At 42.9% G+C, this 288,358-nt stretch overlaps 3 protein-coding genes across 3 annotated transcripts; all 3 read right to left on the bottom strand.

Moving 5' to 3' along the window:
• Window positions 1-158,979: 158,979 nt before the first annotated feature.
• LOC138647284 (pancreatic alpha-amylase-like) lies at window positions 158,980-178,553 on the bottom strand. The gene is made up of 10 exons (XM_069736192.1): window positions 178,302-178,553; window positions 166,363-166,509; window positions 165,914-166,111; window positions 165,373-165,603; window positions 163,908-164,041; window positions 162,368-162,490; window positions 160,468-160,567; window positions 160,276-160,397; window positions 159,854-159,979; window positions 158,980-159,523 (listed from the first exon to the last, which is right to left on the bottom strand). Exons 1-10 carry the CDS (start codon window positions 178,503-178,505, stop codon window positions 159,334-159,336), a joined length of 1,575 nt encoding a protein of 524 aa, XP_069592293.1. The 5' UTR covers window positions 178,506-178,553; the 3' UTR covers window positions 158,980-159,333.
• Window positions 178,554-191,773: 13,220 nt separating this feature from the next.
• On the bottom strand, window positions 191,774-230,518 carry LOC138647283 (pancreatic alpha-amylase-like). The gene is made up of 10 exons (XM_069736190.1): window positions 230,288-230,518; window positions 213,413-213,559; window positions 198,454-198,651; window positions 197,831-198,061; window positions 196,128-196,261; window positions 195,926-196,048; window positions 195,744-195,843; window positions 193,822-193,943; window positions 192,568-192,693; window positions 191,774-192,008 (listed from the first exon to the last, which is right to left on the bottom strand). The coding sequence occupies exons 1-10, from the start codon at window positions 230,453-230,455 to the stop codon at window positions 191,819-191,821; spliced, it is 1,539 nt and encodes a 512-aa protein (XP_069592291.1). The 5' UTR covers window positions 230,456-230,518; the 3' UTR covers window positions 191,774-191,818.
• A 9,155-nt stretch (window positions 230,519-239,673) lies between these two features.
• Window positions 239,674-272,910, bottom strand: LOC138647282 (pancreatic alpha-amylase-like). Its single transcript, XM_069736189.1, has 10 exons — window positions 272,736-272,910; window positions 261,644-261,790; window positions 244,235-244,432; window positions 243,080-243,310; window positions 241,850-241,983; window positions 241,642-241,764; window positions 241,457-241,556; window positions 241,089-241,210; window positions 240,853-240,978; window positions 239,674-239,958 (listed from the first exon to the last, which is right to left on the bottom strand). The coding sequence occupies exons 1-10, from the start codon at window positions 272,901-272,903 to the stop codon at window positions 239,769-239,771; spliced, it is 1,539 nt and encodes a 512-aa protein (XP_069592290.1). The 5' UTR covers window positions 272,904-272,910; the 3' UTR covers window positions 239,674-239,768.
• Window positions 272,911-288,358: the final 15,448 nt, after the last annotated feature.

Genomic DNA, 288,358 nt, shown 5'->3' with positions numbered 1-288,358 from the left:
CTCATTGAAATATTGAATATTACAAACACTTTACGGTATGTGCTGCTGTCATCTGGTGGTATGGAAAAGTGTAGGCTATTCCAGTCTTTGTTCACTTTTATGAGAGTGAGCCTGTTGCATTTTCTGTTGACAGGCAAAAGCACTTGTCTATTATGTCAACCCCAGCGGCACTAAAGACCTGCCCAAACAAGATGCTAGCAGCACTGCAGCACAACACCTCCAAAGCAAAGTGGGACAACTCATGTTAGTGTCCAGAGTATGAGAAATAATAGTTGAAAGTCGCAGCAGAATTAAGGAGTATGCTCATTTGCTAGGCCAGGTATTTCGTGATTTTGCACTCCTCCCATTGACCTGCATGTGATCGTAATCAGTTCTACCTGCCCATAAATTGTAGGCTAAACCCGGGAGAGACATGAGTGTACATAATTGTAGGTTGATAGCCCAATAGAGGCATATATGGAGCGTCCTGCTAGGGCCTAGGGATAATCAGTACCGGGTCCTGTCATCATTAAAGGGGTGTTCACGGTGGCAGCGACCCGGTCCGTGGCCCTGGGCATCCAAATTAAAGGAAAGGTCTTTAAGGGTTTATTAGAAATAAGAATGTTTGTGATGCCACCTATGGTATTCGGTCAGGGATGACGGACGCTGCTTAATGGGGTCCACTGGGGTGATGTTATGGCACCAGGGATGGTATGGCTTCCCACAGGTGAAGCTGGGTCACCAGGGCTCCCATGTATTTGGCAAAGATAGTGTGGTACCAGAAATAATCAGATTACACAAGGTTGCAGTCTCTTTACCTGTTTACTGGTGATTCACAGCCACAGTCGAGGGTGCCAGTAACAGGTGTTGGTAAAGTCCGGTTGGCCTGGAAGCGACTATGGATCCCCCTTTCCAGGTGAGGTTGTAAGCCTTCCTTCTTGCGCAGTAAGTTGAGTCCCTTGCTGCCTAAGGCTCCACATAAGGCTCTCTCTTTCCCTGTCCTAAGACAGTACCCGCATGGTAGGCAACGCAAGCCTTTTTACAGGTGTCTCTCAGATGATTCCGGGCTCTGCATGTTGCTGTACCCTCAGGTGTGTGCTGACAGATGATCTAGAATCTTCTGCCCTCCGGTTTCTGCTTTGGGACATAAAGTTACACACAGCCTCGGGATTCCAATGCCCAGTTCCTGTGCTTCAGCATGGAAGGAGCTCAGTCCCAGCTCTCCTCCAGCACCTTGATTCTCCTGTGCTTCTCCCCTCTGGCACATTCTACAGATACAACCAGTCTGCTTCTCCTCTCTGGCCTGGAGCTGCAGCTCCACAAGGCTGCACAGCCCCAGCTCCTCTGCTCACCTCTCTCTCCTCCAACTGACTGTCTGATACCAACTAACTAACTCCTCCTCCAAGCCAGAATGTATATATATCTGGGGAAGCTCCGCTAAAACCGGGTTCAGAGCTCCCCCTTCTGACCTGGAGTCAGAACATGTTGCATGAATTATGCTACCTGGTAAAGGAATACTCCTTGCTTCCAGGCATGGCATCACCCTCCCCGAAAGGAAGGCAACACCACTTTAACAGCTGGCTTCCTGGGGTGGTACACTTACAGTAGAACAGGGATCCATCAAAGGGAGGTCACATTGCCGTGGTTGATGGGCATATATGAATTGGCCAATTTATGCGCTAAAAACCTTCATTTTCATTCATTTCCATAAGTTAAAAAAATATATATTTAAGAAAAAAAAAATTTTGAGTAGTAAAATCTAGATTGAATGTTTTTAATATTTTTCTGTGTTTTCACATGGCCTAAAGTTATGCATAGTGCTGCTGTGCTTTCTTTTTTCTATTTCTTGACCATCTTTAAAAAGTTTTCCCTCCTTGTCAAAAATACCTGATCATCAGGCCCTCGGCACTAGGCTGGTGTCATGAAATTGGGACACGTCTTTAACAGTGTACCCCTGCCTCTGCTGTGTGGTTGGGCAAGAAAACTTGCCCCATGACGCTAGCGTTGTCTGATGGCAATTTTTTAGACATTTTTTCCACAATGGCTTTCTGGTACAGCACCATTTTGGAAGACCTCTCCACCTCAGGAAGAATAGAAGCAAACTTCTCCTTGTAGAGTGCATCTAACCGGGTGATCAACCAGTGCTCTTTTTTTGCCAAGATGAATGTAACTTGACGGTCAAGGGAAAGGCAGCGGTAAATAAAGTCAGCCATATGTGCTAACCTCCATAAAGTCTACATTTTACTGTCTCTACCATGATGATGAATCTCCCTCTCCTTCTCCTCCCTCTCTTCCACCTCATTGTCATCCTCAACCCAACCATGTGGGAGAGATGGGACGAAGGTAGTGTGGCTACAAGCGTCTTTTGCGCTAGCCATCAGCTCCTGTGCCTCCTCTTCCTCCTCCTCAGCGTTTGCCTCCTCATTATTATCCAATCTGCGCTGAGAAGATGAGGCTGGGCTGGCTACAATCTCTCTATGTTATGTCTTTCTCCATCCCCATCTGTTCCACATGCAAAGCTTCATGTTTAATTGTGAGTGAGAAGCGACCGTAGGCACAAAAGAAGGATAGTTGCACTAACTTTGGTGATATTGTCGCTCTCCATCTTTGTGGAGTCTTGAAAGTCTTGCAGAATCAAACAAATATCAGACATCCATGCCATTCTTCATTTGTAAGATACAGAGACTGATCAGATTACCGACAAACGTGTTGGAGCTTGTGCTTAACCACTGGCTTCTGCTCACAAAGCCTTGCCAGCATGTCCAGTGTGGAGTTCCTGTCCTTGGTGATGTTGCACACCAACCAGTGAGCTGGCACTTGAATGCGCTGCTGCAGCACTTCCAGAGTGAAAGCAGCTGTAGCTGACTTGTGGAAATGGTCACTGAGATGGCGTACCTTAACCAGAAGCACTGGCAAATCTGAGTAAACCACTGAACTATCAAGTTGAGTACATGTGCCAAGCATGGTACATATGTGAGCGTGCCAAGTTTCACAGTTCCACCACCAGGTTACGCCCATTATCACACTCGACCATGCTTGATTGGAAGTTCAGCAGCAAAATACACAGATCTTTTTGTGCTGTTGCTCCTTTATGTAACTCTGCTGCGATGCGCAGTTTGTCTCCTAGACAAATTAACTTCAGCCTGTTGCCGCTTCGCTGAGGCAGTGCTGCAGAGCTTCCATCTTTCGGCTGATGTGGACGACGTGCTTTGAGATACCACATTGGAGATGGAGGATGAGGAAGAACAGGAGTAGATGCAGGAACTTTTGTAGGAGATGGAGGAAACCCTGATAGAAGTAGGGCAAGCAATCCTCAGCATCGGGAGCACATGCATCGTGCCACGATATGACTCAGCCCCAGCCTCCACAATGTTCACCCAGAGTGCGTCATGAAAATGCAGCATCCCTGGCCACAATTGCTTATCCACATGTCAGTTGTTAAGGGGATAATCCCAGTAGGTGCATTGGTATGGGCACAGGTGATATTCCTGGAGACATGCTGGAGCAAGGCGGAGACACCAAAAAAAGGGAAAAAGTGGCACCTTGGGGCCATGTATTGAGAGACAGCTGCCGCCATAAGTCGGCGGAAATCTTCCGTGTCTATGAATCTAAATGGCAACATTTCCATGGCAACCAGAGTGGAAATGTGGCCATTTAGCTTTTAGGCCTGTGGGTGGGTGACTGGGAAGTTTCCTTTTCATTCCAAGGACTAGGGTAGGAACAGCTGACCGGCTGGGCTGGGTAAAGGATTTGGAAGTGCCTGGTGATGGTAAGTTAGAATGGCAAGGATAGGCGCATAACAGGAGGTATCTGTGTCAGTGTTTTAGGCAGGCGATTGGGAATTACCTAGCACAGGGGAAGAAGCAATGGTGTAACCTGATACCACCAATTGTGGAGTCAGGCGCTTAGATGACATATGCCTGAGCATGCTGATGGTGGTTAGGTTCTTACTGGTCAGGTCAGACCTGCTGATCTTGGCATGGCAGAGGTTGCAAATGGAGATTTTGTTTGTCTCAGGACGCCCTTTAAAAATGTCCCTGACTGGAGAACACCTAACTCTTTGACAGAGAAATTCAGGAGTGTAAGTGCTCAGCAAAACAGTTGCCCACCTTCTCAATCTGGTCATCCCAATGCCTCTTCCAGTCTATTTCAGTGCTGCCGATCTCTCCCCCTCAGCGCTGCTGACCTCGCACTTCATGCCAGCTTCCCAGGTTGGGTTGGTGACTTTGTCATCCACCACCTAATCTTCTACCCCTGAATCCTGTTCCTCCTGACTTTATGACTTAACAACAAGACTTAGTGGCAACAGTGTCTCACCATCATCTTCCTCCTTATCCCAAATTTGCCCTTCCCCATTGTCATGTTCTTCTGGCCATGGCTGTTCTAAGTTTTGTACATCACTAAACAGCATATTCTCCTGTCCCTCTTGGAGGATGCAGGTTGAGGGGCCACAATCAATAAATGTTGTCGCAAAGAGCTTCTCTGAGTGTCCTAATGTGGGATCACTAGTCTCCATGGACTCAACATGGTGGGAGGAAGGAGGACAAAGTGAGGATAAAGTGATCCAGACTTTAGGCTGGTGACACTGGACCGTGTGAAAGACTGTGTGATGCTGCCAAACCTGCTGGAATCATCTGCTATCCAACCAACTACCTGTGCACACTGCTCTGGCTTTAGTGGTGTACTGTGCATCACTGCAAAGTGGGAAAGGAAACTATGTGTTATGGTTGAGCGTGTTTCTTGTGCTCTGGCAACAGGCATAGTCACACCCGCCCCAAGTCCTCAGCATCTGTGTGCACTATCATCAGCACTTCCATTTCCCTTAATGCATGCCTATTGCATTTTATAATTGCTAGGTCTCTGGAAACCAAGTTAATTTTTAATTTTGTGAGTTTACTCCACCATCACGTAACGGAAAGAACAGAAAAGCGTATGGATGAGAATCAAGTTAATTCCAGAAAATTGTTCCAATGTTTTTTTTTCAGTTTCAGAGATGACAAAAATGTTCACAGACCACATAGCACTGTATGGCTGAGAAGTGGAAGCCTACAAAACAATGTAAAAGCTTTTTAGCAGTTTTACAGATCACAGAAATGCTCACATTCCAATTAACTCTGTATGTCAGAGAAATGAAAACCTATACAATTTTTAAAAGCTTTTTAGAAAATTTACAAATCGCAGAAATGTTCATAGATCACATAACACTGCAGGTCTGAGAAATGGAAGCCTGATAATTTTTTAAAAGCTTTTCAGCAGTTTTGAAAATCACAGAAATATACTCCACATTACGGAATAGTGTATGGCTGAGAAATGTAGCCCAGGAAAATGTTTTAAAGATTTTTGGGTGTGTTATATAACACAAAAAGGACCTCAAAGCACATAATACTTGATGGATCAAAATGTATTTAATTTTTTGAACCCACACAAAAAAATGCAGCTATATAGTTGGCTATGGACTGCACAAGCCTAATCCCTGTCTGCCTACTGGATTTTGTCACTCTCCCTCCCTCCTTAGGCTAAATGCAGATTGTATGTGCTGCAAACGATTAGCCCTTAGAAGGGCTGTTAGTATTATGGCTTAGCTTCAGCACCAGTATGAAGACTACAGGCTTCTGATTTGTTATACTGTGCACACAGGCCTAGACAAGCTGTGTAATGATGTCAATGTGACAAACTCAGCAGTCCCTGCCCTTTTATAATCCCTGATGATGTCAGATGGCCAGCCAATCACAGTAATGCCACAACCAAGATGGCTAGGGCATTACACTAACTCACGGGCAATCCCGCATGCTTATTGGATGTATAACAGGTGCCAAAGATGCAGAGTGGGAATTTGAGTTTTACATCAAGCACCACCCATTACTCGCTGAGTAACGAGCACATCCGAGCACTGTGATACTCGAGTGATAACCAAATTGTTTTTGAAACTTTTCATGTTTTAACACTAGTTTCACGCAGCTTCCCAAAAATGGGCAGATGGGATGGGGCATGAAAGGAGTGTGAAAATTCAGCGTGTTTAACTCACGCCATTTGTCAGATATGCCAGATTTAGTAAGGGGCCTTTGCCTTTTCTTTATTTTTCACATTTCTTGAACCACCAAATCCCTAAATTAATGTACTTCATGTGACGTTTCAGTTGAAAAGAGTTTCAAATGTCATGTCACAGGAGGCTGGGGCTGCACTCACTCCCCATGGTGTCCATCTCCCCTCCTGGAACCGGACATCACATCTGGCAGCGCTGCAGTTACTCACTAGTTTCTTGAACCACTGCCCTCCCTGAAGACATCTTGGATCCTGGGCGATGGACGTTGTGGAGCTCCAACACTCTGGTTCTGTCTCTGCCTCCACTGTAGCTTCTGTGTGAAAAGACATTGTCAGGGTGTGGATATAGAAGCAGTGAGTGACACCAGCAGCGCCCCTCAGCTTCTAGCTCTGCCCTCAAATAAATTGTCATCAGGGGGCACTGATAGAAACAGTGAGTGACAATTCGTTTGAAAGCGGTGCTAGAAACTCAATGATGGCGCTGGTGTCTCACACTGCTTCTATCTCTACTCCCTGATGACGTTTTCTTTCACAGAACTTACGGCGGCAGCAAGGGTAGAAGCAGAGTGCCGATGCTGCACTCACATCTCCCATAGCATTCATCACCTACCTCACTTTCCAAGAAAAGCAGCACAAACCTCACTACAACGGCACTGCTTCATGAGATGAGTGTTGGCTAATTTTATGTTAATTGGTGTCCTGAATTAATTAAAGAGAGGTTGTCCAGTAGGGGACAACCCCATCAAGGGTGCCTTTAGGTAAAACCAGCTTTAAAAGTACTCAAGTTATAATGGAATAACATTTTTTACAGTGCAGTATCTATTTCCACCATCCATTATATTTCTTGCAATGACAAGGAAAGACATTATATAGATAGTATATTTTCTTTCATGAATTGACGTTCTTAACACTTCATCCCATTCAGACTGAATTCTTTTAGCACCTAGCTGTGATTTATATCTGAGGCAGTGCAAAAGGAAATTCTTGTCAAAGGCCATAAATATATACCATCTCCATATTCCCTCTGCTATGTTTATATCTCACTCTTTGCCTCGTGTTGATCTGCTTCCTTTATTAAATCACTCCAAGATAACACTTCATAAACAGCCAAAGAAACCCATAACGAAGGCGTCTAATTAGCTGATCATCTCACTATAATCACTTCCAGAATACATTATCCTTAGGGTAGCAGGGGAGGAATGAGAGAAGCATATGCCATTTCTATCCTTCTATATATCTATGTGTGTAAGCAATAATAATCTTTATTTTTATATAGCGCTAACATATTCCGCAGCGCTTTACATTTTGCACACATTATCATCACTGTCCCAGATGGGGCTCACAATCTAGATTCCCTATCAGTATGTCTTTGGAATGTGGGAGGAAACCGGAGTGCCCGGAGGAAACCCACGCAAACACGGAGAGAACATACAAACTCTTTGCAGATGTTGTCCTGGGTGGGATTAGAACCCAGGACCCCAGCGCTGCAAGGCTGCTGTGCTAACCACTGCGCCACCGTGCTGCCCACAATGCATTTCAATCATTGTTCCCTGCTGAGGTGGAGAAAATTCGCGATCTGAAATGATTGTGCCGCCATTTGATGATAATTAGCTTATCTGTACTCTTCTATCCTTTTCTAATCATCAAAGCCGCTTCGAATTGTGACACTCGGTAAATCCACTAGCCGCTATTTCTATAGCATAATTATTCTATGTTTTATATTAATTGCTAATCAGCGTTGGGAACATGAGACTGGGGTGCCGTATAGTGAGAATGCTGAATATACATCAGTTTTAATAAGATAGATTTGATGTATGCAGAATCCGACTATCTCTTTCATTCTCTCCCATTTTGCTTTACTTATGTCATAATCTAATAGTTTATATACATGCAAATTAAAGATAATCAGACTAATAGCCAGCATCCAAGGACGGAATAGAGTCACGAGATCAGAAATAACTTTTACCAAAATCTGGCACAATAGGGCTGATTAATGAATGTATTTGCATCTGGCCATATCTAGAAAACAGCGTAGGCCTCTTTTTCAGCATATACATACAGTTTGTCATATAAGTATTAAAGGGTTGGGTCCTATAAGAGGGGATGACCTTCATAGTCTAAATATTTTATATGGAGTCCATAAAATGGCACATCATGCTAAAAAGAACTCCTACTGAAAAATGATATTTGAGAATCTTGTGGAAACAATATTATATTTACCAAGTATCCTCTTTAACGCTAGAACTACCGCAGGTTTCATAGTAACATAGTAACATAGTTAGTAAGGCCGAAAAAAGACATTTGTCCATCCAGTTCAGCCTATATTCCATCATAATAAATCCCCAGATCTACGTCCTTCTACAGAACCTAATAATTGTATGATACAATATTGTTCTGCTCCAGGAAGACATCCAGGCCTCTCTTGAACCCCTCGACTGAGTTCGCCATCACCACCTCCTCAGGCAAGCAATTCCAGATTCTCACTGCCCTAACAGTAAAGAATCCTCTTCTATGTTGGTGGAAAAACCTTCTCTCCTCCAGACGCAAAGAATGCCCCCTTGTGCCCGTCACCTTCCTTGGTATAAATAGATCCTCAGCGAGATATTTGTATTGTCCCCTTATATACTTATACATGGTTATTAGATCGCCCCTCAGTCGTCTTTTTTCTAGACTAAATAATCCTAATTTCGCTAATCTATCTGGGTATTGTAGTTCTCCCATCCCCTTTATTAATTTTGTTGCCCTCCTTTGTACTCTCTCTAGTTCCATTATATCCTTCATGAGCACCGGTGCCCAAAACTGGACACAGTACTCCATGTGCGGTCTAACTAGGGATTTGTACAGAGGCAGTATAATGCTCTCATCATGTGTATCCAGACCTCTTTTAATGCACCCCATGATCCTGTTTGCCTTGGCAGCTGCTGCCTGGCACTGGCTGCTCCAGGTAAGTTTATCATTAACTAGGATCCCCAAGTCCTTCTCCCTGTCAGATTTACCCAGTGGTTTCCCATTCAGTGTGTAATGGTGATATTGATTCCTTCTTCCCATGTGTATAACCTTACATTTATCATTGTTAAACCTCATCTGCCACCTTTCAGCCCAAGTTTCCAACTTATCCAGATCCATCTGTAGCAGAATACTATCTTCTCTTGTATTAACTGCTTTACATAGTTTTGTATCATCTGCAAATATCGATATTTTACTGTGTAAACCTTCTACCAGATCATTAATGAATATGTTGAAGAGAACAGGTCCCAATACTGACCCCTGCGGTACCCCACTGGTCACAGCGACCCAGTTAGAGACTATACCATTTATAACCACCCTCTGCTTTCTATCACTAAGCCAGTTACTAACCCATTTACACACATTTTTCCCCAGACCAAGCATTCTCATTTTGTGTACCAACCTCTTGTGCGGCACGGTATCAAACGCTTTGGAAAAATCGAGATATACCACGTCCAATGACTCACCGTGGTCCAGCCTATAGCTTGCCTCTTCATAAAAACTGATTAGATTGGTTTGACCGGAGCGATTTCTCATAAACCCATGCTGATATGGAGTTAAACAGTTATTCTCATTGAGATAATCCAGAATAACATCCCTCAGAAACCCTTCAAATATTTTACCAACAATAGAGGTTAGACTTACTGGCCTATAATTTCCAGGTTCACTTTTAGAGCCCTTTTTGAATATTGGCACCACATTTGCTATGCGCCAGTCCTGCGGAACAGATCCTGTCGCTATAGAGTCCCTAAAAATAAGAAATAATGGTTTATCTATTACATTACTTAGTTCCCTTAGTACTCGTGGGTGTATGCCATCCGGACCCGGAGATTTATCTATTTTAATCTTATTTAGCCGGTTTCGCACCTCTTCTTGGGTTAGATTGGTGACCCTTAATATAGGGTTTTCATTGTTTCTTGGGATTTCACCTAGCATTTCATTTTCCACCGTGAATACCGTGGAGAAGAAGGTGTTTAATATGTTAGCTTTTTCCTCGTCATCTACAACCATTCTTTCCTCACTATTTTTTAAGGGGCCTACATTTTCAGTTTTTATTCTTTTACTATTGATATAGTTGAAGAACAGTTTGGGATTAGTTTTACTCTCCTTAGCAATGTGCTTCTCTGTTTCCTTTTTGGCAGCTTTAATTAGTTTTTTAGATAAAGTATTTTTCTCCCTATAGTTTTTTAGAGCTTCAATGGTGCCATCCTGCTTTAGTAGTGCAAATGCTTTCTTTTTACTGTTAATTGCCTGTCTTACTTCTTTGTTTAGCCACATTGGGTTTTTCCTATTTCTAGTCCTTTTATTCCCACAAGGTATAAACCGCTTACACTGCCTATTTAGGATGTTCTTAAACATTTCCCATTTATTATCTGTATTCTTATTTCTGAGGATATTGTCCCAGTCTACCAGATTAAGGGCATCTCTAAGCTGGTCAAACTTTGCCTTCCTAAAGTTCAGTGTTTATAATACCTATAACTACCATTAGGGGTCATTTTGACCCCCATTCAAAAGTACTGACTCTGGAATAAAAATAACTTTTTTCTTGCCAACAAATAAAAGAACATTTATTTTAACTTAGTAGGAACAGTGTTAAGATCAAGTACAGAACACATTTTCCTTTTACATGGTCATAGCATGAAGCTGAAGAATGATCTCCCGTCTGCTAATTTTACTCCCAGTTGCTGTTTTATAGAGAATAGTTGCGTTTATAGCTGCTTAATCAAGTACATTACAAAACACCTGAACAGGCCATCGGCGGCTTCCAGATATTGTGGTGTACTTTCGAGCCATCTGGTCTACTGTGTCCACTCCAACCTTTGTTTTATTGTAAAATTGTACCATTTCCGTTTTTTTTTCTTGTAGTTTCCAACTGCTACATCTGGGTGAAGACTACTGAGCAAAATGACATTCTTATTTGGCTTACCTTGGTAAACTGTAAGAGTGATGTCACCATTCTTCATCAGAGTAGTCTCTGTTGTGAATTCTGTGGCTGAATTCACTCCTGTGGTCACAAGTGGTACTGCAGCTTCTGAGCTTCCTCCCTCAGGTGTTCTGGTGAGCTCGTTAACTGCTTCATTACTTAACTCCGCCTGATGCTGCTATCCTTGCTCCTTGTCAATGTTTCAGTGTTGGATCTGAGCTTCTCCTGATTGTTCCTGTGACCTGCTGCTCTGTATAGCTAAGTGCTTTTTGCTTTTTTGTTGCTTTTTTTCTGTCCAGCTTGTCTTTTGTTTTGCTGGAAGCTCTGAGACGCAAAGGGTGTACCGCCGTGCCGTTAGTTCGGCACGGTGGGTTTTTTTTGCCCCCTTTGCGTGGTTTTGCTTTAGGGTTTTTTGTAGACTGCAAAGTTCGCTTTACTGTCCTCGCTCTGTCCTAGAATATCGGGCCCCACTTTGCTGAATCTATTTCATCCCTACGTTTTGTCTTTTCATCTTACTCACAGTCATTATATGTGGGGGGCTGCCTTTTCCTTTGGGGAATTTCTCTGGGGCAAGTCAGGCCTATTTTTCTATCTTCAGGCTAGCTAGTTTCTTAGGCTGTGCCGAGTTGCCTAGGTAGTTGTTAGGCGCAATCCACAGCCGCTTTTAGTTGTGTTTAGGATAGGATCAGGTGTGCAGTCTACAGAGTTTCCACGTCTCAGAGCTCGTTCTTGTATTTTTGGGTATTTGTCAGATCACTGTGTGCGCTCTGATCGCTAAGCACACTGTGTTTCTGGATTGCCTTCATAACACCTGTCATTAGCAAATGTAACAAGTCTCATATGTATTTGTTATTAGGAGACTTGCCTTCTACTACTTTTATGTATGGGGTCAAATTGACCCCTTCAGTACTTATAGGTATGAATTGTAAAATCCGGGCCCCTGAAAAAGTTTCAATTCATTTTTGTGTCCTAAAATATACACTACCATGAATAAATATAAGTCACAAAAACTCAGAACTCATTTGTTAAAATTTTAGAAATTATAGGAAAAGAAATAGCAAAAGGGTCAAAATGACCCCTCTGGTAGTTCTAGTGGGGCTGGGGCAACACAGGGATTTTGGTCCCCAAATCTGTCATGCAACCAAGGTTGGCTTAGTGCTGTTACCAGATCATGTGGAATGCCATGTACAATGGCTTGCGGAAGTACTCACCCCCTTGGGGTTTTGCCTATTTTGTTATATTACAACCTGTGTTTAAATAATTTTCTAATCCAATTTGTGTGTGATGCATCAGCACTAAATAGTCTAAGTTGGTGAAGTGAGACCATATAGGCATAAATTAAATTTATGGGATCAAATAACTAAAAATTGGCATGTGCATATGTATTCACCCATTTTGCTATGAAGCCCTTAAAAATTGCTGGTGTAAGTAATTACCTTCATAAGTCACATGCTTAGTGAAAGGAAGTCACACATGTGTGTCACATGGTGTGTCAGTATAAAAGAGAAAAATAAGTGGTGTAGGAAAAAGCAGTAATGAACACTTATAAAATGTAAAAATATTTCTTTATTCAGTATCCATTAAGAAGTTTCATCAAGTGCATCAGTTCATGTCTGACCCGCTTCTGGCATTAGAACACACCCTTAGTCATAAAGCTATCACCAGAGTCTCATCAGAATCTGTTTTAAACTATTGTAAACCAATCAAAACTTAGATAATACAATTTATACTTTAAACATCAAAATAACACTATATACAATTATATTCTATCAATTTTATATTATGAATACAAATTCATTGTGTCATTACGAAAATTCAAGCCAATCGCCTTTTTGGTGAAAAAGATAAAATGGATAATACTACCTAATAATAAAGAACATCTTCTAGATAAATTAATAAATTGTGACACCCATCATTTGTTATACTGTGTAGAATGCATTATATGCAAATTAAAGTACATTGGGCGCACTACAAGAAAAATGAAAAAAAAAATGTATAACATTAAAAAAGGTAATAACAGTCTTTCTGGAGTGACTAAACATTTTATAGAGGTGCATGAACGTAATATGGAAGGGTTCATATGCTATGGTGTTGAACACGTAATATGTCCTGAAAGAGGCGTAGATCGGAAGAAAAATATGTTTTTAAGGTAAATGTTCTGGATCCTTAAAATGAAAACCAAACCGCCCAATGGTTTACCTTTTCGTAATAACACAATGTATTTGTATTGATAATATAAAATTGATAGAATATATTTGTATATAATGGTTTTTGATGTATATAGTATAAATTGTGTTATGTAGGTAAAGAAAAAGGAGTACCAAACTACCCATAAAAATATATCAAATATTTAATGGTTATCAGTAAAATAGTAAACACCATAGACACAAATATATTAAAAGGGTTATATGGACAAACGAATTATATAGTGAAGGACACAATCAGAAAAGTCTGACACAATTGCTTGTATGTAAATAGGATCGGGAATTCAATGACCGTAATGTATATATTGCAGCACTGTCACAGTACAATGGGTATATTTAGGGTTAATTAGAAACACATTATCACCATCGCTATGACCCTATATAAATACCCAGATCTTTAGACAATATGCATCAGAGCAGAAAATAATATCTCACCCAGGTATGCCCATGCCATTGGTCAGACTATGCGTAACCCTAAATATGACAAAGTCCAGCTCACCATGATCGGCAGCCTTAGTAACTCGGAGCACGGAACCGCTGTGTCAGGGCGTGGAGAAAACCCTAAATATATCCATTTCTGCTAGAAAATCCTGACGTGTGCACAAACCCTTACTTACAAAAATTGTAAGGCTTGTTTTGAGTTTGCCAAAAGACATATGAGAGACTCCCCAAATGTATGAAGGAATGTGCTGTGCTCATGAGTCACCTGACAGGGCCGTGGCGTACCCGGTAACAGGTCCGGTGTTCACAAGGGAATGTCACGGTGGTGATCCGGTCTGTGGCCCTGGGCACCCATGTAAAAGGGATACTTGGAATAAAGTTTATGTTCGTGACACCACCTGTAGTATTCAGTCAGTGGAGACCAACACTGCTTTAAGGGGACCTCTGGGGTGATGTTATGGCAGCTAGATGGAATAACTTTCCAAAGGTGAAGTACATCCCCAGGGCTCCCGATGTGTAGATGGAAGATGGTGGATGGTGCAGTAAAGAATGAGGACACAGGTTTGCAGTCTCTTTACCTGGTTTACTAAAGACTTCAGGCAGCCACAGTCCAGGGCACCAGATCACAGGGCAGGCAGGGTCCGGCCTGCTTGGAAGCGAATCCAGAGTCCCCTTTACCATGTGGAGTTAAAAGCCTTTCTCTAGCACAATGATGTTGTAGTCCCTTACTGCCTATGGCTTCAGATAAGGTCTTCACAGTTCTCCTCTGTCCCCCATATAGGATAGGACAATACCTGTATGACAGGTAACTCAAGCCTTTTTACAGGAACTCTATCAGCCCCGGGCTCTATGTGTTACTGTGTCTTCAGGTGTGTGGCGGACAGGTAACTTGCAATTCAGCTTTCCTGCCGGTTTCTGATGTAAGTCCTAGAGTCCCTTACAACCTCGGTGTACCGGCTACCGGTTATCTGTGCTTTGCCAGGGAGACAGTCTGTTTGCTGCTGTCCTCCCCTGATGTCCTTGCCTGTGCCTTGCTCTCCTTCACTTTCACTGAACAAGGTTGTTTCCTTCTGTATGTCGCTTTCTCCAGGAGCTGTAGTACTTCAGACTACACGGCAACTTCAGACCTTCTAACACTCTATGTCGGTATGCTCTCTTCTGTCTCTCTGACAATCTGACCTCTCTTTCCCTCCAAAGCACAATATATATAGTGAGTCACCTAGGAATAGGATCAAATGCTCCCCCTTGTGGCCTGGAGTGTGAACATGTTCTGTGTATGGTGATTACCTTATAAAAGGTATCCTTCATCGCTTCCAAACGTAACATCACTCTCCCCGTGAGGAAAGCAATGCTACTGTGACGACCCGGACCCTGGGGCGCCACAGTCAGATGAGACCAAAATGTAACTTTTGACCACCAAGGTAAACACTATGTCTAATGCTAAACCAACACAGTTCATCACCTCAAGAACATCATCCCCTCAGTGAAACATGGTGGTGGAAGTATAATGCTGTGGGGATATTTTTGGGGAGCAGAGGCAGGGAAAATGATCTGGATCGAGGGGAAGATGGATGGCGCGAAACACAGGGATATTCTTGAGCAAAGCCCATTTCATTCTCTCTGTGATTTGAGACTGGGAAAGAGGTTCACCTCCCAATAAGACAATGACCCCTAACACACTACTAAAGCAACACTTAAATGGTTTAAAGGGGAATGTGTAAATGTTTTGGAGTGACCTAGTCAAAGCCCAGACCTTAATCAAATTGAGAATCTGTGGTCAGACTTGAAAATTGCTGTTCACCAGGGGAAATCTTCTAACTTAAAGGGACTCTGTCACCTGAATTTGGAGAAAACAATCTTCAGCCATAGGGGCGGGGTTTTCGGGTGTTTGATTCACCCTTTCCTTACCTGCTGGCTGCATGCTGGCTGCAATATTGGATTGAAGTTCATTCTCTGTCCTCCGTAGTACAAGCCTGCACAAGGCAATATGTGTACTTTTATTGTTTGTTTTTTTTATTTAGATAAAGAAATGAATTTATGGGAATAATATTTTTTTTTTCATTATTTAGGATTTTTTTTTTTTTTTTACACGTGTGGAAATTTTTTTTTTAACATTTTTACTTTGTCCCGGGGGGGGGGGGGGGGGGGGGAACATCACAGATCGGTGATCTGACAGTTTGCACAGCACTCTGTCAGATCACCGATCTGTCTCAGAGCACTGCAGGCTTCACAGTGCCTGCTCTGAGCAGGCTCTGTGAAGCCACCTCCCTCCCTGCAGGACCCGGATGCCGTGGCCATCTTGGATCCGGGCCTGGAGCAGGGAGGGAGGTAAGCAGACCCTCGCAGCAACGCGATCACATCGCGTTGCTGCGGGGGGCTCAGGTAAGCCCGCAGGGAGCCCCCTCCCTGTGCAATGCTTCCCTGTACCGCCGGCCGGTGTGCCGGGGGTTAATGTGCCGGGGGCGGTCCGTGACCACTCCTGGCACATAGTGCCGGATGTCAGCTGCGATAGGCAGCTGACACCCGGCCACGATCGGCCGCGCTCCCCCCGTGAGCGCGGCCGATCACGCTGGACGTACTATTCCGTCCTTGGGAAGTAGGGCCCACCCCACATGGACGGAATAGTACGTCCAATGACAGAAAGGGGTTAAAGGAGTTGGAGCAGTTTTGCCTTGAGTAATGAGAAAACTCATAGAGAATTATCCAAGGTGATTTACAGCTGTAATTGCCTCAAAAGGAGGCTCTACAAAGTACTGACTTTAGGAGGGTGAATAGTTGTGCACGCTTCTTACATTTACACACAGCTCTTCTTCATACAGTGTATACAAATACTACATTTAGAAGTTTCTTGAACTTTGCGACCGCAATTGTTATGCCCCTGCTTAACTCCTTCATGGCATGGCTATTTTCCGCTTTCATTTTCCTTTTTTCCTTGAGAAATGTCTTTTTTATTTTTCCGTTTAAATAGCCATATGAAGGCTTCTTTTTTTGTGGATAAGGTGCACTTTTGAATGACACCATATATTTTATCATGTTATACACAGAAAAGCAGGAAAAAAATTCAAAGTGCAATTTCACAATTGTTTTTTATTATTTTATTTACCATATTCACTATATGGTAATAGCAGGGGTGGATTAAGGGTAGCCAGGGCCCCGGGCTGTTCAGACACTGTGGGCCCCCCGGGTCATGTGACGGGGGTCATGTGACATACCCGAGCCAGATTATTCCAGAAAAATGGCCGGGCCCTACTCTACTGTAACCTATTAAATATTTGTTAAAATCTGCAATACAATTTAGGTATATTTTGACCAATAATATCACATACAAGGAACAAATACCACCACACCATGACCAGACCACAAATTACAACCACAGTGATCGAATAATATCACATACAAGGAACAAATACCACCGCACCATGTCAAAACCACATATTACCACTTGGTGACCAAATAGCACATACAAGGGACAAATACCACAACACCATTTCCAGACCACATATTACCACCACATAATGACTGAATACTACAATACTGATCAGTAGGGTTGAGCGAAACGGGTCGAACATTTTCAAAAGTCGCCGACTTTTGGCTAAGTCGGGGTTTCATGAAACCCGATCCGACCCCTGTGCGGGGTCGGCCATGCGGTACGCGACTTTCGCGCCAAAGTCGCGTTTCAATGACGCGAAAAGCGCCATTTCTCAGCCAATGAAGGTAAACGCAGAGTGTGGGCAGCGTGATGACATAGGTCCTGGTCCCCACCATCTTAGAGAAGGGCATTGCAGTGATTGGCTTGCTGTCTGCGACGTCACAGGGGCTATAAAGAGGCGTTCCCGCCAACCGCCATCTTACTGCTGCTGATCTGAGCTTAGGGAGAGGTTGCTGCCGCTTTGTCAGAAGCAGGGATAGCGTTAGGCAGGGTCCATTAACCACAAAACCGCTTGTGCTGCAGCGATTTGCACTGTCCAACACCACCCTCGGTGTGCAGGGACAGTGGAAGTTTTTTTTTTTTTTTTTTTCCCCTCAGCGCTGTAGCTCATTGGGCTGCCCTAGAAGGCTCCCTGATAGCTGCATTGCTGTGTGTACGCCGCTGTGCAAACCAACTGCTTTTTTCAAAGCACAAATCCTCTTGTTCCTTCCTTTCTGCACAGCTATCTTTTTTGTTTGTCCACACTTTTTATTTCATTTGTGCATCAGTCCACTCCTTATTGCTGCCTGCCATACCTGGCTGAGATTACTGCAGGCAGGGAGATAGTAGCTGCCTGCCATACCTGGCTGAGATCACTGCAGGCAGGGAGATAGTAATTGTAGGACATTCCCTGTTTTTTTTTTTTTTTTTTTTTTTTGGTGGGAGATTAAGATTGGCAATTTGGCATTTCTGCTAGAGTGCCATCCCTGTGTGTGCCATCTCTCTCACATAGTGGGCCATAGAAAGCCTTTTCATTTTTCTGTATTTTTTTTTGTGGGGTGTATAAATTCTCCCTGATAAAAATACAGTGGGAGATTAATATTGGCCTTTGGGCTTGTGTGCCAGTCCTGAGTGTGCCATCTCTCTCACAAATAGTGGGCCATAGAAAGCCTATTTTATTTTTTTTTGGGTTTTATAAATTCTCCCTGAAAAAAAGGGAGATTAATATTGGCCTCTGGGCTTGTGTGCCAGTCCTGAGCGTGCCATCTGTGCCAGCCCTGAGCGTGCCATCTCTCTCACAAATAGTGGGCCATAGAAAGCCTATTTATTTTTTTTTTTGGTTTTATAAATTCTCCCTGAAAAAAAGGGAGATTAATATTGGCCTCTGGGCTTGTGTGCCAGTCCTGAGCGTGCCATCTGTGCCAGCCCTGAGCGTGCCATCTCTCTCACAAATAGTGGGCCATAGAAAGCCTATTTAATTTTTTTTTTTGTTTTATAAATTTTCCCTGAAAAAAGGGAGATTAATATTGGCCTCTGGGCTTGTGTGCCAGTTGTGAGCGTGCCATCTGTGCCAGTCCTGAGCGTGCCATCTCTCTCACAAATAGTGGGCCATAGAAAGCCTATTTAATTTTTTTTTTGGTTTTATAAATTTTCCCTGAAAAAAGGGAGATTAATATTGGCCTCTGGGCTTGTGTGCCAGTTGTGAGCGTGCCATCTGTGCCAGTCCTGAGCGTGCCATCTCTCTCACAAATAGTGGGCCATAGAAAGCCTATTTAAATATTTTTTTGGTTTTATAAATTCTCCCAGAAAAAAAGGGAGATTAATATTGGCCTCTGGGCTTCTGTGCCAGTCCTGAGCGTGCCATCTGTGCCAGTCCTGAGCGTCCCATCTCTCTCACAAATAGTGGGCCATAGAAAGCCTATTTTTTTTTTTTTTTTGGGTTTTAGAAATTCTCCCTGGAAAAAAAAAGGGAGATTAATATTGCCCTTTGGGCTTGTGTGCCAGTACTAAGCGTTCCATCTCTCTCTCTCTCTCAGTCAGTGGGCCATAGAACGCCTATTTTTGGTTTTATTTGTTTTCTAAATTCTCCCTGAAAAAATCATTTTATTTTATTTGGTTTCTAAATTCTTCCTGATAAAATCATATTTTTTTTATTATTTTTTTTTCTAAAGTCTCCCTGAAAAAAAAAAAAAAAAAACAACCAAAAAAAACAGTGGGAGATTAATATTGGCCTTTCTGCTTGTGTGCCAGTCTTGACTCCTGGGTGTGCCATCTCTCTCTCTCTCTCTCTCTCTCTCTCTCCAATTGTGGTCCATAGAAAGCCTATATTTTTTTTCCTTGATTTGGGTTCTAAAATCTACCAGAGAAAATAACTACATCAATCATTGGTAGAAAAATATTGGCCTCTGGGTTTGTGTGCCACTCCTGACTCCTGTGTGCGTCATCTCTCAGTCAGTGGGCCATAGAACGCCTATTTTTGTTTTTATTTGTTTTATAAATTCTCCCTGAAAAAATCATTTTATTTTATTTGGTTTCTAAATTCTTCCTGATAAAATCATATTTTTTTTATTATTTTTTTTTCTAAAGTCTCCCTGAAAAAAAAAAAAAAAAAACAAACAAAAAAAAACAGTGGGAGATTAATATTGGCCTTTCTGCTTGTGTGCCAGTCTTGACTCCTGGGTGTGCCATCTCTCTCTCTCTCTCTCTCTCTCTCTCTCTCTCCAATTGTGGTCCATAGAAAGCCTATATTTTTTTTCCTTGATTTGGGTTCCAAAATCTACCAGAGAAAATAACTACATCAATCATTGGTAGAAAAATATTGGCCTCTGGGCTTGTGTGCCACTCCTGACTCCTGTGTGCGTCATCTCTCAGTCAGTGGGCCATAGAACGCCTATTTTTGTTTTTATTTGTTTTATAAATTCTCCCTGAAAAAATCATTTTATTTTATTTGGTTTCTAAATTCTTCCTGATAAAATCATATTTTTTTTATTATTTTTTTTTCTAAAGTCTCCCTGAAAAAAAAAAAAAAAAAACAAACAAAAAAAACAGTGGGAGATTAATATTGGCCTTTCTGCTTGTGTGCCAGTCTTGACTCCTGGGTGTGCCATCTCTCTCTCTCTCTCTCTCTCTCTCTCTCCAATTGTGGTCCATAGAAAGCCTATATTTTTTTTCCTTGATTTGGGTTCCAAAATCTACCAGAGAAAATAACTACATCAATCATTGGTAGAAAAATATTGGCCTCTGGGCTTGTGTGCCACTCCTGACTCCTGTGTGCGTCATCTCTCAGTCAGTGGGCCATAGAACGCCTATTTTTGTTTTTATTTGTTTTATAAATTCTCCCTGAAAAAATCATTTTATTTTATTTGGTTTCTAAATTCTTCCTGATAAAATCATATTTTTTTTATTATTTTTTTTTCTAAAGTCTCCCTGAAAAAAAAAAAAAAAACAACCAAAAAAAACAGTGGGAGATTAATATTGGCCTTTCTGCTTGTGTGCCAGTCTTGACTCCTGGGTGTGCCATCTCTCTCTCTCTCTCTCTCTCTCTCTCTCTCTCCAATTGTGGTCCATAGAAAGCCTACATTTTTTTTCCTTGATTTGGGTTCCAAAATCTACCAGAGAAAATAACTCCATCAATCATTGGTAGAAAAATATTGGCCTCTGGGCTTGTGTGCCACTCCTGATTCCTGTGTGCGTCATCTCTCACTCAGTGGCCCATAGAAAGCATATAGTTTGTTACATTTGTTTTCTAAATTCTCCCTGCAAAAATCTATTTTTTTTTTTTGGGGGGTTTCTAAAGTGTTCCTGAAAAAAATAAAAATAAAAAAAAAATAATAGTGTGACATTAATATTAACATTTGTGCTTCAGTGACAGTCCTGCGTGTGGGGCATCTCTCTAATTTGCAGCCACCAAAAAAAGAGTGTGTAACATTGGGCCTGATTTTCGCTGTGGTCTCACCAACCTGTAAAGGGGTAGCTAAATCATACTGAAGTTATAGCTCACCGTGTAAGTTGTGTGACTGCAACAAATAACGTTAGTTTGGTTACGTTTTTAAAACAATGAGGAAGTCTAGTGGAAGAGGTCGTGGCCGGGGGCGTTCATTGTCAGCTGGTAATGAGGGTAGTGGTAGTGGTGGAGCATCAGGTGGTCGTGGGGAAAAAAATATTGCACCTAAGTCTGGAGCTGTGGAGCCAGGTTCGTCGTCCGGCTACACAAGGCCTCGAACGCTCCCTTTTCTGGGATTAGGAAAACCGCTTTTAAAGCCGGAGCAGCAAGAGCAAGTTTTGGCTTATCTTGCTGACTCAGCCTCTAGCTCTTTTGCCTCATCTCGTGAAACTGGTAAAAGTAAAAGCAGCGCGTCGTTAGTGGATGTTCACGGTCAGGGACAAGTCACTTCCTTGTCCTCTTCAGCAAAAACAACAACAGAGAAGAATGCAGCAGGCGACACAACGGGTTACTCCATGGAGCTCTTTACACATACCGTCCCTGGCTTAGAAAGTGAAGCAGTTAACAGTCCATGCCCATTACAAATTGAATCTGACATGGAGTGCACTGACGCACAGCCACAGCCAGACTACTATGCTGGTCCTTTGACTCAGACCACAACATTGCCCTCGCAGGGTGCTGATCAAGAATCAGACCCTGATGAGACTATGTTGCCCCATCACGAACGCTATACCACCGAACGACACGGTGACACAGACGAAGTTGCGCAGGAGGTACAAGAAGAGTTATTAGATGACCCAGTTCTTGACCCCGATTGGCAGCCATTGGGGGAACAGGGTGCAGGCGGCAGCAGTTCTGAAGCAGAGGAGGAGGAGGGGCCGCAGCAGGCATCAACATCGCCACAGGTTCCATCTGCCGGGCCCGTATCTTGCCCAAAACGCGTGGCAAAGCCAAAACCTGGTGGAGGACAGCGTGGCCATCCGGTTAAAGCTCAGTCTGCAATGCCTGAAAAGGTATCCGATGCTAGAAAGAGTGCAGTCTGGCATTTTTTTAAACAACATCCAATTGATCAGCGCAAAGTCATCTGTCAAAAATGTTCTACTTCCTTAAGCAGAGGTCAGAATCTGAAAAGTCTCAATACTAGTTGCATGCATAGACATTTAACCACCATGCATTTGAAAGCTTGGACTAACTACCAAACGTCCCTTAAGGTTGTTGCACCCTCGGCCAATGAAGCTAGTCATCAACGCAACATCCCTTCCGGCAGTGTAGGACCACCATTTAGCGCACCACCTGCTGTATCTGTGCAGGTATCTTTGCCAGGCCAAAGCAGTCAGGGTCAGGGAATCACCAGTTTCGTAGTAGGAAACACTGCATCTAGGGCACCGGCGGCAACAATACCATCTCCCACCGTCTCTCAGTCTGCCATGTCCACCGGCACCCCCGCTAGTTCCACGATCTCCAGCTCTCCAGTCCAGCTCACCCTACATGAGACTATGGTTAGAAAAAGGAAATACTTAGCCTCGCATCCGCGTACACAGGGTTTGAACGCCCACATAGCTAGACTAATCTCGTTAGAGATGATGCCCTACCGGTTAGTTGAAAGCGAAGCTTTCAAAGACCTGATGGACTACGCTGTACCACGCTACGAGCTACCCAGTCGACACTTTTTTTCCAGAAAAGCCATCCCAGCCCTCCACCAGCATGTTAAAGAGCGCATCGTCCATGCACTCAGGCAATCTGTGAGCACAAAGGTGCACCTGACAACAGATGCATGGACCAGTAGGCATGGCCAGGGACGTTACGTGTCCATCACGGCACACTGGGTAAATGTGGTGGATTCAGGGTCCACAGGGGACAGCAAGTTTGGGACAGTTCTGCCTAGCCCACGGTCTAGTAAACAGTTGTCTGTAGCCGTTCGCACCCCCTCCTCCTCCTCCTCCTCCTCCTCGTCCTCCTGCAGAAGCAAGAGCTCGTCCACAGACCGCAGTCGCACAAACACTCCATCCGCACCTGCCACTGTTGCACACCAGGTCTCCCATTATGGGGCAGCTACTGGCATACGTCAGCAGGCTGTATTGGCTATGAAGTGTTTGGGCGACAATAGACACACCGCGGAAGTTCTGTCCGAGTTCTTGCAGCAAGAAACGCAGTCGTGGCTGGGCACTGTAGATCTTGAGGCAGGCAAGGTAGTGAGTGATAACGGAAGGAATTTCATGGCTGCCATCTCCCTTTCCCAACTGAAACACATTCCTTGCCTGGCTCACACCTTAAACCTGGTGGTGCAGTGCTTCCTGAAAAGTTATCCGGGGTTATCCGACCTGCTCCTCAAAGTGCGTGGACTTTGCGCACATATCCGCCGTTCGCCTGTACACTCCAGCCGTATGCAGACCTATCAGCGTTCTTTGAACCTTCCCCAGCATCGCCTAATCATAGACGTTGCAACAAGGTGGAACTCAACACTGCACATGCTTCAGAGACTGTGCGAACAGAGGCGGGCTGTTATGTTTTTGTGGGAGGATACACATACACGGGCAGGCAGTAGGATGGCAGACATGGAGTTGTCAGGTGTGCAGTGGTCGAAGATTCAAGACATGTGTCAAGTCCTTCAGTGTTTTGAGGAATGCACACGGCTGGTTAGTGCAGACAACGCCATAATAAGCATGAGCATCCCCCTAATGCGTCTGCTGATGCAAAGTTTGACGCACATAAAGGATCAGGCGTCTGCACCAGAGGAAGAGGAAAGCCTTGATGACAGTCAGCGATTGTCTGGTCAGGGCAGTGTACATGACGAGGTACCGGGCGAAGAGGAGGTGGAGGATGAGGAGGATGATGGGGATGAGTATATTTTTAATGAGGAAGCTTTCCCGGGGGCACGGGAAATTGGTGGCGTGGCAAGGCCGGGTTCTGGTTTTTTGAGGGACACAAGTGACGTAGATTTGCCTGCAACTGCCCCTCAACCAAGCACAACCGCAGATTTGACAACGGGAACTTTGGCCCACATGGCGGATTATGCCTTGCCTATCCTCAAAAGGGACACACGCATTACAAAAATGATGAACGATGACGATTACTGGTTGGCCTGCCTCCTTGATCCTCGCTATAAAGGCAAATTGCAAAATATTATGCCACATGAGAACTTGGAACTAATATTAGCAACAAAACAATCAACTCTTGTTGACCGTTTGCTTCTGGCATTCCCTGCACACAGCGCCCGTGATCGTTCTCACACGAGCTCCAGGGGCCAGCAGACCAGAGGTGTTAGAGGGGCAGAAATCAGAAGTGGCGTTGGCCAGAGGGGTTTTCTGACCAGGTTGTGGAGTGATTTTTCTATGACCGCAGACAGGACAGGTACTGCAGCATCAATTCAAAGTGACAGGAGACAACATTTGTCCAGTATGGTTACAAACTATTTTTCATCCCTTATCGACGTTCTCCCTCAACCGTCATTCCCATTTGATTACTGGGCATCCAAATTAGACACCTGGCCAGAATTGGCAGAATATGCATTGCAGGAGCTTGCTTGCCCGGCAGCTAGTGTCCTATCAGAAAGAGTATTCAGTGCTGCAGGTTCAATACTAACAGAAAAAAGGACTCGTCTGGCTACCCAAAATGTAGATGATCTAACCTTCATTAAAATGAACCACAACTGGATTTCAAAATCTTTTGCCCCACCCTGCCCGGCTGACACCTAGCTTTCCTATGAAAAGGTCTTGCCTGTGGACTATTCTGAATGACTTTTCCAATCTCGTAATTTTCTTCACCTGATTGTCCAGCATACGACATGTTTCCACCTCACGAAATGGCCAAACTCCCCACACGGGGCCGTGCTATCGCCACTTTGCGCTTGGACCCTTGAGAGTGCTGTTTGTCTGAAGAGGTGGGTGTGGCCGCTTTTGGTCGACGGCACTGCCACTGGGTCCCTCATAGTACAATAAAGTGTCTCTGGCGGTGGTGGTGCGCACCCAACGTCAGACACACCGTTGTAATATGAGGGGCCCTGTGCCTGTACCGCCGGGCACAAGACAGTTCCCCCCCCAGCTCAAACAGTGCTCTACCACTAGCAAAATTATCTCTCACAGCTTCACCAATGTGTAGTCTAGGCGCTGACATCCTTCAATGCCTGGCACTGACAATACCATTGTTTTGACATTTTTGTTATGTTAGGCCTTCGAAGCCTGTCTGCGGTCCCTTCTTTCTACAACTACTACACTGACCAGGCCACTGCTGGCCGTGTTACCCTGGAACCAATTTAAAAGTGCCTACAGTCAGCCCAATTTTGTTATGTTAGGCCTTCGAAGACTGTCTGCCGTCACTCCTTCCACTAGACTTCCACTGACCATACACTGCTGCCCATGTACCCCTGGAACCAATTTAAAGTGCCTACAGCCAGCCCAATTTTGTTATGTTAGGCCTTCGAAGCCTGTCTGCGGTCACTCCTTCCACTAGACTTCCACTGACCAGACCACTGCTGCCCGTGTACCCCTGCAACCAATTTAAAAGTGCCTACAGCCAGCCCAAGTTTGTTATGTTAGGCCTTGGAAGCCTGTCTGCGGTCACTCCTTCCACTAGACTTCCACTGACCAGACCACTGCTGCCCGTGTACCCCTGGAACCAATTTAAAAGTGCCTACAGCCAGCCCAAGTTTGTTATGTTAGGCCTTGGAAGCCTGTCTGCGGTCACTCCTTCCACTAGACTTCCACTGACCAGACCACTGCTGCCCGTGTACCCCTGGAACCAATTTAAAAGTGCCTACAGCCAGCCCAAGTTTGTTATGTTAGGCCTTCGAAGCCTGTCTGCGGTCACTCCTTCCACTAGACTTCCACAGACCAGACCACTGCTGCCCGTGTACCCCTGGAACCAATTTAAAAGTGCCTACAGCCAGCCCAAGTTTGTTATGTTAGGCCTTGGAAGCCTGTCTGCGGTCACTCCTTCCACTAGACTTCCACTGACCAGACCACTGCTGCCCGTGTACCCCTGGAACCAATTTAAAAGTGCCTACAGCCAGCCCAAGTTTGTTATGTTAGGCCTTCGAAGCCTGTCTGCGGTCACTCCTTCCACTAGACTTCCACAGACCAGACCACTGCTGCCCGTGTACCCCTGGAACCAATTTAAAAGTGCCTACAGCCAGCCCAAGTTTGTTATGTTAGGCCTTGGAAGCCTGTCTGCGGTCACTCCTTCCACTAGACTTCCACTGACCAGACCACTGCTGCCCGTGTACCCCTGGAACCAATTTAAAAGTGCCTACAGCCAGCCCAAGTTTGTTATGTTAGGCCTTGGAAGCCTGTCTGCGGTCACTCCTTCCACTAGACTTCCACTGACCATACACTGCTGCCCATGTACCCCTGGAACAAATTTAAAAGTGCCTACAGCCAGCCCAAGTTTGTTATGTTAGGCCTTCGAAGCCTGTCTGCGGTCACTCCTTCCACTAGACTTCCACAGACCAGACCACTGCTGCCCGTGTACCCCTGGAACCAATTTAAAAGTGCCTACAGCCAGCCCAAGTTTGTTATGTTAGGCCTTGGAAGCCTGTCTGCGGTCACTCCTTCCACTAGACTTCCACTGACCAGACCACTGCTGCCCGTGTACCCCTGGAACCAATTTAAAAGTGCCTACAGCCAGCCCAAGTTTGTTATGTTAGGCCTTCGAAGCCTGTCTGCGGTCACTCCTTCCACTAGACTTCCACAGACCAGACCACTGCTGCCCGTGTACCCCTGGAACCAATTTAAAAGTGCCTACAGCCAGCCCAAGTTTGTTATGTTAGGCCTTGGAAGCCTGTCTGCGGTCACTCCTTCCACTAGACTTCCACTGACCAGACCACTGCTGCCCGTGTACCCCTGGAACCAATTTAAAAGTGCCTACAGCCAGCCCAAGTTTGTTATGTTAGGCCTTGGAAGCCTGTCTGCGGTCACTCCTTCCACTAGACTTCCACTGACCATACACTGCTGCCCATGTACCCCTGGAACAAATTTAAAAGTGCCTACAGCCAGCCCAAGTTTGTTATGTTAGGCCTTCGAAGCCTGTCTGCGTCCCGTTCTTTCAACTACAACTACACTGACCAGGCCACTGATGGCCGTGTTCCCCTGGAACCAATTTTAACTTGCCTACAGCCAGCCCAATGTTAGGCCTTTGATGCCTGTCTGCCGTCACTCCTTCCACTAGGCCTAAACTGACCTGTCTATTGCTGCCCGTGTACCCCTTGAACCAACATCATTAAATATAAAAAAAATTAATTTGATTATAAAAAATAAGATCGTGTTGAGATCTCAAATGCAGACATTTTAACAATCAAAACAAACACACAACAAATATCTGGAACTGTACTACAAAGGTCCAACAGCTACAATTTCTTTCTCCTGCAAGAAGTTAACTGAAAGTTTTTTGGAGTTGTTAACACAGATATGGCATCCACCGAGTGTTGTCCTGTCGCGTCTCCTTTAAATTATTTCCAATAAGATGTTAAACTATTAATTTAATAAAATCAATAATTAAAAAAATAATTGAGTAAGTCAAAAGCACATTGCAAATAAACATTAATTACAAATCAAGAAGCATGGCGCGTCCGAGGGTGAGTAGATACCGAATAAGAATATAATCACCCTCGGACGCGCAATGCTTATTTACAACAGCCTTCCTTCCTAAGAATCAGCCCTTCCGTGGTGTAGAGAGAGGTTGTGTTACACTCCAAGGTGTTCCCCAGGTTGCCTTTCCTGAGCTTCGATCTTCCGGCTCTCGTTTAGTAGCTGTTGGAAACTACGCTGCATTAGGCCTACTAATTGTGTATGGGTGAAACAGTGGCGCATCTGCGGTCCCTCCTTCCACTAGGCCTCCACTGACCTGTCTACTGCGGCCCGTGTACCCCTTGAACCAACCTAATAAAATATTTAAAAAATTAATTTGATTATAAAAAATAAGATCGTGTTGAGATCTCAAATGCAGACATTTTAACAATCAAAACAAACACACAACAAATATCTGGAACTGTACTACAAAGGTCCAACAGCTACAATTTCTTTCTCCTGCAAGAAGTTAACTGAAAGTTTTTTGGAGTTGTTAACACAGATATGGCATCCACCGAGTGTTGTCCTGTCGCGTCTCCTTTAAATTATTTCCAATAAGATGTTAAACTATTAATTTAATAAAATCAATAATTAAAAAAATAATTGAGTAAGTCAAAAGCACATTGCAAATAAACATTAATTACAAATCAAGAAGCATGGCGCGTCCGAGGGTGAGTAGATACCGAATAAGAATATAATCACCCTCGGACGCGCAATGCTTATTTACAACAGCCTTCCTTCCTAAGAATCAGCCCTTTCGTGGTGTAGAGAGAGGTTGTGTTACACTCCAAGGTGTTCCCCGGGTTGCCTTTCATGAGCTTCGATCTTCCGGCTCTCGTTTAGTAGTTGGTGGAAAAGTACACAGCATTAGGCCTACAAAATGGGTATGGGGTGGAGAGAGATGGTGTGTTACACTCCAAGGTGTTCCCCAGGTTGCCTTTCCTGAGCTTCGATCTTCATGCTCTCGTTTAGTAGGTGTCGGAAAGTAGGCTGCATTAGGCCTACAAATTGGGTATGGGGTGGAGAGAGATGGTGTGTTACACTCCAAGGTGTTCCCCAGGTTTCCTTGCCATTGCTTCGGTCTTCCGACTCTCGTTTAGTAGTTGTAGAAAAGTACACAGCATTAGGCCTACAAAATGGGTATGGGGTGGAGAGAGATGGTGTGTTACACTCCAAGGTGTTCCCCAGGTTGCCTTTCCTGAGCTTCGATCTTCATGCTCTCGTTTAGTAGGTGTCGGAAAGTAGGCTGCATTAGGCCTAAAAAATGGGGAATGGGGTGGAGAGAGATGGTGTGTTACACTCCAAGGTGTTCCCCAGGTTTCCTTGCCATTGCTTCGGTCTTCCGACTCTCGTTTAGTAGTTGTAGAAAAGTACACTGCATTAGGCCTAAAAAATGGGTATGGGGTGGAGAGAGATGGTGTGTTACACTCCAAGGTGTTCCCCAGGTTGCCTTTCCTGAGCTTCGATCTTCATGCTCTCGTTTAGTAGGTGTCGGAAAGTAGGCTGCATTAGGCCTACAAATTGGGTATGGGGTGGAGAGAGATGGTGTGTTACACTCCAAGGTGTTCCCCAGGTTTCCTTGCCATTGCTTCGGTCTTCCGACTCTCGTTTAGTAGTTGTAGAAAAGTACACAGCATTAGGCCTACAAAATGGGTATGGGGTGGAGAGAGATGGTGTGTTACACTCCAAGGTGTTCCCCAGGTTGCCTTTCCTGAGCTTCTATCTTCAGGCTCTCATTAAATTGTGGTTAAATGGAACAACTGCATTTGGCGTACTAGTTGGTTTGGGGCCTACTATCGGTGTCTGCCACTCCTTGCTGTTCTCCTGGTTTCCTGTCCTGAAATACCATTTTCAGCCTCTCGTTAAGTAGTTGTTAATGTTAGACTGCATTTGGCCTACTAGTTGGGTTGGGGCCTACTATCGGTGTCTGCCACTCCTTGCTGTTCTCCTCCACTGAACAAAGCTGTGCCGCCTGTTTACTACGGTTGCCAATTTTGAACTGCATTTCGACTACTTACTGATTTGGCCCTACTCTCTGTGTCAGCCTCTCATTCCAGTTGTCCTCCACTGCAATGCCCCCTGGTTATTCCTGTGTTACCAATTTTGAACTGCATTTAGCCCACTTTCTTCTTTGGGCCTATATCTGTGTTTCCACTTCATCGTGCCCATTGCCCAGCCAGTGATAGATGAGTCTGCTGGTACATTGACCCATAACGCAACATTCCCCGTGCACGCTACACAACAACATTGTGACCCTGCTGAAAGTCAGGTTGCTCTTCCCGCATACCATACCACCTTACACGGGGACAAAGAGGAAGGTGCAGATGAAAGTGCAGGTTCCTTCATCAGGTGGGGGGAGGAATACTAGTTGGCGACGTCACTGGCACAGGGCCTCTCATAGTACGCAAAAGTGTTGCTGCCGGTGGGAGGCGCCCCCGCCGTGCAAACACACCGCTGTACTTTGAGGGGCCCTGTGCCAGTGCCAATGCCAACGAGTGGGCCCCCCCTGCTTGCTCAGGTTCACAGCACTTGCAAAGTTGAAATACTTACCTCTCCCTGCTCCACTGCCGTGACGTGGTCCAGATTTCCTGGGCCCACTAATTACTTGAACCAGCCCTACCCCCCACAACTTTAGCCAAATGACCCCCAATTTCAAATGCCTTCCAATTATTATAAGGTAAATTACGCTTGACAAGCTTCATTAAGAAGAATGGATGGTTTTGACATTAAAATGGGCACTCTAGGTGTTTTCCTGGCCCCCACTCACTGCCGACTATGCTGCCCCATTGACTTGCATTGGGTTTCGTGTTTCGGTCGATCCCGACTTTACGTCATAATCGGCCGATTTCACTCGACCCGACTTTGGACATAGTCGGGTTTCGCAAAACCCGGCTCGACTCTAAAAAGGTCAAGGTCGCTCAACTCTACTGATCAGTAATAAAAAAACAAAAAAAACAAACAAACACAATACTATCACTATAAGTGCCAGTATTCACAGGAGATCTGTACTTAGTATGCAGTGTCTGTGTAGAGGTAATACAGAGATCACTGGTGGTATTATACACAGGAGCTCTGTATATAATGTATATGGAATACAGTGATCACTGGTGACATAGTACACAGGAGCTCTGTATATAGTATACAGTGTATAGTGTCAGTGTATAGGTAACACTGACTCACCAGTGACGTCTCTAGGTGAAGTCCTTCATCTTTCATCCAGCAAAGACCGCCATCATTTTTTCCAGCCAGGACTCGTTTCTGCAGGAAATAACACAGTTATCTCGAGCTCCGCTTGCAGAACACATTACTTAATTTTTCACAACTTCTACATTACAACACGAAGAAAAAAAGGCGATATAGTGTCACTCTGCACAGTAACAGGACCGCCCCCCCATTTAAAACAGTATACTCAAAAAAATAAAATAAATACATCACTGCAGCAATAATATCCCTTAATTAGCCCCTATGGTAATAATATTCCCCACCCTGGCCCCGTGTGTCTCATTCCTGGCTCCAGCCATATGTTCTCGCATCCTGCCCTCATGAGTATCCATTCTACCCCATATGATCTCCCCATCCTGCCCCATCTGTCTCCATCGTATCCATCCTGCCCCATGATCCAATCCTGCCCCATGTCTTTCATTCTGCCCCGTGTCTCCAATCATGCCACGTGTCTACATTCTGCCCATGCCTCCAGTCCTGCCCCCAGTGTGTCCAGCAATCTGCCCCAGTGTGTTCAGCATATTACCCCCAGTGTGTCCAGCAATCTGCCCCAGTATGTCCAGCATATTGCTCCAGTGTGTCCAGCATTGTCCCCAGACAGTGTGTCCAGCAATCTGTCCCAGTGTCTGACTCCAGCATATTGCCCCCAGTGTGTCCAGCAATCTGCCCCAGTGTCCAGCATTGCCCCCAGACAGTGTGTCCAGCAATCTGCCCCAGTATGTCCAGCAATCTGCCCCAGTGTGTCCAGCAATCTGCCCCAGTGTGTCCAGCATATTACCCCAGTGTGTCCAGCAATCTGCCACAGTATGTCCAGCATTGCCCCCAGACAGCGTCCAGCAATCTGCCCCAGTGTGTTCAGCAATCTGCCCCAGTGTGTCCAGCATATTACCCCCAGTGTGTCCAGCATATTACCCCCAGTGTGTCCAGCATATTACCCCAGTGTGTCTAGCATACTACCCCCAGTGTGTCCAGCATATTACCCCCAGTGTGTCCAGCAATCTGCCCCAGAATGTCCAGCATATTGCCCCAGTGTGTCCAGCATATTGCCCCCAGACAGTGTGTCCAGCAATCTGCCCCAGTGTCCAGCATTGCCCCCAGACAGTGTGTCCAGCAATTTGCCCCAGTGTGTCCAGCAATCTGCCCCATTGTGTCCAGCATATTACCCCCAGTGTGTCCTGCAATCTGCCACAGTATGTCCAGCATTGCCCCCAGACAGCGTCCAGCAATCTGCCCCAGTGTGTTCAGCAATCTGCCCCAGTGTGTCCAGCAGATTACCCCCAGTGTGTCCAGCATATTACCCCCAGTGTGTCCAGCATATTACCCCCAGTGTGTCCAGCATATTACCCCCAGTGTGTCCAGCAATCTGCCCCAGAATGTCCAGCATATTGCCCCAGTGTGTCCAGCATATTGCCCCCAGACAGTGTGTCCAGCAATCTGCCCCAGTGTCCAGCATTGCCCCCAGACAGTGTGTCCAGCAATCTGCCCCAGTGTGTCCAGCAATCTGCCCCAGTGTGTCCAGCAATCTGCCCCAGTGTGTCCAGCATTGCCCCAGTGTGACCAGCAATCTGTCCCAGTGTCTGACTCCAGCATATTGCCCCCAGTGTGTCCAGCAATGTGCCCCAGTGTCCAGCATTGCCCCCAGACAGTGTGTCCAGCAATCTGCCCCAGTGTGTCCAGCAATCTGCCCCAGTGTGTACAGCAATCTGCCCCAGTGTGTCCAGCAATCTGCCCCAGTGTGTCCAGCATATTACCCCCAGTGTGTCCAGCATATTACCCCAGTGTGTCCAGCATATTACCCCCAGTGTGTCCAGCAATCTGCCCCAGTGTGTCCAGCAATCTGCCACAGTATGTCCAGCATTGCCCCCAGACAGTGTCCAGCAATCTGCCCCAGTGTGTTCAGCATATTACCCCCAGTGTGTCCAGCATATTACCCCAGTGTGTCCAGCATATTACTCCCAGTGTGTCCAGCATATTACCCCCAGTGTGTCCAGCATATTGCCCCCAGTGTGTCCAGCATATTGCCCCCAGTGTGTCTAGCATATTGCCCCAGTGTGTCCAGCATTGCCCCCAGAAAGTGTCTCCAGCATTGCCCCAGTGTCTCCAGCAATCTGCCCCAGTGTCTCCAGCAATCTGCCCCAGTGTCTCCAGTATTGCCCCCAGTGTGTCCTCCAGCAATCTGCCCCAGTGTCTCCAGAATTGCCCCCAGTGTGTCCTCCAGCAATCTGCCCCAGTGTCTCCAGTATTGCCCCCAGTGTGTCCTCCAGCAATCTGCCCCAGTGTCTCCAGTATTGCCCCCAGTGTGTCCTCCAGCAATCTGCCCCAGTGTCTCCAGTATTGCTCCCAGTGTGTCCTCCAGCAATCTGCCCCAGTGTCTCCAGTATTGCCCCCAGTGTGTCCTCCAGCAATCTGCCCCAGTGTCTCCAGTATTGCCCCCAGTGTGTCCTCCAGCAATCTGCCCCAGTGTCTCCAGTATTGCCCCCAGTGTGTCCTCCAGCAATCTGCCCCAGTGTCTCCAGTATTGCCCCCAGTGTGTCCTCCAGCAATCTGCCCCAGTGTCTCCAGTATTGCCCCCAGTGCGTCCTCCAGCAATCTGCCCCAGTGTCTCCAGTATTGCTCCCAGTGTGTCCTCCAGCAATCTGCCCCAGTGTCTCCAGTATTGCCCCCAGTGTGTCCTCCAGCATAGCCCCAGTGTGTTCTCCAGCATTGCCCCAGTGTGTCCTCCAGCATTGCCCCCCAGTGTGTCCGTTAGCTTATCAAAAAAACAACAAAAAAAAAAACAGTCTCCTCACCTGTCCGCGCTCCAGGCGGCGAGCTCCTTCCAGCAGCGCACACTCGCCGGCGACTGACAATGACGTCAGACGCCGGCGACGTGTGCGCTGCGGCCGACTTCAGTTGCCAGCCTCCAATTGGCTGGTGGCTGTTGTTGTTAACTATTGATGTGCGGGCGCGCATCAGAGGGCGCCTCTTATGAACTCGAGCCTGGGAGCTTTCTGGACTTTACAGATCTGCGGAAGGTAAGGATATTGTTGGTTTATTATATTTTTTTGTTACAGAACGAGGGTCTTCAGTGATTGGATTGGGCATTCAATAAAATATTAAAACAACCTTTGTTTTTATTTCATTAAAATAATTTTTAATAATGTGTTTGTGTTTTTTAACCCTTTGCTAGTATTGGATTAATAATGGAGAGGTGTCATAATTGACGCCTCTCCATCATTAATTTGGCTTAATGTCACCTTACAATAGCAAGGTGGCATTAACCCTTCATTACCCCATATCCCACCGCTACATGGGAATGGGAAGAGAGTGGCCAAGTGCCAGAATAGGCGCATCTTCCAGATGTGCCTTTTCTGGGGTGGCTGGGGGCAGGTGTTTTTAGCCGAGGGGGGCCAATAACCGTGGACCCTCTCCAGGCTATTAATATCTGCCCTCAGTCACTGGCTTTACTACTCTGGCGGAGAAATTTGCGCGGGAGCCCACGCCAATTTTTTCCGCCATTTAACCCTTTAATTTAGTAGATAGAACGGCCAAACTTTGCGTATACACACTACTAACATTAGTAGTGTGGAATATGCAAAAAAATGGAGAAAAGACATGGTTTACTGTATGTAAACCATGTCTCATATCATGTCGGGTTTAGGAAGGAGAGAGCAAAAGCCGGTAATTGAGTTACCGGCTTTAACTCTCCGTCACATACAATATTCGGACTAACGAGTTCACATACAATGTGCCTGTCAGGCACCTGCTGGAAAAATACCTATAATATCTAATGTTTGCAATTTCAGTGCTCTAAAAGTGATCAGTGACCTTCATAGGGATGTAATAAAAGAGACTACACATAATCAGTTGCAAAAAAAAACATTTACTTAACATAAAACTAATAACTATGATTTACAAACTTTTCAAAACTCCCGCCAAATAGTCCCCAGTTCGACTCTCTCAAAAAAATGTACAAAGAAAATTTTTGAACACAAACTTAATTTTAAGGTACCTTAAGTACTATTAAAAACATATTCAATCAGAAGTAGATGCTGAGGTTTCCCCAGAAAAGTCACACTTGCAGAGCAAATAGCAAGAATTACACACCATTTTTGCATGTGTCAGGCAAATTGCTTTATGACATTTGAGACATTCATAATTTGAAAGCCTTCTGGTTCCGCTTTCCATTTGGCAGGTGGTGCATCTCCTTCTTTTGTGAGGTGGTGCAGATGGTGACTTTTCACCATCATCTTCTGGGCGGAACCTTTTGAGCTGAACTTGAAGGCGAGAGGGGATACCGATTGTTTTCACGCTTCTCCTGCGTAGCTCTCCAAGTACTAGTTCATGGGCCAATTTTTTCAGATACAATCGTCTACGGAGTGGTTCAAGCTTGTTTTCAAGATAAATTACTTGTGAATTTATACCACCCAAATTCAACATAGCAAAAAATATGACCATTGGCCAGTGTTTGATGTTTCTGCTGACGTTGAAAGTGGAGCACATCTGATCTGCTGTATCCACACCATCTTTGGTGGCATTGAAAAATGTAATTATCTCCGGTTTTTTTTCTGCCCCAGTCCCAGGATCGATGGCAGCATCATCATGAAGTGTTGATAGAAGAAGTACGATTTTTTTGGCATGTGGTACATAGGAGACTAAAGCCTTTCCATTATGGAATGCAAACATACTGCTGTACTGTTGTCTCTCTTTCACACTTACAAACTGTGGCGGCAATTCCCTTTTGTTTTTTCTTACAGTTCCCACATACAGGTCCTTCTCAAAAAATTAGCATATAGTGTTAAATTTCATTATTTACCATAATGTAATGATTACAATTAAACTTTCATATATTATAGATTCATTATCCACCAACTGAAATTTGTCAGGTCTTTTATTGTTTTAATACTGATGATTTTGGCATACAACTCCTGATAACCCAAAAAACCTGTCTCAATAAATTAGCATATTTCACCCATCCAATCAAATAAAAGTGTTTTTTAATAACAAACAAAAAATCCATCAAATAATAATGTTCAGTTATGCACTCAATACTTGGTCGGGAATCCTTTGGCAGAAATGACTGCTTCAATGCGGCGTGGCATGGAGGCAATCAGCCTGTGACACTGCTGAGATGTTATGGAGGCCCAGGATGCTTCAATAGCGGCCTTAAGCTCATCCAGAGTGTTGGGTCTTGCGTCTCTCAACTTTCTCTTCACAATATCCCACAGATTCTCTATGGGGTTCAGGTCAGGAGAGTTGGCAGGCCAATTGAGCACAGTAATACCATGGTCAGTAAACCATTTACCAGTGGTTTTGGCACTGTGAGCAGGTGCCAGGTCGTGCTGAAAAATGAAATCTTCATCTCCATAAAGCATTTCAGCCGATGGAAGCATGAAGTGCTCCAAAATCTCCTGATAGCTAGCTGCATTGACCCTGCCCTTGATAAAACACAGTGGACCAACACCAGCAGCTGACATGGCACCCCACACCATCACTGACTGTGGGTACTTGACACTGGACTTCAGGCATTTTGGCATTTCCTTCTCCCCAGTCTTCCTCCAGACTCTGGCACCTTGATTTCCGAATGACATGCAAAATTTGCTTTCATCAGAAAAAAGTACTTGGGACCACTTAGCAACAGTCCAGTGCTGCTTCTCTGTAGCCCATTTCGGCACCTGTAGCCCATTTCCTGCACACGCCTGTGCACGGTGGCTCTGGATGTTTCCACACCAGACTCAGTCCACTGCTTCCTCAGGTTCCCCAAGGTCTGGAATCGGTCCTTCTCCACAATCTTCCTCAGGGTCCGGTCTCCTCTTCTCGTTGTACAGCGTTTTCTGCCACATTGTTTCCTTCCAACAGACTTACCATTGAGGTGCCTTGATACAGCACTCTGGGAACAGCCTATTTGTTGAGAAATTTCTTTCTGGGTCTTACCCTCTTGCTTGAGGGTGTCAATGATGGCCTTCTTGACATCTGTCAGGTCCCTAGTCTTACCCATGATGGGGGTTTTGAGTAATGAACCAGGCAGGGAGTTTATAAAAGCCTCAGGTATCTTTTGCATGTGTTTAGAGTTAATTAGTTGATTCAGAAGATTAGGGTAATAGGTCGTTTAGAGAACCTTTTCTTGATATGCTAATTTATTGAGACAGGTTTTTTGGGTTATCAGGAGTTGTATGCCAAAATCATCAGTATTAAAACAATAAAAGACGTGACAAATTTCAGTTGGTGGATAATGAATCTATAATATATGAAAGTTTAATTGTAATCATTACATTATGGTAAATAATGAAATTTAACACTATATGCTAATTTTTTGAGAAGGACCTGTATGACAGCTTCTGAATTTTCAGATAATCAATCAGATCACAACTTGTAAACCAATTGTCAGCTGTAATATTGCGACCCGATCCAAATAAGGGTTCAGCCAGTCTTTTTACAACATCAATGGGTTTGTTGCTCACACAGTAAGGACCTTCTGGTTGTTTTCCTGCATAAACTTCCAGGTTGTAAGTGTAGGTCTTACTGGCATCAACAAGGGCATAAATTTTTATTCCATATTTGTTTGGCTTTGATGGAATATATTGACGAAAGGCACATCTACCACGAAAACCAGGGAGCATTTCGTCAATAGTGAGATTCTCTCCAGGGTAATAACTTTGTTTACAGTTTACAACAAATCTGTGAAATATATCACGAATTGGAGCAAGTCGGTCATGTGTTTTGCGTTCGGTTCGGGTAGTTCTGTCGTCAAACCGAAGGCAACGAATTAGAATCTTGAATCTGTTTATGGACATAACAAGGCTAAATTTTTCAACTCCATCCCCATCTTTACCCCAAAGTTCCTCCAAACTTTGTCTATTTGCCCTATAAGCTCCTGCAAGGTACAGTAATCCAAAAAAAGCACGCAGTTCTATTTCATCTGTGGGCTTGATGGTTCTATTGCAGATGTACTTGTCCTTTATAATGTCTATATATTGGTTGGTATATGTGACAATAGAGTCCAGAATGTCATCTGTAAATATACTGTTCCAGCATTCAACTGCAGTTTTTGCATTACGTGCAGTTCCTATTACTGCAGGAAGGTGAGTAATAATGTTTAAAGGTTCCCTACGTTTTTTCTGGAATGGCTTCTTGTTCCATTTAGTATTTTTATCTTTTCCAATATAATATGATCCAACTTCTTCATCCTCACCACTGTCACCATCTTGCTCTGTTTCAGAATCCAGGACACATTCTTCCACCTCATCATGAGAATCAATCTCACTTTCCTCTCCTAAATCCTCATTCAGTGTGAGGTCTCTATCATCTAACAGCATGTTTGTTACTTCCTCAACATCAAGTTGTTTGGATAAATTGTACATTTTCCTCTCCATTTCAGCAGATAATCTGAAGCAAGAGAAGGAATATGTTAGGGAACTACTGTATATGCCTGAGCAGCACACTTTCTTTTATAAAATCTCCCTTATTTCTATGAAATATCCTCACATTTTGTGCCATACATTCATAAAACAAGCTAAATAAACTATTGTGATGAATAAAAACATAAAATACCAACCTTACTGAATGTGACGTATTCACATACAATGAGCCTGAGAGATCTGTGCAGCTATATCCTCTCCCCTGAAGCTCTGAAATCCAACTGTGATATCAGGTTTCACAGACCTTCAAGAGACAGGAGACTACCTGGAGGAAGGGGGTTTCCTCACAATCTGGTGAGGAAGGAGAAATGAAAGTAAAAGAAAAGCGCCTGTCAGATCAGTTGTATGTGACGGAGGGTTAAACCTATCTAGCGCTGTTTGAAGTTAAAATATATATACATATATGTGTCTAATGACATATATATATATGTATATATATATATATAGACAGTATATAGATATATATATATTTTTTTAACACATGGATCCCTTGTATTGCCGTATGTCGAATTTGCAAGCCTGCGAGAAAACCACGCAGTACGGATGCCATACGGATTACATACGGAGGATGCCATGCGCAAAATACGCTGACACACCCTGCCTACGGAGGAGCTATGGACCACTATTTTGGGGACTTTTCAGCGTATTACGGCCGTAATATACGGACTGTATTGTTTTACGCTGTGTGTGACGCCGGCCTAACAAGTATCACTTTGAAAAACGCCAACCTTGATTGTTAATAATTTTTTGGGATTTTTTCCTCTGAATGATTGCCATTTTAGTCACATAATTTTAACTGGACACAAATAAAAGTTTTATATTTTATGGAAGTGCTGGAGCTACTACTAACTTTAAAATCCCTTTGCAGCGGACTTGAAATCTTTCGCACCCAACTGGATAGGTGAGCTGAACATTTCTCGTCTGAAGATCCCAACCAAGGAGTAAATTAAAGAGAAGACTAATCTGAAGCAAACGCAGCATTCGGCAGAGAGCTGTGGCCTCCAAACAGGTGAGGGGCATGCCTAAGATGGGTTAGTAATAGTATATATTTTTAACCCCTTCCTGGTCCTTCATTTATTGTGCTTTGATGTCTAGTTAGACCTCACATGATGTCAATGCCCCAGTGTTTCATGCCCCACATGAGGCCAGTTGAATCAAATCTTCTGGCCAATTCGAGTGTATCTGCCAGAAACAAATTTTTGAAGATTTGCTCATATCTAATGACGAACTATTATGATATTGGAATACTGTTGTAAAGTAAATTTATTCAGGCTTTTTTTGGTCTAACATTTAGCATCATACATCAAGCTCTATCTTTGCTACTATCTTTGCAAATAGCAATGTATAAATATTTTAATTTTACAGTAAAATAACATAAATTCCATACATGTAATATTTGCTGAAAATAGTCTCTGCATTCGACGTCTATTTCATATATAGGGAAAATGTATTTCTGGAAGAGATGAATAAGTATATTTGGTACTTTGTGGACATCAGACCCCTTTTATCACCACATCTGATACATGTCTGTATTGCTACTGTTGTACACACTGTTATTTATGGTTCGAAACAATAGAAAGAGTTCATTCCATAAACCTGACCACAAGATGCACAATTCTCATACCTCACTCTCATTTCCATGCCATACAAATTATAAATATTTAGCATAGCGTGTGATTTATTGAACAGCTACCATACAATTAACGCTTGTCACTTACACACACTTGATTGAATTGATTAGTGTGCATCCAATTATGGTGATGAATGAATAGTGAAATTAACATCTACTGAAGCAGTAATTGTCAGATGATTGGAGTTGGTTACAATGTGCAAACAAATGAAAATCTCCAATTATTTTGTTCTGATTTCACCGCATTAAATATGGGACTAAATAGACAAACCTAAAAGGGTTCTCTGATAATAGAAAAAAAATTATTGACCAAAGTAAATGTAGTTTTAAATAAATTTTTAAATTATTTATTTAGCAAATCAAACTGTTTTGTCTAGATTAGTAATCATTATGGAATTTAATTGGTCCTATCTTTTTATACTGACAAAATGGACCTATTTAGTAAGACAAGTGCCTGTGAGCATACATGGTGAGAACAGGGCCGTATTACCCACTAGGCACCAGAGGGAGGGCGCCTAGGGTGGCAGATTGCAGGGGGCAGCACCATAGTGGAGGAAATTTATTTTGTTTTTACACCCCCTTCCCCTTTGTCGGATCAAATAGCAAATCCAATGTTTTGGGGAGAATTGGATGTGTGAGCGCGAAGTAGGGGCACAGAAGCTCCAATCAGCTCCTTGCCTAAACGGAAGAAAATACAATCGAATAGTACATGACCTGCGATAACGTCACGATCATGTGACTCGAGGGGGATAAGGCACAGAATTTTGCCAGCTAAAGCTGCAGGAGAAGCTGGAGGAGAAACTTGTGAGAGGTAATGAGTGAACAGGGGTACTCCCATGGGGAGTGCAGGGTATATGTGATAGAGTGTGTCAGACTCTGTGGGCTATGGGGGTGCAGACTGACAGAGGGATGTGTGGGGGTAAAGACTGTGACAGATGAAAGCTTGGTGTGTGAGATAGAGGGGTCCAGACTGTGACAGAAAAGTGCAGGGTGTATGAGATAGAGAGGTGATAGTGGGTGCAGGGTGTGTGAAATATAGGGGTGCAAAGGGGTGCAGGGTGTGTGAGATAGGGGGGTCCAGACTGTGACAGAGGAGTGCCGGATGTGTGAGATAGAGGTGATAGTGAGTGCAGGATGTGTGAGATAGAGGTGTGCAAGGGGATGCAGGGTATGTGAGATAGGGGTGCCATTTGCATGAGATAAAGAGGTGCAGTGTGCGTGAGATAGAGTGGTGCAGGGTGCATGAGAGAGAGGTGCAAGGGGGTGCAGGGTGTGGGAGATAAGGAGTGCAAAGGGATGCAGGATTTATAAGGCTATGTTCACACGTTCCTGATTTCCCTCCTTTTTTTTCAGGACTAAAAACCGCAGCTCTTGGCAGAAAACGCAGGTCCTTTTTTTGGTGCTTTCTTGGTGCTTTTTTGGTGCGTTTTTTGATGCGTTTTTTGATGCGTTTTTTTATGCAGTTTTCTATGCAGAGTCTGTGTGTTTTCTAGGAAGTTATTTAGGGTTAAAATGGCTGAAAATACCCTAACCCTAACCCTACCCCTAACCCTAACCCTACCCCTAACTCTAACCCTACCCCTAACCCTAACCCTACCCCTAACCCTACCCCTAACCCAAACCCTAACCCTAACCCTATTCTAACCTTAGTGGGAAAAAAAAATTCTTAATTTTTTTATTGTCCCTACCTATGGGGGTGACAAAGGGGGGGGGGTCATTTACTATTTTTTTTATTTTGATCACTGAGATAGGTTATATCTCAGTGATCAAAATGCACTTTGGAACGAATCTGCCGGCCGGCAGATTCGGCGGGCGCACTGCGCATGCGCCCGCCATTTTGCAAGATGGCGGCGCCCAGGGAGAAGACGGCCGGACGGACATCGGGAGGCCGGGTAAGTATAAGGGGGGAGATGAGGGCATGGGGGGAGTCGGAGCACGGGGATGGCATCGGAGCATGGGGGGGTGGGATTGGGGCACGGGGGGCAGCCACACTGCAGCGGTTCTGCACCACAAACCGCAGTAAAACCCGCAGATATATTTTTCATCTGCGGGTTTTACTGCGGGTTTGACCTCACAATGGAGGTCAATGGGTGCAGAACCGCTGCAGTTCCGCAAAAAGAAGTGACATGGTACTTCTTTTTTACCGCGGCAATTCAGCGCGGCTTTTTTCGCGATTTTCCGCGATGTGGGCACAGCAGTTCCTGTTTTCCAAAGGGTACATTGTAATGTACCCTGCATGGAAAACAGCTGTGGACCCGCAGCGGGAAAATCGCGGCGATTCCGCATGAAAAAAAGGATGGTGTGAACATGGCCTTAGATAGATGGGTTCAGGGTGTGTGAGATAGACAGGTGCAAGGGGTTGCTGGGTGTGTTAGATAGAGGGTACAAAGGAGTGCAGGGTGTGTGAAATAAAGGGGTGCAAGGTGTTTGAGATAGAGGGGTGCAGGATGTTTGAGATAGAGGGGTACAAGGTGCATGAGATAGAGGGCTGTAGGGTGTGTGAGATAAAGGAGTTCAGGGCGTGTGAGATAGAGAGGTGCAAGGGGATGCAGGGTGCATGAGATAGAGGAGTGCAGGGTGCATGAAATAAATGGGTGCAATAGAGTGCAGGGTGTGTGAGATAGATGGGTGCAATGGGGAGCAGGGTGCATAAGATAGAGGGGTGCAAGGTATATGAGACAGAGATGAAGGGTGCATGAGATAGAGGCATGCAGTGTGCGTGAGATAGAGGAGTGTAGGTGGGTGCAAGGTATGTGAGATAGATGGGTGCAAAGGGGTGCAAGGTACATGAGATAGAGGGGTGCAAGGTGCATGAAATAGAGGAGTGCAAGGAGGTGCAGGGTGCATGAGATAGAAGAATGCAAGGGGGTGTATGATGTTTGAGATAGTGGGTGCAGGGTGTGTGAGATATAGGGTTGCAAGGGGGTGCAGAGTGTGTGAAATAGAGAGGTGAAAGGGGCTGTAGGGTGTCTGAGATAGAGGGGTGCAAGGGAGTACAGTGTGTGTGAGAGAGGAGTGCAAGGTATGTGAAAATAGAGGGTGTGCATGAGATAGATGAGTGCAGAGTGCGTGAAATAGGTGGTGCAGGGTGTGGGAGATAAAGGGGTGCAGGATGTGTGAGATATAGAGATACAAGGGGGTGCATGGTGCGTGAGATAGAAAGGTGCAAGGGAGTACAGGGTGTGTAAGAGAGGGGTACAGGGTGCGTGCGATAGAAGGGTACGAGGGGATTCTAGGTATGTGAGATAGAGGCATGCGAGGGGCTGTATGGTACATGAGACAGAGAGGTGCGAGGGGGTGAGTGAGATAGAGGGGTGTAGGGTTTGTGGGATATGGAGGTGCAGAGTGCTGTGAGACAGAGGGGTGCAGGGTGTGTGAGATATGGAGGTGCAAAGTGCTGTGAGATAGAGGGGTGCAGGGTGTGTGGAATTTGGTTGTAAAGGATGTGTGAGTTAGCTAGAGGGGAGCAGACTGGCAGAGGGATGCGTGGGGGTACAGGCTGTAAGATAGAGGGGGTGCAGGCTATGTGGAATATGGGGATGTAGGCTGTATGTGATAGAGCACCACAAAGGAGGTGAGTGCTTCATAATGGAAGTAAAGATGCGAGGAACTGTTACTGTGGACTGTGGTAGGGGGAATATCGGTTTTCGCTCAGTATACAAAGAGAGGGCAAAGTATGTGAGCCAATATGTTCACCTAGTGTGCTATCAGGAAAATGTAGGGTTCGTGGCCACATGTTGTCATTAAGTGGATAATGCCAGTAAGTGCCTTGGCAAGGGCATGGGAGATATTCCTCAACATGTGCTGGTACATAGCGGGGGCGCCACAGTGGGAGAAAAAGTTGGGGCTAGGAAACAAGTACTAAAGGATGGCTGCAGCTGTGAGTCAGTGGAAATCATCTGTGTCTACGAAGCTAAATGGCAACATTTCCATGGCAAGAAGCCTGGAAATGTGCCAGTTTAGAATTTGGGCCTGTGTGTAGGTGGCTGGGAACTTCCTTTTTCGTTCCAAGGCCTGGGGTAGGGACAACTGAATGCTGGGCTGGGACAAGAACTTGGACTTCCTTGTGTAATCAAAATGGTTTTTGTGATTTACTCCACCATATGTAATAGAAAGAATGCAAAAGTGTATGGATGACAATCAAATTCAATCCAGAAAAATATTTTAATGATTTTTAATGTTTTTAATGGTTTTGTTCTTTTTTAGAGATCACTGAAATGTTCACAGACCACGTAACACTGTATGTCTGAGAAATGAAAGGCTGCAACATTTTTAAATTTTTGTTCACTTTTAAAGATCAGAAAAATGTTCACAGACCACGTTGTATCTCTGGTGTCTCTGCCCTCTGCCTCCATTTTCTGGCAGAGATGCTGACTCACTGCCGTGGTCCTGCACTTCCTCCCTCCTCTCCTGCTTCCAGAGTATGTGCGCAGATCACCAGGCACTGTGCTTAGGGCACCCATGCTCTCTCTTTCTTAAAGGTCCTTAAAGTGTCCCTAGCCAATGGCTGGGAGACAAGTACTATTTAAGGCACCTCCACCTTCATGGAGGTGTCTGTGCAATGTTGTAGTTTGTTTCTAACATGCTTGCTAGTTCTCAGGTCCAAGTGCTCGTATCCCAGTATACCTGCCCTGTACGTCAACCCGCCTGTCTGCCAGTGTATCAATCGTGCCTGCTTGCCTTCCTATCAGCCATGCCTGGCTGTCTATCAGCCCTGCTTGCCTGTCTATCAGACATTCCAGCCTTCCTATATGTATATCGGCTGTGCCTGCCTACATCCACCTGCAAGCACTCCAGTCGTTTCTATCAGTACTTGCCCGTCTGTCTATCTGTCACGCCAGTCACTATATACCAGCTGTGCCAGCCTGTACTTGCAAAGTCTACTATTCCTGGTTGATCCTGCCTCCTGTCCCATGGGTGTCAACTGCCATCTACCCGAGGTCAGCCCTGGTGTAGCACCTGGTTCCTTCTCCCTAGTCCCTTTCTCTATAAGTGTTTCACCAACCGCCATACATCCGTGGTCGGACTTTCACTGAGGACTAAGAGCACTATATGTGTTCGAAACGCGTCCAGTTATTCAAGACATTCCTTCCTCCAGTATGCACTGGTTTGTCAAGCAGCTTACTTTTTAAATTTGTCCAAATAAAGACTTTTGATTTTATTTCCTGAGCTGGATACCTTAATTTTCATGCACAAGTACCCGGCATCAAGCAGAGACGTTTCCGTGCTCGGATCAAATTTCTCATGGGCTGTGAGAATACCATCACAAGGGTGAGCTGAATCACTTTCTTTTTTCACCTCTCTATTCATCCCTAGGCTAAATGCAGATTATATGTGCTGCAAACAATTAGCTCTTAAAAGGGCTGTTAGTACGATGGCTCAGCTTTGGCACTAATATCAATTCTAGAGGCCTCTAATTCATTACACTGTGCATACAGTTGTGCATACAGGCACTTTCTACCTCCAATACGAAGTGTCACAGAGCTGTGCAATTGTCTCAGTGTGCCGAGCCGGGCATCTGATGACCTTGTATAACCTCTGATGATGTCACACGGCCAGCCAACCACAGTAATGCCACAACCAAGATGGCTACAGCATTACAGTGACTCACAGCCAAATTGCGCATGCTTATTGGCTGCGCAACAGGTGCCAAAGATGCGAGACAGGGATTTGAGTTTTGCATTGATCATTCCCCATTATTCTCTGAGTAAAGAGCACATCTGAGCACCATGATACTGGAGTGATAACCCAGTATCACCGAGCATGTTTCCTCCCTAGTATTTAGAAAATTATTTGTAATTTACATTTCCATTGGTCATTATTTGTTTCTATTTCCAGAGAACTCCTTTAGGAACCTTAAAAGAATCAATAAAATGCATTATTCCTGGTTTTATACTGTAGGTTGAAAGAAGTTGTCTTCTTTCTAGTTAATAAATTTCCACAAAAAAGTGATCAAAACATATAATGCATGGTTGCTGTCTTGAGTCCCGCAAGCAATCTGATCATTTCTAACCCTTCCATTGTATCATGCTCATTTTCCTGCCCAGTGAAATGAAAAATCCTGGGAAGCGATGAGAAGCTTTCTGCTGCTTGACATTACCCACCTCTGGTTTATAAAATATCTAAACTTTCTGCCCCGTGCTTCTAAGAATCTCTCTTCCATTCCTAATTGGAGTCTCCAGCTCCATAGGGGCTAAGACAGAAATAAAGTTAACTCCGACACAGCGTACCACAATAAGACAGCATATTTCTGCTTATGGCTAGAGCATGTGGATTTTCTCTTACATATGTAATTCTGAAATGAAGAGATTGTCAAATACATTCAGTGAAACATTAATATCCACAAGCTTTTCATCTCTCCTGCCTAGACTTTCCTTATATATTTCCGCATATAACACCAGCAGGTGTCTTATATATTCGCAAACAAGAAATGAACTACCGTACGTATCTTCCTGTAATTTCTTATATTGTAAAGTAAAATTCATTTATTACATCAGACAACTTTGCCAAAGGCTAAGCTACAAATTCATTTTTCTGTTGGGTTCACAATGCTTTGATTTACAGTATAAATACCTAATTATACACAATGTTCTGAGAGTTGATGAATTCCAAGCATTGTGTGGCTCTAAGAATTATTTCTTAGGTAGTTATAAGGTAGAATGTTAATAGTATACTTCCCAAAGAGTATTTCAATTTTATGTAAATTGATGAAATATCACAAATACAGTCTGCAAAAGGACATCGACAAATTATATTTTTTAATATTAGTAACAATAGGGTGAGCCTTTTTGTAAAATTGTACTTTTGCAGTGCTTATATTCAGTGAAAGAGTATTAGGCTTTACATAAAGAGGATTTCAAAATAGATTTCAAATTCACAGTTTTAGAAAATTGAATACACTCGATAATATTTCTAATACTTTAAACTTTTAATTCAAAAAGTCATTGCAAAAATTTTTTTAGAATTTTTGACAAACCAGGGAGGAGCAAACGTGGTCTTCCCTTACCTGCCAAAGGACCACCTATGCGCAACATTTACCTGGTCGGTGTGGCTTCTATTAACATTGCTTATCGTGTTCCTTTATATTTAGTTGAGTTTAGAAGGCAGGACATTTTGAAACCTTATTCTATTTTTGAATTCAGAATATATCTTCTTGGTAGCACGGTGGCTCAGTGGTTAGCACAGCAGCCTTGCAGAGTTAGAGTCCTGGGTTCAAATCCCACCTTGGACAACATCTGCAAGGAGTTTGTATGTTCTCCCCGTGTTTGCGTGGGTTTCCTCCAGGCTCTCCGGTTTCCTCCCACATTCCAAAGACATACTGATAGGGAATTTAGATTGTGAGCCCCATTGAGGATAATGTGTGCAAACTGTAAAGCGCTGCGGAATATGTTAGCGCTATATAAAAATAAAGAGTATTTATTTATATCTTGGTACTATTAAACAAATAGTATATAACAAATTAAGAAAATATATTGTAAATGTTGTATTGTTTAGAAAAATTCAGTATAGCAAACATATTTACAGCTAACATTTTTTTAAACAGTTCCTGGGTGACCGTGTTAAATTGTGTACCACGATAGTAACATAGTTAGTAAGGCCGAAAAAAGACATTTGTCCATCCAGTTCAGCCTATATTCCATCATAATAAATCCCCAGATCTACGTCCTTCTACAGAACCTAATAATTGTATGATACAATATTGTTCTGCTCCAGGAAGACATCCAGGCCTCTCTATAGTAACATAGTTAGTAAGGCCGAGAAAAGATAGACCCCCTATCAGATTCATGCTATTGTATATATTGACTTTATTAACTTGTATACATTTATGTCTGTTGCTATTACAGGTGTGACAATCATGAAGCACCAATTCGTGATGTTTTCCTTTTTTAATTTTGCTGTTCTCTTTTGTTGTGGGGAGCTGTTAAGCCCTCAAGCACTAGGGTCCATGTGTGACTATACCCTCTACACTCCTCATAGTTACACCCCCAACTGTAAATGAACAGACAATTTGGAATTAAAAATGGACAGTGTGTTGTGTTGTAGCTGCATTATTGAGGAATGGTAAAACTATACAAAGTAAGCAAACCATCATTTCAACAACCACACATTTTAGCAGAGTTGACCTTCTCATCAGCAAAGTGTTTATTGTCTGCAATGAACAAGAAAATTTGTTTCATTTTGAGCTTGATATTATCATTCAACCCCTTTCTTGTTCGTGACTCCATCCCTTCTCATTAGAGCACAGCTGCTTGATGTACAAATGAGAAATGAAGAAGCTTTTAGCAGAAGCGAAGGTTCAAAAGAGACTTAAAAGTTTAGTGCAACCTTGAAACAAGTTTAGATGAGGGAAGTTAAAACAATGTGGTCATCCATTTCGTAAAAACGGTTAACACTCTGGGTTTGTAATACAAGGTTACAAAATATTAAATAAATAAATAAAATATGGATAAAATAAGCAAAATATATATATTTTTTAATTCTTTATTATGTTTTTAACATAAGACATAATTGTGTTATTAAGCATTTGTACGGCATTTGTTGTAGGTTAAGCAGTAAACAGAATAGCAAGTGACAGAGCAACAGTGCCTGTTCCATACCATGTCGCTCTTTTTATATGAATAGGAGGATTGGGCAGAGTGGATGGTGCCCTTAAAAATAAGAGCAGTGTGATTATAATGCTCTTGACTAAAAATATCTGTCCCTGAATATTTGTCTCTCACTATGCTCCCTACAAAAAATATGACTCCCACACTGTCCCTCTTTTGTTATATGCCCTCCATGATGTCCTCTCCTTTCCATACTGCTCCCATCTTTACACTCTTCCCTCAAGCTGTGTCCCCCCTATACTGCCCAGACTGTATATTGTGCCCCCTCCTCCCTCTGTATACTGTGCAGTTGATGCCCTCACTATTCCCCCGTGCTTCTCTATGCTACCCCCTCTGACTGCCTATTCACACTTTGTCCCTTCTTGTTACTCCCTCAAACATTTCGCCCCCATTCATATCTCCCCTACTTTCTTCTCATACTCACAAATACAGTCCACTTACAAATTTCTCCCCCTACTTTCCCTCATACATTTCCCCATCAACCCCATACTATCTCCTCACACATTTCCTTCCTCCCCTCATAATGTCTCCCCACACATTCACTCCCCAATTCCTGAAACTGCCACATTTCCCTTTCCTCATACTGTCTCCTAACACCCCTCCTCCCACACTCCCATACAGTCTCCTTATAAGATACCCCATGACAATAAAGTTTTTGTTCCTTCAGTTCCATTGGAGCACTTACCATGCCGACATTCACTATCTATGCGGCGCAGGAGAGTGGTATCAGCAGTGTGATGCGATTACCTGATTTTGACATTTCCCTGACAAAGAGGTGCTGGTGGTCAGGGCTTCAATTTTACAAAATTTGAAAGAACCCAGTACAATTTATTGTAAGGAGCCGGTTAAGGTACTGTCACACTCAGCGACGCTGCAGCAATATAGACAACGAGCCGACCTAAACTAGATCGCTGGAGCGTCGCTGTTTAGGTCGCTGTAGAGACATCAAACACAGCAACTCCAGAACGATGCAGGAGCGATCCAGTGACGTAACGGCGACTTACTTTTCGTTCTCGCTGGTTGTTAGCTCCATGTCAAACAGCCGGAGTGTACTGATCCGACACACATCTAGGGGCCCTATGCTCATTGCTGGCGTTGTTGCTTTTGATGTCAGACATGACGATACACGCCGACCTGGTGATGAAATAAAGTTCTGGACTTCTAGCTCCGACCAGCGATGGCACAGCGGGATCCCGATCGCTGCTGCGTGTCAAACACAACGAGATCGCTATCCAGGACGCTGCAACGTCACGGATTGTTGTCGTTCTCTTTGCAAAGTTGCTGAGTGTGACGGTACCTTTAAACCTTCTCTATACTGGTTGTCTGCTTGATAGCTGTCTCAGCGAACACCCAAATTCCACTGCGTGGAAAATAGCAAAATGCAGCCACCCTGGAGACACCTTGGACCACCGCATCAAGTGGGCTGATGGCACCTTCTGCCGGCTGTGCAAGGGGCAAATGCCATGTCTGACTCTGTCACCCCTAGATACCCCACTGGTTATACTGCTAGAGTTTTTGTCTTATCAAAAATAGAAGAAAGATTTAACCAAGTGAATTCTGGTCACTACTGTATATGGAATGAAGCTAACAAATAGGTATAATCATTTTTATGTATATTACATTTGGCCTATTGTTAGTGCTTAAACAGATAGCATGGTGTTGTAGTACTTGTAAAAAGCATTCCTATCATGTCCTCTATTTGGCATTCTGGCAGAAAAATAAGTTTAATATCAGCATATGTTTTGTGTGAAAATTGCATACCTGAAGTCATGTGGGTAGTGATATAGAATCATAGAGTCTTGGAATCATAGCATGTATCATGATTAATGATGAGCGAATGTGTTCGGATAACATCTCATCTGAGCATGTTTGGGTGTTATCCGAGCATCTAGGCATGCTCGTATATCATGTTCGAGTCCCCGTGGTTGCATGATTTGCGGCTGTTAGACAGCCTCAACACATGTGTGGATTGCCTAACAAACAGGCAATCCCCCTATGTGTTGAGGCTGTCAACATTTCTACCCATCAAAAGTCCCTGGATCCATTGGCTCCAACCCAACCGCTAAGCAGGATTGATAAACCTCCATACTTAATGGTTGGCAAGATGTTCTTTTCCTAAAATTCTGTGCCCTTTTTTCTCCACACATATCTTTGATCATTATGGTTCACACCGGGAACCTTCCTTCCTTTGAATCAGTGCTTTCAGGACCTTGCGGTGACGTCGCGGTGACGTCGCGGCTTGTGATTGGTCGCGCGACCGCCCATGTGACCACCGCGTGATCAATCAGAAGCCGCGACGTCACCGAAGGTCCTGGAAGCGCTGATTCTTAGGAAGGAAGGCTGCCGGAAAGAAGCAGGGCGCGTCCGAGGGTGAGTATATACCTAATAGGAGTATACTCACCCTCGGACGCGCCCTGCTTCTTTCCGGCAGCCTTCCTTCCTAAGAATCAGCGCTTCCAGGACCTTCGGTGACGTCGCGGTGACGTCACGGCTTCTGATTGGTCGCACGACTGCCCATGTGACCGCCGCGCGACCAATCACAAGCCGCGACGTCACCGCGACGTCACCGCAAGGTCCTGAAAGCGCTGATTGGAAGGAAGGAATGTTCCCGGTTAGTACCAGGGCGCGTCAGAGGGTAAGTATAGCGATATTTTTTATTTTTATTCTTTATTTTACACTTAAATATGGATCGCAGGGCCTGAAGGAGAGTTTCCGCTCCTTCAGACCCTGGGAACCATTGGAAACCCAATGCACTGCATTGGGTTTCGAGTTTCGGCCGACCCCGACCCCGACTTTTTTATAGGATCGGCAGATTTCACTCGACCCGACTTTTGAAAAAGTCGGGTTTCGTGAAACCCGACCCGATCCTATAAAAGTAAAGGTTGCTCAACCCTACCGGTGACTCCATAATTTTTGCCAGGAGTTGTGTGTGTATATATATATCATTGATAAAGGTTTTTTGTTCTTATGTATTATTGCTGTGGGCTTACTAGCATTATCTTTTTTCTCTTTCATTTGTGTATCTCTACACACTAGATCCAGAGATCAGTAAGGAGAGGAGGACGTGTTCTTTTCTCCCCTACATGATACTGCCTGCTCATAACTGGTCAACCTAATACAGAGGAAGAACTACATAATCCACAGCTACAAATCTTTGGTTACACCCAATTTAACTATAACGTAAATCATAATCTATACTTTATAAGCTGATATTGTAATGTGCTGCTGCAGTGCAGTATAGAGCAACCTCCACCAGGGGGAGCTGGTTAAGGAAAGGAGGTTGTACACACAGTGCAGCAACACTGAACAACAACACAGGTGTCACAGGTAAAGAAAGAGACGTGAGACAAGCCAAGGTCATACACGGAGATAGCAGCGCGGTACAGAAGGGGCGAGCAGAGAATAGTCGGGGACAAGCAAGACGTCAGAGGCTACCGGGAATGTGGTAACCAAAACTTGAGATGTAAGATGGAGTCGGGGCACAGGCCAAAGGTCAGAACAAGTCATAAATGCGTGCAGGCAGTCAGAGGCAAAGAGGAACACTAGAACAGGGATCCAGGTCAGGTGCTCAAACCGTGCAGCATAAACTATAGCTGACACTGGCCCACAGGCTGCAGAGGACTTAAATAGCTCAGCCAGCTTCAAAGTGAGGCAGAGGGGATTAACTCCCACATGACCAGTCCAGAGATAAAACAGCTGAACATAAACTCACAACTGGATCATGACAGATATCCTCAACAGAGAGGAGAAATAAAAAATTAAAAACTATGCTTGCCTCAGCGCTGCAGCCACTAGGGTTGAGCGACCTTGACTTTTTTAGGGTCGAGTCGGGTTTCGCGAAACCCGACTATCTCAAAAGTCGAGTCGAGTGAAATCGGCCGATTATGGCGAAAAGTCGAGGATCGACCGAAACACGAAACCCAATGCAAAGTCAATGGGAATATTTTTTTTTTCTCTCTCTCTCCCCTCCGTCCGTCCCTGAACTGAAAAGCTGGTGTTACACATTGCAAATCGCTACAGCGCACAAGCGACAACATGGCGATAAGCGTCCACTCCCCTAAGACCTATGTCATCACTCTGCCCACGCTCCTTCATTGGCTGAAAAAAATGGTGCCAAGCGCGTCATACGAAACGCGACTTTGGCGCGAAAGTCGCGTACCGCATGGCCGACCCCACACAGGGATCGGGTCGGGTTTCATGAAACCCGACTTTGCCAAAAGTCGGCGACTTTTGAAAATGAACGATCCATTTCGCTCAACCCTAGCAGCCACTATTCCATGATGTGGCCAGTTTAACATACTCAAGCTGGTGTATGATCCTATTTAAATTAAAATAAAGAAAAAAACGTTAACGTCATTAACGTCAAAAGAAAATAAGCGTGAATATAGCTAACTTGCATAAGTGCACATCATTTTATTTACTGTAGCTAAAAGATGTTTTTGCTCGTCAAATTGATCTAAATTGCCGACTAATTTTTATAAAAGCACAAACTTCTTCAAATGACAGTAAACATTTAGGCATTTTATATAGTCATAATTTAATTGTTGTTCCAGGCACACACCGGTAAGTAGTAAGCCAAACACCTTGTTTCTTCATCACTCACAAATAGAACGAAATTATTTCCTGCGTGCTAAACCTGTAGATGTGGATGTGAAGTTACGTGTGACAACGGGAAGACGCCAGATGTCTCTGTATTCGGTCCTTTCTCTGTCTGTCTGAATTACATTAAACCCCATCTTGGCAAGTTCATTATTTATAATCCACGGAGACACTATCATTTCGATAACCCTCTTTCCAGTGCTGGATAACAAAGAGATGGACCCTATAACAGGCAGTTAAATACGGCTACTGATAAGAGCAGTCAGCAAGGCCTCTTTACAGGCTTTGTGAGAGACTAGTAATCCTCTAATCTACAGTGTGCGTCTCCCAGCTCTCCTTTCATGCTCTATTACTTCCATGCCTGCCTGTCTTTCTTCCTTGAGCCTCTCTACAAAACCCGTGTCTGTTTTTATTACCTGATGAAATACGTTTCAGTAACCTGGCTGAACTTTGACACTTGTGTTTAAATATATAGGCCATGTGATGAATGGGGAAAAAAACTCTTCTTAGATGTTTTTTTTTTCTGTCAAGCAAATTGAAAGCGTTAAGGAAAAAAGGAATCAGCAGAGACATGCCATAACTACATTTTCTATCAAATATTTTTTCATCCTAAACCACTTAAGAACAGAATCACAGACAGTATTCGAAATCGGCTATCTAACACTGTATAATAAGGTGTGGAGAGTGAATGAAGTTCTAAGAAGATGCATAGAGGGATATTAAAGAATGGGGAATATAACAATGGCAAAGCTTTTCTGAGATGATCCTTACATTTTAAGATTGTAGTTTGACTGAGCCCTGATCCCCAATAATTCTTTAATGGGACAATAGTCTAGGTCGGCCATTTACAAAGTACAAAAAACGTGTTAGACTGAATATTTTTCTGCAGGAAATAAACCTTTTACACAGAAAGGATTTTCTAGGATTGGACAAAATTTGGCTAAATTGGATACAATAATTAAAGACCAAATATTCAACTGTAAATTTCCCTCAGGACCTGAGGTGCAGTCTAGTACACATGATTGTCACAGGCAATTATGGGCCTCAGGGGTGATTTTCAGGTGGACCACAGAAAAAGATAAAATCCAGCCGCTATCTTGGTGGGGTCAACCAAGGACCTGCTGTGAATGAAATTTCCTCAGTTGTGCATCTTGAGGATTTTCCCAAAACTACAGCTCTGGTAAAAATTAAGAGACCACCACATCAAAACCCTGTCATGGGCAGCCCAATCTCCAGACGTGAAACCCATTGAAAACCTCTGGAATGTAATCAAGAGGATGATGGATAGTGACAAGCCATCAAACAAAGAACTGCCTAATTTTTTGCGCCAGAAGCAGAGTGAAAGACTGGTGGAAAGCATGTCAAGACGCATGAAAGCTGTGATTAACAATCATGGTTATTCCACAAAATATTGATTTCTGATCTGTTCCCGAGTTAAAACATTAGTATTGTTGTTTCTAAATGATTATGAACTTGTTTTCTTTGCATTATTTGAGGTCTGAAAGTACTGTTTTTGTTTTTTTGCTTTTAATTTTGACCATTTCTCCTTTTTGGAAAAAATATACAAAATTTATTGCTTGGAAATTCGAAGACATGTTGTAAAAAGTTTATGGACTAAAAGAACAATTTACATTTTACTCAAAAATATACCTATAAAGAGAAAAATCGGAGAAACTGAAAATTTTGCAGTGGTCTCTTAATTTTTGCCAGAGCTGTATGTTTAACTGATATTCAGATTTTTTGTTGCTCTCTCCTCTTTTAAGATCAGAACATCGCTTTAGAGTTGTGTTGTAAGATTATGTAGATTCTCTTTATCTTTCTATCTTTAAATATAAGAAAGTTCTCATATGAGATGTAGCAGATTAGTATTTAATTTATAGATTTGGCCATTTTTGACATCTACCTCTCTTCCTCTAGTAACAGACCAAAAACAAGAATAACTTTGCAGTAAATGGGGTCCAGGACACGTGTCACTCCCTGCCAATGCTTGTTATAGTGTCACTGCATTAGCCTAATGTTCTTATTCATCAATTATCCTCTCTGTCGGACCCTACTTTGTTCAACGTTTATTGTACTATACTGTATAATCCTTCAGGATTGGATGTCTCTGCCTGACCTTCTTGTCTTGAAATCTGCTCCTTCCTGACTGTGTTATATGCTCCAATTTTGTCTGTATACCTTTTTATAGGGCACCAATTTGTTTGGTTCACATTCTTATCTCACATGATTGGCTACCAGCTACCTTATGGACACAATCTAATCGTCCTTGCAGCAGAGATCACAAAAAAGGATGTGTAACATCTATATGTGAACTCTACTACCTCTTCATTTATAAAACCAAAAATACCTCTTCATTTAAGGTACCTTAACGATATCGTTGCTTTTTGTGACGTAGCAACGATATCGTTAAGGAAATTGTTATGTGTGACAGCGACCAACGATCAGGCCCCTGCTGGGAGATCGTTGGTCGCTGAGGAAAGTCCAGAACTTTATTTTGTCGCTGGACTCCCTGCAGACATCGCTGGATCGGCGTGTGTGACACCGATCCAGCAATGTCTTCACTGGTAGCCAGGGTAAACATCGGGTTTCTAAGCGCAGGGCCGCGCTTAGTAACCCGATGTTTACCCTGGTTACCAGCGTAAAAGTATAAAAAAAACAAACACTACATACTTACCTACTGCTGTCTGTCCCTGGCGCTCTGCTTCTCTGCACTCCTCTTGCACTGGCTGTGAGCGTCGGTCAGCCGGAAAGCACAGCGGTGACGTCACCGCTCTGCTTTCCGGCCGCTGTGCTCACAGCCAGTGCAGGAAGAGTGCAGAGAAGCAGAGCGCCGGGGACAGACAGCGGTAGGTAAGTATGTAATGTTTGTTTTTTTTACTTTTACGCTGGTAACCAGGGTAAACATCGGGTTACTAAGCGCGGCCCTGCGCTTAGTAACCCGATGTTTACCCTGGTTACCCGGGGACTTCGGGATCGTTGGTCGCTGGAGAGCTGTCTGTGTGACAGCTTTCCAGCGACCAAACAGCGATGCTGCAGCGATCGACATCGTTGTCGGTATCGCTGCAGCGTCGCTGAGTGTGAAGGTACCTTTAGGCTAAGTTCACATTGCATTAACAGCAGCCCGTTCAACACATGCGCTAACGGGCTGCTGTAACGCAAGTGCCGGCGTTTGCATCACGCTAGTGCAGATAGAGCATCTGCTAGCTCTATCTGCGCTAGCAGTGACGGACCCAGAAACGTTGCAGCCCACGTCTCCTGGTCCGTCACTCAATGACGGCACATCCCTAGCGCACGCCCATTGTGGGCATGCGCTAGCGATGCGTCCCACATTGCTGTCAATGGCGGCCGTAACGGACTACGTTACACCGTGTTTATGCCGTGGTGTAACGTAGTCCATCTAACGGACTGCCTAGACGCAGTGTGAACCCGGCCTTATTGTTAGGCGATGCTGCACTTTCATTGTGGATTATGAGGAATGACACAAGAGCAGTTGATTTCTAGACTTGACATGCCATCCAGGCAGGGAACTTGTTTTTTTAATACCTAACATTGTTGTAATTAGTTCCTTGCTGTGAAATTATGACAAGTGTTTCTAAAAAAACAATAAGGAGATTTATCAAGCTATAAAGCAAACTTTGTGTCAATAAAGACATGTCTTTAAAAGGATTGCATGAGAATATTTTAGGCATTTGGTGACTTATCTGCATGATAGGTCATCCAAAGCAGATCAGTAGAGGTCCAACTTCGCTTAGTGGCTCAATTTAAATTGTTTGCAAAAAAACAACTTAGAGGGTGGGTATTGGACTTCCACTGATCTGCTTTTGATGACCGGTACTTTGGATAAGTCTTCTGAGACCTATGTTTGGACAATCACTGAAATGGTCACACCATATTTACCATGTGTTTTGGACACTTTCTGTGCCTTTTGCCATAAAAATATCACATCAAAAGGAGTGTTCCATAGTGTAAAACTGTGCGGTAAATAGTGATAAAATAGTATGGACTTACCCTGGGAAGTTCTGCAGACGTCAGGCAAAAAACAAGCGCCACTGAAAAACATATAAACAGCATGGATAAAAAATGTATACGAAGAAACCTGATCGAAACGCGTTCTGCATTTCTATAATAAAATACACATTTTTATTATTTATATCATATGCCTTCTTTGGCAGTACTTCTGTACTTCTGTACCCCTGTTTTTTGTAGTACCTTCCCTTTTCTGACAAAAAGGAGTGCACTTGCTGAATGAGAAGTGGCTCAGCAGACATTGGTGCGATATTGTGCAACCAAAAAATGCACCAAAAATGTGGCCCATATTTCTGACTAAAAGCAAGCCATCTAATAGGTGACTAGACAGTCTTACAATATGCCAGATTTATTTAAAAATATTACTGACATCCAACATTTTTTATGGAAGGCTAAATTGAAAACCAAGATGAATGCTAAATCTACAAGTAACATATGCCTATGGTTCTTTGAACTGATATATTCACATTGATGTAATTACAGTGAAATCATGATAATTACAATCACAATGACCTGCTCAAGCTTCATCAGTCAAAAAAAGAAAAATCACATATTTCTCTCTAACGTGAAACAAAATGTCCTGGCAATTTTTCTAATTTTGCACGGTTAAGATTTATAGGCCGCATATAGCGCTCCCTGAGAATCTGTCTACAGAATTAATTTTAAATTAATTAGGGCATTACCAGTGTGAGACATGTAATGACTGACAGTCTGCTCTTCTCCTCTTTATGTCTGAGACTGGTAATACTTCCTTTCATTTAAGACAAAATCTTCAGGAAGATCTACAGTATGTCTGGCCCATAGATCGTAAGCGCTCATTTCCATATTAAAAAAATGTGGATGGCAGATATCTAGGTATCACTTTATACAACATTCTATGACCTCCATGCCCATATGGATGGTTTAGGAGGGTTGATCCTACCAACAGATTCCCTCTAATGTCTATGAAATAGTCCAGTGGAGCAGGTCCAACTTTCAGGCAGAAAACTAGCACAACAAATACTCCACCATAAAAACAATCTGAAGAAGCCACTTTGTAAGATGTATCTACAAAACTTACATGCATTCATAAGAAAAAACACTGATCAATACTGGATTGGTAGACATCTACCTCAAGCTGATACTCTCTCATATCAAGTGCATATGGTTAGGTTCATAAGTGGATCCCATCATATCTGCATTATATTATTTTGGTATGCGGCAAACATGACTGTTTCAGTATTGTAAATTGTGGTTACTCTATATTTTGATTTTATGAAATCAGCCTTATTGAAATACTGCTTATATACAGTAGTGCTAGTCAGAAACATAGATAATGATGACCTTTCTAAAGTATAGATAATCAATGAGATTGGTGGTGGCTTGGCACTTGCATTGGACATTGCTTACATACGGATGCAGAAAATATCAGATGTTTATTGGGAATGCTGGAGATTGGACTCCCACAGTTCCCATATGACTGTTATATTAAAATATGTATTTTTAAATTATCAAAAATATACCTTATTAACAACAGCACCTTATGAAATCTGTATCTCTGATATCAAGAGAATTATGATGCTCCATAGTGCCAGTGCCATGATAGATTAAAACTAAATCAATTTGTTCATACATGTGATTCCAATCCTTAGAGAATCTATTCATTTCAGATTGATTGGTGGCTGAATGGTTAGATAATAAGTAGTAGAGCTCAGGACAAAGATTCACAGGGCCCTGGTTAAGTCATCACGTCTGTAGTCCATGACCACCAGTCCAACAACTCAATAGCCTTCTTCTAACTGTAGCCTTCCAAGTATCTTGTTTAAGTAGACAGCAGCCATGATATCCTGCATGCGTTGTTCCACCACATATTGATATTATGGTATCCTACTAATTCTACTAATAGCAAGAGGAGCAAGGGATGTTGCATGTAGTAGGAATTTCGAGGGGCTCTGGCCACAAATTACTTACATGGCTACTGGACCAGCGACCTGCACACTTTTATGTTCAACTCTGATAGATAGATAGATAGATAGATAGATAGATAGATAGATAGATAGATAGATAGATAGATAAATAGATAGATAGATAGATAGGAAAAACTGAAGGCAGAAGAGTGTATAAAAGTTGATTTATTTATAAGCCCATTCTGGTGACGTTTCGATTCCAATTTGTGAACCTTTTTCAAGCCGCCAGCATACTGAAAAAAAAATATATTAAAGGTGCAGTGATTACAAAAATAATTATGCATCATTAATGAAAGACGTGTACATCACATATGGCATCATAATGCAAAATATATCATAATATGCCTTTGTGTATACATTTTGTTTTTTATCCGGATGGTTGGTATGTACCAGGGAGGCTTTGCACCCTTATTTTTTTAAGTTGTTGCTCTATTTTTCTAGATAGATAGATAGAAAATGAAAAACGAAGCGGCACTCCAATATAAGCAAAAGGAAAAAAGGACCTTTAAGGCTAGGTCTACATTGTGTTAGGGCAATCGTTTGAACGGATCCGTTTCTAAACGGCACTAACACTATGTAATGGATCCGTTAACGCACCCATAGACTTACACTAGCGTAACGCTTCCTAACGCATATCAAAATCGGCATGCGTTAGCGATGGTCCGTTATTTTGTAACGCACCTTCGACTGCGGACTAACGTGTTTTCGGGTCCGTTACGGCAAACGCACAGCGAACGGAAGCGTTCGCTCTGCATAGAACTCTATTGTTAACGCATGCTAATGCATGCCGATGGAATGCAACCATGTGTTAACGCATGCATTAACGCGATTGCAAAAATACAGACAATTTGGGGCTCACCGTTAGCGCATCTGTTTAACGGCTTCGTTAAACGGATTGCCCTAACGCAATGTGAACCTAGCCTAAGCACATGTGGAGTGGCAATGTTTCGGATACATAGAACCTTTATCAAGCAGTGAACACAGGCAAGTGACAGGTATATATAGCAGTGTTACAACATTGCATAAACACAGTCTCATTAATATAAGCATAAAAAATCCATATTACATACCATGTGCACTACATAAAAAAATACAAATCATTTAAACTGCTAGTGACAAAACAGAACATTGACAAACATATAAATATTTCATATATCCATCATAAAGTGCTGAAGTGCAGTAATAGGACAATATTGAGTACTTGTGTGTGCATGATTAGAAGAAAGTCTCAGCCATTATTAGAATCATTATAATGGGAGGGATAAAACGGCAGATATCGGCGTCCATGAGCTGCTACTGCACATGTCTGCTCTTGTCATAGCTTGTTAGCCAATAGAAAATCCTGTAACTCAAGAAAACTTTTGCACATGCGCACTGAACACCCGAGGATTGAGGACACCATCTTAGAAAAGGGCAAATCAGCCTAAAGTTGTTTACATCAATAATGTAAGTAATTAAACTGAAAAAAAAATACATACAGTATAAGCTGTTTCAGGAGGGAAACGAATCCCTATGCAGCAGTTATTATGATGGTATAAGCATTTTAGCAATAGATCATATATTTAAAGGGGCCATTCTGAAGGAAGAAATAACTTCCCATTATGTCCATTTAATTTGAGCCATCCACCATATCCAGTGCATTACATAAGCATCAAGGAGATAAATGGAAGGTCACTCAAGAATAACTCATCAGAAGAATACACACTAAGGTGCTGGAACTATCCCCAATCGTACAGATAGTGCATGTACCAAAGGTAACAGACTCTCTCTACGAATTTCAATTTTTCTGTTTAGATAGGTAGATAGATGGAAACAAATAGGTGGAGAGAGTTAGAAAGAAAGATATTTAGAGCGACAGAGTAAATAGAAAGGCAGACAGATTAATCGATCATACTTACCAACTTTTGGCGGTTTTGTCTTTAAGGGCATTAAATACTATTTCCCACATAATTATGACCATTTTTCAGGTGGTGCCCCTTTATGAGTGTTTTGACGACTGGCATTATATAGAAGAGACTTTCCAGAAGTGCGACTTTTTGGGAGATTTTCCAACCTTCTCCTAGTTTGTGATGTCTCCCTTTTTTCAGGAGCCTCCCAGACACCCAGACAATATGGGAGAATGGGGAATTATGAAATAGATAGATATAGACAGATAGATAGATAGCCGTTAAGTTGTATATACGGTAATTCTAGGTAGCAAACAACTTTGATCCGTGCATCTACATGAACTTGTGTCAGACATTTATAACACTGCTATATTTATATCGGGTCACTCAAATAAAACAAAATATATCACAAAAAGCAACTTGATCACAATGTTATGGAAGCCACACCCGTTTTGATGATAATATTAGTACAGCTTCTGAATAAAATGTCCCTGCAGTAATTTTTATCTGCATAGTTTCTACCCATTCTTTCAGCAAATCCCATTACCAAGCAGCACCCTTGGGTGCAAACCTTGTCAAAATGTATCAAGCAGAGAGGCGGCTGCTATGCTTCTGACCCTGTGCTCTGACACTGCAGATCCTAATCTGTGACTACAGCTTTCACTTAGATTCCAGACTTCAAGCAGCAAGTGTAATGCATAATTCAGCAGGTACAATATGTCCTAACTCTGCATCCAGGGAACGAAAAAAAAAAAATCTCTGTGTCGACGTCCCCTTGTTTCAAAGAGTCAAAAAGTGCTCCAGATGTCAGGATCCTCCTCAGAGCGCATCCTCTCGGTTTTCCCTTGGGCCGCATGAACTGATTTCCCTCCCAAAGATGTTTCTTTTTCAGTTTTTCTCATAGGTTCTTTCTTTGTTTTGCCATTCCGTCAAGGGCGGGGGTTGCCATGGAGATGGAATGAGATGTCCTGCCGGTTTCACCTTTGCTGTCTTGTTTGGTACAGATCGCTGTCCTCAGACCAAACGTGGTGGATGAGATGCACATACAGATGTCTGATTTCCTGGCAGCTGGTCTCCAGGGCCTCCTAAAACACAGCACTTCACAATCTGGCATTCATCCTCTCTCTCACTCTCTAATGGCCCCATCACATGTCTCTCTGCCTTTCTGATCTTTCTTTTAAGTGGGACAAAGCATCGCATGAAAGTATATTTCTAAAAGCTTTCATGTCCGACCCCTTTACCTAAACTGTTAAAATAACAGAGCTTCTACCTGCTAATATAAAAACCCTTCGCAAAGAGGTCAAGTTCTATAGGATCGGATTAATCACTTGTAATAGCTTACATCTCTATTGCCAACACATTATTATTCAAGCACATCATTATTTGTCTAAGACTATGTAAAGATATCAATGCAACAGGATACACCGTAGTATGGCACTAAATCCTAGTTCTTAAATTATGCCACTTCTAACTTTTGTGAATAGATAAATAGATAGACTAAAAACATTCATAGCACACTTGTCCTCTGAACTTCCTTTGCCTACACTCTATCGGCAAAATCATTCTAGTCCTTGCCTAGCCACCACGATTTCATGACATCTCATGAAATCTAGATCTAGGCTTCATGCGTCACAATGAAATGTATCACACTGCAACATCATGATGTCCCCGGGGTCCTGTCAATGCCAGACACATGCTGCAGGTTGTCAGTGCCAGAGGAAGCAAAGCAGCCACTGAGCATCAACCACACTGCCATGCTTCAAAGTAGATAGGATAGGGGCGGACACTGACAGCTTGGGGCCCCTGTGCAAGAAATGCGTCTGGGCCCCCCTCCTTTTATGGCGACAAAGCTCTATTGTTATGTACAGCATCGTCCCTTACATACCTGATTATATAGAGCCATGTCTTTATTACATACCGTCCTGTCTTGTTAGATATATCATGAAATGATGGATGAAGGAGCATGGGAAAGCTTCTTTTCTAATGGAGGAACTGATGGACTGGTCTTCTGGTCAGATGCTGCCCCATCAGCAGTCATTTTATATTCTTACAAGAGAGGACTATGTAATAAAAGAGGGCACTGTGAATAACAAGAATACACTATGTAAGGGACAGCACTGTACATAACTGCAGAGGAATCTATGTAATAAGGGACAGCACCATATATAATTAGAGAGGAAGGTACATAATAATGGATGGTGTTATACATAATAAAAGAAGAAACTAAGTAACTAAGGATAGCGCTATACATAATAAGTGAGTACACTATATACTAAAGGACTGTGCTACACATAATAAGTGAGTACATTATATGCTAAGGAACTGTGCTGTCTATAATAATTAAGTACACTACATACTATGGGGCTGTGCTGTACATAATAAGTGAATACACTATATATTAAGGGACTGTGCTATACTAAATAAGTGAGTAAACTACACTGTGTGCAGAATTATTAGGCAAGTTGTATTTTAGAGGATTATTTTTATTATTGATCAAGAACTATGTTCTCAATCAACCCAGTGGGTTTTTTAGATTTGGCTATCTTAGGAGGTTATCTGTTTGTGCAGGTAACTATTACTGTGCAGAATTTTTAAGCAACTTAATAAAAACCGACAATTGTTAAATATACTGACCGCGCTTCAGGGGAGAATATCACAGAGCAAATTAAGTGGGTCCAATAAACAAAGAGTATATAGAGACTGGTAACTGTCCAATAATACAAATACTAGCCCCAGATGGCACTCAAAGAGAGAATAGAAAAAAAAAGCTAAGTAGATTCGATGAACAAAAAATGTATATAGTAATTTCAACTTAATAAAAACCAAATATATTCCCATCTCACTTGTTTATTTTCATCAGGTAAACCAATATAACTGCAAAAAATTTAGAAATAAACATTTCTGACATGCAAAAACAAAACCCTAAAAAATTAGTGATCAATATAGCCACCTTTCTTTATGATGACACTCAACAGCCTTCCATCCATAGATTCTGTCAGTTGCTTGATCTGTTTACGCTCAACATTGCGTGCAGCAGCCACCACAGCTTCCCAGATACTGTTCTGAGAGGTGGACTGTTTTCCCTCCCTGTAGATCTCACATTTTATGAGGGACTACAGGTTCTCTATGGGGTTCAGATCAGGGGAACAAGGGGGCCATGTCATTATTTTTTCTTCTTTGAGACCTTTACTGGCCAGCCACGTTGTGGAGTAGTTGGAGGCATGTGATGGAGCATTGTCCTGCATGAAAATGATGTTTTTCTTGAACGATACCGACTTCTTCCTGTACCACTGCTTGAAGAAGTTGTCTTCCAGAAACTGGCAGTAGGTCTGGGAGTTGAGCTTCACTCCATCCTCAACCCGAAAAGGTCCAACAAGTTCATCTTTGATGATACCAGCCCATACCAGTACCCCACCTCCACCTTGCTGGCGACTGAGTCGGAGTGGAGCTCTCTGCCCTTTACTGATCCAGCCTCTGGACCATCAAGCATACCTTGTGCTTTTTGTTACTCCAGTAACCTTGCAGCTCTGAAATATGGCAAAACTGGTGGCAAAAGGCATCTTGGCAGCTTCTCACTTGATTTTCCTCAATTCATGGGCAGTTATTCTGTGCCTTTTTTGCTGTTCGGTGATCACGCTTCAAAAGTTTGGCAATTTCAAGACTGCTGCATCCCTTTGCAAGATATCTCACAATTTTGGATTTTTTAAAGCCCGTCAAATCTCTCTTCTGACCCATTTTGCCAAAGGAAAGGAAGTTGCCTAATAAATAAGCACACCTTATAGGGTTTTGATGTCATTAGACAACACCCCTCCTCATTACAGAGATGCACATCACCTGATTCACTTAATTGGTAGTTGTCTCTCAAGCCTGAACAGCTTGGAGTAGGACAACATGTATAAAAAGTATCGTGATCAAAATACAACTTGCCAAATAATTCTGCACACAGTGTATATACTAAGGGACTGTGCTATACATAATAAGTGAGTACATTATATACCAAGGGACTATGCTAAACATATATAGTGTGAATATAAAAATGGATATTTTGAGACCATATTGAATTATACAGAATACATTCAGACCATGACAGAGCAGCATTGTTGGTCATACATTTACAGACAAACAATGCTCATAGTGACACAATCTTGAGAACTGTTTACTTATTGTCTGAAAGCCTGTACCTCACAAACAGCTCTATGTTTCTCTATGTTTGTTGTTTTTTTGTAAAACATGAAGGTTTATTTAACCTCTGTCTGTGGTGGACTTATCTAATCCTTGTGGGCTTTTATATTCAGGGATTATTGCCCATTGTTTGATGTTTGCCTGGTATCTCTGTTTCATATTATAGAAGACGAGTGGAGACACTCTCCACTCTACTCTCAAGATCACATCTCACCACCTGTGCACTTGATCCGATCCCATCCCACTTCATCCCAAACCTCACCACAGTCTTCATCCCAACCCTAACCCATCTCTTCAACCTATCACTAACAACTGGTGTTTTCCCCTCAAGCTTTAAACATGCCTCCATCACACTTATCCTCAAAAAACCCTCTCTTGACCCATCCTCTGTATCTAGCTATCGCCCTATATCACTTCTCCCCTATGCCTCCAAGCTACTGGAACAACACGTCTACCTTGAACTGTCCTCCCATCTCTCTTCTTGCTCCCTCTTCGACCGCTTACAATCTGGCTTCCGGTCACACCACTTCACTGAAACTGCCCTAACTAAGGTCACCAATGACCTCTTAACCGCCAAGAGCAAGCGACACTACTCTGTCCTCCTCCTCCTCGACCTGTCGGCTGCCTTTGACACAGTGGAGCATTCCCTATTATTACAGACCCTCTCATCCCTTGGCATCACAGACTTGGCCCTATCCTGGATCTCATCATACCTAACAGACCGGACATTCAGCGTCTCCCACTCACACACCACCTCCTCACCTCGCCCCCTATGTGTTGGAGTCCCACAAGCTTCAGTCCTTGGGCCCCTGCTCTTCTCCATTTACACCTTTGGCCTGGGACAGCTCATAGAATCTCATGGCTTTCAGTATCATCTCTATCCTGATGACACACAGATCTACATCTCTGGACCAGATATCACCTCCCTACTAACCAGAATCCCTCAATGTCTGTCCACTATTTCATCCTTCTTCTCCGCTAGATTTCTGAAACTTAACATGGACAAAACAGAATTCATCATCTTTCCCTCATCTCACGTGACCCCCCCAACGAATCTATCCATTACAGTAAATGGCTGTCCACTCTCCCCAGTCCCACAAGCTCGCTACCTCGGGGTAATCCTTGACGCTGATCTCTCCTTCAAACCACATATCCAAGCCCTTTCCACTTCCTGCCGACTTCAACTCAAAAATATTTCACAAATCCGTTCATTCCTCAACCAAGAATCTGCAAAAACCCTAGTCCATGCCCTCATCATCTCTCGCCTTGACTACTGCAACCTCCTGCTCTGTGGCCTCCCCTCGAACACTCTCGCACCCCTCCAATCTATTCTAAACTCTGCTGCCCGACTAATCCACCTGTCCCCCCGCTATTCCCCAGCTTCTCCCCTCTGTCAATCCCTTTACTGGCTCCCCATTGCCCAGAGACTCCAGCACAAAACCCTAACCATAACGTACAAAGCCATCCACAACCTGTCTCCTCCATACATCTGTGACCTCCTCTCTTACCTACACGCAACCTCCGATCCTCACAAGATCTCCTTCTGTACTCCCCTCTTATCTCCTCTTCCCACAATCGTATACAAGATTTGTCTCGCGTATCACCCCTACTCTGGAACCCTCTACCACAACACATCAGACTCTCGCATACCAACAAACTTTCAAAAAGAGCCTGAAGACCTACCTCTTCCGACAAGCCTATAACCTGCAGTAACCACCGATCGACCAAACCGCTGCATGACCAGCTCTACCCTCGCCTACTGTATTCTCATCCATCCCTTGTAGATTGTGAGCCTTCGCGGGCAGGGTCCTCACTCCTCCTGTACCAGTTATGACTTGTATTGTTTAAGAATATTGTACTTGTTTTTATTATGTATACCCCTCCTTACATGTAAAGTGCCATGGAATAAATGGCGTTATAACAATAAATAATAATATTATCTTGAAAGCTGGCCACTGGAGGGGCAAGGTGAAACCAGAGCTACTACATAGTGTAAATAACTATATAAGGCCATGGAAACATAACTAAGATAGAAGCAGAAGGTTGGGTACCTGTACTTATTTGTGTACAGTGTTGTGATACCTGCATAAGTGGGGACGCCCATGCAGTGTCTTGGTGTTGCTACTCTGACATTCCAGACGGATGATGTTTAAAAACTCCTTGGTGATGATGTGAGTATATGTATTTAATATTTATATGTACTTAACCATTGTATGTTAAAATATACAAAAGTGTACGGATTCATACTATTCCTTTAATTTTGTACTTTGAAATAAAATTGCATTAAATCATAAGTAGTAGCCTTCTTTAAAGCCATATCTGAACCTTAGTGTTAAAAACTTGGCAATACAACATAATAAGTGAGTACACTATATACTAAGGGTCTGTGCTATAAATAATAAGTGAGTACTCTTTATACTAAGGGACTGTGCTATACATAATAAATGAGTACACTATATACCAAGGGACTGTGCTATACACAATAATTGAGTACACTATATACTAAGGGAGTGTACTATACATAATAATTAAGTACACTATATACTAACAGATTGTGCTATCAATAATAAAGCTACATTAATGTATCCATATGCAGTGTCAGTGTGCTGCATGCTTTCACAGTTGCATTGAGCATGTCCTATTCTGATCCTCAAAATCCAATCAGAACAGGACATTTTCTGACCTTCAAGGATCTCATTCTCAGATCCATGATTTTCACGGATGTGTGAATAGATCTATAAATCTCTACTATTCTGTGTGTTGTCTGATAAAAAAAATCTGGAAGAGCACGGACATTTCACACAAAAGTGAGAATGTAGAATAAGGAATTTCACAGAAAACATTATTACTCCAAGTCATGCAGAACAGATACAGAATAATATTTACATCCAGGTACTGACCACTGATGTCTTGTCTGATTAGAGACATTTTCTGCTGTTTCTTCTCCAACTGGTCAGACCTTCATGTCAACATCTCCCAGCCACGACTTGTCTTGTCACGAAGATCATCGTAGCCCTGAAACTAACGAGATCACGTACATTGTATACATGCATGTGTCTCCCTCTTGAATACATATATGTACAACATCATTAAAAATATAACATGATGAGCAGCACTGTTTCCCCCATTAACTATAGTCTCCGCCAACCAATAATATAAATTATTTAGTCTGTGCCTTTCTCCATGGACATGGAAAATATGCAAAGTTTTACAGTACAAGCAAAGTGAATGAGATCCCTGAAGACTCATGCTCACGTTGCATATTTTTTCCTTTCAGATTTGCAGCAGATTAAAAAATGCATAACGTCAATTCTTGCAGCGTATTTCACCCATACTAATAAGTGGGGGAAAATACGCAACAAAAACATTGCAAAAAGATACATATATTTTACGCAGCGCTCTTCCTGACAACACATTAGGACATGCAGCAGAATTTTCTCCTGCAAATCCTAAATATGTGCACATGGCCTTAGTCCCTGTCCTGTGTCCCCCCCATTCATTATAAGTACTTGATAAAATCTTAATGAATTTTGCAAGTCCCTGGCAGCCTTCTCCCACTTCATTGTCCTCTTACCCCCGCATCCCATTATTGTCCACTCTCCCACCTCTTACTGTCCTCCCCCATCATTGCCCTCTCTACCACCCCATCATTGCCCTCTCCACCTCTAACATTGCCCTCTCCCGCACCCCATCATTGCCCTCTCTGCCACCCTTATCATTGCTGTCTCCACCACCTCCATCAAAGTCCTCTCCCTCACCATTGTTCTCTCCACCACCCCATCATTGCCCTCTCCACCACCTCTATCTTTGCCCTCTCCACCACCTCCATCAATGTCCTCTCCCCCACCCCATCATTGTCCTCTCCCCACCTCTTTCATTGCCCTCTCCACCACCTCCATCATTGTCCTCTCCACCACCACCATAATCCTCTCCACCTCCTCCATCATTATCCTCTCCACCACCTCCATCATTACCCTCTCCTCCACTTCTGTCATTGCCCTCTTCACCACCCCATCATTGCCCTCTCCACCAGCTCCATCATTACCCTCTCCACCACCGCATCATTGCCCTCTCCACCACCTCCATCATTGGCCTCTCCACCACCCCATTCATTACCCTCTCCCCCACCTAATGTATTGTTAAAAAAAAAAAAACACCACCACTCACCTCTCCGTCCGATCCTGGATGCCGGCAGCTTTCACTCTGACACAGGCGTGCGTTGAATGCTGATGTCATCCAGCCACGCATGCTTGTGTCAACAAGAAAGCACTGGGCAGGAAGTAGAGGATGAATTGCTGCCAAAAGGAGAAAATGACAGCAGAGCGGAGCTGTAGAGATTGATTCCTGCCCACTGCAACCTGAGGGCAACCTGGCCATGGTAACCCCGAAGCCTCATTGCCAGAGAAACAGCCCAGATTGCCCTTATTATTAGCCCCCCTGCAGGGGCCCCCCTCCACCTCTGGGCACTGCTGCAGCTGCACTGGCAGTATGTCCATCCCTCAAATAGGGTTTTCTTTTCAATGTATGATTCAATCTTCCTTTTCCAGAAATATTGCTAATTCATTGGCCTGAAAAGTTCCAGCCTTGTTTAATCACTCCACAGAACAATATTCAAAAACGTATGTGGCATATTTAGTTGGATTTGATAATATTCGAGCTGACTTTTCTTGGCATCTGGGTTTGCAGAAATGTTCGCCTTGGTACTTAGGAATTTTGGATAGCAGAATTCTTCAGCATTTAGTGTGTGTGTTACTATGAAAACTGAAACCTCAGTGCCTTCTACCACCAAACCATGTTTCAGGTCTTGCAGTCATTCGAGGTCTTCTAACCTCCTCAGGTACATATTAGCAATTGTTTATTTTTATCAGAAGTGTGCTGAAAGCAAAAAATAATCATCTCACCCTTGCTGGACAGCAGGTAAGTTTCTGGTGTGGAGAAGCCTGGAGTCTTGTCTCTGCAAGACATTGGTATTGTTTGTGACGGAAGTGAGTCCAACTTCAATTGCTAAAATCAAACCCTTCATTTCAAGATTAAAATAGATACGGCAACACTAAAATATGCATAGGCATAGGCACATTTGGGGAAATGAGGTGCAAGGAAGTGAAACCGGATGTGTTTGTGCTGGAAGCAACACCTGATTTGCAAATGTGTCCTCTTGGGTGTGCCCTTTGTAGCTTAAGCAGCTTCCGCTTTTTTGGAAAAGCTTCATACAAAATTTTGGAGTGTGTCTGTGGGAATTTTGCCCATTCATCCAGAAGAGCAATTATGTGGTCAGATACCGATGTTCAATTATAGAGACTGGCTAACAATCTGTTTCAGTTCCCAAAGGTTAAGGTGCTCTGTTTAGGCTAGCCAATGTTTTCGACATCAACCTTGACATGTAACTTGTTTTATGCAACATGGCGCAGTCACAATGGAATAGAAAAAGTCCTTCCCCAAACTGTTCCCACAATTTTCGACGCATACAATTATTCAAACTGTCTTAATATGCTGAAACATTAAAGCACCAATTCATCAAGACTAGCAATTTTCTTGCCAGTCTTGATGAGGAGGTCTGTTAAAGATAGACGCTGGGGATTCATTAAGCGGGACATGCCTCTTAATGAATCAGGAGTGTCTGACAAATGACACACATGCACCAATCCAGACATCTTAAACCAGTAAAATTCATCTGTAAGAGTGGGGAGGAGGAAGGAAGATGGGCTCATCAAAAAATGTTACCTCTAAAAATGAAGCTGTGCAAGAATAAAATATAAAAGGGGACAGGAAGGGGAACAACAAAGGGGGACACAGGTCTACGCGTTTTAAGCTCACAGGCCCTTAGTCCTGTGTCCCCCTTGTTGTCTCCCTTTCCTCCTCCCCTTTTCATTTTATTTTTTATGTTTTTTTATCTTAGATATTTTTAAGTCGCTATTATAAGTCATGTTTTGACATCTTTACATTTTGTGGATGCTGGAATATCTTTCCCCATGATATTACACAGTCACAAGAGTTTTCAAGCACTGTTGGTTCTTCTTCACCAACATACCATGCTGCATTACCTGCTCCTGAACTGACCACAGAAGAATTTTTTTCCTGGAGGAACTTTTTACTACTCATTGCCTCTGCTGTGTATTACTGAGGCTAACACCTGCTCAGCAGCCCCTATGTTGTCCACTATGGAATCACTGTCATCATCATCCCTAACTCAGCTAACAGTGGCTTCTGTGTCAAAAATGGCCTTATTTGCTTCCCACCAAGAGGCTTGACCTTGAGCAAAGTTTCTCTACCATTGCCAGTGCCACTACCACCATGGCTTGCAGAGCCAGCAACACTACTAAGCTTTTGAACCATCGCCTTTGGACCCATGTCATCTGAGTACAATGATTGACTTCATCTCTTTTTATAAATCAAATGGAAGAATTTGTTCAACTGAAATATTGTCCTTAGCCCCTAATGTGTTGTCATTGAAAGAACTGAAATCCTACTGTGTAAAACAAGAAATATTATTACGGAGGTGAAGGTGACTAAGCAGAACACTAACTGAAGCTGACATTGTTGCTGTCAGAAATAACATTATGCCCTCTGCTTCCTCACCACTAACAGGCTTTCTTAAGACAATTGAGATGGTACATGTTATAAAATAATAAGGAACTAGCTCAGTGGTTAGCACTGTTGCAGCGCTGGGGTCCTGGGTTCAAATCCCACCAGGACAACATTTGCAAGGCATTTGTATGTTTTCCTCATGTTGGCGTGGGTTTCCTCCTGGTTCTCCGGTTTCCACCAGCACTCCAAAGACATACTGATAGGGAATCTAGATTGTGAGCCCCACTGCTGTGAAATTAATATTGCTATACAAGTGAATAAAATAAATAAACTAAAGGTGAATATATGAGGTTTAACGGATAAATAAGTGATCATAGGTGGCAAAAATGGCAAATGAAACCTACTAAGGCTATGTGCACACGTTCAGGTTTTTTCGCGTTTTTTTCGTGTTTTTTCACGCTAAAAATGCTATAAAAACTCATTAAAAACGCATACATTATGCATTCTATCATTTAGAATGCATTCTGTATGTTTTGTGCACATGGATGCGTTTTTTTCTGTGAAAAAAACGCATCGCGGTAAAAAAATGAGCATGTTCATTATTTTTGCGGATTTTCTGCGTTTTTCCTGCAATTCTATGCATTTGGGAAAAACGCACAAAAAATGCACAAAAACGCGTCAAAACGCGAAAATAACGCACGCGGATTTCTGGCAGAAATGTCCGGTTTTTGTCAGGAAAATTTCTGCAAGAAATCCTGACGTGTGCACATACCCTAATACATGCAAAGTGATAAACCTCATATCATAGTAGCTCATGTGGATAATGGACCTCCAATTTCCTCAGGGTCTCCTCAACTACAGTGCATTGAAAAAGTAGATATGCAAATTTCCTCTTCAAAGAGAAAGAGGAATTGAACTCTATATAGGGCAACCTGTTGTAGCGAAAGTAGGATTGGAAAAAAGTCAGCCTTTTGATGTGCAAAGTTAATAGACATAGCCCAAAAGACTGGCAGCAGTATTTAGTAACATAGTAACATAGTTAGTAAGGCCGAAAAAAGACATTTGTCCATCCAGTTCAGCCTATATTCCATCATAATAAATCCCCAGATCTACGTCCTTCTACAGAACCTAATAATTGTATGATACAATATTGTTTTTGCAGCAAAAAGTGGTCCTACAAAATATTGTCTCAAGGATGGAGGGGGCTGAATACAAATTCACATCACAATTTTCAGAATTATATTTTTTAAATATTTAGAGAAACATGTAACTTATCATGTTTCCGTTACACTACACAAATAACTGCTACCTTGTGTTGGTATATCACATAAAATTCCAATAAAATATATTTACATTTGTGGGTGTACATTAAAAAATGTGTAAAGGTGCATGGAGTATGAATACTTTTTCAAGGCATTGTACCCAATCAAAAATGGGTTATGTTGTGCAATGGGGATGATGACCAACATTAAAGAAAATGTCCACTACAACAAATTTTTTTTTTCATAGATCTTGCTATTATGTGCCACTGAAAACATCCACTGTGTTTATTTTAGCAATATTGCCTTTTATCATGCTGTAGCAGCACATCTTCAGTGCTGGATCCAGCTCTCATGGGGTTAATCGACAACTTCCTTTCTCCTGTGTTATTGTGCTCTAATACTACTAAGCTCCATGATGCTTTGCACTGGCCACTAAGCTCGAACCTAGCACACCCACTCCAAAACACACCCAAACCCCTCCTTCCTCTCAACCCTCTATCTTCTAAAAGATTTGTGATGTCATTTATGTCCAACCTCCTCTTTTACATTTGTCCAACCCACACTCCATTACACACAGATAGAAAGATAGATAGATAGATGTATCTATATATCTATGTCTATTTACATAGATATGTCCATATCCATGTTTCTAAACCCCTTCACTGTTGTGAGTTCTGTTTTTGGGCTCCCTCTGGTGGTTACTGATGGTACTGGGTGACTTGTGTTCTCTGCGGTCTCTGGTGTCCACCTGTTCCATCAGGTTATGGGAGTTTCCTATTTAACCTGGCTTTTTTGTCATTTCCTCGCCGGCTATCAATGTAATCAGCGTGTCTTTTTACCTCTGCTCCCTGCGTCTGTTATCTTCAGGACAAGCAAAGTTTTGATTTTCCTGTTCCACGTTTTGCTTTATTTTTGTCTTAGTCCAGCTTGCAGATATGTGATTCCTTGCTGCTGGTTGCTCTAGTGGGCTGAAATTACTCCTCATGTTCCATGAGTTGGCACATGAGTTCAAGTAATTTCAGGATGGTTTTTTGAAGGGTTTTTCGCTGACCGCGCAGTTCACTTTTGTATCCTCTGCTATCTAGCTTTAGCGGGCCTCATTTTTGCTGATTCTATTTTCATAACTACGTATGTGCTTTCCTCTCATTTCACCGTTATTACACGTGGGGGGCTGCTATTTCTGTGGGGTGTTTCTCTGGAGGCAAGTGAGGTCTGTGTTTCTTCTAATAGGGAAAGTTAATCCTTCGGCTGGCGCGAGACGTCTAGGAATCATCGTAGGCACGTTCCCCGGCTACTGCTAGTTGTGTGTTTAGGTTCAGGATCGCGGTCAGCTCACCCTAGAGCTTGTTTTGTTTTTGTGCTTGTCCTTTTGTGATCCCCTGCCATTGGGATCATGACAGTATAGCCGGCCGACAGAAAAAATTGGTCATCGTTTTGGCTGAAGTAGGAGGAAAAGTAGTCTGAGGAAGTTTTTTTTTTTTTTTTTCCCTCCTCAGTGTTTGCTGCCTAGCCTTAATTGCAGCTTGGCTGCTTCTTTCCTCCTCTTAATCCTTGAATGGCTCTGACCTCAGCTGTTTATCATGGACGTCCAGAGTTTGGCTTCCAGCCTGAATAATCTTGCTGCTAAGGTTCAAAATATACAAGATTTTGTTGTACATACGCCTATGTCTGAACCTAGAATTCCTATCCCAGAGTTTTTTTCTGGAGATAGATCTAGTTTTCTGAATTTTAGGAACAATTGCAAGTTGTTTCTTTCCTTGAAATCTCGCTCCTCTGGAGACCCTGCTCAGCAGGTCAAGATTTTTGTATCTGTCCTGCGGGGTGACCCTCAGAATTGGGCATTTGCATTGGCACCAGGGGATCCTGCATTGCTCAATGTGGATGTGTTTTTTCTGGCATTGGGTTTGCTCTATGAGGAACCTAACCTAGAGATTCAGGCTGAAAAAGCTTTATTGGCTCTCTCTCAGGGGCAAGATGAAGCAGAAATATATTGTCAGAAATTTCGGAAATGGTCGGTGCTTACTCAGTGGAATGAGTGCGCTCTGGCTGCAAAATTCAGAGATGGCCTTTCTGAGGCCATTAAAGATGTTATGGTGGGGTTCCCGGCGCCTACAGGTCTGAATGAGTCCATGACTATGGCTATTCAGATTGATCGGCGTTTACGGGAGCGCAAACCTGTGCACCATTTGGCGGTGTCTTCTGAACAGGCACCTGAGATAATGCAATGTGATAGAATTCAGTCCAGAAGTGAACGGCAAAATTATAGGCGGAAAAATGGATTGTGTTTTTATTGTGGTGATTCAGCTCATGTTATATCAGCATGCTCTAAACGCACAAAAAAGGTTGATAAGTCTGTTGCCATTGGTACTTTACAGTCTAAGTTCATTCTGTCTGTGACTCTGATTTGTTCATTATCATCCATTTCCGTCGATGCCTATGTGGATTCAGGCGCTGCCCTGAGTCTTATGGATTGGTCATTTGCCAATCGCTGTGGATTTAGTCTGGAACCTCTGGAAGTTCCTATTCCTTTGAAAGGAATTGACTCTACACCTTTGGCTATGAATAAACCTCAGTACTGGACACAAGTGACCATGCGTATGACTCCCGTTCATCAGGAGGTGATTCGCTTCCTGGTACTGTATAATTTACATGATGTCTTAGTGCTTGGTCTGCCAAGGTTACAAACTCATAACCCAGTCCTGGACTGGAAAACAATGTCTGTGTTAAGCTGGGGATGTCAGGGGGTTCATGATGATGCATCTCCGATTTCTATCGCTTCATCTACTCCTTCTGAGGTTCCGGTATTTTTGTCTGATTATCGGGAGGTTTTTGAGGAGCCTAAGCTCAGTTCGCTTCCTCCTCACAGGGATTGCGATTGTGCTATAGATTTGATTCCTGGCAGTAAATTCCCTAAAGGTCGTTTGTTCAATCTGTCAGTGCCAGAGCATACTGCTATGCGGAATTATGTTAAGGAGTCCTTGGAAAAGGGACATATTCGTCCATCTTCGTCCCCTTTGGGAGCAGGTTTTTTTTTTGTGGCCAAAAAAGATGGTTCCTTGAGGCCTTGCATAGATTATCGTCTTTTGAATAAGATTACAGTCAAATATCAGTATCCTTTGCCATTGTTGACTGATTTGTTCGCTCGCATTAAGGGGGCTAAATGGTTCACTAAGATTGATCTTCGGGGTGCGTATAATCTTGCGCGGATAAGGCAGGGTGATGAGTGGAAAACCGCATTTAATACGCCTGAGGGTCATTTCGAGTATTTGGTGATGCCTTTTGGACTTTCTAATGCTCCTTCTGTCTTCCAGTCTTTTATGCACGATATTTTCCGTGAATATCTGGATAAATTTATTATCGTGTATTTGGATGATGTTTTGTTTTTTTCTGATGACTGGGAGTCTCATGTTCAGCAGGTCAGGAAGGTGTTTCAGGTCCTGCGGGCCAATTCTTTGTTTGTAAAGGGTTCTAAATGTCTCTTTGGAGTCCAGAAGATTTCTTTTTTGGGGTATATTTTTTCCCCTTCTACTATTGAGTTGGATCCCGTCAAAGTTCAGGCTATTTGTGACTGGACGCAGCCTACATCTCTTAAGAGTCTACAGAAGTTCTTGGGCTTTGCTAATTTTTATCGTCGCTTCATAACTAATTTTTCTAGTGTTGTTAAGCCTTTGACGGATTTGACTAAGAAGGGTGCTGATGTTACTGATTGGTCTCCTGCGGCTGTGGAGGCCTTTCAGGAACTTAAGCGCCGGTTCTCTTCTGCTCCTGTGTTGCGTCAGCCAGATACGTCGCTTCCTTTTCAGGTTGAGGTTGATGCTTCTGAGATCGGAGCGGGGGCGGTTTTGTCACAGAGAAGCTCCGATGGCTCAGTGATGAAGCCATGTGCGTTCTTTTCTAGAAAATTTTCGCCCGCTGAACGGAATTATGATGTTGGTAATCGGGAGCTTTTGGCCATGAAGTGGGCATTTGAGGAGTGGCGTCATTGGCTTGAGGGTGCTAGACATCGTGTGGTGGTCTTGACTGATCACAAAAATCTGAGGTACCTTGAGTCTGCCAAACGTTTGAATCCTAGACAGGCTCGTTGGTCACTGTTTTTCTCCCGTTTCAATTTTGTGGTTTCATACCTGCCAGGTTCAAAGAATGTGAAGGCGGATGCTCTTTCTAGGAGTTTTGTGCCTGACTCCCCTGGAAATTCTGAGCCCACTCGTATCCTTAGGGATGGGGTGATTTTGTCGGCTGTCTCCCCAGACTTGCGACGTGCTTTGCAGGAGTTTCAGGCGGATAAACCTGATCGTTGTCCGCCGGAAAGACTGTTTGTTCCGGATAATTGGACCAGTAGAGTCATCTCCGAGGTCCATTCTTCTGTGTTGGCAGGTCATCCTGGAATATTTGGTACTAGAGACTTGGTGGCCAGGTCTTTTTGGTGACCTTCCTTGTCGAGGGATGTGCGTTCTTTCGTGCAGTCTTGTGGAGTTTGCGCTCGGGCTAAGCCTTGCTGTTCTCGGGCCAGTGGATTGTGTCACCTTTGCCTATCCCGAAGAGGCCTTGGACGCACATTTCCATGGACTTTATTTCGGATCTCCCTGTCTCTCAAAAAATGTCCGTCATATGGGTTGTGTGTGACCGCTTTTCTAAGATGGTTCATCTGGTACCCTTGCCTAAGTTACCTTCCTCCTCTGAGTTGGTCCCTCTGTTTTTTCAAAACGTGGTCCGTTTGCATGGCATTCCGGAGAACATCGTTTCTGACAGGGGATCCCAGTTTGTGTCTAGATTTTGGCGGACGTTCTGTGCTAAGATGGGCATTGATTTGTCCTTTTCGTCTGCATTCCATCCCCAGACGAATGGCCAGACGGAACGAACTAATCAGACTTTAGAAACTTATTTAAGGTGTTTTGTTTCTGCTGATCAAGATGACTGGGTTTCCTTTTTGCCGCTTGCCGAGTTTGCCCTTAATAATCGGGCTAGTTCTGCTACCTTGGTTTCTCCTTTCTTTTGTTATTCGGGGTTTCATCCTCGTTTTTCCTCTGGTCAGGTGGAGCCTTCTGATTGTCCTGGAGTGGACATGGTGGTGGATAGGTTGCATCAGATTTGGAGTCATGTGGTGGACAATTTGAAGTTGTCCCAGGAGAGGGCTCAGCAGTTTGCTAATCGCCGTCGCCGCGTGGGTCCTCGACTTCTTGTTGGGGACTTGGTGTGGTTGTCTTCTCGTTTTGTTCCTATGAAGGTCTCTTCTCCTAAGTTCAAGCCTCGGTTCATTGGTCCCTATAGGATCTTGGAAATTCTTAACCCTGTGTCGTTTCGTTTGGATCTCCCGGCATCGTTTGCTATTCATAATGTGTTCCATCGGTCGTTGTTGCGGAAGTATGAGGTACCTGTTGTTCCTTCGCTTGAGCCTCCTGCTCCGGTGCTGGTGGAGGGTGAATTGGAGTATGTTGTGGAGAAGATCTTGGATTCTCGTGTTTCCAGACGGAAACTCCAGTATTTGGTCAAGTGGAAGGGTTATGGTCAGGAGGATAATTCTTGGGTGATTGCCTCTGATGTTCATGCTGCCGATTTGGTCCGTGCTTTTCATAGTCTCATCCTGGTCGCCCTGGTGGTTCTCGTGAGGGTTCGGTGACCCCTCCTCAGGGGGGGGTACTGTTGTGAGTTCTGTTTTTGGGCTCCCTCTGGTGGTTACTGATGGTACTGGGTGACTTGTGTTCTCTGCGGTCTCTGGTGTCCACCTGTTCCATCAGGTTATGGGAGTTTCCTATTTAACCTGGCTTTTTTGTCATTTCCTCGCCGGCTATCAATGTAATCAGCGTGTCTTTTTACCTCTGCTCCCTGCGTCTGTTATCTTCAGGACAAGCTAAGTTTTGATTTTCCTGTTCCACGTTTTGCTTAATTTTTGTCTTAGTCCAGCTTGCAGATATGTGATTCCTTGCTGCTGGTTGCTCTAGTGGGCTGAAATTACTCCTCATGTTCCATGAGTTGGCACATGAGTTCAAGTAATTTCAGGATGGTTTTTTGAAGGGTTTTTCGCTGACTGCGCAGTTCACTTTTGTATCCTCTGCTATCTAGCTTTAGCGGGCCTCATTTTTGCTGATTCTATTTTCATAACTACGTATGTGCTTTCCTCTCATTTCACCGTTATTACATGTGGGGGGCTGCTATTTCTGTGGGGTGTTTCTCTGGAGGCAAGTGAGGTCTGTGTTTCTTCTAATAGGGGAAGTTAATTCTTCGGCTGGCGCGAGACGTCTAGGAATCATCGTAGGCACGTTCCCCGGCTACTACTAGTTGTGTGTTTAGGTTCAGGATCGCGGTCAGCTCAGGTTCCATCACCCTAGAGCTTGTTTTGTTTTTGTGCTTGTCCTTTTGTGATCCCCTGCCATTGGGATCATGACACTTCACCCCTGGAACTTTTTTCGTTTATCGCTCCCCTTCTTTCCAGAGCCATAATTTTTCCATCGATATGGCCATGTGAGGGCTTATCTTTTGCGGGACAAGTTCTGCTTTTGAATGACACCATTGGTTTTACTATATCGTGTAACAGAAAATGTGAAAAAAATTCAAAGTGCCATGAAATTGAAAAAAAGTGCAAATCCCACACATGTGGTTTTTGCTTGGCTTTTTTGATAGGTTCACTAAATGCTAAGGCTGTGTGCACACATTACAGATTTGATTCCAGATCCGCATGGTTTTTTGCTGCACAGAATTGCATCAAATCTGCAGTGTAGTGCACAACAACCAATGTAAAGGTACCTTCACACATAACGATTTTGTTTTGTTAACGATATCGTTGCAACGTCATGCTTTTTGTGACGTAGCAACGATCCCGCTAACAATCTCATTATGTGTGACAGCGACCAACGATCAGGCCCCTGCTGGGAGATCGTTGGTCGCTGGGGAATGATCAGGACCTTTTTTTGGTTGCTGATCACCCGCTGTCATCGCTGGATTGGCGTGTGTGACGCCGATCCAGCGATGTGTTCACTGGTAACCAGGGTAAATATCGGGTTACTAAGCGCAGGGCCGCGCTTAGTAACCGATATTTACCTTGGTTACCATTGTAAAAGTAAAAAAAATAAACAGTACATACTCACATTCCGATGTCTGTCACGTCCCCCGCCGTCAGCTTCCCTGCACTGACTGTCAGCGCTGGCTGTAAAGCAGCATGTCACTTCTTTTGTGCCGAATTGCAGCGTTTCTGCACCCTTAGACTTTCATTGAGTTGGGCACATCCGCAGCAAAACTGCAGGTGTAAAAAAGATCTGCAGTTTTGCTGCGGATGTGGGTCTGAGAAATGCTGCAGTTCGGGAGGAGGGAAGTGTGTGGGCGGTGACTGTGTACGTGTGTGCAGGCAGGGTCTGCGGGCTGTTTGGATGTGTGCGGGACTGTTTGGGTGTGTGCGGGCGGGGTCTGCGGGCTGTTCGGATGTGTGCGGGTGTGTGCAGGACTGTTCGGATGTGTGCGACGCTGTGCGGGACTGTTCGGGTGTGTGCGGGACTATTCGGGTGTGTGCGGGGTTGTGCGGGTGTGTGCCTGGCTGTTTGGGTGTGTGCGGGACTGTTCGGTTGTGTGCGGGGCTGTGCAGGTGTGTGCCTGGATGTTCAGGTGAGTGCGGGACAGTTGGGATGTGTTCGGGTGTAGGCGGAGCTATTTGGGTGTGTGCGGGACTGGTTGGGTGTGTGCAGGGCTGTGCGGGGGGTCTTTTGGGGTGTGTGTGCAGGCATCATCTGATGGGGCTACAAGTACGCAGCATCCAATCTGCAGCTAATTCGGATGTAATCTGGACAGTGGACACGCACCCTATGCTAGTCATACATCTATCAATAGATATATCTATCCAGATATATCTAAAGATAGATATATGAATAGATAGATGTATGCATCTATAGATCTATCTATATGTAGATTTCTCTATCCATTTCATCTATCATCTGTCCATCTGTGTGTAATTGAGTGTGGGTTGGACAAATATAAAAGAGGAGGTTGGACAATAATGACATCACAAATCTTTTTTTGTTCAATAAGACATCTTTATTTAGCTTTCAAAAACGCATACAAAACGCACAAAAACTGTGCAAAAACCGCACACAAAAAAATAAAAAATGCATCAAAACTGCGCAAAAAATGCACCAAAAACGCATCAAAACTGCATCAAAACTTCACCAAAAGCTGCATCAAAACTGCACCAAAAACTGCATCAAAACCGCACCAAAAACTGCATCAAAACCGCACCAAAACTGCATCAAAACCACACCAAAAACTGCATCAAAACCGCATCAAAACCACACCAAAAACTGCATCAAAACCACTCCAAAAACTGCATCAAAACCACACCAAAAACTGCATCAAGACCGCACCAAAAACTGCATCAAAACTGCACCAAAAACTGCATCAAAACTGCAACAAATACTGCTTCAAAACCGCACCAAAAACTGCACCAAAAGCTGCATCAAAACTGCACCAAAAACTGCATCAAAACCGCACCAAAAACTGCATCAAAACTTCGCCGAAAAAAGGCATCAAAACTGCACCAAAAGCTGCTTTAAAACCGCACCAAATACTGCTTCAAAACCGCACCAAAAACTGCATCAAAAACGCATCAAAAATGCACCAAAAACTGCATCAAAACTACATAAAAACCGAACCAAAAACTGCATAAAGACCGCACCAAAAACTGCATCAAAAACTGCAGCAAAAACTGCATCAAAACCGCATCAAGAACTGCACCAAAAACTGCATCAAAACTGCTTCAAAAACTGCATCAAAACCGCACCAAGAAATGCACCATAAACTACATCAAAACTTCATCAAAAAATGCATCAAAACTGCACCAAAAACTGCATCAAAACCGCACCAAGAACTGCACCAAAAACAGCATCAAATCCGCACCAAGAACTGTGTTAAAATAGCATGAATAATATCATCAATTGTATCTTTCATATCTGATGTTTTGTTTAGGGTTGAAGTAGTCAGTGAGAGCTTTGGAGCAGTTGCTGTACGTGTCTGTCTCTGCTGCCGGTAATGTGCTGTATATGTCATAGACAATGCAGGAACACAGCTCTCTTTCTTTTCTCATTCTTTATGTCTATTGCTTCCAGGAAGTTCTCAAACCGGTTTAGCCATTTTCTCCAGTTATGAGACATTAGTAACATCAGTCATATCAAACTGGGGGAACGTGTGCAAGTATTCAGCCATGATGGAGTCTCTCAGTGGCGCTGGCATGTGAAGCGGTAAAGCAGGGGTCAGTATTCACAGCAGCAGGTGATTTAATCCCATCCTCGTCGCCAGTTGTAATGTCCACACAGTGCAAGGAACTTAAGAGAGTAAGCTTTAACTGTAGTTTATTCGTCTCCTCTTTTCCTCCAGCACACGGCATAACAGTAGCGTAACATTTTCTCCTCAGACTAGAACTGAAACTGAAACTGCAAATAAACTCCTGCCATCACTTTCTTAAAGAGACAGATCTAATCATTATACATTACATCTTCTGTAGCCGTTTTTTTAATGTTTTCACCGCAAAACTCATCGTTTTCAGACCTTTCAGGTGGAGATATGAATATGACATTGAAGATTTAAGTGTTTCATATGGGAAAGAATAGAAAGAAATTGTGTTACCTTTTTATTTCACAAATCTTATAAAGAGAGAGATAAGAAGTGGGCTGAGTAGGTAGCCATGTGAGACACAAATGAAGGTAAATGGTTCACAATGTATGGATTTTTTTAAAAAGATCTGCTATTACATTGTTGAATATTAATACTGCTTGAGCTAAAGATTTGGTAGTTGGCACTATAAATGAGAACACCAAGGATTGGTAGGGAACGATAAGAGGAGTGAGGCAAGTAATGGAATGAGTGTCTGCCTGCCACCAATCATAATAGACTTGGAAGCCTGGGGAAGCCATTTTGATTTGAGACTTTGTGGACTTTGGTAAATTTTTCACAAAAATTTGATTAGCGGTGAACAAATTTGGTAAACTTGAAATTGCTCGCAAAATCCACATAGGGAAGAGGAGAGAGCCAACCCTGATGATTATAAGACCTTACCCTCTACAAGAGAGACAAAACCCTAACCTGATAATAAGAGTTTTTGCACTATAGAGGAGACATACCCAGTGGCTTTGGAGATGGAAAACGACATCTGTGATGTTATAGGTACTGACAACCACTGTACAAGGTGTGATAATCCATAAGATCTCATAGCTGCTGGACATTATGAGCAGGGCCATAGGACAACACAAATTGATGTTAGCCTGCTCTCTGATGCTTCAGTAGTGTGCGAAATTGTGCCAATGCTTTTTTTCAACTAAAATAATAAAATCGCAAAATTATTGAATTTACATGAAACCACAATTTTTATGAAATTTGTCTTGAACTCAATCATCAACGGATTGATCCGCTCATTTTTAATATTAATAACTCTCATTTTGGGTACTTAGGGGGTGTTTTGACATTGGCATTCACATTTTTTTCTTTGTAAGAAAAGACATTTACATTTATTGAATACACACTGAATGCAAAATGTATGAATTTTTGATGGGAACCGTAGATAGATGATAACCAGATAGATAGATAGATAGCTTTCTCTTGTCTTTTATCATTTATAAATATATTGTCAGAAGTTTAAGGCAGCCCTCTATAAGGAGTCTCAAACAAGCTGTGACATTCTAATTCTGTGATCTCCAGTTGCATTGCTCTTTTTCGGAGGGTGGGAGAATGTTTACAAAACACCTTGTTATTTTCAGGTCAGGGGTCAGAAACAAAACTACAAATGAAGATTCATCTTCAGAAGGAAATTCTTCCATGGCTTGAAAGGATATTTAAATTGAGCGAGTCTGCCTGCCAGAGGACTTATTTGAGAATTCAGAAGGAGGTTCCCCTAGGACATTTCAGAGTGAGAGATAGCTGCCTTCGTTCCTGGCAGGTCATTACGGTGGATCATGCTGGGACACTGCGCAGTGTGACACCGGCTCTCTTCATTTAGATGCTAGAGTCCCAAAAAAAAATGAGATGAAAAAGAAATTTAAAAAATACCTGACAGAGCAAAGGAAATCAGGTTTGAAGAATGAAGAGATGTGTATATCGTAGACATTTAGGTTGAGGTTTGTTAACAATTTTTTGAGGTTGAATCCCGAGTGCTTTCCCTATCATTTTCTTCTCAGTGTAGCTCTTACTAATGTAATTTTTTGTCCAACAGCACAGTGGCAGCAACAACAGAAATGAAGCCAGACGGAGCAGGTATGAGACAAGAAGCAGCATAGGTTCACACAAAAGCTTCCTAGAACAAATCGTAGTGATATAATGTCTCGTCACTCACCATTCCTGAGAACTCAGGTTACAAAAAAAACTATCATATATATAATGTTCACCTCTCCTCCTGAATTAGATGTCCAATGTCACACTGCATTCATGCAGTATCACATGGGTGCTGGATTCAGTTGTCCTATGGCCGATAACACAGCTCCGAGAGACAAAGATTTCTCCACTGATGGACATGTTGGCCTCTGTTCATACCGTGAGTGCACACATTGCATATATCCACTAACAGCACTTGATCAAAGAAATAGGTAAAAATAGCTTGTCAATTTAAACAGGTGGTACATCATACAACTGCAAAACACTCCTACGGGAGGCTCTTTCTTTCTATCTAACATGGTGGAGCCCTCTTATCCTGGCTGTCATATCCCTTGATGAGTCCTGGTGGGAAGAAACGCGTCAGGAGGCATTTTTTCCTGGAAATGGCATAATGATTCTAGCCCATGATATAGACGATTTTCTCAGTGGCTTAAATGCTTTTAGCTCCACATGAGGTTCTTTGACTCTTTGCCAGAGGTCCAAGCTATGAACAGAATTGGGTGAGACCATTCTAGTTTTATTCTATGGGTCTTAAGTATACTACACATTGATTGGCAATGTGTCAGTGGTACTGGCATGGATGCATGCTTGTTATACCCCATTAGGTCTGTTTACTAAACTGCCAGTGGTACTGGCATAGGTAGCACAGAATAGACCGTTGGTGCCGTGACTGAGCTGATTTGGTTTCTTGCAGGTCTTTGAGGGCTCTGATTTTTATGTTTGTTGTGTCATTGAAATCTTTTAAATATATTATTAAATGTAATGTTTTAAGTTTCCCACCCTGCTATTCTCTCTCAGTGTAGCGCTTACTAATGTAATTTTTGGCCAACAGCACAGTGGCAGCAACACCAAGCAATATCAAAAATAAAGCCAGAAGGAGCAGGTATGAGACAAGCAGCATAGGTTCACACAAAAGCTTCCTAGAACAAATCGTAGTGATATAATGTCTCATCACTCACCATTCCCGAGAACTCAGGTTACAAAAAACCTATCATATATATAATGTTCACCTCTCATCCACCTGAATTAGATGTCCGATATTACCCTGCATTCATGCAGTATCACATGGGTGCTGGGTTCAGTTATCCTTTGGCCAATAACACAGCTCCGAGAGACAAAGATTTCTCCACTGATGATGGACATGTTGGCCTCTCTTCATACCGTGAGTGCACACATTGCATATATCCACTAACAGGACTGGATGAAAGAAATAGTTAAAAATAGCTTGTCAATTTAAACAAGTGGTACATCATGTGTTTCACCCTGCTTGCTTCATCTGGGGCACGAGGGTAGGTCTAATAAATTCTAGATAAATGCAACAGAATAAATTGAAATAAAGCTTAAAACATCTCATTACAATAAAAAATAAATACATTTGCACAATATCATCTTGTTGCATACGTAATAAAATTTTAATAAGTGATGCTTTCTTATATCGTGTGCTTATTTTATATGCACCTTCCTAGTCTTTAAATCCATTAACCCCATGTATAAAATAAAAAAACATGTGTCACTTACCAATTAAAATGTTTTAAATGCTATTCACATATTATATTCTTGTCTTGTACTGAATGATCTTGTGTGATTTTGTGTGAATGTAATAAAACCTCTTTTTTTAATAAGCGATTTAGATTTTTTTTTTCTCATTTGCTTTCACAACAAATTTCCAAACACTAAAAAAGGAGTGTGATATCAGACAGCTACTTTATGTAGAGAAGAGGTGCACTTTGCACAGGGGATCTTTTTTTTTTTTGCCTGACTTCTCGATGAACGTTGAGACTGTTTATCGCTTTAATGAGATTTTTGGCTTAGCTTTGCCCTATGTGATCATATGAACCCAAACACACTCACACCGAAGAACAAAACACCCAAAGGCTTCATCTTTAACATTTCCCTGCACTGCACTAAGGGGATTTTTATTTTTACGAATTTAGAAAACTTTCCCTTTCATGTAGGATTGGATTCAGGAGAATCAGGACTGTATCTTAGAGTATTGATCCCTGCAGCAATGTATGTGCATATGTATATTTAGCTTTTAAAACCTGGGGTATTGCTTAGGCCTGAAGGAATATACCAAGCTTTGTTGATTTTAATGACAAACTCCTCAGCGTTACTTCTGTAAATGATGATATCTCTTAGACAGTGTTCTCCTTGTCAGGATGTGCAAGGCCAGGGCTCCTACCTCTCTGCGGAGCTGTGGTTTACAGGGGACTAAAGTGTTATTAATAAGTAATCTTACTTGCTGGCAGGAGGATTTAACACATTTTAGTAAGTGAAGGCAGATTTACCCACTAATCCACATGCTGCATTTCCTTCTGAGTTTCCTTTGGTAGTAGTAAATTATTACGGTAAAATTATTACGGTATATTTCTACCTTAACCTGACCTAATGACAAGGTACCGTATATACTCGAGTATAAGCCGACCCGAATATAAGCTGAGGCACCTAATTTTGCAACGGAAAACTGGGTAAGCTTATTGACTCGAGTATAAGCCAGTATGCATTGTCCCCTCATCCCTGTCCTGCCGTGCATTGTCCCCCGTTGCTGTCCTGCTATGCGTGGCTTCCCCGTCGCTGTCCTGCTATGCGTGGCTCCCCCGTTCCTTTGCTGTATGCATGGCTCCCCCAGTCCCGTCGTTATTTGCATGGCTCACCCCCATGTCCTGTCCTGTATGTGTGGCTCCCCCCATCCTGTCCTAGTATGCGTGGCTCCCCCCGTCCTGTCCTGGTATGCATGGCTCTCCCCATTCCTTTGTTGTATGCATGGCTCCCCTAGTCCCGTTGTTGTTTGCATGGCTCACCCCCACATCCTGTCCTGGTATGCGTGGCTCCCCCCATCCTGTCCTGGTATGCATGGCTCCCCCCATCCTGTCCTAGTATGCATGGCTCCCCCATCCTGTCCTGATATACGTGGCTCCCCCATCCTGTCCTGGTATGCATGGCTCCTCCAGTCCCGTCGTTGTATGCATGGCTCCCCCCATCCAGTCGTTGCATGTGTGGCTCCCCCCTGTCCCATCGTTGTATGCGTGGCTCCCCCATCCCGTCATTCTATGCGTGGCTCCTCCCACATCCCAGTATGCATGCTTGCTATTACAAAAAAGAAAAACATCAAACTCACCCTCCTCCGCGCTGTTGCAGCATCTCGTTGGCCCCGGCGCCTGCAGCTCTTCCTGTGCTTTGCAATCACGTGGCCCCGCTCATTAAGGTAATGAATATGTGCTCCACGCCTATGGGAGTGGAGACGAGTGCATATTCATTACCTTAATGAGTGGTGCTCAGCACAGGAAGAGCTGCAGGCACTGGGACCATCGAGATGCTGCGAAGGCGTGGAGGAGGGTGAGTATGATGTCTTCTGGAAGCCGGCGGCTGCAGCTACAGCTGCTGCCACTGTGCGCAATAAGATAAATGTATATTCATTTCTCTTTAGCAGCTGCACAGTTACAGCCACAGCCGCCGGCTCCGGCCGCTGCTCCGCCGCTCTCCCTCCCCCACCGGCTTTCTGGACAATGACTCGTGTATAAGCCAAGGGGGGGAATTTCAGCACAAAAAATGTGCTGAAACACTCGGCTTATACACGAGTATATACGGTACCTATCAATTTTTAATTGAAATAAATATTAAAGTTCATAATAAAATATTCCATTTTTGAAAGCAAAATCTAAACTTAAAAGGTTCATATTTTAAACATCTATATATATATAATGATCTAAGGTCCATTTCCGTCTGTTTGTCTGTTTGTCTGTCGCGGAAATCCCGTGTCGCTGATTGCTCGTGGCCGTCTGGGGGCGACTAATCAGCGATAGGCACAGTCCGGCCGTGAATTGGCCCCTCCCTACGCCCCTCCAGTCAGTGACCCCTCCATACTCCCCTCCAGTCAGCTCCCGCATAGCATTTTAGCAGTCCGTTAAACAGACTGTGTTACACCATGGCATAACGCAGCGTAACGCAGTCCGTTAACCCTGCCATTAACCCTGTAAGTGTGACCACCTTTTTACTATTGATGCTGCCTATGCAGCATCAATAGTAAAAACATATAATGTTAAAAATAATAATTAAAAAAAAATCATAATATTCTTACCTTCCGGCGTCCGCGGCAGCCTTTCCTGCTCCTTGTGGCGCTCCGGTCCCAAGAATGCATTGCGGCAATGACCCCAGATGACGTAGAGGTCTCGTGTGACCGCTACATCATCACGGGTTATTGCTACAAGGCATTACTGGGAACAGAGCATCGCGATGAGCATCGCTAAAGGCCTGGACTGGATCCGCGGGCCGCCGGAAGGTAAGTATATAACTATTTTTTATTTTAATTCTTTTTTTAACAGGGATATGGTGCCCACATTGCTATATACCACGTGGGCTGTGTTTATACTATGTGGGCTGTGCTATATACTGCGTGGGCTGTGTTATATATTGTGTGGGCTGTTATGAACAGGTGATTCAGAACCACAATGGACCTAGTGGTTAAGAGCACACAAAGTGACCTGATAGTTACTAACATAGGACGAGCTCTGAGACGTGGGAACTCTGCTGACCGCAATCCCTAATCCTATCATACCACACTAAATCCTATCATACCACACTAGAGGTAGCCGTGGATTGCGCCTAACGCTCCCTATGCAACTCGGCACAGCCTGAGAAACTAACTAGCCCTGAAGATAGAAAAATAAGCCTACCTTGCCTCAGAGAAATTCCCCAAAGGAAAAGGCAGCCCCCCACATATAATGACTGTGAGTTAAGATGAAAATACAAACACAGAGATGAAATAGATTTAGCAAAGTGAGGCCCGACTTACTGAATAGACCGAGGATAGGAAAGATAGCTTTGCGGTCAACACAAAAACCTACAAACAACCACGCAGAGGGGCAAAAAGACCCTCCGCACCGACTAACGGTACGGAGGTGCTCCCTCTGCGTCTCAGAGCTTCCAGCAAGCAAGAAAAACCAATATAGCAAGCCGGACAGAAAATATAGCAACAAAAGTAACACAAGCAGAACTTAGCTTATGCAGGGCAGACAGGCCACAAGAACGATCCAGGAGAGAGCCAGACCAATACTGGAACATTGACTGGAGGCCAGGAACAAAGAACTAGGTGGAGTTAAATAGAGCAGCACCTAACGACTTAACCTCGTCACCTGAGGAAGGAAACTCAGAAGCCGCAGCCCCACTCACATCCACCAGCGGAAGCTCATAGACAGAACCAGCCGAAGTACCACTCATGACCACAGGAGGGAGCTTGACCACAGAATTCACAACAGTACCCCCCCCTTGAGAAGGGGTCACCGAACCCTCACCAGAGCCCCCAAGCCGACCAGGATGGGCCAAATGAAAGGCACGAGCCAGATCGGCAGCATGAACATCAGAGGCAAAGACCCAGGAATTATTTTCCTGACCATAACCCTTCCACTTAACCAGGTACTGAAGTTTCCGTCTCGAAATATGAGAATCCAAAATCTTCTCCACTATATACTCCAACTCCCCCTCAACCAAAACCGGGGCAGGAGGATCAACGGATGGAACCACAGGTGCCACGTATCTCCGCAACAATGACCTATGGAATACGTTATGGATGGAAAAAGAAGCTGGAAGGGTCAAACGAAAAGACACAGGATTAAGAACCTCAGAAATCCTATACGGACCAATGAAACGAGGCTTAAACTTAGGAGAGGAAACTTTCATAGGAATATAACGAGATGACAACCAAACCAAATCCCCAACACGAAGTCGGGGACCCACACAGCGCCTGCGGTTAGCGAAACGTTGAGCCTTCTCCTGAGACAATGTCAAATTGTCCACCACATGAGTCCAAATCTGCTGCAACCTATCCACCACAGTATCCACACCAGGACAGTCAGAAGACTCAACCTGCCCTGAAGAGAAACGAGGATGGAAACCAGAATTGCAGAAAAACGGCGAAACCAAAGTAGCCGAGCTGGCCCGATTATTAAGGGCGAACTCAGCCAAAGGCAAAAAAGACACCCAATCATCCTGATCGGCAGAAACAAAACATCTCAGATATGTTTCCAAGGTCTGATTGGTTCGTTCAGTCTGGCCATTTGTCTGAGGATGGAAAGCCGAGGAAAAAGACAAATCAATGCCCATCCTAGCACAAAAGGCTCGCCAAAACCTCGAAACAAACTGGGAACCTCTGTCCGAAACGATGTTCTCCGGAATGCCAAGTAAACGAACCACATGCTGGAAGAACAATGGCACCAAATCAGAGGAGGAAGGCAATTTAGACAAGGGTACCAAATGGACCATCTTCGAGAAGCGATCACAAACAACCCAAATGACCGACATTTTTTGAGAGACGGGGAGATCCGAAATAAAATCCATAGAGATATGTGTCCAGGGCCTCTTCGGGACTGGCAAGGGCAAAAGCAACCCACTGGCACCAGAACAGCAGGGCTTAGCCCGAGCACAAATCCCACAGGACTGCACAAATGAACGCACATCCCGCGACAGAGACGGCCACCAAAAGGATCTAGCCACCAAATCTCTGGTACCAAAGATTCCAGGATGACCAGCCAACAACGAACCATGAACCTCAGAGATAACTCTACTCGTCCATTTATCAGGAACAAACAGTTTCTCCGCTGGGCAACGGTCTGGTCTATTAGCCTGAAATTTTTGCAGCACCCGCCGCAAATCAGGGGAGATGGCAGACAAAATTACCCCCTCCTTGAGAACACCCGCCGGCTCAGACAAACCCGGAGAGTCGGGCACAAAACTCCTAGACAGGGCATCCGCCTTCACATTTTTAGAGCCCGGAAGGTACGAAACCACAAAGTCAAAATGGGAGAAAAACAGCGACCAACGAGCCTGTCTAGGATTCAACCGTTTGGCAGACTCGAGATAACTCAAGTTCTTATGATCAGTCAAGACCACCACGCGATGCTTAGCTCCTTCAAGCCAATGACGCCACTCCTCGAATGCCCACTTCATGGCCAGCAACTCTCGATTGCCAACATCATAATTACGCTCAGCAGGTGAAAACTTCCTGGAAAAGAAGGCGCATGGTTTCATCACCGAGCCATCAGAACTTCTTTGTGACAAAACAGCCCCTGCTCCAATCTCAGAAGCATCAACCTCGACCTGGAACGGGAGCGAAACATCTGGTTGACACAACACAGGGGCAGAAGAAAAACGACGCTTCAACTCTTGAAAAGCTTCCGCAGCAGCAGAAGACCAATTGACCACATCAGCACCCTTCTTGGTTAAATCAGTCAACGGTTTAGCAATACTAGAAAAATTATTGATGAAGCGACGATAAAAATTAGCAAAGCCCAGGAACTTTTGGAGACTCTTCAGAGATGTCGGCTGAGTCCAATCATAAATGGCCTGAACTTTAACAGGGTCCATCTCGATAGTAGAAGGGGAAAAAATGAAACCCAAAAATGAAACCTTCTGAACACCAAAGAGACACTTTGACCCCTTCACAAACAAAGAATTCGCACGCAGGACCTGGAACACCATTCTGACATGCCTCACGTGAGACTCCCAATCATCCGAGAAGACCAAAATATCATCCAAGTATACAATCAGGAATTTATCCAGGTACTCTCGGAAGATGTCATGCATGAAGGACTGAAACACTGATGGAGCATTAGAAAGCCCGAATGGCATAACCAGGTACTCAAAATGGCCCTCGGGCGTATTAAATGCTGTTTTCCATTCATCGCCCTGTTTAATGCGCACAAGATTATACGCACCACGAAGATCTATCTTGGTGAACCAACTAGCCCCCTTAATCCGAGCAAACAAATCAGATAACAACGGCAAGGGGTACTGAAATTTGACCGTGATTTTATTTAGAAGGCGGTAATCAATACAAGGTCTCAGCGAACCATCCTTCTTGGCCACAAAAAAGAACCCTGCTCCCAATGGCGACGATGAAGGGCGAATATGACCCTTCTCCAAGGATTCCTTTACGTAACTCCGCATAGCGGCGTGCTCAGGCACAGACAAGTTAAACAGTCGACCTTTAGGAAACTTACTACCAGGAATCAAATCGATAGCGCAATCACAATTCCTGTGCGGAGGTAGGGCACTGGACTTGGGCTCATCAAATACATCCCGGTAATCCGACAAGAACTCTGGGACCTCAGAAGGGGTGGATGATGAAATAGACAGAAATGGAACATCACCATGTACCCCCTGACAACCCCAGCTGGACACAGACATTGATTTCAAATCCAATGCTGGGTTATGGACTTGTAGCCATGGCAACCCCAACACGACCACATCATGCAGATTATGCAACACCAAAAAGCGAATATCCTCCTGATGCGCAGGAGCCATGCACATGGTCAGCTGGGTCCAGTACTGAGGCTTATTCTTGGCCAAAGGCATAGCATCAATTCCTCTCAATGGAATAGGATACTGCAAGGGCTCCAAGAAAAACCCACAGCGCCTAGCATACTCCAAGTCCATCAAATTCAGGGCAGCGCCTGAATCCACAAATGCCATGACAGAATAGGATGACAAAGAGCAGATCAAAGTAACGGACAAAAGAAATTTCGACTGTACCGTACCAATGGTGGCAGAGTTAGCGAACCGCTTAGTGCGCTCAGGACAATCGGAGATAGCATGAGTGGAATCACCGCAGTAAAAACACAGCCCATTCCGTCGTCTGTGTTCTTGCTGTTCAGCTCTGGTCAAAGTCCTATTGCATTGCATAGGCTCAGGTTTATGCTCAGTTAATACCGCCAAATGGTGCACAGTTTTACGCTCACGTAAGCGTCGATCGATCTGAATGGCCAAAGACATAGACTCATTCAGACCAGCAGGCATAGGAAATCCCACCATGACATCCTTAAGGGCTTCAGAGAGACCCTTTCTGAAAATTGCTGCCAGAGCACATTCATTCCATTGAGTGAGCACAGACCACTTCCTAAATTTCTTACAATTTATCTCTACCTCATCCTGACCCTGACACAGAGCCAGCAAGATTTTCTCTGCCTGATCCACTGAATTAGGTTCATCATAAAGCAACCCGAGCGCCAGAAAAAACGCATCAATATCACATAATGCAGGATCTCCTGGCGCAAGGGAAAATGCCCAGTCTTGAGGGTCGCCACGTAATAAAGAAATAATGATCTTTACTTGTTGAACTGGGTCACCAGAGGAGCGGGGTTTCAAAGCCAGAAATAGTTTACAATTGTTTTTGAAATTCAGAAACTTAGCTCTATCTCCAGAAAATAACTCAGGAATAGGAATTTTAGGTTCTAACATAGGATTCTGAACCACTAAATCTTGAATGTTCTGAACACTTATAGCGAGATTATCCATCAAAGAGGACAGACCTTGAATGTCCATGTCTACACCTGTGTTCTAAACCACCCTGATGTAAAGGGGAAAAGAAAGACAAAACACAGTGCAAAGGAAAAAAAATGGTCTCAGAACTTCTCTTTTCCCTCTATTGAGAAGCATTAGTACTTTGGGCCTCCAGTACTGTTATGAACAGGTGATTCAGAACCACAATGGACCTAGTGGTTAAGAGCACACAAAGTGACCTGATAGTTTCTAACATAGGACAAGCTCTGAGACGTGGGAACTCTGCTGACCGCAATCCCTAATCCTATCATACCACACTAGAGGTAGCCGTGGATTGCGCCTAACGCTCCCTATGCAACTCGGCACAGCCTGAGAAACTAACTAGCCCTGAAGATAGAAAAATAAGCCTACCTTGCCTCAGAGAAATTCCCCAAAGGAAAAGGCAGCCCCCCACATATCATGACTGTGAGTTAAGATGAAAATACAAACACAGAGATGAAATAGATTTAGCAAAGTGAGGCCCGACTTACTGAATAGACCGAGGATAGGAAAGATAGCTTTGCGGTCAACACAAAAACCTACAAACAACCACGCAGAGGGGCAAAAAGACCCTCCACACCGACTAACGGTACGGAGGTGCTCCCTCTGCGTCTCAGAGCTTCCAGCAAGCAAGAAAAACCAATATAGCAAGCTGGACAGAAAATATAGCAACAAAAGTAACTCAAGCAGAACTTAGCTTATGCAGGGCAGACAGGCCACAAGAACGATCCAGGAGAGAGCCAGACCAATACTGGAACATTGACTGGAGGCCAGGAACAAAGGACTAGGTGGAGTTAAATAGAGCAGCACCTAACGACTTAACCTCGACACCTGAGGAAGGAAACTCAGAAGCCGCAGCCCCACTCACATCCACCAGCGGAAGCTCATAGACAGAACCAGCCGAAGTACCACTCATGACCACAGGAGGGAGCTTGACCACAGAATTCACAACAGTGGGCTGTGTTATATACTATGTCGCTGTGCTATATACTATGTGGGCTGTGCTATATACCATGTGGCTGTGCAATATACTACGTGGTTGTGCTATATTCTACGTGGCTGTGTTATATACTACGTGGGCTGTGTTATATACTGCGTGGGCTGTGCTATATACTATATGGGCTGTGCTATATATTACATGTGCTGTGTTATATACCTTGTGGGCTGTGTTATATACTACGTGGGCTGTGCTATATACTACGTGAGCTGTGTTATATACTGCATGGGCTGTGCTATATACTACGTGGCTGTGCAATATACTACGTGGTTGTGCAATATGCTACGTGGCTGTGCAATACCTTACGTGGGCTGTGCTATATAATACGTGGCTGTGCAATATACTAAGTGGCTGTGCAATATACTACATGGCTGTGCTATATACTACGTGGCTGTGTTATATACTACGTGGCTGTACTATATACTATATGGCTGTGCTATATACTACGTGGCTGTGCTATATACTACGTAAGCTGTGCTATATGCTGTGTGGGCTGTGAGACTCTTTCGCCTGGGGCCCTCAAAAACCTGGAGCTCACCCTGGCTTCAATGATTGGTTGCGCCCGGCCGGCCGCAAACAATCAGCGACAGACGCAGTCTGGCCGCGAATTGGCGCAGGATTTGAACCACGCTTTGCTAATTAGTCGCGCCCAGCCGGCCGAATCCTGTGTATTCATTGCATTATTCTGAAATCTTCATAAATAAACTACATACATATTCTAGAATACCCGATGCGTTAGAATCGGGCCACAATCTAGTAATTAATATTTAAATATTGATATAAATAATCAAAAGTAACTCTTTTTGTACTTATGGTATGTTAATCCTAAATTCTATCTTAAATTTTAGCTCATTTCTATTCAGCACCCGATTTTCTGAAAGTTCTGCAAGTTTGCAGTTCTGCAAGATTCTGAGTTCATGAATTCCGGCACCCCCTGCTGCTTCAGGGTCTAAAGGGGGCATGCTATGTTAAATTAAATAATAACAGATATACATTTTACTAATTTAAACTACCATATTTTTCTGAAGAGACTAGAAAGTCAAAAACTTATATGACACAGAAGTCCATTTTAATTTAAAAAAAAAAGTCAAAACTAAATCAGCAATCTAATAACTTGTAATTTATTACACAAAAGAAAGACATGCAGTTTATTATTATTTTTCAGTGAATTAAAGGTTAATTATCACATTATGTATTTATAGCAAAGCCATAGAAAGTGCCATAAGCCGGGCTGGGGACAGTTCCATCTGGGAGGTTGCACTGAGCTGGAAGCTGGTAGTAGCCTTGGATGTTAGGAATTGTGCTGGTCTGGAGGCCATCTGACCATTGAAGAGATTAACTGAGGGCCAGAACTTTTGAGGTGTGACATGAGGCCTAGGAACACCTTTACATAAGGTGTGTTTGGGTAAGTTGCAGGAAGAAAAGCCTGCAGTAGTTTGGGTGGGTTTCTCATGTGTAACGTTTAATCTGATCAAGGTCTAGCTCTGTGGCTGTTAAGCTAATGGCAGCCTGAAGGAACCCAGTGAGGGGGAAACAGTGCAGAGCTCAAAACCTGGACAGGCAATGGATGGGTCTAGTTGCGGGGTGTAATTGAAGCCAGTTCAGTAGTGACTAGTGAGGAGCTTTAAGCAGCAGTCTCTTTACCTGGAGGCCCGAAAAGTGACCTGGTTGTCAAGTTATAACATTTGTCAGACTGAAAAGATGTGTCAGAGAAACAGGGAACATTATTGAAGCCAGATAAGAGAGAAACATGGATCCTTGAGAGGTGGCAAGGGTAATGAGAAACATGGCTCTTAGGAGAAGGGCCTGGCCAAGGAAGGTGTATCCATCTACCATTTGTTAGATGGTAGATGGTGGAGGTATTTACATACATTCCCACTGAAAAAAAATAAAGAGGGACACTGTGGAGCAGGCCACGGCAATTATTATTTTATGCTAAGATACTTCCCTGACTTCGCCCAGTCCGTTACGTGTGCCTACACAGAGATATTGCTCCTAGAAGAGCACATTTAATTTTCCAAGAAGTATTGTTCTACTTTCATGGTCCTCACAATGCTTTCTATACCGTTAGATGTCCCCATAGTCCTCCACACTAGTGATGAGCGAGTATACTCATTGTTCGGGTCTCCCTGGGCACGCTCGGGTGATCTCACAGTATTTTGGCCTACTCGGAGATTTAGTTTTCGTTGCCTTGGCTGCATGATTTACGGCTGCTGGACAGCCTGAATACATGTGGGGATTCCCTGGCAACCAGGCAACCCCCACATGTACTCAGGCTGGCTAGCAGCTGTAAATCATGCAGCTGCATTGACAAAAACTAAATCTCCGAGCACTAACAAATACTCGGAGACCACCCGAGCGTGCTCGGGGAAAACCCGAGCAACGAGTATACTCGCTCATCACTACTCTATACATAATACACCCACAGAGCTTACCACACTGTAAGACGCCGCCGCACACCTCGCTACACAGTACAATGTACACAGATAATGGACACATACAGCTCTGCCACAGCAAGCAAACACACTCAGCTCATATATACACACATGCAAAACGATGCTACATCAAAACACACAAACAGCTCTGCCATATATACACACAGCTCTGCTATACAAACATAACGCTACTATATACACATTCATAGCTCCCAAACGTCCCGGATTCAGCGGGACTGTCCTGCTTCTATACTAACCTCTCCGACATCTCTATCACTGGATACCTCCTCCTCGGGGTGTGTGGCCTCTATCTGCTCAGTGCATAAATGAAATTGTATTATTTGCTCCCTCCTGTGATCAGGTTTCCTAGGGCTTAAAGGGACACTGTCACCTGAATTTGGAGGAAACAATCTTCAGCCATGGAGGCGGGGTTTTGGGGTTTTTGATTCACCCTTTCCTTACCCGCTGGCTGCATGCTGGCTGCAATATTGGATTGAAGTTCATTCTCTGTCCTCCATAGTACACGCCTGCGCAAGGCAAGATTGCACTGTGCAGGCATGTACTACGGAGGACAGAGAATGAACTTCAATCCAATATTGCAGCCAGCATGCAGCCAGCGGGTAAGGAATGGGTGAATCAAAAACCCAAAAACCCCGCCTCCATGGTTGAAGATTGTTCCCTCCAAATTCAGGTGACAGTTTCCCTTTAAACTCTGATCTCTGTGATTTTTTGTTCCTATTTTTGTTTCCTATTGTTTTGCTGGTTCCTCCTTGTTAGGGCTAGCGGAACGCACCAAATAATGATACAGATAGAGTATGGTGCGTTCGCAGCCCGGGGTCCACCGTGCAGAGATGGAACCTGCTGCCAAGTAATGACGGACTATATGGCGGTACTCATAAGTATGCACACGTGGGTTAGACTTCACCCAGCGTGAAGGAAGCGATCCTGTTGCGTCACAGGGTCGCGGTACCGCACATAGAGCGCGAGCAAGTAGTCAGCGAACTCAACCCCAACTAGGATTGAAGTCCGATTAGACCCTTGCTGGCACAACACCGCAACTGGGTGTGTAAGGAAAATAACAATATTTAGGGCACAAGAGTGCATGCGGTGCCGCACTGACGAACGCCACTAACCACCCAGGCTTGGATAAGGAAAGCACAGAGGAAGTGCACGGCGCCGTACTGGCGGTCACAGCAACTGGACGCTGAAATGTGTGATTTGTGCTGTAGGATAAGTCGGGCGCTAGATAGCAACCATACACCTTCCGCAAACAGACATTCAATAGGGAAGGGGTATCCAAGGACGACTTGCACTCACAACAAACACACGTAAGCAAATGTACACTAGCGCATGGCCGTGCGGTCATGCGCAGTTTATATAGTTGCAGCACAGGAAGTGGCCACAAAAACTTTGCCCTTCCAAGACCTGCCAAGAGGACCAATGGAATGTGCTGCAGGGCCTGAGCACATGACCCTCGATCTCCACCGGGAGATCTTGCTCTGGGCATGCTCAGTGTGTGCAGACAAGGACTTAGTCCCAGAGAAGTCTGCTCGCTGCTGACCAGCACTGGCTTTAATGGCAGAACCTGAAGAAGCAGCAGTAACTCTCTGTACAGAGTGAGACTGAGCAAGACGCTGGGACCGACGTCCCTGCTGAGCAGACTCCACTGCGGCTGGATAAGAATGGGAGACCGCAGCGGAGATGGCTCGAGATTCCCCCTGTGCAGAAGTGGGAACTCGAGACCTAACACTCCTCCTCTCACCTTCCCCTTACTGTTGGGGTTTCTCAAGGATCAGTCCTAGGCCCCCTCCTCTTCTCGTTGTATACTGCCCCTATTGGACAAACAATCAGTAGATTTGGTTTCCAGTACCATCTATATGCTGACGACACCCAATTATACACCTCTTCTCCTGTTGTCACGCCGACCTTTTTAGAAAACACCAGTGATTGTCTTACCGCTGTCTCTAACATCATGTCCTCCCTCTATCTGAAACTAAACCTGTCAAAAACTGAACTCCTCGTGTTCTCTCCCTCTACTAACCTACCTTTGCCTGACATTGCCATCTCCGTGTGCAGTTCCACCATTACTCAAAAGCAACATGCCCGCTGCCTTGGGGTCATCCTTGATTCTGACCTTTCATTCACCCCCCACATTCGATCACTGGCTCGCTCTTCTTACCTGCATCTCAAAAACATTTCTAGAATTCGCCCTTTTCTTACTTTCGACTCTGCAAAAACTCTTACTGTTTCACTTATTCATTCTCGTCTGGACTATTGTAACTCTCTACTAATCGGCCTCCCTCTTACCAAACTTTCCCCACTCCAATCTGTCCTGAATGCTGCTGCCAGGATCATATTCCTCACCAACCGTTACACCGATGCCTCTACCTTGTGCCAGTCATTACACTGGCTACCCATCCACTCCAGAATCCAGTACAAAACTACTACCCTCATCCACAAAGCACTCCATGGCTCTGCACCACCCTACATCTCCTCTCTGGTCTCAGTCTACCACCCTACCCGTGCCCTCCGCTCCGCTAATGACCTCAGGTTAGCATCCTCAATAATCAGAACCTCCCACTCCCGTCTCCAAGACTTTACACGTGCTGCGCCGATTCTTTGGAATGCACTACCTAGGTTAATACGATTAATCCCCAATCCCCACAGTTTTAAGCATGCCCTAAAAACTCACTTGTTCAGACTGGCCTACCGCCTCAATGCATTAACCTAACGATCCCTGTGTGGCCTATTTATATATAAAAAAATAAATAAAAAAAAACAGGTTCCTCGCATCATGTTCTCATTCACTTTATGCAGTTAATAGCCCTCTGTGTCTGTACTGCTACATACTTAGGCAGTTAACTGGTTCATGCAGCTTTACATGAACACCCGAGCCTTACACTATGGCCGGTCCGAATAACTAAAGCAATTGTTACCATCCACCTCTCGTGTCTCCCCTTTTCCTCATAGATTGTAAGCTTGCGAGCAGGGCCCTCATTCCTCCTGGTATCTGTTTTGAACTGTATTTCTGTTATGCTGTAATGTCTATTGTCTGTACAAGTCCCCTCTATAATTTGTAAAGCGCTGCGGAATATGTTGGCGCTATATAAATAAAAATTATTATTATTATTATTTTTTTTTTTTGTTCGGGCTTAAGCAATTACAAAAACTTCATTTTGTTTTCTGTGAGTCTCCTCATGTCTCTAAACCACAATCTTAACATTATAGACAGAGACTTAAGCTACTGAGCCACAAGCTCTGCTGATGTAAATGAGAGCATTTTGTGTACTTGATCTGTGTTGCAGGCGCTGACTTCACGAGCAGATGATATTGATAGAAATACACTGCTATGTACACAGTATGTGGCCGGCATCACACTTGCGAGTTTTACGGACGTAAGAGCGCAGAAACTACGTCCGTAAAACTCGCATAACATACGGCACAATGATTCTCAATGGGTCTAGTCCTATCAGCCGTATATAACGGATCCGTAATATACGGTGTTCTACGGTCGCACAAAATCGCAGCATGCTGCGTTTGTCAGCGTATCGCTCAAAAAATACGCCAATGCAAGTCTATGGGAGAGCGTATAATACGGAATGCATACGGACCATGCGTGTGCCTTGCGAGAAATACGCAACTGACTGGCAGATGTCCGGAAATGTCCAAAGGACTCAATCAGGCAGGTGAGACATGCTAATTAGCTGAAAAAGCCGGACAGTGAACCCGGAAGTCTGCTGCACACCTCCACGGAGTGATATTCAGCATGGCAAACATTGTCAATACGGACATGCTGATAATTTTGGTCCAAGGGAGGCCTGTCATCTGGGACCAAAGAGACCCAAATTATGCCAACAGGGCACAAAAAGAGGCTGCATGGAGGAGTGTCTGTGGGTCCCTCTTCCCACATTATGACCAGCAGCCACGTGAGGCACAACGACAGATAAGTAAGTACACCCATGTTTGAAATGTAATGTTCTTGTGAAACAGCAGGCCTTTACTACTTATAATTTATCATCAAGAATGTCTTAAATATTCATGAAAGAACTAGAAAGCACACCAGTAGATACATGGTGTTGTACCTGATAAAAGGATTTCATTAATGTTTTGAATAGGTGTCCCTAAGGGTACCGTCACACAGTGCAATTTTGATCGCTACGACGGCACGATTTGTGACGTTCGAGCGATATAGTTACGATATCGCAGTGTGTGACACGCTTCTGCGATCAGGGACCCCGCTGTGAATCGTACGTCGTAGCACATCGTTTGAAACTTTCTTTCGTCGTCTAGTGTCCCGCTGTGGCGGCATGATCGCATAGTGTAACAAAGGTGTGCACGATATTGTATACGATGTAAAGGGCGGAGGAGCTGGCTACGTAGGAGCGCTAAATTCTCCACCTCCCGTGTGCTGATTGGGCGGTACAATACTGTGCGCTCATTCGACAAACAAAGGACTATTGTTCCCAGCGGATAAAACCGGAGCTGTCGAGCGCTCTATTCATTTCTCTCTGTAGCACGTGCTGGAAACAGAACTCCTAAATTCGCTGGATTCCCTGGACTTTTATAACTACTATAACTACAGACTTTTACCGCAAAAGGTATGTATAACGCTACAGCGTAGCAGATGTTGCGCTTCAACGGGGATAAACGCTGGAGCGTGGTCGATTGTTCCTTTATGGAGAGTAGGGTAGGCCAGAGAACCTCAGGTACACAGCTGTAGCGTGGCCCAATTAATTAATCCTTTTACAGATCGAGATGGTTGACTGCCCCATTTAATGCCAGTAGTAACATATATAGTTATTAGATCAATGGTCAAAACATTGTTTTGTAAGCACGTGTATTTATTGTACGTTTGTTTTCTTTTTAGGAAGTATGCTCACTTCCGATGAGAGTTCTGTTGTTGCTGCTGCCCTGGTGTTTGAGGCAGCACGTCTCCAAGAGGAGAGACGTCCTAAACGAAAACGTCGCATGTGGACCCGGAGCTGGCTGCAGAAAAGATCCACATTGTCACACATGGGTCTCATAAGAGAGTTACGTGACAATAACCCTCATGATTTCCGAAACTACCTTCGGATGTCAGAGGAATCCTTCAAAATAATACTGTCCGCTGTTACGCCACTCATACAAAGGCGTGATACGCCGATGCGTGCAGCCGTGCCCGTGGATGAAAGGTTGGCGGTGACACTGCGGTTCCTGGCAACAGGAAGGTCTCTTCAGGATTTGCAGTTTTCCGCAGCTGTTTCCAGACCTTTCCTGAGCGTTGTGATTCCGGAGACATGCGAGGCCATTGTGCAGAGCTTAAGGCATTATATCGAGGTACTACTATATTTTTTTGGCTGCTGTGTTATGTCGATATATTATACTAGCTATTTAACCCGTTCTACACCCTGGTTGCGCGCATTTCTATTGGTATATGTTCTACATCCTATCATGTGCTGCTCCCATCCTGCGCCCCCATTCTGACATGTGCTGCTGTGATCCTGCGCCTCCATTCTGACATGTGATGCAACCATTTTGCGGCTCCATTCTGATATGTGGTGCTCCAACCCTGCGCCACCCTTCTTTTATTTGCTGCTCCCAACGTTATTTTATTGATTATATAATTTCGATATATTGTTTAGCACCCCCTCTCAGTCACCGAAGCCATCTGATAAAATGGCTGCCTGCATACTCAGGGCTGTTGACTTTGTTATACTAATCCATACTGCGCCTCAATCACTCTAGGATGTCCACATGAGAGTGTATGTGCACAACAATATATTTGACCTAATTTGTACATGTTTCCTTCTCATTTTGCAGTTTCCCAAGACGGCGGATGACTGGAAGAGGATTGCTTCCGATTTTGATGAGCTGTGGCAGTTTCCAAACTGCGGTGGTGCATTAGATGGAAAGCATGTGCGCATCACGCAACCAGCCAACTCTGGATCCTTTTTTTTCAACTACAAAGGATATTTCAGTGTGATCCTCATGGCCCTTGTCAATGCGAACTATGAGTTCGTCGATGTGGATGTTGGCATGAATGGTCGAGTCTCCGACGGTGGAGTTTTTGAACACACTTCATTTGGGGAAAGCTTGAGGAACAATCAACTGCAGTTGCCACTAAATGAAGACACAAAAGCAAACCTCAATTTTGTTTTCATCGCAGACGAAGCTTTCCCTCTTCATCCACATTTGCTGAAGCCATTTGCGCAGAGAACACTCACACCGGAGCGCAGAATCTATAATTACCGGTTGTCGAGGGCCCGTCGTGTGGTTGAAAATGCCTTTGGGATTATGGCGAATTGGTTTAGAGTGTTCCACACAGCTATCAACTTGAAGCTGCCGTCTATAGACTTTGTGGTTTTGGCATGCTGTGTGCTCCATAATTTCCTGAGACGTCATGATACGAGCTCCTATTCTCCTCCTTCGTTTATTGATGCAGTGGACCCAAGAACCGGAGATATTGTGCCCGGGGAATGGCGTACACAACCTGATAATTTAACAGCTCTTCAAGCACTTGGATCTGGCAGACAGGCAGACGATGCAAGGGACTGTCGCGAAAAATACTGTCAGTACTTTAATGGTTCTGGAGCTGTACCCTGGCAGGATCGCGCCGTATAAAAAAATATTTCTTTTTGCTTTGCTGTTTACTCAACAATATGTAGGTTATGCTTTCGTGTCCACAATTTAATATGGCGAGTAGGTCACTGTCTTTTGTGTAATAAAATTAAATTGTATTTATTACTCCCGTAATTCTTGGTTGTTCAGTTTAGATAAAGTGGGCAACTCATATGACGTCCTATTCCGTCAAGGTGTCCTGTGACTCGATAATCCCCATTGACGGGATAGTACGTTACAGCGATCGGTCTAGATTGCATTCCAAAGTCAAATGGCGACTTCCTTCCATTTCAAGCTCTGCCATGCATGCACCCAATCAATGGTTTACCCACACATAATCGTATTTTAAATCATATAAACCTCTCTAAATTACTTTAAATGAGATGCCTATAAAATGGTGCTGTTAACCCTCATAGCTCGGTAAACATTAAAGAAAGAATGCGAAGATTTTTTGTTTTTTTGTAACAATTTCTTGGTATTTAACTATTTAACAACAAAATATTACATAACCAAAAAAAAAAAAATTATCTCCTTCCACGGCCCAACAGGTGTTGCAGCGTCACGCCCTGCTGCTCTACTTGAGCCTGGAGGAGCGCTGCTGTCTGCTGCAGGAGCGCTGCTGTCCGCTCCAGGCGCAATTGTCTCGCCATGAGCTCTCTCACGGTGGATGGTTCTGTGGATAGAAGAGGTTGGAGAACTAACGGTGATTCCGCTGAAAATACATCTCGACCTCTGGGGCAGGACCAAATTTAGTGTGTTGTAAATTTCAATTTGGTCTGGCCCCACAGGGCGATGTTTATTTTATTAAATTTTACAGTTTTAGTTGTCTATTGTGACATCCAGCAGAAAACCACTCGTATTATCTTGATACTTACGGAGAAGGGACGCCGGTTCCTCATTGCCAGAACCAGAGCTGCTAATTTCCCATCCCAGAGATCTGGCCACTGCTGCAGCACCTAAAAGGAAATAATAACAGATCTGGTTAACTATGGAACACGCCGTTGTGAAGCGCTCGCTGTTTTGGTCACTTACGTATGTTAGCTTCTGGGGAGAATGCCGCCGACCCGGGGGAGGAAGAAGAGTGGCGGAAGGGAGGTGTTGAGGGTGGTGTAGGGGTGCGAGGCCGCCTGCTCTCTAAAGATGGTGGAGGCGTGGTAGGCCGCTGGGTCATTACTGCGTCTGAAATGTATTCAAATATTTCCGCAACCCTCTTATGACACGTATGCAGGTACAAAAAAATTGCAATCAATGATTGTTAACTTACGTGACGTCCCGGGCTCTGGGCTCCCACTCGTGGCGGAAGGTGTGGTACTGCTGGCTATGGCTGGTATCCGTTGCCGCCGCTGTCTCTCTACACATAAAGTAAACAAACGCAATCTTTAAAAACAGATGTAGAGTGCTGCAGATCAAAGCTAACAATATACTGAAACTGAAAATTTATATCACACTTCACAGGGGTGCGAGGGTGCATGGTCGCAACAGATGGTGGAGGTGTGGTAGGCCGCCTGGTCATTACTGCGCCGGTAATGTCTTCAAATATTTCAGCTACCCTGTTATGTCCCGTATGATGTTAAAAAAAATGCAATCAATGATTGTGAACTTACGTGATGTCCCGGACTGTGGGCTCCCACTGGTGTCAGAAGATGGGGTACTGGTGGCAATGGCTGGTATCACTTGCCGCCGCTGTCTCTCTACACCTAAAGTAAAGAATCACAATGTTTACACACAAATGTTGAGTGCTGCAGATCAAAGCTTACAATATACTGAAACATAAAATAGAGATCACACTTTACAGGGGTGCGATACTCTGACATGTCTGTGGGCTCTGGTGTTCAATGGTCTGCCTGTCTTTGGAAAACGTATTATTTCATCTGTAGGCCAACCTCCTCAGATAATATTTTTGGTAAATTGAGAAACTAAAAATTACGGACATCTTAATAATTTCAAGATGGTGGTTGAGATTAGGGAACCCGACAAGTTTTCTCACGGACAACGCATATTCTGCTTGGAAAATAACTAAATTTTACAAAAACGGGGCATGTTTTTAAATTCATTTGAGGTCACGTTGGCAACCATGAGTGCAAGCCTCCCTCCCAATCCCCCCCCCCTCCTGACACCATGCATCTCCCAATCCCCCCATACTAGTACTTGCCTCGCCTTGCCTCCGCACGCAACTCAGCAAACATTTGTGGCGTTTTGTAGCGGAGGTCAGCCCACTTTTTCCGCAGCTGAAGCTGACTGCGGTGGACGCCAAACCTCCTCTTCATCATTCTGCTAATGCGGCCAAGCACTTCCCGCTTGTGGATGTTTGGGTGGGCAGGCCGACTCTCCAGACCCTCATAATCCAGGGCATCCATCTTGCTAACAAAAAAAAGGAGCTCTGGCTGCCCCAGAGGAGCAGAACGCAATCTCGCCGCCATTTTAGATTGAATGACCCTGAACGTCAATGCCCAGAGGAGGAGCTTGACTCCGCCGTCCTGCCGCACGATCGGCATCGCAATAGCGTTGCCGTTTATGGACAGCGTCACATTTGTGACGGCTGAGCGGTACGGAAGGAACGCACATAGTAAATGCCGTTCGAAGGATGGTTATATAACGCCGGAGCGGCACGTAATGTACGCTCGTGGTCTATGACGGCGTGATGACGTTACAGCGTTCCGGCGTGCCTGCGCTAGCTTGTTTTGGTTCCCTGACATCCTGATAATGGCTGCCAGTCGCCGTGATCCTCCTATGGGCATCCCAGAGCTCAAGTTCCTTATTGGAACAATGGATCGGATGCAGTACGAAACAACAGGGCTGGTGCTGCACCGCAACCAGCACAAGGAGGAAGTTGTCCGTGTGGTGTCTGAGGGCCTCAGGAAGCGGTTTGGGATAACTCGCAGCAAGGCCCAGATTGTTAAAAAATGGGGCGATCTCAAGTCCAAAAGCCCAGAGCGCCTGCAGGAGCTTCGCCAGAAGAGTCGCAGAGGTCAGTACGCAGGTACCCAAAAGTATGTGGCACAGCTATGGGGCAGTTTGAACGTTGCAGAGCCACTATGTGCCACAGCTATGAGACAGTTTGAACGTTGCAGAGCCACTATGTGCCACAGCTTTGGGGAAGTTTGAACGTTGCAGAGCCACTATGTGGCACAGCTATGGGACAGTTTGAACGTTGCAGAGCCACTATGTGCCACAGCTATGGGACAGTTTGAACGTTGCAGAGCCACTATGTGGCACAGCTATGGGGCAGTTTGAAAGTTGCAGAGCCACTATGTGGCACAGCTATGGGACAGTTTGAACGTTGCAGAGCCACTATGTGCCACAGCTATGGGGCAGTTTGAACGTTGCAGAGCCACTATGTGGCACAGCTATGGGACAGTTTGAACGTTGCAGAGCCACTATGTGCCACAGCTTTGGGGCAATATGAACGGTGAAAAGTACTATGTGGCACAGCTAACTGCTGACCGAACTTTTTTTTTTCCTTCACAGAGGCAAAGAGACAGCGCCGCCGCCACGAGGCATCCCGCATAGCCTCTTCTGGATCTGTGCCCTCCGGGTCAACTGTCCCAGTGCCCTCCGGGTCAACGACAACTGATCCTAGTAGGTTCCCACAATAATGTGATTTGGATTTGGTTGCAGGTCCCCTTCCCCCCCCCGGCAGCCAGTGTTGCCATATATGCTAACAGACCTTTTTTTTTTTCCTTCACAGAGGCAAAGACACAGCACCGCCGCCACGAGGCATCCCGCACAGCCTCTTCTGGATCAGTGCCCTCCGGGTCAACGACAACTGATCCTAGTAGGTTCCCACAATAATGTGATTTGGATTTGGTTGCAGGTCCCCTTTCCCCCTCCCCTCCCCCGGCAGCCAGTGTTGCCATATATGCTAACAGACCTTTTTTTTTTTTTTTTTTTCCCTTCACAGATGCAAAGACACAGCGCCGCCGCCACGAGGCATCACACACCGCCTCTGATGTCCCAGAGCCCTCAGGTTCAACTCCTCCAGATCCTAGTAGGTTCCCACAATAATGTGATTTGGATTTGGTTGCAGGTCCCCTCTTCCCCCCCCCCCCTCCCCCGGCAGCCAGTGTTGCCATATATGCTGACAGACCTTTTTTTTTTTTAACCTTCACAGAGGCAAAGAAACAGCGCCGCCGCCGACAGCACGAGGCATTCGACACGGACTCTGATCCCGAAGTGCCCTCCGTGCCTCAACATCCTAGTAGGTTCCCACAATAAAGTGATTTTGATTTGGTTGCAGGCCCCCTCTTTCACCCCCAAACCCTCCCCCCTCCCCCCTCCCCCCCCCCCCGCAGTCAGTATTGCCATATATGCTGACAGTTTTGTTTTTTTCCTTCACAGAAGCAAAGACACATCGGGAGACTACTGTGTTATTAATGTTATGTTTTTTGACCCACAGCTGACGTCAGTGTGAACAAGGAGGATCTGGAAGCCGGAATAGAAAGGCTTATCCACACTATGGCGCGGATTCAGGAGCAGCAGAATGTGGCAATGGGGGAGCTGCAGAAGCTTCGGGACATGTGCCAACAGTTGGCGGCGGGGCCAAAATAGAAACCAAGTGTCTGAACATTTTTGGTTGTGTGTTGTACAGCTAAAAAAAGTTTGTTACTTTAAAAATATATATATATATCCCACCAATCAAGCTGTTGAGAGTGAAGTTAAATGAAAAGTTTTTATTATGAACCAATTCTTAACAACATTACAATTTAAAAATCCGTAAGAAAACAAAAAAAAAAAATCACAAATCGTGATACACCGAATCTTCGTTGCGAACATGAAGGTGCCTGATGGGCGAAGAAATGTGAGACGGCATTGTCGGGTATGAGTTTTGGGGTGACGGGCCAAAGTGGGACACGGGGAAATTGGGCCGTAATGGTGTTTGTGGCCAATATGGTGGACAATATGCGGACTCTGGCCGCTCGATTGGACGGGAAGAAACCAACCGTGTGTTTTCATCCAAACTGCCATCCAATCCCTTACTAACAGCCTCAAAAATAAGACGCTCGGTTAAAGTTCGCTGCCTTGCTTCCATTGTAGAAAGTTTATCAGCGATGTAGAGTCCAAAACCCTCCAAAGCAGGGCTGGTTTTGCGCGTCAACACATTTTTGGCCATGCTCAACAGTTCATGGGAGACGTCCGAGGTGGCTTTCCGCTTCCTTGAACCCTGCCTCCATTGACTCCGTGCAGGTGCAGCCTCCACTATTTGACTTGTGGAGCAGTCCTGTGCATTGTCCTGTGCACTGTCCTGTCCACTGTCCTGTGCACTCTCCTCCTAGGGAGAAAATAAAAAAGGAAAATATTAAAAACAAAAAAGAAACGAGGTACACCACCCTAACCGCATAAAAAATATATATTCGTATACATGTGAAAAGTTGCTATATATAGATGGTATGGGTTAAGAAGGTCGCCATGTAATACTTTTCTGCGACAGGGTTATGGTCTGTACAGAAAAATGATAAAACTTCGAATTCATGGTATAATCAGATGGAGAAAATGCTGAAAAATAATATTTAATTATAGGCCACATTGGTGAAACAGTGCTGCAAAGATGTACTTACTGGTTGCCCTTGTGAGTCCAGCTCGACGTGGTTCTGAGGTACTGTCGGTTCCACGGATGCCAACAACCGCAAACACGTTGATGACCGTGGCACCTCTTGGTCCCGAAGAAAATTAAGGTAATCAAAATACCATAGCTTCGGGACATAAACCTCTTCTGTTGAAGACCCAGACTTGGAATTGTGAAGGACCTTATTGAGCTCCTTCCTCCAGACCGTGCGCAGCGCCTGAATTTTCTTCTTTACTACTGTTTCTGTGGCTTGCTCTTCCGGTGCATGGAGATTGTATAATTCGATCAGCTTTGAATATCCGGCCTTACGCTTTTCCCTGTTTGAATAATCAGGCAATTTTATCTTCCAAAGGCATGGAAAAGACTGGTAGATCTCCAGGAACTCGCGTATAAATTCTATACGATTTGACATCTGTAAAAATAAAAAAAAATAAAGTTAGGCGTTTGACAAATAGTATATTAAAACAGCAACAGCGAAAGGTGGACAAAAAATAGAAAAAAAGGTCACAGAGGTGCAAACGCCACTTTGAAAAACAGCATTCATTTTCCCATATGCCACGCCCTAGGCCACCATAACCCACAACAGCGTACCACCCGCTTGGCTACAGCAGCCGCACAATGCACTCATGCCGACCATACATTGTTCCATCTGCCACGCCCTAGGCCACCATAACCCACAACAGCGTACCACCCGCTTCACTACAGCAGTTGCACAAAGCACTCATGCCGAACATACATTGTTCCACCTGCCACGCCCTAGCCCTAGGCCATCATAACCCACAACAGCGTACCACCCGCTTCGCTACAGCAGTCGCACAATAAACACATTACACACATTGTCGCAGCGAACCACCACATACATACAAGCAGTCGCACAAAGCACTCATGCCAACCATACATTGTTCCATTTGCCACGCTGTAGCCCACCAGTCACAACAACGTACCATCCGCTTCGCTTCAGCGGCGGAACGAAGTGCTCCTGCCGACCATACAGCGTACCATCTGCCACGCTGTAGCCCTCCAGTCACAACAGCGTACCATCCGCTTCGCTTCAGCGGCGGAACGAAGCACTCATGCTGACCATACAGCGTTCCATCCACCACGCCCAAGCGGTTTACATACCTCGAAGCTGCGGCGCAAAGCGTGGTATATTCTGAGAAGTACAAAAATCCGATGTCCAGGTCCACCAAGTGTCCAAGTACGAAGTGAAGAAAGGAAATTTTGAAAGCAGTGAGGTGGCATTGGGAACAATAGCGCTCAGGTGACAAATTTTCCAACCAATTGTATGCACAGAACCTGTGGCCTATCAGCACACTAGCTAGCAGCACAACACGCCCCTAATGAACAACGTCACGCACAGATTATGCAAAATGTGCTCTGAATCGTCTTGTGTGACACGACCGTACGACTGTCCCATACGACTTCTACATCGCAAATACGTCATGAAATTATCGCTTCAGCACCGTGCATTGCGAAGTGTGACCGCAATCTACGATGTTGGAGCGATAATTGTGCGACGATGTAACGTCACGAATCGTACCGTCGTAGCGATCAAAATTGCACTGTGTGACGGTACCCTTACTAACAGTGTTTCCCATTAATTGTCTTTTCTGTGATAGAGGTTAGGGGACTCTGTCCTTGTGGCCTTGCTTGATAATTGTGTGTGTGGTTTTTAAATTTAATATTAAATGTGCTCCACAAATGCCTATTTGTATGCTACACTTAAATCTGTGTATTCAATTTCACCTTGTGTGAGCAATCTACATAATGGTGTAATGAATGTGTTTATTTTTTGTTGTTTTAGTGGGTGATGTTACAACAAGGTGGCGGAGTATCCGTGACCAGTATAGGAGGGAGAGGCAGCAGCGGGAGAAAAGTGGAGCCGGGGCACCTCCTAAAAAAAGAAAATACGTCTACTTCGACCGCCTAACCTTCCTTAACCCCAGCATGGACCTCAGGCCGTAAGTACAAACATCACTCACTGTTTTTGTTAAGTCTTTTGATACAAATTTTCATTAAAATTTTGATTAAATATAAATTTTTCGTTTTCAGAACTCAGTCTAACCTCACTGACAGGGAGACAGGGTCTGAGTCAGAGCTGGTCATTGACCCAGTTGGGGAAGGTGAAGAGGTGGCTGGTCCATCTGCTGCTCCCTCCGGCTCCATCCCTCATGGATCCTCCATATCTGGCCAGGCAGCTCCATCTGCATCAGAACCACACCCAGAGGCCCCAGAGTTTGCATCTTCCGCCGCAGCATCATCAGCAGCAGCACCACCACCTAGCCAGGATGACCCTGGAAATAGCAGCAGCCCAACTGTTGCCCTGGATCCATCCCCACAGGCTGCAGTCAGACCACAGCGTTCACGCCGCAGGAGAGAGCTGATCCAAAGCCGGCGAAATGTTGATGCTGGGGTCATGAACTATTTGGCACGGTTTCGAGAGGATGATGGGGAGGAGGGATTTACAAGGAGCCTTGCCCAGTACTTAAGGTCCATAGAGCGGGAGTTGAGGCTGCGTTTGAGAGGGTGTTTTCAGATCCTTATTGACGCATGCACCCCCCCAAATAACCCATACAATCTCTTGCAGATGATTGAACAGTGGCAGATGTCACCTGAAAATATTCTGCGGCTTCAGAGATTACAAGGCCTGGCTGCTCAACAAGGATCTGAAGCACCCCCTCAACGTCAGCCAACCCCTCAACCCCAACCCACAACGAACCCACAGTGGCAACCTCAGCAACATATGGCTGGATATCATCAAACAACCCAATATGGCCACTTGTCCTCACCTAGTGCTGGAGGCTGGTCCCAACCTGGGTATGGACAATATGGTCATTTTGGGTTGGGGTATGATTCCCGGACATATGGTCAGCAACAGCAGGGGTATGTCCCAAATCCTCGGCCCACTCTTCAAACTTTCCAGCATCATAGCTGGGCTAATGTCCCTCAGGCCACTACAACATCTGCACAGGGTGCTGGACAATTGGGCCTACAAAGGCCACCTGATGCTGACCCTGAGCAAGCTACATCTCCTGCACCAACCTACCAGGACTTGTAATTATTTTTGTATGTTTTTTTTTTAAATTTTCCTTGTTTTTTTTTGTGGTTTATATTCTTTTATCCACAATATTGGTTTAGATTGTGCATACATAGCAGTCTTAATTGTGGATGTTGTAAATAATTTTGTTGCCACTAAAAAAGGCCAATTTGATGCCAAAATCTGGTTATGGGCAAAAAAAAAAAAAACATAACAAATGTTCTACAGTAAAAAGTTATATTACTACCAATCAAAGTCTGGATGCGCTCGAATCATTCTACCATCACACACACATGATATGCTGACAACCATATGTGAAATAATTAAATACAACAGACCGAGTTTTTAAATTGGTTAACACATACTTCATAGATCCAAATAATTAAACATGCAAAAATGCATAGTCTTGCCAGGGAGTAGCACCTTGAGGACTCAAAAAATAATTTGTAAAGACATCACGAACTTTAAGACCAGAAAGTGGACGGCGCGAAGGAGGGACATATGGGGTAGGCCTACTAACATTGTTCATGAGGTGATCTTCAAAATTTGGAGAGGAACAATCATGTATTCTTGTGAAATTATGTAGAATTACACAGGCTTTGAACACTTCATTGATTGTAGCCTCACTCAGCTGGATGGCAGACTGAAGAACACGCCATTTGGCAACAAGAATCCCAAAGGCGCACTCAACCAGTCTCCGTGCCCTTGCAAGTCTCAAATTAAACACCCTCCGCCGGTGGTCAAGGTTGCGCCTAGGGTAAGGCCTCATGACGTGCCTCGTCCGTTGGAAGGCCTCATCTCCAACAAAAACAAAAGGCACTGCTTCCGCATTGGAGCCTGGGAGTTGTTGTGGTGATGGGAGGTTCAACTGGTTGTCACGTAGCCGCCGACCCATTATGGACGAATTGAAGACCCTAGAGTCTCCAGTTCGCCCATAGGCCCCAATGTCTACAATTATAAACCTGTAGTTACTGTCAGCAACTGCTAACAGAACTACAGAGAAAAACTGTTTGTAATTGTAGAATTGGGAACCAGAGTTCGGCGGCTTACGCACCCTGATATGTTTCCCATCCACAGCTCCAATGCAGTTAGGGAAGTCACAAGTATTTTTGAAACCAGTGGCGATTTTGAGCCAATCCTCCAGTTTGGGCTCAGGCATCACAACTTCCTGAAGTTTCTGCATGCATATATTCGGCTTTCTGTATCTCTCTTTCCAGGAACTGCACCACTGCGGCTACACAGCTCTGTAAACCCTCTTCTGCCTCAGACTGATCCAGTCTGTTTCCTGGCAAGAACTGTTCTGACCTTTCCCTCCAAAACTACCATATATATGGGGAGTCACCTAGTAAATAGGATCAAAAGCTCCCCCTGGTGGTCTGGAGTGTGAATGTGTTGCATGCTTGTGGTTACCTGGTTACAGTTATCCCTTCTTGCCTCTAAATGTAACATCACTCTCCCCGTGAGGAAAGCAATGCTACTGTGACGACCAGGACCCGGGGCACCACACATGACTCAGGGGACTCTGCAGGATCTTCAGACTTTGCCCACACTTAACGGTGCAGGAAGTACTTGTTGGCTTTCTGCTCTACCTTATATTTGGCTAGATCTTTTTGCCTTGACACATGTATAAGTAAATTAGGGACATACCCCAAACCAGGATATACCCCAAGCTGGGACAGTGGGACAACTTCCCAAACTCAGGACCACCTGATTGGTTGACGTGGTTGGGAAGTGTGAATATAGAGCTATTGGAGTCATGCAAGAGGTAACACAGACCTGGAGTGTGGTTCTTGTAAAGTGAGCAGGATCTAAACAGGCTCCTAATAACTGTCTTACTACAATGTGCTTAAAGCTAAAATAAAAAAAAGATGAAAAAATCCTTGGACAGGCAGTCGAGCATGCGTACCTCTTCTCAATTCATGCCTGTTGGGAGGTGGCTATCTCCTGTTCTACTGAGTATGAATGGTGTGGATGTGCACATGCTCAGTCCCTGTTCCTTTCAGTCGGGGCTCTTTAGAGCCCACTCTTGGGATTGGGGTGGGCAGCAATCAGACCTCAAGCGATTGGAAAGTTGGCCCCCAATCCCATGTATAGGGAATAACTTCCAAACTTGGAACAACTCCTTTCAGTTGTTTTGGCCTCTCACTTGTTTTCCCCAGTGAGGTTCACAATCCAATTTACTCTGCAAACAGACTAGAATAGGGCAAGTTTACTAGAAACCAGATGAGCCATCATTATCAGAAAATCCTGAGAAATAACTATACTGGTAGATAATTGTGAACTCTGTACTAATGTCGCACTATTCTCAGGTGAATATGAAGCATTTGTTAAACTCCCACTATTTAATGACTACTCTGGGTTTGCTTGTACATTGTACTGTTTCCTTCCCCTTTATATAGATAAAATTTCATTGTGCAGATAATATATTTCCATCCAGTTTTGTGAAGTTCAGCTCTTTGGAGGTGTCAGATGGGCAGAATGCAGCACCAGACATTCTCACTAGGCAGTTACATGGCATTCCTGTACTATAGATTAGGCAATACTGCCACCTAGTGCTTATGATTGGTCTTACCTTGATAACAGTAATAAAGAATGCAATATCCCAATGACTGACTTGTAAGTGGCAGCAGCTTTGCTTCAATTCACTTTTTTTTTTCTTAATCTTCCAAAAGAAGCACAATTGAAAGTATAAAAGAATATGAAAAACATTATAGCTTTGTCAGATTTCTCTCATTAATGACACATCATGTAAAAAGCGTTACTTTAGGTTACCATTTAAAAAGTGTACAATGCGAAGAGTTAAGTAAGCTAAGAGTCATCTCTTCTTAAGTGCTATATTCACCCCTTGCTGATATTCTATGTGACCTCTGCATACATGGGCCATAGATGTGTAGGTAACCAATCCTTTAAATAGAACCAGTCAGCACGGTTTTGTAAAGGTACCGTTAAACTAAACGACTTACCAACGATCACGACCAGCGATACGACCTGGCCGTGATCATTGGTAAGTTGTTGTGTGGTCGCTGGGGAGCTGTCACACAGACCGCTCTCTCCAGCGCCCAACGATCCGGGGAAAGACTTCGTCATCGTTGAAACTGTCTTCAACGATGCCGAAGTCCCCGGGTAACCAGGGTAAACATCGGGTTACTAAGTGCAGGGCCGCGCTTAGTAACCCGATATTTACCCTGGTTACCATTGTAAACGCTTTACGGCCGGCGCTGACAGTCAGTGCAGGGAAGCTGACGGCGGGGGACGTGACAGTTATCGGAATGTGAGTATGAACTGTTTTTTTTTTTTTCACTTTTACAATGGTAACCAGGGTAAATATCGGGTTACTAAGCGCGGCCCTGCACTTAGTAACCTGATATTTACCCTGGTTACAGGTGAACACATCGCTGGATCGGCGTCACACATGCCGATCCAGCGATGACAGCGGGTGATCAGCAACCAAAAAAAGGTCCTGATCATTCCCAGCGACCAACGATCTCCCAGCAGGGGCCTGATCGTTGGTCGCTGTCACACATAACGAGATCGTTAGCGGGATCGTTGCTATGTCACAAAAAGCGTGACGTTGCAACAATATCGTTAACGAAATCATTATTTGTGAACGTACCTTAATGCAAAGTAATGGCTGTGATGGCGCGGTAACACAGATTACATTGATACCTTTCACTATTTGAAGTTTCCTGCTTTTCACAGTTGGGTGCACAGGGGCCGGACTGTGCACGGGGTCTTCTCCCTGTCTGTGATTCCCCGGCCCCTGTCTCCAGGCTGTGAATGATCTGCCCCCTCTGTATGAAATCTCTGCAGTAACCTGTCAGCCACAGATGGAGGGGCTGGGGAATCACAGATGGAGGAGAGGGCGCAGTGCTCGGCCCACCCCTGGGCACCAACATCTAATTAGCAGAAAACCTCAAGTTCTGATTACAGAAGAAGAACAAAGCAGATTTCTTTACCAAACGCATCGGTGTCATCAGTATTACAGTCATGTCTTTACGTTACAATATTGTGCTATCAGGTTCTTTATAAAGACACTTGGTAAAAAAAAATGGATCTAACGATCCCTAATGTCAATAGAGCCAGGAACCTGAAAGAAGAGCCAGAACACGTGACCCCTCATATAGGTTATAACGATGCCACTCGTTCTATCAATTTCACAAAAAAATGGTATATTTGAGATATGGGACACTCTTCACCCCTTTACAACACTTATATACCTAGAGAATGAACCGTAACATGGTAACACAAACCCCCCCAAAAACATCCCAATAACTCACACATGACTACCAAATTAGTTTGGAATAAAATGGCCGTGGCGTTTATTTTGAGTTACTTTTCAAATTTTAGTATACTCCATTACAAAAGAATAAACCATTTAAACTTAATAACTGAAAATGATACCACAACGACGAATCCACCCGGAAGACCGGGCGATTTTCCCACAAACAAACGTCACGACAGAAATACATGAGATAAAGGTCAGAAATGGCGCACTCAATTCTTAAGGAGGTGCTCAGAAGGAACAAATATAAATCTAAACGGAAAAATAACCTTCGGCACTCAATAAGGTCCACTCTAGCTTCAATTTTCAAAAAGTAGATTTATTTTAGCACAGCCGATAAACAACAGACGTCATAGTTTCCGACGTTTCGGCAATTTTATGCCTTTTTCAAGGAAATCTATGCACAGAAAAAACATGAATATATCATTATAGTGTATACACTGCCATATATTGTCATACATTGTCAGGCTGAATAAATCTTATATAAAAATCAGAGTCAATACATAAGAAAGTGGAACGGAAAGGAGAACATAAAAGGATCAAGGAAAACGTGTATTATATCACTAAATAAAGAACAAATGAACCACGTTCATATTAAGTTATATAACCACTTGAAATCCAACCGTGATCCATAGGTGAAGGGTGAGCAGGAAAGACACAGGTATTACCCTGTAGTGAAATAACGAATCCCAGAGTAATTTTATTTCCAGCGAGATACATGATGTATGTGGTATATCGTCACCAATGACCACCTAGGAGGGTACTATTGCAGGCACCAAATGTAAACATGCACAAAGAAATGAAAAGAAAAAGAAAAAAAGTCAGGATAATAAACTTTATATACCTGTAGGGGATAATTACTGCCTCATAGAGATCATGAGCAAAACCTATAATAGCAGAGAGCGGCGCATTTCTTACACCGTCTTCCTGGTCACCGGACGCACATCGGACACACGCCGATCTCTCTGCTATTATAGGTAATATTTAAACCTGGCTCAGGCTATGGATTTTTACCTAGCCGGGCTTCTTTATATTTAGTCTCTGAACTTTTTTGTCTCGTTTTTTAGCCTATTCTGCCGGTCCCATATAGAGCAGGTTTTGCTCATGATCTCTATGAGGCAGTAATTATCCCCTACAGGTATATAAAGTTTATTATCCTGACTTTTTTTCTTTTTCTTTTCATTTCTTTGTGCATGTTTACATTTGGTGCCTGCAATAGTACCCTCCTAGGTGGTCATTGGTGACGATATACCACATACATCATGTATCTCGCTGGAAATAAAATTACTCTGGGATTCGTTATTTCACTACAGGGTAATACCTGTGTCTTTCCTGCTCACCCTTCACCTATGGATCACGGTTGGATTTCAAGTGGTTATATAACTTAATATGAACGTGGTTCATTTGTTCTTTATTTAGTGATATAATACACGTTTTCCTTGATCCTTTTATGTTCTCCTTTCCGTTCCACTTTCTTATGTATTGACTCTGATTTTTATATAAGATTTATTCAGCCTGACAATGTATGACAATATATGGCAGTGTATACACTATAATGATATATTCATGTTTTTTCTGTGCATAGATTTCCTTGAAAAAGGCATAAAATTGCCGAAACGTCAGAAACTATGACGTCTGTTGTTTATCGGCTGTGCTAAAATAAATCTACTTTTTGAAAATTGAAGCTAGAGTGGACCTTATTGAGTGCCGAAGGTTATTTTTCCGTTTAGATTTATATTTGTTCCTTCTGAGCACCTCCTTAAGAATTGAGTGCGCCATTTCTGACCTTTATATTATATGCTTTATTGAGTTTGGCTGCACCACAGAGAATTGGATATGATGTCGTTCAACACAGTGTCCTACGGTCAAGCGGAGGCGGACGAAATTATCTCACACGTGAAAATCCCTGGAGAATTTTTACACACCCCTGTAGAAGAGATTCGTTCGAGAGATTGGGAACGTGAACTCAGGAAGAAGACGGCTTTGGAGCTGCATTACGTGACTTTAGCTGAGTATCATAAAGTGAAACGCATACCTCGGGGCTTACGAGTGTCTCTACGTCCCACTTTATTCCAGGATAAACCGGACTTTTGTTTGAAGTTTGAGGGGATCCTCAATAAATGTTCTATGGACATTATCTTATTAACTATTGAGTATCTTCAAAAAGACATTTGTGAATTGGATAAACAGATTGAGGTTATACAACAGCAGTTGTGCAACACCTTAGCTACTGACAAATTTGATAATCTTAAACAGAAAATTGATAAAACTATTGATGATTTCAGGATTGTTTTACAGGATAGGAAACGGTCTAAATTCCTACGTGATACGGAGGATTACCATCGTCAAAATGTCTATAGATGGCGAGATGCTAATACCCTACGGGATCGTCGCCCGTTTAGGAGAGATTATTTAACCACCTCCTCTAGTTCTGAGAGCGAATCAAATCCCCGTACCACCTCCCCTTTTTTAGAGCAAAGGAAAGGGCGGTTCAACAAAAACCGACGAGGAGGGGCTCCAGAACACGCCGACAGCAGCAACAGGATCAGAACCCGGTCACAGGTAGGGACCAATTGGTCTATAACATCTCATCCTACAATCTTTCCCCATCAGAAATGAACGTCCTACAAAAAGGCCTTTCATTCTGTCCCACACCCTCCTTTAAGGAATTCCAGTTAGATCAGGAACTCCATAGATTTTTTAGAAATCTGAGACTTAAAGCACATTTTTCGACTATCAAATTTAATCCTGGTGGTGACCAATCAGTAACCTCTCTTGATACCACTCATACTACATTTAGTCTGAAAGAACTTAATTTGACCATACCGAGTAATTACAACCCTCCGAAATCCCACCACCCAGTGGAGACTTACATCTCGCTTGTTACACAAGATATACAGAGGAAATGTTCTCAGATTAACCAAGGTTTGCTACCAATTAGGAGAAACTGTACCCCCTTAGAGAAGAGGGCCCTTGACAGTTTAAAGGGGAATAAATCAATTACCATTAAGCCCGCCGATAAGGGGGGGGCAATTGTCGTAATGGATACTTCTTTCTATATTTCCATGGTTCGCCAACATTTGGACGATGTGAACACTTATTCACCGGTTGACAGGGACCCTACTTGGGAGATTTTTAGGGAAATCCAACGTTTGGTTAAGATGTATAGGGAACACAATGTCATTGACCCTAAATTAGGTGAATTTCTACTTAATCTCCATCCAGTTATCCCCGTGTTTTACGCGTTGCCTAAAATCCATAAACATCAGACCCGTCCGCCAGGACGTCCTATAGTAGCGTCGACAAATTCTGTCCTGTCACCATTAGCTAGGACTATTGAGAAGATTCTCACTCCCCTCATGGGTCATATTACATCTTTCATCAAAGACACCTCTGACTTTCTTGAGGGCCTCGACTCGGTGGGTACTCTGCCTGGAGGTTGTTATCTTGTTACCATGGATGTTAACAGTCTTTATACGAGTATAGATCATGATAAAGGGATGGAAGCAGTCCAGTGGTTTCTTGATACTTATACAGATTTTTCCTCTATTCAAAAAGACTTCTGTCAGACTTTACTGAGATTAATTTTGACAAAAAATTTTTTTCTCTTCGGTGACCAGTTTTTCATTCAAAGGGTCGGGACCGCCATGGGGTCAAATGTGGCGCCGCCATACGCTAATATCTTCATGGCGTCCTTTGAGGAGCATTTTGTATATACCAATGATCTCTTCCAACAGCACTCTATGTATTGGAAGAGATTTATTGATGATATTTTTTTGATATGGAAAGGAGATGAGGCGTCGCTTACTAAGTTTTTTTCTGATATGAACACTCAGATCCCTAATCTAAAATTCACCACAGTCAAAGATCAGCACAGTGTCAATTTTTTGGACACTTTAATAACTATCAAAGAAGATGGGTCTCTTGAATTTGACCTCTACACCAAGTCCACTGATAGAAACAGTTTATTGTTATACTCGAGTTGCCACCCTTTTCATGTCAAACGGTCCCTACCCAAATCACAGACTCAACGTGTTAAACGTATTGTGACTAATCCGAGTTTGAGAACACAACGCACTGTGGAGATGACTAAAAAATTTCTCGATCGTGGATATCCACCTTCTCTTTTGAATGAGATATCTTCATTCGGTCCCAATCGAGAAGAGAAACCAGCGAGAGTCTCGTTTGTCACAACATATCATCCTTATGCGAATTTTTTTAAAGGCTGTATACTGGAACATTGGCCACTATTAGGGAAAGCTTACCCTTCCATTCCCGAATTCTCCAACCCGCCACTGATGTGTTACAAGAGACCTCAAAATATTAGAAATTTGTTGGTGAAAGCGGATATTGGCTCATCTAGAACACCACTACGTCAGTCTCTTTTGGCCACTCAGAGGCAGGGAACCTTCCCCTGTTTGCACTGTCCCCAATGTTCAAATGTCACCAAGGGCAGTACCTTCACTCACCCTAGATCTGGTAAAGTATATCAAATTAATGGCTTTTTTACATGTGATTCCACCCATGTGATCTATTTGATCAAGTGCCCTTGCGGTCTCGGATATGTTGGTGAGACTACCCAGCATATCCGGGACCGCATTTCCCAACATAAATCGACCATACGGTGCAAACGAATGATGTTACCTGTACCATTCCATTTCATTTCAGCTGGGCATTCGATTTCCCAGCTAAAATTTCAAGTTCTTGAGAGTATTTCCTCCCCTAGACGTGGTGGCAATAGGGTTCAGAGGCTAAAAGAGAGGGAAGCTTTTTGGATATTTACCTTACAAACACTCTATCCTCGAGGTATGAATAGGGAGTATGAGGCTTTACAAAAATGAACATGTTATTTGTCATGTTGTTTATTCATATATTTCTATGTGTTAATTGACGAAATATGAATATATTATATCTAGTTCGTTGTAATTGTTTCATGATTATCATGGTGTCTTTTTGATTTCCCTCTTTCAGATGCCGTCATGATTGTTATTCTTCCCTCCAATTGTCCGTTTTCCGACTGAGCAACACTTTCCCCACATCTCATTTGTCTTTATCTGAGTGCTTCTTTTGGTGCCTTTTACTTGTTGCTCTTTACAAAATTAGTTTAGTGTACTGATGTTTATATATTGTAACTTTTCCCTACTGGACCCCCTAGGCAGGACTTTGCATACCTATTGTTTTTGGATGAGATTTCTTTTTTTTCACGGAGCTTATATATGTAGTATGAACTTTTATATGCATTTTGAATAGTGTCCTTTATGCGTACACGCCGGTTCTCCCCCTTTTTTTCCCCTATTTAGGAATATTCCTAGTTTCGGGCTCATAACATATTGCATTCGGTCACTACTACACCGGACCGCACTGCGCATGCGTTATGCTAGCATGAGTCAGGGATTCCCCTTATTTCCCTGACCGGACGTTACCTCACGAGCGTTCGGCATTTTTGCTGAGCGGCGATCAGATCGCGCATGCGTAGGATTCCTCTTACTCCTGAGACCGGATATGACCTCACGGGTGTTCGGCATTTAAACCCGCTGAGCGGCGCATTTCTTACACCGTCTTCCTGGTCACCGGACGCACATCGGACACACGCCGATCTCTCTGCTATTATAGGTAATATTTAAACCTGGCTCAGGCTATGGATTTTTACCTAGCCGGGCTTCTTTATATTTAGTCTCTGAACTTTTTTGTCTCGTTTTTTAGCCTATTCTGCCGGTCCCATATAGAGCAGGTTTTGCTCATGATCTCTATGAGGCAGTAATTATCCCCTACAGGTATATAAAGTTTATTATCCTGACTTTTTTTCTTTTTCTTTTCATTTCTTTGTGCATGTTTACATTTGGTGCCTGCAATAGTACCCTCCTAGGTGGTCATTGGTGACGATATACCACATACATCATGTATCTCGCTGGAAATAAAATTACTCTGGGATTCGTTATTTCACTACAGGGTAATACCTGTGTCTTTCCTGCTCACCCTTCACCTATGGATCACGGTTGGATTTCAAGTGGTTATATAACTTAATATGAACGTGGTTCATTTGTTCTTTATTTAGTGATATAATACACGTTTTCCTTGATCCTTTTATGTTCTCCTTTCCGTTCCACTTTCTTATGTATTGACTCTGATTTTTATATAAGATTTATTCAGCCTGACAATGTATGACAATATATGGCAGTGTATACACTATAATGATATATTCATGTTTTTTCTGTGCATAGATTTCCTTGAAAAAGGCATAAAATTGCCGAAACGTCGGAAACTATGACGTCTGTTGTTTATCGGCTGTGCTAAAATAAATCTACTTTTTGAAAATTGAAGCTAGAGTGGACCTTATTGAGTGCCGAAGGTTATTTTTCCGTTTAGATTTATATTTGTTCCTTCTGAGCACCTCCTTAAGAATTGAGTGCGCCATTTCTGACCTTTATATTATATGCTTTATTGAGTTTGGCTGCACCACAGAGAATTGGATATGATGTCGTTCAACACAGTGTCCTACGGTCAAGCGGAGGCGGACGAAATTATCTCACACGTGAAAATCCCTGGAGAATTTTTACACACCCCTGTAGAAGAGATTCGTTCGAGAGATTGGGAACGTGAACTCAGGAAGAAGACGGCTTTGGAGCTGCATTACGTGACTTTAGCTGAGTATCATAAAGTGAAACGCATACCTCGGGGCTTACGAGTGTCTCTACGTCCCACTTTATTCCAGGATAAACCGGACTTTTGTTTGAAGTTTGAGGGGATCCTCAATAAATGTTCTATGGACATTATCTTATTAACTATTGAGTATCTTCAAAAAGACATTTGTGAATTGGATAAACAGATTGAGGTTATACAACAGCAGTTGTGCAACACCTTAGCTACTGACAAATTTGATAATCTTAAACAGAAAATTGATAAAACTATTGATGATTTCAGGATTGTTTTACAGGATAGGAAACGGTCTAAATTCCTACGTGATACGGAGGATTACCATCGTCAAAATGTCTATAGATGGCGAGATGCTAATACCCTACGGGATCGTCGCCCGTTTAGGAGAGATTATTTAACCACCTCCTCTAGTTCTGAGAGCGAATCAAATCCCCGTACCACCTCCCCTTTTTTAGAGCAAAGGAAAGGGCGGTTCAACAAAAACCGACGAGGAGGGGCTCCAGAACACGCCGACAGCAGCAACAGGATCAGAACCCGGTCACAGGTAGGGACCAATTGGTCTATAACATCTCATCCTACAATCTTTCCCCATCAGAAATGAACGTCCTACAAAAAGGCCTTTCATTCTGTCCCACACCCTCCTTTAAGGAATTCCAGTTAGATCAGGAACTCCATAGATTTTTTAGAAATCTGAGACTTAAAGCACATTTTTCGACTATCAAATTTAATCCTGGTGGTGACCAATCAGTAACCTCTCTTGATACCACTCATACTACATTTAGTCTGAAAGAACTTAATTTGACCATACCGAGTAATTACAACCCTCCGAAATCCCACCACCCAGTGGAGACTTACATCTCGCTTGTTACACAAGATATACAGAGGAAATGTTCTCAGATTAACCAAGGTTTGCTACCAATTAGGAGAAACTGTACCCCCTTAGAGAAGAGGGCCCTTGACAGTTTAAAGGGGAATAAATCAATTACCATTAAGCCCGCCGATAAGGGGGGGGGCAATTGTCGTAATGGATACTTCTTTCTATATTTCCATGGTTCGCCAACATTTGGACGATGTGAACACTTATTCACCGGTTGACAGGGACCCTACTTGGGAGATTTTTAGGGAAATCCAACGTTTGGTTAAGATGTATAGGGAACACAATGTCATTGACCCTAAATTAGGTGAATTTCTACTTAATCTCCATCCAGTTATCCCCGTGTTTTACGCGTTGCCTAAAATCCATAAACATCAGACCCGTCCGCCAGGACGTCCTATAGTAGCGTCGACAAATTCTGTCCTGTCACCATTAGCTAGGACTATTGAGAAGATTCTCACTCCCCTCATGGGTCATATTACATCTTTCATCAAAGACACCTCTGACTTTCTTGAGGGCCTCGACTCGGTGGGTACTCTGCCTGGAGGTTGTTATCTTGTTACCATGGATGTTAACAGTCTTTATACGAGTATAGATCATGATAAAGGGATGGAAGCAGTCCAGTGGTTTCTTGATACTTATACAGATTTTTCCTCTATTCAAAAAGACTTCTGTCAGACTTTACTGAGATTAATTTTGACAAAAAATTTTTTTCTCTTCGGTGACCAGTTTTTCATTCAAAGGGTCGGGACCGCCATGGGGTCAAATGTGGCGCCGCCATACGCTAATATCTTCATGGCGTCCTTTGAGGAGCATTTTGTATATACCAATGATCTCTTCCAACAGCACTCTATGTATTGGAAGAGATTTATTGATGATATTTTTTTGATATGGAAAGGAGATGAGGCGTCGCTTACTAAGTTTTTTTCTGATATGAACACTCAGATCCCTAATCTAAAATTCACCACAGTCAAAGATCAGCACAGTGTCAATTTTTTGGACACTGTAATAACTATCAAAGAAGATGGGTCTCTTGAATTTGACCTCTACACCAAGTCCACTGATAGAAACAGTTTATTGTTATACTCGAGTTGCCACCCTTTTCATGTCAAACGGTCCCTACCCAAATCACAGACTCAACGTGTTAAACGTATTGTGACTAATCCGAGTTTGAGAACACAACGCACTGTGGAGATGACTAAAAAATTTCTCGATCATGGATATCCACCTTCTCTTTTGAATGAGATATCTTCATTCGGTCCCAATCGAGAAGAGAAACCAGCGAGAGTCTCGTTTGTCACAACATATCATCCTTATGCGAATTTTTTTAAAGGCTGTATACTGGAACATTGGCCACTATTAGGGAAAGCTTACCCTTCTATTCCCGAATTCTCCAACCCGCCACTGATGTGTTACAAGAGACCTCAAAATATTAGAAATTTGTTGGTGAAAGCGGATATTGGCTCATCTAGAACACCACTACGTCAGTCTCTTTTGGCCACTCAGAGGCAGGGAACCTTCCCCTGTTTGCACTGTCCCCAATGTTCAAATGTCACCAAGGGCAGTACCTTCACTCACCCTAGATCTGGTAAAGTATATCAAATTAATGGCTTTTTTACATGTGATTCCACCCATGTGATCTATTTGATCAAGTGCCCTTGCGGTCTCGGATATGTTGGTGAGACTACCCAGCATATCCGGGACCGCATTTCCCAACATAAATCGACCATACGGTGCAAACGAATGATGTTACCTGTACCATTCCATTTCATTTCAGCTGGGCATTCGATTTCCCAGCTAAAATTTCAAGTTCTTGAGAGTATTTCCTCCCCTAGACGTGGTGGCAATAGGGTTCAGAGGCTAAAAGAGAGGGAAGCTTTTTGGATATTTACCTTACAAACACTCTATCCTCGAGGTATGAATAGGGAGTATGAGGCTTTACAAAAATGAACATGTTATTTGTCATGTTGTTTATTCATATATTTCTATGTGTTAATTGACGAAATATGAATATATTATATCTAGTTCGTTGTAATTGTTTCATGATTATCATGGTGTCTTTTTGATTTCCCTCTTTCAGATGCCGTCATGATTGTTATTCTTCCCTCCAATTGTCCGTTTTCCGACTGAGCAACACTTTCCCCACATCTCATTTGTCTTTATCTGAGTGCTTCTTTTGGTGCCTTTTACTTGTTGCTCTTTACAAAATTAGTTTAGTGTACTGATGTTTATATATTGTAACTTTTCCCTACTGGACCCCCTAGGCAGGACTTTGCATACCTATTGTTTTTGGATGAGATTTCTTTTTTTTCACGGAGCTTATATATGTAGTATGAACTTTTATATGCATTTTGAATAGTGTCCTTTATGCGTACACGCCGGTTCTCCCCCTTTTTTTCCCCTATTTAGGAATATTCCTAGTTTCGGGCTCATAACATATTGCATTCGGTCACTACTACACCGGACCGCACTGCGCATGCGTTATGCTAGCATGAGTCAGGGATTCCCCTTATTTCCCTGACCGGACGTTACCTCACGAGCGTTCGGCATTTTTGCTGAGCGGCGATCAGATCGCGCATGCGTAGGATTCCTCTTACTCCTGAGACCGGATATGACCTCACGGGTGTTCGGCATTTAAACCCGCTGAGCGGCGCATTTCTTACACCGTCTTCCTGGTCACCGGACGCACATCGGACACACGCCGATCTCTCTGCTATTATAGGTAATATTTAAACCTGGCTCAGGCTATGGATTTTTACCTAGCCGGGCTTCTTTATATTTAGTCTCTGAACTTTTTTGTCTCGTTTTTTAGCCTATTCTGCCGGTCCCATATAGAGCAGGTTTTGCTCATGATCTCTATGAGGCAGTAATTATCCCCTACAGGTATATAAAGTTTATTATCCTGACTTTTTTTCTTTTTCTTTTCATTTCTTTGTGCATGTTTACATTTGGTGCCTGCAATAGTACCCTCCTAGGTGGTCATTGGTGACGATATACCACATACATCATGTATCTCGCTGGAAATAAAATTACTCTGGGATTCGTTATTTCACTACAGGGTAATACCTGTGTCTTTCCTGCTCACCCTTCACCTATGGATCACGGTTGGATTTCAAGTGGTTATATAACTTAATATGAACGTGGTTCATTTGTTCTTTATTTAGTGATATAATACACGTTTTCCTTGATCCTTTTATGTTCTCCTTTCCGTTCCACTTTCTTATGTATTGACTCTGATTTTTATATAAGATTTATTCAGCCTGACAATGTATGACAATATATGGCAGTGTATACACTATAATGATATATTCATGTTTTTTCTGTGCATAGATTTCCTTGAAAAAGGCATAAAATTGCCGAAACGTCGGAAACTATGACGTCTGTTGTTTATCGGCTGTGCTAAAATAAATCTACTTTTTGAAAATTGAAGCTAGAGTGGACCTTATTGAGTGCCGAAGGTTATTTTTCCGTTTAGAAATACATGAGAACCATATAACAAGGGAGGGGGGGAGGGGAGGGGTCTTCAAATTTCTTCAGGTGACTGACAAGGAACCGTTGAAACAGCTGCTTTTTATACCAAATATTCTTCCCGCACTTTTTATAACCACCAATCAGGGAACAGACAAAGGGCGGGAAACACCACCAGCTGGAACCAGAAAAAAACCTGCTCATGCAAAGCGCATCTTACTGTTAATATTAACCCTTCATAAACCTCCGAATTTAAAATACTGGTTTAACATGCCACATAATAAAACTCATACTAATGTTCTGGGTGCTGTGTTATCATGCGACCCCCCTTTTAGTCTTAAGGGTGGGGCGTCCATTCTGCTGGCTAGTTTCCACGGCAAACATCCACAGCTAACTAGCTCCTTGTAACATCCAGGCCTCTACCTACAGTATTCTCCCTGTTTCAACTTCAGTCAATGGTCGGTGACCACATTGGTTGCAAGCGAAGAAAGGAAACAACATGGCAGTCCTGTTTTGGTTCTTCTAAGTCAAGGAGCTATGGTGTTAACTCCTGGCTGTTTAGACTTCAGTGATCTTTGGGTGAGGACTGTCTTTGATTTAAGCTCCTGGAGCTCTGACTCTCACTGCCAGTTAAACGTTCATCTCGCCTGGTTCAGTAATGTGCTTTCAGCTCCTGCTTGGCTTGGTTACATTCCTGTTGTCTGTTTATCGACCATTATTGTCCCTTCCGATTTTGTATCTTCCTGGTTCTGTCCTGCCTACCTGACTACTCCTACCTGTCTGCACAATTGGCCAGCAGCTAACGTCGTGGGTCCAACTCTGAGACCCCTGTGTAAGTTCTAGTCCCCCCTGTACAGGAGATAATGCGTAAAGGTCCGTGGTGTTTGTTAAGCCTGTCTGATGATTTTTAAGGTGCCAGGTGAACACTGACAGAGCATTCTACTGCAATAGAGGCTAGTCCTGATTACATAAACTTAACAACTTAGATACTATGGTGGAAAACAACCCAAGGCCCAAGTGGTTAGATAATAGGGTGGAGAAACCTGTCTCACTCTCACTGGGCCACTGCAACACATTAAAGAGAATCAGCTGGCAGGTTTTTGCTATGTATTCTGAGAACAGCAGAAGGGACAGAGACCCTGATTCCAGCGATGTGCCACTTATTAGGCTGTGTGTTGCTGTTTCAATGCAATCACTAGGAGTTTATTACTATAGGACTAGGTGAAAATGAATCCAACAATGTCACTTCAAATTTAGCTTATTTGTTGCAACAAAGAACAATGCAATATATACGGTGAAGAGCAAACGGGTAATACTGTTTAGAACTTTTGACTTTCAGACTCTATAACTCACCGTCCACTTCTGCTTAGATCGTGAGACGGCCATCTTTTTATAGACAATCATCTTGGATATCTTATACATAAATTTGACTTGCAAAGTGTGCCCAGAAGGATTTAGGCAGTGTTGAAAGCCAAAAGTGGATTTACAAAATATTAAGAAAATAAAAATGTAAATTTAGATCTTTAGGAGCAAAACAGTAACACTGCAGTGACATGACATAAATCTGCATAACTAATCATATGCTAAATAGTTACAGGTCAAATTTAAGTATGATATATCCAAGATGATTGTCTATGAAATGATGGCAGTCTCATGTTCAAAGCAGAAGTGGATGGTGAGATATGGAGCCTGAAAGTCAAAAGGGTCAACATTGTTACCCTTTTGCTTTTCAATGTAAGTAGGGTATATAAGATTTCCTAATTCTCATGGTCACGTAGCAGAAATATTGTGAATGAGACCTGCCTGGAAGCTGCAGTTTAATGTGGTACATTTTTTTAGATATGGCACTGTGCAGTTCTACATTTCTTCATCAATGACCACTGCAGGAGACATCGGTGCTCGCTTGGAGCTGGCCACTGTGATAACTGCTTATTTCAGAGGTTACAGCATCAAGGATGATGTCCACGTCCTACACAGAAATGTTTCTCTCCACCTGGCACCTGACATTTGTTATTTGTTTTTCCATATATTATTCCTTGTCATTCAAATCCCCATCACTCATTATTGTCAGATCTATTTTCAGCACCAATTATCATTATACCTTTAGGAATCGCGATCTAAAATGTCAAGTGTTAGTATGCGAGAAATAAAAATAACATCTAAATGCATAAATCATGAAGGTTTGTATTTTCCTTCACTAAAAAAAAAGAGATAGTATCAAATTAGTGTCACACAAGGGGACATTCGAGGACAAACAGACACGGCGTCATGTCCCCAGCAGCAGCTTTTAAAGGCACATTTACAATCCAGCATTGCGTGCCGGCGCCGACTCTTTGGTTCATGTATAAATATTTAAGCAGACCGCGCGCTTCTGTTATTGTCATGAGTATGAATAAATTAGCTGCTACAGCTGTGAGAACATGTACAAGAGTTTTGTACTTTTACATTTAGCAATGCTAGAGATTTTGTGGCCTGTATGGTTGTTGGAGGCAGATGAGCTGCTTACATCGCACCCAAATAGGAAAAGCTCTCGTGTTCTGTCGTCATACAGTATATATTACACGGAAAAAGCCTTAGCTGAAAACTGTATTGCTATAACTATTATCTTAATAAGGATGATCTTTTACCCCTGCCCCTGGTCTCCAACTCATCTCTCCCAACCTTCCCCTCTTCCCTTTATTCTTTCCTTATCCCTTGCCCCTTACACTTCCTTATTTCTCCTTTTCTTTCTCACATCCTTCCCCTCCTGTTCTAACTCATTTTTCCCAGTTTCTTCCATACAACATCTTACTTATTAATTTTGTTTGATATGAATAACATTACTATATTTATTATTTACCATTCATTGTAATGATCATACATCTATTCCCCTCTCCCAAAGATTGTTAAAATCCCCCAAATAAAAAGAATATTATTGAAAAAGCCCTTAGTGACCACTCGCTGTATTGCTGATCTCTAAGAATAAGTAAAACCTGTTCTCTTACGTGTCATCTTCATATATACTTATCTTGTAATGTCCTCACATCCTGTTCCATCCAGATGTGTCTGGATCCCACAATTCCAAGCGGCGGAAGTTCACCGACCACCATATTGGGACACCCAAGTGATGGGTGTCTCAATATGGAAACTGCTGGTGGTACCAGCCTTTTGCGCGGTACCACCAGCGGAACACCCTCGCACCACACACACACACTACATACGCTGAACGCACCACACACACACACACTGCATACGCTGTACGCACCACACACACACAAACACTGTATATGCCATACGCACCACACACACTGTATGCACCGTACGCACCACACACAAACACGCACTGTATATGCTGTAAGCACCACACACACACACACTGTATACACCGAACGCAGCCTCTTGTGCAGTACCACAAGCGGAACACCATCACGAACACGCCAATGCGATCAGCCGAATGATTCAATGACCGCCGCCATCTTTGTACAAGAGGAGCACATGTGCAGTTTTAATGTGATGTCCGCTATCTGTCTGCACAAAGATGGCGGCGATCTGATTTACTGCGCCTGCGTGAATTCTGCACAGGTGCAGTGAATCATTCGGCTGATCCCAGCGGCAGATGTGCGACGTGTCTACAGGCAAAGGAAGCCGGCCAGATTAAAGGGGTTTTCCCACGACCGTAAGTTTATTTTAAAAATTGACTGTGTCTGACTGTGTACAGAGCATACCACATCTCTTGGGCAGGGGAGGAAGCAAAAGATAATACTGACATTACAGCAGGGAATCACAGAGGATTTCTTTTGTCAGGTAAAATATTTCACTGACTGTTTTTAAACAATATTTTACCTCACAAAATGTATCCTCTACAATCAAAGCGCACAGGGGTGAGAGAGACAGAGCATAGGGGGAGACAGCTCAAACGGGACAGCGCATGAGGGGAGAACACAGCACAGGAAGGAGAGAGACAGCAGACAAGGAGGATAGCACATGGGGTAGACAGGTCAAAGAAGAGAGGACAGACGGGAGAAGTCAGCACATGGGGAAAAAGAGAGTGGATAGGTGGGGGAGCACATGGGGGAAAGATTCTCAACGCTGCAAAGCCTGCCCCCATTGTGACATTACCACCCTCCCGATGCGATAGCATCCGGCCTCCATCTAGTCTTCTTAATATTTATTTACTATAGCTGTACATGGCAGCAATTACAATGTGCACAAGGGTTTAAATAAAGCTTCTAAACATCGTGAATGGTATTTCTGTAACTACATTTCATAGTTTTTTCCCTTTTAAGGATATTTGTATGCCATTCAAGAACAATAACGATTAATGTCCGAAGACAGGGCAATATAGATTCAAATTTTAGTGTTTACAAAGCATCATTCATGTCACCAAGATAACTTAAGGAATTGGGGTGTACACATTAGTAATCTACTTAAACGATGTATATCAGTTCCTAATGGGGGTCACAAACTAGAGCCCCCCCCTATACATCTTGGATAACTGCCGGCCAAGCGCTCATTTGGCCAACAGCAATCTCTCTATATTTCCTTATGGGAGAGTGGAGTAAGCCATACTCATCTGGAAATGTCTTATCTGCTTACATAACAAAATGTTAAGAAAATATAAATAAACTGCTTTATCATTATCTCCCCCAACATCATCTGTCTAGAGGGAATTGATAGGTCGCCATACACATAAGAGTGTGGTAATTCTCTGGATAGCTCACTGAAACAAAGATTTGTTGAGCAGTGTGACTAAACTGACTAAGCCAGATGGATAACGGAAATCTCTTTACTTATTATGTAGCTTTGTATTCTGGAATTTTCTCCCATTTTAGAAAAGCCTAAATTTATTCATAGTATACCTATGTTCATGAAGGGGATAAATAAATAAAATCTTCATTTTTTTTTCTTTGGAGAGCTTTGCAAATCACATCCTGTGTATTTATTTGATTCTCAGAGGTGCCGTAAAATAAATCCCAGAATCTTTTAAGTTGGAATTAGAACTGCTCCAACAGTTTTGGAGGCACCACTGAGATATAAAAAAAATCTAATGAAACCTTAAAAAAGGACATTTTCAGAGATGGAGAGACATAAAAAAAAGCACAAAGTGTTTGTAGCACTCCTAACTTAACCCAGACAGTTTTTACAGGTACGCTGAATATTTTAAAAACTTTCTATGATTCTATTTATGCTTATGTATATGTTTTAATTGTCTATAGGCATGTGATTAAGAAATTGAATTCAGGACTATAATATTGTCCTTTTGACACTGAGAGTAGATAACCACTGGGCGCAGAAGCATACTGGCAGGAACTTTCTTATTGCTTCTGACTCTTGTAGAATAAGGGTGATAATAATCGCCTGAGTAGTGATAAGTGGCAGTATATAAAGCTAACAATTGAGTCATGATAGTCCAGTGCCATGTTTTGCTTCAATGTGTGTTCTGTTATTGTCATGCAATCTCCTGATCAACGATAATAGATGACATGTTTATTGCAGATTTAGAAAGATATAACAAACATTGACTTACGACATTGTAGATATAATTTCAAGATGTTTGACTTTAGTGTCATATGACTAGAGATTAGTTCAATGTCTTTGAAATTAAATCCAGAAGAAACTAAAGATTATTTCGAGATACCTGATATTAATTTCATAAAAGGGATACAGATTGTGAGCTTAGAGATTATTTCAAGGTGTCTGGAATTAGTTGTGGGGAACCCCAAATAGCAGTGATGCATTGGATGCACCCATAGATGCAGAGAGTGGTAGAATTGGACGTAGTGCTTTAAAGTGAGTGTTAGAATCTTGAAAGGCGATTGCACAGGAAATGGAGGTGAAGGAGTCGAAACATGAGGAGTGTGAGGGGTTGGCCACTTACTAAAGACTATTGGATCAATGCACGTAGAGCTGAGTCCACGGCTCTAAGGGATGCAGACTTTTTCCAGCACGGAGCACTGGTTAGGTCGATATTATTGTTGTTTTTTATTAGAGATTTTCTTGATGTGTTTTATTAGATGTTTGCTTACTCATCAGTAGTGTTGAGCGATACCGTCCGATACTTGAAAGTATCGGTATCGGATAGTATCGGCCGATACCCGAAAAATATCGGATATCGCCAATACCGATATCCGATACCAATACAAGTCAATGGGACATCAAGTATCGGAAGGTATTCTCATGGTTCCCAGGGTCTGAAGGAGAGGAAACTCTCCTTCAGGCCCTGGGATCCATAGGGATGTGTAAAATAAAGAATTAAAATAAAAAATATTGATATGCTCACCTCTCCGGCGGCCCCTGGACATCACGCTGGTAACCGGCCGGCTTCTTTGTTTAAAATGAACGCCTTCAGGACCTGCAAATGACGTCGCGGGTTCTGATTGGTCGCGTGCCGCCCATGTGACCGGCACGCGACCAATCAGAAGCCGCGACGTCATTCGCAGGTCCTTAATTCCGAGAATTAGGAGTTTTGTGAATGAGAATGACGTCGCGGCTTCTGATTGGTCGCGTGCCGGTCACATGGGCGGCACGCGACCAATCAGAACCCGCGACGTCATTCGCAGGTCCTGAAGGCGCTCATTTTAAACAAAGAAGCCGGCCGGTTACCAGCGTGATGTCCAGGGGCCGCCGGAGAGGTGAGCATATCAATATTTTTTATTTTAATTCTTTATTTTACACATCCCTATTGATCCGATACCGATACCCGATACCACAAAAGTATCGGATCTCGGTATCGGAATTCCGATACCGCAAGTATCGGCCGATACCCGATACTTGCGGTATCGGAATGCTCAACACTACTCATCAGTTCAACCTCAGGAATAAATGTTTTCATTCAGTGACAGTAAGCAGAGGAAGATGTACTGGATGGATCTCATGTATACATAAGACCATACAGGAGATTGCTAACAGTTAAGGTACCTTCACACATAACGATATCGTTAACGATATCGTTGCTTTTTGTGACATAGCAACGATATCATTAAAGAAATCGTTATGTGTGACAGCGACCAACGATCAGGCCCGTGCTGGGAGATCGTTGGTCGCTGAGGAAAGTCCAGAACTTTATTTCGTCGCTGGACTCCCTGCAGACATCGCTGGATCGGCGTGTGTGACACCGATCCAGCAATGTCTTCACTGGTAACCAGGGTAAACATCGGGTTACTAAGCGCAGGGCCGCGCTTAGTAACCCAATGTTTACCCTGGTTACCAGCGTAAAAGTAAAAAAACAAACAGTACATACTTACCTTCCGCTGTCTGTCCCCGGCGCTGTGCTTCTCTGCACTCCTCCTGCACTGGCTGTGAGCGTCGGTCAGCCGCTCTGCTTTCCGGCCGCTGTGCCCAGGGACCTCGGGATCGTTGGTCGCTGGAGAGCTGTCTGTGTGACAGCTCTCCAGCGACCAAACAGCGACGCTGCAGCGATCGACATCGTTGTCGGTATCACTGCAGCGTCACTGAGTGTGAAGGTACCTTAAATGTAAAGCAATCATTCTATTAATCTCATCAGTATCTCAGGGGCCTCAACCCATTATTCTCCCAGACAGTAGGCCCATTTCGTGGATGCGGATATTAGACCCAGGGGAGCTGTCACCACAAGAGGTCTGCCATGCAATCCCAGGTGATGGGCTTCTCAAATATTCTTAATTGTTTGAGCTAAAAGCAAATGTTTAAGGAGGAGGGTGTGAACACTTCTGCCCATTCAGGGGGCTGATCCCAGGAAGGGATCAGCCAGTTGTGCATCAAAAGCATACAGTCAAACTTGGTGGGATCTCAATATCATCACTATATTGCTACTGCAGTGCAAGAAGTCCATGTGAAGTGGGCGAGATTTTGGCCAACAACCTCCTTCCCTAAGAAAGAGCATTGAATATGGGTCATGGCTTGGTCTTCCAGCATGACAATGACCTGAAACACACAACCAGGGCAACTAAGGAGTAGCTCTGTAAGAAGCATTTCAAGGTCCTGGAGTTGCCTAGCCGGTCTCTAGATCTGAGCCCAATAGAAAATCTTTGGAGGGAGTTGAAACTCAATGTTGCCTAGAGACAGCCCCAAAACATGAAAGATCTGGAGAAGATCTGTATGGAGAAGTGGGCCAAAATTCCTGCCGCAGTGTTTGCAAGCTTGGTCAAGAACTACAGGAAATGTTTGATCTCTGTAAATGAAAATAAAGGTTTCTGTACCAAATAGTAAGTTCTGTTTTTTGTTGTATCATGCAATAAATTTCAAATTAATTTTGTAAAAATCATGCAACTTGATTTTCCAGACTTTGTTTTAAGATTCTGTCTCTCACAGTTGAAATGTACCTACAATAAAATTTACAGACCTCTCCACTCTTTGTAGGTGGGAAAACATGTAAAATCGGCAGTGATTCAAATACTTATTTTTCCCATATACATGTTGAAAATGCAATCTGATCTGCCTTCAGGAAAGAATAGAGTAAGAGGAGATAAACAGATTGCTGTACATTGTTGAAGAAAGATTCTCAGTCAAATATGCATTTTATTCATTGAAATCCTTGATGTTTCTATGCATATTAGTCCAGTGGTCGGTTGTGCTTAGTGACTTATTAACACCAGGGGTTTTAATGAAAAAATTGTACGTTATATTCAATATTTTGCAACCCAACAAACCGCAAGGTTTCTGTGCAAGCATGTTATGATGTCATGATATGCGGCCCGAGCTTGTGCACACGCATGGGAATTTCAGCATGGGTGGCAAGGATCAGAAGATATGACAAGGACCGGACAGGTGACTGTGAGGAGCAGAGTGGTTTGAGAAGTGAGAGGTGACGTGAGTATAATTTTTTTTACCTTTGGTTGGACGTTTACATTTAAGAAAATTGGCAACCAGCGGAAGCAAATTTATGAAAAGTCTGCATTTTGGCAAATATGGATGTTTTGTAAAATTGAGTAGAATTCAATTCTAATTAAATTTATGATCTTATCTCTAGTGATAACTCTATGTAATTTTATTTTACCCTTTCCCCAAGGTAAGCACTAAAGTATAAAATCTAATGAATAACTTGATCAATATAATCAATTGGATCAATCTAAAATAAATAAGATAAAGGGTTAAAGAGGAGTAATTTATTTGCTTTATATCATATGCTTTAGAGGAGGGATATTTTTTTCATGGTCAATAACTAAAAATATGCATTTTTCTCAAATAAGTTAACATAATATTATTATCATTATTTATTCATCCATATATTCAGGTACATTTGTTGCAGTGAAATTATACAATATTTGTAGCTATCTTACTAGTGAATTAGAGCTTTAGAATACAACCGTAGTTTAATTCAGGAACCTATAACTCACTTTTTCTGTGTCATTTAGATTGGGAGGTTTCAAACTCAACTTTAGCCATAATTTATCATTGAGCACATTGGAGTCAGAAGGTTAAGTAGTGTTTAAAATGTGGTGTGTTGGAAAGCTACAAATAAGTAAAACCAATCCAATTTTTCATAACTTGTTGAGTCTCCACACACTGTGCAATGCTTTCAGTATCATGATTTATAGATGTTGAAATATATAATATTAGCTATCAGAACAAGCCACTCTCTCCACTGCCAAAAGGTAATTTGAAAGGTTATATTTAGTGTAATTTAATGTATTCTTGGCAGAACTGCAAATCTCTTGAAGTCTAAAGAAGACAAGCAAGCCTGCTTCTCTACTGACAGGCAAGTGAACATACAAATAGAGTCTCAGGAGCCCGGCTATCTTAATTTTGAGGTTTCACAGTTAAGAAATGTAGAAATATCCATGTTGAACAGCAAATAGCTAGAACTAGCAAAAAAAGAAGAAATTGCCTTTTGCAGATTTTATTGACGTATTCCATACCAAAATGTCGACGTAGGGATGAAGTTGAGGAACATTGCAAAATAAAATATATACAGTAGTTACATAGCTATGTTGGTTGAAAAAAGACCTAAGTCCATCAGGTTCAACCTTTCTCCACCAATTGTACATTTCATCACTAATTTGACTATAACCCGCAATGTTATGTGTACTGAGGAAATCATCCAGCCCTTTTTTAAAAGCTGTTATAGTGTCTGCCATTACTTCCTCCTGTGGTCTGGCATTCCACAGTTTGACTGCTCTAACTGTAAAGAACCCTTTCCTGTTTAACTGTTGGAATCGCCTTTCTTCCACCCCTAATGAGTGCCCCCTGGTCCTTAGTATGGTCTTTGGAAGGAATAAGTCATGTGCCAGTGTTTTGTAATGGTCACACATATATTTATACTTGTCAATGAGAGCTCCACTGAGGAATCTTTTTTCTAAGCTAAACAAGCCCAACTTTTCCAACCTCTCCTCATATGAGAGGCCTTCCATCCCGTGAAATAATGTAGTTGCCCATCTTTGAACTGACTGTAATTTCGGAATTTCCTTTTTAAAATGTGGAGCCCAAAACTAGACCGTGTAATCTAGGTGTGGCTTCACCATTGATTTATAAATGGGTGCTAATACGTTGGGATTGTGGGATTTTAGCTCTCTTTTTATACATCCTAAAATCTTGTTTGCGTTTGCGACTGCTGCTTAACATTGAATACTGCTGCTCAGCTTACTTGTAACGAGAATACCCAAGTCCTTCTCCTATTCTGTAGTCTTGAGTATACTCCCATTTAATGTATATGCAGCAATAGTATTACTCCATCCCAGGTGCATTACTTTACATTTATCTACATTAACCCCTTTCTGACATCAGATGTAATAATCCATCCATGTGCCCTGGGCCAATTTGACCAGGGACAGATTATTATGTCATTTTCATTGCCCGCACACACGGGTGGTGTGCGGTCGATCGCCATCAGGTGTCAACTGATTGTGACTGCTGACACGCAGCACTAAGTGCCAGGAGAGGTCACGCACTGCTCCTGGCACTTTAACCCCCAAAATGCTGCGATCGAACACAATCGCTGCATTCTGGGAGCTGGCAGCAGGCTGACAGACCCTCTGCATTTGGATCGGAGAACCCACGGCGTGATGCATGGTCCTGATCACTGCCATGGTGACCCAATATCGTCATAGTTACATCCAGGTCACCAGAGCTAGGAAACTTGCTGATCATGTGCAGTGCATGATTAGCAACTTTCCCTGTTGGTGCAGAGCAGACAGTTTCTACAGTTTTCTGCTTCATTCTCAGGCTGTACAAGCAATCAGCCTGCGATAGTCCCATAGTGCGACAAATTAAAAAAAAACTTAAAAAAAGTAAAAAAAAATATTTTAAACAATTAAAAAATAATAATAAAAAAATCAAAAGATATTGTAACTATAAATAAAAATTTGTATGAAAAAAATATAAACAATAAAGGTACACATATTTGATATAGCCGTGTCCGCAACGACCCGACCTATAAAACTGTCCCACTTGTTAACTCCTTTAGTGAACACCACAAAAAAAACAATGCTTTATCATCACACTGCCAAACAAAAAGTGGAATAAAATGTGATAAAAAGACATATAAATTAACATGGGACCGCTGAAAATGTGATCTTGTCCCACAAAAAACAAGCTGGAATACAGCTCCTTCAGCGGAAAAATAGAAAAGTTATAGCTCTCAGAATAAAGTGATGCAAAAATATTTTTTTCTATAAAATAGTATTTATTGTGTAAAAGCGCCAAAACAAAAAGAAAAACTATATAAATGAGGTATCGCTGTAATTGTACTGACCCGAAGAATAAAACTGCCAATTTTACCAAACATGGTATGGCATACCCCCCTAAAAAAAATAAAATAAATTCCAAAATTGCTGGTTTTTGTTAATTCTGGCTCCCAAAAATCAGAATAGAAAGCGATCCAAAAATGTCATGCACCCGAAAATGCTACCAATTAAAATGTCAACTTGTTCCACAGAAAACAAGCTCTCATATTACTCTGTGTGCCAAGATATAGAAAAATTATAGCTCTGAAAACTTGGGTGATGCAAAAACTATTTTTTGCAAGAAAAAGCGTCTTTTAGTGTGTGACAGTAGCCAAACATAAAAACCCGATATAAATCTGGTATCGTTGTAATCGCACCTACCCAAAGAATAAAGTCACCTATTTATTATTATTATTTATTGTTATAGCGCCATTTATTCCATGGCTCGTTACATGTAAGGAGGGATATACATAATAAAAACAAGTACAATAATCTTAAACAATACAAGTCATAACTGGTACAGGAAGAGAGAGGACCCTGCCCGCGAATGCTCACAATCTACAAGGGATGGGTGAGAATACAGTAGGCGAGGATGGAGCTGGTCATGCAGCGGTTTGGTCGATCGGTGGTTACTGCAGGTTGTAGGCTTGTCGGAAGAGGTGGGTCTTCAGGCTCTTTATGAAGGTTTCGATGTTAGGCAAGAGTCTGATGTGCTGTGGTAGAGGGTTCCAGGGTAGGGGTGATACGCGAGATAAATCTTGTATACGATTGTGGGAAGAGGAGATAAGAGGGGAGTAGAGAAGGAGATCTTGTGAGGATCAGAGGTTGCATTTAGGTAAGTACCGGGAGACGAGGTCACCGATGTATGGAGGAGACAGGTTCTGGATGGCTTTGTACGTCATGGTTAGGGTTATTAGGTTAGGGTAAGGGTAATTACTTATATCACATGAGGAACGGCGTAAAAAATAAACAAAACCAGTTCTTCACCTGCTGTTGATGTTTTCATTCTGCCTCCCAAAGATCGCAGTAAGGCTTGGCGCATATTTATCCTGCGCTCTGTGCTGAGCTCTTGCCCCGGGGTTTCCGTGTGAAACTCTGAAATACGTGATTCAGATGGAACCTCTGGCAGAAGATTCCCTATAATGAGGCAGATGGAGGCACCGTGGATTCTGTCTGACCTGTGATCCGGCGGTGTCTACTCTTTTTAGGATTGCATAAAAGTGCTGTCGGACAGTTTTTTCCACTTTTGAAAAGAACGACACCACTGAACAGAGGCCAGACGAAGTCCAGAGTAAGTCTATTGCCTTATTATAATGAATGGATCCCTCGGGGGTTTCAGCTGAATCACGTCACTCAGCACTCAGAGATTTAGATGGAAACCCCAAAGTAAGTGCTCAGCGTAGAGTGCTGGATAAATGTGATCACAAATGATATGTAAAATGCTCCCAATAAAAATTTCAACTCAATCCACAAAAAAAACAAGCCTTCACTCAGGTCTGTCATCTGTTAATGAAAATATAGGGGGCTTCTACGTTACTGGTAGCACAAAGGTTCTGGAAAAACAAAATGGCTCCTCATCCAACAAAAGAAATTCACCAAATTCTCCACTCTCAAATCCAAATGCCCCATCTCTTATGAGCCGCACAGTGTTCCTAAACCATATATTGCGGACACGTTTGGCATTTCTGAAGTGATAAGAGCCCGCCTACCTTATGGGTGCATGTGAGTATATGCAGGTCTCCACAATGCTGTAACATCTGGCCGCTGCGGATTGGACGCTGCAGCTGTACATAGCATCCAATCTGCAGCATTTCCTGACCATGGAAACATACTCTGATGGATGCAGTTTTTAGAAGGGTGTCACTTTTGGGTATTTTCTGTCACATTCACCCCCCACACTCACTTCAAATGTGAGGTGGTCCCTAAAAAATATGGTTTTGTAAATTTTGTTGGAAAAATGAGAAATCATTGGTCAACTTTTAACCCTTATAACGTCCTAACAAGAAAAATATGTTTCAAAAATTGTGCTGGTGTAAATTAGACATGTGGGAAATGTTGCTTACTAACCTTTTAACCCCCGGAGGTATTTTCCTTTTTGCGTTTTTGTTTTTCGCTCCCCTTCTTCCCAGAGCCATAACTTTTTTGTTTTTCTGTAAATATGGCAGTATGATAGCTTGTTTTTTGCAGGATGAGTTGTATTTTTGAATAACACCATTGGTTTTACCATGTTATGTACTAGAAAATGGGAAAAAGATTCCAAGTGCGGTGAAATTGCAAAATAAAATGCAATCCCACACTCTTTTTTGTTTTGTTTTGTTTTTTGCTAGGTGCACTAAATGCTAAAACTAACCTGCCATTATGATTCTTCAGGTAATTACGAATTCATAGGCATCAAACATGTATAGGTTTTATCTAAGAAGTGAAAAAAAAAATCCAAACTTTGTTTAAAAAAAACTGCGTCATTTTCCGATACCTGTAGCATCTCCATTTTTCAGGATCTCAGGTTGGGTGAGGGCTTACTTTTTGAATGCCGAGCTAATGTTTGTAATGATACCATTTTGGTGCAGATACGATCTTTTCATCGCCCGTTATTGCATTTTATTGCAATGTTGCAGCGACCAATAAAAGTAATTCTGTTGTTTTGACTTTTTTTCTCGCTTTGCCATTTAGCAATCAGGTTAATCTTTTTTTTATATTGATAGATCGGGTGATTCTGAATGCAGCGATACAAATATGTGTATTTTTGATTTTTTTTTTATTGTTTTATATTAAATGGGACGAAAAGTGGTGATTTGAACTTTTATTTTTTTTTATATTTTCAGCTGCCAAACCAGATCGGCTCAGCTACATGCAGGCGATGAACAGATCGCCTATATGAAGCTGAATTACTCACTTGCTATGAGCACCGACCACTGGGCGGCGCTCACAGCAAGCCGGCAGTGACAACCATAGAGGTCTCCAGGAGACTTCTGGTTGACATGCCAACCCACCGGTGACCCGCTATCACGGGGATCACCGATGGGTGGATTTCTGGCACAATTTCCGGAGGCGCTTGTTAAATGCCTCTGTCAGCGATTGATAGCAGCATATAATGGGTTAATAGCCGCAAGTGGATTCTACCTATGGCTGTTGCGGGCATAACAGCTGTTCAAAACAGCGGACATGTCTCGGAAAGGATGTGGGCTCACCACCGGAGTCCACATCAAAGGGAGGGAGTCCGACATCAGCGTAAATATACACCCGATGTCGGAAAGGGGTTAAGTATTTTGTGCGACATTTAAGCGCATGAAAATTGGAAACAAAAGTTGGAAAATTGAGAAATTTTCTAAATGTTTTCCAAATTTCCGTTTTTTCCACAAATAACCGGAAGTCATATCAAAGAAATTTTACCACTATCATGAAGTGCAACATGTCACGAAAAAAACATTCTCAGAATCACTGGGATCTGTTGAAGCGTTCCAAAATTATTACCTCATAAAGTGACAGTGGTCAGAATTGTAAAAATTTGCCTGGTCATTAACGTGCAAACCACCTTCGAGGGTAAAGGGGTTAAATCTTATTTGCCAAATGTCTGCCTATTCAGTCATCTTATTCAGATCGTTTTGCAATATTGTTATGTCAAGGTCATATTTTAACATCCCACATCAGCAAAGACTGACACTTTACTCTCAATCCCATCCACAAGGTCATTAATAAAGAGGTTAAAAAGAATCGGTCCTAACACAGGTCCATGTGGTACACCACTGCTGACTATATAACATTTAGAGAATGTACCATTTATCTCTTTGTGTCCAGTCATTTAGCCAATTCCTTACCCATCTGCATATAGTTTCCCTCAGTCCTTGCTTCTGTAGCTTCAGTATAAGGTTATTATGTGGAACTAATTTTATTTAACATACAAATACAAAAATAGTCATTTTACCTCAGTGGTAAGCCAGGGATTTGCTGTGTCTCCCACCCCAACGCACGTTTCACCGATTCTTCTTCTGGGGGGGGGGGTATGGTAAGAAAAACTGGATGTATATTTAAATATACATTTGTATATATACAGTATTATGTGTTGAATGCTCTAGGTGTATTTGGGGCAAGAAATTTCCTGTGACCACTGGTAGTTGCTTTTTGCCTAGTCTTTTTGCTGGATATGAGGCTTCTTTTTATCAATTTTTATCAATTTTTTGAATTTGTATGTTAAATAAAATTAATTTGTAAGAAGCACTCCTTTTTTCCTTGCGTTGTGTGTGAAGGTAGGTTAGGTTTGGTGTATTGTGATACGGAGTGTGACCTGTGACACAAGGGTTATTTATGCACTAATATGCATGTATATTATGTGGAAGTTTATGAAATTACTTTGCAAAGTGCAGATAAATCACATCAGCTGCATTACCTACATCCAGACTTGCACTCACCTCCTCATAGAAACTCAAAATGTTAGCTAGACACGACTTATTCTACATGAATCCAAGCTGGTTGTCCGTTATTATTTTACTAGATGGCAGCCCGATTCTAAAGAATCAGGAGTCTAGAATCCATATATACTTTATTTATTCAAATGTAAGAATAATACAATTAATAAATAATAGTAAGAAAGAACAAAAAATGGCTGCACTTACCAGCTCTTGACAATTCTTGTTATTTAAGAAATTGCTGGGCAATAATGGACAATGTCCTTATGTGGCAAATAATAGAGCAATATACCCAATGTGGCAAAGAAGAGGTTAATAAACGGCAGTCTCTCAGTATAACAGTCAGTGAATAATAGGCAGTATATGGAGAAAACACCAAACAAAAGTTCAAAATTGGTGTGAAAATGTCACTGAACCACTTCACAACTAAATATATATAGTTTTGGTAAATGGTATTATCATTTTTTTGACGAAATTCGGCAGGAGCTTGAAGAGCAACGTCACTGGGCCCGCCTCCACGCAGTAGAAACTTGCTGTGAGGTAAAAATTCAAAAATCACACCAAAATGGTGGGCGGAGTGTGTCACAGTACGGCACGTTTCTGATTGGTCGCTCGCAGCAGGCGGCAACCAATCAGACACTCGACACTGTTGACGTCACTTATCTCCGGACATTAGCTCCGGACATTAGCTCCGGACAGGAAGTTGGCACAAATTGCAGGAAGTAGTATTCTAGGCAATTATATATTAGATTATCTACAATATTGCCATCCCCATGTACATTTACCCATAGTGACTCTAGATTGACTCCCCCCAATGTCTTCTTTGAGCACAGGTTTTAATGTGGATTTTACGAAGATACACACACCGTCACCTTTTTTATCTTTCCTGTCCTTTCTAAATGTAGAGTAACACTCTATGTTTGTTACCCAGTCATGGCTCTCATCAAGCCTGGTTTCCGTAATGCCCACCACATCGTATTCTGTGACCGTCACAAGAGTCTCCTGTTCATCCATTTTGCTTGCTAGACTTCTTGCATTTGCCAGAAGACATTTCATATTATTAGCACATTTGTTACTCCTATTCAGCTCCCTGCTTTACTTTCATATCCCAGCCCCCTAAATCCTCATTAACGCCTAATGTCTCACTCTCTCGGTCTACTCTATCTATCCCCTTATTAACACAACCATCCTCACTTCCCCCAGATCCTAGTTTAAAAGCTCCTCCAGCCATCTTACCACTTTTTCCCCAAGCAATGCTACACCCTCCCCATTGAGGTGCAGCCCGTCCATACCGTGGAGCCTGCAACCGACAAAGAAGTTGTCCAGGAACCCAAACTCTTTCTTCCTGCACCAATTTCTAAGCTACTTACCTATCTCCCTAACCAACCACTGCTTATCTAGTGACGCTCGTGGCACTGACAGTATTTCTGAAAACAACACCTTGGAGGTCCTGTCCTTCAGCTTCTCTCCTAGTTCCCTGTAATCATTCTTAAGGACCTTCCACCTCCCTCTAAATTTGCCATTGGTACCAATGTGTACCATGACCGCTGGGTTTTACCCAGCCCCACCCAGCAATCTGTCTATCCGATCACCAATATGTCGAACCCAAGCACCCACAGACAACACATAGTTCGGCATTCACCGTATCGGCGGCAGATGACCCTGTCTGTCCTCCTAATTATAGAGTCCCCTACCACCAACATCTGTCTGGTCTTTGCTGCACTCCTATTTAACTCCTTCATACAGCAGTCATTTTCCTGGTTGCTAGGAGTAACGCCCTGCTGTAATGATCCCAGTCCGGGGCTTGCATTCCTACTATCACTAAACAGCAAACGCACAAAAAGAGGATTCAGGGATCCTCCAAAAATTCAGAAAAAATAGCAGAAAGGCAGAGATGCTTACCTGCCTAGGCCTCCAAACAAATGCACTATCAGGATGCAGTGGACCCATGTGGTTAAGATGGTGGCAACACAGGTGCAGAATTACCAATGAGGCAACCATTCACAACCTACCAAACTAATGGAGGGGGTGGCAGCTTGGCATATTACTGCACATAAAAGACTTGTATGTGGCACTGTTCACACAATGGAGATGCACAGCATGCAGGTTAACAGCCTAGTAGTGACACCCTTCTATTAGATCAGGCGGGCCTGCCCAGCGCTATCCAAATGCACCCCATGTGAACAGACACCACAGTTTACAAGACAAAAATGGGCCCAACTGCACCCCGAAAAAAAGTGCAAAAAACACACACATATATATATATATATATATATATATATATATATATATATATATATATACATATATATATATGTGAGGTATTAGTTTATATTTTGGCCATCCCACCTCGGCTCTTCCCCAGCTCTGCCCATTTCTGTGGAGTTGATTCAAACTATTATGAAAACAACAAAAGTTGCAATTTTGTTGCACAACTACACATTCTGGAAAAAAAATTTCAACTACTCAAAGCTTTTCAAAGTCCCTTTCAAAGCTATTTTTCTGATATAAAAGTTTTGAATCAGACCCAACATGTTGGACTCTAATTAACCTCTTTTCCAGTGGTGACTGCATTTTTGTATCTGTAAACAATAGTAAGCTTGTTTTCTATTGCTTATGTCATGATTCCACCACTCACACTGTCCTAGGGACGCTGTGGCTGACATCTCTACTATTCTTTGGATTCAACGGCTGGCTAAGCTGTCAGTATTGTGAGTGACATCTCTACCTCCCAAACTGAGGCAGAGGTGTTAATATTGTGATTGACAGCTAAACTGTCCTATCTGGCTGTGTCTGTGGGATTTTATGAAGGTGTCATCTATTCTGGGTAATTACATGGCTATTTAGAACTGTGTTAATTGTCAGACCTTACCAATTGTAGCTTTACTCAAGTGATGTGTGTATGCTTGTTCTGTACTCTGAGTTGTACTCTGATCTCCTTTGCCAACCAGGGATTTACTTTTTTGACAATTGGTCATACTTACCCCTTCCTGATTCTCTGACCTTGGACTGTTACCTGACTACACTTTGTCTCATGCCTCTGCTTATTACGAGCACTGTTGATTTTGACCCAGGACCTCTTGACTATTCTGCCCTACAGAATGTTCATGAGTAGTGACTATCATCACATTGAGTAGTGACTAGTGTCACAGTTTAGGCCGTGGTACTATATAGGTTTGTTTATTCTGTAGTTCTCACGGAGAGTAAATGCAGACTACAGTAAAAGCTGCTAAAAGCACATGATTTTCTGCTACTTCACTGTTTCCAATTTACACATCCACATACCCAGACAAAGGATTTGTGCCGAACAAGGTTGTTGACATGCCAGCAGGAGAACATTACATAGATTTGAATGCAGTGTCAAACTAGAGTGGTTGGTACTCATCTGAAAAAATGATGTTGGGGGCGTATCCAAAAGCTAAGATATTTCAATGAGCAAATCTGCATTGTGTTGTGCACTGTAACAAAATGAGTTATGTTCCCCATTAAACTAATACCCTTAATGTATTTATATGGCTGCAATTAGGGATGGACGGACCCATGGATGTTTGGGTCTTTGTAGAAAAGTTTGGTTTGGGTACCAAAACGGTACCCGAACGTGATGCCGAGCCCAAACCCCATTCAAGTGAATGTTCCCATGCTTTCCTCTGTGTGACAGCATGGGAAACAGTGACTTTAACCGGCGGTAACCTTACAGAAGTCAATTCCAGTGACAGCCACTAGGTATCGCAGTTCCCTTGCTGTCACACAAATGACAGCATGTGAGCCAGCGGCTGTGACCAGTGGTGACAATGTTACTGCTGTTCAGGCTTCAGCTGATGATTACTTCTGTTATCAGCATCGCCTGCTCTAACATATAGCAGCAAGAGCAGGGGACACTGATGAGAGTATTCATCAGCCGGTGCCTATGCACAGCTTAGCTTTACTGCTAAACAACAATTACCCTGATTGCTAATGCACCAGGGCAATCGAGGAGAGCTGAGGAAAAGTGCCAGAATGGCTTATCAAATATGATGCTCCACTTTTGGGGCAGCTACAGGCTAATATTTGTAGGCTGGGAAAGACCCAATAGCCTGTGAGTACCAGACTAATGAGCAACCACAACTTTGTCCCTCAACACTCTGGCACTCCCTCATGAGACCCGGCCACTGTGAACTGAGGTGACATCAGTAATGTTACATCAGTTCACAGCAGCGCTGGTTTTGTAAAGGGGGTATCTGAATTTTTTTCATTTATTTATTAGTATTTTTAATGTGTTTATTAGTAATAAAAAATAAATAAATGGTCCCCCCTATTTCTTGATAACCAGCCAAGGCAAAGAAGACAGCTGGGGGCTGGTATTCTTAGGCTGGGAAGGTCCATGGGTATTTGGCCCTCTCGTGCCTAAAAATAGCAGCCTGCATCCATTATACTGTATCTGCCAATTCTGGCGATTTGCCCGGATCTACCTGCTTGCCATGATGCATTGGCAAGTGGCGTAATATTTTGGGTTTGATGTCAGCTGTGTAATGTCCACTGACATCAAGCCCGAGGTTAGTAATGAGGCGCCATCTGTCAGACACCCCCATCACTAACCCGGTAAGTGAATAGTTAAAAAAAACACAGACACAGAGGAAAAATTACTTTATTTGAATAAAGACTCCCCCACACTTGGTCGTTTACCCATTTATTAATTTTAAAAAATCCAGAAGTTCCGATGGTAATCCAATAGAGAAATTTCCTATGACGCCCATGGAATCCTATGGAATCTCGTTCTGAGATAGGTCTCAGAACAAGACTCCATAGTTCATTCCTGTTCAGCGGCAGGCACGGGAATTCTTTCACTTCTGCTTGCCGCAAGTAACCCTTTGGAGTCTCATTCTCAGAACGTTCCCCGAACGAGACTCCATAGAGTTACTCATGGTCATTGATAGGCACGCTAACTGCAATGTTTCCCATTAGAGATTTTGAAATTCAAAGGCCCCTGCAAATTTAAATGCTGTGCTACTTAATTTATGAAGATGTGAAAAAAAGAAATAAATGCCTGACATCATTATACAGCATGGGAGGTAATGCAGGGGTCATTATACAGCATGTGAGCTTATGCAGGAGTCATTATACTACATGGGAGTTAATGCGGGATCCTTATACAGCATGGTAGGTAATGTGGGGGTCATTATACAGCATGTGAAGTGATGTGAGGGTCATTAAACAGCATGGGAGCTAATAGGAGGGTCATCATACAGCGCTGGAGGTAATTCAGGGGTCAATATAAAATGTTGGAGCTAATACAAGGGCCAGTATACAGTTTAAAGGCTACTGACAGGCAGGGCTGGCATTAGTGGCAGGCAGACCAAGTAGATGCCTAGGGGCCCCCAGTGGCACACCACATGGCTACTGAGGGGTCCAGCACCGCCCCTCCCAACGCTGATTCAACTTATCGGCATGATAGACATCAAATACAGTTGAAAGCAGTGATAGAGCAGAGAGCGTCTGCTGACACTCCCTCTCCCATCACTCCCCCTCTGCTTGTGACTCAGCAGGCTCACGATGACATCACTTCATCGTGTGACACGCTGTGTCAGCAGTGGAGCCGATGAGACTGCAGAGGAGGAGGGGTGAGTATTTTGCGAGTGTGTGGATAAAATGTGCATTATTGTGTGTGTGTGTGTGTGTGTGTGAGAGCGCAGGGGCTGCATTATACTGTGTGAAAGTGCGGGGGCTGCATTATATTATTATAGTGTGTGTGTGCGTGTCTGCACTATACTGTGTGTTGAGAGGGAGCTGCACTGTACTGTGTGTTGGGAGGGAGCTGCACTGTACTGTGTGTTGGGGAGCTGCATTGTACTGTGTGTTGGGGGAGCTGCACTGTATTGTGTGTTGGGGGAGCTTCACTCTACTGTGTGATGGGGTAGCTGCACTGCACTGTGTGATGGGGTAGCTGCACTGTACTGTGCTGGAGGAGCTTCACTGTACTGTGTGTTGGGGAGCTGCACTGTACTATGTGTTGAGGGAGCTGCACTGTACTGTGTGTTGGGTGGAGCTGCACTGTACTGTGTGTTGGGTGGAGTTGCACTGTACTGTGTGTTGGGTGGAGTTGTACTGTACTGTGGTTTGGGAGGGGAGCTGCAATATACTGTGTGCTGGGAGGGAGCTTCACTGTACGGTGTGTTGGGAGGGGAGCTGCAATATACTGTGTGCTGGGAGGGAGCTGCACTGTACTGTGTGTTGCAGTGGAACTGCACTATACTGTGTGTTGGGGAGCTTGTTGTGAATTCTGTTGTCAAGCTCCCTCCTGTGGTCATGAATGGTACTTCGGCTGGTTCTGTCCATGGGCTTCCTCTGGTGGTTGTGAGTGGAGCTGCGGCTTCTGAGTTTCCTTCTACAGGTGACGAGGTTAATTCGTTAGCTGGCTGCTCTATTTAACTCCACTTAGATTATTGCTCCAGGCCACCTGTCAATGTTCCAGTATTGGTCTAGCTCTCTCCTGGATCGTTCTTGTGACCTGTCTTCCCAGCTGAAGCTAAGTTACTGCTTGTTTTTCTCTGGTTTGCTATTTTTCTGTCCAGCTTGCTATTTTGATTTTTGTCTTGCTTGCTGGAAGCTCTGGGACGCAGAGGGAGCGCCTCCGCACCGTGAGTCGGTGCGGAGGGTCTTTTTGCGCCCTCTGCGTGGTCTTTTTGTAGGGTTTTATGCTGACCGCAAAGTTACCTTTCCTATCCTCTGTCTGTTCAGTAAGTCGGGCCTCACTGTGCTAAATCTATTTCATCTCTGTGTTTGTAATTTACATCTTTACTCACAGTCATTATATGTGGGGGGCTGCCTTTTCCTTTGGGGAATTTCTCTGAGGCAAGGTAGGCTTTATTTTTCTATCTCTAGGGCTAGCTAGTTTCTTAGGCTGTGTCGAGTTGCATAGGGAGCGTTAGGAGCAATCCACGGCTATTTCTAGTGTGTGTGATAGGATTAGGGATTGCTGTCAGCAGAGTTCCCACGTCTCAGAGCTCGTCCTATATTATTAGTAACTATTAGGTCATTCCGTGTGCTCTTACCCACTAGGTCCATTATTGTCCTTACCACCAGGTCATAACAGGAGCTGCACTATACTGTGTGTGAAGGAGAGCTGCACTATAATGTGTGTGGAGAGGGACTGCATTTTACTGTGTGTGGAGGTGGGCTGCATTTTAATGTGTGTGGAGGAGATGCACTATACTGTGTGTGTGAAAAGCTGCAGTATATTCTGAGGGGAGCTGCAGTATACTCTATGAGAGGGGGCTGAAGTATACCCTGAGGGGGACTGCATTATACTGTATGTGTGGGGCCGCAGTATACTCTGTGTGTGGGGCTGCAGTATACTCTGTGTATGGGGCTGCAGTATTCTCTATGAGGGGGACTGCAGTATACCCTGAGGGGGCGGCAGTATACACTATGAGGGGGGTTGCAGTATACTCTGAATGGGGTTGCAGTATACTTTATGAAGGGGGCTGCATTATACTCTATCAAGGACCATCGGAGTGCTGTATGGGAGCTGCATTATACTGTATCGAGGACTATCTGTCCCCATCATTCTTCCTCAGCCAGTGTAAAGAAACTCGGGAACAGGCATCTAACAACTTCAATGCCATCGATCACGCTCGTTTAGCGGCCTGAACTCTGCACCTGTAAATACAGCCTAAATGTTTGTGTGATGTGGAATATGTGAGCATTTGGGGTCCCAGTTTAAAGATTTGCCCATGGTCCCACTTTCTCTAAAACCGGCCCTGTTGACAGGCCATCATACAGTGTAGGGGCCTATATACATTAATAATTCACTTCTTACACTTTGGTATTCTATGGGTGTTTTCTGTGGGTTTTCTAGAGATGTCTGATTGAAATTTTCCATAGTGATGAGCACAATTGCACTTTATTGACTTCCTTCTAGATAGACTGATTGGTGGATTAACATGGTGCTTCGGCACTAATGAAACATATCCCATGGTGGACATTTTTTCATGCGTTACCTGATAGTAAACCACAGTGCGCATGTCCTCTGCTGTCTGCATCTGGGGCATGGCGGATGGCGCCCGGAAGTGACACGTGCGGTCCAGTGACATCATCTCGACGAAGCTGTGAACCGCAGCGCCATGGTGGACGCCGGAAGCAATGTAACTACCAGCTGGATGGATGGAAAACATGCGTCGCAATCAGTGGCACTTGATGGATAATTGGGGGTTCTATAAGAACATGCCTCACATATCTTGCATCACCGCCCCCTGACAAAGCCGACACGAAACGGCGTGGGGGATATGGTGTGGACCCCTCTGATGCTGCAGAGTGGGTAAGGAATTCAAGGCTAGGGAGGACTTCTAAACTTTGGAACACTTGATTCCGGGTCCATAATGGGACTTATACACTATCTATACCTATTACCCTGTCCTGATATTTTACTCAATATGCACTATGCACTTTACTGATATTTGCATGTAGTATCATTAGGGGCTCACATCGTTTTTCTGTGCTATCTTTGTTTCCCTCGCTGAAAAAGCAAAAACCTATTGATTTTTTATTTAATTCTTATTATTATATTTTTTTGTATGTGATTTATTTTGTAATAAAATTTATACTTTTTTTTAATGATTCTGGACTTGAACTCCACTTTTCTTGGGAATGTCGGTTCATGTTTTGGAGTGTCCAAATCTCTCTGCCAGTAGCTCTTCCATTTGTTGATGAGCTTGTGTGAGAGCTCTGGTCTCATGTTCTAAATCTTGGGCTGTATTTATTATTCTATGAGGGGGGTTGCAATATACTCTGAGGGGGGGTTGCAGTATACTTTATGAGGGGGGCTGCAGTATATTCTGGGGCGCTGCATTATACTCTATCAAGGACCATCGGAGTGCTGTATGGGAGCTGCATTATACTGTATCGAGGACTATCTGTCCCCAATGCCCCATCATACTTCCTCAGCCGGTGTAAAGAAACTCGGGAACAGGCGTCTAACAACTTCAATGCCATCGATCACGCTCGTTTAGCGGCCTGAACTATGCACCTGTAAATACAGACTAAATGTTTGTGTGATGTGGAATATGTGAGCATTTGGGGTCCCACTTTAAACTTTTGCCCAAGGTCCCACTTTCTCTAACACCGGCCCTGTTGACAGGCCATCATACAGTGTAGGGGCCTATATACAGTGTAGGAGACATTTTAGACATTTTATGATGTAAGGGGCTCAGTGGTGGCATTACTATGAGAAGCAGTATGAGGAGCATTGCTTTTGTACTACACAGCAGGTGCAGTAAGGGACACAGCAGCAGCTGCTCAGTATTGGGGTACCAGGATGAGGAGTTTGTACCGGTTGGGACTAGATAGATATGGTGCTGGAAATGTGAGACGTGAAATATATCTGTCCTGTAATCTCTGCAGATGAGTCCTGGCTGGAGAAATAGCAATGTCGGTCTGGGCATGATGGAAGAAATGTGAAAAGTGAGTAACTTTATCAGAAAAAACGTCCTCTGTAAGTCACTATATATAACTGTACTGTAATCTATTACATGTTCTGGAGGACTGGTATCTACCACTATATAGTCACAATATGGCGGTAATATAAGTGATGGTCTTTGTGAAGATTTTTTTTTATCAGTTACAGCAGGGTCATCTGCTGAGGTTCCCCTATACCCACAATTATTGGGCGCCACTGTAGTTATAATCAGGGGTTAGGGGCCCACTCAGGTGTTTCGTCACCCTGAGCTGAACCACTAGCTACGCCTCTGCCTGTCCTATATACTAAACCTATTATCCATACCTTATGTCCTTGATATACTACTTCTAATATATAATTGCCTAGAATACTACTTCCTGCAATTTGTGCCAACTTCCGTGGCTTTGTCCGGAGCTAATGTCCGGAGCTAATGTCCGGAGCTAATGTCCGGAGATTAATTGCCTAGAATACTACTTCCTGCAATTTGTGCCAACTTCCGTGGCTTTGTCCGGAGCTAATGTCCGGAGCTAATGTGCGGAGCTAATGTCCGGAGCTAATGTCCGGAGCTAATGTCCGGAGCTAATGTCCGGAGATAAGTGACGTCAACAGTGTCCAGTGTCTGGTCGCTCGCAGCAGGCGGCAACCAATCAATCAGAAACGTGCCGTACTGTGACACACTCCGCCCGCCATTTTGGTGTGATTTTTGAATTTTTACCTCACAGCTAGTGTTGAGCGATACCGTCCGATACTTGAAAGTATCGGTATCGGATAGTATCGGCCGATACCCGAAAAATATCGGATATCGCCGATACCGATATCCGATACCAATACAAGTCAATGGGACATCAAGTATCGGAAGGTATTCTCATGGTCCCCAGGGTCTGAAGGAGAGGAAACTCTCCTTCAGGCCCTGGGATCCATAGGGATGTGTAAAATAAAGAATTAAAATAAAAAATATTGATATATTTACCTCTCCGGCGGCCCCTGAACTCAGCGCGGGTAACCGGCAGGCTTCGTTGTTCAAAATCAGCGCTTTTAGGACCTGAGAATCACGTCCCGGCTTCTGATTGGTCGCGGGCCGCCCATGTGACCGCCACGCGACCAATCACAAGCCGCGACGTCACCGCAAGCTATTAACGCGCTCATTTTTAAAAATGAGCGCGGTAATGACTTTCAAAGACGTAGCGGCTTGTCTTTGAAAGCCATTAACGGTCTCATTTTTAAAAATGAGCGCGTTAATAGCTTGCGGTGACGTCGCGGCTTGTGATTGGTCGCGTGGCCGCGACCAATCACAAGCCGGCACGTCTTTGAAAGCCATTAACGCGCTCATTTTTAAAAATGAGCGCGTTGATAGCTTGCGGTGACGTCGCGGCTTGTGATTGGTCGCGTGGCCGTGACCAATCACAAGCCGCTACGTCTTTGAAAGCCATTAACGCGCTCATTTTTAAAAATGAGCGCGTTAATAGCTTGCGGTGACGTCGCGGCTTGTGATTGGTCGCGTGGCGGTCACATGGGCGGCCCGCGACCAATCAGAAGCCGGGACGTGATTCTCAGGTCCTAAAAGCGCTGATTTTGAACAACGAAGCCTGCCGGTTACCCGCGCTGAGTTCAGGGGCCGCCGGAGAGGTAAATATATCAATATTTTTTATTTTAATTCTTTATTTTACACATCTCTATGTATCCGATACCGATACCCGATACCACAAAAGTATCGGATCTCGGTATCGGAATTCCGATACCGCAAGTATCGGCCGATACCCGATACTTGCGGTATCGGAATGCTCAACACTACTCACAGCAAGTTTCTACTGCGTGGAGGCGGGCCCAGTGACGTTGCTCTTCAAGCTCCTGCCGAATTTCGTCAAAAAAATGATAATACCATTTACCAAAACTATATATATTTAGTTGTGAAGTGGTTCAGTGACATTTTCACACCAATTTTGAACTTTTGTTTGGTGTTTTCTCCATATACTGCCTATTATTTTTGTTCTTTCTTACTATTATTTATTAATTGTATTATTCTTACATTTGAATAAATAAAGTATATATGGATTCTAGCCTCCCGATTCTTTACAATCAGGCTGCCATCTAGTACTATATAAACAGTGCTTATCCCTTGTCTAACCCTGTGCTTACCCTGCACTATGCACTTCTCATATTATACATTAACACTATACATTCTTATATGCTGTACACTACCATCACACAATATAGAAGACGCACATCACTACTCACATTACATAGAGAAACCGCAAAATACTTAAGGTACCGTCACATTTAGCGACGCTGCAGCGATCTAGACAATGATGCAGATCGCTGCAGCGTCGCTGTGTGGTCACTGGAGAGCTGTCACACAGACAGCTCTCCAGCGACCAACGATGCCGAAGTCCCCAGGTAACCAGGGTAAACATCAGGTTACTAAGCGGGTTACTAATTTTTTAGTTAACTTGGATGGGAATTAAGTGCATAGCAGACATAATCACAAGAGCAGGTCTATTTTCTGGAAAAAAAAGACTAATTTCTGTAATCTATACATTGTGCTATGTGTACCAGTGCCAGAAAAGGATCATTTTTAGGTAATTTAATGTTGGTATACAGTAAACCGCAAAAAAAAAAACAGAATACTGAAAATACTTTTAAAAACCATTGAATAAAATATTTTGATATAAACCACTGATAACTTATACAGTGGAGATCAGACCTGTTTCTATTATTTATGAATATTGTGTTTCTTGCTTGCAATGGGTAAGTCGTATTTCATAAAGTCTACAATGTGAAACAGAGCAGATTGCGCTGTGCGGTTTGTCCTTGGATGTGTTTTAAGTGGAACATCTAACAAAGTTACATAACAGTCAAGGTTTCATAACAACCATTCAGGGCTACAATTCCTGGAGAAGGTGGGTTATCTGGAAACTGTGTATTTACTTAAGAAAATAGAAACTTCTGTTTGCAAAACCTGTGGACTGTATGTAACTATTGCCAATGTTAACATTCTGCAAAATACCCCAGAACTGCTCATATTGACAAACAAGGTTTACCTATACTATGTATTGGCTGATGTTTATTTTGCAATGGTTACCAAGGAAGTGGAGTATGATTCTGTAATAATGATGGACTTCTGCTGGGTTCCTATCACTGAAAACAACAATCGCACTAAAGGTACCTTCACACTGAACAACTTAACAACGTTATCGCTAGTGATCCGTGACGTTGCAGCGTCCTGGATAGCGATATCGTTGTGTTTGACACGCAGCAGCAATCTGGATCCTGCTGTGACATCGTTGGTCGGAGCAGAAAGGCCAGAACTTTATTTCATCGCTGGATCTCCCGCAGACTTGTGTGTGATGCCGATTCAGCGATGTCTTCACTGGTAACCAGGGTAAACATCGGGTTCTTAGTAACCCTATATTTACCCTGGTTATTAGTGTAAATGTAAAAAAAAAAAAACACTACATACTTACATTCCGGTGTCTGTCGCGTCCCCCGGCGTTCTGCTTCCCTGCACTCCCTGAACAACATGGGAGCAGTTTCTCACAAAAATGAAAATTGATTTTTTCCATACATCTAGCCAAAATTTTCATTGATGAAGGTAAATACAAATTGTCAAATGGATTTTAGACATCAGATTATTGGTACAGTTAGTCCAAATAGATTTGCAAGTCCAGCAGCCATGACAGTGGTCTATGGTCGCTGGGCAGGAGAAGGTGTTACACCTCTTACATGCTGGCGTCTGAAGCTCTTCTTTTGATTAGCTGGCCTGACGTCATTTGTTGTTGCGTAACGCACATGTAATGTTGGTCTGGCTAATCAAAAGAAAAGCCACGGAAGCTACCAAATAAGAGATACTTTTCCCATCCAGCAGCAAGAGACCACTCTCATGGCCAATAGAATGGGACATGCAAAGAGGTATGCACCAACTCGAATTATTGGTCAAGGGGATCTCCTGTAAAGTTATACGGGTTGCACCCTTTCAGAAAATCTCGGTTGGAGCAGCATGCAATCACTGAGCGCCTACTCTCTGCATGTTTAGACAGAAAACCCCTTTTAAAGCCATTAATTTCACTCGCCGATATCAAATCAGTGCAAACAGCAGTGGAGACCCAGTACTGGACCTCGTGAGGGTGAGTAAATTGTGGTTTGTGTCTTTATAACAAAAACTGTAATGGAGGACTGGTATTTTTTGTAAGTCGAAGATAGCTTCAAATTATCAAATTAGTTCTTTATTGCATTCCTTATTATGCTCTGAGGTTTTCTCAAATTCAAAACCATAATAAACATAGTAGAAAAAAAAGCAACAAAAAACCCTCACATCACGGCTTATTTGTCCTGCCACTTCAGCCCAATATCCGGTGATCCATGCATCCTCTTGAATTTGCTTCTCAATATCTACTATTGGTCTCAAAAGTCATGAAACCATAACATCATTACACACAATGCCTATGGCCTAGCATAGCATCTCGAAGGACGTGCATTGTGACATCATGACTAGACTTCGGACTATGTACGTGATGACGTTATGACGAGTATCGTGATATCCGAGGCCTACTCAGCACTAGGAGCCTGGTGATGAGTTAAGATAGGAAGAAGACCCAAAAGGATGCAAAGAGCAGCGGATGGTGAGCTATGGTGGCAGGATAGGTAAGCCAAGTGGTATTTATTTTCTTCTGTTTTCCTCATTTAAATCAGCAAAATCCTGGAGAGTGAAGACAAGTCAGTCTAGTCAAATCCCAAAGAAAGACTACTGTACAACAAATCATAGGATAATGCACCCTAGCACATTGCAAACATAGTTTGGGAGCTGCTTCAGGAACACTAAAAACAGTTCAGGTGTTGATCTTTGCATTCAATCTCCCCAAATATCAATACAATCAGACATGTTTGGGAAATATTGGAAAAAACATATCTAATCCATGAAGAACTTCTTGCTGACAGACACCACAGGACACTTTTAGAAATTTTATAGGGTTCGCGCCTCAGTCAGTCTGCGCTATTTTTTGAGAAATGAGGGGATCTGCACAATACTATACAGGTGACTTTAATGTTACAAGCTTCCATAGCTAAGAACTGTAGGAGAGATCAGCACAAATAGGGTCTTATCTGAGAAATACAGTAAGCTTTTATGCTCAGATTAAACTCACCTGTTTAGTCCATTCAAAAGGCATATGAAGAAGTCAGCTGCAGCGGATCCATGGGTCAGCAAGAGACCATCAGACATCAAAGTGTAAAGGAGTTGGTGGACAGATTCCGCCCTGCTGACAAAAACTGAGAAGTATATCCCAGTGAAGTAAAATAAGGAAGTGGTTTATTTCGACTCGTTTTGAAGTATAAAATTACTTCTTCTGGAAGGACCACATGTATGACAAGCCAGCAAGGGTATCATATAAATAGCTTTCAAAACCCCAACCTATTTAAATGATAACCTTTCTGTCTTGTCATACAAGTGTTCCTTCCTGAAGAAGTAATTTTATACTTCAAAAAGCGTCAAAATATACCATCTCCTTATTTTACTTCACTGGGATATATGTCTCAATTTTGTCAGTAGCGCGAACTCTGTCCACCAGCTCCTTTACACTTTGAAGCTTCCACAGCTGGTATGTAAGAAACTGTATGCACAATAGTTGCTCATGTGCAAGAATCTGTAATGCCTGTGATAATTATATAGTTTATTTACATGTATAGATGGTATGTAGTGATGATGAGCGAAGATACTCATTACTCGAGATTTCTCGAGCACGCTCGGGTGACCTCCGAGTATTTTTTAGTGCTCGGAGATTTAGTTTTTCTCACCTCTGCTGAATGATTTACATCTGTTAGCCAGCATAAGTACATGTGGGGATTCCCTAGCAACCAGACAACCCCCACATGTACTTATGCTGGCTAACAGATGTAAATCATTCAGCTGCGGCGATGAAAACTAAATCTCTCAACACTGAAAAATACTCGGAGTACACCCGAGCGTGCTCGAGAAATCTCGAATAACGAGTATATTCGCTCATCACTAATGGTATGTCGTTTTCACAATGTAAGTCTATTAAGTATGAGAAAGAGGTTCCATAAACTTACATTGTAAAAGACACTTCTGATTCACACATAGAGAGCAGTGAGAGCCGACGAGTAGGAATTCTAGTCACATGAGTGAGAAGAGGTTCATAGTGGCACTGAAAACCAGGAACCACGGCAATCGGTAAGTATTGTATTGTACCAAACATACATATTGAGATTTATCAGACAAAATTTTTTTGGGGAGTGTTTCTTCAAATATCGAACGTTATGATTTCCTTGATTAGTTTTCACAATTCTGAAACCATTATCTCAAAAATGCTCACACCTAGTCAGGGCCTTTATTTTGTGATAGTCAATATTCCTTTAATTATATTGAAAATATAAAAAGGATTAACAACAAAGAAGATACTGTGAGAAAAAATAATCTACTCCACATTTAGCTAGTCAATGTCTCTTAATGTTTCTCCAGACTATGGAGGTCACTTCACTACATAAAGTTTAGAAGGTTTAGGTTTTTCTTTAATTGAGAATTTACAATTTGGCATCGACATGAATTGCTGCGAAAGGATCTTCATCATTGTTGCTGATCTGGAAGCGACCATTGCCATTGCCGTCTACACTGATCTGTCTGCCAGTGCAGCGACCATTCTCCTTTTGTCCAGAAATCACATCACAATAGGTTCCAGCTGGAAGACCTGTGTAAAGTGTGACATCCATATACCTGAAAGAGAAAAAAAATAGGTTTAAGTGTGAAATATGTAATAACCGTTAACTTTATTTCATGCATTTCTCAGGTATTTAGGTTTACTGGAACATGTTATTCAAATGCGTGGTGGAGATATCAAATATATTTATTAAAATGAGCTAAAAAGAATTCAACTAGACATATATTTATGCGTTTATTATTTTAAAAAAATGATGTTTTTACCTACAGAATTGTTTTACATTGTAATTCCTCTGAAATAAATGTGATTATTGCTATTATTATTTAAAATATAGTATTTTATTAATATAATATTACATTTCATATAAAGCCAAATAATTTTCCTACCAATCATCATTATTAAAGACAATGAATCCTCTGTTTCCACGTCCAAATGCAACTTGATTGCTTCCATTGTCCCACCAGTTGGAGAAGAGCTGTCCATCTACCACATTACGGAAAATAGCCATGTTTCTGTACAGAAATAAATCTGAATCTTTACGCTGTGCACAATATTGAGACATTGACCATATCGTGCTGTAGCATAGCCTGCTTACATTATAATGAACATGACCACTGGCTTCCAAAATTTTTCATTGATAAAATTAAAGGCAATGACTGTTTTGATGGCTACTCCACATGCACAAGATTTCTAGAAGGTACATTTTGTATATTAATTTACAAAGAAAAAGCATAAAAAGTGAACACAGTATACCAAACACATTTTGATTGTTGTGTAATATATATTTTGGAGTTATTTTATAACTTACTTAATCTGGCGCCATCTGTGTTCACAGACCCAGTCATTGCCACATGTTGTGTCAGCATTGATAGTAACAGGTTTTGTGGAGCCGTCAGAGTAGCTTGGTGGTCCAATCCAGTCATTTACATCCTATAAAATATTGTAAGAGCTATCATAGTTGATTTGAGCTTGGACCTACATTTTCTGCAAGTAATTTTACCTTGCCATTGACCCAGTTCCTAGACCACCTAAAACTGGACATGATGCGTGTGAATCCATAGGGATGAGCCAACATGAAGCCAACTCCCATCTTGTAGATACTGTAGAGCAAGAAAGAAATTAAGCAAAAATGAATTGTTAATAATTAACAAATATTAAATATACAGTCATTTTTATTTTTATTTCAATTATTTTTAACCCCTTTACGACATATGACATATTTATACGTCAAAGGTCGCCTCCCTCCCATTGATGCAGGCTCCGTGCCCCTGAGCTGCATCTTTTCAGGTACACGAAAGCTGATCTGATTCAGCTGTCATGTGTCCCTAACAGCAGTGGGTGGAATCACAATCCACCCACTGCTGTTAACAAGATAAATGCCGCTGTCAATCTCTGAAAGCGGCATTTATATTGCGCACACCAGAAGCGCATCACAAACCACATCCATTGGTGTCCCTGTCACATGATCACAGGGCACCATTGAGTTGGCATGAAAATCAGGGCAACATCATACAGGGAGCAGGGAAATAGATTAGTGGTGCTTCACCGGAATCCAAATGAACACAGGTGCCAGGAACAAGTGGCTGGATACCACTCAATAGCAACAGCAAAAAGGAAAGGAAAAAGTTCCAGCACCAGGCGTCTCTTCATAAAATTTTCAGTACTTTATTCTCATGTCAAGAAAAAAACATCATGTGGGAACGCAGCCCCTTTACGCCTGACGCGTTTCGAACAAAGTTTGATTTTGTAAGGAATGTAAACCAATCATGTCAAGTAACAGGTGTACATGGTTTTACTTAATGGAATGGGTATATAAGGATGTTTTTATGTATTGTTCATATGCCTATGACTAAACACTTTGTTCAAAACGCATCAGGCGTTTAGGGGCTGCGTCCCCACATGATGTTTTTTTTTCTTGACATGAGACTAAAGTACTGAAGATTTTATGAAGAGACGCCTGATGCTGGAACTTTTTCCTTTCCTTTTTGCTGATGAAAATCAGGGGCCTGCTGGAGCCTCCCGCTTGTCATGGCATATCTGCTATGCGCACCGCCACATGGCCGGCGTTCATAGCAGATAATCATTTCTGCCCTGCTATGTGTTGCACAAGCAATCAGAAGACTATTGTAGCAAATAAAAAGTAAAGAAAAAAGTTAAAAAATAAAAAAAAATATTAAAGTTGAAATCACCCCTCTTTTGCCCCATTCAAAATAAAACAATAAATAAAAAAAATACACGTTTGGTATCCTTGTGTTCAGAAACGCCCGATTTATCAAAATGTAAAAAGAATTAATGTTCGGTAAACAGCATAATGAGAAAACAATCAAAACGCAAGAAATACGTTTTGTTTTTTTGGGTCTCCACAACTTTGCAATAAAATGCAATTACAGGAGACCAAAATATTGTATGTAGGTCACAATGGTATCAATAAAAACATCAGCTCAGTGCACTAAAAATAAGTCCTCACCCAGCCCCAGATCCGATAAAAGCACAATTTTTTATTCTCTTTTTCAAACATTGGATTTCTTTTTCACCAGTTAAATAAAAAAGAATTTATACATGTTTGGTTTCCAAGATCTCATAATGACCTGGAGAATCATAATAGTTTTAACAGTTTTAACATTTAGTGAAAATGTAAAAAAAAACCAACTGTAGAATTGCACTTTTTTGCAAATTCACTGCACGTGGATTTTTTTCCCCTTTTCCCCTTTTCCAGTACATTATACAGTAAAATTAATGGTGTTGTTCAAAAGTACAACTCTTCCTGCAAAAAACAAGACCTCACACGATCATATTGATGGAAAAATAAAAAAAGTTATGATTCTGGGGAGAAGAGGAATAAAAAATCAAAGAGCAAAAACGAAAAATTCCAAGCTGTTGAAGGGGTTAAGTAACATTACCGGGGATCAAAGAAGGTAAGAATTGAGGCTCCTCCTGCACCGTGTCCTCTCTGGTTATCGTGATTGTCTACAAATACCAGCGCTCTGTCGGACGGCATGAAACCCCATCCTTCTCCCCAGTTCCTAGAGAGAGTGGAAATAATAATAGTACATTAAATTATAACTTTTTCTGCATTTCTTATTATATACATAAAATGATGCCTCCTTTAGAGGAAAATATAATTAATTTTTTATGTATTTTTTCCTGCTTTGCATTTATTTTTATTTTTAAAGAGAAACTGCCCCCACTTCTGACATATCTGTTTATATAAATTCTTGTGTTTCCATAAAATCACAATGCTGGTGCACCCAATATACAATGCTGCATTGTATCATCACTAGAACATACAAATAAAAAGGGGGAAGCGTGCTCCAAAAAAGAGTAACACTGAATTATCGGTCATGGTAGTAATAAAAAAAAATCTGAATTTTATTTATCAATAAATAAAAATTGATGACCAACAATAATACTATAATACAAACAAGTATAGTGGATTGATGGTGAGGACACAATTATAATGATAGGTATAAGATACAAGCTTATCGGGATGATGAACATTCATCATATATCAAAGTAAGAGCGCTTAGTATGTATAACAACGATAAGTCCTGATCTTGAGAGAAAATGTATACAGATGGACAGCAATGTGATGCGGCCACAAGATGGCACCTAAGTGCAGAAACAATGTTCTCACAAACTTGTCCAAGTATAAAGTCGAAGAAACAGGCTTCATAAATGAACTGGAAAACTTGATAAATTGTCATCAAGCATAATAAAGTGCAATGCTGTGTTTACATATGTGGGAAATGACCCAGGTGTACGTCCATCGCTCCGACACACGTTTCGCCTTAGGCTTCCTCAGGGGGCTGTGACACAGCTCTGTGAATTTTTTCTAGGTTTTGTTTATCTAGGACAGAGGTCCCCAACTCCAGTCCTCAAGGCCCACCAACAGGTCATGTTTTCAGGATTTCCTTTGCATTACACAGGTGATGCAATTATTACCTGGGCAAGACTAAGGAAATCCTGAAAACATGACATGTTGGTGGGCCTTGAGGACTGGAGTTGGGGACCTCTGATCTAGGAAGTTGCCCTTTCCTCATAGGCATTATGGTTCTTCTATATACCCATTGTGTCGGTTTCGTTCATTGTACCATCACTGTAAATGTATTAATAAATTGCAAGTTAGGTGTTACCATTGCTTTTTTCGAAGAAGCGTCTCTGCACAGTCTTATGCTGTCAGCACTGATTGGATAGTGTTAGATTGCAAAAGGACACCCCATCAACTGGTAATGCCCAGTTGTCAATGTATTCTTTCTTGGAGGAATACATAGCCAGTCACATTATAGCATTAAAAGAAAAAAGCTGTTCCATATTTGTAATTCATGAAGAATATAACTTTTTTTTTAAAATAAACATGTCACAAGATCTGACTGATACTCTTTAGTGGATTATTAAATTATTACTTGCAGTGCAAATCTACTGATCAATGTTACAACTTACCTCAGGTAAGCCATCTTCTCACCATCCCACTTGCGGATAACTTTTCCAAGTTTGGCACCATACTTAAATTCTGTCACTCTTCCAATTCCAAAGTATTCACTGGAGGAAATGGCCTCACCTCCAAGATCAATGACCTATACCATAAAGATGGAAATTTAAATATTCTTACTGCAAAGAGAATCTTAAATGTCAGACGTCTGTCATACAGCCAAATCATCTCCCATGCTTTGCACTGACGAGGGGCAACACACTGAAACAATGTGTCTGTAAATTGAGATTTTGGTATGGATTTTATTCTAGGCTGGGTTCACACTGCGTTGCAGGCGTCCGTTAGACGGACTACATTACATTGCGGCATAACGTGGTATAACACAGTCCGTTAACGCCGCCATTGATTCCAATGTCGAATGCATGGCTAGCACACACCCACAATGGGCGTGCGCTAGCGATGTGCCGTCATTGAGTGATGGACCCTGGGACGCGGGCTGCAGCGTTTCCGGGTCCGTCACTGCTAGCGCAGAGAGAGCATCTGCTAGCTCTATCTGCGCTAGTGCGATGACAGCAGCCAGTTAACGCATGTGTTTAACAGGCTGCTGCTAACGCAATTTGAACCTAGCCAAAGTCGTATGGCAAGGCTCGTTAAAGGGTCGATATTGACCTGTAGGATCATGACTTAATTTATCAACATATGCCCCGTACAAGCCCCAACTACATAGGAAAACGGCATACTAAAGGTGAGTTAAAGGGAATCTGTCACCAGATTTTTGCTACCCCATCTCAGAGCACCATGATGTAGGGGCAGAAACTCTGATTCCAGGGATGTGTCACTTACTGGCCTGCATGCTACAGCTTTGATGAAATTGCTGTTTTGTCTGCTGCAGATCTAGCAGTTCTCTGAATGCCGAGCTCTGTATAACCCCGCCCACATCACTGATTGGCTACTTTCTGACAAAGAAAAATACACACTAACACTGCCACCTGTCCTGTAAACATATTGTACCCTAGTCATCATTTTATTTCATTTCAGTGTGAATCTACTATATTAAAAAATAAAGGAACTTCAAAAATGCAATTGATGTACTTTATGCACAACTAGCAACCAAAAAATGAAATTGTGGCATAAAAACTGTCCTCTATGGTACAAAAAATGACCCACAAATGGTATTGGTATCTCAGTAAGCAAAAAAAAAAGTATTTCAAAATTGTTAAAAATTGTCTGTCAGTGATGACCAATGGAGCCTTGCTTGGGCATCAGAAATAAAAAGCAGCAAAGAATATGATTTTGTTTTTCTTTACTTAGATTCTGTTTCTGTATCAGGAATTTGACTACTTGGTTACATTTCTGAGTACATCGAAACTATTGTGAAGAAATGCTATGAATTGAACGATTTTTTATTTTTACTAAGAGTAATAAAAGGGAAAAATATAACATTGGAAAAAATTGGACGTGCAATAAAAACATTACCTCCTGGAAAATAAAGGGTTTTGTACCAGCAGCAAACCACCGAGTGTTGAGATTGTTAAGTCTGTCAGTGATAGCCTTGAGGTCTCCTGGCCACATGTGTTTGGCAGCATCAAATCTAAAGCCGGCAACACCAATATTAATGAGATTGTTCAAAAATTCAGCAATCTTTCCACGGACATAATCTTTTTCCAAGGCAAGATCCAAAAGACTAACAAGGCGACAATTTCTGACCTATGAAAAAAAAATTGATGTCTTCATGAAGGGAATGATAAACAGACTTAGGCCACATTCACACGCTCAGTATTTGGTCAGTATTTTACCTCAGTATTTGTAAGCTAAAACCAGGAGTGGGTAATAAATACAGAAGTGGTGACATGGTTCTATTATACTTCTTCCCTGGCTGTTCCACTCCTGGTTTTAGCTCACAAATACTGAGGTAAAATACTGAGGTAAAATACTGACCAAATACTGTAGGTGTGAACGTGGCCTAACAAATACTGTTTGTAAATGTTCGGTATTAGGTAAAAATATGTATGTATACCTGGTTGGCATCACTATAATTTTCAATTTCTCCACTGCCAGTTGGACACTTGCCATCATTAAAGTCCCAGCCAGAATATGGTACAGAAGGGAAATCTCTTGATCCAGCATTGAAATAGGAGCCACAGGATGAATGAGTCCCGGCACCACCCCCAGAGCCACACATGTGATTAATGATGGCGTCCACATAGATATGTACCTAAAATCCGGGGAACAAGAAGACATTATTATTAAGGTATAGCAAGTAGAGCCAACTGGATGTAGTAATTTTGCCACAGTTATCATACATTTTTCTATATAGTGGCGATGTTTCAATTGTTGGACTAAACATTTTTAAGTCCAAATGGGATTTTGTCTATAAGATGCAGAAGCTAGGACAATCGACAGAGTCGTAAGATAACATACCCTTAATTTTATGTTCAGAGACTATTATATTATATTTTAACTTACCCCAACATTGTTACATCTGGTCACCATGTCTCTGAACTGCTGCTCATTACCAGAGCGAGAGCAGAGGTTGTAGCTGACCGGTTGGTATCTTTCCCACCAAGGTCTCCATGGATTGGTAATAATGATATTATCATTTGGTGGAGAAATCTACAACATGCAGAAAAACATAAATAGTAATGGTACTATATATGTCCAACAATGGAGTTATCATTTTAAACATTTTGAAGCTATAGTCATAATGTAAATTATAAAGTGCAAACGCTGAAAGAACAATAACGCAAATAGGGTCTTATCCGGTTATAAATTGGAATGGGATTGTGGGACAACCTGCACACAGTTTCAGGATTTGGCTGCTACAGATCCACCAAAGGAAGGATGATGATTGCAGGAACAATGGGTTAAATTCTAAATAATGGGTTCAATTCTGTGCTGATGTACCAAGGAATTAGACCTGAATGAGACCAAGGATCCAGTAAATAAAATATGGGGTTTATTTGTCTACGCGTTTCGAAGTAACAACATTTCTTCTTCATCACAAACCACAGATTATCCATAATGTAAAGTATTATATATGAGCAATAACTTTGACTAATCTCTCATGACCCTCGGTCCCTGGTGACATTTAAAATATGTTCAGTTCTGAAACTCCACAGTGTTCCATAGTCATTCATACATTACTGACATCATACAGCCAGTGTCTGATATATGATCCTTGTGGATCAGTCAGCATGTATCAGCTGCCAGGTTCCCTTCAAGCTTTACTTTAACGTTAAAGCAGCTCTAAACCTCTGTTAAAAAACTTAAAAGTGTACCTTCTTTTTGAAATCTGATTTGGTTGGCCTATTTCTACATCAATTTTTTGCATCAACATTTTGTGAACATTGGCTCATGATACTCACCTGTCTCAGGCCAAGTGTCATGCTCTGCTTCCTATGTGCCTTCAAATTAGCCCTCAACTTTGGTAAACAGACCTATTTCACAAACCTTGTATCTTCATTATCCTACAACCCAAAACAACTGTTCAGCACATTTAACTTTCTCCTCCGCCCACCACTGCCACCTCCAACTCCCCTCATCTCTTCCGAGGACTTTGCCACCTACTTTAAAAACAAGATCGACCAAACAAGGTAAACCTTTACTGTTCCACTACCCCAACCACTCCATATACCCGACCTCTGCCCTTCCCTAAAACCTCCCTCTCCAACATCACTGAAGGAGAGCTCACCTCCTTTCCAAATTACACCTCACCACCTGTCCACTTGACGCCATCCCTTCCACACCTGCTCCCCAACCTCACTAACACGCTCATTCCAGCCCTAACCCATCTTTTCAACCTATCGCTATCTTCTGGTACCTTCCCCTCTGCCTTCAAACATGCCACCATCACACCCATCCTCAAAAAAACTAACCTTGACCCAACTGCTACACCCAGCTATCGCCTTATATCACTGCTCCCGTTTGCTGCAAAACTCCTTGAGCAGCATGTCAATGCTCAACTTTCCTCACACCTCTCATCTAACTCTCTCTTTGACAACCTCCAATCTGGCTTCCACCCCCACCACTCCACCGAAACTGACCTGACAAATATTACTTACTCACAGCCAAAGCTAACAGACAGTTCTCCATCCTCCTACTTCTCGACCTGTCCTCTGCCTTTGACACAGTCGACCACTGCCTACTGCTACAGATTCTTTCTTCCCTTGGCATCAAAGACCTTGCCCTGTCCTGGATTGCCTCATACGTTTCCGATCACACATTCAGCGTCTCCCACTACTACACTACCTCCTTATCCCGCCCTCTCTCTGTTGGAGTCCCTCAAGACTCTGTCCTAGGGCCCCTACTTTTTTCCATCCATACCCTTGGCCTAGGGCAACTCATAAAGTCCCATGGCTTCCTGTACCACCTGTATGCAGACAACACTCAGATCTACCTCTCTGGCCCAGATGTCACCTCTCTGCTGTCCAGAATGCCGGAAAATAAACATAAGGATGAATGACCTCGGGGAGATCAAAACATCCAACACCGCGGAGACACCATCATGTGTTTCTCAACGCAGTGATCCAGAACACTGTCCCCATCCCTTATGGGAAATATGCAAATGCATGTAGAAAAGCTGCGGAGACACCATCACGTGTTTCTCAACGCAAGCAATAAATAGCCAGGTCTTTCACCAGGAAGGAACAACCACGGGAAGGGCAGCATCCCAAAAGGGAAAACCACCTATGCCAAAACATGGTATCCATCCAAAGACAGCTGTTTCGGGGTATTTTCCCCTCATCAGTGTGGAGTAGGAAACTGGCTATTAGGAGCAGTGCCTAGTAAAAGGACTGGCTAGATGGATACCATGTTTTGATCTCCCCGAGGTCATTCATCCGTATGTTTATAGTCCTTTTACTAGGCACTGCTCCTAATAGCCAGTTTCCTTCCCGTGGTTGTTCCTTCCTGGTGAAAGACTTGGCTATTTATTGCTTGCATTGAGAAACACGTGATGGTGTCTCTGCGGCTTTTCTACATGCAGAATGCCGGAGAGTCTGTCAGCCATATCCTCCTTCTTCATCTCTGGCTTCCTAAAACTCAATGTAGACAAAAACAAACTCATTATCTTTCCCCCATCTCGCATATCTCCACCTGATCTATCTATTATGGTAAATGGCATCACGCTCTCTCCCGCACCTGAAATCCGCTGCCTTGGGTTAATTCTCGACTCTGCCCTGTCCTTCAAACCGCACGCCCACCCTCTTGCCACCTTCTGTCACCTCCAACTCAAACATATTGCCAGAATCCATCCCATCCTCAGCCCACAATCTACCAAAACTCTTGTGCATGCCCTCATCCTCTGCCGCCTTGATTACTGCAACACCCTTCTCTGTGGCCTCTCCGGTAACTCTCTTGCACCACTCCAGTCTGTCCTCAACTCTGCTGCCCGGCTAATCCACCTCTCTCCTCGCTACTCCCCTGCTTCTCCCCTCTGCAAATCGCTCCACTGGCTCCCAATTCCCCAACGGATCCAGTTCAAACTACTAACACTGACCTACAAAGCCATCCACAACCTGTCCCCTCCCTATATCTCTGAACTAATTTCCCAATATCTTCGCTCACGTAATCGCCGATCCTCCCAAGACCTCCTACTCTCCTCCACACTTATTCGTTTCTCAAACAACCGCCTCCAAGATTTCTCCCGAATATCCCCCATCCTCTGGAATTCCACGCCTCAACACGTCCGATTATCCACCTTCCTTGGATCCTTCAGACAGAACCTGAAAACCCATCTCTTCAGGAAAGTCTACCGCGTGCAATAACCATTCTACCGCCTTACCACCACCCGAGTTGCTGCCTCATGACGACCTGAGCTGCCGCCTCACCATCACACGAGCTGCCGCCTCACCATTATCCGAGCTTCCGCCTCACCACCAGAGCTGCCGCACCCCCGACCTTGTGTCTCTTCCCCATTATCCCATAGAATGTAAGTCCACAAGGACAGGATCCTATCCCTTCTGTACCAGCCTGTCATTGTAAATTTGTTTACAGTAAACAATATCTATAACTCTGTACGTAACCCCTTTCTCATGTATAGCACCATGGAATTAATGGCGCTATATAAATAAATAATAATAATATGTGCTAGTCAGTCCATAACAGATTGTATCCTAGCCCAGAGCACACTTCGGTTGTCATTATCTATGGCCTTAAAAGGACAGTTCAGGTGGCTAAATGCTGCTTGATTATTCGGGTAGCAAATTCAAGCTGCTATTATATGTTTTCCATACCATACATTAATCGCACTTCCCACTTGACTCTGTTACCGCCAGGTATCTGAATAATAAGCAGTTGCTACTGACTACTATTTGCACATCGAGATATACTTTTATCAGGTGCGTGATTGTCTCTTAAGCTCTGCTATTCCTGCATGCTACTTGCACATTCAGCTCTGCCACAACAAGGTGCCTGACTGTGTTTTCAGCTCTAATTCGCACATCCGGACTGGCTAGAGCAAGTTGCTTGATTGCTTACATAGCTCTGCTTTTTCTAAGTGCTTTCTAATCATCCATGACTACAATAAGGTAACTTGATTGTCTTCTCATCTTTGCTGTTCCTGAGTGTTACCCACTCCTCCATCACTGCTACCGTATGTGCTTTATTGTCTTCTGAACTCTATCTGTACATTAATATCTGCTACATCAAGGTACTGCCTACTTTTCTCTGTAGAGTCAAGGTGTTATCATACTCTACTGTATCTAGGTGTTCACATTCCTTCTTTTATCTACTGATTCCTGGTGCTATTCGCATGCTAGGCTCTGCTGTATCTAGTACTTCCATTTCTGCTGAACCACATGTTAACCTGCATACCCAGCTCTACTCATCTTTGTTATTCCACATTCTATTTAACTAATCCAGCTTCACTGAATCACCGCTTCCAGTCCTTCTTAGTCACTCTGGTCTACTTTTCAACTAAGCCAAACCTCTTCTTCTGTTTTGGACACCAAATAATACTTATTTAGCAAAATTTTGTTCCATTATCTGCCAAAGGCTCATTAAAGCAGCCTGATTTTATTGGGAAATTTCACATTATCGCATAACATATGCATGATCAATTTGGTTGCATGTGCATATTTTTTCAGTACCTGTAGAAGAGAATAGCAACTCTTTGATAGACATCTCTTGTGGCAGCTTAGTGAGAACAATGGATGAAGCAAGTTCAAATCTAAGATGGTCAACCTTTTCAGTCCTTCCTTAGCCTACCATAATCTGTCAAGGGAAACTATTGCAACCAATAACATGCTTGCATTAGTTCTAAAGATTCCCATGTAAATGGAGCGATGGATGGTCAATCATGTACAGGGCCCATTCATTCTTCTGGGAGTGCCGAACGCCAACCAAGTGCATCATTTAGCTATCTCCATCTAATATGGTAAGCCTTTTCAATCTTTCCTTTGCCCACCATCATCTCTCAAGGGAAAATATTGCAACTAATCACATTCTAGCATTAGTTCTGAGGTCAGTGATTTGCTGCAGTGGTCACATGTTATCAACGCACCAGGAAAATAAAAAACAATATGCGGGAACCGCATGAGTATCAGTACTGGAGAAAAAGAGGAATTAGTTGATAAGTAATGTTTGTTTTTATTATTTTGTATTATCTTAATGTATTATGTTACATTTTTGGTATGTAAACATCTATAAAACATTCCCATAATATTCCCTATATCCATTTGGTCCCACTGCTGGGGCTCCTGGAATCCCAAGATTGAGGCTCTGGAAGCTCACCAATGAAGTGCTGTCTGGAGTAGAGTGTAGGTACCCAAGCTCGACCTCTGTTACATTTGTTGTCTATGAGAGTGTAACACCCCAAGAAGCTGGTTGTTACAGTGGTATTGCCTTCCTTACGGGGAGGGTGATGTCATGCCCGGAAACGAGGAAAGATCCCTTTAACAGATAACAGGTACATACAACACTCTTCTGACTGCAGGCCAGAATGGGGAGCTCTGATCCAGATGGTGGGTGGCTTCCCTATATATTCTGGCTGGAGGAGGAGTTAGGAGGGCAGTCTAGAGAAAAGCTGGAGCCATGCAGACACGAGGTTCTGCAGCTCCTGACAGAGCAGATTGTAAGAGACTGTGAGGGGAGAAGAGGCAAAGGAGAGGAAAGATACTGGGAGTGGAGCTGCGAGTAGGCTAACTCCAGAATCAGTGCAGAAAGCGGAGGCCGGAATTCTGAGGTTGTGGGGGTAACTGTATGCCCCACAGAAAAAAACGGTGGGCAGGAGTTTTCAAGTCTCCTGGCCACCATTAACACCCGAAGGCACAGCAGCATATAGAGCCCGGAATCACCACAAGAAGGGACACCTGTAAAACGGCTCGTGTTGCCTGCTATGTGGTTAGTGTCCACCTAAAGGGGACAGAGAGAAAGAGAGGACCTTGTGAGAAGACTCAGGCAACAAGGGACGCACACTACAGTGCAGTAAGGAAGGCTTCCAACCCCACCTGGCTAGGGGGATCTCCGCATCGCTTCCAGGCTGGCCGGACTGCACCATCACCTGTTACCGGTACCCTGGACTGTGGCTGCATACTACCAGTGAAAGGTAAAGAGACTGCAACCTTGTGTCCTCTAATTCTTTCTGGCACCACACCATCTACCATCTTTGCCTACTACACCGGGAGCCCTGGGGACTAAGCTTCACCAGTGGGAAGCCATTCCACCCCTGCTGCAATAACATCATCCCAGAGGATGCTTTTAAGCTGTGTCAATCATCCCTGACCGAATACCACAGGTGGCGCCACGAAAATTCTTTATTTTCTTTCAAAACAACCCCTTTAAAGACCTTCCCTTTAATGTGGACGCCCAGGGCCACGGACCGGGTTGCTGCCACCATGACTACCCCTTTAATGACTGCCGGACCAAGTACCAAGTATCCCCTAGGCCCTAGTGAGGCGCTCCAAGGGTTTTAGAGAAAGTCAAGTGCTGTACTAGGCTTTCTTCAGCAGCCCACTTAACAATTAATGGATTGGAGGCCAATCATGCGCGCCACCACTCCATTCAATATTAGGCTGTAGATCCCTGGTCTCAAGGTTCTAGAGTTTCAATCACAGGGCCATTGGGTGCCCCAGCAGTTAAGCCACCAGCAATTCAATAAGTTTTCCACTATCTTGTGAATAATGGATAACTTGGTTTTGGGAAATACCGTATTTTTTTAACTATAAGATGCACGGGACCATAAGACACACCTAGGTTTTAGAGGAGGAAATTAGGAAAAACAAAATTAAGCAAAAAATGTAGTAAATTCTGTACTTAATATCCCCTATCCTGGTATATATAGTCCCTTCATCCCCATCCTGATAAACATGGCCCCCTCATCCCTACCCTGGTATGCATGGCCCCCTCATCCCTATCCTGGTATACATGGATCCTTCATCCCTATCCTGGTATGCATGGCCCACTCATTCCTATCCTGGTATGCATGCCCCTCATCCTTATCCTGGTGTGCATGGCCCCCTCATCCTTATCCTGGTGTGCATGTCCCCCTCATCCCTATCCTGGCAGAAATGATCGCCCACATCCCTATATTAGTATGCATGGTCCCCATCCTTATCCTGGTATGCAGGACCCCCATCTTGTCCTAGTATGCATGGCCTATTTCTATTCTGGTATTATTGACTGCCATCCCGGTCCTGGTATGCATGGCCCCATTCTTATGATTGGCCCTCACCCCCATCCTGGTATGCATGGCCCATCAGAAAACATAAAAAAAAAACATTACACTTGCATACCGGGACGGGGAAGGAGGCCACTCATACCAATATACTATTATTAAAGAGAAATGAATATTCATTGCCCTCCACGCCCATGCAGTGAATATTCATTTCTCTTTAGCAGCAGGCACAGGAATTAGACGCAGCCGCCGGCTCCAGCCTCCTGTTGTCACGATCCATGTTTGCCTCAGATTTAAACCTTTTTTTCTTTTCTGGTCATTGGGGGGTTAATGCAGTTCCCCCCCCCCCCCCGGTGGCCGCTGGTGTTATTGCATTGCATTGCATTGCTATTGGGTCAGCTGATGTTTGTGACCACTCCCACCAGCCCACCACCTGGTGCTTCAGCTGACTGTTGGTTATACAGGTCCTTTCAGGAGACCAACCTCGCAGTAGCAGCTCCCTGGTGTCCGCCAAGTCTGGTGTTTGGAGCTCTGTTGCTGTACTATCTGTGTTGTGGAGTTAGCAGCGGCGTGCACAAGCTAAGTTCTGAGTTTTGTTACTTTGTAGTTTGTGCATTCACCTTTTGGTATCGTGTTCCCCTCACTCTCATATTGTTTATTCCTGTTTATTTGCTCTGTGGTGCTTTTTACACTGTTCACCTCCTGGGGTGGGGGTTGGGGGTTTAGTTCAGGGTTTAACAGGAGACAGGGACAGGTCGGTGACTTGGGCCTCCCTACCTTCAAGGGTACCCCCAAGTTAAGGAAAGACAGGGTTTCCCCTAGCCTGAGGGGCAGTTCAGGGGCTCAGATTCCTCATCTCCTGTTTTCCTATTTCTGCTTTGTGACACCTGTGACTCGCTGCTCTGCCGGTGCCACTCCCTCACCGCCCCACCACAGCCAGAGCTGGTACATCCAGACTATAAGACGCATCCCCCATTTTCCTCCACATTTTGGAGGAAAAAAGTGTGTCCAAAAAAATACGGTAAGTTGCTAATTTTACTAAATTCACATTATATCCATTATAGGGAATCTGTCACTAGGTTTTGGATTGTAATCTGAGAGCACCATGATGTAGTAGAAGACTGCTTGATTACTGTGATATGTCATTTACTAAGCTGTGTTTTGCTGTGTCAATACAATCAGTGTTTTATGAGCAGGAAATTATTACTACAGGACAACTGACCTCATGTCTCCAAATCCAACCACACCCTCACCAATGATTAGCAGCTTTCTACCACTATACAATGTACACAGAAAACTGCCAATCCATGGTGTGATTTATTAACTACTCCACCCTCTCCATAGTAACACCTTTTTTTCTTTTACTTCCTCACCTTACCAAGTGTTTCTCATGCTTTTTGGAGTCTTTTTTTTACCTATTTAAGGCCTCCAGTTGTTGCACCCTGTTCCCTTTGTTTTCATACCTTGAGAAAAGCGCTGGTCCAACGCAGAAACGCGATGGTATTAATAAAAAACATTTTGGAATCCCAAGCAGCTTCATTCTCCCAGCACAGCCTGCTTAAACATGCCAGCATCCATTTTTGCCAATCAGTGGTGTGGGCATATAATATAAGCTATCGTTTACTAATGGCCTCTTCTCAATAAATAAATATATCAAAATATAAGGGCAGTAAATGCAGTTTATAAAAAACAAATATAAATAATTGAATACTGTTCTTTTTTGTCTTGTGCACTTGATGAACTAATCTTGACATATTCTTGATGCATTCATTTGACTAGCCCTATTTTTTTAATCTTTCATATGCACTTGTTTTTTTATATACTGTTTATAATTACTGGCCTTATATTTTGATATATTTATTGTGAGGAGGCTACTTTTGTCTATATTTTAGCTGTATAATTTATTACTTGTGAATTTTGTTTACTCCTATGCTTACCTACCAATTTTTATGTTTGTTTTTTCTGAATGAGTTTTTTTTCACCCAAAGCCTGTTTTCACCTTCCTGACCAGGCCAATTTTTTCAATTCTGACCAATGTCAATTAACAAGGTAATAACTCTGGAACATTTCAATGGATCCCACTGATTCTGAGAATGTTTTTCAAGACATATTATACTTCATGATAGTGGTAAAAATATGACTTACGTTTATTTGTGAAAAAATTGCAAATTTGGCAAAAATGTTGCATTTTCATAATTTTAACAGGAGAAATTGCACCATTTAATTTGTTGTGCCATTTCATCTAAGTACACTGATACCCTATATGTGGAGGAAAACTGTTTGGGTGCACAGAAGGGCTTGAAAGGGAAAGAGCGCCATTTGACTTTTTGAATGCAAAATTTACTGGACTAATTAGAGGACACCATGTTGCATTTGGAATGCCCCTGATATGCCTAAACAGTGGAAAAAACCCACAAGTGACACCATTTTAGAAATTAGATCCTCCCAGGGACTTCACAAAAGTTTAAAATGTTGAGCTGTGAAAATCAAAAAAATCAAAAGTTTCCCACAAAAATGCTTTTTTTTAGCACTGGATGTTTTGGGTTGTCATTATGATTTAAAAAAGAGAAAACGCAATAGTTTGACAATAAATGGCTTCACGCAACCAAAACTGTGGTCCACCTCGCTTTTATGCTTGCATAAAAAGACTGACACCACTGGATCACAGGTCCTATAGCATCAATAGTGCCTTCATCTGCCTCATTATAGGGAATCTTCCATTGGATGTTTTATCTGAATCACATATTTCAGAGATTTACACAGAAATCCCGGTGTAAGCGTGCAGCCCAGAGTGGAGGATAAATGTGAGCCAAGACTTACTGCGATCTTTGGGAGGCAGAATGAACAAATCAACAGGTAAATAATTGGTTTTATTTAATTTTTATGCCATTCCTTGTGTGGTATAAGTGATTAGACAACTTTATTCTTTAGGTTGGTGCGATTACAGCGATGCCAAATTTATATAGAGTTTTTATGTTTGGCAGCTGTCACACAGTAAAGGACATTTCTTTATTGCGGAGACAAGTTTTTGCATCACTATATTTAGACAGCTATAACATTTCCAGATTATGGCAGACAGAGTCACGAGACAGCTTATTTTTATTGTGTTTTTATTGGTACCATTTCTGGACACATGACATTTTTTTTATCACTTTCGATTCTGATTTTTGGGAGGTAGAATGAACAAAAAACAGCAATTAAGGAATTCTTTTTGTGTTTTTTTCTAATACCGTTCCATTTTTGGTAAAATTGATAAAGCAGCTTTATTCTTCGTGTCAGCACGATTACAGCGATATCCCATTTATATCTATTTTTTATGTTTTGGCGCTATTGCACAATGAAAACTATTTATAGAAAAAATAATCATTTTTGCATGCCTCTATTCTGAGAGCTATAACTTTTTCATTTTTCTGTTGACGGAGCTTTATGGTGGTGTGTTTTTTGTGGGACAAGATGATATTTTCAGCAGTACCATATTTATTTACATTCGTCTTTTTGATCACGTTTTATTGCACTTTTTGTTTGATGGTATGATGATAAAGCATAGTTTTTTGCCTGATTTTTTGTGGTGTTCACTTACGGGGTTAACTAGTGGGATAGTTTTATTGGTCGGGTCATTACGAACATAGCGATACCAAATATGAGCACGGTTTTTGTTTATATTTTCTTTACATAAATAAATGTAATATTTATAATTGAATTAATATTTTTTCATAATAATCTAAAAATAATCTTTATTTTTCTAAAGCGACAACATATTCTGCAGTGCTTTACAGTTTGCACAGATTATCATCGCTGTCCCCGATGGGATTCACAATCTAAATTCCTTATCTGTATGTCTTTGAAATGTGGGAGGAAACCGGAGTACCGGCGGAAACCCATGCAAACACGGGGAGAACATACAAACTCCTTACAGATGTCCTTGGTGATATTTTCATTTTGTTTTGTTCTTCATTTTTAATAACTTCTTTTTACTTTTTTACATTGTCCTAGAATGTGACTGTATAGTGACAGATCGCTGATCTGACACTCTGCATTACTTCTGCACTGAAGGGCATCGGAGCAGCATTTGACAGGCAGGGTAGGAGGCATGTTAGCTCCTGCTCTTAGCAGGCGTTCACAGGCTACCATTCCTGCAGGACCCTGTGGGACCTTGCGGCCATATTGTGGCCCAAGGTCACAATGGAGACAATCAGCACAATGTGATCATATTGTGTTGTGCCGATGGAGCTCACTCCCACTGCGATGCTCCTCGATGTCGCTGTAATCAGATCATGGGCGTTGCTGCAGGATGTTAGCTCTCACATACTGTAGGTTTAACACCCACACCCAATCGCTGCAGTGCTTAGTGTGAGCCCATTCGATCGCGGCACCATATTTATATGGTGGTTTGCGGTAGAAACACTTCCATGGCACCGTATATATACAGCGCATGTCGAGAAGGGATTAATAGATGTGATTTTAACAGTAATATTATAAAGTAATTATCAGTTTTTTTATCATGCTGTTATCTTAGTTTGTACATATTTTTTGTAGGCTTATTGATTTTTTATGTGAATTGGCCATTTACTGTTTATTGAATATTTTTCATAGATTTTGCCAAATTCAAATTATTGTAGTAAATAATTTATAATTTAAGACATTTAAAGGGCAGAGCATAATGATAGCAAAGTAGACAGCTATCTTTCTGTAGTCATGTTAAACAACATAATAAACTTAACAAATCAGTTAATACAAAAATGTAAAACCCTTAACACTTAACATTCCTACTGATTTATATTGACCTACCCACCTGGATGCCTCCAAATCCATTGGGTCCTAAGTATCGTTCACATTCTTCTGCAATGTCATCCCACCTCCACTCAAATAAATGAACGATTGATGTTCGTCCATATTTAGTGTTGGGATTGTACTGAGCTGAGCATAGCCCAATAGCTACCAACAGTAGAAGGAGCTTCATCCTGCCCGCTAATGTGACAGCATACAGTTTTGGCATACTCTTTTATACTATCAGTTACGCAATGGGTTGTGTTTCTAAGTGGCCACCTGCAAATCTTTTTTTGTGATATATGAAGCCAGATGATAATATTCAGGAAATTCCCACAAGTAGACTGGTTTTATCATATTTGTAGTATATTCATATCAAGTGAACAGGATAAACAGAACTCATGTAAACAAAGACAACTTACAGGGTAACATTCTGCAAGAAGGTTGAAAAAAACACATGATCAACCTACTTCAACCTGTTTACTATGAGGTACAGAAGAAAGTAAATTGTCCTCCAGGAGGCGGTTTAAAATTATCCTCATATTAGAGAAACCAATAAGACTGGTTTCACACTTGCGTTTTAAAACGCAGCGTTTTAAACGCAAACGCATTTGGTGCAAAAACGCATTTAAACTTGTTTAAACGCAGCGTTTTTTAGGCGTTTTTAGGTTTAACACAAACCCTAACCCAAACCCTAACCCTAACCCTAACCCTAGGGATCCTAACCCTAATACAAACCCTAACCCTAGGAATCTTAACCCTAACACTAACACAAACTTTAACCCTAACCCTAAAACACAAACTCTAACCCTAACCCTAACCCTAGGGATCCTAACCCTAACCCTAACACAAACCCTAACCGTAACCCTAACCCTAACCCTAGGGTTAGGGTTAGGATCCCTAGGGTTAGGGTTAGGATCCCTAGGGTTAGGGTTAGGATCCCTAGGGTTAGGGTCAGGGCTAGGGTTAGGGTTAGGGCTAGGGTTAAGGTTAGGGTTACAGTTTGGGTTAGGGTTAGGGTTTGTGTTAGGGTTTGTGTTAGAGTTTGTGTTAGAGTTTGTGTTAGAGTTTGGGTTAGAGTTTGTTTTAGAGTTTGGGTTAGAGTTTGAGTTAGAGTTTGGGTTAGGGTTTGTGTTAGGGTTAGGGTTAGGATCCCTAGGGTTAGGGTTTGTGTTAGGGTTTGTGTTACAGTTTATGTTACAGTTTGTGTTAGAGTTTGTGTTAGAGTTTGTGTTAGAGTTTGTGTTAGGGTTAGGGTTTGTGTTAGGGTTTGTGTTAGAGTTTGTGTTACAGTTTGTGTAGAGTTTGTGTTACAGTTTGTGTTAGAGTTTGTGTTAGAGTTTGTGTTAGAGTTTGTGTTAGAGTTTGGGTTACAGTTTGGGTTAGAGTTTGTGTTTTAGGGTCAGGGTTAGGGTTTGTGTTAGGGTTAGGGTTAGGATCCCTAGGGTTAGGGTTAGGGTTTGTGTTAGAGTTTGTTTCACAGTTTGTGTTAGAGTTTGTGTTACAGTTTGTGTTACAGTTTGTGTTAGAGTTTGTGTTAGAGTTTGTGTTACAGTTTGTGTTAGAGTTTGTGTTAGAGTTTGGGTTACAGTTTGGGTTACAGTTTGTGTTTTAGGGTTAGGGTTAGGGTTGGGGGGTGGCTTAAAAGTGTGTATTCTTGTGTTTTTCTATAAAAACGCATGCATTTAAAAACGCATGCAAACGCATGTGCTTAAAAACGCATGCATTTACATAGACATCAATACTTTTTTTGCCGCGAAAAAACGCATGGGTTTTTTTGCAGCAAAAAAAGCCGCTAAAATTACTACATGTTGCATTTCTGCAACCCAACGCATGCAGAGAAAAAACGCATGCGTTGCAAAAACGCATCAAAATGCATGCAAAAAAACGCATGCGTTTTTAATGTTAAGTATAGGGAAAACAACGCATGCGTTTTTTGCGTTTTTTACCGCAAAAACGAAAAAAAACGCAAATGTCAAACCAGCCTAAGTCCAAAATTATGTGTGAATCGATCTCATAACATATACAAGTACTTCTCACTAAATTAGAATATCATCAAAAAGTAAATTTACTTAAGTTCTTCAATACAAAAAGTGAAACTCACATACTATATATAGTCATTACAAACAGAGTGATCTATTTCAAGTGTTTATTTCTGTTAATAAATAATTTTTAAAAAACCAACGTGGTTTCCCCTGTAATTTTGATAACCAGCCAGGCAAAACTCAAAGCTGGGGGCTGAATCCCTCAGCTAACAGCTTCAGCAAGGCTGGTTATCAAGAATAGAGGGGTCCCCATGCCATATTTTTTAATTATTTCAATTAACAATTTTAAAAATAGCAGGGGGTCCCCCCATTTTTGACAACTAGCCTTGCTAAAGTAGACAGCTGGGGGCTGGTATTCTCAGGCTGGTAATGTGCCTTTTCTGGGCTGCTATTTTTAGGCTGGGGAGCAATATCCATGGCCCATTACCAGCCTGAGAATACCAACCCCCAGCTGTCTGCTTTAGCAAGGCTGGTTGCGAAAAATGTAGGGGACCCCTCACCATTTTTAAAAATGTTTATTTAAATAAAAAATATGGCATGGGGACCCCTTTATTCTTGATAACCAGCCTTACTGTAGCTGACAGCTGAGGGTTGTAGCCCCCAGCTGTGAGTTTTTACTGGCTGGTTTTTAAATTATTTATGAATACACCCATCAGCCACTCCTGCTCTCGCTGTTATTAATGGCAGCAGGCCTTGGATGATGGGAGCTGTAGTCCCATCAACTGATACCAGTGACCGGAGGTAAACTTCATACCTCCGATCACACCTGATCGCTCATGCTGTCTTTTGACAGCGTGTGAACCACATCTCTCTGACCGGCGGGGATTATTTCACGGCCGATAAGAAGCGGTTTTTGCAGCGCTGTCATGCACATGACAGCGTAACATACACCTGGTGTTTGGGCAGCTGAACCTGAAAAGTAACACAAACTTCCTGGTGAAGTCCATGTTCAGTGTCCATGCCCGAACAGTAGGTCTTCGGTACGCATGCCGAACTTTACTGCTCGGGTTCACCCATCTCTACTTGCAGGTCTTTCTGGTAGCCTTCCAAAAGGTCTTCGATGAGTCAAGCCTGAAATTTCTGCAAAATCTTTCATTCCCAGCTTCCAGGAGCAGACCAGAGATGTGACACGTGATAATACCGTCATGTCTGACACCGTCCTTCCATAGACCACCTGTTCCCCAGCTTGTAGATGCAGCTACCCATATTGAATACATGGAAATCAACAGTGTTTGGCAGGCTGAGCAGCAGCCGGAACTCAGTCGCGAGAAGAGATTCTGGCATTGCTGCAATTGTGTGGAATATCTCGGTTGTCTTTTTCCTGTGAAGCTTGAATGACTCCAAAGCCTTGGGCCAGTGAGGGAGGCTACCCTAGGTGAGAGTATTCCCACTCCATCTATGTCTGTGACTGTAGCCTCTGATCAGTTGACTTTCTTGATATACCGGTATGCGGACAACCATGGCTATATAAAAATACATCTTTTTCAGGAAAAATTAATCAGCCAATACCTTACTACATGCAAACTCTGCACTTTCAATGTCTTTAATTTACAATGCAACAAACAATATTTACGGATTTGCTACATACTGTATGCTTAGAAGACTTGAGATTTGAAGAATAGGCAAAATCATTACAACAGATAGAGGCTACACAAAACGATTCCTGAGAAGAGCAAAACACAAAATTAAAAATAATTTTATTTGCATCTCTACGTAATTCAAATACATTATCCAGAAATATTGTCCAATTTTCATCCAAGATGCAAGCTTAAAGGAATATATAGGTTCAAATCTATTATTTACATAGTACAGATCCAAAAATTTTAATGTTGGTTCATGTCTGCCATAGGGGTACAAAACCAAGATCTTTCTTTCAACCTTGTAGTCCCAGATGGGGTTGTTCTAGCTGCGATAGTTCTGTCACGTCATAATGTGGTAACCACTATGGTTTTATGGGACTCTACACATAACAAGTCCTACAATATCATCCATCACATCTCTGTGATGTTACCCATACTGCCACGTATCCGTGCATTAAGCTATATGGTGGCATGATGATAACTCATCCATTCAAATGGTGTACATGTTAACAAGTTTTGGATATTAAGGATTCACAAGAAGAACAAGATTCAAATAAGCTAAAAAACATTCCTCGACAATTTAAAGTTTTGCACAGTTGTGACCCAGCAACATTCCATATTTGTAGTTATTATTCAGATAACAGCAGGCCCAAAGAATCAACCGGTTATGTTGTACTCTGCCATATGATGAGCGATGATGTCAGAGCTGCACAACTTAACTTTTCTCTGCTTAGGTGCGACATTTGTTCATGTGGGACCTCTACTTGTGGAAAACAAGAACCTTTTCTGTTCTCAACCATGCTTCCAGGGGGCCTGCATGTACTTTTGGTGCTGATCCAACTATCATCTCAACACCAACTCATTGTTATGCATTATTAATATAAGGACACAGCACAACTTTCACATTTCTTGGGCATTGTTTGTCAAATATGTTGCACATCCACTGCAGAAACAATAGAAAATAAATTCACATACTGTATATCACAGTGTGGACCTAACTAAAATAGCATTATAGCAAAAGTACATTGTTAGCAGATAGAACATGGCACATTTAGTTGCATAACCTTTGTATTGTTATAAGGCCACTTAGGACAGTTCTACACTTTTGTAAGAGGGTGGGGAACTCATTTTCTAACCCCTTAGGCCGGAGTCACACATGCGAGAAACACGTCCGTGTCTCGCATGTGAACAGCAAGCTCTGGCGCCGCCACTGTGGAGCGGAGTGTGCGGCTCCATGTCTTCCTATGCGGCCGAAAGCTCCGCTCCACAGTGCCGGCGCCAGAGCTTGCTGTTCACATGCGAGACACGGACGTGTTTCTCGCATGTGTGACTCCGGCCTTAGTGAAAAAGCCAAATTTGAAAAATCTGACCAGTGTCACTTTATGTGGTAATAACTCTAGAACGCTTAGACAAACTCCAGTGATTTTGAGATTATTTTTTCGTGACACATTATACTTTATGATAATGGTAAATTAAGGTTGATATGTTTTGTGTTTATTTATAAAAAATATCAGAAATTTGGCAAAAATGTTAAAAAATTTGCAATTTTCAAACTTTGAACAATTACCGTATATACTCGAGTATAAACCGAGATTTTCAGCCCAAATTTTTGGGCTGAAAGTGCCCCTCTCGGCTTATACTCGAGTCACGGTAGCGGTGGGGTCGGCGGGTGAGGGGGAGAGGGCGCTGAGGCATACTTATCTAGTCCCAGCGATCCTCGCGCTGTCCCTGCCATCCCACAGTCTTCTGTGCTGCAGCTTCTTCCCCTCTTCAGCGGTCACGTGGGACCGCTCATTACAGAAATGAATAGGAGGCTCCACCTCCCATAGGGGTGGAGCCGCCTATTCATTTCTCTAATCAGCGGTGCCAATGACCGCTGACAGGAAGAGGCTGCAGCACAGAAGACGGGGAGGAAGGCGGGGAGCGTCAGGATCGCTGGGACTAGGTAAGTATATCATACTTACCTGTCCCCGTTCCAGCCGCCGGGCGTCGCTCCATCTTCCCGGCGTCTGCGCTCTGACTGTTCAGGTCAGAGGGCGTGATGACGCATATAGTGTGCGCGGCGCCCTCTGCCTGATCAGTCAGTGCAGAGACGCCGGGACCGGACGCTGGGAGCTGCAATCAAGAGAGGTGAGTATGTGTTTTGTTTTTTTTATTGCAGCAGCAGCAGCAGCGGCCATGGCACAGATTTATGTGCAGCATCTATGGGGCAGTATGAACGGCACACAGCACTATATGGGGCATCTGTGCAGCATCTATGGGGCAGTATGAACGGCACACAGCACTATATGGGGCATCTGTGCAGCATCTATGGGGCAATATGAACGGCACACAGCACTATATGGGGCATCTGTGCAGCATCTATGGGGCAATATGAACGGCACACAGCACCATATGGGGCATCTGTGCAGCATCTATGGGGCAATATGAACGGCACACAGCACTATATGGGGCATCTGTGCAGCATCTATGGGGCAATATGAACGGAACACAGCACTATATGGGGCATCTGTGCAGCATCTATGGGGCAATATGAATGGTGCAGAGCACTGTGGGGCATCTGTGCAGCATCTATGGGGCAATATGAACGGTGCAGAGCACTGTATGGGGCATCTGTGCAGCATCTATGGGGCAATATGAACGGTGCAGAGCACTGTATGGGGCATCTGTGCAGCATCTATGGGGCAATATGAATGGTGCAGAGTACTGTATGGGGCATCTGTGCAGCATCTATGGGGCAATATGAACGGCACACAGCACTATATGGGGCATCTGTGCAGCATCTATGGGGCAATATGAACGGAACACAGCACTATATGGGGCATCTGTGCAGCATCTATGGGGCAATATGAATGGTGCAGAGCACTGTGGGGCATCTGTGCAGCATCTATGGGGCAATATGAACGGTGCAGAGCACTGTATGGGGCATCTGTGCAGCATCTATGGGGCAATATGAACGGTGCAGAGCACTGTATGGGGCATCTGTGCAGCATCTATGGGGCAATATGAATGGTGCAGAGTACTGTATGGGGCATCTGTGCAGCATCTATGGGGCAATATGAACGGTGCAGAGCACTGTGGGGCATCTGTGCAGCATCTATGGGGCAATATGAACGGTGCAGAGCACTGTATGGGGCATCTGTGCAGCATCTATGGGGCAATATGAACGGTGCAGAGCACTGTATGGGGCATCTGTGCAGCATCTATGGGGCAATATGAATGGTGCAGAGTACTGTATGGGGCATCTGTGCAGCATCTATGGGGCAATATGAACGGTACAGAGCACTATATGGCACAGCTATGGGGAAATAATGATCTATTTTTATTTTTGAAATTCACCGGTAAATGCTGCATTTCCACCCTAGGCTTATACTCGAGTCAATACGTTTTCCCAGTTTTTTGTGGCAAAATTAGGGGGGTCGGCTTATACTCGGGTCGGCTTATACTCGAGTATATATGGTATCCCTTTAATCCAGATAGTCATACCACAGAAAAACATGAATAAATAATATTTCCCACATGTCTGCTTTACATCAGCACCATTTGTAAAATTTTATTTTATTTTAACATTTTAGGAGGTTTACAAAGTTAGCAGTATTTTTTCATTTGTTTCAAGGAAATTTACAAAATTATTTTTTAGTGGCCTATCCAGGTTTGAAGTGACTTTAAGGGTCCTATATATTGGAAAAACCCCAAAACTGGTACCATTTTAAAAACAACTCCTCCTGGCATATGGAAAACTGCAGTCAGGTAGTTTATTAACCCTTCAGGTGCTTTTCAGGAATTACTACAAAGTGGCATGACAGAAATGAAAAAGTTGATTTTTACCACCTAACCTGACTTTTTAACAGGTCATTGTAGCCGGCAGACTCTAAGGGTGCTATTTGCTCGCGAATTGCCATGACAAACATCAGGACCACACAATCATGATCTGAGGGTGGCGACCGGGATAATGAGGGAGAAGCCACACTCTTTTAAACATTTATATGATATAGTCATTATTGACAGCAGCATCTAAGGGGTTAAACAGATATGGATGGTGACAACACTGATTGTGGCTGATGCAGCAAATTGCCAGCTAGAGTGTCCAGCCGACCGCTGCTTGATTGTCTCCTGTATGGAGATGCTGTTCTCTTATATCTCAGGTCAGTTAAAAGACATATCGGCGGTCATAAATCTACTTACATGTTTCCCATATACTTGCCCCTTCATTCTCTGCTATTTATTTTAGCCAGACAGCCCCTTTGTGTGAAAACCTATAATAATAATAATAATTTTTATTTATATAGTGCCAACATATTCCGCAGCACTTTACAATTAAGCAGGGACATGTACAGATAATAAATCCAATACAAGTTAAGACAAATTAAACAGTGACATTAGGGGTGAGGTCCCTGTTCGAAAGCTTACAATCTACAAGGAAATGGGGGGACACAATAGGTGAAAAGTGCTTGTTATTTCAGGTCTGGCAATTATAATAAATAGGGATTTTCAAATAAAGCTGCATGATCCGGTCATCAGCCCGTGTGTTAAGTGCAATAGTCAAGTATCAAGTGCAGTTATCATGTGCATGGAGGGTGTAGAGACAGATGAATAGTAGGGTGCAGATTCAGAATAATATTTGGAAGGAGGGAACAGGGCAAAGTTAGTTTACTGAGTAGTTGATGTGGTAGGCTTGTTTGAAGAGATGGTTTTTTAAAGCGCGCTTGAATAGGTCGGGTCTAGGTATCAGTCTGATCGTCTGGGGAAGTGTTGTGAATTCTGTTGTCAAGCTCCCTCCTGTGGTCATGAATGGTACTTCGGCTGGTTCTGTCCATGGGCTTCCTCTGGTGGTTGTGAGTGGGGCTGCGGCTTCTGAGGTTCCTTCCACAGGTGACGAGGTTAATTTGTTAGCTGGCTGCTCTATTTAACTCCACTTAGATCATTGCTCCATGCCACCTGTCAATGTTCCAGTATTGGTCTAGTTCGCTCCTGGATCGTTCTTGTGACCTGTCTTCCCAGCAGAAGCTAAGTTCCTGCTTGTTTTTCTCTGGTTTGCTATTTTTCTGTCCAGCTTGCTATTTTGATTTTGTCTTGCTTGCTGGAAGCTCTGGGACGCAGAGGGAGTGCCTCCGTACTGTGAGTCGGTGCGGAGGGTCTTTTTGCGCCCTCTGCGTGGTCTTTTTGTAGTTTTTTGTGCTGACCGCAAAGTTACCTTTCCTATCCTCTGTCTGTTCAGTAAGTCGGGCCTCACTTTGCTAAATCTATTTTATCTCTGTGTTTGTAATTTTCATCTTTACTCACAGTCATTATATGTGGGGGGCTGCCTTTTCCTTTGGGGAATTTCTCTGAGGCAAGGTAGGCTTTATTTTTCTATCTCTAGGGCTAGCTAGTTCCTTAGGCTGTGACGAGTTGCATAGGGAGCGTTAGGAGCAATCCACGGCTATTTCTAGTGTGTGTGATAGGATTAGGGATTGCGGTCAGCAGAGTTCCCACGTCTCAGAGCTTGTACTGTATTATTAGTAACTATCTGGTCATTCCGTGTGCTCTTAACCACTAGGTCCATTATTGTCCTAACCACCAGGTCATAACAGGGAAGTGCATTCCAGAGAGCTGGCGCAGCACGAGAGAAGTCTTGGAAGATGGAGGTGTGAGGTTCGGATTACGAGTGATGTTAGTCTTAGGTCATTTGTAGAACGGAGGGCACGTGTAGGGCGATAGACAGAGATGAGAGAGGAGATATAAGGCGGTGCAGAACTGTGGAGAGCTTTGTGGGTGAGAGAGATGAGTTTATACTGGGCCCTGTATCGAACGGGTAGCCAGTGTAATGACTGGCACAAGATGGAGGCATCGGTGAAGCGGCTGGACAGAAATATGACCCTGGCTGCCGTATTCAAGATGGATTGGAGAGGAGAAAGTTTGGTAAGAGGGAGACCGATCAGTGGAGAGTTGCAGTAGTCCAGACGGGAATGAATAAAAGCGACAGTAAGAGTCTTAGCAGTTTCAAAGGTGAGAAAAGGTCGGATTCTGGAGATGTTTTAAGATGCAGGTGACAAGAACAAGTGAGTGATCGGATATAGGGAGTAAAAGAAAGTTCGGTGTCAAGTGTGACCCCAAGACAACGGGCATGCTGCTTGGGAGTTATGGTTGAACCCTCCAGGGTAATTTCGAAGTTGGGTAGAGTGAGGTTAGTAGAAGGGAGAAACACAAGAAGTTCCGTTTTGGAGAGATTTCGTTTTTGTCCAATAGGGGCAGTGTATAGAGAGAAGAGGAGGGGGCCTATGGATTTACATAATTGTTTCAGCAATGGCAGTCAAATTTGAAATATTTTCCTTAAGTTTATCTGTGTGTTATGTTATTGGGTTCTCCTTACTCCTTATATAGGCTCAAACTGTGTCTTCAGCAACTGAGCTATTGTGATTCTTCTTGTTAAAGCTCATGACATTTCTGCAAAGAAACCATGTTCTAATAGGGAAAGCAAACATTACAGAATGTTCATTTTAGTTTAACCAAACTAAAGCTAAATGTGTTATGCAAGCAGCGGCACATTTTATGTCTTAAATTAATCATTGACTGTATTGGTATTGGTTCAACTGTCTCGGCTAAAGGTACAGCCATGAAAGATTATGGATTCACTGGAAAAAGTTTAGTTATGCCAGAAAAAGTCAAGAAAAAGACAGATTTGTAACCAAAGGCTATAGATTATATTGATGCTGTAAGGTACTAGCAGGAACACGGGATGCAGTGATGAGCAGGAGGCAGAGCAAGAGTTAACAGGTTTTATATATATAATTATCACTGCAGTAAATACTCCATGCAGGGAGTAAGGGGTTGTAGGTAAACAGGCCCACAATGTGTATACAACAATAAAGTAATAACAAAGGGTCAAATAATAACGGGTTAACTCATCAGCCTCTGGTTCCTGGATGATGGTGGCTGGAAAATCCCACGATGGTGCCGTAGGTGGGGCGAGAAGTCTCTGAGCCGGTCCTGGAGAAAAGTGAAGCACTGTCTCTGTACGGCGACAAAGTATCCTGGTCTTCTTTCACATGGTGTTGTGATCCTGGAACAAGGTGCTGAATGGGGAAAGGTCTGCTACACAGCAAAGGATGTACAAAGTCCCGGAGTGGAGGCCACAGTCCTCTCACAGCTGCGAATCGCATGCAACGCTGGGTCAGCGTTACCAAGAGAGTCAGTAGATGTGAGATGCACTGACCGGTTAGTGCTGTAGGGGTCGGAGAATAAGGGGGAATTGGTCTCAGGAGATGCACAGTGTATGTGCAGGGGATGGAATGGTGCAAAGCGGGCTTGTCAGCTGGCATTGGTCAGCGGAGAGGGAGCCAATTTTCTCCTGTAGCACACGCTGGTTACCCGCCAAAAGCCCCATTCCCGTGTGCTCAGTCCCTTTTATATCACACCCACCCCCAACAGTCAGGTGCAAAGGTCTACTCCGGTCAGAAAGTGCTTCCCCCTGCAACAATGGTGACAGTCCCGACAGTTCCGGCCCAGACACGCACCTGACAGAATAGTCAATCTTGTCTCTCATTTATACTTTCTACTCATGATAGTGTAAGACATTGTATCTGTGCATATACAGACACAGGCTGGGGACTGGTTCATGCAGCTTGACTTAAATACCCTTAAATATAGATGGCTGGACCATACACTATAAGCACTTTTTACCTTATGTGTCGCCCCTCATGTTTTATTATTCAACTATGTGTTACTCTGTAATGTGTGATATTGTTTGTACATGTACCCTTCGAATTTTTAAAGGGAACCTGTCACAGGATTGTTCTCAGTAACCTACACACAGTAGAAAGCAACATTTCACGTTAGATCATCATGTGTGTTCCAGTCACTAGGACCTTTCACACTCAGAATAATAAAAGAGCTGTGGAACTCTTTGATGTTTTATGTCTACTTCACTACATTATTTGTCAAGCAGAATCATAATCGTACTTAGATTCTTTTTCTACTAGAGCAATATTACAAGTCTGTATGTATTGTAACTAGTGTTGAGCGATACCGTCCGATACTTGAAAGTATCGGTATCGGATAGTATCGGCCGATACCCGAAAAATATCGGATATCGCCGATACCGATATCCGATACCAATACAAGTCAATGGGACATCAAGTATCGGAAGGTATTCTCATGGTTCCCAGGGTCTGAAGGAGAGAAAACTCTCCTTCAGGCCCTGGGATCCATAGGGATGTGTAAAATAAAGAATTAAAATAAAAAATATTGATATGCTCACCTCTCCGGCGGCCCCTGGACATCATGCTGCTAACCGGGAGGCTTCTTTGTTTAAAATGCGCGCCTTTAGGACCTGGGAATGACGTCCCGGGTTCTGATTGGTCGCGTGCCGCCCATGTGACCGGCACGCGACCAATCGGAAGCCGCGACGTCATTCTCATTCACAAAAACTCCTAATTCTAGGAATTGAGGACCTGCGAATGACGTCACGGCTTCTGATTGGTCGCGTGCCGGTCACATGGGCGGCACGCGACCAATCAGAACCCGGGACGTCATTCCCAGGTCCTAAAGGCGCGCATTTTAAACAAAGAAGCCTCCCGGTTAGCAGCATGATGTCCAGGGGCCGCCGGAAAGGTGAGCATTAGGGTTGAGCGAAACGGGTCGAAATTGTTCAAAAGTCGCCGACTTTTGGCAAGGTCGGGTTTCATGAAACCCGACCCGACCCCAGTGGGGGGGTCGGCCATGAAGTCGGCGATCTTTTGAATCTGGAATCGGAATTCCGATCCCGATTCCCGATATGTTTAAGATATCGGGAATTGGTATCGGAATTCAGATTAAAGTGTAAAATATAGAATTAAAATAAAAAATATTGCAATACTTACCCTCTGATGCGCCCTGGTACTAACCGGCAGCCTTCCTCCTTCGAATCCGCGCTTCTAGGACCTTGCCGTGACATCGCGGTGACGTCGCGGCTTGTGATTGGCCGCGCGGCCGCCCATGTGACCGCTCGCGCGGCCAATCACAAGCCGCGACGTCACCCGCGACGTCACCGAAGGTCCTGGAAGGGCTGATTCTTAGGAAGGAAGGCTGTCGGAAGGAAGCAGGGCGCTTCCGAGGGTGAGTATATACCTAATAGGAATATACTCACCCTCGGAAGCGCCCTGCTTCCTTCCGACAGCTTTCCTTCCTAAGAATTAGCCCTTCCAGGACCTTCTGTGACGTCGCGGGTGACGTCGCGGCTTGTGATTGGCCGCGCGAGCGGTCACATGGGCGGCCGCGCGGCCAATCACAAGCCGCGACGTCACCCGCGACGTCACCGAAGGTCCTGGAAGGTTGATTCTAAGGAAGGAAGGTTCCCGGTTAGTACCAGGGCGCGTCAGAGGGTAAGTATAAGGATATTTTTTATTTTAATTCTATATTTTACACTTAAATATGGATCCCAGGGCCTGAAGGAGAGTTTCCGCTCCTTCAGACCCTGGGAACCATGGAAACCCAATGCACTGCATTGGGTTTCGAGTTTCGGCCGACCCCGACCCCGACTTTTTTATAGGATCGGCCGATTTCACTCGACCCGACTTTTCCAAAAGTCGGGTTTCGTGAAACCCGACCCGATCCTATAAAAGTGAAGGTCGCTCAACCCTAGTGAGCATATCAATATTTTTTATTTTAATTCTTTATTTTACACATCCCTATTGATCCGATACCGATACCCGATATCACAAAAGTATCGGATCTCGGTATCGGAATTCCGATACCGCAAGTATCGGCCGATACCCGATACTTGCGGTATCGGAATGCTCAACACTAATTGTAACTAAATACAATAATTCTTTGCTCCTATTAAAAGTAAAATAAATCTTACATCAATTTTCTTTCTATTCAATATTTTACTGCAAAGAAAAAGCAGCTAAAAAGTATTAAGCACTTTTGTTTATTTGGTATTTAGAAATAGCTGAGTTTTACAGTTTAGCATTAATGTGAATGGCAACAAATGGGTCTTCAGCTAAATTGCTGATTTTGAAATTTGCTTTGCCAGTGATGCTCACTGTGAGCTGTTTGCCAGTACATCGGGCAAATTTCTTCTCCCCAGAGATGACATCGCAATAGGTGCCAGCAGGAAGTCCAGTGTTCAGGGTGACATCCATGTTCCTGAAAGAATGTTTGCTCAATTTATTATAATGTACGTGACCTTTTAAACTGTTATTTTTCTAGCATTTGATAATGAGGCAAGACTAGTCCTGACAAAGTGTCTCAACCCCTGGGATAGTCCTGCCTCAGATCCTCTAATGACATTCCTCTGGTCAGGATTTACAGCCTACATAAGATCTCCATCAGAGTTGGTCCTCAGTAACACATGCACAAGATTTTCAGCAGTCCTATCCAGACAGGAATAAGATGTGACCTCCTTGAGCATAACTATAAAAGTCGAAGCAGGATTAGTTTGGACAACAAACATCTTACTGGACCTCATTAGTATACAGTATGCCAAGGCAGCAGATTAAAATTCATTTTTAAAAGATACAGAAATCGACACTTCACAAAACAGACCTGATCTTAATACAAAAATCGGCATGCATTTGCTATAGCAGTGGTTGGGGACAGTCCAGGTGGGAGGGGGGAATGACAGGTTCCCATTAAAGCCATTTTCCAGTGGAAGAGCATGGAATGCAATAAATAGATGTTAATCTGCTTAACTAATGTCACTCACCAGTTATCATTGTTAAAAACAATAAAACCAATGTTTCCACGTCCGAAAGCGACCTGATTTTCCCCATTGTCCCACCAATTAGTGAGAGCTTGACCATTAGCTACATTCCGAAAAATTACCATATTCCTACAAAATAATAAAGATGAATGTCAAATGATGTGAGTATAAAATATTCTTTTAGCTATTTGAAATGAACATAGAGATATACTTGATTACTTTCACATTTTACAATAGATTGTCTAAAAGCAAAGCAATAATGCAGCACACAGCCAATTACCATGTAGCACAATGGACGTGTCATTCCGCAATTTCATGAGGGGGTTAATGACCACAAAGTGAAAAAATAAAAACAATGGCCTGATTCATTAAGACAGGTGTTTCTTCTTCTTGTCTTAATGAAGGGCATGCAAGGCATAAGAAACACCAAATTTTCACCAAATTGTTTAAGAGGCACACGCCACTTAATTTCACACAACTCATTAGTAGCTTGTGCCTCCGTGCATCTCACCAGGAATGTCACTCCAGTCAGGCAGTGAAGTAACATTTTTGGCAGAAAAAATGCTGCTACTATTGATGAATTTCATGGGTGGTTATTGCACCATCCTGTCCTGCCCCTGCTCCTCCCCAGCTCTGTCAATTTTTGCCAATCTGGCCAAAACTAGTGAGCAAAATGATGTGACTCTTCAAACCTTTTCGCATGAACTATCATAAACACTTTGATGAATCAGGGTCTAAGCTCAGCTAACTAACAATCACAGTAAAATGTATGTGTAGTATTGCTGGACAGTAGTTAGTCACATGGCACACTACCACTTTTGTTAACCCACCTAGGAGAGGTCATCAATATTAGATCAGTTGGGGTTCATCTCTAGATACCCCTGCCTAACAACTGCTGAAAGGGCTGATTACACGGCTCCGTACAGCACACCTTTTTAACACTAGAAGTCCCAGAAATTTCGAGCTCCAAAGTTTCCAAAGGTAGAAATGTTAAATGACCCCTTCCTGGGACTTCTTGTGTTAAGTAGTATATGGCAGGTCAGTACATTTGACTTAGGCAAAAGCTGTAACATTAGGCAATGCAGCAATTAAAGAAACTAAAAGTATGGATGATGAGGACAAGGCATTTGCAAGATTGTCATGTCTACTTGAAGACGCTTATTACAGGGGGTGCCCTGATACAATCCTCCACTAATCTAATAATGACGAGAACTGAAGAAAAATGTTCTATCACAATAGTTGTGAATAGTAACTTACTTTATCTGTCTCCATCTGTGCTCACACACCCAGCCATTTCCACAAGTGGTGTCTTCATTGATAGTGACAACCTTAATGGAGCCATTATTGTAGCTTGGAGGTCCAATCCAGTCATTGATATCCTGTAATCATAATATAAATATATATACAGTACAGACCAAAGTTTGGACACACCATCTCATTTAAAGATTTTTCTGTATTTTCATGACAATGAAAATTGTACATTCACACTGAAGGCATCAAAACTATGAATTAACACATGTGGAATTATATACTTAACAAAAAAGTGTGAAACAACTGAAAATATGTCTTATATTCTAGGTTCTTCAAAGTAGCCACCTTTTGCTTTGATGACTGCTTTGCACACTCTTGGCATTCTCTTGATGAGCTTCAAGAGGTAGCTTTTTCTCTGAAAGTCTATGGATTCTTTAGAGCCCACAAAGATCAAACTTATTAAAGATTTTAAGCTTTAAAGGGAATATCTGGGACCTAAAAAAAAGGGCATGTCAACAGAGTAGCAGTTTCTCTTCCTGTTGACAAGGCGGGACTACTGACAGCATGCTGATTGACAGCTGGCTTCACACAATTAGGCAACAGAAATACGGCTGTCAATCAGCATGACACCATTAGTCGCGCCCTGTGAACAGGAAGAGAAACCACTGCTCTGTTACCAGTGAGTAGCTGAATCTCTGACAGGGTGGTCAATGACCGGCGCCGAGTACAACAGGGAGGTAGTTGCCTCTGTTAGCAACTACATTACATTTTTTAAAGTCCCTGATATCCCCTTTAATATAAAAATATGCAGTGCTTAAAAATATGTAAAAAGATAAAAAATAAAATGACCCACAAATATGCAAAACAGTTATAAATAAAAAGGGAGAAATAACAGAAATACCTATTTATTCTCCTTCTGTTTCCTTGGGGAAAGGAGAAAATGAATTATGGACCACAAGCAGCATCGGCAGCCCCTACATGTGAACAACTGTCTTTTGTACCATCCAGCTTTTTATAGTCATTTTCTTAGGTTCATAATTCCAGGATGACTTGGATAGGTCCATTGAAAGGTTGCTGCTTTTGACTTGATGATGGGCTAATTTATGGCCTTGCACTTCAAATATCCTGCATCTCCACTCCTCTCTATACAGTCAATAGGAAATATGCTGCCTAATCACAAACCATTTGTTTCCATTTGAAGCTTAGGGTCCAGGAGCTGAGCTGCCATGTTTTACACCTCCATGGAAAGACGCTTTGTGCTTGCAATATTGGTATAACCAGTGTCCCCCTTTTGTCATCTAAATTTAACTGTATTGATGTTATACTGTTCCCCTGCGCATTATATACAGTATTTCCTTAACAATTGGTCTTAATAACTCAGGAAATGATGTGCATTATAAGATCTAAGAATATAATATATATATATATATATTGTTTTACATTGGTAACCTGTATGAACATAGCTTAGGTCTTACAAAGAGCAATGAAGGTATTCAGGGTCAGAATACAGATTGGAGATTTACACAATGCTGTATGCATAGCAAAAATTGAAAGAAAAGTATAGTACTATATATTGTACAAAGGATATATATACAAGGTATTCTAGAAAAAAATGCTATAGGCCACAGCCCAGAAATGTTCTCATATCAATGCCATGTTTAAACATTCACTATTTGGTCAGTATTTTACATCAGTATCTGTAAGCCAAAACCATGAGTGGGTGAAAAATGAAGAAGCGGTGACGTGTTTCTATTATACTTTTTCTCTTTTTGTTCCTCTATTGATTTTGGCTTGCAAATACTGATGTAAAATACTGACCAAATACTGAAAACGTGAACGTGGCCTAATACTTACCAACACCTGCTTTATCAACCAATTCTGTGGCAACTCACATTCAACAAAATTCTTCTTTCAAATTTATCTCTTACCTTTCCATTTACATAGTTTCTAGGCCAACTAAAACTCGACATGATACGGGTAAATCCATATGGATGTGCCAACATGAAGCCCACTGCCATTTTGTACAAACTGCAAAGATTATTAATGTTAAGGATTTTGAAAAAGACCTGTGTAAATTTTCAAAAATACTTTGTTGGAGATTTATCCTTACCGGGCATCAATGTAGGTGAGAATAGAGGCTTCTCCAGCACCATGGCCTCTTTGGTTATCGTGGTTGTCAACAAAAACTAAGGCCCTATCAGTTGGCATAAAACCCCAGTCTTCTCCCCAATTTCTAAAAGATATTACAGTGGTTAAGTGAAGTCTTAAACTGTATGTTAAGGCTATCAATTACTACCCCCTTTTAAACTTACTTGAGATATGCCATCTTTTCTCCTTCCCACCTACGGATGACTTTTCCAAGTTTGGTCCCATATTTAAATTCCGTTACTCGACCAATGCTAAGATACTCTTTGGCCGAAATTCCTTCTCCACCTAGATCAATCACCTGAAGAAAAACATTACATGAATCACAATCTCATTTGCAGCCCAGTCTCAATCTACACATAAAATATACACTAGACACTTTCTAGTATAGTGAAATTTTCAATTTTAAAGTTGACGTCTGCAAAACACAGTATTCGTGTAAAAGAAAAAACCTAAAAGTTGTGCCACTTTATTTTAACAAATGTGTTGGAGACATGATTTTATGGCATTCGCCCCCATAGCTCTTTCTGCACTGTTCTCTCATTCTTAAAATGTTGGAGTATATGACAGATCTGTCCATCAGCCAGGTCCACTTGAAAAACACTTCACGTGGGAAATCTGTTTATCACTTAGAGAAAGATGATAGACAGGTCTGGCCTCATGCTCCTCTACAAGAAGTGGAGAGCTTTGCAGGTTGCAAGGAATCTTGTGCTAGCAAGCACAGGACAAAAACCTGTAAAATTAGTATATTAGTAAGTGCCACAGAATCATATCCCAACACATCTGTCAAAATAAAGATAATGTGGAGATACGTAGAAGAAAAATCATGATAAATCATATTATCATAGTCAATTAGTCATGATTCTCTAAGAGTAATGTAACATGATTAATAGAATCAAACAGAATTTAGATAAGTTTTCCAGTGATCACTTATGGATCAGTGGGAGTCTGACCATTGGGACTCATACCAATCTGCAGTACGGGAAATTTCTATCCTTGTTACAAAATGAAGCAGCAGTTTGGATGTTCAGCTGCAAATCAAATCATTCTCTATGGGACTTAAGGACAAAACTGAGTGCAAAACAGTGGTGTATTACCTCAAGACTAAAATATCTGCTGACACCATGAATATTGGTCACCTAACAGTGTTGCCCTGTGCATTTGCCGTTACCTAATCCAAGGATCAGTAAAATCCACAAGGTAGAAAAGAGAAACCAGTGTCTGTGGTTCCAACAAACCAGAACACGGCACTTCAAGACCTCTTGATGAGGCGCTATAATATCTCAGCAATGTATGTGAATCCCTGATCACCAGAGTAGCATGGATCTCAAGGTTGTTGTGGTTTGAGGGAACCACGTACACTACTCAGTCCTTACCGGTAACATCCAAACTGGAGCTAGGTCTAGACATCAAAGAAGGGATCAGAACCTATGGTTTTCACTCTAATGGTAAGCATTTGTCTAAACTTTTAGCCTGCATTATGCCCTATTTAAATATAATGTATGACGCCCTCTGTATTTTTTTTCTCTACACTCCAGCTTTGCTATTTGGATCTAAATCCACTTTGGAAGTCTCCAGTGAAGACCAAGCAAGCCTGGAACCAAGTGTGGGAAGACTCTAAGTCTTTATGTATACCACTATGCAATAGAGACCAACAGATTGGAAAAGTAGAGTCAATATTAGAGATTAGTAGCAGCAGCAGATGACTGTGGCATCAAAAGGACATATTTATATTTTGTGCTAATGCATAAAAGTGAATAAATTGTTTTTAAAATCTTGATTTATATTATTGAAACATTGTGATTAGTGGATACCACACCAGTCACGTAATACTTTGCTAAAAGTTTTGGTTGCAAGAACAATTTTTTACCTCCTGGAAAATAAATGGACGAGTCCCATTGAGAAACCACTGAGTGTTCAGGTTGTTTAGTCTACTGATAATGGCTTGAATATCCCCTGGCCACATGTGTTTAGCAGCATCAAGTCTAAAGCCAGCCACACCGATATCAATGAGCATGTTCAAATAGTCTGTAATACTAGAACGGACAGATTGATTTTCTAATGCCAAATCCAGAAGGCTCAAAAGTCGACAATCTCTGACCTGTGTAGAGAAAGTAGTGGGTAAAATTATTAAGGTGGATTCACATTTCCTTATGAAATGTTCGGCTGCTGCCTGATTCTCATCGGACAGCACTCAAACTCGTAGAGTCTCTTAGATCCATTCACACATCCGTGATAGTACAAGATCCAAGAATGAAATCTGTGAAACTCAGAGCATGTCCTATCCTCATCTGATGTTGAGGATAAAAAAATAAGGATGTATTGAGTGGGTCGGTTTGTTGTCCAATATAAAACCAGGCAGCACACAGTCATTTGGATGCCCTCTAAGAAGTATAGTCTTATCATAGCCATTACTTGATTGAATGCTTTCGTTTAATCACGTTTAAAAAGTTTACTTTACATTTTAATGGTTCCAGGTTATTGGTATTGTACCTGGTCTGCATCTCCATAGTTCTCAATGTTGCCGCTTCCAGTTTTACACTTATTTTCATTAAAGTCATGACGCGAGTATGGCACACCAGGGAAGCTTCTCTCATCCGTATTGTACGGACTGCCGCACGTGGAAGAATTCCCTTTTCCCACTCCTGCTCCACACATGTGGTTAATGACAGCATCTACATAAATATAAACCTGTGATATATCAAGAAAAGATGTCATCTTACAGATTTAACGTAACATTGTATTTAGGAAAGGCTCATGCTGTACAAGCAGAACGCAGGCTACCATTATTAGCAGCCTGTGTTTGGCGATGGCCACAGCTCATGATTAACACAAGCTGAATGAAATCGCCAGAAATCTAAAAGGTCCAAATGTGCCACCAACCTTAGGCATCCAATGCGATTACAATAAAAGTTTGCAGCAAGCCTGCGTTAACCTTAATGTAAAAAAAATGTGATTTATGACAAGGTATATAGAGTAATATTATCTGGTTCCTTTCTTTTGTGTCCTTTCTGCCGTTGGAGCAGCATGGTGGCTCAGTGGTTAGCAATACAGCCTTCCAGTGCTGGGGTCCTGGGTTCAAATCCCACCAAAGACAACATCAGCAAGGAGTTTGTATGTTCTCCCTGTGTTTGTGTGGGTTTCCTCCCACACTCAAAAAACATAGTAATAGGCATTCTAGATTGTGAGCCCCATCGGGAACAGCGATGATAATGTGTGCAAACTGTAAAGCGCTGCGGAATACATTAGCGCTATATAAAAATAAAGATTATTATTATTGATCTTCAGTTTTAAGCTCCTGTCCGTCTTGTAATAAAATAGTCAAATTGCTTCTCAGATGATTCCCTATTATTACAGACCCTCTCATCCCTTGGCATCACAGACTTGGCCCTATCCTGGATCTCATCATACCTAACAGACCGGACATTCAGCGTCTCCCACTCACACACCACCTCCTCACCTCGCCCCCTATCTGTCGGAGTCCCACAAGCTTCAGTCCTTGGGCCCCTGCTCTTCTCCATTTACACCTTTGGCCTGGGACAGCTCATAGAATCTCATGGCTTTCAGTATCACCTCTATGCTGATGACACACAGATCTACATCTCTGGACCAGATATCACCTCCCTACTAACCAGAATCCCTCAATGTCTGTCCACTATTTCATCCTTCTTCTCCGCTAGATTTCTGAAACTTAACATAGACAAAAAAGAATTCATCATCTTTCCCCCATCTCACGCGACCCCCCCCAACGAACCTATCCATTACAGTGCATGGCTGCCCACTCTCCCCAGTCCCACAAGCTCGCTGCCTCAGGGTAATCCTTGATGCTGATCTCTCCTTCAAACCACATATCCAAGCCCTTTCCACGTCTTGCCGACTTCAACTCAAAAATATTTCACGAATTTGTACATTCCTCAACCAAGAATCTGCAAAAACCCTAGTCCATGCCCTCATCATCTCTCGCCTTGACTATTGCAACCTCCTGCTCTGTGGCCTCCCCTCTAACACTCTTGCACCCCTCCAATCTATTCTAAACTCTGCTGCCCGACTAATCCACCTGTCCCCCCGCTATTCCCTGGCCTCTCCCCTCTGTCAATCCCTTCACTGGCTCCCCATTGCCCAGAGACTCCAGTACAAAACCATAACCATGACGTACAAAGCCATCCACAACCTGTCTCCTCCATACATCTGTGACCTCGTCTCCCGGTACTTACCTACACGCAACCTCCGATCCTCACAAGACCTCCTTCTCTACTCCACTCTTATCTCCTCTTCCCACAATCGTATACAAGATTTCTCTCACGTATCACCCCTACTCTGGAACTCTCTACCACAATATATCAGACTCTCGCCTACCATCGAAACCTTCAAAAAGAAGCTGAAGACCTACCTCTTCCGACAAGCCTACAACCTGCAGTAACCACCAATCGACCAAACCGCTGCATGACCAGCTCTATCCTCACCTACTGTATTCTCACCCATCCCTTGTAGATTGTGAGCCCTCGCGGGCAGGGTCCTCTCTCCTCCTGTACCAGTTATGACTTGTATTGTTTAAGATTATTGTACTTGTTTTAATTATGTATACCCCTCCTCACATGTAAAGCGCCATGAAATTAATGGCGCTATAACAATAAATAATAATAATAATAATAGTAATGACCTTGTGCCTTAGAAGTCTGAGACCTTCCCCCTGTTATCTGATTGGCTAGTGCTGCTTATGGGAGCAGCTGACACAATTTTAGGGGGATTTGGGAAAGAAACATTTGGAAACAATTGCCTACCCAGTCTATGGCCGGGGACTGATGAGCATATGAAAAATCGTCCCAGTTTTTTACTGAAAAGTCACACAGTTTTCATCTGATTTTCATCCAATTTTCATCCGATTTTCATTCAATCGTCATCTATGCGCCATCTGTGTGTCCGTTTTGTTGCCAGAGGTCACTAGAGTGCAAGTAGTAGATTGCCGGAGCCTGCCGGAGGCAAAGTTTTCTTATAAACACCGCACGACTCAGAGCCTGGAAGAACTCATTACCATAAATGAATAAAAGAAGATTTCTCCACAACAGGACCGCCAATATAAGCATGTAGGTATGACGGTTTTAATAATTCTGTAACCTATCTGCCCATATTCATAGGTTGCATACTTCCAAGGGAGGTGACAGATTCTCTTTAACACTGTAACAGTAGGAGAATCTGTGCAGGTTTTTTTTTTACATTTTTGAGGGGAGAGAGAAAACTGCATATGGTAAAACAGACACACTGATCAAATACTGATGAAAACCTGATCCAGCTCACTGATAAAAATTCTGTTTTTCTCACTTAAGATATAAAAAAACAGATGTCTGTAGAGTATGTCACTAACAGGCATGCTCTTCGTTCCTTCTATGTCAGTAACAAGCATGCTCTTCGTCCCTTCCTAATAAAAGGGGTATGCTTTAAGCATGCTATTCATCCCTTCCTAATAAAAGGGGTATGCTTTTGCAGAAACGTAAATAATGCTTATATAATTTGATAAAATTTTTATTGTGGAAGACTCAAGTATGACTTGTTGATAATGTATTTCTATAATCGTCGGTTTGTGGGTTAAGACTAGGAAAAGTATTAGGATATAAGTACAGGAATCAGATAGGGTAATAAGAATAGTAATTGGGAAGTACACTGGAGGCCAGTGTAGCTCAGGGAGTAGTTAGGAACAGTAAGGTAAGAGTTAATATAGTTAGGAACACCCCCAGCTAGGGAGGGGCATGGGCAATAAAAGGGGACACTCCCTGATTAGTTAGATAGAGTTGAAGATAGATGCAGAGTTAAGAAGGTGTTAGATTAGATCAGTGTTCCCTAACTCCGGTCCTCAAGAGCCACCAACAGGTCATGTTTTCAGGATTTCCTTAGTATTGCACAGGTGATAATTGCAGCAATGACCTGTTGGTGGCTCTTGAGGACCGGAATTGGGGAACAGTGGATTATATAAAAAGAAAAACAAAATATAAACGAACAGTACCACTAAGGTGCTAGTGCTGACATATATCACGAACAAACATGAAAACGAAACACCCCATAAAAATACTACCGGCCCCTTATCCAGGGCCACAAACTGGTCACCAATTCAATAAAACGAATGTATACACCCGACTACTCATAGAGTCTACCATACCGTATAAGCGAGGCACTCCCCTTACCTAAACATCTGCGGCAGGGATACCATATATAATCATGTGCACCAAGAATGGTACACCATATGGTGGCAGGTATCACGGAGTAAAGTTATCGGTGGAGCTCCTCTAAACAAGGTGTATAACCAATGTAAGTAAGACCCAAAAATGGCAATGTAAACATACGATATGCTATATAATGTACCATACGCATAATAATGCAGTTAAACGAGCATATACTTATGAGAAACAAATATCTCCCAAACAAGAGACCAGACAAACAGTAACACCGTCCCCAAATACCGGGCAGTAATCACGGTGTGTGTCTAAAGTGCCATCTAGTGGGATTAAATCTTGTGTTTCTTAATACATATGCGCTTATATACTCATCTGCTGGTACTGAAGTCTTATCATAGTCCTTCTGCAGATATTAGATATGTAGCCGGACCCTCTGGCGGTTTCTATGGATCATCCGCCTAACGACATCTGGCTAGAAGTATGCGTCGGGAGGCATACTTCTAGCCAGATGTCGTTAGGCGGATGATCCATAGAAACCGCCAGAGGGTCCGGCTACATATCTAATATCTGCAGAAGGACTATGATAAGACTTCAGTACCAGCAGATGAGTATATAAGCGCATATGTATTAAGAAACACAAGATTTAATCCCACTAGATGGCACTTTAGACACACACCGTGATTACTGCCCGGTATTTGGGGACGGTGTTACTGTTTGTCTGGTCTCTTGTTTGGGAGATATTTGTTTCTCATAAGTATATGCTCGTTTAACTGCATTATTATGCGTATGGTACATTATATAGCATATCGTATGTTTACATTGCCATTTTTGGGTCTTACTTACATTGGTTATACACCTTGTTTAGAGGAGCTCCACCGATAACTTTACTCCGTGATACCTGCCACCATATGGTGTACCATTCTTGGTGCACATGATTATATATGGTATCCCTGCCGCAGATGTTTAGGTAAGGGGAGTGCCTCGCTTATACGGTATGGTAGACTCTATGAGTAGTCGGGTGTATACATTCGTTTTATTGAATTGGTGACCAGTTTGTGGCCCTGGATAAGGGGCCGGTAGTATTTTTATGGGGTGTTTCGTTTTCATGTTTGTTCGTGATATATGTCAGCACTAGCACCTTAGTGGTACTGTTCGTTTATATTTTGTTTTTCTTTTTATATAAGACTACGAAGTAAAGGTTACGTTTTACGTCTCCATTCTTGCAAAAACTATTTGCTGTGTATATCTTTATCTTTTTGGTTTTTGATTTTTTTCTTAAGCCAGGCTTATTTAAGAACAGTGGATTAGATGAAAGGCAGACTAGGCCAGTGGGCCGATCAGTACAGAATAGCAGAGATTTATGGGGAGCAGCATGCGGAAGGCTGCCACTCCCAGGGCCTTCCCAGGATATCCAGGGCCTACAGCCCGAATTAGGTATGGAAGCGGGTGCCTTTTTCACCTCCCAGAAGGGGAAGCCAGATGGGAAACTGAAATCGGAGAAGTGGGCCAGAAAGCATGGGAGATGTGGAGCCAGAAAGAGTGTCTCAGGGGCCAGCAATGCCAGGAAACGAAGGGCGAGCTCAGGCTGGAAACGTGCTGTACTGGAGCTACCATGGAACCTTTGATGTTAAGTAAATTTGAACTGTTAAAAGGCTTACATGGATTTTGGTGTAGAAAACATATAGTTTCCACTCCATAATACATGCAAAAAAGTACCCTTATTTATTATGCTCGCTTATATAGTGTCATCATATTCCACAGCACTTTACAGATATCATCATCACTGTCCCCATTGATCACAAATTACATACCCCTACAGCTTGATTCATTATTGCATTTGCACCTTTTCTTGTTGTGCTTTTGGCATTCTGCGTGTTTTTTTCTTTAATTCATAAACATCTCTTAATTTGGGCCTTTTTAAAACCACATTTTTTTAGCCATGTTTGTTCTTTTTTTATGTTATATTTTTGGAGGGATTTCCAGATGTTTTCTATTAAGTCTTCATTTGCAACTTTTTGATACATTGTAATTTCTTTTGCAAATCTATTCCTGTCTCCCCTGGATTATATTTATGTACTTAAACTTTGGCACAAATTGTTCATGCAAATTTTGCAACTTTTTAGAGGTATATGTGACCTAAAACAGGTGAAAGATTAAAAAATAGCAATTTTTATTTTGCACAAAATCTATGAATTGTGCACAGCATTTGAGCGATTTTTTTCCCTCAAAAAACGTCATCAAATACCACAATACCAAAAAATAAAAATTGTATATAATAAATCTGGCCTGTAGTGTCCATTGTAGAAGTGTGCAGCACTAATATTGAGTTGCTTAATGCTCAGAAAAGAGGAGCACCCTGCTAAAATAGCAACGTTAAAGGGGTTCTTCACTTTCAGGAAACCTCTTTCCAAAACAATAGATCCAACTCGGACACAAAATGGAGAAGATAAAGAAATTTATTTTTTCATCTTCTCCCCCATTTGATAAAATTTGATCACACTGGCCCGATTTTCTTCAATGAATGAATAAATGGATTTGTGACCCTAGCCTAAGGAGGATTTATCACCAAAAACTGTCCATCATTTGCACTTTGCAATTCCATATAAAGCAAGTGGCAACTGTATTACACAGTCATCATCAGCCTCTAATAGCTACAGAGTTTAAGTGGTAATTTCAGCGAGCGCCCATTAATAGGTTTACTTGTCAGCCATGGGCCTAATAAAGATTATGCCACAACCATCTTTGTACTAAAACTAAGGTTCATAGGATATTGCCATTTCAACTACAGTATATATTGTAATACTGTAATATTGTAGTTTTAAGTACAAATAAAGGAATAGATATACTGTAGCTGAAAACTAAGTGAGAGAATCAAAAAAGAGTAAAAATAAACAAAAATGTTTTTAAAAATTAAAAATTAAAACATTTTAAATCACCCCACTTTCACAATTTAAAAATAAAGAATTAAAGAATAAATATATTTTGTATCACTGTCTGATCTACAAAAATATAAATAAATTAACCCACACAGCAAACTTAGAAATAAAAAAAAAAAAAAAATAATTGAAAGATCAGAATTGCCGTTTTTAAGTCACTGAAACTTCATCAAGAAATGCAAGAAAAAGTGATCAAATGGAATATATAGCTCAAAATGGTATTAACCCCTTCACGACCTATACAACTGTCCCACTAGTTAACCCCTTTAACCCCTTTCTGACCTTGGACAGGATAGTACGTCCGAGGTCAGAACCCCCGCTTTGATGCGGGCTCCGGCGGTGACCCTGCATCAAAGCCGGGACATGTCAGCTATTTTGTACAGCTGGCATGTCCCCGCAATAGCAGCAGATGGAATCACAATCCACCCGCCGCTATTAACTAGTTAAATGCCGCTGTCAAACGCTGACAGCGGCATTTAACTAGCGCTTCCGGCCATCGAGCCGGAAATGAGCGCATCGCTGACCCCCGTCACGTCAGCATGACAACCAGAGGTCTATTGAGGACCTCTATGGTTGTTGATGGTGGATTGCTGAGAGCGCCACCCTGTGGTCGGTGCTCATAGCAATGCAGCAATTCTACTACATAGGAGCGATCTGAGCATCGCTCCTATGTAGCAGACCCGATCAGGCTATGCCATGCTTATAGCCTCCCATGGAGGCTATTGAAGCATGGCAAAAGGAAAAAAAAGGTTTTAAAAAATATGAAAAATATAAAAAAACATAAAAGTTTGAATCACCCCCCTTTTGCCCCATTCAAAATAAAACAATAAAAAAAATCAAATATACACATATTTATATCATCATGTTCACCTGATCGCTAAATGGCGTAGCGAGAAAAAAATTAGAAATGCCAGAATTACTTTTTTTGGTCGCTGCAACATTGCAACAAAATGGTATCATTAAAAACGTCAGCTCGGCATGCAAAAAATTAGTCCTCACCTGACCCGAGATCTCGAAAAATGGAGACGCTACAGGTATCGGAAAATGGCGCAATTTTTTTTTTAACAAAGTTTGGAAAAAAATTTTACCACTTAGAAAGAAAATAACCTAGACATGTTTGGTGTCTATGAACTCGTAATTCATATTTCAAAAAACTGACCATCACATCCAAACATAGATCAACTGTGAACAGGTGCTGAACCTAGAGTCACCAACTCATACACAGTCAAACATACATATGAAATATGAAAGTTAGACTGCATTACTGCACTAAAAATATAAAAAAATGAGAGCGTTTAGCGCATAAATTGGCCAATTTACGTGTACCTGGTAGCCACTTTACGGCAACTATCGTATGCCAGGTCCTACGCTTTCCCTGCTGAGAACAAACATCTTCATCTGAATGGGTACCTGCGAAACCTCTTCTTAGACTAAATTTCTCTCTCTGTGTGGAGGGGTAATGGACCTGCTGCGATTAAAACACCTGTCTGTGGCTAAGAGGCGGAGTGCTCGGTCAGAAGGCTAGTAAATACAAATTTCAAAAAACTGACCGTCACATCCAAACATAGATCAAGTATGAACAGGTGCTGAACCTAGAGTCACCAACTCCCACACAGTCAAACAAACAAGGCAGCACACTGTAGCGTCAAAACATGCAAACATAAAATATGAAAGTTAGACTGCATTACTGCACTAAAAATATGAAAAAAAGAGAGCATTTAGCACATAAATTGGCCAATTTACGTGTACCTGGTAGCCACTTTACGGCATCTCTCGTATACCAGGTCCTACGCTTTCCCTGCTGAGAACATTACCCCTCCACAGAGAGAGAGAAATTTAGTCTAAGAAGAGGTTTCACAGGTACCCATTCAGATGAAGACGTTTGTTCTCAGCAGGGAAAGCGTAGGACCTGGTATACGAGATATGCCGTAAAGTGGCTACCAGGTACACGTAAATTGGCCAATTTATACGTTTTTTTTTTTCCCCAAGGTGGAGCTTACTCTTTGCCACATGGGGGTTTTTTGCCTTCCTCTGGATCAACATGTTAGGGCAAGTTAGGTAAGGCTATGGGTTGAACTAGATGGACTTAAAGTCTTCCTTCAACCTTAATAACTATGTAACTATGTAACTATGTAAACGCTCTCAGTTTTTCATATTTTTAGTGCAGTAATGCAGTCTAACTTTCATATTTTATGCTTGCATGTTTTGGCGCCACAGTGTGCTGCCTTGTTTGTTTCACACAAGGAACAGAGTAAAAAAAAATAAATCCAATTCTTGACCTACTATTAATTTGTTCATTCTGCATCCCAAAGATTGCCGTAAAGCTCAGCTCACAGTTATCCTGAACTCTGCGCTGAGCGCTTACACCGGGGTTTCCAAATAAATCTTTGATATATGTGATTCAGACGGAACCCCGGACAGAAGATTCCCTATAAATAGGCATGCATAAAAGTGCTGTCAGCATAGTTTTGTGCATCTCTGAAAAAAAGAACACAGCTGAACAGAGGCCAGTCGGAGTCCAGAGTAACTCTGCTGGCTAATTATAGTGAATGAATTCTACAGGGTGGGCCATTTATATGGATACACCTAATTAAAATGGGAATGGTTCCTGATATCAACTTCCTTTTTTTGGCACATTAATATATGGGAGGGGGAAAGCTTTTCAAGATGGGTGGTGACCAAGATGGCCATTTTGAAGTTGGCTATTTTGGATCCAGTTTTATTTTTTTCAATGGGAAGAGGGTCATGTGAACATCAAAACTTATTGAGAATTTCACAAGACAAACAATGGTGTGCTTGGATTTAACGTGACTTTTTTGTTTCACGAGTTATTTACAAGTTTATCACCACTTATAAATTGTGTTCAAAGTGCTGTCCATTGTGTTGGATTGTTAATGCAACCCTCTTCTCCCACTCTTGTCACACTGATAGTAACACCGCAGAAAAAATGCTAGCACAGGCTTCCAGTATCCATTGGTCCAGATGCTGTACATCTTGTATCTTCACAGCATAGACAATTGCCTCCAGATGACCCCAGTTCAATAAGTCAAATGTTGCTCCTTCCCTTCTGAACCCTGCTGTGCGTCCTAACAGTAGTTTCCCCTCACATATGGGGAATTGGCATATTAAGGAGAAACTGCAAAACAAATTTTGTGGTCCAATTTGTCCTGTTACCCTTGCGAAAAAAAATTGGGGCTAAACTAAATTTTTTGTAAAAAAAAAAAAAAAAAAGAAAATGTTAATTTTTTCCTTCCACGTTGCATTAATTCCTAAAAAGCACCTGAAGTTTAATACGCTTTTTGAATGTGGTTTTGAGGATTTTGAGAGGTGCAATATTTAGAATGGTGTCACTTTTGGGTATTTTATGTCATATAGGCCCCCCAAAGTCACTTCAAATGGTCCCTAAAAAAATGTTTTTTAAATTTTTTTGGGGAAAAATGAGAAATCACTGATCAAATTTTACCCCTTCTAACTTCCTAGCAAAAATGATTGTTTCAAAAATTGTGCTGATCTAAATCATATATGTGAGAAATGTTATTTATTATACCATTGGTATGAAGAGGAAAACAGGCTTGGGGGTGGAGGAGTTAATAGAAATGTCAGCTCACCAAAAAACAACATTCTCTCAAACAGCTCCATCGGTGGCAAATAAAAAAATATTCAGAAAATGGCACCACAAACCAAATTTTTTACAATGCTATGAATTTCTTTAACAAATATAATATAAAAAATACGAGCGTGGTATCACCGAAAACTAATGTATCTCTAAAGCTTATGTAGATATGATTTATTGCACCATGTTCCAAATTATTATGCAAATTATATTTTTCTTGGATTTTCCTAAATGATCGGTACAAATAACAGGCAGTCTCAGAAAAGCCATCACCCGTTAGATTATACATCGAATTTTATTGAAGAAACCTCCCAATGATAACAGTATAATCTCCAAAATAAATAAAAACTCAAAATGCACTGTTCCAAATTATTAGGCACAGTAGAATTTCTATACATTTGATATGTTTTAAAGAACTGAAAATGCTCATTTGTGGAATTTGCAGCATTAGGAGGTCACATTCACTGAACAAAAAAGCTATTTAACTCCAAAACCTTCTAACAGGCCAAGTTACATGTTAACAAAGGACCCCTTCTTTGATATCACCTTCACAATTCTTGCATCCATTGAACTTGTGAGTTTTTGGAGAGTTTCTGCTTGTATTTCTTCGCATGAAGTCAGAATAGCCTCCCAGAGCCGCTGTTTTGATGTGAACTGCCTCCCACCATCATAGATCTTTTGCTTGATGATTCTCCAATGGTTCTCTATAGGGTTGAGGTCAGGGGAAAATGGTGGCCACACCATGAGTTTATCTCCTTTTATGCCCATAGCAGCCAATGACTCAGAGGAATTCTTTGCAGCATGAAATGGTGCATTGTCATGTATGAAGATGATTTTGCTCCTGAAGGCATGTTTCTGCTTTTTATACCATGAAAGAAAGTTGTCAATCAGAAACTCTATGTACTTTGCAGAGGTCATTTTCACACCTTCAGGAACTTTAAAGGGCCCTACCAGCTGTTTCCCCATGATTCTGGCCCAAAACATGACTCCTCCACCTCCTTGCTGACGTCGCAGCCTTGGTGCGACATGGTGGCCATCCACCAACCATCCACTACTCCATCCATCTGGACCATCCAGGGTTGCTCGACACTCATCAGTAAACAAGACTGTTTGAAAATTAGTCTTCAAGTATGTCTGGACCCACTGCAACCGTTCTGCTTGTGAACACTGTTTATGGGTAGCAGAATAGTACGTTTATGAACCAAAGCAAGCCTCTGAAAGATCCTACACCATGAGGTTCGAGGGACTCCAGAGGTATCAGCAGCTTGAAATATCTGTTTGCTGGTTTGTAATGGCTTTTTAGCAGCTGCTCTCTTAATCCGATGAACTTGCCTGACAGAAACCTTCCTCATTATGCCTTTATCAGCACGAACACGTCTGTGCTCAGATTCAGGCACAAATCTCTTAGCAGTACGATAATCACGCTTAAGTTTTCGGGAAATATCTAATGTGTTCATCTCTTGACCAAGGCATTGCATTATTTGATGCTTTTTGGCAGCAGAGAGATCCTTTTTCTTTCCCATGTAACTTGAAAAGTCTGGCCTGCTTAATAATGTGCAACATCATGTTTAAGTAGTTTTCCTTTAATTAAAATCACCTGGAAAACTAATTATCACATGCGTTTAAGATTGATTTCAGTGATCCATTGAGCCCTGAGACACAATGAAATCCATGAGGTTATTTGAAAAACAAAACAATTTAATCTTTATGATGCTTAAATCCAATTTGCATAATAATTTGGAACATGGTGTAGTTATAAATGGTGGCACTTTTACAAATCTGTAAATGCACAAACGCAACGAATGTACGAACAGCCAAAGCCTAGAATCGTATTTTAAAATGGCAAGGTGTAGTTTAATTTACCGGAATCATTGCAACATAAGGAGTTATGCAAGAGATACTTTTACTCAATCTAAAAACACGGTCCCTCTGCCAATATTTTACTCAATCCCTACTAGACATTGTAAGAAATTTGGAATCTTTTCAATTATCATACATGGCCACCTAGCTTTACTGACAGCTTCTTTGCCTGAAATCACAAAGCATAGAGGCTGTGTCAGTCAAGTAGGAGGACAATAGTGAAGTACCCTTCGTACATATATATCACCCATATGTACACATCCTACATCATAAGATCAGACGTCATTGGAATCTACTACGCACAGCCCATCCACAAATCCCGGAGTTTCAAGATCATTTCTTACCTTGCTACAAACGTCCTACCAACATACGCGATACATTGGTCAAAGCAGACTTAGGTATCAATAGGGATAGCACTCAACGTTTCCTTTCCCAACCCAAGCATGGCACTTTCCCATGCCTGCATTGTAACCAATGTAACAGCGTTATCAAGCGCGACGTATTTCATCACCCTCATTCCGGTAAGAGATATAATATCAAGGGATATTTTACCTGTGATACATCATTTGTCGTTTATGCGATCAAATGTCCATGTGGCCTACTGTATATTGGTGAGACTACTCAATCTATCAGATCCCGTATTTCCAAGCACAAGTCCACAATCCGGTGCCAGAATTTATTACTGCCACTCCCGTCCCACTTCATATCTAAGGGTCATAACATCTCACAGCTAAGATTTCAAGTATTGGAACATATCCCGATACAGAGACGGGGCGGTAATAGGATCCACCTCCTTAAAAAGAAGGAGGCTTATTGGATCCACGAACTTCAAACCCTATCGCCTAAAGGTCTCAACAGAGAATACGACCCTTTGGCATTTATCTAATCGTCAGACCATGGTTGAATGGTGCTTTTTGTCCTTCATGCCACTTATTGGGTCCTTTTGAGATTTGTATAATATGTCGTACATGGTTCTGCCTGTTATACATGGACGCATCAATCAATGTATAGTATGGAATATATAAACCTGTACAATATGCTATGTACTAATCAGACTGTTCTTCTTTACAGAGTCGCCTTTATTGACGCTCATCATGCAAATCACTGCCTGCTCCCTCCCCCTCCCTGGATTTTCCCTGCCTGTGTTCCCTACCCGACTGCATTCATTACCATGCTTCTTATATATATCTACTTGCCTTCTTTTTAGTCTGTACTTTTATCGACTTTCTTTTCTACGGCTTAATCAGTATATACATCTTACATTATATACCTTATATTAGCCTCTATCTTCCCATTTTACACCTTTCATATATAACGCTTACACCTTGACCAGCAATAATATCCCTTTTCCTCTGATCGCTTTTCCCCTGATGCAGTTTAGCTGAGATAGCTATTTTCATCTCCGTAACTACAAGTCCCGCCCTATCCGGTCCTTCTCTTACCCTATGGCTATTATCCTCTTTAGACACGCCTTCTGGCCCTTGCTGCGTAGTTCATAGCGCTCATCGATCTAAACTTAGTGCCGGCTTTCTGCCGTCTTGGGACTACATATCCCACAATCCTTAGCGCTGTTTTCCGGGTCGTCTCACTTCCGGTTACGGTCCCGCCCATACGCCATATATTGCCGTTCCGTTCCACTTGGGGCATTCAACCAGCGGTGGACGCCGCGTTGTTGTATGCCCACGGTCCACAGTATATTGGTGAGTCTCTTGCGCCTTTTTAGCCCGGCACCCATCACTCTAGCTCCATATATGCCGGACACGCTGTCCTGTTAGTTATTTTTTCTATTCATACTCTAGGAGCTGATTGGTTCTAGGATTATTTACGTCTATTAAGAGTTTTGCTAGCGCCGAATATTTCCCATAGGACCTGTTCTCTACCCATGGTGAGCTATTGTTTCTCTTTGTGCTTTTCTGTAGGGTTGACACTAATGCCTCTCTCTCACCTCCTTCTAGCCCCTGGGCATATCGTTCTGCCGTATCTGTGATACTGCTTATGTGGCCACATATTTCCCTTGATACCTTTGGTAGGTTAAACCCCTACCCCTTCGTCATCTTTATAGCTAAATCTCGCATCTAGTGGTTTATTTTTCTATTATTCATCTCCTGCAGATCCACTCTCTGGTTCTTATTCTTTGTGGATACATTCAGATGACCTTTAGTTTGGTTAGTATATATACCTCTCTTTGATATTCCGGTCACTTCTATGGCACTTTACTTAATATATTTCCCTATGATTCTAGGCTATTAACGGCTATTTTGATACGTTTGGAGTCCTATTTAGGACCCTTCATCCACAAACACACACAAGTACTATACATTCCACCCTTACAGCAGTCGGGTACGTAAAAATGATTTCTTTCCTTCCTCTCCTTCCTTCCTTCCCTTCCGTCACTTATTTCCTTGAGATTTATATATATATATATGTATATTTTTTTCATGTTGTATTTTCAACATTGTAATTACAATACACTGTTATATGTTTGTGCAGCCTACTGAAGAAGGTCTATTTGTATTTGACCGAAACGTCTATTTGTTTTCTGGACTGCTACTCCAAGTAATAAATTTTGATTTTCGTGACTACCACTATTCACCAAAGTTGAGTGCCAAGTTATTTGTTGATTAGTCAAGTAGGAGGAGTGAAAAGCTGGGGGAGGGATAGAGCTGGAGTGACAGAGGCTTAATATGCACCATATCCCTTTGCATATCAATTTAAATGATGATTTTGCAGTAATATAGAAATGGACTGGTCATGTCAATGTATTGTTAAACTTGTCAGTGAAATATCCATGTGCACATAAAAATAGCATGGGGTGTGAAATCCTGTTGTCAGATGTCCTTTAACAATTATACACTGGAAATGAGAATGTTATATACCCCAACATTGTTACATCTGGTCACCATGTCCCTAAATTGCTCTTCATCACCAGATCGGGTGCAGATCCTATAGCTGATTGGCTGGTACCTCTCCCACCATGGTCTGTTGGGATTTGTCACGATCAAATTCTCATTGGGAGGTGAGATCTGCAGAAGAAAGAGGGTACAGCTCAGCAATTTATGACATATATTTCAATTCACCAGTGCTCCATATAAAGCGTCGCGAGAGATCAGGAGAGCAGAGAGCGGCCATTACACATCACACTGGTAACGCCTCCTTCATGTAAAATAAGCTCTGGAGGCAGAGTTACCTTTCAGGCACCATCGTCCCCAGAGCCTGGAAGAGGTCATTTATATAAAGTGATAAGAGATGATTTTTCCTCAACAAGATATCTAATATGAGACACACAGGGAGGACTTTTCTCAGCAGTCTGTAAGCTGAGTGACCATATTAATAGTTTAGATGGGTCAAATGTGGTGACAGATTCCCTTTAAATTTTGTTTCGGTCCATTTTGCATGAGGAAAACATGTTTCTTAATAATTCTGCACACCTTGATAAAGCGACTTGATATCCTTAGGCCGCACCCTCCTCATTACACAAATACACATCAACTCACCTGCCTCATCCATAAACCATTCAAGTTTATAAAGTTGGAAAGTCTGCATAAAAATGGTGATATGGTCAAAGTACTCACTTACCCTATAATTCTGCATGCAGTGTATATGAGTGAAGACTGCAATGACAAGCTCTATTAAAGGGAATCTGTCACCAGGTTTTTGCCACCTAATCAGAGAGCAACAGCGATGTGTCACTTACTAAGCCGCTTAGTGTAGTTTTAAAACAACCACTGTTTTATCAGCAGGAGATTATCCCTAGGCACTAGTAAACCTACCTTCAGGTAGTCAAGCATATTTATGAGCTCATTATAGGCCAACCAACCCCAACACTGATTGGCAGCTTTCTGTGTACATGGCATTAACCCCTTAACACCCAATGACATGCAGTGTGCGACATCCCCATTTGTTGTGAGTTCTGGCGATGAGCCCGCACCTTTTCCGGAACATGACAGTTGATCTGATCAGCTGTCACGTGCACCTAATAGCCACGGGTGGAATTGCGATCCACCCACGGCTGTTTACATGCTAAAGGCCCCTGTCAATCTCTGACACTGGCATTTAACATGCACTTGCTGGAAGCCAGTCACAAACCATGCCCATCGACGCCTGTGTCACATGACCGCGGGTTGCCGGTGGGTTGGATAACAACCCAGCATCTGCAGGAGACCCTTGTGGTTGTCATAGCTAGATTGCCATTCATAGCCAGTCTTTGCCATAGCCATAGCCAGTCGGCGCTCATAGCAAGTGAGCTTTTCTGCCCTGCTCTATGTACCACAAGAGATCAGATGATCACAGCTTCTAGTTTCCCATGGAGACTATTGAAGGAAGAAAAAAGTAAAAAAAAATGTTTTTAAAATTTTTAAAAAAATTTAAAAATATAAAAGTTTAAATCACCCCCCATTTGCCTCATTCAAAACAAAACAATAAAAAAAAACATATATGGTATTGCCGTATTCAGAATCGCATGATCTATCAATATATAAAAAGAATTAATCAGATCAGTATCACGAAAAAAAAAATCAAAACTCATTAACACCAAGATGTCCCAGAGAGGGGTCATTTAACATTTCTACCTTTGGAACCTTTGGAGCTCGAAATTTCTGGGACTTCTAGTGTTAAAATGCAATAACAGGCGATCAAAACATCATATCTACCCCCAAATGGTGTAAAAAAAAAAAAACATCAGCTTGGCGTGCAAGAAATAAGCCCCCAAGCAGCCCCGATCCCCAAAAAATGGAGATGCTATGAGTAGGGTTGAGCGAAACGGGTCGTTCATTTTCAAAAGTCGCCGACTTTTGGCAAAGTCGGGTTTCATGAAACCCGATCCGACCCCTGTGCGGGGTCGGCCATGCGGTACGCGACTTTCGCGCCAAAGTCACGTTTCAATGACGCGAAAAGCGCCATTTCTCAGCCAATGAAGGTAAACGCAGAGTGTGGGCAGCGTGATGACATAGGTCCTGGTCCCCACCATCTTAGAGAAGGGCATTGCAGTGATTGGCTTGCTGTCTGCGGCGTCACAGGGGCTATAAAGGGGCGTTCCCGCCGACCGCCATGTTACTGCTGCTGATCTGAGCTTAGGGAGAGGTTGCTGCCGCTTCGTCAGAAGCAGGGATAGCATTAGGCAGGGTCCATTAACCACCAAACCGCTTGTGCTGTAGCGATTTCCACTGCCCAACACCACCTTCGGTGTGCAGGGACAGTGGAAGCTACATTTTTTTTTCCTCAGCGCTGTAGCTCATTGGGCTGCCCTAGAAGGCTCCCTGATAGCTGCATTGCTGTGTGTACGCCGCTGTGCAAACCAACTGCTTTTTTCAAAGCACAAATCCTCTTGTTCCTTCCTTTCTGCACAGCTATCTTTTTTGTTTGTACACACTTTTTATTTAATTTGTGCATCAGTCCACTCCTTATTGCTGCCTGCCATACCTGGCTGAGATTACTGCAGGGAGATAGTAATTGAAGGACACTCCCTGTTTTTTTTTTTTTTTTTGTGGGAGATTAAGATTGACATTTCTGCTAGAGTGCCATCCCTGTGTGTGCCATCTCTCACTCAGTGGGCCATAGAAAGCCTATTTATTTTTTTGCTTGATTTTGGTTCTAAAATGTACCTGAAAAAATCACTACATCAATCAGTGGGAGAAAAATATTGGCCTCAGGGCTTGTGTGCCACTCCTGACTCCTGTGTGCATCATCACTCACTCAGTGGGCCATAGAAAGCCCATTTTTTTTTTTTTTGCTTTATTTGGGTTCTAAATTCTACCTGAAAAAATCAATAAATCAATCAGTGGGAGATTAATATTGGCCTTTGGGCTTGTGTGCCAGTCCTAAGCGTGCCATCTCTCTCTCTCAGATAGTGGGCCATAGAAAGCCTATTTATTATTTTTTTTATTGGGTTTATAAATTTTCCCTGGAACCAAAAAAAAAAAAAGTGGGAGATTAATATTGGTCTCTGGGCTTGTGTGCCAGTCCTGAGCGTGCCATCTCTCTCACAAATAGTGGGCCATAGAAAGCCTATTTATTTTTTTGCTTGATTTGGGTTCTAAAATGTACCTGAAAAAATCACTACATCAATCAGTGGGAGAAAAATATTGGCCTCAGGGCTTGTGTGCCACTCCTGACTCCTGTGTGCATCATCACTCACTCAGTGGGCCATAGAAAGCCCATTTTTTTTTTTTTTGCTTTATTTGGGTTCTAAATTCTACCTGAAAAAATCAATAAATCAATCAGTGGGAGATTAATATTGGCCTTTGGGCTTGTGTGCCAGTCCTAAGCGTGCCATCTCTCTCTCTCAGATAGTGGGCCATAGAAAGCCTATTTATTATTTTTTTTATTGGGTTTATAAATTTTCCCTGGAAAAAAAAAAAAAAAGTGGGAGATTAATATTGGCCTCTGGGCTTGTGTGCCAGTCCTGAGCGTGCCATCTCTCTCACAAATAGTGGGCCATAGAAAGCCTATTTATTTATTTTTTTTTGGTTTTATAAATTCTCCCTTAAAAAAAAAGGGAGATTAATATTGGCCTTTGGGCTTGTGTGCCAGTCCTAAGCGTGCCATCTCTCTCTCTCTCTCTCTCTCTCTCTCTCTCTCTCAGATAGTGGGCCATAGAAAGCCTATTTATTATTTTTTTTATTGGGTTTATAAATTTTCCCTGGAACAAAAAAAAAAAAGTGGGAGATAAATATTGGCCTCTGGGCTTGTGTGCCACTCCTGACTCCTGTGTGCGTCATCTCTCACTCAGTGGGCCATAGAAAGCCTTTTTTTGTTTTATTTGTTTTCTAAATTCTCCCTGAAAAAATCATTTTATTTTATTTGGTTTCTAAATTCTTCCTGAAAAAATCATTTTATTCTATTTTTTTTTCCTAAAGTCTCCCTGAAAAAAAAAAAAAAAAACAAATCAGTGGGAGATTAATATTGCCCTTTCTGCTTGTGTGCCAGTCTTGACTCCTGGCTGTGCCATCTCTCTCTCTCTCTCCAATTGTGGGCCATAGAAAGCCTATTATTTTTTTAGCTTGATTTGGGTTCCAAAATCTACCTGAAAAAATCACTACATCAATCAGTGGGAGATAAATATTGGCCTCTGGGCTTGTGTGCCACTCCTGACTCCTGTATGCGTCATCTCTCACTCAGTGGGCCATAGAAAGCCTTTTTTTGTTTTATTTGTTTTCTAATTTCTCCCTGAAAAAATCATTTTATTTTATTTGGTTTCTAAATTCTTCCTGAAAAAATCATTTTATTCTATTATTTTTTTTTCCTAAAGTCTCCCTGAAAAAAAAACAAAAAAACAAATCAGTGGGAGATTAATATTTACATGTGTGCTTCAGTGACAGTCCTGCATGTGTGGCATCTCTCTCATTTGTTGCCACCAACAACAGAGTGTGTAACATTGTGCCTGATTTTCGTTGTGGTCTCACTCACCTGTAAAGGGGTAGCTAAATCATACTGAAGTTATAGCTCACCGTGTAATTTGTGTGACAGCAACAAATACCGTTAGTTTGTTTACGTTTTTAAAACAATGAGGAAGTATGGTGGAAGAGGTCGTGGCCGGGGGCGTTCATTGTCAGCTGGTAATGAGGGTAGTGGTAGTGGTGGAGCATCAGCTGGTCGTGGGAAAAAAAATATTGCACCTAAGTCTGGAGCTGTGGAGCCAGGTTCGTCATCTGGCTACACAAGGCCTCGAACGCTCCCTTTTCTGGGAGTAGGAAAACCGCTTTTAAAGCCGGAGCAGCAAGAGCAAGTTTTGGCTTATCTTGCTGACTCAGCCTCTAGCTCTATTGCCTCCTCTTGTGAAACTGGTAAATGTCAAAGCAGCGCGTCGTTAGTGGATGTTCACGGTCAGGGACAAGTAGCTTCCTTGTCCTCTTCAGCAAAAACAACAACAGAGAAGAATGCAGCAGGCGACACAACGGGTTACTCCATGGAGCTCTTTACACATACCGTCCCTGGCTTAGAAAGTGAAGCAGTTAACAGTCCATGCCCATTACAAGTTGAATCTGACATGGAGTGCACTGATGCACAGCCACAGCCAGACTACTATGCTGGTCCTTTGACTCAGACCACAACATTGCCCTCGCAGGGTAATGATCAAGAATCAGACCCTGATGAGACTATGTTGCCCCATCACGAACGCTATACCACCGACCGACACGGTGACACAGACGAAGTTGCACACGAGCTACAAGAAGAGGTAATAGATTACCCAGTTCTTGACCCCGATTGGCAGCCATTGGGGGAACAGGGTGCAGGCGGCAGCAGTTCTGAAGCGGAGGAGGAGGGGCCGCAGCTGCCATCAACATCGCAACAGGTTCCATCTGCCGAGCCCGTATCTTGCCCAAAACGTGTGGCAAAGCCAAAACCTGTTGGAGGACAGCGTGGCCATCCGGTTAAAGCTCAGTCTGCAATGCCTGAAAAGGTATCCGATGCTAGAAAGAGTGCAGTCTGGCATTTTTTTAAACAACATCCAATTGATCAGCGCAAAGTCATCTGTCAAAAATGTTCAACTACCTTAAGCAGAGGACAGAATCTGAAAAGTCTCAATACAAGTTGCATGCATAGACATTTAACCACCATGCATTTGCAAGCCTGGACTAACTACCAAACGTCCCTTAAGGTTGTAGCACCCTCGGCCAATGAAGCTAGTCAGCAACGCAACATCCCTTCCGGCAGTGTAGGGCCACCATTTTCCGCACCACCTGCAGTATCTGTGCAGGTTTCTTTGCCAGGCCAAAGCAGTCAGGGTCAGGGAATCACCAGTTTCGTAGTAGGAAACACTGCATCTAGGGCACCGGCGGCAACAATACCATCTCCCACCGTCTCTCAGTCTGCCATGTCCACCGGCACCCCCGCTAGTTCCACGATCTCCAGCTCTCCAGTCCAGCTCACCCTACATGAGACTATGGTTAGAAAAAGGAAGTACTTAGCCTCGCATCCGCGTACACAGGGTTTGAACGCACACATAGCTAGACTAATCTCGTTAGAGATGATGCCCTACCGGTTAGTTGAAAGCGAAGCTTTCAAAGCCCTGATGGACTACGCTGTACCACGCTACGAGCTACCCAGTCGACACTTTTTTTCCAGAAAAGCCATCCCAGCCCTCCACCAGCATGTTAAAGAGCGCATCGTCCATGCACTCAGGCAATCTGTGAGCACAAAGGTGCACCTGACAACAGATGCATGGACCAGTAGGCATGGCCAGGGACGTTACGTGTCCATCACGGCACACTGGGTAAATGTGGTGGATGCAGGGTCCACAGGGGACAGCAAGTTTGGGACAGTTCTGCCTAGCCCACAGTCTAGGAAACAGTTGGCTGTAGCCGTTCGCACCCCCTCCTCCTCCTCTTCGTCCTCCTGCAGAAGCGAGAGCTCGTCCACAGACCGCAGTCGCACAACCACTCCATCCGCAGCTGCCACTGTTGCACACCAGGTCTCCCATTATGGGGCAGCTACTGGCAAACGTCAGCAGGCTGTATTGGCTATGAAGTGTTTGGGCGACAACAGACACACCGCGGAAGTTCTGTCCGAGTTCTTGCAGAAAGAAACGCAGTCGTGGCTGGGCACTGTAGATCTTGAGGCAGGCAAGGTAGTGAGTGATAACGGAAGGAATTTCATGGCTGCCATCTCCCTTTCCCAACTGAAACACATTCCTTGCCTGGCTCACACCTTAAACCTGGTGGTGCAGTGCTTCCTGAAAAGTTATCCGGGGTTATCCGACCTGCTCCTCAAAGTGCGTGGACTTTGCTCACATATCCGCCGTTCGCCCGTACACTCCAGCCATATGCAGACCTATCAGCATTCTTTGAACCTTCCCCAGCATCGCCTAATCATAGACGTTGCAACAAGGTGGAACTCAACACTGCACATGCTTCAGAGACTGTGCGAACAGAGGCGGGCTGTTATGTTTTTGTGGGAGGATACACATACACGGGCAGGCAGTAGGATGGCAGACATGGAGTTGTCAGGTGTGCAGTGGTCGAAGATTCAAGACATGTGTCAAGTCCTTCAGTGTTTTGAGGAATGCACACGGCTGGTTAGTGCAGACAACGCCATAATAAGCATGAGCATCCCCCTAATGCGTCTGCTGATGCAAAGTTTGACGCACATAAAGGATCAGGCGTCTGCAGCTGAGGAAGAGGAAAGCCTTGATGACAGTCAGCCATTGTCTGGCCAGGGCAGTGTACAGGACGAGTTAGCGGGCGAAGAGGAGGAGGAGGACGAGGAGGATGATGGGGATGATTATATTTTTAATGAGGAAGCTTTTCCGGGGCCACTGGAAATTGGTGGCGCGGCAAGGCCGGGTTCTGGTTTTTGGAGGGACACAAGTGACGTGGATTTGCCTGAAACTGCCCCTCAACCAAGCACAACCGCAGATTTGAGAACTGGAACTTTGGCCCACATGGCGGATTATGCCTTACGTATCCTCAAAAGGGACACACGCATAACTAAAATGATGAACGATGACGATTACTGGTTGGCCTGCCTCCTTGATCCTCGCTATAAAGGCAAATTGCAAAATATAATGCCACATGAGAACTTGGAACTAATATTAGCAACCAAACAATCAACTCTTGTTGACCGTTTGCTTCTGGCATTCCCTGCACACAGCGCCTGTGATCGTTCTCACACGAGCTGCAGGGGCCAGCAGACCAGAGGAGTTAGAGGGGCAGAAATCAGAAGTGGCGTTGGCCAGAGGGGTTTTCTGACCAGGTTGTGGAGTGATTTTGCTATGACCGCAGACAGGACAGGTACTGCAGCATCAATTCAAAGTGACAGGAGACAACATTTGTCCAGTATGGTTACAAACTATTTTTCATCCCTTATCGATGTTCTCCCTCAACCGTCATTCCCATTTGATTACTGGGCATCAAAATTAGACACCTGGCCAGAATTGGCAGAATATGCATTGCAGGAGCTTGCTTGCCCGGCAGCTAGTGTCCTATCAGAAAGAGTATTCAATGCTGCAGGTTCAATACTAACAGAAAAAAGGACTCGTCTGGCTACCCAAAATGTAGATGATCTAACCTTCATTAAAATGAACCACAACTGGATTTCGAAATCTTTTGCCCCACCTTGCCCGGCTGACACCTAGCTTTCCTATAAAAAAGGTCTTGCCTGTGGACTATTCTGAATGCCTTTTCCAATCTCGTAATTTTCTGCACCTGATTGTCCAGCATACGACATGTTTACACCTCACTAAATGGCCAAACTCCCCACGCGGGGCCGTGGTATCGACACTTGGCGACAGCACCCGTGAGAGTGCTGTTTGTCTGAAGAGGTGGGTGTGCCCGCTTTTGGTCGACGGCACTGCCACTGGGTCCCTCCTAGTACAATAAAGTGTCTCTGGCGGTGGTGGTGCGCACCCAACGTCAGACACACCGTTGTAATATGAGGGGCCCTGGGCCTGTACCGCCGGCCACAAGACAGTTCCCCCCCCCCCAGCTCAAACAGTGCTCTACCACTTGCAAAATTATCTCACAGCTCCACCAATGTTTAGTCTATGCGCTGACATCCTTCAATGCCTGCCACTGACAATACCATTGTATTGACATTTTTGTTATGTTAGGCCTTCGAAGCCTGTCTGCGGTCACTCCTTCCACTAGGCCTCCACTGACCACACCACTGCTGCCCGTGTACCCCTGGAACCAATTTAAAATTGCCTACAGCCATGTGTTATTATTTTAGGCCTTCGATGCCTGTCTGCGGTCACTCCTTACAATATGCCTCCACTGACCACACCACTGCTGCCCGTGTACCCCTGGAACCAATTTAAAATTGCCTACAGCCATGTGTTATTATTTTAGGCCTTCGATGCCTGTCTGTGGTCACTCCTTCCACTAGGCCTCCACTGACCACACCACTGCTGCCCGTGTACCCCTGGAACCAATTTAAAATTGCCTACAGCCATGTGTTATTATTTTAGGCCTTCGATGCCTGTCTGCGGTCACTCCTTACAATATGCCTCCACTGACCACACCACTGCTGCCCGTGTACCCCTGGAACCAATTTAAAATTGCCTACAGCCATGTGTTATTATTTTAGGCCTTCGATGCCTGTCTGCGGTCTCTCCTTCCACTAGGCCTCCACTGACCACACCACTGCTGCCCGTGTACCCCTGGAACCAATTTAAAATTGCCTACAGCCAGCCCAATTTTTTTATTTTAGGCCTTCGATGCCTGTCTGCGGTCCATTCTTTCTACTACTACTACACTGACCAGGCCACTGCTGCCCGTGTACCCCTGGAACCAATTTAAAATTGCCTACAGCCATGTGTTATTATTTTAGGCCTTCGATGCCTGTCTGCGGTCACTCCTTACAATATGCCTCCACTGACCACACCACTGCTGCCCGTGTACCCCTGGAACCAATTTAAAATTGCCTACTGCCAGCCCAATTTTTTTATTTTAGACCTTCGATGCCTGTCTGCGGTCCGTTCTTTCTACTACTACTACACTGACCAGGCCACTGCTGCCCGTGTACCCCTGGAACCAATTTAAAATTGCCTACAGCCATGTGTTATTATTTTAGGCCTTCGATGCCTGTCTGTGGTCACTCCTTCCACTAGGCCTCCACTGACCACACCACTGCTGCCCGTGTACCCCTGGAACCAACATCAGAAAATATAAAAATAAGTATTTTGCTTATAAAAAAGAATATACTGGAGAGATATCAAATGCAGACATTTTAACATTAAAAACAAACACATACAACAAAAATCTGGTACAGTACTAAAAATGGCCACCAGCTACAATAACTTTCTCCTGCAAGTAGTTAACTGAAAGTTTTTTTCAATTTAAAACACAGATATGGCATGCACCGAGTGTTGTCCTGTCGCGTCTTCTTTATATTATTGCCAAGAAGATGCAAAACAATGAAAATAATAAAATCATTATTTACCAAAAAAATAGAGTAAGTCAAAACCACATTGCAAATAAACATTCATTACAAATAAAGAAGCAGGGCGCGTCCGAGGGTGAGTATATACCTAATAAGAATATAATCACCCTCGGACGCGCCCTGCTTCTTTCCGACAGCCTTCCTTCCTAAGAATCAGCCCTTCCGTGGTAACATAGTAACATAGTAACATAGTTAGTAAGGCCGAAAAAAGACATTTGTCCATCCAGTTCAGCCTATATTCCATCATAATAAATACTCAGATCTACGTCCGTCTACAGAACCTAATAATTGTATGATACAATATTGTTCTGCTCCAGGAAGACATCCAGGCCTCTCTTGAACCCCTCGACTGAGTTCGCCATCACCACCTCCTCAGGCAAGCAATTCCAGATTCTCACTGCCCTAACAGTAAAGAATCCTCTTCTATGTTGGTGGAAAAACCTTCTCTCCTCCAGACGCAAAGAATGCCCCCTTGTGCCCGTCACCTTCCTTGGTATAAACAGATCCTCAGCGAGATATTTGTATTGTCCCCTTATATACTTATACATGGTTATTAGATCGCCCCTCAGTCGTCTTTTTTCTAGACTAAATAATCCTAATTTCGCTAATCTATCTGGGTATTGTAGTTCTCCCATCCCCTTTATTAATTTTGTTGCCCTCCTTTGTACTCTCTCTAGTTCCATTATATCCTTCCTGAGCACCGGTGCCCAAAACTGGACACAGTACTCCATGTGCGGTCTAACTAGGGATTTGTACAGAGGCAGTATAATGCTCTCATCATGTGTATCCAGACCTCTTTTAATGCACCCCATGATCCTGTTTGCCTTGGCAGCTGCTGCCTGGCACTGGCTGCTCCAGGTAAGTTTATCATTAACTAGGATCCCCAAGTCCTTCTCCCTGTCAGATTTACCCAGTGGTTTCCCGTTCAGTGTGTAATGGTGATATTGATTCCCTCTTCCCATGTGTATAACCTTACATTTATCATTGTTAAACCTCATCTGCCACCTTTCAGCCCAAGTTTCCAACTTATCCAGATCCATCTGTAGCAGAATACTATCTTCTCTTGTATTAACTGCTTTACATAGTTTTGTATCATCTGCAAATATCGATATTTTACTGTGTAAACCTTCTACCAGATCATTAATGAATATGTTGAAGAGAACAGGTCCCAATACTGACCCCTGCGGTACCCCACTGGTCACAGCGACCCAGTTAGAGACTATACCATTTATAACCACCCTCTGCTTTCTATCACTAAGCCAGTTACTAACCCATTTACACACATTTGTGTGGTGTAGAGAGAGGGTTTGTTACACTCCAAGGTGTTCCCCAGGTTGCCTTTCCTGAGCTTTGATCTTCATGCTCTCGTTTAGTAGTTGTCGGAAAGTAGGCTGCATTAGGCCTACAAATTGGGTATGGGGTGGAGAGAGATGGTGTGTTACACTCCAAGGTGTTCCCCAGGTTTCCTTGCCATTGCTTCGGTCTTCCGACTCTCGTTTAGTAGTTGTAGAAAACTACACTGCATTAGGCCTACAAAATGGGTATCGGGTGGAGAGAGATGGTGTGTTACACTCCAAGGTGTTCCCCAGGTTACCTTTCCTGAGCTTCGATCTTCCGGCTCTCGTTTAGTAGTTGTTGGAAACTACACTGCATTAGGCCTACAAATTGGGTATGGGGTGTAGAGAGATGGTGTGTTCCACTCCAAGGTGTTCTCCAGGTTGCCTTCCCTGAGCTTCGATCTTCCGGCTCTCGTTTAGTAGTTGATGGAAACTACGCTGCATTAGGCCTACAAATTGGGTATGGGGTGTAGAGAGATGGTGTGTTCCACTCCAAAGTGTTCCCCAGGTTTCCTCGCCAATGCTTCGATCATCATGCTCTCGTTTAGTAGTTGTTGGAAACTACGCTGCATTAGGCCTACAAATTGGGTATGGGGTGTAGAGAGATGGTGTGTTCCACTCCAAGGTGTTCCCCAGGTTGCCTTTCCTGAGCTTCGATCTTCCGGCTCTCGTTAAGTAGTTGTTGGAAACTACGCTGCATTAGGCCTACAAATTGGGTATGGGGTGTAGAGAGATGGTGTGTTCCACTCCAAGGTGTTCTCCAGGTTGCCTTTCCTGAACTTCTATCTTCAGGCTCTCATTAAATTGTGGTTAAACGGAACAACTGCATTTGGCGTACTAGTTGGTTTGGGGCCTACTATCGGTGTCTGCCACTCCTTGCTGTTCTCCTGGTTTCCTGTCCTGAAATTCCGTTTTCAGGCGCTCGTTAAGTAGTTGTTAATGTTAGACTGCATTTGGCCTACTAGTTGGGTTGGGGCCTACTATCGGTGTCTGCCACTCCTTGCTGTTCTCCTCCACTGAACAAAGCTGTGCCGCCTGTTTACTACGGTTGCCAATTTTGAACTGCATTTCGACTACTTACTGATTTGGGCCTACTCTCTGTGTCAGCCTCTCATTCCAGTTGTCCTCCACTGCAATGCCCCCTGGTTATTCCTGTGTTACCAATTTTGAACTGCATTTAGCCAACTTTATTCTTTGGGCCTATATCTGTGTTTCCTCCTCATCCTGCCCATTGCCCAGCCAGTGATAGATGAGTCTGCTGGTACATTGACCCATAACGCAACATTCCCCGTGCACGCTACACAACAACATTGTGACCCTGCTGAAAGTCAGGTTGCTCTTCCCGCATACCATACCACCTTACACGGGGACAAAGAGGAAGGTGCAGATGAAAGTGCAGGTTCCTTCATCAGGTGGGGGGAGGAATACTAGTTGGCGACGTCACTGGCACAGGGCCTCTCATAGTACGCAAAAGTGTTGCTGCCGGTGGGAGGCGCCCCCGCCGTGCAAACACACCGCTGTACTTTGAGGGGCCCTGTGCCAGTGCCAATGCCAACGAGTGGCCCCCCCCTGCTTGCTCAGGTTCACAGCACTTGCAAAGTTGAAATACTTACCTCTCCCTGCTCCACTGCCGTGACGTGGTCCAGATTTCCTGGGCCCACTAATTACTTGAACCAGCCCTACCCACCACAACTTTAGCCAAATGAACCCCAATTTCAAATGCCTTCCAATTATTATAAGGTAAATTACGCTTGACAAGCTTCATTAAGAAGAATGGATGGTTTTGACATTAAAATGGGCACTCCAGGTGTTTTCCTGGCCCCCACTCACTGCCGACTATGCTGCCCCATTGACTTGCATTGGGTTTCGTGTTTCGGTCGATCCCGACTTTACGTCATAATCGGCCGATTTCACTCGACCCGACTTTTGAGATAGTCGGGTTTCGCGAAACCCGGCTCGACTCTAAAAAGGTCAAGGTCGCTCAACTCTAGCTATGAGTCTCGGAAAAGAAGAAATTATACGTGTTTGGTATCTACGAACTCATAAAGACCTGGAGAATCATAATGGCAGGTCAGTGTTAGGATTTGGTGAACATGGTAAAAAAAAAACAATTGTGAAATTTGTTTGCAATTTCATCACATTTTGAATTTTTTTCCAATTTCCCAGTACACTATTTATTAAAACGAGTCATGTTGTTCAAAAGTACAACTCTTCCCGCAAAAAATTAGCCTTCATACTGCCATATTGACAGAAAAAATAAAAAAGTTATGGCTCTGGGAAAAAAGGGGAGCAAAAAACAGAGATGCAAAAACAGAAATATCCCTGGTCCTTAAGAGTTAAGAGAACTGGCAGAGCTGCAGTAGATAAAACTGTGCATCAAAATAACAGCAAGCAGCCCAGTAAGTGGTACATTGCTGGAATCAGGGTCTCTGCCCCTACATTATGCAATATCAGGGTAGCAAACACCTTGTGACAGATTCCCTATAGCAGTCACAAGAAATCAGAAGTGTGCAGTAGGATTTACATGATTTCCTGTAAGCAGCATGACTAACAATATTCTGCCACTGTTGACAACAATCAGCCAGAAGCAGTCATGAGAGTTGCCGATATGTTAGTGTTTATTAAGTGGACATTAAGAATTAATTTGAAAACTGATATTTATTTGTAGAACTGCATGTCCATATGGCTTGTTTCCATGCTGAAGTGATAGTTGTGAACTGATATGTCACAGAATATAAGATAAGAAATAAATATAAGATATTAGATATAAAATATAAGATAAGTTGGAAACTTGGGCTGAAAGGTGGCAGATGAGGTTTAACAATGATAAATGTAAGGTTATACACATGGGAAGAAGGAATCAATATCACCATTACACACTGAACGGGAAACCACTGGGTAAATCTGACAGGGAGAAGGACTTGGGGATCCTAGTTAATGATAAACTTACCTGGAGCAGCCAGTGCCAGGCAGCAGCTGCCAAGGCAAACAGGATCATGGGGTGCATTAAAAGAGGTCTGGATACACATGATGAGAGCATTATACTGCCTCTGTACAAATCCCTAGTTAGACCGCACAGTTTTGGGCACCGGTGCTCAGGAAGGATATAATGGAACTAGAGAGAGTACAAAGGAGGGCAACAAAATTAATAAAGAGGATGGGAGAACTACAATACCCAGATAGATTAGCGAAATTAGGATTATTTAGTCTAGAAAAAAGACGACTGAGGGGCGATCTAATAACCATGTATAAGTATATAAGGGGATAATACAAATATCTCGCTGAGGATCTGTTTATACCAAGGAAGGTGACGGGCACAAGGGGGCATTCTTTGCGTCTGGAGGAGAGAAGGTTTTTCCACCAACATAGAAGAGGATTCTTTACTGTTAGGGCAGTGAGAATCTGGAATTGCTTGCCTGAGGAGGTGGTGATGGCGAACTCAGTCGAGGGGTTCAAGAGAGGCCTGGATGTCTTCCTGGAGCAGAACAATATTGTATCAAGCAATTATTAGGTTCTGCAGAAGGACGTAGATCTGGGGATTTATTATGATGGAATATAGGCTGAACTGGATGGACAAATGTCTTTTTTTGGCCTTACTATGTTACTATGACAAAATTCACTACCTATTGGATAGATCCGGGTCCTCTGACCTACTGTGAAATTGAATCCAATGTGACTTCTCTTCACAGAGAAACTAATTTTTGAAGCATTGATATAACAAATAATGATATTTTTGATATGTTGATAAATAATGTATTTTTACATGTTTTTTGCCATCATAACTCCTTTAGGCCTGATTACTGTATGACTGTATAACGGCCTTAACCTTGTATACTTGTATGCAATTTTTGGCATATACAGTGGGGCAAAAAAGTATTTAGTCAGTCAGCAATAGTGCAAGTTCCACCACTTAAAAAGATGAGAGGCGTCTGTAATTTACATCATAGGTAGACCTCAACTATGGGAGACAAACTGAGAAAAAAAAATCCAGAAAATCACACTGTCTGATTTTTTTAACATTTTTTTTGCATATTATGGTGGAAAATAAGTATTTGGTCAGAAACAAACAATCAAGATTTCTGGCTCTCACAGACCTGTAACTTCTTCTTTAAGAGTCTCCTCTTTCCTCCACTCATTACCTGTAGTAATGGCACCTGTTTAAACTTGTTATCAGTATAAAAAGACACCTGTGCACACCCTCAAACAGTCTGACTCCAAACTCCACTATGGTGAAGACCAAAGAGCTGTCAAAGGACACCAGAAACAAAATTGTAGCCCTGCACCAGGCTGGGAAGACTGAATCTGCAATAGCCAACCAGCTTGGAGTGAAGAAATCAACAGTGAGAGCAATAATTAGAAAATGGAAGACATACAAGACCACTGATAATCTCCCTCGATCTGGGGCTCCACGCAAAATCCCTCCCCGTGGGGTCAGAATGATCACAAGAACGGTGAGCAAAAATCCCAGAACCACGCAGGGGGACCTAGTGAATGAACTGCAGAGAGCTGGGACCAATGTAACAAGGCCTACCATAAGTAACACACTACGCCACCATGGACTCAGATCCTGCAGTGCCAGACGTGTCCCACTGCTTAAGCCAGTACATGTCCGGGCCCGTCTGAAGTTTGCTAGAGAGCATTTGGATGATCCAGAGGAGTTTTGGGAGAATGTCCTATGGTCTGATGAAACCAAACTAGAACTGTTTAATAGAAACACAACTTGTCGTGTTTGGAGGAAAAAGAATACTGAGTTGCATCCATCAAACACCATACCTACTGTAAAGCATGGTGGTGGAAACATCATGCTTTGGGGCTGTTTCTCTGCAAAGGGGCCAGGACGACTGATCCGGGTACATGAAAGAATGAATGGGGCCATGTATCGTGAGATTTTGAGTGCAAACCTCCTTCTATCAGCAAGGGCATTGAAGATGAAACATGGCTGGGTCTTTCAACATGACAATGATCCAAAGCACACCGCCAGGGCAATGAAGGAGTGGCTTCGTAAGAAGCATTTCAAGGTCCTGGAGTGGCCCAGCCAGTCTCCAGATCTCAACCCTGTAGAAAACCTTTGGAGGGAGTTGAAAGTCCGTGTTGCCAAGCGAAAAGCCAAAAACATCACTGCTCTAGAGGAGATCTGCATGGAGGAATGGGCCAACATACCAACAACAGTGTGTGGCAACCTTGTGAAGACTTACAGAAAACGTTTGACCTCTGTCATTGCCAACAAAGGATATATTACAAAGTATTGAGATGAAATTTTGTTTCTGACCAAATACTTATTTTCCACCATAATATGCAAATAAAATGTTAAAAAAACAGACAATGTGATTTTCTGGATTTTTTTTCTCAGTTTGTCTCCCATAGTTGAGGTCTACCTATGATGTAAATTACAGACGCCTCTCATCTTTTTAAGTGATGGAACTTGCACTATTGCTGACTGACTAAATACTTTTTTGCCCCACTGTATAATCTGCAAAAGGCGAGAATACAAACCTTATAATACTGCTACAGGAAAGAGACACAGAAAAATAACCATACCTGGACACCCCCAAATCCATTTGGTCCAAGATAGCGTTCACATTCTTCAGCAATGTCATCCCAGCGCCATTCAAACAAGTGGACAATAGATGTCCTGCCGCAGGCCACGTTGGGATTGAATTGGCAGGTGCAGGTCCCGAGCAGCAGCAGTAGCAGCAGCAGTGTCATATTGAGCCCAAAGTCTTGTCCGCTGTCCTGTCCGCTGCCTGTACTATAGGAGACTATGATGTGACCTCTGCCCAGAGCAGTCAGGTGACAGGCTGATGCCCAGCATACTCCGGCTCCTGCAGCTCTGTACTTAGTAACAAAGGTTGTGTGGAGGGAGGAACGTAAATGCTTCAGTACAGTAAGAATTAAATATGAGCATGAATAGAAAAAAATGCTCTCATGGATGAACCAAATATAAAGACTGGGTGTAACTGGGTGTAGCTGCATTGAAAACCTGATTTTTTTTTCATTTTTTCTAAACAACTGGTGGAAAACATCACTGGGAACTGTAAAATGATGATGAGAACATCCTGCACAGAAAATCATGGATGCATCAAATATTTTTTGTGACAGGAGAAACAATGCTGGGTACCCAATATTTACCAGAATACATGTCTGGCTTCGGAGAAGTGTTTTTAGAAGAGGGGTGTCATGAACTCTTTCCCTATCGTACTTATGACTGCGCCATTAACCTTATTCCTGGGGCCAAGTTTCCAAAAAGCAGATTATATCATATCTCTGGTCCAGAGAGGCAGGCTATGAAGGACTATATCGATGAAAGTCTGGCAAAGGGCCATATCAAACCGTCGTTATCTCCTGTTGCAGCTGGGGTTTTTCTTGGTCAAGAAAAAAGATGGAGGTGTTGCGCCCGTGCCTAGATTTTCGTGAACTCAATTGGATAACGGTCCGGGATCCATGTCCTCTCCCTTTCATCCTGAACCTCTTTAATCAGATAGAAGGAGCCAAATGGTTTTCTAAACTGGATCTCAAGAAGGCATATAATATAATTTGTATTAAGGATGGGGATAAGTGGGAGACAGCATTCGATACATCTGAGGGTCACTTTGAAAACCTTGAGATGCCATTTGAGTTGACTAATGCTCTCACCAGCTGTGAGCACTTTGTTAATGACATTTTTAGTCACTTAGCAGGTAATTTGCTGTGATCTATTTTGATGACATACTGATTTATTTGCCTGACCTTGAGTCACATTAGATACATGTCAAGCAGGATTAACAAATACTCAGAGACAAAAAAAATTTTTTATCAAACCTGAGAAATATATGTTCTCGGTTGAGGAGATCCCGTTTCTGGGTTATTTCTTATCGTCCACCGGCTTTTGCATGGATCCAGTGAAAGTCCGGGTGGTATTAGATTGAGATCGTCCTGACAACTTAAAGGCGTTACAAAGGATTTTAGGTTTTCGTCAACTATTACCATAAGTTCACCAAAGACTTTTCATTAGTGGCCTGTTACGGATATGACCAGGAAAGGGACAGACATTTCCAAATGATCTCATCTGGCCAGGGAGGCTTTTGATACCTTGAAGAAATGTTTTATATCTGTGCCCATACTTAGTCAGTGTGGGTGGGGCTGTATTGTCTAAGATTGCATCTCCTAGTAAATGGCGTCCATGTGCATATAATTCTAAGAAACTGTCATCCGCTGAGAAAAACTATGACATTGGTAATAAGGAACTCTTGGCAATTGAGTGGGTGTTTGAGAAGTGGTGACTTTTTCTGGAGGGGGCAGTTCATCCCGTCATGGTAATCACTAATCATAAAAATCTTTACAATCTGCTAAGCGTCTGATTCCTAGACAGGCAAAGTGGTGATTGTCTTTCACTAGATTCAACATTCTTGTGCTGTATAGGCCGGGGAATAAGCATATTAAGGTGGATGTCTTATCTTGTTTTTTTTCAGTGGGTGGTGATAATTGTGAACTGGTTCCTATTTTACAGAAAGGGATAGTTATGGCTTCCATAAGTACTGATCTTGAGAGGGAGGTTGTGGAGACTCAAGGGGATGCCCATGTTGCCTGTCCATTAGTTAAACAGTTTGCACCTGTAAATCTCTGTCTTAAAGTTTCAAGTGAACATCACGATTCGGTTTTGGCCAGGCATCCTGGTAGTAAAGCCACCGCAGATCTCCTTAATTTGTATTTTTGGTGGTTTGAGGTACACCAGGATGTTGAGTAATATGTTACTGCTTGTAGTGTTTGTGCGTGTTCTAAGACCCCTCATACTTCTCCATCTGGGTCTCTCCAACTATTGGAGATTCCCAATAGGCCTTGGACTTTGACGGTAGATTTTGTCATGGATCTACGATGCATGCAATTTACTTCCAAATATTGAAGTGCGTTTTGTACTCTCTTTGGGATATAGCTGTCATTTTCTTCAGCCATATATCCACAATCTAATGGCCAAACTGAACGATCTTGAGACTTATCCTAAGTCTTTTGTGTGTGAAAATCAGGAGGATTGGGTTACTTACCTCTAGCGGAATTTGCAGTAAGTAACCATTGTCATGATGAGTCTACTGGTAATCCAACCCACATACTCACTGAATTCAATTCAAAACACTTATTTGAATGAAGGTGTTGACAGCATCCAGATTGAAATATAGCTTACTTTCATTTTGCAAGTGGTCATGTTTATGCTAAGATGTGAGTTTTTCGCACAACCCATAATACATCAAACAGTACAAAAGAAAGTAAAACCTTACAGGGTAAAGTTTAAGCCAACTGAGTGCAAGGAGAAATTTGTTTATACCCCAATCGGTGGAATTAAATGCTTCTTAGAACTAATTGACACATAGAGTTGATGGTAAACCCAATTGGACCGTGTGACCAAAAGTCTACTTTTAGGGTGACAATTTCAACCATCTTTGTCAGGGTGCAAAATATTATCTATGTTTTATGTTTCCCACCCAAAGAGGTGAAACTACCTTTGATTACAATTGTGACATGCTCACATGGATTTTGCTGTACTCTCATAAGGCATGGTGAATGGTGATCAAACATCCTTTGAGGACCATAGTTGCACCTGTCCTCCTAAGGATCTTAATAACTGCCAATGATCCATTTATTCCATCTATTGGAGTAGAATTGAAAATAAGGGATAAATTGAATATATCCATGTGGAGCAACAATTGGGGAGAAAATAAAATAATACAATTGCATTCTCAAATAGTTGGAACATTATGCATTATCTGTAAAATCTCAGACAGGAAAATAGTAACAAAAAAACCTTGGCTTTGGGCCTGTTCAGACAGAACAATTTTGCATCCTCTCATTCTCCACTAACATTAATACTTTAGCCTATAAAGCATTTCTCCTTCCCCTGAGTTGGCATAAACTTTACCCTGTAAAGTTATACTTTCTTTTCATATTGTTTAGTTTACTTTATATCACTTTAGATTTTAAAAGTTTAATAAATACTTTAGGTAGGCTTAAATACTCTACAATCTGTGATTTCTTGCCTATTTGGTAGAATTTAAGCTGTTTGGATCACATCATCATCTAGTATACATTGATACCCCCTCTGTGATTATACATCTGTACTATCAACAGGTCATTCTGATTCTACTGATGTAAAATACATTTGTAAAATATGGAGTTTGTTGTGTTTTGCTAAGAATGGTGACATCTGGGACCCTCGATAATCTGAATGTTGGGGCTCTAAAATATCAATAATGGGGCTCTGCAGCCTGTCTTAAAAAGAGGCGAGATACAAATGCTCGATCATTGTCTATGGGACTACAGTAAATTGGAAAGCGCTGTAGTAGGCAGTCCAATAGACAGATAATAAAGTGGAGGCTCTATTCAAGATAGGGCTGCAGAGCTTCGTTCTCAAAGTTCAAGAGCTCTGATCTCAGGATCGCTGGGGCTCCCAGAGGTCTGAAACCCACTGATCAGCAACTTATCCCCTATATTATGGATTAGGGATATCTTGCTTCTTGGGTTTGTGGGTTTCTCTTAGAATAACCCTTTAAAAGATGTAAAAGCCATGACTTATCCATGTGCTGCTCTGACCTTAAGAAAAAGAGAAAGAGAAGCTACAAAATTGTTAAAATCTAAGAATGACCTGACTGTAAAATTACACTATTATTATTATTATTTATTATTATAGTATACATAATAAGACATGTACAATAATCTTGAACAATACAAGTCACAACTGGTACAGGAGGAGAGCGGACCCTGCCCGCGAGGGCTCACAATCTACAAGGGATGGGTGAGAATACAATAGGCGAGGGTAGAGCTGGTCATGCAGTGGTTTGGTCGATCGGTGGTTACTGCAGGTTGTAGGCTTGTCGGAAGAGGTGGGTCTTCAGGTTCTTTTTGAAGGTTTCGATGGTAGGCGAGAGTCTGATATGTTGTGGTAGAGAATTCCAGAGTAGGGGGGATGCACGAGAGAAATCTTGTATGCGATTGTGGGATGAGGAGATAAGAGGGGAGTAGAGAAGGAGATCTTGTGAGGATCGGAGGTTGCATGCAGGAAAGTACCGGGAGACGAGGTCACAGATGTATGGAGGAGACAGGTTGTGGATGGCTTTGTATGTCATGGTTAGGCTTTTGTACTGGAGTCTCTGGGTGAAGGGGAGCCCGTGCAGGGATTGACAGAGGGGAGAGGCAGGGGAATAGCGGGGGGACAGGTGGATTAGTCGGGCACTAGTCAAATTATACCATTATTTATGAGCCACTTAATAAGGAACAGGACTACTATGTACCAAGGACTATTATTACTCAAGAGTTTGAAAAGTGGAAACTTATCCAGGAAGTTTGGAGGAAAATAATTTGTTGAATTTCCTAAAAACTATACTGGTACTGTGTCCCGAAAGGGCAAAAGTCGCTTAATAAACCTCTAGACCTCTCAATTGACGTGGGGTCTTTTATTGAGACCTTTTTTATTTATTTTGCTTGGGTGGATTGAATAATAAGATCACTGTAGTATGGTCAATAAAGGAAGATCAATAGTGCTGTAATTTTTTTTGTTATTATTTTATAATGGGCAGCTAGTCAGGTCTTCAAAAAATTACTATAGGCTGGCGAAAGAGTAAAAACAAAAAATGCTTTATATTTTCGTGTTGGTATAGCTGTTTATGTGGACAAATTGGTATATTCTTGAAAATAATCAATTGCTTCCTCAGGCTGGCAATTTGTGAAGGACATTTATATATATACACATGTATTTTAGACATTGCAAAAATTGCATAAACAAAGTGTTGTTGAGGTCATCCATACCAAAGGGCAATTTCAAATTTGACCATTGTACAGTTTTCAAACACTTTTATCACACTAGGTTGCTCATTTGTGGGCTATATAATAAATGTGAAAAATGTAATTACTTGTAAATCGAACTCCATGGTGTATGTGGTGATTTGCTTCTGTGGTCTATTAAACATCAGAAAATTAATTTGGCTGATGTCTGAGAGATTAAAGGCACACATCCATTCTTTACATGTGGGATATGACTCCCAACAGTCTATTAAACACATGTGTGATTGTCATGGCCATGACCCCAGTAGATGTGTTTGATTGATACTAGCACTGGTGTTGGAAAAAATGATTTACTTCTCCAAAAAAGAGCTCAACAGATTTTAAACATCTAGGGACTGATGCTGCTGGGTGTTAGAGTGTATTCACACTGAGTTTTTTTAGAAGTTTTTCTAAGTGGATCTTCTACAAAATCCTACAAGAAAAATTGGGCATGGTAACAGTAGAGAAAAATAAATCCAAAGGATACCACAATCAGTTTCTCCCATTAATGCAATCTTTGGATATGTGCACACAACATATTTTTCATAAAGATTCAGTTGTGGAAACGGTCTGAAAAATCTGGAAAGGCTCAAAAGAATGAACATATGCATTTCTATGAAAAATTGACACTGTGTGCACGTGTTCAGGCTGTGGATCATGTTTTACTACTTTAGGCTTTGGGCATATGGAAGTTTTTTGATGAGTTTTCGGGGGAAGAAACAACAAAACCTAAAAGACCTAAAAAAAATAAAACAACCAGAATGTTGCGGCGTCTGTGGTGACAGCTTCCACTAGGAAAACGTGACATTTACGTTCACCTGAAAAAGACAACGCGTTCTTGTATGTGACTTTTGGCGCTTTTTGAAAAAGCTTAACCAAGAAAGGTCTTGGCTGAGCACCTCCAAGAAACTCATCATAATTTATGCAAAAAAGTGGTGTAATTCGCGACAGAAATATACTCCAGTCCCTAATTGGAGTATATTTAATGCATTGGCACAAGCCAACTTTTCAGTCAAGCCTGCCTTAACATATAGGGACAAACTTACTCCGGCAAGGTGACCAATGTCTCAAACTAACTAGCAGACAGACCTTCAGAACTCTGTTCTAGCACCTCACGTGGTAAGTCCAAAATCTCCCTCCTTACATGGAGACCAGATGTCCTCCTGAGAAGGGGTCTCCACTGCCTGGCCCTCACGTCACAGCATGATGGTGTAGCATATCAGCATCACTATTCACTATGCACTGTCTCCTATCGGGAAAGATCCTGCACTGCTTAGAACAGTTGACTACTACATGCTCTCAATTTCCAGAACAGGCCAAGATATTTCAAAAGGAGAAACATCTAGCCTGGGTGTAGGACACATGTTGTTCTGCACGGATACCAAAGGATGTTTGTGATCTCAGATTTACCTTAGAATACCAAAACCATCCATTTCTGCAGCTAGCTGAGTAAACAAGGGAATATTCTGTTAATAATTATCCAAAAGAACAACTTTCCAAAGATGTAACAACTACCGTACATGTAACTACTAATCTTTGCCTTGGAACCTTATGTTAAATTAAACAAGAAAAACAGATGTTTGCCATTTGTCTGCCATATGATTGATATGTTTGTAAGTTTTGATTAGAGTTTTCCACTCATATTTTTGTTTGGATTTGTCTCAACTGCAATTTCTAAAATAGTGACATTTGGTTGTGCTCTTTGCTTAGATACATAAGGGAAGTTTTCCAGTGGGAAAATTATGGAAATAAACTAGAAATCATGCCCAAAAATCTGTACAAAATACAAAGTGTGAAACTGGAAATTTTGTGCAGAACACTCCTTGTTAACTAAGGCTTTAAATTGGTACATTTTAGCTACTATTGTAATTTGCAAAATAATGAGAGCTTTTTGTTCATATGAATTCCACTACAAACGCTTTTGCTTTTTAGGGTCCATATTGATCTTCAGTAATAAAAGGCTCACACATTTCCCAGTGCCTGGTAGGAGCTGTAAATATTCTGATATGCTTCTTTCTGGCGTGATCTTTCACACTTAATTTCTGGGTAAAGTCTGTCTTCAGTGAAGACAGATTTTGACATTACTGAGACAGAAGATAGCAGTGGGTACATTTAAAATTCTATGGCGAGGGGAGGAGGAAGAGAAGGGAGGAACTAAAGGCAAACACAGGCATTCTGCTGCAAGTTCTCCTGAAATGACTGTTAGGCCATGTTCACACAGTGCGTTTTTTACCGCGGAACCGCGGCGGTTTTGCCGCTGCGGTTCCGCGGCTGTTTTCCATGCAGGGTACAGTACACTGTACCCTATGGAAAACAGGACACACTGTGCACATGGTCCGGAAATTGTAAAAAAAAAGACGCGCTGAATAGCTCCCGGAAAAAAGAAGGAGCATGTCAATTCTTTTTCCGGAGCCGCAGCGGTTCTGCACCCATAGACCTCCATTGTGAGGTCCAAACCGCAGTAAAACCCGCAGATCAAAAATATATCTGCGGGTTTTACTGCGGTTTGATGTGCAGAACCGCTGCAGCAGGAAGTGCGGGGAGCGGGCGGAAGTGCGTGGGCGGAGTGTGGCTGCCCCCCCCGTGCTCCGATCCCGCCCCCCCGTGCTCCGATGCCCCCCCCCAGTGCTCCGATGCCCCCCCCCAGTGCTCTGATGCCCCCCCCGTGCCCTAATCTCCCCCCCTTATACTCACCCGGCGTCCCGGTGTCCGTCCGGCCGTCTTCTCCCTGGGCGCCGCCATCTTGCAAAATGGCGGGCGCATGCGCAGTGCGCCCGCCGAATCTGCCGGCCGGCAGATATGGCGGGCGCATGCGCAGTGCGCCCGCCGAATCTGCCGGCCGGCAGATTCGTTCCAAAGTGCATTTTGATCACTGAGATATAACCTATCTCAGTGATCAAAATAAAAAAATAGTAAATGACACCCCCCCCCCTTTGTCACCCCCATAGGTAGGGACAATAAAAAAAATAAAGAATTTTTTTTTTTTTTTCTTTCACTAAGGTTAGAATAGGGGTAGGGGTAGGGTTAGGGATAGGGTTAGGGTTAGGGTTAGGGGTAGGGTTAGGGGTAGGGTTAGGGTTAGGGGTAGGGTTAGGGGTAGGGTTAGGGTTAGGGGTAGGGTTAGGGGTAGGGTTAGGGTTAGGGGTAGGGTTAGGGGTAGGGTTAGGGGTAGGGTTAGGGTTAGGGGTAGGGTTAGGGGTAGGGTTAGGGTTAGGGGTAGGGTTAGGGTTAGGGGTAGGGTTAGGGTATTTTCAGCCATTTTAACCCTAAAAAAATTCCTAGAAAACACACAGACTCTGGCTAGAAAACTGCATCAAAAAAACGCATCAAAAAACGCATCAAAAAACGCATCAAAAACGGACCAAAAAAGGACCAAAAAAAGGACCTGCGTTTTCTGCCAAGAGCTGCAGTTTTTTAAAAAACAGTCAGGAAAAAAAAAGGATGGAAATCCTGAACGTGTGAACATACCCTTACTGTTCTCCAAAGAACTTTTTTGGGCCCCAACTGCTGGAAAACTCAACCCTTTTCATTGATATTGCTGATGATAGATAGATAGATAGATAGATAGATAGATAGATAGATAGATAGATAGATAGATAGATAGATAGATAGATAGATAGATAAATCTGTGCAAACAAGTTGGATACATTTGAATTACAGTGGACTGCTTAAAGGTCCTGGCTATGACAAATCCATAAATTCAAAGTATGGATCAGACCATCAAAGTATGTAGTTCAGACAGTCGTTGTGGGGCAGAGCGATCACTGCTGGAATTCTGCACGATAATGGCTAGACCCATCATGAACCACAGAAGCTCTTATTAGAAAGCAATGACCTGATCATACACAACTAGTCCAACTCATTACATTGCGGTAATAAATGAATAAAGTGGGAACACAAAAATTTTGTGGTGCAAGCGCATACACATGGCATCCCTCTTCGTGGAAAGGAATTATGACCAGCAGATCATTCATATTTTATTCATACAAAAGCATCATGCAGTGAGGCGCTTTGGCTCACTCTGAGCCTTTTTTGTCACATGTATGATCCTTTCATTTTAACAATTTGCGGGTCATCACTGCTCAGTGAGGAAATGTAACATCAAGAATATAAAGGTTAGAATAATCAATATTTGAGCCTTGGGGAAAAAACGCTTTATATTGTTATAACTATCAACATGGACAAAGAATGACACATCAGTTAGATTAGTTATTGCATTATGAGTTTTTAGTCACTACAGTTTGGCATTGGCATGAATGGCGATAAATGGGTCCTCCGCTGAACTGCTGATAGTGAAGCGGGCTGAGCCAGTGCTGCTCACGGTGACCTGGGTGCCGGTACAACGAGTGCCGTCCTTCTGCCCAGAGATGACATCACAGTAAGTGCCAGCAGGAAGTCCCGTGTTTAAGGTGACATCCATGTTACTGAAAGAATATATATAAACATTTTACTCTGTATAGTGGTAAAAACATGAAAACTATTGGCATTGTGTCTAAAAACTTTTCAATACAATAGTACAGAGGGATATACAGATAATTCTGCTGCGCTGCTGGTCAAGAAGATATTAGATGGAGATGATGGTATTGAAAAAGGAATAATTTTATTAATTTAGGTGTTTCAGAGTTGAACAAACTCCTTCATCAGGAAAAAAAACGTAATGCTTGTCTTAGAGATAGGTCATCAAAAGTAGATCTATGTGAGAGCCCCATCAATCAGCCAATATTTGCTTCGGCGGCAGCTGGATGTAAACACCTTTGAGCAGAGATAGTGAGCGCCACTCCATTCGAAGTGTAGCAGCTGCTCCCAGTCATTGCCCGCTAATGCAGGAAAGCTTCCATTCAAAGGAGCAGGATCTACACTGCAGTTGTTGGCCACTGCCAGCAGTGGCGGCTACACTCCCAATGGAGAGGGGCTTATCTGATCCATTCAAAGGGTTTACATCTGACTGTTGCTAGAACAAAAGACAGCTATTCTATGAGGGCATAAGGTGTCAGAATCCTACCCATCTGTATTAATCACCTATAGATATGTCATCAAATGCCTATGCCCTGCCAACCTTTTTAAGGATTTAATTGCAATAACAAAAAATGAAAAGCTTCATGTAACTAAGCTGCCACTAGTTCATCTTTTATTGTTAAAGTAACTACGTGAAAATCTTGGACTTGCAGCCTTATCGCAAATCGGTTTTTCATAAAATTCATGAACATTATCTGTGTGAGTTTGCCTGTTTCCTGACAAATGTCCATTTAAGAACTATAAAGAAAATGTTCACCATCCTTGGCTAGCTTTATCTATTGTTAAAAACAAACATAACTTACAAGCTCTCGTTATTGAAGATAATGAACCCTTTGTTTCCACGGCCAAAAGCAATTTGGTTTCCTCCATTTTCCCACCAGTTGCTCAGACTTTGCCCATCAACTGTATTACGGAAAATGACCATGTTCCTTTAAACAAAACATCACATTCATGTCTGAGAACCATGTAAGATACAAACATCTAGCACAGGAAGTAGTGGAGGAGAAAATTTATTTATTTACTTAATTTCACTACTTACTTGATCTGGCGCCATCTGTGCTCACACACCCAATCATTGCCACATGTGGAGTCTGCGTTAATGGTGACGGTCTTGGTTGATCCATCAGAATTCATTGGTGGTCCGATCCAATCGTTGACATCCTATAAAAAGATATTTGGGACATACAAAGATGCAATAAAGAGTAAATGTTACATTAAATGTGCATTGTAAAGTGGATTCATGGCCAATGGAGCTATGTAGGTTTTTTGTCACTTATTTTCAAAACATAAAGTTTGAGGAGCCATATTGTATTGAAGGATCCAGAAAGAAGATCTAATGTTGCTATGTGTAACAAAGGTTAAGTGACAGAAGGAAGAAATTATTCTTTAAATTAACATTGCACTTACCTGTCCATTAACAAAGTTTCTTGTCCAGCGATAACTGGACATCACACGGGCGAGCCCATAGGGATGAGCCAACATGAAGCCAACTCCCATCTTGTAAAGGCTGTGTACATTACAAATGGGAACAATTTTACAATCACAAGAAAGGATATAGAGGAATTTTATGTTTGTCTTTAGTAAGCTCTTACCGAGCGTCAAAGAAGGTGAGGATGGAGGCTCCACCGGCTCCATGTCCTCTCTGGTTATCGTGGTTGTCTACAAATACCAAGGCTCTATTATTGGGCATAAAACCCCATCCTTCACCCCAGTTCCTAGAGAAAAGATTTGTCAGAGGAAAGTAAAATCTCTATTTCTATTAAGAGTACTGTTGCGCATGAATATTAGGTCTGGATTTACCTTAGGTAGGACATCTTCTCTCCATTCCACTTACGAATAACATTTCCGAGTTTGGCTCCATACTTGAATTCTGTCACTCGTCCATTTCCATAATATTCACTTGCTGAAATAGCTTCTCCACCTAAATCAATCACCTGTCAGTCACAATGATATTGATTTATTGGAAAGTCTTACGTCTCCCAATGTGTAGTTTTCAAGGTACAGAAAGTAATGGGCAGTCTACCCATAATGACTTTAGACCATTATTGAAATGTGAAGGTATAGGGAAAAGTTTTTTAGTTTTTCCTTTATTTTATTTCTCTATGTGATGTATCGTGTATCAGTGATACTTAAAAAGGCAAACATTAAGGAATTATGCTTCATGCAAATAATATTGTTGCCTACAAAAGGCAAGAGGGGTCGGCATGCTTGGTCAATATCGAGAAGTCACGTCAGGGACAAAATCAAGAGGCATGTGGATAATCAAAATACAAGCTAAGATCAGACAAAAGGATATACAAATTCACACAGGAGCAAGGAGTCAGACCAGGTCTAGCTGAAAACCAACTAATAACTGGCAGCTAGAAACTGTCAGTTGGGGTTGATATAGAAGGGAGCCCTGCCCATGACTCCTAGCTAATAACATACCAGCTTACTGCAGCAAAACACAAGTGATTAGGAAAAACTGGAGAGCTAGATTAAGCTATCTAGAGGCTAAACATCCAGGGGAAGTGTTGCAGCAGTATGTTCAGACAGTTTTAATGCCTATTATTAAAACATGTTAATATCAGGACTCTACGGAAATTTTGACATTAATTTTCACATTAAGTACAGCAGCCTCATCAGCTCTAAGATTATTTACTTAATAATGTACAAAGTTTGTATTGTGAAATCTAGTGATGGATCCACTTTAGGTTTACCATGTCTCTTCTGCCCTGTGCTAGTTATTGTATTACTGGTGCACTATTCTGGATCTTGACACTATTATTGGATTTTGATCCAACTATTGCAAGACTTGTACTCTGCTGGATTAAGCTTTTTACTTCTGCTCTGTTTTTTACCTTGCAATGTTTGATCCTACGTTTGCCACATTATTCTTTCTGTGTCTCTTTCATTCTTAAGCAGTTTTCCTTTGGACTCTGATACTGTCACTGTCTAGATGCAAATGTGAATTCTCTTTGCTAACAAAAAATCCTAATTTTTCTAAGACGCTGTTTTAGACTTATTACTCTTGCAGTCATCACCTCTTACCTCTTGGAAGATGAAAGGACGAGATCCACTGGCGAACCACTGAGTGTTGAGGTTATTGAGTTTGTTGGTAATGGCTTTGATATCCCCTGGCCATATGTGTTTAGAAGCATCGAGTCTGAAACCTGCCACACCAATGCTGATAAGGTTGTTAAGATAGTCAGCAATCTTTGTACGCACATATTCCTTCTCCAGTGCCAAATCCAAAAGGCTCACGAGACGGCAATCTCTCACCTGCAAATGAGCACATTTGTAATGTGTTTTCATTAAATCTATGTCATCAACATAGTGTGAAAGATCAATTTCACTGATATTAAGGCAGATCTGTCACCATATTTTACAATACAAACTGCATACATTATTAAATAATTTTTGACCTGATGAGATTGTAGTACTTACTTTGAAAATCCATACCAGAATGACTGTATAACTCTCTGTAAAATTTTCCTAGCCAAGTATTAAAAGTAGCTAGACTAGGTAAAAAGCTCATTGTAATTTGAGATTTATACAGCCGTTCCAACATGAATTATAAACTATGTGCACCATCTTAGTCTAAGAGATCTATATGCATTACCTTATAGTTTAAAATCTGGTTACAGATTGATTAAAAAAAAGTCAATCATTTCTTCAGGTATTTCTCTAATCACCGTGTGTAAGAATATTTGGATCAACTGAGCGTTCAGATGTTTTCAAGAAAGTCACTGGCAGACGCATCTGGCAGAGACTTAACTACATCGAGAAAAAATATGGAACTGGAGTTTAAATGGCTGAATCTTTATCTGTGCTGACAACAAGTGACAAGGACCCTTTTAATAATACAAAAAAAGGTGAAAGCTCATCAAGAGAATGCCAAGAGTGTGCAAAGCAGTCATGAAAGCAAAAGGTGGCTACTTTGAAGAACGTAGAATATAAGACATAATTTCAGTTGTTTCACACTTTTTTGTTAAGTATATAATTCCACATGTGTTCATTCATAGTTTTGATGCCTTCAGTGTGAATGTACAATTTTCGTAGTCATGAAAATACAAAAAAATCATTAAATGAGAAGGTGTGTCCAAACTTTTGGTCTGTACTGTATCTTGGTGCTGTCAGATTGGGTGGCAAAATTCTGCTTTAATCTGTACATTTATTATTTGTTGTTAAAAATGATCATATTACCTGGTAAGCATCTCCATAATTCTCAATGTCACCACTTGAAGACCTACACTTGCCATCATTAAAATCGAGGTTAGAATATGGTACAGCTGGGAAATCTCTGCTTCCAGCATTGTAGGAGCTTCCACATGTAGAACCGGTGCCGGCGCCTCCACCAGCTCCACACATATGGTTTATGATAGCATCCACATAGATGAACACCTAAAAAGTGTCAAATCAGGTTAAAGAGCCTATAACATTGTTATTTTTTTTAGTGTAAAAATCCCTTACCTGTACAATATTTAAATATAAATTATTTAACAATAAGGAGATTCAACAGGCTGTCCGGCATTATGGTACAAGTCTGCAGTCATTTATGTGACTGCAGACTTGTGAATCCTCACATCGCTCACACGGAACACTGTGAGGATGTAGTGGTGCCGGCGGCGGGTATGTGACTGCAGACATGTGATTTGCATACAGTTTATTGAGTATAGTGTTTTGAGTGAGACTGGACACGTCTAGTCGGAAATTCGCCAGAAGTATAAAAATTGCATTATTGCGGAGGATTCGCACAGTGTGCACAATGTGAGGATTCACAAATCTGCAGTTACATAAAGTGACACTAAGGCCAGATAACCCTTTTAATAGTACAAAAAAAGGTGAAATCAAAAAGAGTCAGCAAAGACAGTATTTTTCTAAAAAAAAAAAAAAATTTCATTAACATATTTAGAAATATTTATCTAGCATCAGGAAAAGAGAATCTGTTTTTCATCCAAAAACAAAGCTTCTCCTATCCATGGGTTGTGACTGATATTACAGCACAGACCTCGTCATGTGAATACCAGGTGACAGACCACAGCTTTTCTTGAGATGTTAACACTTCTATTATTTTCATATTTTTGCCTAAGAGACCAGACACTGCTGTTATCTAGCATAGAAGTTCAGTGGTTGGTCTTCGAGGTATGGTGCTAAAAACAAAAGTGTTCTCATGCTTTGCACTGACGAGGGCCAACAGCCTGAAACACCGTGTCGGCAAATTGAGATACTGATTTGGCATTTTATTCGAAGTCTTATTACTTAGGTGGCGCTATAGAGTTCAAGTCCTCTTTTTCTCTGAAGAGGCAATTTGCATATCCTACAATAATCATTTGTGAAGATGGAAATGAACATTTAATTTTAGCTCGCGAGAAATGATAACCATTTTATGATCAGATAACATGTATTGAGGGCCAGCCTTAGGGGCTATGGGCAATTGTCCAGGGCACCTACTCTCTTGGGGGCGCCCAGCATCTGCAGTAGGAGCTACACTGATAATAACAGTTATCAGTGTAACTTTAAATGTGGAGACTGCTTCTGCACCTTTGGTAACATCATGATCATGTGACAAGTCATGTGAGCATGATGTCACAACAGGTCTTCAACTCTGTGGGACCTCAGGACCTTTGGTGACCACACGATCATGTGATTGGTCATGTGACCAGGATGTCACCACAGATCCTGCGCTCTGCGGGAGTCAGAAGAACTAAAGATAAGACTGGAAGTCAGTCATCTATTGTCTGTGTGTGTCTCTCTGTGTATGTGGGTCTGTGTGTCTCTGCGTGCGCCTGTGTGTGTATGTGGGCCTGTGTGTCTCTGCGTGCGCCTGTGTGTGCATGTGGATCTGTGTGTTTGTTCATGTTTGTGTGTTTGTGTCTGAGTGTGTGTCTCTCTGTGTGTATGTGTCTTTGTGTGTACATGTGTATGTCTCTGTGTGTGCGTTTTCTGTGTGTGTGACTGTGTATCTGTGTGTCTGTTAATGTGTCTCAGTGTGTGTGGTATGTGTGCCTTTTCGCGTGTATGTGTCTTATTGTGTGTGTGATTGAGCTCTTTATGGTAGATATTAGTTAACATATCAGAATGTATGGGCTTCTGTTAGGTATATCAGTAAAGACATCAGAACATATAGGCTTCTGTTAGGTATACTGTATATTAGTGAAGACATTAGAATGTATGGGCTGCTGCGTGGTATATATTAGTATATATTAGTGAACACATCAGAATGTTTAGGCTCCTGGAGGTATATCTAAGTGAAGACATCAGAATGTATGGGCTCCTGCTAGGTATATATTAGTGAAGATATAATATTGTACAGACTGCTAGTGGTATATATTAGTGCTGACATCAGAATGTTTAGGCTCCTGGATGTGTATATTAGTGCAGATGTCAGAATGTCAGAGCACCTGGTGGTATATATTGGTGAAAACATCACAATGTATAGGCTCCTAGTCGTATATATTAGTGAAGACATCAGAAGGTATGGGCTCCTGGTAGGTATATATTAGTGAAGACTGAAGAGCCTTCACTGAAGACATAAAAAGGTCTGGGCTCCTAGTAGGTATATATGTGTCTGTATGTTTGTGCTTTTTGTATGCGTATGTCTGTATGGAGCTGCTCTGTGTATACAAATATATTTAAATGTATGTACTGTATGTACTCTGTGAATGCATGTGACTGTATATATGTACTTTGTGTATACATGTTTTTGTGTATAAATGTCTATGTATGAGCTCTGTATATATCTATATGTATGTTCTCTGTAAAATGATATTGTATGGGTAGAAATTAATCTACTAATAATCATTCTGTGCCTATCATTCTTTGTCAACCCGTTGTTGTTCGTCCTTCTTAGTCGAAAATGACCATGAATTCATCGTTTACACTGGATCCGTAGCTGCGGTTACAGAGATTACTGATAAGGCCAATCTGGGCCCTGAAGGCTGGACCTCATACATTACCGTTCCAAAGTTTAGGGTCACCCAGACAATTTTGTGTTTTCCATGAAAACTCATACTTTTATTAATCAAATGAGTCGCCAAATGAATTAAAAATCTAGTCCAGACATTGACAAGGTTCGAAAAAAAGATTTTTATTTGAAATAATAATTTTCTCCTTCAAACTTTGCTTTCGTCAAAGAATGCTCCATTTGCAGCAATGACAGCATTGCAGATCTTTGGCATTCTAGCAGTTAATTTGCTGAGGTAATCTGGAGATTCACTCCATGCTTCCAGAAGCCCATTCCACAATTTGGTTTGGCTTGATGGGCACTTTTTGCGTACCATATGGTCAAGCTGCTCCCACAACAGCTCAGTGGGGTTGAGATCTGGTAACTGCGCTGGCCACTCCATTACAGATAGAATACCAGCTTCCTGCTTCTTCCCTAAATAGTTCTTGCATAATTTGGAGGTGTGCTTTGGGTCATGGTCCTGTTGTATGATGAAATCCAATCTCCAATCAAGCGCTGTCCACAGGGTATGGCATGGCGTTGCAAAATGGAGTGATAGCCTTCCTTATTCAAAATCCCTTTTACCTTGTACAAACCTCCCACTTTACCGGCACGAAAGCAACCCCAGACCATCTCATTACCTCCACCCTGCTTGACAGATGGCATCAGGCACTCTTCCAGCATCTTTTCAGTTGTTCTGCATCTCACAAATATTCTTCTGTGTGATCCAAACACCTCAAACTTGGATTCGTCTGTCCATAACACTTTTTCCAATCTTCCTCTGTCCAATGTCTGTGTTCTTTTGCAAATATTAATCTTTTCTTTTTATTAGCCAGCATCAGATATGGCTTTTCCTTTGCCACTCTGCCCTGAAGGCCAGCATCCCGGAGTCGCTTCTTCACTGTAGACGTTGACATTGGCGTTTTGCGTGCACTATTTAATGAAGCTGCCAGTTGAGGACCTGTGAGGCTTCAACTTCTCAAACTACAGACTCTTGTTGCTCAGTTGTGCAGCTGGGCCTCCCACTTCTCTTTCTACTCTGGTTAGAGCCTGTTTGTGCTCTCCTCTGAAGGGAGTAGTAAACACCGTTATAGGGAATCTTCAGTTTCTTGGCAATTTCTCGCATGGAACAGCCTTCATTTCTAAGAACAATAATAGACTGTCGAGTTTCACGTGAAAGTTCTTTTTTTCTGCCCATTTTAAGAGTTTAATGGAACCAACAAATGTAATGCTCCAGAGTCTCAACCAGCTCAAAGGAAGGTCAGGTTTATAGGTTCTCTAATCAGCCAAACTGTTTTCAGTTGGGCTAACATACTTGCACAAGGGTTTTCAAGAGTATTCTAATCATCCAAAAGCCTTCTTACACAGTTAGCAAACACAAAGTACCATAAGAACACTGGAATGATGGCTGTTCTAAATGGGCCTCTATACACCTGTGAAGATATTGCATTACAAACCAGACGTTTGCGGCTAGAACAGTCATTTACCACATTAACAATGTATAGTGTGTAATTCTGATTCATATAATGTTAGCTTCATTGGAAAAAAACTGTGCTTTTCTTTCAAAAATAAGGAAATTTCTAAGTGACCCTAAACTTTTGAATGGAAGTTTATGTAACATAAGTAAGCAGATGTAGTGAGGACAGTAACTACTGCATGTGCCTTGAAACAGCTCGCTTTTGTTTGGCTTCAAAGATTCTTCTGTCTTCAGTTGTACGTTCTCCTGAGGCGATACGGCGTCGCCAAGCTGGACAGTCCAAGGCAAGCTTCTCCCATTCGCTGATGTTGACTCCCAGGTTTTTGAGAGATACTTTAACCCCTCTGTGACCTTAGACGTACTATCCCGTCGAGGTGCCCTGGGCTTATCTGACCCTGGACGGGATAGTACGTCATAGCCGATCGGCCGCGCTCACGGGGGGAGCGCGGCCGATCGCGGCCGGGTGTCAGCTGCTTATCGCAGCTGACATCCGGCACTATGCCAGGAGCGGTCACGGACCGCCCCCGGCACATTAACCCCTGGCACACCGCGATCAAAGATGATCGCGATGTGCCGGCGGTGCAGGGAAGCACCGCGCAGGGAGGGGGCTCCCTGCGGGCTTCCCTGAGACCCCCGGAGCAACGCGATGTGATCGCGTTGCTGCGAGGGTCTCACCTCCCTCCCTGCTCCCTCCAGCCCCGGATCCAAGATGGCCGCGGATCCGGGTCCTGCAGGGAGGGAGGTGGCTTGACAGAAGTCTGCTCAGAGCAGGCACTGTGAAGCCTGCAGCGCTGCATGTCAGATCAGTGACCTGACAGAGTGCTGTGCAAACTGTCAGATCACTGATCTGTGATGTCCCCCCCTGGGACAAAGTAAAAAAGTTAAAAAAAAATTTTCCAAATGTGTAAAAAAAATAAAAAAAAATATTCCAAAATAATGAAAAAAAAAAAAAATATTATTCCCATAAATACATTTCTTCATCTAAATAAAAAAAAAAAACCAATAAAAGTACACATATTTAGTATCGCCGCGTCCGTAACGACCCGACCTATAAAACTGTCCCACTAGTTAACCCCTTCAGTAAACACCGTAAGAAAAAAAAAAAAAAAACGAGGCAAAAAACAACGCTTTATTATCATACCGCCGAACAAAAAGTGGAATAACACGCGATCAAAAGGACAGATATAAATAACCATGGTACCGCTGAAAGCGTCATATTGTCCCGCAAAAAAAGAGCCGCCATACAGCATCATCAGCAAAAAAATAAAAAAGTTATAATCCTGAGAATAAAGCGATGCAAAAATAATTATTTTTTCTGTAAAATAGTTTTTATCGTATAAAAGCGCCAAACCATAAAAAAAATGATATAAATGAGGTATCGCTGTAATCGTACTGACCCGAAGAATAAAACTGATTTATCAATTTTACCAAACGCGGAACGGTATAAACGCCTCCCCCAATAGAAATTCATGAATAGCTGGCTTTTGGTCATTCTTCCTCACAAAAATCGGAATAAAAAGCGATCAAAAAATGTCACGTGCCCAAAAATGTTTTCAATAAAAACGTCAACTCGTCCCGCAAAAAACAAGACCTCACATGACTCTGTGGACCAAAATATGGAAAAATTATAGCTCTCAAAATGTGGTATTGCAAAAAATATTTTTTGCAATAAAAAGGGTCTTTCAGTGTGTGACGGCTGCCAATCATAAAAATCCGCTAAAAAACTCGCTATAAAAGTAAATCAAACCCCCCTTCATCACCCCCTTAGTTAGGGAAAAATAAAAAAAAATGTATTTATTTCCATTTTCCCATTAGGGCTAGGGTTAGGGCTAGGGTTAGGGCTAGGGCTAGGGTTAGGGCTAGGGTTAGGGTTAGGGCTAGGGCTAGGGTTAGGGTTAGGGCTAGGGTTAGGGCTAGGGTTAGGGCTAGGGCTAGGGTTAGGGCTAGGGTTAGACCTAGGGTTAGGGTTAGGGCTAGGGTTAGGGCTAGGGTTAGGGCTAGGGTTAGGGCTAGGGTTAGGGTTAGGGCTAGGGTTAGGGCTAGGGTTAGGGCTAGGGTTAGGGTTGGGGCTACAGTTAGGGTTGGGGCTAAAGTTAGGGTTAGGGTTTAGATTACATTTACAGTTGGGAATAGGGTTGGGATTAGGGTTAGGGGTGTGTCAGGGTTAGAGGTGTGGTTAGTGTTACCGTTGGAATTAGGGTTAGGGGTGTGTTTAGATTAGGGTTTCAGTTATAATTGGGGGGTTTCCACTGTTTCGGCACATCAGGGGCTCTCCAAACACGACATGGCGTCCGATCTCAATTCCAGCCAATTCTGCATTGAAAAAGTAAAACAGTGCTCCTTCCCTTCCGAGCTCTCCTGTGTGCCCAAACAGGGGTTTACTCCAACATATGGGGTATCAGCGTACTCAGGACAAATTGGACAACAACTTTTGTGGACCAATTTCTCCTGTTACCCTTGGGAAAATACAAAACTGGGGGCTAAAAAATAATTTTTGTGGGAAAACAAAAAGATTTTTTATTTTCACGGCTCTGCGTTATAAACTGTAGTGAAACACTTGGGGGTTCAAAGTTCTCACAACACATCTAGATAAGTTCATTGAGGGGTCTAGTTTCCAATATGGGGTCACTTGTGGGGGGTTTCTACTGTTTAGGTACATTAGGGGCTCTGCAAACGCAATGTGACGCCTGCAGACCAATCCATCTAAGTCTGCATTCCAAATGATGCTCCTTCCCTTCCGAGCCCTCCCATGCGCCCAAACGGTGGTTCCCCCCCACATATCGGGTATCAGCGTACTCAGGACAAATTGGACAACAACATTTAGGGTCCAATTTCTCCTGCTAACCTTGGAAAAATACAAAACTGGGGGCTAAAATATAATTTTTGTGGAAAAAAAAATATTTTTTATTTGCATGGCTCTGCGTTATAAACTGTAGTGAAATACTTGGGGGTTCAAAGCTCTCACAACACATCAAGATGAGTTCCTTAGGGGGTCTACTTTCCAAAATGGTGTCACTTGTGGGGGGTTTCTACTGTTTAGGTACATTAGGGGCTCTGCAAACGCAATGTGACGCCTGCAGACCATTCCATCTAAGTCTGCATTCCAAATGGCGCTCCTTCCCTTCCGAACCCTCCCATGCGCCCAAACGGTGGTTCCCCCCCACATATGGGGTATCAGCGTACTCAGGACAAATTGGACAACAACTTTTGGGGTCCAAATTCTCCTGTTACCCTAGGGAAAATACAAAACTGGGGGCTAAAAAATAATTTTTGTGGGAAAAAAATTTTGTTTTATTTTTATGGCTCTGCATTATAAACTTCTGTGAAGCCCTTGGTGGGTCAAAGTGCTCACCACACATCCAGATAAGTTCCTTAGGGGGTCTACTTTCCAAAATGGTGTCACTTGTGGGGGGTTTCAATGTTTAGGCACATCAGTGGCTCTCCAAACGCAACATGGCGTCCCATCTCAATTCCTGTCAATTTTGCATTGAAAAGTCAAACGGCGCTCCTTCCCTTCCGAGCTCTCCCATGCGCCCAAACAGTGGTTTACTGCCACATATGGGGTATCAGCGTACTCGGGACAAATTGGACAACAACTTTTGAGGTCCAATTTCTTCTCTTACCCTTGGAAAAATAAAAAATTGGGGGCAAAAATATAATTTTTGTGAAAAAATATGATTTTTTATTTTTACGGTTCTGCATTATAAACTTCTGTGAAGCACTTGGTGGGTCAAAGTGCTCACCACACCTCTAGATAAGTTCCTTAGGGGGTCTACTTTCCAAAATGGTGTCACTTGTGGGGGGTTTCAATGTTTAGGCACATCAGTGGCTCTCCAAACGCAACATGGCGTCCCATCTCAATTTCTGTCAATTTTGCATTGAAAAGTCAAACTGCGCTCCTTCCCTTCCGAGCTCTCCCATGCGCCCAAACAGTGGTTTACTGCCACATATGGGGTATCAGCGTACTCAGGACAAATTGGACAACAACTTTTGAGGTCCAATTTCTTCTCTTACCCTTGGAAAAATAAAAAATTGGGGGCAAAAATATAATTTTTGTGAAAAAATATGATTTTTTATTTTTACGGTTCTGCATTATAAACTTCTGTGAAGCACTTGATGGGTCAAAGTGTTCACCACACATCCAGATAAGTTCCTTAGGGGGTCTACTTTCCAAAATGGTGTCACTTGTGGGGGGTTTCAATGTTTAGGCACATCAGTGGCTCTCCAAACGCAACATGGCGTCCCATCTCAATTCCTGTCAATTTTGCATTGAAAAGTCAAATAGCGCTCCTTCCCTTCCGAGCTCTCCCATGCGCCCAAACAGTGGATTACTGCCACATATGGGGTATCAGCGTACTCAGGACAAATTGGACAACAACTTTTTGGGTCCAATTTCTCCTGTTACCCTTGGTAAAATAAAACAAATTGGAGCTGAAATAAATTTTTTGTGTAAAAAAGTTAAATGTTCATTTTTCTTTAAACATTCCAAAAATTCCTATTAAACACCTGAAGTGTTAATAAACTTCTTGAATGTGGTTTTGAGCACCTTGAGGGGTGCAGTTTTTAGAATGGTGTCACACTTGGGCATTTTCTATCATATAGACCCCTCAAAATGACTTCAAATGAGACGTGGTCCCTAAAAAAAATGGTGTTGTAAAAATGAGAAATTGCTGGTCAACTTTTAACCCTTATAACTCCCTAACAAAAAAAAAAATTGGTTCCAAAATTATGCTGATGTAAAGGAGACATGTGGGAAATGTTACTTATTAAGTATTTTGTGTGACATATCTCTGTGATTTAATTGCATAAAAATTCAAAGTTTGAAAATTGCGAAATTTTCAAAATTTTCGCCAAATTTCCGTTTTTTTCACAAATAAACGCAGGTACAATCAAAGAAATTTTACAACTATCATGAAGTACAATATGTCATGAGAAAACAATGTCAGAATCACCAGGATCCGTTGAAGCGTTTCGGAGTTATAACCTCATAAAGGGACAGTGGTCAGAATTGTAAAAATTGGCCTGGTCATTGACGTGCAAACCACCCTTGGGGGTAAAGGGGTTAAGGCAGACTTGAAACATTTCTTCAGCCCCCCGACAGTTCATTTTCTTGGACATAGTTCTCATTACAGCAGTTGTTTGGTCAATCGGCTGTCTGGCATTCTGACCACATGTCTAGCCCACCTGGCTTCTGCTTTTACCAGGAGAGTGTAAATGCTGTAGAGCCCAGCTTGTTCCAGGATTGCCATGTCGGGGACTTAGTCTTGCCACCTGATGTAGAAAATTCAACTCAAATGAAAATGATGGAGCTGTTTGGCATACCAGCTGCAGACAGTCCAGCTCTCGCTGGCATAGAGAAATAAGTAAGGACCACCATGCTGTAGACCTTCCTACCTTCGTGGTAAAGCTGAATCCCCTTCGTTACCAGGGGATGCTGGCTCTGACAACTCTATTGTTGACTACTGTGCTTACGGTCACTACACGGGAATGTGTGCTACCAAGGTGGGTGAAGTTGTCGACTGCTTTGAAGTTACCGTAATGCGTTGCTCCTGGTGGTTTTCCTGAGGCAGGTTGGTAAATAACTTCAGACTTTCTAATATTGATAACGAGACTGAAGTTGTTGCAAGCTTGTGTAAAACAGTCCATGTCACACTACATCTGCTGCTTTGTGCTGACGTTGAATTAACCTGTCAACCTGTGTAAAGAGGCTGGTAAACAAGCACCAAACTTATATTATCAATATTGTTGATCGCGCTCTTTTAACTCAGCGCACATAAATGCAACCTAAATGTTTGCATGTGATGGTGCAATTTTTTAGCATTTAGGGCCCCACTTCAAACTTTTGTCCAGGGTCCAGGGTCCCATTTTGCTTTAATCTGGCCCTGAATGCATTCATAAACTTGAGAAACAAACTGCAGTGCGTGAACTCTTCTCTAACCCCAACCTGAAAAAAAAAAAGTTTTCCTTTTTTCACTACTATGCACAAATGTTATATTAATCCATTGACATTGCTGTACAATATATTGAAATACATTTTAGGGATCTTTTGGTTTTTAGTTTTATTCTTTGGATCAGTATGGCTACTTCACTACAAAATTTGTACAGTTTTTGTTATGTTTCACTTCATTTATTACAAAAATAATATTTAAAAAAAGAAGAAAGCAAACAAGCAGCACAGCTCAAATATCCAGAGATTAACTCTCAGCGTGGAAAATCGAAAACGACTGGTAGTCCGACAAGGTGAAAGGAGGTGCTTGCGTGAAACAAAGTATCCACATGAAAAATAAAAATAGAAAAAACGCAATAGCACTCACCAATCTAGCAGTTCAAACGTCCTTTATTGAAACATGCGGCAATAAATCTTCACGGCTCAAGGGAGGGAGTGAGAACAGGAGTGTGGCAGACGAGACGACAGCCGTTTCGCGCTGACAACAAGCGCTTCTACGGGTCCATGTCCGAGAGGAAGTGACGCCAGGATAAGTAGGTAGGTGACCACTAACTCCTCCCGCGCCACTGCCCAATCGGACAACCAAAAGTGCACAGTGTATATAAAAACAATTAAAAACAAATGCCAGAGCATCTTACTACCAATAACAATGAACAGCTAGACAGAAAAACAGTCCTAAATTATCATAATCTATATACTATTGTATTGTACCAACCATTGATAGAAATATATAGTAATCGGCACTGAGACTTCCCTAGCCTACAGAAAAGGAAAAAGAAGATACAAATACACAAATACCTTCAAAGAAGATGTATATAGGAGAATCCTATCCAGATATTAGTGCACAGAATAAGATCGAACAAAAAGGAGGAGAGTACAGATGATACAAATATACTTGTGCCCTATAGGAATACAGACATGTCTATTCGCTCATTTAGGCCAGCTGGGCCAGTAGCTCGTGTCCGTATAATCCACTTAGTTTCTTGTCTTAACAGTATTTTGTGGAGGTCTCCACCCTGCGCCGGTAAATTCACTTTTTCGATACCAACAAACGTTAACACCTCCGGGTTACCGCCATGTTCCTCCCTAATGTGATCAATCAATCTCGGAACACCCCTGCCTGTCCCGATGGATTTGAAGTGTTCTCGGAACCGTACGTATAATCTGCGGATGGTCTTGCCAATGTAGAACCTCCTGCAGGGGCAGAAGACCGCATAGACCACGTATTCCGTTTTGCACAAAATAAAATGACGAACATGATGTGTAATGGGGCCAGTGTTAACCACTGAACCCTGCATGTGAAACTGACATTACTGGCAGTGACCACATCGGTAGTTGCCTACGGGTACAGCTCGTTCTAACCACGTGGATCTATCTTTCACTACTCGATTCCGTACCAACAAATCCCTGATACGCGTGCCTCGTCTATTAGACACCAAAGGTCCTCCCCTGGTCCTCCCTGCCAATTCCCTGTCTCTCTCCAATACATGCCAGTGCTTACGGATCTAAGCTGTTATCTCTCTATCCAACGGGCCATACTGAAAGGAAAAAGTGAACCGTTGTCTGGAGGTATCAGGCCACCCGTCCTTTCTACCCCGTGATGTTGCCTCAACCTGTTCCAAGGCAGACCTCAATAACTCTTCCGGATACCCTCTATCACGGAGCCTACCACAAAGCTCCTCAGACTGGCGTACAAAACCCTCTTGCGTATTATTCACGCGCCATGTCCTCAGAAGCTGACTATATGGTAATGACCTCTTAGTGTGAGGGTGAAAGCTGTTGAAGTGTAGAATAGACTTCACCGCAGTGGGTTTACGAAATATAGAAGTATGTATGTCACCATCTACCACCTCCACCAATACGTCCAAAAAAAATCGAGGCTCAGACCCCCAAATTTGTGGGTAAAAGACATGCCCATAGTATTGCAGCTATTAAGATAGCTGACAAAAGAATCAAACTCCACTTCAGTGTCGTCCCAAACCAAGAACAAATCATTGACATACCTAAAAAAAGTTTAATGTGTTTTAAAAACACGTTGCTGATGGAATATATGTAATCCTCTTCAAATACAGCCATGTACAAATTAGCAAAAGTACATGCAGCCGGGGTCCCCATGGCAGTACCGGTGGTCTGTCTGTACCAGGTGTCAAGGAAAGTGAAGGCGTTGTGGGTTAGGATAAAGTCCAAACCTTCACATACAAAGTCAATATACTCCTGACTCTTAGCCATAGTTTTTAAGATGCGTTTAATAGTATCCACACCCAACCTTTGGGGGATGTGGGTGTACAGACTCACCACATCGATAGATGCCAGGGAGAACCCCGGCTGCCATACAAAACTCTGAACATGACCCAAAAACGAATTAGTGTCCTTGATATAGGACGGCACATCAGAGAGCAAAGGACGTAGCAACCAGTCAATGTACTGGGATAGGGGCTCAGTAAGTGACCCTACCCCAGATACAATAGGTCTACCAGGGGGAGCAGTAAGAGATTTGTGGACCTTGGGGAGGTAGTACCAGTGAGGTTTCACTGGAAAATTAGGAAGCAACCTTTCAGCCTTCCTTTGTGAAATAACCCCATTTTCCACTGCCTTCCTAAGAAAGGTACAGAGCTCCCCTGTGAATCTCTGAGTAGGATCGCTCCTTAACTTAATGTAAATTGAGGTATCGGACAATTGTCGGTCTGCTTCTGCTAAATAGGATTCCCTGGGCAACAGGACCGTCTTTCCCCCTTTGTCAGCGGGACGTATAATAACGTCAGTCCAGCTGGCTATTTCCTTCAACGCTTTAGTCTCACTAAAAGTGAGATTGGGGGTAGCTTTTTTATATAACAAAGCTTCCGTGTCTTTCAAGACTAATGTTTCAAAGAGATCGATCATGTTGCCAGGGGAAACCAGGGGCATATACGTGGAAGAGATACCGCCCATGAACGGGGTGCTATTACTAGGGATAACCACATCAGGTTCCACATTAGCAAGACTGAGTAAATTTATGGCATCATCATGTAAATCCGCAAGGGTATCCTCCTGGGCATTAGCCATGAAACCCAATGGTCCCACAGTACAGGGACGTTCACCCTCCAACTCTTTTGACTCTGTGGAACTAGATAGAAAATATTTGTACAAATGCATTTTCCTTGTGGCTTTAAATAAATCAATTTGAAAAGAAACAAAATCAAAACCATCAGGTATGCAATAGTTAAGACCTTTAGACAGGACAGAAAGTTGAGCAGAGTTCAAATTAGAACACGTCAAATTAATCACAGACTCCTCAGGAGAAGTTTTTAATACCGCTCCTGTCTCCACGAGACAAACTTCCTCTTGCGCCGCCACTCGGGACCGGCGTTGGCATTTGCCCCTCCTTGTTTTCCTCCTAAAGGGACCGGAGCGGTACTTGGAGTTTCCGAAGGTAATTCTTCTGAGGATCCTACATTAATGGTCGGACCCTCACTCAGACTAGAGTCTGACTGAGTCGTTAAATAGTCTTTACTGCTCTGCTGATAACGTCTTCTTTTCCTGGCACTATATTTCCTTTGTCTGGATTTCCCTCCTTGGGCATAAGCAGATCGATTGTCTTTTTGTGATTTATTCCAAGTAAAAATGTTACAAGAGTCATAGTAATTTTTGTCCCGTAGGAACTTGTCTCTCTTTCTTTATTTTGTCTCCGCCTGTACAAGAATTTATCTGGAATCCAATTTCTTATTGAAAGCCGCCCATTGGCTGTCAATCTGTTCTGTAGCTCGGATTGCGTTTTCAGTAACTCTGTTTTTAATAACTCATAATTCTTTATATTGGACTTTAAAACCAATTCTAGCAAGTCCTGGGAGCATTTGAGCATAATTTTCTCCCATTCGGCCTTAAAAAACGTATCATTGTTATGATGTGAAATCTCTTTCCATACTCGTAGTCCTCTCGGAACTCGGTTATTGTCCACATACGATTGTAACGAGTTATGAGTCCAGAACAATCTAATCTCTCTCTGTGAGAGATTCGTTAATTTATGCTCCAGAGATCTCATGCTCAGCATATGCACTTCATCTGTCTGTTCGCACTCCTTGAAATAATTAATGGCGATCTCCCGGCCGGCTTGCAGACTGCCACGCACAGGTGCCGAGTCGGACTCCATAATAAGGTAAAACGAATGGGAATAATCTCACCGTAACATTAATCCACGATAATCTCAATGAGAGCGTGCATGCTACAACAATGTGAATGTCCAAAAAAGAAGAAAGCAAACAAGCAGCACAGCTCAAATATCCTGCCTCCCGTGGCAGGGAGGACCACGGGAGGACCTTTGGTGTCTAATAGACGAGGCACACATATCAGGGATTTGTTGGTACGGAATCAAGTAGTGAAAGATAGATCCACGTGGTTAGAACGAGCGGTACCAGTAGGCAACTACCGATGTGGTCACTGCCAGTATTGTCAGTTTCACATGCAGGGTTCAGTGGTTAACACTGGCCCCATTACACATCATGTTCGTCATTTTATTTCGTGCAAAACGGAATATGTGGTCTATGCGGTTTTCTGCCCCTGCAGGAGGTTCTACATTGGCAAGACCATCCGCAGATTATACGTACGGTTCCGAGAACACTTCAAATCAATCGGGACAGGCAGGGGTGTTCTGAGATTGATTGATCACATTAGAGAGGAACATGGCGGTAACCCGGAGGTGTTAACGTTTGTTGGTATCGAAAAAGTGAATTTACCGGCGCAGGGTGGAGACCTCCACAAAATACTGTTAAGACAAGAAACTAAGTGGATTATACGGACACGAGCTACTGGCCCAGCTGGCCTAAATGAGTGAATAGACATGTATTCCTATAGGACACAAGTATATTTGTATCATCTGTACTCTCCTCCTTTTTGTTCGATCTTATTCTGTGCACTAATATCTGGATAGGATTCTCCTATATACATCTTCTTTGAAGGTATTTGTGTATTTGTATCTTCTTTTTCCTTTTCTGTAGGCTAGGGAAGTCTCAGTGCCGATTACGATTACTATATATTTCTATTAATGGTTGGTACAATACAATAGTATATAGATTATGATAATTTAGGACTGTTTTTCTGTCTAGCTGTTCATTGTTATTGGTAGTAAGATGCTCTGGCATTTGTTTTTAATTGTTTTTATATACACTGTGCACTTTTGGTTGTCCGATTGGGCAGTGGCGCGGGAGGAGTTAGTGGTCACCTACCTACTTATCCTGGCGTCACTTCCTCTCGGACATGGACCCGTAGAAGCGCTTGTTGTCAGCGCAAAACGGCCGTCGTCTCGTCTGCCACACTCCTGTTCTCACTCCCTCCCTTGAGCCGTGAAGATTTATTGCCGCATGTTTCAATAAAGGACGTTTGAACTGCTAGATTGGTGAGTGCTATTGCGTTTTTTCTATTTTTATTTTTCATGAAAATAATATTTAATGTTGCTATATTCTAAGGTTCAACGTTAAAATTTTTCCATTGATGAATTTTTTTGGGGGCTTTTTTTGCAAGAAGAGCAGTTATTTGTCTTTTTGACGAAATATGACTTTGAGTTTTGTTTATGACTTTCTTTTGGAAGGTGAGGTTGCCATTGACTTTGGCATTGCCTTTTTTTCTTTTTTTTACAGTGTTCAATGCAAAGGATAAATAATGTGATATTTTAATAGTTTGGACCATTATAAATTCAGCAATACCAATTATGTTGCTTTATTGTTTAGATTTTTTATGTAACAAAAAGTAAAATGGATTTTTTTAAATGACAATGACCCCAACAAGCTTTTTAGACTAGAAAACTGCCTAAGGGTACATGTATAATCACTCTATGTGATTGCAGACTTGTGAATCCTCACATCATGAGCATAGTGAGCTCACAGCGTTGCCATCGAACGAGAATCCACAAAGTGCACAGCATACGCAATGCTATGATTACCAGCAATCACAATCTCCTATCTGCAGACATCCGGATGTCAAGCCAACCCATCGTCACCCCACAATCATGTGACTGGGGCGTCTATGGGTGGGATTTGTGACACGCTTCTGGCCGGCGCTTGTTAATTTCCTCTGTCAGTAATAGAGAGCGGGATTTAACTTAACAGCCGTGGGTGGAACACTGCTCCACTCGCGGCTGTTAAAGGCATTTGATAGCTGATTAAGTCAGCCATCAAGTGCAGGGAAAAATGCAGGCTCCCACTGGGGACTTGAAAATGTGATCTTGTATTTTGCAATTTATTGTTACGTCAGCATTGTCCTATTAGGACCTGGCTCTACTTTATAATAGGAGTTGAAAAATGGCATATTTTTGGATTTCATTAGGTCCCTGGCTGCCATGACCACCCTTTGGAAATGACTATTCACGAGTGCAAGAGGGAAGGTGATAGGTAGGTTGACAAATAGTGACTCCTCACTCTTTCTAACCACTTACAGTGCTCAGCATAAATGAGAACACACCCTTTGTAAGACAGACTTTAATCAATATCTCACTAAACACGAGCAATTTCAAAACTTTTGATGAGACTGTGTATCATACTCCATTTTTTAACCCATAACATGAAAGTCGGATGAATAATATTAGACTCATTACAAAATCTTCAGTCTTACTCAAATTAGTTGATGCAAAAATTAATTTTTCAAAATTATTTTTTGCAACTGCATTGTGCCTAGAGTGACAAATTGTGGTGACAGTGTCCTTATGTGGGGCTACATAAGTGCTCCTGTTATCAGGAAGCTACATTTCATTCGTGGCATCATGGATTCACAAATGTTCTACTCTGTATTGAAAGAAAATATGCTACCATCACGCCAAGCCCTTGGTAGACATTCAATTTTCCAACAAGACCATGATACATTCATGAAGATCAGAATGAAAGTGGTTAAGAATTCAATGAAATATTAATTAAAATCTTACTTTTCAAAGGGGTGTACTCAATGTACTGAACACTATGTATTCCACAGCTGCTATTGCCTGCAGCATCTAAGGCTCTAAGCGTCCAGGATTGGAGTCACCTCTGATCCTGGCTGTTAAAGCATGAGCCTGATTGTGTTTTACAGCAATGTCTTATGCCCTCTCTACGCCGCTCCTTCCAACTTCCGCTGTAAATTTTTATCTGATGTTGGGAAGGTGTAATATTGAATGCATCTTGGGTTACTTGATGTTAACGATTTTGTAAAATTATTGCTTTCAGGCTTAAAATTTCAATGTTAATAATTTCCCTTTATTATTTATTGTCTAAATAATAAACTGAGAAGACGTTCAAATGCTCATACCCCAACATTGTTACATCTGGTCACCATGTCCCTGAATTGCTGCTCATTACCAGAACGAGTACAGATCTTGTAGCTGATCGGTTGGTATCTCTCCCACCATGGTCTGTTGGGGCTTTTAATAATCAGGTTCTCATTGGGAGGTGAGACCTGGAATAAAAATGATGAAACAAGAATTTTAAGCATACGAAAACAAAGCTGAAGAAAGCATTTACATATTTCTGAAATTTCTGAATAATCAAAAATAATGAGATTTATAAATGGAGGCAAATTATGGGAAGGACAAAGTGAATAAAAAAATTGGAAACAGTATCAAGTGATATTACTACTTATCATGGAAAATATTGAAATCCGTGAGGTCTCTCCAGAGAGGGGGCATTCACCTCCCCTTCTCCCACAGAATCTACAATAGGAGAAAAAGCTTACAATCTACAACCCTTCTAGAAGTAGAAATACACAGTTGACATATGGGGCAGAAAGCAAAATAGTGGTAGCTAAGAAATGATAAAAATAATCAAAACTCCTTTTGAAGCCCCGACTCCCGGGTAGGAACAAGTAACTAAGACTGGACTATTTTCTGAGAATAGACATGAAGTCTTGAGTTTGATAAAAGGAGGAGAATAAGGCTTTTCTCCAATGTGAGCTGCCATGGTGAAATAACTTCCCCAGACTTTGTGTTTTCAATGTACAGTTATGAATATTGAGGTTAGTATTGATCCAGTATTAATTGGACGTACATTTTCATCTTCAGGACTACGTGGGAAGAATATGCATATCTATATATATAATTGTCTAAGGGTTGAATTGTCTGTCTGTCCTGGAAATCCCGCCTTGCTGATTGGTCGAGGCCAGCCGGCCTCTAAGGGGCCATAACTGCATGGAGCATTCTAATACGTGACTGGGCAAAATACTACGTGAATGGGCAAAATACTACGTGACTGGGCAATATACTACGTGGACATGCATATTCTAGAATACCCGATGCGTTAGAATCGGGCCACCATCTAGTTTTTTCATAACTGTGAGACATGCCAAGCAGCCCAAAACCAATAGTGGCCACATAGCTGACAACAGCCATGCCATGTTTCCTACTTATGAAAAGGTAAAATCCCGATGCAAAATATGACATTGATATCGAATGCCTGTGATCATCAGGAGTGAAGTTATCGTGAATGTTGGGAATCTCATTAGTTTCTGAAACTGAAGCTACATCCCGTGACCAGCCCTGTTATGAGTCATTAAGCAGAGATGTGTGGGTATACTTTAGGTACTGATAAAAAGACAAGGCAGATTATGATCTGCGTTCAATGCCAGAATATACGGACAGTGCCGTGTAGGCTTGACCCACGTTGAAGGATGTTTTCAATTGGATTGCTTCCATCAACTAAAGTTCTGAAGCCCCTGCAGTGACATCAGGTTTAGTTTTTTTTGTTTATCCTTTTCTTTAACCCCTTCGCGACATGCGCCGTACTAGTACTGCGCTGCCGGCACTGCATTAATGCCAGCAGCAGTACTAGTACGGCGCACCGATCACCGCGGTCTCGCGCTGAGCGCCGCGGTGATCGGGTGCGGGTGTCAGCTGTATATGACAGCTGACACCCCGCAGCAATGCCCACGATCGGCGCTATCGCCGATCGCGGGCATTTAACCCCTCTGATGCCGCTGTCAGTAGTGACAGCGGCATAGAGTGGGATCGCGCAGGGACGGGGGCTCCCTGCGCTCTCCCACCGGAGCAGCGCAATGAGATCGCGTTGCTCCAGTGACCCGGAAGGAGTCCCCGGATCCAAGATGGCCGCCGGACTCCTTCCGGGTCATGAAGTGACCTGGCTAGCCGGCGCCTGCTGAGAGCAGGCGCTGGAAAGCCAGCTAAGCTGCCTGTCAGATCGTTGATCTGACAGTGTGCTATGCACAGTGTCAGATCAACGATCTGATCTAATACAGAGATGTCCCACCCTGGGACAATGTTAGAAAGTAAAAAAAAAAAAAATAGAATGTGTAAAAAAAAAAAAAAAAAAAAAAATCCCCAAATAAAAAAAAAAAAAACATTTCCCAATAAATCCATTTATTTATGTAAAAAAAAAACAAAAAACAATAAATGTACACATATTTGGTATCGCCGCGTCCGTAACGACCCGCTCTATAAAACTATCCCACTAGTTAACCCCTTCAGTGAACACCGCAAAAAAAAAAAAAAAACAAGGCAAAAAACAACGCTTTATTATCATACAGTCGAACAAAAAGTGGAATAACACGCGATCAAAACGACGGATATAAATAACCATGGTACCGCTGAAAACGTCATCTTGTCCCGCAAAAAAAAAGCCGCCATACAGCATCATCAGCAGAAAAATAAAAAGTTATAGCTCTCAGAATAATGCGATGCAAAAACAATTATTTTTTTTATATAAAATAGTTTTTATTGTGTAAAAGCGCCAAAACTTAAAAAAAATTACATAAATGAGGTATCGCTGTAATCGTACTGACCTGAAGAATAAAACTGCTTTATCATTTTACCACACGTGGAACGGTATAAACGCCCCCCCTAAAAGAAATTCAGGAATTGCTGGTTTTTGTTCATTCTGCCTCCCAAAAATCGGAATAAAAAGCGATCAAAAAATGTCATCTGCCCAAAAATGTTACCAATAAAAACGTCAACTCGTCCCGCAAAAAACAAGACCTCACATGACTCTGTGGGCCAAAATATGGATAAATTATAGCTCTCAAAATGTGGTGATGCAAAAACTATTTTTTGCAATAAAAAGCGTCTTTTAGTCTGTGACAGCTGCCAATCATAAAAATCCGCCAAAAAAACGCTATAAAAGTAAATCAAACCCCCCTTCATCACCCCCTTAGTTAGGGAAAAATAATAAAATGTAAAAAAATGTATTTATTTCCATTTTCCCATTAGTGCTAGGTTTAGGGCTAGGGTTAGGGCTAGGGTTAGGGCTAGGGCGAGGGTTAGGGCTAGGGTTAGGGCTAGGGTTAGGGTTGGGGTTAGGGTTGGGGTTAGGGTTTCAGTTATAATTGGGGGTTTCCACTGTTTAGGCACATCAGGGGGCGTCCGATCTCAATTCCAGCCAATTCTGCTTTGAAAAAGTAAAACAGTGCTCCTTCCCTTCCGAGTTCTCCTGTGTGCCCAAACAGTGGTTCCCCCCAACATATGGGGTATCAGCGTTCTCAGGACAAGTTGCACAACAACTTTTGGGGTCCAATTTGTCCTGTTACCCTTGGGAAAATAAAAACATAGGGGATAAAATATCATTTTCGTGGAAAAAAAAATATTTTTTATTTTCACGGCTCTGCGTTATAAACTGTAGTGAAACACTTGTTGGTTCAAAGCTCTCACAACACATCTAGATAAGTTCCTTGGGGGGTCTAGTTTCCAATATGGGGTCACTTGTGGGGGGTTTCTACTGTTTAGGTACATCAGGGGCCCTGCAAATGCAACATGACGCCTGCAGACCAATCCATCTAAGTCTGCATTTCAAATGGCGCTCCTTCCCTTCCGAGCTCTGCCGTGCACCCAAACAGTGGTTCCCCCCAACATATGGGGTATCAGCGTTCTCAGGATAAGTTGGACAACAACTTTTGGGGTCCAATTTGTCCTGTTACCCTTGGGAAAATAAAAACATAGGGGATAAAATATCATTTTCTTGGAAAAAAAAATATTTTTTATTTTCACGGCTCTGCGTTATAAACTGTAGTGAAACACTTGTTGGTTCAAAGCTCTCACAACACATCTAGATAAGTTCCTTGGGGGGTCTAGTTTCCAATATGGGGTCACTTGTGGTGGGTTTCTACTGTTTAGGTACATCAGGGGCTCTGCAAATGCAACATGACACCTGCAGTCCATTCCATCTAAGTCTGCATTTCAAACGGTGCTCCTTCCCTTCCGAGCTCTGCCATGCACTCAAACGGTGGTTCCCCTCCACATGTGGGGTATCAGCGTACTCAGGACAAATTGGACTATAACATTTGTGGTCCAATTTCTCCTGTTACCCTTGGGAAAAAAAAATTGCGAGCTAAAACATCATTTTGTGGAAAGAAAAAATGATTTTTTAATTTTCACAATGCTACATTCTAAACTTTAGTGAAACAATTGGGGGTTAAAAGTGCTCACCACACATCTAGATAAGTTCCTTAGGGGGTCTTCTTTCCAAAATGGGGTCACTTGTGGGGGGTTTCCACTGTTAAGGCACATCAGGGGCTCTCCAAATGCGACATGGCATCCGATCTCAATTCCAGCCAATTTTGCATTGAAAAGTCAAATGGCACTCCTTCCCTTCCGAGCTCTGCCATGCGCTCAAACAGTGGTTTATCCCCATATATGAAGTATCGGCGTACTCAGGACAAATTGCACAACAACTTTTGGGGTCCAATTTATCCTTTTACCCTTGGGAAAATAAAAAATTTGGGGCAAAAAGATCATTTTTTGTGAAAATTAATAAAAAATTTTTTTTTACGGCTCTACATTATAAACTTCTGTGAAGCACTTGGAGGTTCAAAGTGCTCACCACACATCTAGATTAGTTCCTTAGGGGGTCTACTTTCCAAAATGGTGTCACTTGTGGGGGTTTCCACTGTTTAGGCACATCAGGGGCTCTCCAATCGTGACATGGGCTCCGATCTCAATTCCAGCAAATCTTGCATTGAAAAGTCAAATGGCGCTCCTTCCCTTCCGAGCTCTGCCATGTGCCCAAACAGTGGTTAACCCCCACATATGGGGTATCGGCGTACTCAGGACAAATTGTACAACGACTTTTGTGGTCCAATTTCTCCTGTTACCCTTGGTAAAATGAAACAAATTGGACCTGAAGTAAAAATTTTGTGAAAAAAAAGTTAAATGTTCAATAAATTCCTGTGAAGCACCTGAAGGGTTAATAAACTTTTTGAATGTGGTTTTGAGTACCTTGAGGGGTGCAGTTTTTAGAATGGTGTCACTTTTGGGCATTTTCTGTCATATAGACCCCTCAAAGTCACTTCAAGTGTGAGGTGGTCCGTAAAAAAATGGTTTTGCAAATTTTGTTGCAAAAATGAGAAATCGCTGGTCAACTTTTAACCCTTATAACGTCCTAACAAAAAAAATTATGTTTCCAAAATTGTGCTGATGTAAAGCAGACATGTGGGAAATGTTGTTTATTAACTATATTATGTTATATAACTCTCTAATTTAAGGGCATAAAAACTAAGAGTTTGAAAATTGCTAAATTTTCATAATTTCCGACAAATTTTTGTTTTTTTCACAAATAAATGCAAGTCATATCGAAGAAGTTTTACCACTATCATGAAGTACAATATGTCATGAGAAAACAATGTCAGAATCACCAGGATCCGTTGAAGCGTTTCAGAGTTATGACCTCATAAAGTGACAGTGGTCAGAATTGTAAAAATTGGCCCTGTCACTTAGGTGAAAACAGGCTTTGGGGTGAAGGGGTTAATGTAACTGTATATGCTGTATTGTTTTGCCCCTTTTGTAAAATATTTTGTATACCGTATTTGTTTTTTAATAAACACTGTTTTTCTTTCTGGAATAAATATCCAGTTTTATAGTTCTGTGCCTTTTGTTCTGTAAACCACAGTCCTGAAAGTCATGCGCTACCTGTCATGTGTCCAATCAGTATGTAAACGATTGGTGATGGCAGCAAGTAGTTTCATGTTATTGTGGAAATGGCAGTGACCATACAGGAGGTATGTACATATATTCTACACACTGGAGTTGGAGGTGTGTATACCATACACTCAGTTAGTTCTCCTATAAGTGGCTTATTAATGGAAACAGCCTGCATCCTCCTCTATTAATCATTGGTTAATTGCCTAATTATTCGGACGATAGGGGGCAGCAGAGAGCTGTTTGTGACAATAAGATAATAGAGTGGTGGGTTTGGTGTGATACCCCTGACAAAGATCTTTAGCACTATTTCTAATTTTTTAATATATAACTTTTTGGAATATAATGCAAAGGCTGTTTTCTTTGTTTGAGTTGTGTTAATTTTAGTAAAATACTCAAAGGCAATAAGTTCTCACATCCGTCTACTGAAGAAACATTCTCTGTTAATCACTATCTTACCTGTGATTCTGAGTATGTCATCTATTTTCTACAATGCCCTTGAAAATTATGGTATGTTGGTGAGACTACCTGGTATTTTAAAACCACTCTTAGGCCTTATGGTTTAAATGTTAAATTCAAAATGAATTATATGATGTAAGAGATGTTAGCTTGTCCCTTAACCGTGATGTTTCCTCTCCTTTATTTTCTTATGTTGTATTTAAAGCAGCACTCCATAGTTTGTTTTTACAGCGCTTGAGTGGTGCTTTAAACCTAAAGTCCATGTCCCTGGTCTTATAGTCACCCTCCAGCATCTTCACCTTTTTACCAGTCCTGCACTCTGAGAAAAACGATGCTTGCAGGGATCACCTCACCGAGGTCACCACAGTTCTTGTTTTTTGTTTGGCTTTTTTACTATGTTCACTAAATGCTAAAACTAACCAGCCATTATGATTCTCCAGGTCATTACGAGTTCGTAGACACCAAACATGTCTAGGTTCTTTTTTATCTAAGTGGTGAAAAAAAATTCAAAATTTTGCTAAACAAAAATAATAAATTGCGCCATACTCCAATACCCATAGCGTCTCCATTTTTCGTGATCTCGGCTTGGGTCAGGGCCTATTTTTTGTGTGCCGAGTTGATATTTTTAATGATACCATTTTTGTGCGGATACGTTCTTTTGATAGCCTGTTATTGCATTTTAATGCAATGTCACGGCGACCAAAAAAAGTAATTCTGGTGTTTTGACTTATTTTCTTGCTACGCCGTTTAGCGATCAGGCTAATCCTTTTTTTTATTGATAGATCGGGCGATTCTGAACTCGGTGATACCAAATATGTGTATGTTTGATTTTTTTGTATTGTTTTAATTTGAACGGGGCGAAAAGGGGGGTGATTTAAACTGTTTTTTTTTTTTTTACTTTTGTTATGCTTCAATAGTCTCCATGGGAGACTAGAAGCTGCCATAACCCGATCGAATCTGCTACATATAGTTGATGATCAGTTTGCCCATATGTAGCTGAATTACTCACTTGCTATGAGCTCCAACCACTGAGCAGCGCTCACAGCAAGTGTGCACTTTCTACATACGCATTAGTCTTTCCTCCAGTTATTGTTCCCCCTTCCTATGCGTTAGTAGCACCCTGCGATTACTATAATTGCATTTGAAATATATACTGTGGCGCACCCTGCTCTTTGTTGTTTAGCCATAGCAAATCGGCAGTGATTACCATAGAGGTCTCCAGGAGACCTCAGGTTGTCATGCCAACCCATCGGTGACCCGCGATCACGTGACCGGGGGGGTCACCGGTGGGCGGATTTCCTGCGCTATTGCCGGAAGCACTTGTTAAATGCCGCTGTCAGCGTTTGACAGCAGCATTTACCGGGTTAATAGCCATGGGTGGATCGCGATTACACCCGCGGCTGTTTTGGGCACGTCAGCTGTTCAAAATAGCCAACATGTCCAGGGAAAGATGTGGACTCACCACTGTAGCCTATATCAAAGGGAGGGATTCCGACATTGGTGTACTAGTACGCCCGATGTCGGAAAGGGGTTACAATGAAGAGGCACCGGGTCCATTACTATAAGAGTGTAAAATTAGGAGCATCAAGATAAGGAGACACAATAAAAATAACATTCAGCGTGTGTATTATTATAAGAAAGCACAATGGGGCAATATTGTAAAGCATCATGGGGGCACTATTACATCTACAATGAAAGCATAATGTCAATAAAGAGGGACTTATAATAGGAGGCTGTGTAACTATAAGGAGGCACCGAGTCAGCATCTATAACTATTTGGAAGCACAGATGAAGCATTATTACTGCTCAGGGGAACAGAAGAAACAATGGTACTTTTGAGAGCACAAAAAAGATACTATTACTGTGCAAGGCATAGAGAAGGGATAGTATTACTGTTTAGGGTGTTGGCATGCAGTTTGTTTAGAGGTAAGCCAAAAAGTGATAAACCAAAAATGTATATGTGTTATATTATGCAGAGATGAGTTGTGAATATAAGTAGTTGTGGCGGTCTGTGCCGAAGGAAAGAGAAAAGGCAAAGTGAATGACTACAATCAGCGAGAAAGGAGAGGGCAGGAATAAGCGCAGCTCAATGTAGGCCCCCCATGACTGTGCTTGACCATAGGTATCTTTTAAAAGTTGGGGCAGGAGGTTGTGATTGGGTAAAAGGGGAGCGTAGGGACTTTAGGGGTAGGGGGGCGTGGACCCAGTGTGCCATAGGTCCAGGCTACCTAGGAGGGGCATAGCTTAGGCCTCTTTCACACTTCTGTCTTTTAGCTCCCACCGAAATCCGTCGATTTTTGAAAAAACAGGATCCAGCAAATTTTTCTGCTGGATCCTGTTTTTTCCCATAGACTTGTATTAGCGACGGATTGTGACAGATGGCCATCTGTTTCATCCATCGTGCACAGGATCTGTCGGAAAATCGCTGTCCGTTGGGCGGAGAAAACTTACAGAGGAACATTTTTTTCTGCACGTCGGAAAATCGCTCAGTGATGGGTCCTGTGCTGCCCGTCGTTGGCTATATTGGAAGCCTATCGGCGCAGGACTCGTCACTGTCAAAAGCAGGAATCCAGCGATGGCTTCTGTCTTTTGAAACTGAGCATGCATGGAAGAATTTCCAGTCAGGGAAATTCTCTCTCGCTTGCTCGCTCTCTCTTTTAGCTATTGTTACTGCCTATGCAGCATCAATAGTAACAAGATACTGTATAATGTTAAAAATAAAAAAAATTAAAAAATCGCAATATTCTCACCTTCCGGCGTCCCGCACATTGTTACCGATGCTCGCGATGCTCCGCACGTCTTCAGAGGTCATTGCACACAAGGCATTACTGGGAACGCCAGCTGCCGGGAGCATCGGTAATGCTGCACGAGATGCCGGGAGGTGAGAAAATTGTGATTTTTAAAAATTATGCTTAACCTGGGTTTTGTTGTGTATGCGTAGACGCATACACAACAGGTGCACATAGCCTCGACGGGTCCGTCAGAAAAACGGGCCCAGTGCACCCGCTTTTTACAATCTGCACAGGATCCGTCATTTTAACGGATCCTGGGTAGATTGTAAAAATGGAAGTGTGAAAGAAGCCTAAGCGGCTACCTGGTGTTCACTGGAGCTCCTGATGGTGGAGTCAGGCTTGAGCTACAGATAGGTGCCAGGTACAACTCCTAGGCAGTCCCCAGGACTGCAGCTGATGACCCCCAGGGGTCAGGTACCCAGACAAGGATAGGACTCAGGCTCAATTCAGACTATTAGGAGCTGGATCCTCTGCAAAATGGTTCTTGACTTCGTTCAGACTACTAGGTTCAGGATCCACGGATGGAATAGTTACTGACACGGAGTCTTAGACGGGGCTAATTCAGAGGTTGATAGGACAGTCCAGATACACGGAATATTCGGATACACACACGTTCAGATTCGCAGGTCACGGATACTGATTCAGGGACTAGTAACACACGACCCGGGGGGACAAGTTTCAGGCACTGACCACACCAGGAGCAGGGGACCTCACAACTCACTAGTAGACTGCCATACTATCTAATAATTTAATGTTGCTTCAGCACCTCCCTATTGGGGAGTGTGCCTGTTAAACAGGATGCCTCACAGCTATTGACTGGAGCCATCTTGCAGGTACATGCACTTACCTTTTAAGTACATGACAGCACGCTCACTAGGAACGCCGCCAGTACTGACAACTAAACAAGAAGCAGGAAGCACGCTGGGGACCCAGCCTCACGACTGAGGTAGTGAGTTTGCCGGCGTCCCTGCATGGATGGGGAAGGAGAACCTTGCAGGGGCATGGGTAACAGCGTTACAGTACCCCTGCATCATAAGAAGTTTAATGAGTATGCTCTTCACTCTCTTAGACCAAAATGACCAAGGGTTTACCTAGGGTAGGAATTACACAATAAACCTCTGCTTTAGGCCACCAATTATATTGACAACCCTTGCATGCCCTAAACAACTAGGAATGTATTCACAGCCAGAGACCTTTAGTGAAGCTATCCTTTAAATGACAAGGCAAGGGTAGCACTATAGTAAGGCTGAATTCACACATCCCCTCCGAATGACAATGGTGTTGTGACAATGTCACCAGCATCAACATCTTATATCACACAGATATATCATAAAAGTACAACTGGAAAATTATACATTTATAATTACTCAGCATGTAGGTAAAAATGATGTTTTTAGCTACACTTCCATTGTAGTAGAACACAACTGTAATGTCGGAGCCTCTGCATCCCCTTTCCCGGCAGAGGCCCCGACATTCTCACTGCCACAGCCCGGCATCTCCCTCTCCACCTTTTCCTGCCCTGTCCTCAGCCTCTCTCCCCCAGTAGAGATTCCGAGTAACTCACCTCCGTGATCCCGCGTCCTGCCCCCATCATCCTGCGGCTGCCCAAGGTCTGTGTACTACCCGCAGATTCCCAGGCACAGTGCTTAGGGTGCGCACGCGGTCCCAGCCTCTTAAAGGGACAGTGCGCACCATCCTAAAGTGGTTATGGAGCACTAATTAATTAAGGCGCCTCCAACAGATGAGAGGTGCCTGTGCAATGTTGTGTATTCCTAAACATCCTACCATTTGCATCCTTGGTCTTCTTACTCCGCCTGCCCGCATCTATTGGACATTCCCTCAGGCCACCCCAGTTACCCGTTCCTAGAGGATCAGCTTCCATCTACCCAAGGTTAGTCCTGGAGTAGCACCTGGAACATCTCCCTTGTCTCTCCTCGGATCTTGCTGCTGCGTATCCATGGTCAGATTGGGGGAGGCTCCTAGTCACACCCCTCCAGGTCTTCCTTGGGCTCTGGCACAGTGGTTCCACCACCCAGCCCATTACAACAACATTGCATCAACCATGTTTGATATGTGAGAGTAGAATGACCAACTTTGGTCCATTGTAGAAATAAGCTGAATTGTAAAAACCTAATGGCGCTAAACTGTTAATATTCCTTACAACAATGTCCTGAGGGCAGTAAAAACAACTCTTCATTGCCAGTGTTTACAAGTATGAGGGTTTTGCTGCACATACCTGAACTCCTGCAAATCCATTGGGTCCAAGATATCTCTCACATTCTGCAGCAATATCAGCCCAACGCCATTCAAACAGATGGACCATAGAAGTTCTGCCTGATCTATAGTTTGGGTTATACTGGGCAGAGCAGAGCCCAGAAACCACAAGTAGAAGAAGAAGCTTCATTTTGAGTTCTGCTGCAGGCTACAAAAAAAATTCTTGCTATTTATACCGTAAAGTTGAAAACGTTTGCCACGTGTCAATGAACACTTAGAAAGTGCAGGTGAGAGCACAAAAAAATTCTCACCGTTATATAAGGGTAAATTCATATAACATCATAAGCAAGTCACCTTGAGGAGGCTTATCTTTGTATCTAATAACCTCTTATATAAGAAACAAATTATGGAATTAAAGCCTACAGGAATTTTTCTATTTTTACCACATTACATCTTTTTTTTTTTAGAGACGTGGTTTTGTTTTTCAATATTTAGTGATACACATAACTTAATACGTTTTTATAAATTCTTTACATGTGGAATGCAAAAAATACAGCTATACCTTCATTAATTTTACATTTTAATTATTGCACTGTGCAGTTTGCAGTATGACTATAAAAATAACTTTATATATGTACTGTATTTACGGATTTGGGGTAGATCTATTATCATGACAACTCGGATAATACTATATATGTTTTTTTAAGTAACATTTATGATGGCATCGATGACAGCACTGCTGGTCACTGACAGTGCTCTCAGATCAGCTGATTCCTCAGTGGTTCTCGGCCTGGACAGTTGCATCTTGGCACCGTCCAGGTCGAAAACTAATTACCCCCAGACGTGGATTATGGCGTGGCAAAGAATGGACAGGTGAGGGTTATTGTTGTATTTTTATTTATATATTTTACCGGAGATATTGGCTTCAGTGGAATGGGTGTTAGGTGAGTATAATTGTGTTTATTTTTAAATAAAAAAAGTAAAAGCGTGTTTTTTTCATTTCAACTAAAATACTTTATTCTAGTTGTGTGTTTATTTACAATACAACTAAAGGATTAGTAATGGAGAGGTGTGTTAGGCTACTTTCACACATCAGGTTTTTTGTTTCAGGCACAATACGGCTAATTTTATTAAAAAAAACGGATCCGTCGCAAATAGTGAAAAACTGATGCGACGGATCTGTTTTTCACCTACAGTGACTTCCTGCTCGAGAGAGAGATTTTCCAGAATGGAAAATGCTTGATTTCTGTTAAAAACTGGATCCGGTCGCCGGATTCGGCCATTTATACCTGCGTTTCATATGTTTTTGGCCGGATCAGTCGTTGTGCAGTTTTCCGCCAGGCAGTAAAAAACGTTGCTCTGGAGGTTTTCTCCGTTCGCCAAAAAACTAATTTTTTTTTGACGGATCTGACAAAAAATGGATGAAATGTTGGGACATCAGGTGCAATCCGGCACTAATACAACTCTATGAGAAAAAAACGGATCCGGCAGGAAAAAAAACAGATCCTTTTTTTAAAATTCGCCGGATTGTGCCTGATGCAAAAAACCTGGTGTGTGAAAGTAGCCTTATAGACACCTCTCCATTACTAAGCCATAGGCTTTGAGGTCACTGGACAATACAAAGGTGACAACAACCCTACAAATATGAACCACACTTGCCACCGCCACAGGGTAAGAGCCAGGCAAAGAGTTAGAATTGGTGCATCAAATAAATACACCTTTTCTTGGGCAGCGGCGGGCTGCTATTTCTGGCTGGAGGCCAATATCTATGGCCCCTTCCCAGCGTGAGAATGCCAGCCCTCAGATGTGTTTTAGCTTCGGCTACGTTCACATTTGCATTGTTGGGCGCAGAGTCGGCGACGCAACGCAACCAACAACGCATGTACACAACGCTGCGTTTTGTGATGCATGCGTTGTCATAAGATCCTACAGGTCGGGAATTTCGGCGCAGGGAAAACGCTACAAGTAGCGTCCTCTACACCCTCCTTGTGCGTCTATATGATGCATGCGTCGTAAAACGCAGTACAACGCATACCGGCACATGTCCATGCGCCCCCCATGTTAAAGATAGGGGCGCATGACGCATGCGTCGGTATGCGTCGACGACGCTGCGCCCACCAACGCAAATGTGAACGTAGCCTTAGCTGGTTGTCAAAAATGGGGAGGACCCTACGTCGTTTGTTTTAATTATTTATTTTAATAATTAAAATATAGTGTGGGGACACCATTATTCTTGATAACCAGACTTGCTAATGCTGACAGTTGAGGGTTGCAGCCCACAGCTGTCAGTTTTGCCTGGCTGGTTATCAAAAACACCGGGGAACCCACCCATTTTTTTCTTTTTAACTTATTTATTTAGAGCACAGGTGCAGGCTAATGAATACTCCTATCAGCCGCTGCCTGCTCTTGCCGTTATTAGCGGCAGCAGGCATAGGCTGATGGGAGTAGCAGTCCCATTAGCCAACGCCTGTGACAAGAGATAAATATTTTACCTCCAGTCACAACTGTGGGCTCACGCTGTCATCTGACAGCATGAGAACAACAGCGATTTGACCAGTGGTATTAATCTTACTCCTGATCGGAGACACCAGTGTTTCGGGTGCTGAACCCAAACAGTAACATGGACTTCCTGGTGAAGTCAGTGCTCGGGGTGCCCCAGCCATAGGTGTTGGGTATGGACCCCGAACTTTACTGTTCAAGTATGCTCATCTCTAAACATAAGGAATTCAGTTTTTGACAGATTCAGTTTTCAATAGAGGGAGGACATAAATGTTAGACACAGCAGAAACACAATCACTAGTATTTTGCAGTAATGCAGGGGTGATGAAAGGAGACAACGTGTATAATTGGGTGCCATCAGCATAGAGACGGTACTGAAAACTGAATCAACTGATGGTTTGTCCAATAGGTGCAGAATATAATAAAACAAGGAGGGGTCCTAGGACTGATCCTTGAGGAGCCCCAACACAATTTAGGGCGTGGTACGGTCAGATCGTGCTTTCCTAAATTAATTTATTATTGGTGATTCACTGTCTGGTGTTTTTGGTGGTATATGTGGTTTGGTGTGTCTGGGTGCTAGTTAGTAGGTATCTAGAGGTATTTAGCATCCCCACATTACTATAGGGATTTGTAGGGCCTTTAGGGTTAGCCGTCTAGGAGCGGGGGCGCCATATTGCGTCCAAGAGGGTGCCAACCTCCGCTGACAGGCAGGGAGTAATCAGGGACATATAGGGTTTTTATCCTGCTCCCACCCGTCTGCCCTTTAACTATTAGGCCAGATTTTTTATCTACCCAATCCCTAACGATAGGGATTTTGGGCGTTGTGCTAAGTTTTTAATCCCATTTTTTGGTTTTGAAATAAAGTTATTGTATATATTAGTTTTGGTATTATTTTTGTGATTGATACTAATTTGGTCATCTGGTATTATACTTTTCTAAACAGTGGAAACCCCTCAATTCTACCTCCAACACTAACCCCAACACACCCCTAACCCTAATCCCAACTGTAGCCATAACCCTAATCACAACCCTAACCACAACCCTAATTCCAACACTAACCCTAAGGCTATGTGCCCACGTTGCGGATTCGTGTGAGATTTTTCAGCATCATTTTTGAAAAATCTGCGGGTAAAAGGCACTGCGTTTTACCTTCGGATTTTCCGTGGATTTCCAGTGTTTTTTGTGCGGATTTCACCTGCGGATTCCTAATGAGGAACAGGTGTAAAACGCTGCGGAATCCGCACAAAGAATTAACATGCTGCGGAAAATACAACGCAGCGTTTCCGCACGGTATTTTCCGCACCATGGGCACAGCGGATTTGGTTTTCCATAGGTTTACATGGTACTGTAAACCTGATGGAACACTGCTGCGAATCCGCAGCGGCCAATCCGCTGCGGATCCGCAGCCAAATCCGCACCGTGTGCACATAGCCTAATTCTAAAGGTATGTGCACACGCTGCGGAAAACGCTGCGGAAAACGCTGCGGATCCGCAGCAGTTTCCCATGAGTTTACAGTTCAATGTAAACCTATGGGAAACAAAAATCGCTGTACACATGCTGCGGAAAAACTGCACGGAAACGCAGCGGTTTACATTCCGCAGCATGTCACTTCTTTGTGCGGATTCCGCAGCGGTTTTACAACTGCTCAAATAGAAAATCGCAGTTGTAAAACCGCAGTGAAATGCGCAGAAAAAACACGGTAAATCCGCCATAAATCCGCAGCGGTTTAGCACTGCGAATTTATCAAATCCGCAGCGGAAAAATCCACAGAGGACCAGAATACGTGTGCACATACCGAAACCCTAACCCTAGCCCTAACCCTAACCCTAGCCCTAACCCTAACCTAACATTAGTGGGAAAAAAAAATTCTTTATTTTTTTTATTGCCCCTACCTATGGGGGTGACAAAGGGGTGGGGGGGGGCATTTATTATTTTTTTTATTTTGATCACTGAGATATAATCTGTCTCAGTGATCAAAATGCACTTTGAAACTAATCTGCCGGCCGGCAGATTCGGCGGGCGCACTGCGCATGCGCCCACCATTTTGGAAGATGGCGGCGCCCAGGGAGAAGACGGACGGACCCCGGCAGGATCGGTAAGTATGATGGGGGGGGATCGGAGCATGGGGGTGTGGATCAGAGCGCGGGAGGTGTGGAACGGAGCACGGGGAGGGGTGGAACGGAGCACGGGGGGGGGTTGAACGGAGCACGGGGAGTGGAACGGAGCACGGGGGGGTGGATTGGAGTGCAGGGGGGGGTGATTGGAGCACGGGGAGGGTGATTGGAGCACGGGGGGAGCGGACAAGAGCACGAGGGAGCGGAGCACAGGACGGAGGGGAGCCAGAGCAGTGTACCGGACAGATCGGAGGGCTGGGGGGGCGATCGGTGGGGTGGGGTGGGGGCACATTAGTGTTTCCAGCCATGGCCGATGATATTGCAGCATCGGCCATGGCTGGATTGTAATATTTCACCAGTTATAATAGGTGAAATATTACAAATCGCTCTGATTGGCTGTTGAAAGTGAAACTGCCAATCAGAGCGATCGTAGCCACGGGGGGGTGAAGCCACCCCCCATGGGCTAAACTACCACTCCCCCTGTCCCTGCAGATCGGGTGAAATGGGAGTTAACCCTTTCACCGGATCTGCAGGGACGCGATCTTTCCATGACGCCACATAGGCGTCATGGGTCGGATTGGCACCGACTTTCATGACGCCTATGTGGCGTCATGGGTCGGGAAGGGGTTAAACCATGTATTGGTACTTTTGGCAGTGTGGTCAGGTGACAAGTCCTGCTGGAGAATGAAATTTCCATCTCCAGAAAGCTTGTCGGCAGAGGGAAGCATGAAGTGCTCTAAAATTTCTTGGTAGATGGCTGCAATGACTTTGGTCTTGATAAAACACAGTGGACCTACACCAGCAGATGACATGGCTCCCCAAACCATCACTGACTATAGAAACTTCACACTAGACCTCAAGCAGCTTAGATTGTGGCCTCTCCACTCTTACTCCAGACTCTGGGCCCTTAATTTCCAAATGAAATGCAAAATTTACTTTCATCTGAAAACAACACCTTGGACCACTGAGCAACATTGCACTTCTTTTTCTCCTTGGCCCAGGTAAGATGCTTCTGGTGTTGTCTATTGGTCATGAGTGGCTTGACACAAGGAATGCAACAGTTGTAGCCCATGTGCTGGATACATGTGTGTGTGCTGGCTCTTGAAGCAATGACTCTAGCAGCAGTCCACTCCTTGTGAATCTGCCCAAAATTTTTGAATGACCTTTTCTTAACTATCCTTTCAGGCTGCAGTTATCCTGGTAACTTGTGCACCTTTTTCTACCACACTTTTTCCTTCTTCTCAACTTTCCATTAATATACTTGGATACAGCACTCTGTGAACAGCCAGCTTCTTTAGCAATCACCTTTTGTGGCTTAACCTCCTTGTTGGGTGTGTCAGTGACTGCCTTCTGGACATCTGTCAAGTCAGCAGTCTTCCCCATGATTGTGGAGACTACTTAAACATATTAAAGGACGTTTTTAAATGCTTAGGAAGCCTTTGCAGGTGTTTTTTATTAATTATTCTAATTTACTGAGATAATGACTTTTGGGTTTTCATTGGCTGTAAGCCATAATCATCAACATAAACAGAAATAAACACTTGAAATAGATCACTCTGTTTGCAATGACTATTTATTAGTAGTGTTGAGCGATACCGTCCGATACTTGAAAGTATCGGTATCGGATAGTATCGGCCGATACCCAAAAAATATCGGATATCGCCGATACCGATATCCGATACCAATACAAGTCAATGGGACATCAAGTATCGGAAGGTATTCTCATGGTTCCCAGGGTCTGAAGGAAAGGAAACTCTCCTTCAGACCCTGGGAACCATAGGGATGTGTAAAATAAAGAATTAAAATAAAAAATATTGATATGCTCACCTCTCCGGCGGCCCCTGGACTTCACGCTGCTAACCGGGAGGCTTCTTTGTTTAAAAAGCGCGCCTTTCGGACCTGTGAATGACGTCCCGGCTTCTCATTGGTCGCGTGCCGCCCATGTGACCGGCACGCGACCAATCAGAGGCCGCGACGTCATTCGCAGGTCCTCAATTCCTAGCATTAGCAGTTTTGTGAATGAGAATGACGTCGCGGCTTCTGATTGGCCGCGTGCCGCCCATGTGACCGGCACGCGGCCAATCAGAAGCCGCGACGTCATTCTCATTCACAAAACTGCTAATGCTAGGAATTGAGGACCTGCGAATGACGTCGCGGCCTCTGATTGGTCGCGTGCCGGTCACATGGGCGGCACGCGACCAATCAGAAGCCGGGACGTCATTCACAGGTCCGAAAGGCGCGCTTTTTAAACAAAGAAGCCTCCCGGTTAGCAGCGTGAAGTCCAGGGGCCGCCGGAGAGGTGAGCATATCAATATTTTTTATTTTAATTCTTTATTTTACACATCCCTATTAATTCGATACCGATACCCGATATCACAAAAATATCGGATCTCGGTATCGGAATTCCGATACCGCAAGTATCGGCCGATACCCGATACTTGCGGTATCGGAATGCTCAACACTATTTATTAGTTTCACTTTTTGTATTGAAGAACTGAAATAAATTAACTTTTGATGATATTCTAATTTTGTGAGAAGCACCTGTAGGTATATTAAAATCAACTGGTGAGTGCGATGTAGATAGGGAAAAAAGACGCACTGAACTTACAGGCCCATGTGGCTGAAATGTGCGCACTACATAGATAATACCACTGCTGATAAAAAAACATCATCCCTTACTCCACCATGATGTTGTTAGTAACTGTAAGTATACTGTACGGTTAGCTGTAAGTGGAAGCCTGGCAGCTCTTAAAAGACTTTGATGGCTAGGCTTTATCCAAGCTACTTTGCATAATAAATCTACAGTAGTGTTCAAAATAATAGTGTGATCAAAAACATGAGTTAATCACAAAATCTTTATACTAGTTTTTATTCCCAGCATTTGGGAACAGTGTACACTGTTTTCTAATTCAAAACATGGAGAAAAGTATTTAATGCTTAAACTACTTTACAAAAATAAAAATGAACATTGGGGTGTTCTAAAAAATAGCAGTGCCTGAATTTGTCTTTACAAACTCACAATATGTATTATTTTTATGATGATTTGGCATTCCTGCGAGTCACTAACCTAGTATTTAGTTGTACACACTCAGTTTTTCAGAACTGCTTCACATCTATGTTGCATAGAGTCAACCAACTTCTGGCACAACTGTTATTCCAGCCCCGGATGCTTGGGCTACATCCCACAATTTTTTGGCATTTGTTGGTTTTGCCACAGAAATAGCATTTTTTATGTCACCCCACAAATGTTCTACTAGATTAAGGTCTGGGGATTGGGCTGGCCACCACATAACCAATTTTGTTGGACTGGAACCAATATTTTGCTCGTTTACTTGTATGCTTAAGGTCGTTACTTTGTTCAAACACCCATTTCATAATGTTCTATTTTACTTATTTCATTTGTTTGCTTTGTCATTGAAAGTATGATTTTATCATTGATATTGTGGATGATGATTTGACGGATTACTCTGTGTCTACACTGCAATGTCACATGCCTGTTATATTATTTTGTGGAATCTTTCAATAAAAAGAGTTTAAAAAAAACAAAAAACACAAACACCCATTTCAAGGGCATATCCTCTTCAGTGTAAGGCAACATAACTAGTGATGAGCGAATTTGTTCGGAAAACGGTCGCCAAACATTCGGCACGAATATGGCACATTCAAAATTCGTGATCGGAAACACTAGCAAAATATTATGAAATCAGAAGAAAAAAAAAAAAATCGATAACATTCAGTAAAAAGTGCGGGAAAATATTTGCATTGCCACATAAGTATTTTCAGCACTCTAGCAACGATAATGGTGGTGTATCATAAGCATTTGGCACGTTTGATGAGGGGATTTGCAGAGCTCAGAGGCACGGCGTTCTTGTTGCGGCTAGGCAATCAGGGCGCAGAAAACACCCACAATGTCCTGACACAATGGCTTGTCATTGGCTGCTGAAATCACATGCCCCTCTCCATATAAAGGGCGGACATCTTGTTTTAGTGCCATTTTGACATGGTAACGGCGCAGAGAGGCTGCTCCTGATGCTGGCACTGTTAGCAGCGAGATTTTAGCTAGTTAGTTAGGTGGTTGTATATCAGTCAGATAGTGTAGCTACCTAGTGTACACTGCGGCTGTTAAATTTACCTTCCAGCATTTTTGTTCACTGAGGTCCACAGACAAAGCCAGCAGGGCACATGTCCTACAAGTGTGTTGAGCACTGCTTCTATTGCGCTCCATGCACGAATATAGCATTCTAAATACTATTTTTTCACTAGCTAAATGTGAAACAGCCTGCTCTATCCCACCTTGTCATTTAGTGCTGTGCTGATATGAAACTGTCTACAGACCTAAGGCACATTCAAAAAACACAGGTATTACATACCTGGTAATGTGTTTTTTCATGAGACATGACGGCACCACGAGAGAGGGGATCCGCCCATCAAGGACAGGAAACCTTCAAGATAAAAGGGGCGGCTCCTCTCTCCACATCAGTTGTTTTACAGAGTACGAGAGGAACTCCGCTGGTTAGTGTACACATAAATAATACATCCTATACGGTTCTATTCACCGACACCCAAGGGAGTGTATAATACAAATAATACTAATAATGCACCCAACTAATGACGTGATCAAAAGGGTGGGAATATAAGGGTGCCGTCATGTCTCATGAAAAAACACATTACCAGGTATGTAATACCCGTGTTTTTCCATCATACATGACGGCACCACGAGAGAGTTACAGAGATTTGTATTCTCTTTTAGGGAGGGATCACTGCTTGTAACACTCTTCTCCCAAATGTGAGATCAGAGGTAGCAGATAGGTCTAACCTATAATGTTTAAAAAATGTAGATGGAGAGGACCAAGTGGCCGCCTTACAGATTTGGTTGATGGTAGCATCTGCTCTCTCCGCCCAAGATGTCGCCATGGCCCTCGTGGAGTGGGCTTTCAGACCCTGTGGAACAACCTTGCCTGCACTACTATATGCTAGAATAATGGCCTCTCTCACCCATCTAGCTATAGTCAGTTTTGAGGCTTTAAGGCCCTTCCTTGACCCCTGGAATGAAACAAATAAAGCTCTCTGTTTCCTCCAGGATTTTGTCATTTCTAAATATTGTAGGATACATCTCCTGACATCTAGGCAATGGAGTCTCTCCTCTTTCTTGTTACTAGGATTTGGACAGAAAGAGGGTAGGGTTATATCCTGAGCCGTATGGAATCTCGATACCACTTTGGGGAGATATGCCGGATCTAATTTTAATACGACCCTATCGTCCATAATTTGTGTGTAAGGGGGGTCAGCTGACAACGCGTGTAAATCCTCAACCCTATGGGCCGATGTAAGTGCCACTAACAAAGCTGTTTTTAGTGTTAGTACCTTATCTGAAGTTGTATTTAACGACTCAAAGGGGCTTTCTGTCAGAGCTGTCAACACTAAATTTAGATCCCATGGCTCGGACAAACCTCATCACTCACCTATTGCTTGCCAGGTCACAGTTGAATAAGGCCGCTAAAGCTGAAATGTGCACTTTGAGGGTAATAACAGCTAATCCCAGATCTAAGCCCTTTTGCAGAAACTCCAGTATTGCCACTATTGGGACCTCCCCTTCCCGTATTGGCTCTGAGCTGGAGAGGAATTTCATCCATATTCTCCCATAGATCTTGGTCGTTACTGTTTTTTTCTGCTACTGAGCAAGGTGGATATTAAACCAGCTGAGAACCCTTCTTTCTCTAACAATGACAGTTCAAATGGCAGGCTGTCAAATGTAGCCTGGAGTTCTGCGGGTGGTTGAAGGGACCCGGTGTTAGAAGGTCCTGGTCTTCCAGGAGTACCCACGGGTCCGTCACTGAATCAGCCAGTAAAACCATGGTCTTTTCGGCCAGAAGGAAGCTATTACAATCCCTCTGGCCTTGTCCTCCCTGATCTTCTTCAGAACTGCTGGGATTAGACATATTGGTGGGAAGGCATACAAGAGACCTGACGTCCATTCTATACTGAAGGCATCTACGGAAAACGGTCTGTCTGCTGGGTTCAAGGAGCAAAACGTCTGAACTTTGTTGATTTTTGAGGCAAAAAGGTCTACGCTGGGTCTTCCCCACATGTGCACTATCCGTTGAAAAATTGACTTTTTTTAGGGACCATTCCTGTTATGACCTGGTGGTAAGGACAATAATGGACCTGGTGGTTAAGAGCACACGGAATGACCTGATAGTTACTAATAATATAGGACGAGCTCTGAGACGTGGGAACTCAAAAAAGACCCTCCGCACCGACTCACGGTGTGGAGGCGCTCCCTCTGCATCCCAGAGCTTCCAGCAAGCAAGACAAAAATCAAAATAGCCAGCTGGACAGAAAAATAGCAAACCAGAGAAAAACAAGCAGGAACTTAGCTTCTGCTGGGAAGACAGGTCACAAGAATGATCCAGGGAGAACTAGACCAATACTGGAACATTGACAGGTGGCATGGAGCAATGATCTAAGTGGAGTTAAATAGAGCAGCCAGCTAACGAATTAACCTAGTCACCTGTGGAAGGAAACTCAGAAGCCGCAGCTCCACTCACAACCACCAGAGGAAGCCCATGGACAGAACCAGCCGAAGTACCATTCATGACCACAGGAGGGAGCTTGACAACAGAATTCACAACACATTCCCCTTGCTTTAAGTGGTTCCTGCTCAAAAAGTCTGCAGTTATATTGTCCACCCCTCAAATATGCAGGGCCGATAATGAGAGGAAATGCCTTTCGGCTAGAGTCATAAGTCTTTCGGTTATGTGCATCAGTGACCGAGAACGGGTGCCCCCCTGGTGGTTCACGTATGCGACCGCTGTTCGGTTGTCCAAAGGACTCTCACATGATGCCCTGCCAAGTGTGGAAGTAATCTCTTTAGCGCTCTTTCGATTGCTAGGAGTTCCCACTCGTTTGAGGATAGATTTTTTTCCTCTTGAGCCCAGGGGTCCTGGACCCATAGAGTGTCTGAGTGAGCTCCCCACCCCCATGGACTGGCATCCGTTGTGATCACTTTGGAGGCTGTATATGTCCAGGGAACTCCTCTCGGAGATGACTATCTGTAACCACCATCTGAGTGACTGGAGTACAGAGAGTGGGAGAATGAGCTTCTGCTCTAGCTGCCCCTGAAGTTCCAGGTCGTTTTGCAGCACACACCATTGCAGTTCTCTTGCATGGAACTGGGCCCATTTTACTGCCGGTATGCATGAGTTAGGGACCCCAATACAGACATGGCTATTTTCAACGTCATCTCTGTTTTTTTAATGTTGTCATGATCATCTGTTTGATTTTTACCTCTTTTTCCTCTGGGAGGCGACACTCCTGCGTCACGCAGTCTACCGTTATCCCTAAGAAATTCTGGACCATTGCTGGCTCTAGTTTGGATTTCTTGAGGTTCAGTTGCCAACCTAGTGTCTGTAGAGTGTCCATCACTATTCTGACCTGCTCCTGACAGTGAGAAAAGTTTTTCCCCACTATCAGGAAGTCGTCTAAGTAGGGTATTATCAGAGTGTCTTTTTCTCTGAGATTTGCTGTGACCTCTGCAATCAGTTTTGTAAACACTCGTGGGGCTGTTGCTATCCCAAAGGGCAGAGCCCTGTACTGAAAGTGACGCAACTGGGACCCCATCTGAACTGCCACTCTGAGAAACTGATGATATTGTTGTCTGATTGGGACGTGGTAATAAGTGTCCTTTAGGTCTAGGACCACCATGTAACATCGAGGATATAGGAGCTTCACTGCAGATTTTATAGTTTCCATTTTGAAGGATGGAATTAAGTATTTGTTGAGGCCTTTTAAATTTATTATTGTCCTCCAAGAATCGTCCGTGTTTTTTATGAGAAAAAGGGGGGAGTAAAAGCCTTTCATTCTTTCCTATTGGAACTACTTCCAAGACGTGTTTGTCTAGGAGTGATGTCACTTCCCCTTCCAAACGGTCTTGTTTCTCTTGGGAGGACTGTACCGGGGTCTGCATATATCTTCTTGGAGGCCAGTGATGGAATTTTAATTTTGGGCCTGATCCTATGATCTGTCGGATCCATATGCTGGAGGAGATCCTCTCCCAGGCTGGAAGTGAGAGAGCCTCCCTCCCACCTGAGAAGGACCGTCACTGGGAGGGTTTCTTGGTGTCCCTGGGGGAGTTACCAAAATAGAAGCCTCTTCCTCCCCTGAGTCGCTTGTCCAAGTTGCTCCTGTCTCGGTCTCTAAACTGCTGCCTTCGGAATTTTCGGCCTCTCTGAAAGGAGCGCCGAAAGGGCTGAAATGGCTGTTTTGGAAAGCTTTTCTTTTTGTCACCGGCTTTTTCTAATACCTCGTCTAATGCCGGTCCAAATAGGAAGTTCCCCTCGCATGGCAAAGAGCAAAGCTTCATCTTTGCTTGAGTATCTCCTGGCCAGCATTTAAGCCATATGGCACGGCGTCCTGTGTTGGCTAAAGCTGCTGATTTTGCTGCCAGTCTAGCCAAGTCTGCTGATGCTTCAGCTAGAAACACTGCCGCTGCTCTCATGGTTGGTATTGCGTCTAGGATAGTTTCTCTGGGAACTTTTTGTTCTACCTGTTCCTCCAGGTTGTCTATCCAGATTTTAAGGGATCTGGCTACACAAGTGGCCGCGATAGCTGGCCTTAGTGCTCCTGCTGAGACTTCCCATGCTGTCTTCAGGGAACCGTCCATTTTCCTACAAGAGGTTCTTTTAGAGAACCTAAATCCTCGAATGGCAGGGAGGATTTTCTGGCAACTTTTGAAATTGCCACATCAATTTTTGGGGCTCTATCCCAAGACGAGGACGCCTCCTCTTCAAAGGGATACCTTCTTTTTAGGGAGGTGGTTATTTGGGACCTTTTTTCCGGTTTTTGCCATTCCCTTTTAATCAGTTCTTGTAGTTGTTCATTAATAGGGAATGGCCTCCGTTTTTTCTTTTGTAGACCACTGAACATAAGTTCTTGGGCCGTCTTTTTTGCCTTCTTGGCTACCAGCCCCATGGTAGAGCGAACAGCTTTTATAAGCTTATCCGTAGCCTCCGCTGGAAAAGCATCTTCCTCCTCTGAGCTACTATCTGAGCAGCGGGCTGTCCTCCTCTGACTCTGAGGAATCCCTCTGGGATGCTACTGAGTGGCTGGATCTGTCCCTAGATCTGGCATCTGTGTCGGCTCTATGTAGCGCTTTTACAGACCTAGAGACCTCGGACTGGATCAGAGATCTTAGGCTCTCGGAAAAGGAGGGTGTTTCCTCCGCCACTGTCTTATTGATACACTCCTGACACAGTCTTTTACCCCAAGATGTCTTTAAAGGCTTTTTACACAAGGGACATTCCTTATTTTTAGTTTTTCCCTTATACTTTTTGGGGACCTCCTATACTCCACCCCGCAATGTATGTAAGAAAAGAGGGGAGAGATGGAGATAAGAGAACAGACATTAGCGTGCTGGACTTTCTCACAGTTCACTCACCACTCGGACGCTTTCAAAGTACGGGTACCGGATCCGGAGGTTGGCTGGTTTTCTCCGTATCTCCCAATGAAACTAGGGACCCCTCCTTGGTATGGCGATCCATCCGTACGCTGTCCGAGCGGCTTCTGCTGCTGCCATGGCGGATCTGGCTCTTCTCACTTGAGCGAGATCGCCTCTCCTGCACCTCTTGCTGTGGCATCAAATGTTCTGGTGAAAAGCTCTCCATCATACTACCACGTAACAAGAGCAGTCACAATCAACCAGGCCTGGATTAGTGACACAGGACAGCATTTCTGGTTTGTTTAAATAGATTCACTTCCTTTTTTTTTTCTTAATGGATCACCTGGTTGATCCTGTCATTACTGGTCGCTTCCATAATTAGGTGCATGTGCGCACCTGCTTATTGATTACCTGGTTGATCGTACCTGTACCACCTCCGGTGCACGTCAATACAACCAATCACCTGGCTGATCCTGCCTCTGCCGCCATCCAGCCTCAACTGGTAATTTCATTTGTGCACCTGCGCGCCGCCGGTAGTTACATCCGGTGCACGCTACTTAATCAACTATTTCATCTGGTTGATCCTGCTCCCAGCGCCAGCATCTGCGCATCCTCCTTGCCTGTTATGCGCGCACCCGGCCACTATTTCCGGTGTGCGCTGTAATTCTTGGTCCGCCGGCCCCTTAGCACCGCATCCATGGTTCCAAGTGCCGGCGTGTCCGGATGTTGTGCGCACGTGCGCGCACATACACACACACTTCTCGGCTGCACCATACACGTGCTGAGACCAGCGCTGGATTTACAAGATGGAAGCTGCACTTACCACAACGCTTGTTCCATGCACCGCTCCCCTGCTGCAATCATGCTGCTACAGGTACTTCCACAAGGGGAGCCCAGGTAGGAAGGAGAGGTGAGGAGGGGGGGCCATCTGCAGCGCTCAACAGGGAGGGTTCAATACCTTCCGAGGAGCCTTACCTAGCCTGGGCATCGATGTGTCTCACAGGCTGCATGGCCACCATGGATCAACAGGAAGGGCACTATAACTGTGACCTCCGTGGATCCCAAGGGAGAAGCAGGTTTTATGGTCACATGGAGGTTACACCGCTGTGGCCTCCGAGGTCTAATCTTTACCCGGGCGTTCGCCTCATGGGCTGTGGCCATGCTTTGCTCAGGGGGCATGGATATACATAGCAACCCAAGGCGACTACCGGTACCTGGTGACGGGTGCAGCAGACCAGCGCCTGCCTAAATCCACCCAACCCAGGCATCCTCTTCTGTCTTCATCAGAAGTCTTCTATGTTGAGGGTTCCCCGTCAAGGACAGGAAACCAACTGATGTGGAGAGAGGAGCAGCCCCTTTTATCTTGAAGGTTTCCTGTCCTTGATGGGCGGATCCCCTCTCTCGTGGTGCCGTCATGTATGATGGAAAAATTATAATTTTTCAGTTGCAAAGAAGAAGCAAAGGGCGAAACGCACGCTGGGGCGATGGGGGAACAGATGGACCCCTGCTACTCTTTGCCTTCTATATGTGTTTATATTCAAGGCTCCACAGATTAGATATAGATGTATTTATTCTATGGATATTACTGCTTTTGG

This window comes from Ranitomeya imitator, chromosome 8, assembly GCF_032444005.1.
Source record: "Ranitomeya imitator isolate aRanImi1 chromosome 8, aRanImi1.pri, whole genome shotgun sequence".
Classification (NCBI taxonomy): Eukaryota; Metazoa; Chordata; class Amphibia; order Anura; family Dendrobatidae; genus Ranitomeya; species Ranitomeya imitator.
This window is presented reverse-complemented; position numbering and strand designations above follow the sequence as displayed.

Excerpts from the sequence above, each read along its gene's own strand:
- LOC138647282 (XM_069736189.1), bottom strand. The coding sequence starts at position 272,903 with ATGAAGCTTCTTCTTCTACTTGTGGTTTCTGGGCTCTGCTCTGCCCAG. Across the intron at positions 241,211-241,456 it reads GAAACTTTGTTAATGGACAG|GATGTCAACGATTGGATCGG; the intron begins GTAAGTGCAATG and ends ATCTTTTTATAG. Across the intron at positions 239,959-240,852 it reads ATCTTCAATAACGAGAGCTT|TAACATGGATGTCACCTTAA; the intron begins GTAAGTTATGTT and ends ATATTCTTTCAG.
- LOC138647284 (XM_069736192.1), bottom strand. The coding sequence starts at position 178,505 with ATGCCAAAACTGTATGCTGTCACATTAGCGGGCAGGATGAAGCTCCTT. Across the intron at positions 160,568-162,367 it reads CTTACCTTCTTTGATCCCCG|TATCTACAAGATGGGAGTTG; the intron begins GTAATGTTACTT and ends CTTGCTCTACAG. Across the intron at positions 160,398-160,467 it reads GGAACTGGGTCAATGGCAAG|GATGTAAATGACTGGATTGG; the intron begins GTAAAATTACTT and ends AATATTTTATAG.
- LOC138647283 (XM_069736190.1), bottom strand. The coding sequence starts at position 230,455 with ATGACACTGCTGCTGCTACTGCTGCTGCTCGGGACCTGCACCTGCCAA. Across the intron at positions 213,560-230,287 it reads ATGGATTTGGGGGTGTCCAG|ATCTCACCTCCCAATGAGAA; the intron begins GTATGGTTATTT and ends TTTCTTCTGCAG. Across the intron at positions 193,944-195,743 it reads GAAACTATGTAAATGGAAAG|GATATCAATGACTGGATTGG; the intron begins GTAAGAGATAAA and ends TTATGATTACAG.